We start from the raw sequence: 288,358 nt of genomic DNA on the forward strand, positions 1-288,358 counted from the left end.
GATAACATCTCTTGAGAAACTACCGCACAAGTGCAGCTGATCTTCAAATGAGAATAGAAACAGAAAGAAGGACTGTGGAAAAACTGGTTTTATGTTATCTGTCAACAGTTCTTATTTTAGCTCCTGCTATATACTGCATGTACAGAGGTGAATGAGAAAGGGGATTCCCCAGCCTGAATCATTTAGGTTACGGGCAGTTGCTTACAGCCAAGAGACAGGAAGCTTAATAAGTTACATGAAATTGGGCAAAATGCTACACTTCTTGGGTCTGCATGTCCTCTTCTGTAAAAATAAGAACTAGCATCCTTTGGGCCTTTGCTAGCGGCCAGGAGCCAAATGCATTATGTGTAGCATCATTTTTAATCTTCACAGGCTGTGATGAGGCAGGCACTGTTGCTAATCCCTCTACTAATTGTCCAACATCACATAACTGATGACGTTAGCCTGAGACTTCCGATTGTGCTAGCTCATTACGTTACATTATGCTGCCTCTGTACATAAAACAGGAATAATTGTTTCTGCCTTACTAGTTACTAAGAGAAGTAAATGAGATGTGTCAAGGCCCCAGCCCATAACACACATTCAAAAATATTCATTCATCTGCAATGTGGAGGCAATATCTGTCAGTGTTAAACCTGTTAAAAGATGCTCATCAAATTTTCCTGGGGTTCTTCTTATCTCCTTCTATCCCTAAACCATTATTGTCCTTGACACAGCTTCATTTGTGTTATTTTCTCCCCCTGCTTGCATGCATTGTTGTAACACCAGGTATTCGCGGACTCAAGGGCTCAGTTTGAGACCTTGAGCTCTTCAGAGGAAATGTTTTCTTTTCATTTCTAATGTTATGATTTACGTCATGTGCTCTAGTATGGCACGGGCAGGGTTGACACACATTCTGGCTCATATCAATACAGTTCAGGACACTGTCTCAAGAATGGGTGGTAATTTTATGTCTCATCTCATGGAGAACAAGATGCTTGGGACAAAAATTACAGGGTAGTCCCGATGCTCCATGCTTACCATGAGTGACAGAATGCGGGAGGTTGATCTCAAACTGTGCTTATTAGTGGGAGAAGAGCTGCGCATCTGGCCAGAGTAAACCTCCAATGGCATCCCCCATTTGGGAAATGGGAAAGAGCCTTCCATGTCTACCAATACCTCTGCTTCCTTTTCCTGCCTAGAGGAAATCTCTCTCATTCCAGTTATCCATTTAGAGCCATATAAAAAAAGCAAGGATGTTGAAAGAACATCTGTAACCTGCACTTCTGTGTATCTCTAAAGACCTTTAACATAATTTGAGTTGAGACCAACAGATGTCTCTAAAAAGGAATGTTCAGCTGGAACCACAAAATGGAAAAAACCTTATAAACCTCAAGTTCCTTTTCAAAATAAAGCTGTTTTTCTACTTTAGTAAGAAATGTTTAGAAAGTAGGTTTCCCTGTATTTGAGCAGTCTTGTCTTCCAATGTAATTGGTAGAAAATCACTAATACCAGGAAGAAAGTCCATAGAAACATCCCAAGGCAGTGTAAATGGATTAAAGAGAGTTCAGTTTCCCTTGTTTTGACCAAGGATTCTTTCCCCCCAGTTTTTTCTTTTCTTTTTTTTTTTTTCTTTTGTCTTTTTTGTTTTTTTTGTTTGTTTGTTTGCTTGTTTTGTTTTTTTTTTTTTTTTTTTGCTAACTTGCCCTTCTCTGAATCTGCTAGGTTCACAACAGTTCTCAAAAGAACTCTTCTGACAATTGCCAATGGGATTTCATCAGCAGTCCCAACTAAGGGACATGAAAATGGGAACAATCTCCACTCATTCCAACTGCAACTTTTGCAGCAGTTGAAGAAGGAAACTGCTATCCAGCCAGACCACAAGGACATGGACCTTTCCCTTCCTCTTCTCCTGGTCCTCTGTAACTCCAATTCGGCTTTGTCTTGGGAAGTTACCTTGTCTCCAAGTGCTCCCCGCTGCACATCTGTAGAGTAAAGCCTTTCACCATGAGTCACTTTAATTATTTCTTGTCATGATCACTGTAGCCACTGGCCTTACCAGCTCTCTGAAAAAGGCTTTATAAGAAATGGCCTACAGAAGGGCAAGTGAGTGTCCTCACCTTCTCGTGTCTATGGCTTTTGGACTCTCCACCACCTCCAGCTGGAGCAATGCTACTCAACTCTCAAAATTCATCTGCTCCATTACTGCTTGTGACAATGGCCACAGCATGAAGTGGTAGCTCCTTTTCTGAATATAGTGTCTCACTGCTGTTGCCATGCATGGCCTCTGGATATAATTGCACATACATATGGATTTTTACCCAAACAGACAGATAAGCTATTTAAGGGCAGGGACCATATCTTATGTCTTAGCATCTATCACTATGTTTATTTAGGGCATGTGGTCTACAAACTATTTTTTATTGCTGAAATCTGCAATTATCAATAAATGGGATTTTTGGTAAAAATTTTCTTCCTTACCAATGTATTTCATTGAAGACATATTTCACAGAAAAATTGAAGTAGACAATAGCAAATGCAGCTCCTGGATGGATTATTGTGCTTCCTGGCATAATAGTTTGTGTATCTTCCACTAGTTTATTGTTAAATTAACTAAGAGCAAGGATTAGGCCTTTTTCTTTCTTTGAAATTTCCATCACACCAGACACCAAGGGTTTGATGCACTTTAGAATCAATATTTCACCACAGATTTTTGATTTATTAACTTCGTCTTGAGAAAATTTGTTTCCTGGTTTTTATTAGGATATACCTTCCAAAATTTTTTATTGAAGTATTTTGAGGCATTACTGTTCAGATTGGGCACTAAAAGTGACAGAAGATCCATTGTCTGTGCTCTTAAATATTGAATCGTGGGCTCATGTCACATAAAAGTCTTCATAAGCTCCTGGATGAATTATTAGAGTCCTGAATCCATTTTTCTTCACTTCTCTTGGTTTTTCCAACTTTCATCCCTTCAGCCTGGCATCCTTTATGACCCTTTGCCCACCACCCCACTTAAATTTAGTATGCGAGGATTTCCAGCACCTGTACAGGCATTGGTATTAATACTATCATCTCTGAATCAACCCCAGGGCCAGGGAACAACATGCCCTTGGTTTCATTTGTGTGAGGTACCTCCATCAGTCGCTATGGGAAACAAGCAGGATTCCAGTGATTGGTGGCTGCTATGGATTTATGCAAATAAGGACCCACCCCTCAAGCTGGATGTGATGTCACAATGGGTAGGGTGAGGGCTGAGAGTGCACTATGGGAAAATAGGAAGACTAGCATAAAACCAACCATGACTGTACAGTAATTTAAGGTATAATACATAACGTTCCAAATGGCATTTTTAAGAAACCAGTTAGCAACTTTAAAAAGTAATAATCTACCAGTTTTTAACTCTTCAGTGAAATCAGTATGTGCTTGTAATGTCCATAGGAATCTTAGGAAGATTTTGAGAGTTGATCTGGTTTGAGCTTATCATTTGTCTATTCGAGTTCTCCAGATAAACAGAATCAAAAGGATATGTATGGACATGTGAGAAGATATTTTTATGAGAATTTTCTCATGGGATTATGGAGGCTGAGAAGTCCCACCATCTGCCACCTGTGATTTGGAGAAACAAAATCCAGTGATGTGATTCCGTGTCTCCCAGTCTGAAGCCAAAGACCTGAGAATTGGAAGGGGCTGGGTATGCTGGTGGGAGTCCTGGAGATCAAACGCCTGAGAACCAGGAGCTCCAATGTCCAAGATCACAAGAAGATGGATGTCTCAGCTCAAGAATCGGGAGGAAATTCACCCTTCCTCTACCTTTTTGTTCTATTCAGGCCCTCAGTGTATTGGATGAGGCCCACCTACACTGGTGAGAATGTTTTTACTCAGTCCACTGACTCAAATGCTAATCTCCTCTAGAAATACCCTCACAGACACACCCAGAAATAATGCTTTACCAACTCTCTGGGCATCCCTTAGCCCAGTCAAGTTGACACATACAATTAACTGTCACAATTTGTATTTGAATTATAAGTAGCATTTAAGAGAAATAAAGGTAAAAGTTTTTGTGTGTATGTACAAAATAAAAATTAATTTTGTAGAATCTCATTTATCTCTACCATTGCATTATTAGATATGACTCATTTGAGTTTTAAAAAATTGTACTTACTTTAGTGATAATAATGCATTTTATACACCTTTAAATAATAACATAATACTTTGTATATACTGTAAGATGCTCACAACAGTATTCTACACTCCCTGTTTTTTGTGCTGTTTTTAATCACACATTTTACTTCAATGTATTGGGAGACTCATAATTAATTACAGTATCTTTACTTTAAACTGTTAATTATATATTTTTTTAATTTAAAATACGAAAATAAATGTCTTTTATGCTGTCACATGTTCACCATTGTGTCTCTTCACTTTATATCAGTTCAGTTTTCCATCTGACGTCATTCCCATTGCACCTGAGAACTTTGTTTAACATTTCTTCAAGTGCAGGTCTGCAGGAGACAGATGTCCTGAGCTTTTGTATGTCTTAAAATGTCTTTACTTCCCTCTCATTTTAAAATATTTTTGCTGTGTATGGAATTATAGACTAACAGTTTTTTTCCTTTCTTTTCAGATTTTGTACATGACATTCCATTGCCTTCTGGCTACCTCCATGCAGGTAAGAGTTTGTATCTTAATTCACAGAAGGAAAACAAGACTACAGAGCAGGTAACAGATTGACCCAAGTTGATTTATATATTCTTCAAAATTGGAATCTAGGTCTCCCAACTCCTACACAAGCTCACATTGCCAAAATATACCTCTATTCTTCACCAGGGAGTTTGTACGCTGAGTGTATTTATTGGGATGATAAATGCCAAAGTATCTAGAGTGATTTTGACCAATTTTGAGGAAGGAAAATGTTTAATAGCTTAATTGACTAATTCATCAAGGTACCCAATAGGTTTTCAAAATGTAGGTATTCCCCAAACATCACTGCTCCCTTAAATTAATTCTACATTTCATTGGCCTTGGCATGCCACTGTTTGGATGGTTCTGGAAACCACAACTACAGAAGCAGTAAATACAGGAGGTTTCTTCAGAACTCACCAGTCAAAATCTTGACACACTAATTCATTTACTTGGGTTTAAATATTTATCGATTAAGGAAGCAATTGCTAAATATTATTTCCTTTACTTAACTGGGCAAACATGTAACTTGAGTACAATCCACCAATGAATGTTTTAGCATCCTGCATAGACACTCTTAAAAGAAATAGCTTTAAATTGAATAAAGTGTATGTTGCTTTCACATTTTAATGGATAGACAATCTGGGGCACACTTCAAAGTCTTCATTTTGTCTCCATTAAGCAACGAAGAGTTAGGGGTGATGGCTTTGAATTGTGCATATTTGAATTGTGCCTATCAACTTGGTTTATTTTTTTCAAAGTAAAATGGTTCTGCCAGTTAGCATTTATTTTACAGAGAACACTAATGTCTCAGGTAAACAGTATGTAAAGTGTATTTAAACTCTCACAAATGAATTCCAGATTCAACAGAAATTTATCTTCTTGATTTTTTATCTGTTGTCATTGCCATTTTTAAGAACTCCCAAGCGATCATGGGTGAAAGATAAAATTACTAAAAATCAAAACAAAAAATATGGGAAGTGAAAAAAAACAGTACTAAAAAGTAGAGGCTGGTTGATTATGAAGCAATGACAAAGTCCTTAGAAAGGAAAAATTATATATTTCTTCCAGAAAAAAGAAAGCAAGTTTGAAAAACATCCATTTTTCCATAAAATACCACTTACAGTGTCTGATTGCCCAGAAATGTTATTGTTAATACAGGAACTTGTTCCAAACTGACGTTGTAATGACCTTGAAGAACAGATCTGAAGGAAACTGCTGGTTTATAGTTGGTTATAAACGGCCTGGATTTAATGAGCAACCTTCTGCCAGTAGGTATCACAGGCATTGGAATTCCCAAAAGATGTTGTGCTGCCGTCATCTTACTTAACTGAATTCAACAAGACACACTCAAAACTAATAAAAATTGAAAGAAAGCATCACAATCTGAATTTACTTGGAAAACTTTGTCTTTTTAAATACCTGATATGAAGTGACCTGATACCTATCATAGGCAAAATATTGCATAGAAACAAAATCACACGTGGTTTTCTGCAACCCCTCGTTATTAGTTTAATAACATTAACTGAGCATGCACTACACATCAGGCAATGAGTAATGTTGTGGATGAAGATACATATGGAAGACAAGCTCCCTGTCTGGTGATGAAACCAGATGCACACGCACAATAAGGCTAGTGCAATCTGATCATCAATGTGTTCTCTAAGCGTCCTTTACTAAGCATCTTAGCAGACGGTATAATAATCTTCACCTTCAGGTAGATTAGGTTGCCTATAATATGAGGTGGTTCTCATTAGATGAGTTAAAAATAATTTATATCTTGGATGCTGAAATCCTTTACTTGCAAACTGTTTAATTTTCCTAAACTGTGTACCTGTAGTTTTCAGAGAGGGTCATAGCACAGTAGTTTCTAGACTTGGTGACAAAGGGATGTTGGATCCATAAATATACAAAAAAGTGATACAACAGAGATGAGCATAGATATTTTATTCTCAGAGCAGTGGGCTTAATTTTACTAATTTCTGAAAACAATATCATAATTTCAAACAAAAATGAATATTTATGGTGTAAATAAATTCCACCTTTATGTGATATTAACACAACCTTCACAAGATTTTATTCACTCATTTCTCTCTTTTTAAAATTGTTGACCTAGGCAACTGTATATTAATCTATATTTGTTATGTAAAAATAAGCTTTATTCAAAGACACTGTTCAAAATTTTTTCTCCTGCTTGGTATAATGCAAATGCTAGAATTTTAATGTGGAAATTGGTGCAGGTCACCACTATCAAGCCTTAAGAAGTCCAAGAGCCCTTAAGTATCATGCTACAATGAACCTGCTTTTGCAGCAGGCCTGGGTGGCACCTGAGACTGCTTTCCTCACATGCTCCCAGGTGATGCCAACGATTTTGGTCCTCGGGCCCCCATAGGAGCTCATGATTAAGACCACTCTAACTGACTCCTTTTGTTTACACTATCTCTGGGCTTGGTTCTGACCATGCCACTAGAATATTCAAACAAAGGGCATCCCCAGGGCCCTCTGAATCTGCCGCTCATGTAGATAGCATCAGTGTCATGAAATCCACAGAATTCAACTGGCTTTCATGCCAAGTCCCATTCCCTTGCACAAGTTAGTCTTAAAGACATTTCCTAACTTGAGAAATTTTAGGCAACTTAGAATGGTTTACCATGCATTGCCATGGTCTTGATGACTATCATTACAAAACAGCCTGTCTAAAGTTCATGTTTAATGTTAGTCTAAAGTTAATACTACTCCTGGGGATGGATTGAGAACTTTTGCTATTTGTATTGTTTTGTTTTAGTGTAATAATAATTGTACACTAACCAGGAAAGATGGTGGGCACAGATTATTCTCATTTTATCCTATTAAAATCTCCCACTTAATGGTCATAGTGAATATTCTAAATTACAGTCTTATATTTTCAAGAATTTACAATTTCAGCAATGATAACATTATCTACAACACGTTGGATGCTTGCTATGTGCTATTTGCTTTATATTAACTACTCCCAATGACCTTAAAATTTAGGTATCATTTCTTCCTTGTTTTGCTGTGAAAAAAAACGAACTTTTGAGAAGTCAATGCATTTATTCTTTATATCACTTTATAGCACATTAAAGGTAGAATCTGTCAGAGTGTGTCTCTGATGGCAGCTTAGCTTGAGAGCTCCATTGGAGAAGAGACTCTATTTTGCAGACCCAAAGGACACCACAGCTATCCATTCTAGGAGGTTGAGACACCGATGCATTTAGTTCTGCTTTCCCTTTCTTTTCTCTCAGGGAAGGCTAGTTTTCCATGAGGTCCCAGATGGATTGTGAGGGTGATCTTGGGCCGGGTAGCCCCGGGCTTAGATCCTATTAAAGCTCCCCCATACCTCTCTGGAGTCTCAGGAGAACCAGGACACTGTCTGTGTCCCTCTTTCTTTCTGCCCTTCCATACATACCTATGTTTCTTTCTGGAGGAAGATACTGCCTATCCTAAGAGTTTCCAATGAAAAAAGGGTGACTTAATGGTATCCCATTGTTTCCATCCTCTTTCTGACAAAACTCCAGCGTGGGGGGTGGGTGCAGTGACATCCCTTCATCCTGTCCTTTCTGCTGGAACTCTGGTCTTCTTTTAACTGGGCAGGGTTCAATCTCATTGTGCATCTCTCTCACTCGAGGGTTAGCCATAACCTTAATGTTTTGAGTTCTCCAGGCTTTGCCTTTTGATATTTATATGCAAAATTTGAAATAAAAAAGGATACTTTCTCAAGCGCCAACTCCTTGTAAGAAAAACTGCCTTCAAGACAAATATTTCTGCTATGATCTGGAAGAAAGCCCTACATTGCTACTCAAAGCCACAAATTTAATTCTGATCTTGCTGGGTTACTCTGTGTCCTCCTTTCCTGGGGCAAGCAGCTTCACCCCAAAGGCTGACTTTCATGGTGGGGATTTGCTGAAAATAAAGAAGAGAAGATGTATCAGATATTATTTCAAAAAATTATACAATAGGACATATTCATAGGGTTTGAAATCAGAGTAAAAATCTAAACAAGACGCTTTGGGGGAGTTATCATAACAAAAATAACTGAGCAACTGAAAGTTGTTTGTTTTGTTTTGTTTTGTCTTCATCTACACTCGCAGTTGTAGAGGTTGAATCAAGAATCCAACCTTATTGGAAATTTTATTTTGTTTCCTATAACTTTATTTGAAGTCATAAGGAGAAGGAACTTGTCTGAGACAAAATGCCACCACAGTTTTATAGAAGTTATGAATGAGACTCATGAACACTTTGGAAGTGTTGACATGGCAAATCAAAAATTGCTTTTTGTTTGTTTCATTTTTATTTTCTATTCTCTTTTTAAGGAGATTTTTCTTATCTAGATATAACCTCCCAAGTCTAGAATGGATTTTTTTTTTCAGTTGTTTCGAATTGCTGATAAGGAAATGTTTCAATTTTTAAAAGTTAAAATGTTTTCTAGATGTTCTTATAATTCCCAACTATGTAAACTGATATAATTTATATTAATAGAATAAACATTGACAACTATAATGTATTTTTTTCCCACAAAAACATATGGTTTTGTTCTTTTACCAAAGTTACAAGTGATTGAAAACAGAGATATTTTGCTAAAATAAAAAGGTAAATTATGGGCATGCTTGAAGTGTTTGGAGGATGTTTAACACAAAGCTGGAGGGGACAGGAGTAATACTGCCATTTTTCTGAGCTATCATGGCAGGAAAATGGTATCCTTGTGACTCATAATGCTCCTAGAATATCTCTGTGAGCTATTACACATCTCACGGGGCAAGCAGACCACGGGAATGCTGGCCTCATGAATTCTTCATACAAGCCTTTTTAACATGCTCAAGATTTATGGCTCGTGAATCCACAGGCAGGAATACAACTCTTCTGACTCCAGTTGCTCAGGTAAGACAATACCAAATAATCCATCTCTGTAGTGAATGCAGGCACTGAAGGGTGCCAGGATTTGAGGTTTAAAGTGTTTACTCTTGCATGTGGGGGACTATGGAAAATCACTTAGCAATCTCCCTTCTCCCCTGCCTCTGAGGGACGCTTCCAACGAATGCACCTGAGGAAATGGAAGAACTCATAAAATGTGCAGGCTTAGGAATACAATATCTCCACTTGGAATTTTCAGTCCTTTATACATCAGGAAATTTATAGTGCTCATCTAACGGAGTCACACTGTAGGTGTTATGCAGTGATGCATGCCTCCTCGTGGAATAACACATTCACAGCTATTCTATTTTACCAAAATATATACAATTAATAACTTAAATCTGAGCATTAATCCATTTCTCCATCTGAGCATTATTCATATTTTAGGTAAAAAATAAAAGTCATAGTAATTTAGAAGTAGGCAAGATGTAAATAACGTCTTGGGGAGTATCTGAAGTTTTCAACGAACATAACGCAAAATGAGCTGGTGGCATCAGTATGGGTCTTTAGGAAATGTAAATACTGCTAAATCCAAACCTAGTAGGAATTTATTAACATCACTAATGGTGCTTCTCATGTCTGTTTTAAATGGCTTAGATTTGGAATGATAATAAATTTAGTTGGAGTGTGGACAGATGCGTGAGGTAAGGTCTTCACAGGCAATTAAGGTTCATAACTAAAAAGACGTATTCCCTGTTGTGATACTTTTAAGATTTGACCCTAGTTTACGGAATGGAGCAGGGGGTGGGCAGTGATCTGTGAGTGGGCACCGGGAGAGAGCTGATTTGTCCTGAGGTTCGTCTGCATTGTACTTTACCTACGACTGGCAGATGGGCGGCTGTCCTCATGAATAACCATGCAGCAGGTGCTGATGGAGATTCACGTTCCATTGGAGCACCCATCGTGCCATCCTCATGAGGAACACATGCTTTGGTGGGAAGCACATGCTTACTTTCTAGGAACAAGGTTTCATTTCTAACCTGCTGTCATTTGGATTCAAGAGACCCTCAGAACCTGCTAGCTGAAGGAAGAACCATCTCTCCCATCTTACCCCCCCAAAGTGCAACGTTGAAACAAGTGAATGGTTACCAACCTAGGGATCCCTGGAGGCTGTCATCCATGTAGGGGCCACGGTCACAAAGAGCTCTTCCACAATGTCATTTTTATTTTATATTTTTTCTTGGCAACTCTTTTAGATTGCTCATATGAGTGAGATCATGCAGTATTTGTTCTGTTCTTAGCTTATTTCACTTAACATAATGTCCTCTAGGTTCATCCATGTTGTCACAAATGACAGGGTTTTATTCTTTATTTATGGCTGAATAGTGTTTCATTATATATATAATACTTTTTTTCAAGAAAATAACTTTTCGCTCATCTTAAATTCTTTATATACAGGTAGTGGTTCTGATGTAATACTGTATGATCGTATCCCATATGTTTAGAAAATATTTAAGTGAGAATAAGAACTATATCACAGTTTAAACTTGGCCATAACGTAACATAGTTGCTTATTATGATTCTATAAAGCACAAACCTGTCTAGAATTGAAACTGGCCATTAGTTTACATTTTTTGCAGACAATGGGGTCATTAATCTTGGGCCACAGGAGTAAATGATTCAAAAATCAAGGTTTAAATTGACAACAAAATAATATTATTACATGAACAAAAATACATGTTGGGGTACTTTAAAAATCATAGTGTACTGGAATGCTTAAATATGGAAAACTGGTATTGAAATCACTAATTCTAATGAAAATAGAGCTTGATTTTTTTTATTCTCCTATATGTTTACTGGCTATTAAGAGGTGAATTAAAAAATCATGCTTTGTTTTTTTTTTTTTTTTAATTTCATGGTGTTATTTTTAGTCTTAAAGAGGCACAATAGTGGTGGAATTTCAAAAGCCTAAGAAGAGTAAGACTATAATGCTTTAGCTTAAATTCTCTTGGCCAAATGCTTTCTGCTCATTTACCATCTATATCCGTGGTTGCTTGACTCAGGGGCTAGCTAGTGGGGACAGGACCCTATGCTTCTTTCTAGGACAAAAGGAGCAGAAAACACTTGAGACTAAGTTACAGATTTTGTGCTCATTTTCCAAGAAATATTTTGAGATCTATACTTTTCACTGAGCAGATGAAACTACTTGCAATGTCCTTAAAACCCACTTGAAAATACAAATAAGAAACTCAATGGTCATTTGCATTTTTAAAATCTATTTTTCTGCCTCTAGACATTTCGCTGCCTCTGTGGTTTCCCCTTAGACAGGGGGACTAAAGGATGCATTTTTTTCCAACCAGTGAAAGACTATTGCCACCAAGGATTTCTAGCCTAAATTCCTCAAAACATCACTCGTGCCACTAATGTTCCTGAAAAATCAATGACATTGAATTCTATGAATAATTTGAGCAACTTGTGTACATATAATTAAACTTGGATTCTGTTACTGGAAGCCAAGATTGAATTAATTATTTTTTTCATATTTCAATTATTTGATAATGCTACTTCTGTGAACATTTTATGTAAAATTTGGAATAACCACAGAATGAAGCTCACACCACATTACTTGACAGTTTACCATATATAAACAAGCACATTGTAAAATGTGTATCATTATAGTTTAAATTAAGAAAAGCATGATAGTTCCCAGCTTTTACATTGTGGCATGGGGCTCTGTAGGAATTTTGCAACTGCTGTTAAGAAGTTCAGGCATTCTAGACATTATGTTGGCTCAAATGGTGTAGTCCCAAACAGCTTAAGAAACTTACGTTTCTGGTTAAGTACTTCAAACTACAAGATACTGTTCTGTATTCTTGTTAAATGCCTACTATAAGCTGTTGTACTTTATTTCTGCTTTCTCAGAACCTGAGTTTTGTGTATCAGATAGCCTAACAGCATAGCACAAATCTATCAGAAAGCAAGATCCATTGCTAAAGCCAATTCAGCAAAATATGCAGTCAGAATGAACTCAAAAACGAATTGGTTACACAGAGATGCATCATCGTTTGGATTTGTTTATCGTTTATCCCAATTTTCATCCCTATTTCTCTTTTAATTCTTACAGCTTTTTATTTTTACACATTTTCAAGCATACGGAAAATATTTAAGTAAAGTATAGTACAAAATTTACTATAAATATTCACCCAGATTCAGGACACTTTAAAAGTTTGCCACATTGATTTTGTCCTTTTGTTTCCTTCCTTCCTTCCTTCCTTCCTTCCTTCCTTCCTTCCTTCCTTCCTTCATTCTTTCTCTACATATCAATCATCTATCTATCTATATCTACCTACTGATCTATTTATCTGTATCTGTCTATCTACCTACCTACCTCTCTACCCCATCTATTTACCTACCCACCTTTCGTATCTATTATCTCTCTATATACCTACCTGTCTACCTGCCCATGTGCCTATCTGTACCTAATTCTATCTGTATCTACCCACCTTATACCTATCCATCTTTCCATCATCTTTCGATCCATCTTCTCTCTCCTGTATCTTTTCATGCACACACACACCTATATGTAAAACACATGTATTTTTTTTTTCTGAATTATTCGTAACTAAGTTGCAGATAACACATCCACTTAGCCCTAAATATTTTGGCGTGTATTTCCTAAGGATAAAGATTGCATAAACCTAGTATAATTATCAAATCAAGATTGGTACAATACTACCATCTAATTCACAACCATATTAAAGATGTCCTCATTATAATATCCTTTTTAGTTATGTTCCTGCTGGTCCAGGATGAAATCCACAGTCGTGAACTGCATTACATTGTCACGTATCTTTAATTTCCTTCACTCTGGAAGAGTTCCTCAGTTTCTCATTTGTTTTTTCATGGAGTTGATATTTCTGGAGATTATAGGCCAGTTATTATGTTGAATGTCCTTCCACGTGAGCTTGTCTAATAATCCCTGATTATTGGATTCAATTTATTCATTTTTGGCAGGAAAGTCATGAAAACGATGGTGTGTTTTCTCCAGTATGTCATATCGAGATGCACATGATGTAGTTTGTCCCATTACTGGATGCTAAACTTCCTCATTTGGTTAATGTGGAGTCTTCTGGATCTTCTCCCGCAAAGTTACAAATTTTCCCTTTGCAGTTTGTAAGAAATGTGTGGTGTTGATGAGAAATCAGTGAGATATTTGGGGACTACGTGTATATCATTTGTTTGTCTCATTGCTATTGATGCTGAGGTGGTGGTCACCAAGGGGAGATTTTCTAACTTGTCGTTCCTTCTACATTTCGTAGCTGGGTATCCATGAGGAAGGGCTCTCTACTGTCTTTTACTGTCTTACTCACCGTCTGTGTGGACTCCTGGGAAACACTCATGCATTTTCCTGAAGTTAGCGCTTTCAAGCTGGCACCTGTGTACTTGTGACGTGCTCCAGCATTTCCTAAGCACTTTCTGACATACCATTACCGTAGTCTCTAAAATGTCAAAATGAAGATAAAAACAAATGCAGAATGACGATCTCTACCTATTAATTTGTTAGAATGCACACGTAAGTACTTTTATCCCTGATGAATGCTTCCAATTGTTTGTGGCATCCAAAACTGATGCAGATAGCTTTAACAAGTACTTTGAGTCTAAGGTCAGTTTTGGTTTTATTTTTGCCCAAAGAGCTTTCAGTGGGATAGATGTCCACAGTCTTCTTGAATATACAAATCATTTCTGCAAATCAGACTCAGTAATTATGCTGTGCTAAAATATTTGAATTTATTAAGACATAATCTGGTTTAGATGGTGGCAAAATAATTATCTCCATGAAAATCCAATAGTGTTTAATGTCATAGTGTGGCATTTGGAAGTTAATTTAGTGACTACCTAGTTCACTGTCACCAAACTCTTCCTGAACGTTGGTACCTCTGCCACTTTTGAATAGTTTAGTGGCTGAGAGTATCTATTACACTTCAAGAGTGTTTCTTTCACTAGTTGGCATTTCCTATTTATTATGAGTTCTCAGGGTCCACTGGGTCTTGTCATTTTTTTGCTAAATATTCCCAATTCCCAATTCCATTTTCAAAGGTAGTTTCATTAATGATTCACTCTACTATGGACACTGTTGAATCTGTGTCATAAAAGGTATAAAGCTGATTAATAAGTGTGGGAATCTAGATTTATGCTAAAACACTAAGAGGTCATGTTCAGTTCTTTTGATTACTAATGTGTGTCAGAACCATGCGGAAGAGTGCTTATTTGTCATCTTACATAATCAGTGTAGACAATGGCTTAGGTATAATACTTAGATGTGGTCATGTTGCATAAACATGACATTATATAGGAAATGAAATCATTCTTCTAATACACCAATTTCTTACATCGTTTAGAATGTATCAAACTGTTAGCTTAGGACAAATTGGTAGTCAACTTAAAATGTTAGGATTTTTGTCTTTCTTGTAACATGCTTTCTGGATCATGGTTTATTACATAATCTATCACTAGATGGCTTGGAAAATCTCTTGATTGGACAAATTGAGAAAAAATATAATGAGATGAATAAATATTATCCTTTCATTTAGCTTTAACAAAATTATTAGGCAGAACAGGTGAATACTTACTTTACTTTTATCCATATGAAAATTATTTTGAATGTTTTGAAACAGATGAAAATTTTGTCAATATTTTCAAGGAAAAATCTTCACCTGTGCTCACCAAGCAAAAAACATAAAACAATTATACGATAGCAACATTTTTTCATAAATTTTTGCTATCTTAAAACACATTCATATATATTTTTCATTTAAAATGTGCTTCTCTGTTCTATGTTGTGAATAAAGACAATTTTTAGGGGATAAAGAGTAAATCATAAGACTATAAATATTTAACTTAACAGAAAAGATCTTTCAGGGGTTTATTCTTTGATCAAATAAATGCTTTCTTTATGTGCGACATGTTGGAAAGCCTTTTAAAATTTTTCAGAGAGTAAACTAAGTGGTATCCATAGCAGTCCTGTAATCTAAAATGATAACTTTTAAAAAGAGAAAAGCTATGGCAAACTATAAGATAGAGGCAGACATTTCTGGAGGGAAAAAGCAAAATTGCTTTGGTTTCCACAGTTTTTATCCCATCCCATTAAGTCATTCATAGGCCATAAAGTGTTCACTCAAGAGAATGTCATAGGAATAGTCCCAAGAATGCTGTCTTCCTAAAGATGACATATTTATACTAGGAGGTAAATACTTTTGATAGCTGATCACTATTTGATTTTTAACTAAAACGATTAATGACGGTATAAAAGAATCATTAAAATTCCAATATTCTCTTTTATCTAAAGGTCTATAGAGGATAGTTTGCCTACGTTGTGTTCATTCTCTTTGATAAACCAGCAGAAACATAAATTCTACCCCAAAAGAAGTAGCAATTCATTCAACATGGAGGAAGACACCCCAATAAATAACTCTTCCTTACAACTTCAAACATTCTGACAAAGGTAAACAGACACACCTACTGCCACGGTGGGACCATCATGGACAACAAAAATAGTAATAGCTCACATTTGCGTAGAATGTTCCATTCATGTGATAGAGGAACATAGCATGCAGCTTTATCACTTTGGAGCCACGGATGTTGTGTTCAGCCTACTGGGGACTGACAAAACCTGCTGTACTCAGTATCTGGGAGGCCTTATAATTCCGCTTTACACCTGAGGAGCTGGTCACCACAGCCCTTTTCCACCCACCGGAAGACTCCAGAAAGTGTCTGGGGCTTAGCTATTCTCTTGCAAATAGCTACTGGCTCTAAAAAACTGGCTTAAGAGCTGAGTTTGATTTTACTTCATCCGTTGAAGTTGCGTAGCATTTAAGACATTGCACTACAGCATCAGACAAAAAAGAAAACAGGAAACACAAAGGTAAAATTTTCCACTGTGTACTTAAAATGGATTCAGCTGAAAATGTGTGTGTGTGTGTGTGTGTGTGTGTGTGTGTGTGTGTGTGTGTGTGTGTGTGTGTTTAGCCAGAAAATGACAAACTCAAACTACCCGGTGAATTTGGAGAAATGCAGCTTTAAGAACAGTAATTGAACATTAAAACAAAGCAGTTTGCAATAAGACATTTTAATGAGCTATTTATGCCTTATCTAAGCTCTCATTTCCTGAAAGTTGAACCAAAGAAATGTTTAATGAACCTTTTACATCATGCAGAAATGTCATTTATTATCAGAGACTGTGTGCTGTACAATGTAGTAGAACCATCCATTCATTAGGTAATATATATTTTTTAAATATATGATTTATTTGCTTTGCTTGTAGTTGAATTACAGATCAAACTTACACATTCGCTTCCTTCTAACTTGACTTAGGAAAACCCATAAGTAATTGATAAGGCTGGCCTCCCTTTCAAAAGCAGCTAATGAAGCCTTGCTAAGGGGAAAAATTACCCATTTTTCACTTCCCTCCTTTAAGAGGCAATTGACTAAAAATATTCATAGTATTTAGAGGAAGAAGTGATCACTCCTCAGCCGGTCTCCACTGAATGCTAAATCCACCTCTATTACATGTTCCATAGCTGGTCACTGGGGACATGAAAATAGTATTTGTAGTGGATTAAGGTCCCCTAAATGTCAGATGCTCAACAAATATAACAAGTATTTTATTCTCACAAAAATGCCGCAAGATTGATTTATTATGTCCATTTAGTTAATAAGATAATAGGCTCAAAAAGATCAAGTCAGCTCAGGACTGTACAATAAATCAGTGGCCAATTTGGGACTTTATTCCAACAATATTTTTCAAATTTAAAAAAATTGTACATATTTATTGGGTATTGAGCAATATTTTGATACATGATATATACATTGTGTGGTGATTAATCGGGCTAATTAGCATATCCACTACCACTAACATTTGTCATTTCTTTGTGATGAGAACATTTGAAATTCTTTCTTGTACCCATTTGAAAATATGTAATAAATTATTGTTATTTATAAACACCTAGCACTACTATCACATACTAGAACTTACTTTTCTTATCTATGTGTAATTCTGTATCTGTTAACCAACTACCATGCTTCCCAGCCTCTAGCAGCCTCCATTCTGCTCCCTACTTCTTATGAGCTCAATTTTTTAAGCTCCACATGTGAGTGAGAACATGCAGTATTTATCTTTCTGCACCTGAGTTATTTCACTTAACAAAGTCTTCCAGTCTCATCCATGTTGCTGCGAATGGCAAGGTTTCATTCTTTTTTATGGCTGAGTAGTATTCCATTGTGTGTGTGTGTGTGTGTGTGTGTGTGTGTGTGTGTGTGTGTGTGTGTGTGTGTGTGTGTGTGTGTGCCACATTTTCCTTATCCATTCTGTTGATGCACACTTAGGTTGATTTCATATTTTGGCTATTGTGACTAGTGCTGCAGTAAACATGAGGGTGCAGGTATCTCTTTGATATACTGATTTCCTTTCTTTTGGATAAATACTTTGTACTGGATTGTTGGGTTATATGACAGTTCTATGTAGTTGTTTGAGGAAATTCCATACTGATTTTTGTAATGGCTGTACTAATTTACAGTCCCACCAACAGTGTATGAGCTCCCTTTTCTTCACATCCTCACCAACATTTGTTGTTTTTTGTCTTTTTGATAATAACCAGTCTAACTGGGGTGAGACAACATCTCATTGTGGTTTTGATTTGCATTTCCCTGATGGCTAGTGATGTTGGACATCTATATCTGTTGGCCACTGGTATGTCTTCATTTGAGAAATATCTATTCAGGTCATTTGACCATTTTTAAATTGAGTTATTTGTTGGTTTTTTGCTATGGAGCTGAGTTCTTTGTATATTCTGTATATTAATCCCTTGTCTGATAAATACTTTGCAAATATTTTCTCCCATTCTGCAGATTGCCTCTTCAATCTTTTGATCCTTTCCCATGCAGAGGCTTTTTAGTTTGGTATAGTCCTATTTGTCTATTTTTGCTTCTGTTGCCTGTGCCTTAGATGTCTTCTTCATAAAATTTTTCTCCAGGCCAATGTCCTGAAGTGTTTCCCCTCTGTTTTCTTCTAGTAGTCCTACACTTTCAGGTCTTGCATTTGTCTTTAATCTATTTTAAGTTGAGTTTTGTAAATGATGAGAGACAGGGCTCTAGTTTCTTTCTTCTGCATATGGATAACCAGTTTTCCCAATACCATTTATTGAAGATGCTGCCCTTTCCCCACTGTATGTTCTTGGTTCCGTTGTCAAAAATCGGTTGGTTATAGATTACATGGATTAATTTGGGGGATTTGTGTTCTGTTCCTTTGGTTTATGCATCTGTTTTTATGCCAGTACCATGCTGTTTTGATTACTGTGGCTTTGTAGTATATTTTGAAGCCAGGGAGTGTGAAGCCTCCTGCTTTGTTCAGGATTGCTTTGGCTATTTGGGCCTTTTGTGGTTCCATGTAAATTTTAGAATTGATTTTCTATTTCTGTGAAAAATCTCATTGGTATTTTGATAGGAATTGCATTTTGGATCTCTAGATCACTTTGGGTAATATGGTCATTTTGACAATATTAATTCTTCCAATCTATGAACATGGATGTCTTTCCCCTTTTTTGTTTGTGTCCTCTTTAATTTCTTTCATCAGTGTCTTATAGTTTTCATGCTGGAGCTCTTTCACCTCTTTGGTTGAATTTATTCCTAGGTATTTTACTTTCTGTGTGGCTATTGTAAATGGGATTGCTTTCTTTATTTCTTTTACAGCTGGTTTGTTGTCGGTGTGTAGAAATGCTACTACTGATTTTTGTATGCTGATTTTGTATCCTGCCACTTTACTCAATTCGTTCACTACTTCCAAGTTTTTTTGGTGAAATCATCAGGTTTTTCTATACATAAGATCATGTTGTGAACCACCGACCCCCAGGCCCCAAGGCAGCAACTCTGACCCAGCAGCCCCCATGGGATCCAGAAAATGGTATGGAGTTTCCTCGAACAATTTCAGATAGACCTACTGTATGATCCAGACATATACTCTGAGGAATGGAAGTCATCATGTCAAAGGGATACCTGTACTCTCATGTAGATTGCAGCACTGTTTACAATAGCCAAGAGTTGGAACCAGCCCAAATGTCCATCATCAGATGAGTGGATAAGGAAATGTTGTATATCTACACAATGGAATACTACTCTGCTATTTACAAAAAATGAAATACTCCCACTCACAGCAACATAGAGAGAAAGTGAAATAAACCAGGCACAGAAAGAGAAATACTGCATGTTCTCTCTTATTTGTGGCAGCTAATAAAAATAAAAAGAAAATATACAAACAAATAAATTTAAGGGAGAAGACACAACAATCCTAACAATTCCTTGAACTTGTTAAGACAAGTTATATGATGTTGGACAGAGATGGAGGGAGGGTGGAGAAGGAGGTGGGGAAGTAGAAATTGGCAAAGGGAAACAAAAATCCACTGCATTGTATATTGATAAATTAAAAAATAAATAAAATGGGCAATTTGGTGGTAAAAAAACAAAACAAAAACGAAAAATTATGATATTTATGAGACATTTGGGAATGTGAACAAAGAATGGATATTCATTACATTAAAAGTTATTGTCATTTTTTTGAAGTTAAAAAAAAAGATCATGACATCTGCAAATAGGGACACTTTGACTTCCTTTTTTCCAATTTGGACACCCTTTATTTCTTTCTCTTGCCTAATTTAATTGCTCTGTCTGGGACTTCCAGTATTATTTCAAATGAGAGTGGTGAAAGTGGAAGGATTTCAAATTAGAAATTTGATGCTGCATTTCAAGGAACTAGAAAAGCAAAAACAAACTAGTTCCAAAACTAGTAGACAAAAAGAAATAATAAAGATCAGAGCATAACTAAATGAGATAGAGACCACAAAAAGGTACAAAAGATCAATTAAGTGTAAAGTTTTTTTTGAAAATGTAAACAAAAGGGACAAATCATTAGCTAGACTAAGAAAAACAGAGAGGAGACCTAAATAAAATAGATGAAAAAGGAGACATTACAACTCATACCACAGAAATACAAAGAATTATTAGAGATTATTATAAACAAGTGTATGCCAACAAACTGGAAAGCCTAGAGGAAATGGATAAATTTCTGGACACATAAACTACCAAGACTGAACCAAGGTGAAACAGAAAACCTGAACAGACCAATAACAAGATTGAATCAGTACTCTGCAGCTCCCAATAATGAAAAGCCTAGGATCAGATGGCTGCATTACTGAATTCTACTAAACTTTGAAAGAAGAATTAATACCAATTCTCCTCAAACTATTCCAAAAAATTCAAAGCACAGGTTATTCTCCCAAACTCATTCTGTGAGGCCAAGCATCACTTTGCTACCAAATCAGATAAAAACACAACTAAAAAGAAAATTACAGACCAATATACCTGATGCACGTACATGCAAAAATCCTCAACAATTCGCTAGAAAATGAATTTGGCAGCACATCAAAGAGATTATACACCGTGGTCAAGTGAGTTTTGATCACCAGGGATGCAAGGACAGTTCAACATACACAAATCAATAAGTGTGATACATCACATCAACAGAATGAAGGACAAAAATCATATGATCATCTTAATAAATGCAGAAAAAGCATTTGATAAAATTTAGTATTCCTTCATGATAAAAACTCTCAACAAATTAGATATAGAAGGAACATACCTCAACACAAAATGCATATATGACAAACACACAGCAAACATCATACTAAATAGGCAAAAGTTGAAAGCTTTTCCCTCTAAGAATAGGAGCTTTGGACTTTAAACCAATTCTTGCAAAAATCACTGTCCATGGATCACATATATTAATCTTAGTATTCTCCGGAACTGACCTGTACTTAATTTATAGTTAAGGTAATTTCAATCAATATTTAGTAAATACCTAGTTAGTTATTTCCAGATACCAAAAGGTGGAACATAAGTGTTTTCTATTTATTTACTTATAACTGATCTGGTCAAAGAAGTCTTCTGAGGCAGCTCACCTTCAGATACAAGGTATAGTGAATGCATTAGTTACCTATTGCTATGCAACAAATTATCCCAAAATGTAACCGTTAAAAACAGTAACATTTATTAGCTCACAGTTTCCATGGGTGAGGAATTCTGGTGTGGTTTAGCTGAGCCCTGTAGCTCAGAGGTTTTTATGAGATTGTAATCATCTGAGATCTCAGTCATTTCAAGCCTGCACTGATCCTCTGGCAAGCTCACTTGCAGGGTTACTGGCAGGATTCTGTTCCACATGTGCTGTTAGACTGAGATTCTCAGTTATTTGCTGGCTATTGGCCGTTCCTTGTCACATGGGTCTTTCCATAGGGCAGCTCATAAGTTACTTCATTAAAACAAATAGGTAAGAAGAACCAGAAAGACAGACAAGGCCAAGGAATTAGAGTCTTTGCAAATTAATCTCAGAAGTGTCATCCTGACACCTGCCAGTACTCTATTCCTTCCTGCCCACTTTCAAAAAGATGGGTTTATGCCATGTGGGAAGGTCAGGGAACGGGGATCAGGGGATGTCAGCTCAGAAGGCTGCTACAACAATGAATAAAAGAAGGCAGGGTTTGGAAGATTTTATCTAGAACAGGAGAGTCACAATTCACCACATAAAAAAGAGTTAAGTGAGTTTTTTCAGAGATAATAACTCTAACACACATCCACATTAACAACATTAAAAATTGTCATCAATGCAGAATCGTATCAATACTTTTCAATAACAGGCAAGCATATTTCTCGCAAGATCTTTTTTTTGACATTGACTATGACCTCTTCAGAATCCTGGACATTATGCAGATCAAGTGAGCGCCACGTTTGTTTTATTGGCTGCCACTATTGAGGTGTTAAACTGTGAAAGAGCTGGCCCTATATCTTGGCCTCCAGCTTAGAAAACTTAAATGTACATGAAAAAAATAAAATGTGCATGTGTATATGTGTGGGTACAGAATATAATATGAGGGGCAGTACCTAGTTGTTTGGTTTTTTAAAAACAGAATGCCACCATTCAAATCTTATTTTCAACTATGTAAAAAAGCCACTTTTCATGAATGACAAAAAATATTAGACCAGAAAGTTTTTAAGTATGTTCCTCTGAGGTTGTTTTCCATATGATCAGCCTAGACACCACACATTAATGATGACAGAATCAGGGGTTATAAAATCTGCTGTAGAATATTCTGATTTTTACTCATGTTACAAAGAGCCTCATTAGCTTTTATCATTTGTACTTTTGAACCACTAATGCATGCACTATTCTTCCATGCATTATTAAATTTTACTTTAAGTAGAAAATGTTAATATTTAACTCAATAGTTTAAATGCTATTAGTACTAATGTTGTCTTTATACTTTCTAAAGGGAAAGTTTTTCAAGTTCAATTTGAATGTTCTTTACTTTTATTCCCACACTGTTTGGAAGGTAAACTCTAGTGGCATGGATTATCCTAAAAGTAACACAACAAAAATTGAATGGATGTCTAGCCTGAGTGTGTTTGGGGGTTTAAGTGACTGTGCATTCCTAATGTGTGAGGAATTCATGACAATTAAAAGACAGGTCTGAAAAGGAGCTGGGAAGACCGGACTCAAGCTAAGCAGACTTTTTTCAGCCTCCTGGTCCACCCCTCTCAGCAAATCTCTTCCTATGTCTTCCTTCTTTTTTGGGATTTTATCACCTCTGGAATTTATAGGAGGAGTTGCTTTGAACTTCTATGCATTTTGAGTTCCTGTATGCTCACTCTAAGAAAGCATGTATTAGTGCACCAGAGAGAATTCATAAAGAGAATTCTCAAGTTATTTAAAACGCACATGAATTTTAGGAAGTAGTTTCCATGCCCCTCCTCTATGGTCTCTATGGTTCTATAACACTCAGTATATTTTAACATTTAATATATCACATTGGAATTATCTTTGTATCTGTCCACATGCCCAGTTGGATTCCTAAGAAAAGAGGTTCATCATTTCTGTGCCCCAGATATGATACATTGCATGGCACCCCTCAAATGTTCAAACATCATAAAACCACTGCCAACCATAACAATACTATCACGCATCATGCCCAGATCTCTAGAGCTCCTGGAGTAGTGTTTTGAACCTGCTGTGTAGATATTTTCTAGTACTAGCATTAATATAAAGAGCTGTCAGCAACCTAGCAAAGTATTTCATTCAGCCCCCTCTTCCCAAGGATGTTAATTAGATTTTCCCAGTTTCAAAGCTAGAAAAACACTTCATTCACCTCAAACAGTGAGGACACATAAGAAAATTCAAAACCTGAAACATCTCCATCAAGATACCAACTTGCTAAAGATACTGAGCTGGAATCACTGTGGAGGTCTCACTGCAAGAACAGAGACCCAAGTAGAGTTGGAATCTAGGAAAGAAGAAAGATTGAAAGGCAGCTCTGATCAGCAGTTACCTTGGGGTCCCCATCCTCAGAAGTGTGCCATTTCTCACTACCTCTGTTTACACTTCTCTCTGTTTCTTCGTTTCCACCACCTGGGAAGACTCTCTACTTTTGCTGATGTTTCCCAAAATATTGGTAAAAAAAAAAAAAAAAAAAAAAAAACTTATGTGCAAGAAAACACCTAGACCTGTTCTGTCAGTGGAGTAATGTGGGTGATGGAGCTTTCCTCAAAATGGGATGTGGTTGTAGTTTTGGCCAAATTATTATTTGGTTTGAACTGTTGTGCTTTTAGCTTTCAGGCAGGTGAGCAGGTTGTGGTTATACAGCCAAACTGTGGTTCTGTCGTCTTTCATGCACCAATTGCTGCAGTAATTCTGAGCAAAGAAATCACTGTACAAAAATAGTGATGATCAACTCTGTATCGCACAAATATGTATAATTGATGTTTCAATAAAAAAAAGGTAATTGTAATAATTGCTTACATACACGTGTATCCAGTGTGTGTATTCACAAACATTTTGGTAACAAAAAATGTAACATTGTCATGACAATCCAGCCTTGACAGACCAAGAGGGTTGGTTTTCTCTCTGATTGTGTATACCACAAACTGAATAGAGAGCTGTTTGGTTAAATAAGCTAAATTAAATATTTAAGCATCATATTTGCATGGTCCTAAAGAGTAAGGCTATTTTGACTAATTTTTTCTGGAATCAGGGGAATTCAATGAATAGATTTGTCACACACTGACACTCAAGTGAACTCATGACCTCTGAAATCATTCTTGATTAAGAACTCCTAAAAAGCCTCCTATATACCAGATGACTGGATAAAGCCTGAAAGAGGCTTCGGCGATTTAAAATAGAAATGCCCTTGTTATTCTTTTAAATGCCATTTGAGAAAGACCAGATAGTATAATGTGGATTTCACCTCGATTTGTGTCTGTTTCCTTCCTAAGCATTTAATCTCTGATGGCAATTCGTGCATCACAGGACTTCCGTCTGAGTGAGCAGAGCTTGTGGAGGAGGTGCAGGGATGATTCACCCACCCTCTATGAAACCGCCTCTGGCACAGTGCAGCAGGAGCTCTACACCCATTTGGAAGAACCTTAGAAAGGATTAAATTCCTGGAATCCCCCAATTTCCATCAGTTTGAATGCTTCAGAGATAGGAACCACCGACCAGCACTTCCCAACTTCAGCTGCATCTAGTCTCAAGTGTCTACAGACTCTGATTTAGCAGCACGTTCACTGGCTGTGTTTTGATTGGATTTCTTCCTCCAACAAGTAATGCACATAAACCAAGACTAAACCATACCGCAGATCATGGGATTGGTCAAATTTTCGTGTTGACGTCTTTCCCCGTAAAATAGAGATGGCTCTGGTACTGATTTGGATCACCCCAACTTGGATTTTTGTTATCGTTGTTATTAAAGAACATGTTAACCTGAGATAACATCAGCTTCAAGCCAGGTCTAAATAAGACTCCTACTTGGAGGTGAGGATCCCCAACACCTGTTTGCTACTGCTTTATCAGACCACAGAGCCCGGGTGACCCCGCTTGCTGCTACATACTTAACAGAGTGGACAAAGCCTTTCTGTTCATAGCGTGCCGAACTGGTTGTCGTGTGTCACTTTAGCAAGATAATAGATTGCAATCTGAATCAGAATATGATTTTAAGGTCTTTAATGTATGCAATACTCACCAAAGGCTGGAAGGGAGAACATTCCAGATCTTTCTATTCTGGTCAAATTAAGTAACAGAATTACCTGCCCCTAGACTTTAGAATAGCAGGAAAGAAAACTGTTTTGTTTCCCACTATCTGAATGAGAGAGAGAGAATGTGCGTGTGTTTATGAATCTGAAGAGCAGATGTTAAGACAAAGATTTCAAAGTGACCAATTTTTGGAGGGATGTAATCCTGGGAGAAAGGAGAAGTCACTCAAGAGAAGGAGCTAATAAAGGGTGTGCTATCCAACAATTACCTCTGCGAGCAAGGGGACACAATTCCACTGGGCGTCTCTGGGAGGCAGAGCAAGACCCACACCTCAGAGTTCCCACTCCTGATGGGAGAGAGAGCTGAGCCATTAGTCATTACTCCCATACACCACCAATGGAGGCCACTGTGGGAAGCAGTAATTCCTTGGCATTTCCAGCATGCTGTGTGCTTTGCCAGGGTAGGCTCTGGTGGCCAGATAAGGACCTTAGGCAATAAGACACAGGTGCTGGGAGTTGGAAGACTGGAAGACAGACCAGAGTAGTGCTCATGGAAATTGTAAGGACCAAGGAATTATGGGCAGATCTATATCTATATATCAATATCTATATCGAATTGTATCTATACCTATGCATTAACATCTATACATATATGTTTGTGTGCATATATTTATACACATACTGATTGTGACTTGAAATCTAAAATGTCCACATTTTACAAAACACTTTCATAGGCGAAGGAAGCTAGACACAGACAATAAGAAAATGACCTCAAAAACCTAATCATTTGTTAATTAATGGATTCATTTGTAAGTTGAAGAAAAAACATTGTATTAAACAACACCCAGATCAAAAGGAAAATCATAACAGAAATGTCAATACCTAGCAAGTAATGAAAAGCTTAATTCTGTATGCCAAAGCCTATGACAAGCCTATTTATATCCACCTAAGCTATCATTTTAATGAAAAAGACTAAATATAGACAAAATACATATTCAATGTAAGAAACTAGAAAGATATTATTAAGACAGCAAAATGAAAGAGAATAAAGATAAAAGTGGAAATTACTAAAATAGTATAAATCATAACAATCAAAAATATATTCAAACATTATTTCTTTGAAATTAAGTAAACAGAAAGTACCTTCACATTAGATTAAGGAAAAATAAGGGAACATAAAAAAATAAGATTTTGAATTTTAAAAAGGCAATATAACCACACATTTAAGATATTAAAAGAATTATAAGAGCATATTTTGTGTATTTCTATGACAATAAATGTGAAAATTCTGAAGAGAATGGTTGATTTCCTGCAAAAACATCCAAACTTGCTATCCAAAAAGGAAGAAAGCTGAATCTACAAATAATCAAGGAAGGTGTTGAAAAGATAATTAACGAGATGCCAGGTTGAAAAATAATATACATCAGCCCCAGATGGTTTTACAGTTGAGTCCTATTTGAGCTTTAAAGTACAAATCATTTCTACGTAATGTAAACTTTCCTAGGCTACAGAAAGAGCTGGAAAATTGCCCAGTTTCATGATGTTAACATATTTTTAATGCTGAAACTTGCTAAGGTGAGTACAAATAATTGAAAAAATTACAGAATAATTCTATATGGTACTGTGCATAGTTGCACGTAAATATTCTAAATAAATTATTAGCCAATAGAATCTAAGATATTCAAGAGAATGACCAATATTTTTAATCCAGTATGTAAGGATGGTTTAACATCATTTATTCTACTAACAAAGGAGAAAACCGTCTGTTTATATTCATGAAAGATGATAATAAAAAGTCATTTGGCAAATTCAGCAGCTATTTCAAAAAAAAAAAAAAACAGTCTAAGTAAAATAAGACAGAAAAAACAACCCAATCATGGAAAAGACTACTTCCCAACAAATGTTACAATAAAGAAAGAGGCCATGATATATTTCTAGAAAAATCAAGAAAAAACAAACAGGGTAAACACCATCATCACACTTATTCAACATCACTTTGGAGATTCTTGCTAAAGCAAAAAGATGAAAAAAAATTTTAACTATTATACATTTTTTTGAAAGTCACAAAAATGTTCAGTATGCAGATGCTAATACTATATATCCGGAAAATGAGGGAAAAAACAATTAAAAGTAACTCAGAATTAGTGAAAGAAATTAGTAAGATAAATGATACAAACCATATATACCAAAATTTTCTTGCTATATTAGAATATCCAGTATAAAATTTTCAAAAATTAGAAGATTGTATTTTTTTATTCATAATAAGCAGCCAAAACTACAGAATGAGTAATAATATATAATTATAATAATTTTATGTATTATACAATATTAGTCATTCTGTAGGTAGTCACTATATACGTAATAAATAGTCATTATATATATTATATGTATATATTATACACACCTATATATTTTTTCTTTTCTTTGTTATAGTCTCTCTCTCTTTCTATATCCTTCTCTCTGTGTATATATATATATATTCTGAAGCTTTGTGTTCACATTGAAGGACAAAACCATAAACTCGATAAATGGAGAAATATGTGGAGAAATATAAAATATTCCTGGTTGGGAGGATGAAAAATAAGTGGTGCTTCAGAATCAGTATATGAATGTAATACAATTCCAAGCAGCATCCTTTAAAAAACAAATAAACAAAAAACAGAATAAAAAGAACATAACATCTCTCTCTCCCATCTCCCAGACCCATGTTAATGCAGCCATAAGAAATAACAATTCTTAATGCACTGCAGCTGGGCTCCCTTGCCTCTTGAGTGACATATGAGCCTCTCTTATGCCCATTCTCGTGGCCGTGACAGAGAAGCAAGAGGAGTCATTGCCCTGAGAGCACCCCATTGTCTACTTCCCCCTAAAGAGGTCAGGACTCAAACAGTTCTATTTAAAACACTTCTGGGAAATTAATAGATAAGTATGGAATGTCAAGAAAACTAAGGCACCTGTCCACCTCATTCAAAGAGGGGAACCCCATAAACTCCTAAAAGTCATTATTAAGATGTTCTCTCTCTTGTGTGGCTGCTTTTTATACACTACTGTCAACGGGCAGGTGGATTCCTGTTTTCCTTTCCAGCTGAAAGAGTAAAACAGAACATCGAACCTGTAACTCATGATGGGATCTGCTCTGGATACTCAAGAGGCATCAGTCCACAGGGTTATTTTGAGGTTAGTAGACCACAATCCTTTTTCACTGTCTTAATCTTGATGAAGATTTGTACTTTTTCTTTCTTTCTTTTTTTTTTTTTTTTTTTTTGGTTAGTACTGATTTAGAAATTGCAATTCATGTTTTGTTTACATTCTTTTTTGTGTGCATGATTTTTTTAAGGAAAAATATATTGTCTCTGCTAATTGTTTGGCGTTGAACATGAGATGGTGTGAGTCAGGAAAGCTTGATAATAAATATTTCCCTCTGGAAATGCAAACTCTATCCTCCCCACTCTTAACTGCAGAGTTTCTGTCAATTCTTAGCATTATGATGCATCCCAAGAAAGTGAAGTACTCACCTTTTACTGGAAATACCTTTAAATTAAATCCTTGACTTATTGCATCGTTTCTATGACTAAAGAGCTTTTTAAAGATATCCTGGATTTCGTATATCTGCAAAGCCAGATGTTTCCAGCCCATTATTGCATATTATTGTATTATATATATATATATATAATACACACACAAACATTTTAAAGTCCTAATCAATTATTTTGATAACTTTAACTTAAACCAACATGAAAAGAATGCACACTTTTTTAAATCACTATTTTCAATAGTCAAACAGTAAATTCTTCTTGAAATATTCTCTAGGTGTGATATCACCCTAGCAAGCCCAGTTGGATATACATCTCTTTCCACGGCCACAGACAATGTCCCAATTCTTGACTGTTTCACATGAAGAAGATAAGGTTTGTAATGATTAAAAAATCATTTTTCTATGCCAGAAATTTGAATACATGCGTGAAATGCTCCCTAAAAATACATTTTTAGTACAGTGGTTTAAAGGTGTGCAGAAGAAGCCAAAAACACTGCAGAAAATATGCTAAGCAAATCCCAGTTCTCTGACAGATTTCAAGTGGCATCTACTGACAGAAGAGCCAAAGCTTCACGAATGTTCACCTGTCTCATTGATAACAGTGACTGTTGGTTAACAAGGGAAGTGGAGAAATTTTAACCTCAATCTTCCCTATTGTTTCTCTAGCCACTATTTAAGATATCTTAGAAATTTTAGACATCCTTTTATAACTCAATATAATATTTGTTTACCCTAAAATTCACCACTCATGACTTCGTGTGCATTTTATAACTTTTATTATTCTGCTTTAACATAAATAATTACCACAGTTTGGGATAAAAAAGAATACAAGTGTAAGTAAAACTCCCTAATAATGCAAGATGTAAAAATTCCTTTATCTAAAAATCTAGTTGAGCAAATGATTTCAGGTAAACAATCTATATATTTGCACAAAGAATCACATTTCTAATTCTATTTCTTAAAAATAAAATGACCATGCTTATAAAATCCCTCTCTACTTAGCACACAGAAGATGCAGTAAGAGATTTCAGTTGATTAATGATTGTTTCATGTTGCTATCTGGGATGGAAACCACACGATCGGTGTAACAGACATGTTCTTAGAGTCGAAGAATGCTTCCCTGATACCAACCAGGTTCTGCTGACATCTAACACGCATTCATGTCAGCTTGCTAAACAACATTGAGATATTTCATAAGGCTATGTTGTCTCAGAGCTTATATGTTAATAAGTTTTATGTTCTGAAGTTGAAAAAAAAAAAAAACAATCTGTCCTAAAAGTTATGCCTGATAAAATCAGGATAAGAAAGACCCCGAAGGAATACGTCTCATTTTGCTAGTTGTGGCCAGAGTTTGTCTTTTACCAGTTCTGTTCATTGATTTATTTGATTGATCAATGATTTATGGTCGATTAAGGATTTCAAGATAAGATGAAACTTACTCACATCATCAAAAGCAAGTCATCAGCCCTAGGGGACTTCCATCCACAGAACATCCGGGAAGTTGTCTTAATCTTTAGACACTGCATGCACCCCTTTGACAGAACTTAAGTAAGATATGTTGGGTTGAGAGAGATTGCTTAATACTCGTATAGAACCACTGAGGAAGGCAGAATGTCTTCCAACGCAGGACTTCCTATCTACCTCACATGATAACCCTTTGCATGCACCATGGTAAGAGTAATTTAACCCATCCCTGTCATCACTGTGCTAACTAACGCTGCTAACTGCAAAGCTCTATAAAAGTTGTAATGAAGAACCCAAAATTGCAGGGCGAGATGAGCGTGAGTTCCGTGTAACAGCACTGACAGTAATGCCGTTGTGAGAAATTCAGGTAAACTCCAGGGGAAAAGATCTCCTTCCACAAAAGCTAGTACAAAGTTGTTTTCTGGTTTTGCTCCTTATTCTACAAACTCACTTTGCTTACAGTTTCAATCTTTGTGTTCTGGTGGATAGCTCTGTCTATACCCATTGTTCTTTCAAAAATAAAGAGAATGCATTCAAACAATAAGATACTTGCAGAGAAAAACTATGATTTATTTCTACTTAATAAAAATTGTTCACATGTAGCAACCACATCCAAAGAAGTTACAAAACTATCCTTGGATTGACAACGATAAATGAAAAATGTTGAGTTCTTTAATCAAACAAGGAATCAAGATTGTCCATTGCTGTTGTGTGTGTTGTACAGTGAATGCAAACCAAGTTACTGGAATGTACAGATCACACTTAAACGAATGTGCCAAGAGTGAAAAAAAAGATGTGTTTTTCCCAGAATGGATGTATTTCCCCTCTCCATTTCCATCTAATGTTGATCAAAACAATCCACTGGGAAATTTAGGTTTTATCTTTTTAAAAGACCACCTGTGCACATACAACTGTTACATTATGAACAAAAAGAGAACAGGAAAGGAGAAATCAGCCCTTGTCAAAATGAGCTGTTATATTTCCCCTGTACTGCATCTCTTGATCTTTACCTGCACCTCAAAACCAGCCTGTGTCCACCTTCAAGTTAGCATGATTAGTGCATACTGGAGTCTGTATGCTATATGGACTTGGAAATGCTGCTGAGAGGTATTTCCCTTCTTAGTACCTCAAGAAGTACTCTCCTCCCAAGGTCTGACCCGTCCACAAATGGGAGAAATGCCGGAGTTGTGCTCATCACCCCTGCTGACAGCCCCACAGGCAGTCCCAAGGATCCAGTGCTCACGGTCTCATCTCATGGTCCCCCACGTAGAGTGAGGTTTATAAGACAATGAATGGGGTAGAAGAAGAAAGTACTAAAATTTCCATTTATGTTTATTCCTACCTAATTAATGAAGGGAGTGTTTAAGACCTACTGATTTGTAACAGTGGGCTTCTCACTTGGTACCATGAGAGATGGATATGTAATGGAACACACAAATTATCCTAAGGGCGCACTGGGTGTAGGTGCAGCAGAGGGGAGCCCAGAGTGGGGCTTCCACTTAACCCTCAGCTTTCAGCGTAATGTGGCCTATGCACCGTTAAGTGGACTTGCGGATTATCTCTTCTAGGTTTAACGAATCCAGCCCCTGCAAAAGGGATATGAAACTTAAAAATTTCATGGAAAGGAACTGTGCATTGAAATATTTGTTCATACCTCCACTCCAGGAGATTAAGATAAAAGTTCAATTAACTCTCCTCCTATTTAACCCTATTAGGTTTTCATTAGCCATAGTAGGAGGTCAACATTACATCCATCTAATGAGATGAGACAAGAAATCACCTGCCACGTGTGAAGTTATCAGGAGCATTATTTAAAATGTGTATCTACATACACGATTGCTAGCCATGAATTTCCCCTGAGTAAATATTATGCATTGAGTTAAGCTTAAAATGTATTATTAAGCCATAGTAATTAGCAGGACAATTAGATGTCAACCGTCCTGAACATTCCAAAGATAATATGTATTTTAATGAGGACAAAAGTGGATACGCAACACTTATAAATAGAAAACATGAAATAATATTTTCATATTATAACTTATCTTAACTGTAACCCTTTTTCTATTTCTGTCTTGGTTTTATAATGGAAATAATGTGTGAGTACAAAAACGTGCGCATATATATTTGCAAAATAATGAATACCAACAAACTGAGAATGAATGCTTTAAAAATTTCAACTAATAGGAGTAAATGAGCAAAAAATTTGGAGCCCATGGATCTGCTTGCTGGGAAAGAGTCTGAGAGGGCAAAGGCCACCTCCCCTGGTGTTTCAGGCAACATTGAACTATCAGTCCAGCTCTGTGAAACTCCTCTAGTTTGCTTTAAGAGAGCTCTTTTTAGGTTCTTTGTAAAGTGATGTAGAAGGTAAGAAATTCACACAGATAAACCAAAACAATTATTAACATCTGACTCACGCCTGAGAGTTCTAAAGCAGCTCTGGATGAGACACCATTCCTACGCAGGAATCCAGAGCACAAGAGAAGGTCCGGCTAACTGTGTTTATGTGGCAGCCAGGTCGGTATTGCCAAAGCATGGGACAGGTTGAACACGCATGTCCCGTGAAGAGATACGGTTCACATGGGAGACGGCACCTGAGTGGGGTCTTCTTAATTCCTGTGCAATAGGGTCCCTCAGAGACCCTATTGGCAAGGAGTCCTCAGCTGTCACAGACTAGTGGATTACAGCAGGATGCTTAGGATGGAGGTGAGGTCCCCAGGGACCCTGCAGGACCAAAGCTGTGAGTAGCATATGCAAGTTGAAGAGAACTGTAGACAAGAGGGGCTCACCAGGCAACCTCTGCAGTCACCAAAGCACTCCCAGAGGGAACAGTCAACTTTTTGCATCTGCCACACATAAACTACATGAAGCCAGTTTCTAATTGTGTATCAATTATCCACCGCTGTGTGACAAGACACTCCAACATTACTGGTATAAAATTGTAATGACCCGTTTATGATTGTCTATCTTGGTTTGGTGGACTCAGATAAAGAGCTCCTGCCCAGTGTCTCTTATGCGATGGCTGAGCTGAAGTATTCTGGAGGGCTTCCCCACCACTGAAGTTGGTTGAGGCCAGCTGGGGTTATGGCCTGGGATTACTCACAGCATGGCCAGTGGGTTCCAGGGGAAAGGAGAGAGAGAGAGAAAGAGAGGGAGACACTGTCACCTTTTGTGCTTTGAAGTCATGCAATGTCACATTTCTCCTATTGTATTAGAAGTGAGTCACTAAAGTTATTTTATCTTCAAGGGGAGAAATTTGAGCCCACCTTTTGATGGGAGGTGTATCCAGTAATTAGAAAGAAAAATTACCGCATGCCCTTACTCATAACTGTCAGCTAAGAAACAAAGAAAGAAAGACTGTAATAAACTTGGAACTTTTAGAAACAGAGAACAGACCTATAGTTACTAGAGGTGGGAAAAGTGGAGGAGAGATAGGGAGTAATCTGGTAAGGGACACAAAAAGTGATTACGATTTGTAATGAACATGCTGATAATATTGATTTGATCATCACATGCTGGACACAAATACCGATAGTCAACTCTGTACCCCATAAATATGTATAAATAAAAGTAATAAAAACATACATATAAAAGAAGAATTTCCGTGAGGTTCTTAAATGAAAATTGCAATCATTCCCACCTCTTGACTCTACCTACCGCCTATCTGAACACAGCACATTCTCATATGAACAAAATACCTTGTGTCCAACATCATGGCTCACCACTTACAAAAGTATGCACAAGACAACCCACAAAACTCTGCAAGTTGTTCCTATGGTTTGATTTTCCTAAAAAATAACTTTGCTGTCACCACCATTTCAGATTGTTCTGCATCACAGCAGTATCTGGAATGTCTGAGAGATACACCTGTCTTTTGCACAAGAAGAGCAATGTTTTTGATAGGTGAAGTAGAAAAGCAGGTCGATAGTGGGGCCTGAAGCATGTAGCATGTTTCAGTGAAGAAGTCTTCGTGTCCTGGAGGAACACCTGTGCTCCAGATCGACAGTTGCCAACTTTGATAATCACAGCTGGAGATAACATGGCTTCATGTGACAGAACACACTCTCAAGTTCACAGGCAGTTTTGTCACTTGCTGGCTGGTGGAATGTGGGCAAGTCCCTAGCCCCTTGATGCCTCTGTCCTATGTACAAAATGAGAAGAGGATAGGACCTACCACATGAAGTGTTGCAGGGACTGTATAGTGATGCATTTAAAGGAACCACTGCAGCACGACGTCTAGCACACTAAAAACCACAAGAAACATTTAACTATTGTTTTGGTTAGTATTATTCTCTTTAATATTATCAGCCTGTGTGATATCTAAAAGAACATCTGATACACACACAGGCACAATTAATTAGAATGTGTTGTTGGAAAGAAGGCATTAGCCAGAGCAACACTGGGGAATTAAGCACAAGCGTGAGTCATTTGGCACCTGGATACTTTTTCGTCTGCAGGAAGAGTCAGTATGAGTTAAAGAAAACTAGCCATTATTTAGAATAAAACAATGTATAGGTGGAGACTTATTTTGTGACAAAGATGGCCTGCCCAATCATTTAGGGACAGATGCAGTTGATAATAATGCAAATCAACTTAAAAAAAAAAGCTAGACCCCCCCCCCACGTCTTTTATTAGATGAATTAAAGAGATAAATATATTAGGCAGTCTATAAGAAGTTACAAATGTTATTTGTATATTTTTTGAAGTGGACTTGTTACTAAGCAAGGCACAGATCCAGAAATAGTAGAGGAAATTATTAAATGGACCAACTCCATGAAAACTGAAAAGTTCCCGTACATCAGATGTTATAAACAAGGATTCAAGTCAAGCAACAGAATGGAACAAACTGTATTCAACTTAAACAATCAGTGCTCAGATTCATAAACAGTTCCTTTATTTCTACATAAAAATGATTTTAAAAAACAAAAGTTGGCAAATGACATAATGGGACAATTAACAGACGGAGGCTGGCCAATTAACATCCCCAAGATTGCTATATCTCTCCAGTAAGGTGGGAAACAAAGATGAAAACGATACTTAGATATTATTTCTTAACCAACGGATGGCCAAATTTTTACAAACTTGCCACAGACAGTGTTGACAAGCAGGCAGGAAAATGGGCAGTCACAGAAATTGTGGTATAAGTATACTAACTTCTGAAAATAAGTTTGCATAGTCTAGAAAATGTTTTAAATATCTATTCTAAAAATTCCTGCATAGGTACATACAGCTGTATGTATAAGGATATATATGTGTGTGTGAGAGAGAGAGGGGGAGTGTGTATGTGTGTGGATGGATAGGCAGACAGATAATAGATGTAGAGATAGAGATATATAGACCAATTGGGAAAAAAGTCTGCATAGGTATACACAGACACATGTATAAGGATACACGTATGTGTGTGTAGTTAGATATATGGATACGTAGGTGATAGAGATACACAGACAAATTGGGGGGAAATTCTGCATAGGTGCACACAGATATGTTTACAGGACATATATGGACAATAACATAGTGACAAATTGGGGTAAAAAATCTTCAATCTCCATTCATGGAAAGATGGTTATATTATTTACAGTATTCTAATCTACGACATTATAATGAGAAAGGATAAGGTAGATTTATATGGATAGATATGGGAATATCAACAAGACATACTAAGAGGTGAGAAAGGCAAGGTGAAGAATGATGCATGTAGTTTGATTAAATTTATGTAAAAAATGATTTTATTCTGTAAAAGGACAGAGGAAAAGACACAAGGATACACAAGAAAATGAGTACTGCTGGGTAGCTGAGAGGGTAAGAAAGGAGCAGGAACTGGGAATTTTTGTATTTAATATATGTGTACCATATGAATACTTTAATCTGAGAACATACTCAGTTACTGGGGTAGGCAAATTAATGCCCCACAAACATACCTATGCATATGTTACCTTACATGGCAAGAGGGAATTAAGGCTGCTAATCAGCTGACTTTAAAATAGGGAAATTATCTTGGATCATTCTGGTGATCCCAGTGTAATAACAAGGATCCTTAAAAGCAGAGGAGGAAGGCAGAAGACCAGATTGGAATGATACGGGGTGAGACTCAGCCCACCACGGCCGCCTTTGAAGGTGGGGGAAAGGGCCTGGAGCCAAGAAGCGTGGGCGGCCATGAGAAGCTGGGAAAGGTAAGAAAACAGAGTCTCCCCTTGAGCCTTCAAAAGGAAGACAGTCCTGCAGATTCATTAATTTTAGCTCAGCATGACCAGTGTCGGAGTGTGTCCAGAAATGTCAGATCATGAAACTGTGCTGTTTGAAGTCACTGAGTTTATGGTAATTTGTTACTGCAGTGTTAGCAAACAAATACTGGTATGAATGATGTTACTAAAACCATTTTTTTTTGCAGGAAGGGGACATGCACCTGGATGTGGTACTGAAGCTGGAAATGAACTAGATCACCTTGGAATTCCTACACTGCATTCTCACCTGTCAGACAGTACATACTACTTCTGGGTTTTGTCATAGCTATTCATCTGTGCCGCACTTAGTCGAGTCCTTTACCCCATCTTGGTAAGTTTAGGACTGTGTCTCATCCAACAGAAAGAGCCTGGCTCCACCATCTATGAATTAGGAGTAAAGACCAATTTCTGTGCTATCCACAGCCTTTTCTGGAACGGACTTCTACTCAATTCTGAATAATGCTACGAGTCAACAAAATCAAGAGAAGAAAAGTTTCCAATCACCAACATTTATTTGGCCAAAATAACCTTGGAGACTGCTCTGGCCCTCATCAAATCCCAGAACAATCTCACAGACCTCGATTCCCCAGAATTAACCTCAAATCCCTCAGGCTTTCTGGGCTTATTGAATCAAGGACACTGGCTGTCTTTGAGTACAGTTTAAAGAATGTCAATTACCAAATGTTTTGCTGCAGTTAAAAAGACAAAAACAAATAGAGAGAAATGTAAGTCCAAGTATTCTTCTATAGTGCCTTTGTTGTATAGAAAAATCTGGAAGACCATGAAATTGCTAAGAACACAAATTTTTAAGAAAGTTAATAGGAGTCCATACAAATTACAAATGAAGTACATAAAGTGTAGACACTAATGGTAACACATGGACTTTGAATTTCTCACAAAAAATACCGTCTGGGAAATTATTACTGGAATGAATGCCGAGCTCCATTTGCAGACTTACCCTGGGTGGCCCTGAGAGCATTTCTGCCAGGTCATTTGCATGCAGACCGTCTCTGCATTTCCACTAGGCTAGACCTTTAAGATCGAATTCCTGCATGCTCAACATTAGTCATTCCACCTACATTTCCCCACCAATCATTAATAAGCATGATGATCAGGAAGCATGGTGGTCGGCTCCTAAGTGCATCCTTAGGTTGGCAAAGCTGTGTTCGTGGACTCAGATAAACTCTCCTCCTTTATGCCTGAATCGACTAGAAGGCCCCCTCCCAGCCCCAGAGCTCAGCCTTTGTTTCCTGTGACTGAAGCCTCTATGCCTAAGGATCCTGGACAGACATCAAGGAAATTCCTCAGAGACAAGTCCTAAATGTTCCGTGGGGGGTGAGGCAAAGAGACAATTACTCCACAAGAAAAAGCAACCCCAGCACATGATTTCTTAAGGCAGTAAAAATATTCATGCAAAAGACTCTAAAGACTTTACAGAGACTTGCGCTGAGATGTCATCCACCTCTACAACATACACACCTCAAGTCCTCAGTTGTGCTTTTGGCACTGTAAGACGTGTGCTGATTTAAGCTGAGTTCATGTTGCCCAGCAGGTCAGCTGTTGGCCTCCGCGATGCCAAGGCCACCGGCAGGGCTTAGAATCTGCTCCCTGCATGATTCCCCTAGCATTTTCTTCTGCGTTTTACAGGTGCTAGGGTTGTCAGTAACTGGATAAATGCCCACGTTTTGGTTTCGGGCCTTCCTCGAGGAAGCTGGCATTTGCCCAGATGACGACAACACGGCACCTGGAAAGGCATGGAAATGAAGGTGCAGAGTTCCTCCCATCCACACACAGTGGGGCACCCACGCCTGTGCTCCAGAGGCGGCTGGGGCCGCATTTGCTCTCACCCGCTCGTGCACAGAATCCAGCTCTGGCTTCGGTTTGGTAACACTTCTGGGAACCTCTGTCAGAATGCCAAGGGAAAGTCTGATACGTGATGCTGGGAGGGCCATGACAATTTACTGGCATCTTCTCTCAAGCTTGGAACCAGTCACACACCCTGATGTTTTAGATGAAGGAAGTGTCATAAGTGAATCTGTTAATAAAGAAGACATGAAAAGGCTTTGCCTCACTGGTATCCCCACTGGGATACTGGGGTCTTTTGTCAACTATTTCCTCCAACATGACGACCTTTGGGAACGCTGAACTAGTACACACTTTAATTATTAAATCTTAAAACATTGCATGCAGTTAATTTGGGGAAAAATGCAATTGTCCACATGTGAAAAAACAATAATACTCAACGAGTATCTTCAAACTACTTATCAGTCCATAAACCTTTCTTACGTTAAGGAAAATACCTACTTGATATTTATAGTCAACATTTCATATAGTTGATTCAATAATCACTTATTTCTATACAAATGTAGTAAAAAAAAAAAATATTGAGAAACATTTCCCTAAGAAAAACACCTGCAAAAGGCATCTTTAATCTATAGTCTAATTTGACTTGGCAGGTACTCAATGCTCAGAAGCATGGGATTGAGCCAAATCTACTAACTTTGCCACTTGTATTCTATCTCAGACTGGAACGTTGACTCATAGCAAACCTGCAAAGGGGTTTCCTCTAAATTCTCTTCTTAAAACCTCTAGCCTAGACTTACAAATTCACCATCTGATTGGCTGTTTGACTGCAAGTGATTGACAAGCAAGAACAATGCAAATATTTGCAAAGGCCAGGGTGGTGAATCATTGCAAACAAAACCCATGAAGCCATAAATACGGTAATTGTTACCACGTCCTTGGCTAAGCCCTTAGAAGTATGTCTTCTGAAATATCCCAAATTTACCCAGAAACTAAAAAGTGGGGATAATTTCCTGTGTAGAATAATCAAAAACAATTACCTTTCTCCCCTGTTATCCTGATAAGAGCGGGAGTAGAGAGAAAGGAAAAGCTTCTGTGAATGAGCGTAAAGTCTGCTCCCCTTCACTGTACACACCACCGGTCTCACTACACATGCCCAAAAGCCAGCTTGCAGCAAACTGCTGAGTTCTCAGCTCTGCCCTGAGGGCTGGGACAACCCCACATGACGGTAGTTCTCTCTCCAGCTGTATATTGCAATTAATTTGGAAGCTCTCGAAACATCCCACCATCGATATTCTGATGGAATCAGTCAGGTGTAACTCAAAAAGGCAGACAAAGAACTACTTCCAACTTATCAAGTCACGTTCACATGTGACTAGCTCTCTGTCTGTACATAGATAATACCTGGGGTCTTCAAAAAGCTCGCGGAAAGATTCATTCATCTTTCGTTCTATTTTTTCATAAACTTTTTGAAGTTCCCTTGTATATTTAGTATCATATATATTTAGTATAATAGGCACTTTGTGCATACACACATGGTATCTCATACATATATACATCGAACTTCATTCTTATATAGACAATATTCTATACCTATCTACATAGCATTTCATGCATATATACTTAGTGTTTTATGCACAAATACATAGTATTCTATATGTATATACAGAGTATTTCATATACATATACATATTTACATACGCATGTATGTACACATATATAAAATCAGGTGCTTACTTGTTTCAGGCTACGTAATATCTTTTGTAAACATGAGCTTATGGGAGGACAGGCTGGAAGGCAGAAGAGTTTCATGGTTAACTGGAGCCAGACGCCATGGGCTCGTTTGCAGACTCGCCCACTTACTAGCTACCTGACTATGGGCAACTGACTTAAATGATCTTGGCCTCTCTGTCCTCAGCTTTAGAATGTTGCCAGCCCCATAGGGCTGTCTTAGAAATGAATGAAGGAATACAAGTGACACACTCAGTACCCGAGAATCAGTCAGTCCTTAGTAAATGCTTGCTCTAGAGGTTAATCCTGTTAGTAGTCTCTCCAGTAAACTACAACAAACTACGAGGATGGCCTTGTGATCAAGGCAGAGGTGGACCACAAAGGAGCGCAGGATGTTCTCATTAATCATAAAGAAGCCAATTGCATTTGATTGGCTGCTGTTCAAGGTGAGGAATGAGATATCAGGGACGAAAAGGTCAAGTCAGCATCCGCTTTGGATTGCAGCATCATCTGGTGCTATAAGAATAATGACTGATCGATTCTAATTGGCTATATTTTACTGCCCTTAAATCACTACCAGCTGCCCCTTGAAAGCTAATTCACAAGGTCACAAAAAGAGATGGAATTTCTACTAACAACATTCGGGAACTTCCAAAATTGTGTTTGACGAGCCCTGTGTTTTGTTAATATTCCCTACAATAAATCCTCAATCTCACCTGAAAGAAGATTGAAAGAGAGATGTCTATTATGACTGTATCTATTATACCCATATTTATCCACACGTGTATATATTTGCATGCAAGCTCATATCTGTATCTACATCTTTATATATCATTAAGTCAAGCAAAGTGTAGGGGAAGAAACCTTTATTCTAGTTCAGTCATAATGTGATGCTTCAATGTGACTTTTTGCTTCTTTGGCTCTGCAAGTAGGAGTGTTTCTAACATTTGTCATTCAATATCTCCTCAAGGTCTGGAAGAGCTGTTCCCAGCAGTGGGCACATATTAGAATCACCTGGGGACCCTTTAAAATGCCACTGATGTCCATACTTCACTCGTGATCTGAAGGTGCTGGAAGACATTGGTCTTAAAAGCTCCCCTGGGGATCTTAACAGGCAGCCAGTTTTGACAGCCCCTGACCTAGGGTCAGGATCGTGCTAATAATCAGAGCCTATTGTTCAAAACTCAGTCTTTAAGCATTATATTAATTGGAAAGTTGATTCTCTTCCGAACTTTGGGTAATGTTTGGTTTTCTTAATAAGAGTGCATCTCACTATTCTTTTCAGTTCCTCAAATAAACCATTTATATGCACCAGGATTCCTCTCAGAGAAATGGATTTTAAACACAAATTTGGTTTCATTGGACGAGATAGATTTTTCTAGACAGAACTGTTAGGTACTCTGCCCCTTTATGAAAATAATTCATTGAAATTCAATACGGCATCAAATGTGTATTGAGTTGATCATTTCTATTGCATTAAAATTAAAATCAGCACAAAAGAAATTACATTCAGCCTTAGGGAAATGTACGAAAATATGCAATAACTTCCTTAAAAATAATTTCTTTAAGTAATTGTGTGTCTTTTACACGTTCATCTGCTTAAACACAATGGCTTGTACTCATGTGATAAAGTTGCACAGGACTAAGTACACACAGACACCCACAATGCACACAAGTTTAAGCATGTGAAACCTGTGAGATCTGAGTAAGGTATGTGGTTCATCAGCTTCCTGGTTGTGATATTGTCATATGGTTTCAGAAGATGTCATCACTGTGGAAAACTGGATGAAGGGTTTAGGGTAACATACTCTATTATTTCTTACAGTTGCTGGTAAATCTTCAATTTTCTCAAAACAGAAAGAAAACAGAAAAAGAAAAAGAAAACTCCTTTAAGGAAGATCAGCAAACTATGGAGGGCCTGGATTTGTATTTAAAGTTGATAAAATACGTGGAGACCTGCTCTTCCTCAGTCTCTTCGTCAGTTTCACATGCTGAATGTAAACCTCTCTGGAGTCACATTTACTCTAGTGGGCTCCCATCATAAAACTCGATGTGGCAACTGTATCAGACCTCTGTCCCTTAATTATTATGCAGAAGAGCTGCAGCCCTCAGCGTTTATGTCCTGGCTTTTATAGTCTCTCCTCACCCCCTTGACCATTTTAATTTCTTTGCCCTATTCTCTAAATGCCCCCCTAATTCTAATTTTTTTTATTCTTAGTCTTTGCTTTTCCAAGTTCCTCTTATCATGTTCTCTATAGGTTAAATCATCTTATTATGTAGATCCTACATAAACCTTTCACTTTCCTCATCTTATTCTAAAATATATTCCTTCTCTCCCAGGCATTGGATATCAGGAAGTGTTGGTGCAAATATACCAGTGCACTTTTCTATTGGTTGCACTAAATTGTATTCAGGATTACAAACCCTTCATCCCCACCCCAGCTGTCTGACATTTTTAGACAGGTGCGTGCACACACACACTCTCTCTCTTGGAATTCCCAAAACACTTCTGCATGTCTAAACCCGGTCTTCACAGTAACCATGAAGTAAGTGGCAAAATCCTTACTTTGGATGGGAAAACTGAGGCAGAGAAAGGACATGCATGCTCCATGTGTCACTGCACGACAGAGCGCCCAATTCTTTTTTAAAATTTTTTCTGTCATTCACATCTACCTCTCCTTCAATGCCGTGTTCCATCGGTGGCTGGTGCATGTAAAAGTGTTCTCCAATTTGTAACAAAGCTATATTCTCAAGACTCATTTGTGTGTAAGTATTTCCCCAAAGGAAACAATGCTAAAAGTATCCATTGGGTTTTGGGTCCTCTCTGTGCCACTAGCCAACCCCAAAAACCTGTTGACCTTGTAATATAGCTGAAAAAGCAAAATAATGTGAGAGAAGTTTTTATTACAGCCTTCATGCCCAATCTTTGGGTCAGGAGCCCCAATTGCTCTGATCTTTGAAGGAGGTGGGCTGAAGACCAGTTTGAGGGGCAGTGGCCATGCAGAGGAGTGAGGCTTCAGATCATGCAGTAAGAACTCTAGGGAAAGTCGAGCCTCTAAGGCAGGAGGAGACCGGGGGCATAAAACCTCAGTAGTGGCAGATGGACAGGCAACTGGCACGGGTGCTCGGGCAGGTGGGGCTGTGGCAGCAGCCATCTTTAGCCAGAATGTGTCACTCTCAGGAGAAACCAAGAATAAAATCTCCATTTTCTGACAAGTCCTATTTAAGATCTACACTAGTAAAATTCTGTCTCTGGTTTCATTTTTGCTTACTTTTTATTTAAAAATCAGAGGGATAGTTTATTCCACAAATAGACAGGAATTGCCCATCACTGGCAAGAGTCATTAAACTGTATTTACATTAAGATGGAATATGTCATACACCTGAGTCTGCACTTGGAATTTAGATATTGCTAACATTTTCCTTTTATTGAGGTAGGATTCACATAATATAAAATAAACCATTTAAAAGTGTACAGTTCAGTGGTACTTAGTATGTTTACAGTGTTGTGTGACCATCACCTCTATCTAGTTCCAAAACATTTTCATCCACCCCAAAAGGAAACCCTATACCCATGGAGCAGTCTTTTCTCTTTCTCCCCCTCCATGACCCCTGACAACCATCGATCTACTTTCTGTCTCTGTGGAGCTAGCTGTTCTGGACTTTCACATAAATGCAGTCATAGGATATGTGACCTTCTGTGTCTGGGTTCTTGGGTGGTACTTCTAATATTATTTTTATGCATGCATCACCATCGTTTGAATTACAGAATGCTGATCAGAACAGTATCTTTAGACATCATGACTCTGATTATCCAGGAACAAATAACAAACTTTTAAGTGATTTTTGGCAGGAAAAAAATTCATAACTTTTGAGAGACTATAAAATAACAAATGAAGGATAAACAGCCCCAGAAGACAATCAGTAACCCCAGCCTCAAGTCTAAGAGGCACTTTTATTACTGTCTTTGGCTCACCCCCACATATTACAAAGTCGTGTCAACAACTTCCAACACTTATCCTCAATCTGTGGGCCTCTCTCCACATCCACGTGACCCCTGCCTTTTAATCCACGATTCGATCTCTACCTGGACTACGGTCATGGTCTTGTACTTGATCTTCCACCCCTGACCTTCTGCATATGACAGCCAGCGTGATGGTATAAAATGTTAAACGTGTCGTGTGACTCTAGACTTCCCATCCCAGCGCCTCTCCTGTCACCCAGCATGAGTGCTCATCCCCCATTCTTCACAGAGCTGGCTTTTCCCCTGGCCCAGGTCTTAGCTGAACCGTCAATCCCTCAGTGGAGTGTTGACGGACCTCCTCACTGGACAGGAGCCTCATGGTCACTCCATAACACAGTGTGTTTTCCTTTTGCACAGACCTTCCTATCATCTGCTTTTTCACATTTATTATTATATTGTTTGTCTTTGCCTACTGGATTGAAGAATCCATAAAAACAGGGAGTTGGTCTTTCTTTCTTTTCTTTTTTTTTTTTAATTTTATTTTGTTGATATACATTGTGGCTGATTATTGCTCCCCATCACCAAAACCTCCCTCCCTTCTCCCTCCCCCCCTCCCCCCAACAATGTCCTTTCTGTTTGCTTGTTGTATCAACTTCAAATAATTGTGGTTGTTATATCTTCTTCCCCCCCCCCCCGGTTTGTGTGTGTGTGTGTGTCTGTGTGTGTGTGTGTGAATTTATATATTAATTTTTAGCTCCCACCAATAAGTGAGAACATGTGGTATTTCTCTTTCTGTGCCTGACTTGTTTCACTTAATATAATTCTCTCAAGGTCCATCCATGTTGTTGCAAATGGCAGTATTTCATTCGTTTTTATAGCTGAGTAGTATTCCATTGTGTAGATGTACCACATTTTCCGTATCCACTCATCTGATGATGGGCATTTGGGCTGGTTCCAACTCTTGGCTATTGTAAAGAGTGCTGCGATAAACATTGGGAAACAGGTATACCTTCGACTTGATGATTTCCATTAATCAACATCCCCCTCCCCCCCCCTCGAGAACCGGATTGGACACACAACACGGACTAAGGACATGTTTGTTAACTAAGTGGGAAGATACACAAATAACTGATTTTATGGAGGAAAAAAATGATCCAGATTCCCCTGGATAATATCACATTATTTCTTACGCATTCTTCCAATTCGTCAGCAGATATATTACTGGTCAATTGAATGTCAAAGTGGGGATATAGAAATGTCTCAAAACTCCTCTTGGATATTGGAGATTGAAAGACCTTCAACATAGTATGTAGTATCGAAAAGCAGAAATATGGATGAATGCTTATTAGTGTTGCATACATCTAGCATTTTATGGATACATCTAGGCAAGAAAAAAACAACTTAACATTGTAGGTCATTGATAAAAAATGCCACCAAAACCATCAGGAGTTATGACTGTAAATATGATGAAAGAACTCTAAAGTGTTAATTGTCAGACTCCATAATACTTTCATTAGGATGAAGTACTGTCTTGTTAACTTTTACCAGACCTCAAACCCCATTCATACTGACACGAATAGCCAGGCTTTTTGAATCTCTTTGGCAGCACAGGAAACGGCCCATTTTTCTTCTTAAATTGAAAAAACAAAACAAAACAAAAACATTTCTTTAAGAAATAAATGAGTTGAATCATTGGGCAGATTTAAGGATATTTTATTACTGAACCAGTATGTACAAACTCTAACATGAAAATAATGAGTCACAGAATATCAGACTATTTACAATACTCTTTTGTTTTTTACAAAATGTTTTTTACAAGATTACTTCTCTCTAAATAATGTGACAGACATACACAAAAAACAAACTTTTTTATTACATACATAAATAAATATTGACTTTAAATGACCACTAGAAGGGACAAAAATTCTACAGATGATCTGGATGAGAAGGGAGCAGTTCTGTTATCTTCACACGACAGTATAATTAAGTAAAGGGAAAAAAATAACAACTTTATTATATAGACCTCTGTTAATCACTCTGTCAACTGCATAACTTGCTAAAATATTCAGTAGAGGTAAGACAGTCATGAGAGTCCACAATGTACCTTTCACTGAGTCTGGCCATGCAAAACCACAGATAAGACTCTACACCTTTATGGATTCATTCGTATTTTGAAATGAACGTTAAAGTACATGCAACATTTATTTAGCCATTGTGAAAGTTTGTATAAAAAGGTTTAGAATTATTTGCAATCGTGGAAATGATTAAACTTGAGGAACCCGTGGCACACTGTGTAAGAAAGGGCATTAAATAAGTGTCAATATTGCAAGTGGCACTTCCTGATACACAGGGCAAAACTAATATTTGTACTTGCACGATAGAGATACAAGTTAAAGTTCAGTCTCGTAAGCAGGTTTTTCAGTGGACATAAAAGACACAGTTTAGGCCTTTGAAGTCAAATGGAATACCTTCCTGGCTGCCCGTTGGTTCCCAGGGCTTGCTCCTACAGTTTATTGGATTGTTTATAAAAGGCAAATTCTCATCTATTCCACAAAAATCACTCTATGGCAGTGGTTCTCAGCCAAGGGTGCCTTTAGCCCCCAGAGGCAGTTGGCAATATCTGGAGACACTTTTGGTTGTCACAACTCAGGGGAGGAGGTTCTACTGGCATCCAGTGACCAGAGATGCTGACCAAAACCCTACAATGCACACGACAGTCTTCACCACAGTTATCCAGCCCCCAAAAGTTGACAGTGCTTAGGTGGAGAACTACTAGCTCTATAGAGGCAGTCGGGTGGCTATGTGTTCTTTAATCTTTTAACTTTGTTTAAAAAACATTTCAAAAATTACCTGTCACAAACTTTATCTTCCCTAAGATGTTGTATTAAAACAGTTAATGACGTGAAAGGGCACACGGTTTGTGAAAGCTGTTCTATAGAGTTCCAGTTAGAAAAAAAAAGGCTGCACAGATAAATTATCACTAAGGAGTAAATGTTGTAGATGGAAATAATGCATATATATAACTACAATACATATCAAGTTAACTAGCTGTATTTGATGACTTAATAATTTTGGTGAGCTCAATTTTTTTAAACAGTCAATACTATCACTGGATATGTTTTTCTCACGTTAGAGAAGTGCATCTAATTTCAATAAGACGTATAAGAGAATTAGGCACCAAACTATGTTTCTTAAAAAAAAAAAAAAAAAAAACACCAAAAACATAGGTTTTATCATTCATTAGAGCACTAACATTTTTAAAATTCAAAAAATTGTAATTACATTTTTAATCACTTTGATATTATTGATTATTAAAATTCACTTAAAAACTCATGTTTCTTTTATTATCTCATGAATAACATTTTTCTTCCAATAGCACTAATAAAATAAAATTATCGAATATTATAGCAAAATCAGAAGCTCATAAGAACAGCTTTAGATTTTTTAAGGGAGACATAAGCTTCAGAACCATCATTTGAACTGAAAAATATATTTATTTGCTCAATGTCTATTAACCAGACAAAGGAAACATAATTAGATTTTATAAAATTAAATTTATATAATAATTTAATAATATTTTGTATCTATGTATATACTCTCACATTTGTAACTATACAGCAGTATAAAAATTTGCTGGCATAAATATTTGGATTTGTTTATGACAAACTAAGGTAAAAGCTAAATGGGTAGCCAATCATAAAAAGTTTTAATTTTTGAAATTTTAGGAACTTAAAATTCAGATGATTGTAATGGCAGTAGAATAAAGCATAGTTTCAGAGAAAGATGTCTATGGTACCAGTTTGATCAAGCTCGGGAGTGTTTTCAAATGAAGACCATTTCCCATTTTCTCCATTCAAAAATTCTTGGAAGCAGGTGGTTTCACAATACATTGCGATAAGTCCATCCCAGCCTACGTTAGGAGCTGCAGAGAACCATTCAGAACCAACATGAACTTTCAATCTGAGATTCCCAACTGATAATACTTGTACAAAGCTGGAAAACATTCCTGCATTATCCACCTTTTAAGTATTTTAACACACAGGAAACGGGTTTCAATATCTACTTTCAGCTATCCATGTTGATAGCTTGTGTTTCCTAAAGACGTGTGTCGACGTAATAGTAAAAGTCATTTCTCTCCATTTTATTTGGCACCTGCCTTTAGACTCTTCAGTGAAGACTCAGGGAGTCCTTGAACTGTGAGTCACCTTCTGTCCCCAGGAGTGTCAGGCATTTTCACGCATTCAGAACAACAGGACTAGGAGACAGTCCCATCATCAAAACCTAAGAACAACTTAATAACTGATTGTCTTCCATTGCACTTGAGTAGATAATGAAACAAGGAAGCCTTTCTTTTATCGCTTTTAATTTTGATAAACTGCCCCTTTCTTGTAGAATCAGCATTGATGGGGAAAGTATATTATCCTTATGACCTTTAGAAAAACTGTATGTTTATCCAGTATTGGTGAGCTATGAAAACAATTTATTAAGTGATTCATACTCAAGGTATATTCACGTATATGCATGAGTCTGTGTGTGCATATATGTATATGCATATATAGTTCTATATATACACACATATAATTATATGGGCACACGTGTCTGTGCATATTTCAAACCACATTATGTGGGCAGTTCTTTAAAAATCTTTGTGTTTTAGATTGCCCCAATATACACTGGAACACTATATATCGTAGACATGTTTTGACTTGACATCATGCTACAAGGGGCTAGTTTGGAGCCTGACAAATGTTCCAAATGATAAGAGATGATAGATTTGAAAGAGTAAAGGTTAAAGGCAAAAATAATCGTCCTTTTCTATCAACCGAAGCCCTTTTTATTAACATTACTGAGAATATTCTAGCATACAAATAGCTTATTTTGATTTTAAAAAGGCTCATCTTCCTAAAAATTGGAAACTGCTCAATAGTTGGGATTCTTTCCTTCAAATCAAGAGGTTTTGTAAATTTTCAGATGACAAAACAAAGTGCTCTATTAGCTGTTGCTGCATTGAGGAAAATAAGGTAAAATATAAATAAGATAAAATACCAGAAAAATCTTTCATATTAGAAGGTAAAATATTAAAAGTATCTCCAGAAAAGAATTTTCATTTCTGCAAGGCAAAGTCTGGTTAGCAGTTTAATTCATTGAATTCCTCTGGCTTTGGGTGTCTTTTGTAAATAAATCATAACTTACAGATTCAACTTGTATTTTCCTTTGTATAAAAAGAAGCATAGCGTGATTAAAGTGGGAGTATTTTTAGACTGAAATTCAGTGGTGTATTTCAGGTTACAAATTTTCCATTAAAAACTCGCCCACGATAAAAATGATCTTATGAAAAACTTGAAGAATAGTGTCCAAAGGCTGTATAATCTTAGTTGATTTTGCAAATCAAGTTAATAACTTAATTAAAAATATATATCTTATTGATTAAATTTATACTTAGTGTTTGTATGAATTGTGTATTTGGTACACTACTTTGTTTTGAGAATTTGCAGCTCCAAATTCAGGGAAATCTCAGTTCCGCAATAATTGAACAGAGATTAGCAAAACCATATATGAAGACAAAATTTAGAGTTAAGTAGGCCTATTCTTCATTTTCTCCACTGTCACAGGGAATTGGTGTCCATCTTCACTGGATAACTCTCTGTCCCTGGTTTCCAGATGCATCCGCGATTGATACAAGTCCTTACTGCACTAAAGTTACACAGAGTGAGGGCTTCTGAGAAGTTCCTATTGCTTCTATAAGCACACGCGGCTAGAGGCTAAGTTCCACAAGCTTACACACTCGTGCAATTTTTAAACACCTTTTTGAAGAGTTTAGTATCTTTCTGGAGAAGGCTTGTAATGATGTAGATGATGGTGTTTAAGATGGGATCCTAAGAAATGACAAAATAGGTCAGTCACGTCACTTTACACAAACCAAATAGACAGTAGAAATACAATTCTTTGTAGCGACAGCACCAGAATCTAGCAAATGTTCCCTTCTGATTCCGATGTACAAACACGCTCATTCATTCTGTCTTTTCTCTCTCTCCCCTTCCCCATATTTTCTTGTCTTTCCTCCTTGGGTCCCTCCCTAACGCTATAAAATAACAAAAGAAAGAAGACCAGCTCTTTTACTTAAGCTCACAATTATTTAAGCAAACCATAATCTTTTTTTATTCCCTAAAAAAATGTAATATTAACAAATACTTTTGTTAAACAGAATTTCAGTGGAGGAATATCAGAAAAGCATTTTATCCAACCCTTTCAAACTTAAGAGTGTGTCAAGCACCCCCACTGTCATACTTTCTGTTTTTCTTCAAAAGAGGACTAATTTGACCCATCATTCAAACAAACAAACAAACAAACAAAAGATCAGAGTTGAAACTAAAATTCTCAATTTCCTTACACAAATCTTTAGACATTTCTTTTTAAGTTAAACTAGGAAAAAAAGTAAACCAAGTACATAATTAAAAAATCAGCAAGAGGCTACTTGTTTTGAAAGCGTAAGTGACAATTTCCTTTTTAAAATTTTACTTGGTTTAGCAATAAATCAAGTTGATGGATTTAGGTCATACTGTGAAGAAAATTTATGTTATATATTACAGTAAAATTTATGTAACAAGAAAATAAGTTCCTGAGCAAAATGTTACTCTCTATATTGTCATATTTGAAAAATCCTAAAAAAAAATTTCAGATTGATGTGAGACTATCGATTTCTTTTTCATATGTATTTATGGCTTAAAAACCAGGAAAAAGCATGTATTATGTAGAAAATAAATGCAAGAGAGAGAAGCAAAGGAAGGAAGGAAGGAAGGTGGGAGGAAGGAAGAAATAAGAGGGAGGGAGGCGTAAAGAAAGGAAGAAAAAGCACTTCAGCATCAACTGTGCAATTTATGCTAAAGGTAGCTATATAAAATCCAGTAAGTAGATGCAAATGCAATTTCAGGTAAGGAGAATCCCCTATTTCCCATAGATCTGTAATCACTTATTCATTTATTTCTGTTTTTCACCAAGACTTTCCTCTGTGTCCACAAGCCCTGACAGTCTGTCTACTCACGGTGTGCAGAAGACGGGGGCAGGGCGGGCGTCCGGAACGTTCTGATGGTGGCCGGCCCCTCCCCTCCTGTGGTCAGCGCTTGTACCTCCAGTCGGTAGAGGGTCGATGGCCTCAGATTGGGCACTGTCAGGACATAGTGATCCTGAGGAAGCAAGACACAAGGAGGTGCTCATCAGTGACCTTTTAGAGACAATGCACAGGGGACACACAGTCTAGGACGGTCTTTTCCCCCACACGACAATACTGTGCACGTGTGTGTTTGGTTGCTTTTTAAAGCCCCACTTTCATCTGGAGAATGCTTCTCATTTGCTGGAGTTCTCTGCCGTATGGCGGCATCTTAGCACCTAGCTCAGTTCTTGGCAGCACATGACACTTGGCAGAGTTAAAGTGTGCCGAGGTGCCAGTTCTCAGGGCTCACTCCTGGGACTTTATGTTTTTTTATTCCTTAACATAAGACTTTCCCATGGTTTAAAGTTTTCAGCTGCATATCTTGTGATGTGAATTCTTGATCATCCAAATTTCAGTGAATGAGCCAACTGTTCGCTTTAAAACACAGTATCTGTCAATACCCATAACTGAAAATGGTCATTTTTATGCCAACGCATTCCTCTCAAAATTCAATAAAACCTAGTACATTCAATACAATAACCGGCTTCTAATTTCTGGAATTTTTCCTTCCAGGATTTCAGTTATTTTTTTTTTTTTTTTTTTTTTTTTTTTTGGACTTTGGAACAGGAGTTGGGTATTCTAAGTGCATCTTCAGAGAGGATAAAAGCCCACACATTTTTTTTTTTTTTTTTTTCAAGCCAAGGAATTAAGTGGCCTGGAAGACAGGCCAACTCATTATGGGCACTAGCCAAATTTGAAAGAGGAAAAGAAAGACAAATAATAAGCTTCTTTTAGGTATTTTTTCCCCCAATTCAACCCTCCAAACAGGGCATTTCCCCTTGAATCAGAGAGACATGGGGTTAACAAAGACAGGAGGAAACGGCTAAATCACTTGCATAGAGATAGACAGGATAAGGCTTGTTAAAAAGCTGGTGCTGGTAACCAAAATGTGTCTAGATGATAGCCCATGCTACTGCTTATCTAGTCACAGAAGCACTAGTGGTGCATTCATGTTTGCAAAAGGACACGCTCAGAAGAAGCAAATGCAGACGTAAGACTCAGTAGGACAGCCCGCGGCATAACAGAGACACCCGACTCTGACGGTCACGAAGACTGAGCAGCGTGGACACGGGGCACGAGGAGACACCTACCGACGGCAGTATTTGGGATTGTGAGATAATGCTGTTGGGTAAGCTGTTCTGTCGGCTCTCTGTCGTGACCTCAGCCCATGTCACCTGAAACCCAGTCATGGGCTGATAGAGATGAGCCTTGACCATCTTCCAGGAAAAGTGGCCGGTGATGTTAACATCTTGGACGATGAATAAAGCAGAAAGATTCTCCGGCTTGGCTAGCACTTTGGAAAGTAGACCTGCAGTGATGCAAAAAGGAAGACATGGCTTAGACTACCGGAGAACGTGTGACCGTGGGACGTGTTTTATATTCACTGCAGGGACCTGAGGCAGCAGTTCTCTGGGAAGGTGGGAGCAAGCTGACCTCGTTCTTTAAGCATGGGCTCAGGCTATCATCCTTTTGACATTTGGGGAGAGGATGAAGTAGGGGTCTCAGTGCTTCTACTTTGGGCTAAATGCTTCTGATCCTTTGGGGATTATTTTTAGAAGCCTGCTTTGAGGCTGGAAGAAGGAGACATGTGTAGACAAGGACAAGACTTAGCCATTTCTCAGAGAACAGTGATGACCGCAGAGGGAAGGGTGAGTGTTGATTTCATTGAGAGAGTGGGTGGAAAGAGCTTAGGGGACTGCACTGAGGGAGCCCTGTGGTTCCCACTTCAAGAAAGGGGACTGGGCAAGGAGAAGGGGATGGAAAATCCAGACATGGGGGTTGGTGTGTTGGTGTGGGGAGTGTGTGAAAGTAACTCACATGGCAAAGAAGTAGAATGAACATGAAATAATTTATGCCTAAGCACGCCAAAACACCAGTGGTATCTAAACATGTGTCATCATTTCTAAAGAGATAATACTGCCAGCAAAGGACATCTTCCCAATGCTGTCAGAATTATAAAATTATGCATATATCCCTACATATGTTGCCTTCAAATTGGACCATCATATTATAATTTAGAAGGAAGAGTATTTTAGTGTTTAGGGTCTTGTGAAACACCGTTTGGAAAGGTTGTCAGCGTTGCTGACATCTTAGACCTAAAGGCGGAGGTCTTTGGGTCACAACGTACCTGCATCGCCAGGGCAGCTAACGTGCCTGTGGCTCTTGCCCTTAAAAGAGGAGCACGGTGGCGTGGTAAAGAAAACGGTTTCTGCCTTTGAGTGACCCCTCAGCTGTATTGGTTGGACGGTCACCTTATACTTGCAGGAAAATGACAGGTCTTGAAGAATTATATAATTTTCCTAGAGCAAGAGAAAGAGAATATGCTAGCAATAAATCTCATTAGGGAATAAAAATTGGCAGGAGTTGAAAACGTATTCCAACAAGGATATGTTCCAATAAATGCTGTGTGTTCAATATGTCTTTTATAAAAAATTCAAAGGAGACACTGTCCATGCTTTGATTAATTACAATTGTGAAACACTCCCACAGCTGCAGGATATACCCACTAGAATTAAACAGTACTGTAATGATCCCCATCAAAGCAGCCACTTCTAACACTCTCAAAGAGCATTTCTGTGTTGACATCAGTGACAGCAGCAGTATAAAGGTGTACATACAAAATAATTTTTTTTAGTTAAAAAAAAAAGACACTAACTCAGGCTTCTCTGAGGCTGAGTTTATATGTAAGTTTTTCTGTGCAAAAAAAAAAAATGATAATATCCTTTAGCAATGTATTTTCTCCCTTTCTGGAGCGCTTTTATTTTATTTTATTTTTATTTTATTTTATTTTATCCTGCCATAACATTGTGATTAAATATAAGTACAAGAAACAGGCTAAACTACTAAGGTGTCAGAGACTTAGAATATAACTTTACACTAACATGGGAACATGACATTTACTGTGATAATGAGCTTGTAATGATGTTTCTTTCATATTTGTCTTATGCTTATCCATTCTATTTTGTATTTCTCAAATCTTAATGTGTGTGTATAAAAGCTACAGATGAAATATCTTTGTCTGCTCTCCTGTGGGTGCAGGTAGAGGCTCCTGCCAGACAGCAGCCAGGCTGTAGGGAAAACACGAGATGTGAATTAAAATAAAAACTGAAAAAAATAAAAGCTCAAATCCTCCTTGGGTCACTTGAGTCGGGAGGCAAGTCACTGCAGTTGGTGAAGCACAAAAGATATGACAAAGCCTGGGAGTGACGACTTAGGCTGGGCCCTTAATGAAGAAGGTGAAAGGAGGTGAGGTCGACCCAACTCGGCACAATTAACATCAAGAAGGGAACAGGAAATAGCTCCATGCAGACAAGCCAAGCCTGCTGTGTCTCTTTGGGAGTCTGAATCGCTTTTCTTTAGGAATGAATCTGCACTTTGTAAGGGCCTATACTGCAATCCAGGGTTAGCCATGAAGGATTCTGCTTCACAGATATTCCAAGAATGCTTTCATGTGGCGAAGAAGACAGGCTTCTGTAGCAATCGGCAAACTTGCTGATGCTCCATTGCAGCACGAAAGCAAATTAGTTAGATCTAAACATCATTTTAAAATGAAAATAGACAAGTTCCAAGCCTTTAGCAACGTGCTTTTCTTGAGACTTTAATTCTTATTTCTACCAGATCATTTAATTCGTGGAAAAATAGAATTACAAGAAAATATGCATCTTCCATGAACTTTTTGAAGTACCTTCCTGTGTGCTCGGTGGATAGTTACTGTCGCTCTCAGAGTTCCTACACGTGATAAGCACAGGATCGGGTACCCACATGAACAGAAGCCAGGCTCCACAGTTTCCAAGGCACATAGAAGTAAAAAAAAGTAAACACCCCCTCCTCAAAAAATTTAATAAATCCTGCTTCCATATATTTCTTTCACTACTTTTCAGATATATTCCCATTTTTATAATGTCTGTTTTATTTTCTGCTGAAGGCCACAAACTTTGGGAAACACTTAAAGATAAATAAAACAAGCAACTTTAGTGAACATAGGTTGAGACATGTCAAATCTGGTAAAAACAAAAAATCAAACCAAAAAAAAAAAAACACTCCCAAAAAACCTAACTTTCTATTTCTGCAAATCCAGCAACTTGTTTTATCTTACCATCTTGAAGTTATACGATCAGATATGATTCTAAAAATACAGAACTTGTTGCATTACAAAGTGTTCAGTAGAAAAATTTTCTAGTTACATGTCAAAAACCAAAATATTGTACACTGGGGTCCACATTTTGGGGTTTTTCAAATTGTCCTGATGCATTATATACAAACAGCTGTCCTCAACACCCTGCATAATGCAATCCCCTCTTAAACATTTTGTGTTAGTTTAAACATTTTATGTTAGCTGATTCTAACCTACACTCATGCATTAAACCCAACATATTGGGAATAATATTTTGAGTAGTATTGACAGAGTTGCTGTCCCCAAAGAGCTTAATGCTCTGTTAAAATTAAAAGTCATAATGTGGGTCTGTGATGAATAGGAAAGATAGTATCTTTCATTAACTGGATACACGACAAAAAGGGCTGCCGAATGACAGTGTCATGTAGAAAATCACTGGTAAGATAGCACCTTTAGATCATGGTGCCAAGTCAAAATTCAGAAAATAATTCAAAGGTCTTAACTACTAAGATGAAGCACACAGATACTCAGAAATATTTCTTCACTGAACTGGGAGTCGTATAAGCCCTGCGTCTTTAATTTCTGCATTAGAGGACCTGCCCTGTGCTGATAAGCTCTCAATGAGTGGATATACTGACCATAGTGATTTCGGCTTTCGCCAAAGCATTACTCAGTTGCTGATTTGTGAGAATGAGTTATCTGTTGGACATATGCGGTTTGCACATCCTCTGTCCAATTTCATGCACAGATCCGATAAGTCTAGAAGCTACTGAGAGCCGAGGAAGCACGATCTACTTACATGAGTTGTACCAGATGATGTCTCCGATCCGGCCGTTCTGTTCTGGGCACACACTTCTGGAAACCACTGCACATGGTATCGGTTGACACTGGGATCTATGATATCAAAACACACAAACACAAAGGACAGCTTGGAAGGCACATTCCATGTAGTTTGATGTTCTTAAACTTTAGAAAATTGGAAGAGACAAAATAAAATTATACAGGCCACCAATGAAATGCACTCACAAGTGAACCCAAGGAGCCACATGGGCTTTGTATAATTCTGATTATTCACTTATTAAGAGGTAAAGGAAAAATGTATTATACTCTCAAAGGAAAACCTGTGCTGAAATGCAAGTACAGTACCAAGAAGAAAAAAGATAATTAGTAAAGTAATAGGAAAATGATTCCAAAGATGTCTTGAGAATAACCTGTCGTGGTTTTTATGACACATGAAGCCTCACAAGAAAGGATAATTGCCAATGTAACAGAAAATCATCAGGAGTCTCTCAATCCTACATTTTTTGATAAAGATGATTTTTGATAAAGTTATTGAACCCACCCAAGAAAAAGAGCATGTTCTTGGAACTTGAAGAATTGGCTGTTCATATTGTTTCCTGTGAAGCATAGAATTAATGAGGTTCCTTTCTCAGGACACTTGGGAGAGGTGGCTTCCAACCCCTGCATGAGGGTATCCTCGCAGTTCCCATCTCTGATCCCCACTGAAAGGTGACTTGGTGCTTGCAAAGGCAGGTGGGGATGCTGACACTGAGGTTTTCATGCCCGGGTGGAACAGCCTATTTTCTGTGCATTTCTTTGCGCTGGGCAATAAAGTGGAGGAAAGCAACTCATCGAGTGTGGGAAAGGAGCTTCCCACAGGCGCAGGCTTATTCATCCCCAGGTGTGTCCAAAGGAGTGAAACGGCCCTGTGCCGCCAGTGATTACCATTGTGTCCCCAATGTCCATGCCAAGCATTTGATGGGGGTTTTCAGAGGGGAAAAACTCTTTGATGAAGTGAGTGATCTAGTGGGAACTTGCCCTGAGCACTTTGGAACCAGAAAAGAAGAACTTTAAATCAGACAAAGTAAACAGAGATAAAGTGGGCACCTGTGGCATTTAGTCAAAAGGGAAATCACTTACTTACTAAATGTTTTCGTTTTTTACACAACAGACATCAAGGGTTTATTATTATTATTATTATTATTATTATTATTATTATTATTATTATTATTATTATTATTATTATACATTAGCCATAGGTATCCAAACAATCGATGAGTAAATCCGTATTCTTTCTTTCAACAGTAGTGAAATAATCCCACGCAAGTGGCTGCTCTCCTGAATCACATATTAATGGTGCTAGACAGATAATACACAAACTACGTAAATAAGATGTGTGTTAGGTTAGAAGGTAATAAGTCTACAGGTGAACACAGAAATGAGGGAGGTAGGGTATATTGACAAAGGGTTGCAATTTTACATAAGGTGGCCGGGGGATTTAGGTTTGCTGTAATATATGACCAGGCTTGGCTGCACCTGAGTATTCTACGTATCCTAAGGATCCTTTACATACTTTATGATGTTATTTTATTTGTCTGGGAGCAGGAACGACACTTGGGAAGCTCCTTTTAGTCTCTATCCCTTCCCTCCACTCTAAACGCGTCCATGCCCAAGTTCACTGCCCTTTCATCTCACTGTATGTCACCTCCACAGGTAATTTCATTCATTCCCATGACTTTGAAAATCATTTTCCTGCTGATAGCATCCCAATTCTACTTCCACCTGAGAGGTGCCCTTCAATTGCCGGTGCTTCTTACTTTCTGTCCTATGTAGAGGCTGTTCAAACTCAACACTTCTAAAACTGCACCCCTGGTGCCTGTCCCTACACTGTCCCGTGTGTTCACGCTCTCAGTTCTGGGTTTAGAGGCAGCACGCTGGCCCTCGTGCACGACCTTCAAGGAAGAAGGGCTTGAGCCAGAAAGTCTTGGGACTTCTCTGAGCTTCATTTCCTTTACCTGAAAATAAGGATGTTCATCTGGCCCGTGAAACAGGTCGCTATGAGTTTTAAATCAGGTAGTGTACCAGTTTCCTATGTCAGCAATGATAAGTTGCCACAAATTGTAGTTTTTTTAAGACAACATAAATGTATATAATCTTCTGGACGTCAGAGGTCTAAAATGGGTCTCCTTGGGCTGAAATCAAGGTGTTTGCAGGGCTGCATCCTTTCTGGAGGCTCTAGGGGAGAATTTGCTTTCTTGCTGTTTCAAGCTTCTAGAGGCTCTGGCATTCGGTGGCTGTGGTGTCCTTTCTCCCTCTTCGAGGCCAACGACGCCAGGCTGTGTCCTTCTCACAATGGCATCCCTCTGATTCTGTCACTCTGCTTCCTATGTCTACTTTGTAGGACTTTGGTGATGGCATCGGTCCCACCCAGACAATTAAGGATGATCTGCCCATCTCGAGGGCCGCATCTTACGGACGATGCCCTCAGCTGCCTCTGCATAGTCATCTCACGCAGTCGTCTCTTGTTCTCAAGGATTTGTTTGTTCCTGTGACTATTTGATTCATCCCTGTCGACCCCATTTGGCTAGAGCTCCGTGAACACGAAGATAATGTCTGTTTGGTGTCACTGTTGTATGAGCAAAAATGAGCATGGTGCCTGGTACACACTCAGCAAACATTTAATGAAAGAGCGAATGGGACACAAAGAATAATTACGATTTGTAATAATACATGTGCTAATAATATTGATTTGATCATCACATATTGTACACAAATAATGACAGTCAACACTGCACCCCCAAAATATGTATAATCAATTATGCTTCAATTTAAAAAAAACACAAACTTTTTAGTTTCATGTAATTATAATAAGAATTTTTAAACATCTGCTAGGCACTTCTACTTAAAGAGGAAGTATGAAAGTTTTCTCGCTGTCTGAGCTAATTTTTCATATTTAGGTTGGAAAAACACAAAGTCCAAAGCCAGAAAGCCTTAAAAAATCAATCGCATCCTGTTATCCCCCAGTAAAATGAACTGATGTCATTTTAGTAATAAAATTACTAACAAAATTAGCTAAGTGAAGTATTTCTTTTAAAATAATGTTTATTCTCTAAATTCACTGTTGAAAACATTTGTTTTCTTCCAGACTTTTCACTGTTATATCCCAACTATCACATGCATTACACTGAGAAGGCTAATATTTTATGCTTGTTTGAATTCATTTTCCTGTGAAATTATATGCTACGTCATAATAAATAATTCAAAAATTCAAGCTCTCTCTTTGGGAAATTCTGGAGGAAACGAATAGATTTGTGCTTTTAGGTTCCAAACCCCACTCAGCCTCTGTTTTAGGAAATGTGACATGCTGCCCACAGCCACTTTTAGGAAATGTGACATCCACTGTTGGAAATAGATTACAATTCAAGAATATTTGGCTACTTGTGTCAAGGAGGTTTAAACTATTTGACATGGGTCTACTGAGTTGCACAGTTTCCAATTTTACGATTCTAATTTGTCAAATCAAAATTTCTAATTTTAGAAATTAGAAATTTCTAAGTTTTATAATTTCTAATTTTACAGAGTCAAAAGGTCCAGAACATCCATCCCAAGTACCCTTTTCCATGCAGAAACTGAACTCATCTTCACATTCTATACAGCATTCATATACTCACAGGACAGTATGTCAATTTAAAAGATCTCTCATTTCTTATGTTTGTGATAATTACGAATATGAACACATTTTAGAAATGTCTGGGGAAACACTGGTTTGGGATTCTAATAGGTCACGTGGTGACTGCATAAGAAAATGGGAAATACGTTTGGAATAAATACTCTCCTTGGCATTTTGCTTTGGACTTTCCAAAGCTTTCCACGATTTGCTTCTACCCTGTGCTTTCACATAATGAGCTCTGCTGTGATTGATATGTTAATTTGGCTTTCAAATTTAAAACAAAAAGGGAAATGGGGAGAAAAAGGGCTATTTGGAAAAATATGAAACTCTCGTTAGAGCATGACTCGTTTAGTGGGTGGCTGGGTGATCCAATGGAAATAAACCAACATTCACAGATCCTGTGACAGTAGCATATGTGGACTACACTACAGCCCCAGTGCAAATCCACATTTCTAACACATAGCTGCCTCCTGAACTCTAGGCATATGCGTTCAACTGCCTACAAGGCATTTTCTAAATATCATGCAGCTATGTCAAATCCAACATAGCAAAGCCAAATTCTCCATCTTCTGCAGGAAACACATTGCACTTCTACTGTTCACAATCTTTGTCGTTCCAGGTTACTCTTAACTAGCTCAATGGTAGAGGCTCCATCTAGATTCACTTTCCCTCTTCCCTTCTAAGTATCTAGGGGACCATAGGTATATCCTGATTTTCCTGGGAGAGTCACAATATATAACTGCTGTTGGGGAATAATGTTCAAGAATACCTCCTTTCACTTTCAAAAGAATCCCAGTTCAGAGAACAAATTACATGGCCACGCTTACTATCTCTTAATGAACCCCTTTCACCTTCTACCTACCACTAATGCCTTTATTTCATGCTCTGATTTTTTCTTGTCTGGGCTACTGAAATTAACCACCTAACAAAACCCCATGATCTCTCTGAACTTTTCTAATCCTTTCTCCTTGCACACCTACTTTTGCTAACATCTCCAACTCCTACCCGGACCCTTCCCCAGCAATTTCATGTCCCTGTGCTACTGTGCAGAACAAAATCCAAGCTCCTTGGCATGGCCTGCGCTGCTGTTCATCATCCGGCACCGATCTCTCTCTCCAGCCCCATCGGTCACTTTCTCAACCTCACTGACACAGACGTTCCTAAGCTTTCTTTCATCAGTATCTCTGCTCATTCCCTGGGCCAGAAATGCTCATCTTCCCCGGCCAAATCAGTAACCCAGCCTTTGAAATTCACCGTTAACTTCACCTCCTCTGTGAACATTTCTCTGCACACAAAATCAAGGGCTCTCTGTTCTCACCTACTACAGCTCTTTACCCATACAGCTATGAAGAACATATCTTATTACATGGCAACCACCTATGTGTCTAACCCTCAGAAATTCAGGTTCCTTAAGAAATAGAAAATGTATCTTACCCACTGTTTTATCCCCATCATTTGGCACAGTGCCTGGCATAAAGTATGTGTGCATTTACAAAATAAACAGGAAAAAAATGCATTAATTGATATCTAAGTTAACTCTAATTTTTTAAACTTTACATTTTCAAATAAAAATTGAACATATTTCTGGAGATATTAAAATGCTCTCCTAAAGATGATTATTAATGCCTGTAAAGTTTATTATCTATCTAAAGGATTAACATAAAAGAAAAAATTAGACCTTTCTTTTCTTTCTTTCTATATTTCATTTTTCACCTTGATTAAAAACCAACAGCTTCTGCCACTAGCTTTCAGAAGCAAGATTCATGCAGCAAAATTAAACTCTATGTGTTTCTGTGCTATGTTACTTTGGTAAAGGGCTAGAATACTCAGTGAAGTCAGGAGGATCCTATCTAGACACTTTTACATGATGTTCTTTTTACAATCCAAACTTCAGGAGGATCTCCCTAAACAATGTAAAAGCAAAATTCCAGATTCCACACTTTTGCTATCCTTTTGAAAGGAATCCACACAGAGCCTTTCAAGTGCTTCCTCTCAGCTCAAAAAAAAAAAAAAATGTCTAGCACGAGTATTTAGAGAGGGCAGAATTGAACCAGCAAAGGGCAGACTCATGATCTACAAAAGTCCACAAGAAAAAAAAGAAAAATCCCAACATACCCATAAAGATGGATATGGAATCTGTGCCCCTTGAATAGGCAGCGACACTATAATCACAATGGCTTTGACTGGAGGCTTTAGTGGTCAACCACTGACCACTACTGCACAGAATATTCTCTTTTACAAACCTATTTCATGTCAGTTATATCTTTGGAATCAAGGTTTTGGCCAACCACAAAGAATGTTCTCAGACCAGCGGGGATGGGTGCTTATTTGGTGATGATTTAATGTTGGTCTACGTTAGGAAACATTCCGGGAGGTTAAAGTAGCTCAGACACTGGAAATGGGTACGATTAAAACAGTTGGGCCACTGGCTGACCATGAGGCATTTGGATTAGTAAAGCAAGTTATTACTGACAAAAAGATGCTAGCTGGCCTCTGTTACATGAGTTATCACTCCCAGTTGCTCCTTGGTGGTCTGGGGTCCAAGTCACTAAACCTGAGTGAAGTCAGCCTCAATTTTATAGCCAAATTTAAGGTCACTTCTCTGCCTTTTGGCTCTGGTCTCTTTATGGTCAAGTCCATAATTTCATACTTGGGAAAGTAAATTGGATAATGCTCTGTACCGTGATATTGACTAATAAGTATTGACAAATGTGGCATCTTAGAGCTTTGGGGAAAGATTCACTTTTAAATAAATAATGCTACTCCAGGTGGAGATCCAGGGAGAAAAATAAAAGAACTTCGACACTCAGTAATAAAAATTCATTCTGTGTAAAAGTCAGCATAGGCATGAAAGGTGAAACAATACAACTCCAAGAAGACCAGAAAGGAAAGTGTCTTTGTGGCCTTTATATAGGCAAAGATTTCTTAAACAGGACACAGAGAGCACAAAACCTAAAGGAAACAAAGTGATAAATAGAGTGTCTCTAAAATTAAGAACTATTAAGAAAGTTAAAAATGAAAGAGTGGGTCAGAGCGGGAGAAACTACATACAATACGTGAAACCAAAAATGACTCATATCCTGAATATATAAAGAACTCTTGCAGGACAGACTGGCTAACCAGGTGAAAAAGTACTTCAAGAAGAGGAGAACCACTAGCCAATAAACGTATGAAATGGTGCTCGTCTCCTGAGGGATCAGAAAAATGCAAACTCACACAACAACATACCATAATGGCCGAACTTAAAAAGATGGAAAACGCCACACGTGGCAGAGAGAGTGAACCTGTTGTACTCACCTGGTGAGAACGTGCACTGGCATAACTGCTTTGCAAAATTATTAGTATTTACTAAAGCCCAACATGCTCTGTGACCTAAGAATTCCACCTCTATGAAAGAATATGTATATATACGTGTGCATCAAAAAACATGTGCTCATAGGGTGTTTGCAGCAGTGCTATTCTTAACAGCCCAAATACTAGAACAAAGTAAATCTCCATCGATGGCTGAAAAGACACACAGATTGAGATACTCAAGAGACTTCTAGCAGCAACATAAATGAGTGAGTTATGGCTCATGCAGCAGAATGGTTAAGTTTCTCATAGAAAATGCTCCCTGCAAGAAGCCAAATACACATGCAAACTGCATGATTCCATCCGGACAAATTTCAAACACAGATAAAACAAACCTTCAGTTTTAGAAGTCAGAATGATCATGGTCACTCTTGTATGACTGAGATGTCTACATTTTTTATATTAGATGTCTACATTTTCATTTTATTACATTAGATGTTTACATTTTCAATATTATTAAAATATAATGTTATATTTTTAATATTAATATATTGATGTACGATTTTAATTTTAAATGGATAAATATAATAGATCAAATAAATGTTATAATTCAATATCTATTATAAAATTATGATTTATTTGAAATATGGACATATATTATTAACATAATTTTAATGTAATAAATATTGAATAAATGAACATTAATTTTAATTAATATATGATAGAAATAAAATATATTAATATTAATGGTAAGGTTATTTTAGCTACAGAATGGATTTCAGCAGCTTGAAAGAAAATTATGGAATAAGAAATGCTCTAACACCATATTCCTTATGGCACATAGAATAACAATATCTTGAGTAAAATGGAACTTCAGAAAAATAAGAAGAATAAAACTGAACTCTCGTAACAATCTCTTTTGCGTATGTTCTAAAAACGCATAGGAGTGATAGATAAAATGTACATCAAATAAATTCTAAAAGAACTATTTCAATAATGCAAAATAAATATTTTGAGTAAGGAAAATAAATAAACGAAAGGAATTTATCCTAAAGTTAAATGTTCAAACAAACAAAAAGCATCTATTCAAAGGATAAATGTTCATTGCTGCATTAATTATAAAATGGAAATTCCGAAGGAATCTAAATGTCTTACTGTACTGGAATAATGACATGTATCATAGTATTACAATATAACCATACAAAGCAGCAACTTAAAAATGTTATGAAAAATGCTTGACAATATAGTATGCTTGTATAATGTATAGAAATATGTGTGTATATTTTATACCCACTCACATACATTTATATATAACAACTGAGTGAAAAACAGGTTCATAGGAAAACCCTAAAAAGAAACCCACCAAAACACTGTTTTCAGGAAATGACACTCAGATAATCGAGAACATTTTTCCTATTTTTCAAATTATCTGAAATATGGGTCTTTTTTAATAAAAATAATTTAACACTGAAATTACAGCCCCAAATTATGAATATTTTGAGTGTTTTGTACATGAGATCAGCCCTCCGGGGAAAAAATTAAGATACACCAATATCCCTGAAATGAAAAAATTAAGCAATTTCAGAATACGATATAGATTCCTGGGAATCAAAGTCGACCATTCAGACTTCAACACAGAAAGGCATTTTTAAAAAAAGAAAAAAGTATTTAAATGTTTTGTTCAGAGACTGTTTGCCTTAGTATTAATACTGTGGCTTGACATTTACTTTTTTAAAAATATCTTTACATCACTGTGCTATTTAAAGCAAGTAAATAAGTAAAAATTGTTAACGTACCTTCGGTCTTTTTCCAGTAGACTTTGACTTGCAGTTGGTTGTCTTGATAGAACGGAGCTCCAATTTCCACAGGGCGAGTGGGTCGTCTTCTTTGAAAAGGGGGCTGTGTTTGAATCATACCTTTTGTAGTTTTCCCAAGTTGTTCTTCTACAACAAAGTACAGCATTCTAATTAACTTGTTAAAAATAATCATACAACCTAATCTTGCTCCCAGTGTATTTAATTTCTTCCTGCTATCCACTTATAATTAGTGCCTGTTTTTTAAAGTAAAAGGTAATGTAACTGCATGTTCTTTCGTGCTTAAGTTAATTATTCCCCATTCAATATGTGTTAGAATACCTAAAAGTATATTACATGTAATCCCCAGAATTTAAATTGATGATCAATACATATTCATGAGGCTCGAAAGATGCTCCAACTTAAGAAATGACCCTAAATAGTATGCTTCATATAGATAGTTTTTTATAGCTATGAAGCAAGTAAACAAAATAATATGAAAATACCATTTCATGAAAACAATAGATAGCTTTTCACGAAAGTATGAGCATTATACATCAATGAATGGGGCAATGTCCTCAACAGAAATATGATTCAACTTTGTCAAATTGCTAGCAAAGAGCACAAATTGTAGGGACCCAGGTGATAATGCTAACTTCAGGGACAGCACTTAACAACCAATCTGCATGCTGCTCAGGTTAGGGACAGGCATCCAAATCCTGGTAGGTACTGCAGTGAAATATTGAAATACCCAGCGCATGAAATGAAACACAACGGCAACAATACATTAGATTGGGGAATGCAATAAAAGAACAGATGAATTCATTAGTTCTTTCAGTGAGCATTTATGAGCCCTTCGCAAGTGCCACACCCTGAGCTGGAACTAGGAAGACCTGTCTGCAGAGGATCCCAGCCCACCGTGAGGGGCTCTGCAGGAGGCTCCTACACAACAGAGTGCCTTAAATCTAAGTTGCTGTTTCTGTTCCTTGAAAAAGTTGCCAAAGACTTTCTGATGAAATAAGTCATAGGAGTACAATTGTTGCAATGTGAGACTGTATTTTGCAAAGAAACCAGGACACTTCAGGACAGACCAGATAAGAATGTACATGCATGTTAATTATTAGCTTTTTTTAAACAAGAATTTTTTTTCCTATTGTCTACTTAAGAATGTATTCAACACATACTCATTGTAAAGCGAGGACAAAATAAAAGTGAATAAGAATTATCCCAAGCCACAAGAACCCCGTATCTCATGAGAGAGATACTGCTATTTAAAAAAAAAAAAAATACACCATGAAATATTGAATTCATACATTCATTCTTAGGCGAGGTCATTTTTTATTGTGTTGCTGCTTGGGGTCAAGATCTGGCTCTAGTTTTAGTTTTCTTTTTCTTTTTTCTGTTTTAACTTAGCTGCATCTTTCCTGCTTGTGCCATTCCAAATTCCTAAAATCTGTTGGGCTCATCTGTATTTCCAATCACTTTTACTCAGAATGCACCAGCACTGCTTGGTTCTGCCTGGTACAACGGCCCTCTCTGCCCTTCAAAATTTCCCATCGGCTCTCTAGGTAAAGATTTCTCAAGGTAAGTTGAAGCAAACTCCTCTTTAGTGCCTCTGTACTTTCTCAGTTTTAAAAAATTTTTTTCTTTAATTTGTTCCTCCAATTCAACCTAGGAACTCCTCTAGAAAAAGAACGTTATCCTAATTTTCCTCGGATACCCGTAGCCTAGCTCAGGAACACACACATGGTAGTTGCTTATACGTATTGGATGGAACGAAATGAATAAATCTATGAATTGGTGGCTCCATATACCAAATGAGTTACCAAATCCCTGTTTGTCTGGGGCTGTGTGCAGTGTTTGACTTATGTGAGCACAGTAATCCTTTGACATGGGATTCAAACATGTTTCTCTGGAGTACACAGCCCTTTGCTGCAGAAAGGGCAATAAATCTAACTTTTTTGACACCAGGTGTTCCTGGTGGTCTTTGATTTGGTTGGTGACCTTTGACACTATTTTATTTGTATTCATACAGCCATCCCATGAAATAAAGCAGAGGCCAGTACATTTTTTTGTAAAGGGGTAGATAGTAAATACTTTTGGTTTTATGATCCCTACAGTTAATATTTTTGGTTTTGTGGACTGTACAGTAAATATTTTTGGTTTTGTGGACAGCACAGTCTCTCTCCCAACTACTAAGCTACTGCTGTAGCTTGAAAGCAGCCAATGACAATATCGAAGCAAATATCTGTGGCCGTATACCAATAAAATCTTATTTATAAAAACAGGCAGCGGGCTGGATTTGTCCTGTATAATTTGCAGACTCCTGAGAAAGAGGAATTAGCGTACACTAAAGACAAAAAAATGCAGCACTGAAAAATACTAAGTATCATGTCCAGTTTCACACAATTCAAACAGTAGTGAAGTTGAGATTTAATCCCAGAGCATCTCATGCCAAATTTACATTTCCACTACAGGTATAGACTCTTTATAGAGAGCCAACTTATATGATTCGATAATTAGGATATCAGGAAAACCTCCTCCCCAACCTGGCCTCAAATCTTTCCTTCACCCATTCACTGAGTTTAGTAAGTTGCACACACACAGAAATTCTGCCTTTGGATGTAAGACTTTTCTGCTTTCTGAATTCCAAACAGCTCTTTGAAAGATTAACAGATTAAGCTGTATTGATTATATATTGATAAGAAATATATTGTCGAAACTCTCCTATAAAGCTGCGAGGTTTGCATTCTTGGGAAGGTGGGAGGAAGAAGGAAAGATGAGGGTAATGAAAAGGGCACTCCAGATCTGGGGTAAGGCAGGATCAGGAGAGGAAAACATTCACGGTCCTTCTGTCCTTAAGCTGGTCTATGCCCACATGCTCATCTATTCGGTGGGTCTGGTGAAAAGGGAATAAATATGTTAACCAGGCTCATTCAGAATATTTTAGTCTAAAGAGTTCAAACCAATGTTCGGGTAGCTGAGAAACATTTATTAGGCTACTACTTTTTGAGAGCCAGTGCAACCCTGTAGAAAACTAGTATAACCAACAGCACAGTGAGCCTAGAGCCCAGGACAGCAGCAGAAACAGGACGCAGGAAACTCATGGGACTCCTGGGCCAAACCCATCACTTTCTTGGCATCACCTGAAGTTAAAGAATCTTCGTAGTTAATTACACCCAAAGTCTTTATTAAATTACTAGTCAAGGATCTATGTTGTTCACAAGCCAGTTTATGTTTCTAATTTCCTTGATAATCTGTGATATTGAGAAGTCACCAGCGGATAAACAAGACAGAAGTTTAAATACTACGTTTAACTTCTATGGGATTTTGTCTTCCTACTTGCTTTTATCCTATGCAAATTTTAATCTTTAATTATAGATGTAGGAACATTTTTTTTATATAAGATTGAACCACTGTTGCTTTACTGCAATGATTCAAGAGCAGAAATCCAACAAGTAGTGTTGCTGACACATGCCATGAGTAACTTTCAGTAGTAAACAAAAATGGAATAAAATCATATCTACCATATTCTGAAAGGGTATGACATCTGATTTATACTCTGGGAAAGTCATAAAAATTAAAAGATTTGAATATGCACACATTTTTTCAAACATCCAAATTTTCATTAATTTTCATCAAATTGAGGGATTCAGAGCATTTTCTCTTCACTCCATTCTTATTTGGGAGTGTTAGAAGAATGTTCTCACTCTACGAGGCAACTATAAAACATTTGGAATCTGTTAACCTTAGAAATATTCCTCCCACCTCCAAAAAAGAAAGCTACCTTTCCATTAGAGACAGTATTATGCCTTACTTCCTTCAAGGGACTACTTTATAAAACAAAACGAATGTTCAGCCTTTGCTTGCATAGAACTATTTATCATTAAAACACCTAGTAGCCTGGAGAACTGGAAAAATATAATTCAAAAAGTAATTTATATACTGACATTTACTACTCTCCTTCCTATAAAATATAATCTCCCTTGCTTACACTATAAAGTTGTAATTATTCTTTACTTCTAGTTGGTTCATGATGAAATATATAGTGTTCTTGTAAAAGTCATATAGTAGTGTTTATGAGATTATATATCAACATTGGGACATAAAATCCTGACAAACATTCAGCTATATCCTACGTAATTCGTTGTAAAGTCAGTCTCAGAAAAGGACTCTGACGCTCAGAGTCATCCAATCGAATAGGTAGTGTCCTGTTATCACGATTCTAATGCAACTCATCTCATGAAAATTCATTTAACTGCCATAATTCTAGTACCTTCCCATTTAGCTTGAAATTCCCACCAGTAAGGAGAATTCCTCTGAAATAGTCAACCAAGTAAAAACACAAATGCTTGGAGGATATAGTTAAAATATGCAAATGGCCTGCAAAAGATGGACAACCTTGGTTGCTTTGAGAGGGGACCAAAAACCATTCTGTCTCCCTTCCCCTCTAGTATTTGCTGCCTTATCAGACCAATCAATTGAAACCTTTGCAAAGCCATACTGTTGGAGTGTGGTGTAGAAGCAGTTGAATGGAAAGATAGTTGCATTTGGCTTGGTTACAAACATTTGTTCAATCCCTACTATGTTACTGGAAGATTCCAGAAAGCTACAGAGATTGTGAAAAGTTGCAGGACCTAGAGATGAGATAAGGTCAACAGGAAGCAGTAAGTGAAGACTCCCAAGTTTCTGGTCATTAGAAGCATCAATGGGGACATCAGGCTTTGTAAGTGGAAAGGTGAGCTCAACTTGGAACATGTGTTTGAGATGTGTGAGTTGAGCCATTGGGAACAATCCACAAGTAGATATGACTAAAAACGTCAGAGCAGGTAAGGTTGAACTTTGGAGAGCACCAGCTGGATGCAGGAAGAAGTAAAATTGAAAAGCAATATCAGGAAAATCAGAACTAGAGGTCAAATATATGGGGTTAAGGAGTATCAAGTGAGAAAGCATCGTTAAATAAGTCCAAATGCATCAGAAAGGGTCAATACAATTAGGAAAGGAAACATCCATCAGATTTAGAAACTAGCAAGAGCAGGTTCAGTGGAAAAGTGAGAAAATAGAGTGCTAAAGCTTGAGAAAAATATGGGAAAGAAAGATAAGATGGTAGCTAGAATAGAGCCAGACACAAGGAAAGGTTTGCTTTAGAATTGGAAGCTGAGTGGATCTAGCTAGAGGGAAGGACAAGGTTGAAGTTGCAGGCAAGAGAGGAGAAAACTGATTAATTTGGCTTCATGAATATTTACAGACAGTGATTGTACTCCAGGGACTATGATGGAGGCTGTGGGCACACAGAGAGATAATTGGTGGTCACTGACTTAGATGAGATTTTACTTCATCAAAGCAGGCATCTGAGTGGGAAGGGATGGGTCTAAATCCCACATAACAGGTCTACCATATGCAGAAGGAAGGATAAATACTGAAGACACCTTAGAATACAGAGGACGGGGGAAGATAAACATGAGTGAGGGGGTAGTTATGTTCACATTTGTGGGGAATTTTATGTCTTACCTAGAGGATAGATTTAGACCAGACTGTGTGATGCAGCTTACAGTGAGAGAGAAACGTTTGCAATCATACTTGAGAGGATGGAAGGAAGACCTAATTAAAGATCTTCCTGGGGATGACCCAAAAAGAGCAAAAAACTGTAGATGGGCAATGGATAACTAGGGTTCCATAAAAGTCCTTTCTGAGGGTTGGACCACAACCAGGCTTTAGGTAATGTATTCTTAACAATGACAACGTGACGTTAAATTTTTTTCTCCTTGCTCTTTGTTCTGGGAATAAATACATATTACATCATGGGAGTTTGCAATCCCATATCATTTCTAATGGGGAAAGAATGTTGTTTATTGGAAGAACCAGAGAAGATTGAAGAGGTGTACTTATTTTACACAATAGATGAAATCTCTACCACCAGTGAAAAAAGAATGGTCTTACATGAAGCAAAAGTTTAAAGGATTTTGGCCTGAAAAAAAGGTTAAGGGAGGAATAAGGGGGATGAAGTTATGGGAAAAGTGAAAAAAAAGAGGAAAAAAATTTTTAAAAAAAGTGAAAGAAAAATCAATCAGTGGCTCTCTTCAGAGTGGATCTCAGAAAAGAAAGAAATCTATAATCTGATTAATAATTTCTAAATAATACTTTGTCTGCTATCTAAAAATGGATATTTAAGAAAGAGTAGAAACATGAATACAAATTAGGAGGCCATTTTAATTTTACAAGAACGAGGTGAGCATGGCCTGAACAAAGGACAGAGTTGGACAGATCCTGCATATAACTTCAAACTGGAGACAAAAGAACTTTCTAAAGAATTGGATTCCTGGAGAGAAAGAAAAGAGAAATGGTGCGACCATTTGCTGAGACAGGAGAGCCTGGAGAAGGAATGGGTTTGAGTGGGAAATCAGTTTAGTTTTAGATGTTTTACCTTTGAAATATCTGCTGGCCAAGTGGAGGTGTTGCATGGGCGGGCAGCTGTCTATAGGACTCTTGAGTTCAGGGGGTGGTCAGGGCAGGAGGCTCAGGGATGGTGGTTAAATCTACACAACTCAGTGAGAGCTCATGGAAAGAATGGCCCATTCCCCTTGGTTCCTCTCCCATGCTCCTCTCTGGCTCTGCCCACACAATTCTCTTTTCCAACTTTGCCCTCAACTTTGCTGCCACCTGTGTGTGGAACGATATCTGTGCCTTGTAAGCCCACAAATCACTCACTCTTCAGAACTTCATGAGGAATAATGTGACCTCATTCCCCACCTCCATGTTAATTTTTTCTGCTTCCAATATCCCCTGGAGCTCTGTAGGCAACACCCGGACCTCTGTGTAATTATTTTACAAGTTTATTGTCCATATTCAAAATTAGGCACTGTTAAGGCAGAGATCAAAATACACCTAGTCCTGAGAATAATATGTAGAGAGATATGTGTGTGTATGTGTATATGTTTATGTCTCTGTGTAGTATGTATATGTATTTGTGTGTATGTGCATGTATTTATGTATGTGTATATGCACAGATATATATATATATATATATGTATCCATGCAATATTTACAGAAATTTATGGGATGTATATGCTATATAGTGTATATGTGGTCTCTATATTTAATATATATATTGTGTAGTGCATATATGTACAGTATATGTATAGAATAATATTCCCAACATTAGCCACAGTGATATCCTGATTCATACAATTTCAATGCTAAGAATGAATAAATGACTGAATTTAAAAAATAAATGAAGTTACTAAACACATAGATATATTTCCATGAGAAGTTTTAGGTGGAAGTTATACTGTTCCAGACTCACACATAAAAATAGACCATTTCAAGTCCATTTAATCTCCAAAGAGACTATTTCTCAAACAGGTAGGAAGCCATGTCTATAGAACTTTTTTGGAAGCATCACTTCAAACAAACCTGCTCATTTGGATCTGACATTTTTCCCCAGTGGTAGAAGATAATTATAAGCAATCACTGCATCTAACTGTGCCAGTCAGCATTTCCTTTACTAAATTGAAACAAGCTTTAGCACACTCTGCTTTCCCGTCTGAGCAAGGCCAACTGCCCTGATGAAAGGCAAAGACGAGGATAGGTTCTGCCAGCCCAATGATCGACATCATGAGCCTGAGACCAGAGCCTTCTCTCATGCCCTCCCACAGTCTGCCCCAGCCCCCTGAAACCTTGCGCCTCGCCTCTCCATGGAACTTCTAACTAGTATCCATTCTTGAACAAAGCCAGAAACATCATGTATGCATAGGTACAAACCATATGAATGTATAAACAGCTCATCTGTTAGAATGAGACAGGATAAACTTTCTTGTTAAATTTCCATTACAACACCAAAATATTACACCTATAACAGATAAAAATCATAAGAAAGAATTCAAGAATAAAATTCTTTTGTATACATCATAGTTCAAATGATATAGTTCCATGTTTATTGGTACAAAGATCTACTTTTTTGTAGTCTGTTTCTGTTGCTTATAACAAAATACCTGGAACTGAGTAATTTATAAAAAAACAAAATTTTTTGCTTACAGTTTTGTAGGCTGAGAAGTCCAAAGTCCAGGAAACACACCTGGTGAGGGTCTTTTTGGTGGGGGCTTTACAGCAATGCAGTGGTCTCACATTGCAGAAAACAGCACAGAGAGACTCTCTTGTGCTCTCCTGTTAAAGCTCTCAGAACCACGTCCCCAACCACCCATTAAACCATCAACTTAATCACCTCTTCAAGGCTCCACCTTTCAATTATCATATTAGGATTTTTTACCCTCAACAGTTGCAGTGAGAATTAAGCTTCTAATATATGGGTTTGGGGGGACACAATTCAATCAATCCACAGCAGACAGGATAAGCATTCTTGTTAAATTTTCATTACAACACCAAAATATTACACCTATAATAGATAAAAATCATAAGAAAGAATTCAAAAGTAAAACTCTTTTGTACATCCCAGTTCAAATGATATAGTTCCCTGTTTACTGGTATGAAGATCTATCATGTAATGATTTCAAATAAAAAACACACTCTCCCTCCACTGTACCTTGGTTTCAGAAGGTACTTGAGAGGTTACGATCACCTAGAGAACCATGACAAGGTCACTTACTGTTGTTGACTGCATGTGTGGGTGTGAAACGCAAGGACACCTTGGTACTCTTCAGGCGTTTCTGTCCCCAGTACGCGATGGCTTGCAGTTCCACAACGTAGTCGCAGTCCGGCTGAAGTCTCTCCAGTATCACAGAATTCTGAAACTAGAAATGAAAAGAAGATACCCAAACTCCAGTACAACCTTCCATGCCTCTCTTCTTCACTGCAAAATCTTGTACATCACTATGAAGCATACCAACTTCTTTCTGGCTTACATACATCTTTCCTGTTCTAAGATCCAACACTTTTCTATACCTTTAGGATCTGAAAATCCAGTCCTATGAGCTTTCTTTGAAATGTTCATGGAAAAATAGAATTAAAAGATAATACAAATGTTGCCATGAACTTTTTGAAGCACCCTCGTGCTATGGGGTCAAAATAAACTTCATGGAAAGGCCAAATATATACTTTTAAATTATGTTCCTAATCCAACTATTGCATCCTCTTGGGTAGCATAGACATGAATTATGTGACCACTCTCCTCTCTGGCTACCACCTTGCAGAGAAAAGAGAGGTGTTCATAATATACTAGCAGAGGTTTATGTTGCCACATACCTGGAAAAATGATGAATCAGCATTAGTTGCATTTCTTTGATATCTGTTCTAAATCTTCTATGAGTAAATTACCACCAAAGGCATAAGTTATAAAAATCAGCCTGACAAAATGATTCAAAATTTTTCTGCCATCATTATTGTTAGTGTCAAGTGCTCATCCAATTTTCTGTGTGACGCTAATGTTAAACAAAGCAAGTCAAAACAATATAATTTGCCCAATAGTTTGAGGCCAGACAGGAATTCTACTAAGGCTAAGGAATCAAGGGACATGTCCACCAAATATGGGTCTCATAACTCTGAACCTAGTGTTTTTTCTACAGCTTCCATGTATAAGAGTATAGTATAAGTCCCTTCCAAGAACTTGTCATTAAGAGGAATAAGGTTGTGGTACTAGATTTCAAAACACTCATCAAAATATAATACATGTGATGGTATCGTATGGTTTCTATGCCCAAGGAAGACTTACCGATAAACGGTCAAATGGTGGTATTAACATTTATGGAGAAAAAAAAGTGTGAATTATTAATGCAACACCAAACATCAGGGAGGTAGTAGTATGTGCTTTCCAGTGGGGAGCGTTCCAGTCTTATGTACACCACATGCTATACTAAGGGTATTGCTGTCTGAAATCATCCAGTATTGAATCACATAAGCAAATCTCTTGCTTAACTTCCACAACCACCTGATTATAAATGTGAGTCTTGTGAGATCTCTTTTCAGGGAGAAAATATGATTTTAAGGAACATCTCAGAACCTTGAGTAAATTAATAGATGACACATTATGTGCTCAGGCTGTTGAGGGATTAGTTATCAGAAATCGGCTTTTTTAGTTCTGGTCAGCTCTGGAAAGTGGATATGAATGCATTTCCAGAAGTGGAAAGTTGAGTCAGACTCTGGACTGTAGTTGCTCTTCCCAGGTGATTCCTGGACAGCTCTCAGTAGCCCACCAGCTGCTATGGCCAGGGAACCCTCTCTAGCTCATCATGGGCTTTTTCCTATTTGACCATTGGCACATCTGAATAAACTCCTGATTCCCTATTTCTTTTAGTTAGGGTTTCTTGTTTGACTGCATATCACAACCATTACCTTTAAATATGTGAAATAAAATCCACTTTTGAAAGAGCATTTTCTTGAAATTTCCCACTCCCCTGAGTTCCCACAGACATTAGGACATGGTATCGTAACATGACAAACCACTGATCCCTAAGAAAAAAACTCCATGATGTCTCATTTTCTTTTGTATGTTCCAGATTTTCTAAACCTAATTTTCAATGGGTTAAACTTTAATATTGAGAATTGTAGTGATTCACACAACACATAACTTGTCCCTTCTGGATCCAGAAATGTAAGTCACTCAAAAAATAGTCCATGATTTAGGCTACTTTGGGCTTCTTAACAATTATAATTAAATTCGATGTTCATCTTTTATTACATAATGGATAAATGATGGACATTGATTGCATTTTTTAATATTTATTTTTCTATTGAATTCACCTTTATAAATTCGGGGGAAAGGTGTTCATGTAAATGTTATAAGATAAAGGAATGTATTCTAAAGGGAAACCGAATAACTCTTTTTCATGCACAAAGCATTTCATGGGATGCAAGGTGTTCGCCATAGAAATCTCACTGCAGAAAATGTTTCAATGGAGATTTTTATTTCTTGCCATCTGGAGAATAAACCACTCCGGATTCTTTTAATCAATAACAGAAACGTATTGGTAAGCACGCATTCTCTAAGCTGTTTACTGTTCCTCTGATTAGATTATAGATGGAAACACCTTGCAGCTTGCTCTGCAACTTACAAGGATCTCTTACAAAACAAAAAGATCTCAACGTAAAGGCCATTTTGCATTATGTCATTTTCCATGCCTAGACAGGTAAGATGAAGATAATCTAAATTGCTCCTTTGATTTCTGGAGCTGAAATTGGATTTGAATAAGAATAGGTCCATAGACCAAATCTGGTTGTTTCTGCCTAAATGGTAAGAAGTGAAACAGTGGGCATGGTCCTGAATTCTCTGAACGTCCTCAGTCAAAACAGAAGGGCTGAGATCTTTCTGTCCTAGCTCAGCAGAGGCCACATTGCAGACCAGTTGCCATGAGTTCAAATCCCCCTGCAAGAGACCACTCTTCCTTTTCGTCCCCACTTACTCCATCAGTGGTCTTTCTCCGCTTCTTTTTCGTTGGGACCAGGGACTTACTGCTGACTGTCCAGCTCCAGAACACTTTGTAGTGATGTACAGGGATATCTGGTTCCTCGGGTAGATCCCAAACAATGGTCACAGTCACGCTTCCGTCACTGTTTACAGTGGAGTTTGCAAGCCGGAGGCTGGTGGGCGCCGGGGGTGCGGCTGGATCTGAAATCACAGTGGAAATCAAGCAAACGACTCCATTACCGAGGGGGACAGCAAAGCCAAGACCTCTGCACGAGTCATGACAACATGGCCAGCAGGCGAAGCATTGCCCCTTATATGCAGAAACGCTGAACGCAAGCTCTAAGTAAGATCCCCTTGCTGAATACATTCTACAAAACAATAACATAAATTTGGTCCAAATTTGTAACCCAGAAGTCTTCTTCCTAGGCCTTTCCATACAACTGCAACCCAGCCATATTTTTGTTGTGGTGAAGTCAGTGCATTTTTGTAAAACAGAGTAAAATTCAATGTAGGTGACTTGACTTTAAATAGGTAAGCAAAGCCTTTGAAAACTCTGAAAAGAAAAAGATAGAAATGCAGTGTTCAGAGTAATTGTTTTCATCTCAGCGGCTCTGCAGCTTTTTGATCCTTGCATGAGCAAAGACCCACAGGGAAAAAAAAAAAAAAAAAAAAACACTATCACGTTTTAGCCACACTTCAAATTGGATGACTTACAAATAACATCTATTTTACCATTTCTAGTTTGGCTCATAAACCAAAACCTTCTCAGCTGTCAGGAGAGGGATTAGGTGCTGGGATTATCACCTACAAATCTCCATTTAAAATAAACACATGAAGATGACCAAATGTGAGTGAACTAGAGAGTCTTTACCCCATTTTCTGCCCCAAATCGAGCAAGTAGATGCTGCTCACCACAGATGATTTATAGATGGTTTCATTTCAAGACGCCTTCATGGGAATATGTTGTCAATAATTCCAATATAGCACCATCTGCTTTGGAGGTGCAAAGAAGGTATAGCTCCTTTAATATAAATAAAGAAGACTGGAAGGAAAATGTCCCCTGTTTTACTCTCAGAATCTTTTGTAGTTTTTGGAATGATGGTAATGTGATTTTTTTTTTTAAATTTCTTGCTTTTCTCCATGATATATAACGTCCAGAGGTTTAGTTAAGGTAGCTGCTTCATTTTTTAAAATAAGAAAGTTTCGTAGCTGTTTTTTACGTAAAGGGCTAGTCCAAAATATACAACATGACACTATTAATCAAGTGTTCTTCAAACAATCAACATACCACATGTTCTCACTTATTTGTGGGAGCTAAAAATAAATAAATAACCAGACACACAAACAAATCGGGGGCGGAGGGGGGAGAAGACAGAAAAACCACAAAAATTCCTTGAACTATTTAAGTCAAGTGAACAGATATGATGTGGAGGGGAGGGGAGGGGGTGGAGAGGAATGGGTAAAGGGGCATGAAAATCAACTACAATGTATACTGAGAAGTAAAATCCAGAAAAAAAATTTAAATTAAAAAATAAAAAAATCTTATGGGAGTACGTAAGACTTACACTGGGATATGCTGATTCTGTGAGGGTCGGGAACATATACGCATATGTGTGTGTGTGTGTGTGCATGCATGTATATTCAAGGGTACTTCAAAATCTTTCCATGAACTTTTGGAATTATTCTTGGATATTATATACGTGTGTGTGTGTGTGTGTGTGTGTGTGTGTGTGCATATATATTTCCATATAAAACACAGGTAATTCAACTCTATCCTCATAGCCACAGACAATATGTAAACAAGTGAGTATGGCTGTGTTTCAATAAAACTTTATTTGCAAAAACAGGCAGTGGGACAAATTTGGACTATGGGCCATGGATTGCCAACCCCTAATGGAAAGAACTTCAAAAGCAGTGATACCTTTAGCTTTAAGAAACTTGACATGAGCGCTGCATATTTCTAATTTTATCAACATAGGGCTGTATTTTGTTGATTAAATGTTGGCACGAAGCACGTGATTTGCAGGTCAGGAGCTGGAAAGTACTGCATCAGGTGGCAGCAATCCAAGAGCTCTGAACATCTCATAGTTCCGTGGAAGGAAGAAATGCTTGTCCTGATGCTATTGGGATGGGAAGCCCAGGTGTCTTTGCTATGGACATTAGGCAAAACCATTCAAGGAGTCTCACTCTGATTGATTGTCAGTATTGACAGCACTGATCACTTCCTTCTCTTTGAAACACAGCCTTCACTTGGCTTCCTGGGCACCACTCTCTCTGGGATTTTCCTTTGGTCCCACTTGAAGCTACTCCTCAGCCCCCCATCCCGTTGTTCCTCTGCATTTCATCGTCTCTAAATAGGAGAGCATCCAGCATCTGGACTTGGGGGCCCTTTCTCTTGTCATCTAAGCTTACTCTCTAGGGAGCTATTCAGTGTCACAGACCTCGCCCCTGATCTCAGATTCAACTATTCAAGTATTTTCCTCCACTTGGAGGTCTCAGAGTTATCTGATAACCAAAATTGTGATTTCCCCCCACGCCACCCACATATACAGCCCACCAAAGACAATCCCAACTCAGTACATGGAAATTCCTCCTTCCAGTTGCTGCGGCCCCAAACCTTGAAGTCAAACAGTTCTGTTCCATTCATATCCCTTGAGCATATCATGATAGCATTAGCTTCGGCATATATCTGGAATTTAGCCTTTTCTTGATGTAGCTGTCAGATGACTCTTTGCCACACAAACCATGTCCTGTCACTCCTCTGCTCAGAGGCTGCTGATGGCTTCCCATCTTACTCAGAGTAAAAGTGCCACTGATCTCCTGAACGTCCTGCAAATCTTCTCCACATCACCTCCCAAAGCACCTTCCCTTTTATCCCCACCTGCCCCTCTGCCCCAGCCACTCTGGCCCCCACACTATTTCCCAGAGAAGAAAACTGTGATACTACTAAGGCTTTCCCACTGGCCCTGCCTAAATGTTTTCCCCACATACCCCCATGGCTGGCTCCTTACCTACTGTTGTATTTAAAATAGCAACATGTTCTCTCCTTCCCTACCAAAAAATATTTCACCATGATAGAAAATCAGCTTTATTGTTCTCCAGAACCCTTATTACCAACTGACTCATTACATACATTATTTATTTGCTGTCTTCCTCAACCCACAATAATAAAAGCTCTATAAGGGGAGTAACTTTTGTGCTTTGTTCACTTCTGTCACACAGTAGGTGCTCAGTAAACCTTTCTTGAATGGATAAATGAATGAATGGCAGCTTTCTCCTAAATGTTAGCTTTGATTTGTAAGGTGTTTTTTTTTTTCAGTTTCAGGGTTAAGCCCTGTCCATCAGAACAGCTAGATCATAACAAGATCATAAGTGGACTGCAAAATCAAAGGCGTGCTATTCCCAGTTTGAAATAAGAGAATCAAAGCAGTACCCCTTTGTCTGTTGGAGGATTCAACCCTCAACCTGCAAAAGGAAGCTACAGACCTTCCTGAGAGGGAACCTAGTTTGCAAGTGAATCCTCATTTTGAGGCAAGAGAAAAATTTAAATGCAAAAAGATAACAGCCTTTCACATCCTTGGCGATGCATCTGAATGTCTATACTGAAAATAAGCAGTCACACGAATGTTCCAGATATTTTAGGCTCATAAGGAAAAGCTCAAAATGATCTCCTCTTCTAAAGAAATTCCAACTTTTAAGAAGGTCAACTAGTACTAGGTATTCTATCATCTTCCTTAATCTACGTCATTCACTACATCCTTATTTACTGTTCTGGAAAATTTTTCTTGTAGCGTACACGTGATCATAAAAAACCAGAATAATATCATCTAATTTGGGAAACGTGAAACCATATAACTTTTGAAAACAACATATGATGAAATAATGCTTTCAAAGGATGAATTAATAATATTTACATTTTCTTAAAAGGAATGCCCATTTCAACTGTTTACGATACCAACCAAGATAGCACACACCCCAATCTCTTTTTCCCCTAAAACAGTCATTATTAAATTACAAAGCCGAAAGAGAATTGTGAAGGTCACCTTGGAGTTTGTCACCCCAGTTCTCCTCTGTAAATCAGCCACCCATGTACAACTGTAGGGTTCAGGTGAAGTGAGAGAGCATCTGTCTCTTTAATCTAATCTGAAGGATTTCATTCAGTCCTAACAAATCTTCACACTTAAACCATTCTCTGCCTTGAGAAATGGTTCCCTGCATTATGAAATAAGGCATATATGCACTTTGTCAAAGTATATAAACTACTTTCTTTCAATTTCCATGATGCTTTAATTGTATTAGAATTTTGAAATGCAGTTGGAAGTTTGCAGGTAAGATATATCTATCTGTGTGTATATATACATCTCTCACACAAATACACATAGAAAGAGAGAGATGGAGACAGAGACAAAGAGAGAGGAAGAGAGACTTCATATATGATAAAGTCCTAAGGGATTCTACAATTTAGTTATTTAACTTTTCTTTTTGAACCAGTGAGGATCTTAGGGATTACAGTGGTAAAGTGACTTGTCCAAGTTCTTTCACATAATCGGTGGCAGAACAAGGAGTGAAAACACAAATAAGGGAAGAAAGAGGGAGTTGAGTTTCTAACAATACACAACTGCACGTACCACACTCTACATATGTTATATTCCATCTTCTTGATGCTGGGCCAGTGTCCCTACAGAAAAATGAGAAGCCCTTTAACAGGAAAAGTGTCTATCATAAGTCTAGTGCAGGCACTGACAAACTTTTAGCTTTGTACACCATGCGGTATCAGTCACAACCAGTCAAATCTGCCCTTTTAGCTCAAAAGCAGCTACAAACTTGTAAACAAATGAACAAAGCTGTGTTCCAATAAAACTTTATTTAGAAAAACAGGCAGCAGGACAAGTTTGGACTCCTGGCCATAGATTGCCCACCCCTGATGAAGAGAATCTCGAAAGCTGTAATACCATTAGCTCTATGAAACTTGACGTGAGCAATGTGTATGTCTAATTTTATAAACATGGGGTTGTGTTTTGTTGATGCAATGTTGGCATTATTGCTCTGATTTTAATCATGAGGAAACCGAGGATCAGAGAGTTTAATTCAACAGCTCAAATGCAAAGAGTGAGAGGGTCAGATTCATATCACAAGACCAGCGTTCTCTCAAGCCATTTATCTGAGTCCCAAATTGGACCATTTCTCCCCTATTTCACTTCTCTTTCTGCTTCATTCCATTTCCTCTTTACAAGTTTCACACTTATCTGCAGAAGACAAGCAGGGTCTCAGAGATCTCTGAAATAGAAGGCTATATTAGCTCTTTCTACTCACATACAATTTGCATGATCTCCAATGCAAAATATGCTGAATATTTACTATGTATAGCCAATTTCAGCCTTGGAGAAAAACAGTTTGCTGACAATCGTATGCGGTGCTTTCGGCAAAGGAAGATGGAAGATGTGGCATTCAGAAAGACAGATTTCAGGTTTCATCACTTAACCTTTTGTGGTTAGCACCACAAGTGACAAAGGACCAGGAATGGAGGTTTGACACAGTAGAGTGACTTTGTGCCTATGGTGGGTAAAGTGACAAATGCAATCACTTATCACCCATGGAGCAATGCAGTTCTATTATTGCACTGATGTGAAATCTCATGGGAAAGGACCACTCTTGCCTGTCCCGGGACAAATCCCATCTCTCTTTTTGTGAGACAAGCTCCTCTAGGTTTTCAGACAACACAATTTTTTAAATACAGAAACCCATCCCTGCATGTGAAAAGAACAGCTAAGTAGCATGCAAGGGCTATAAACAGAGCAACCATTATAAATAATTATAAACAAATACACACACACGTAGAGAAACAATATATATTCCAAGAAAACGAATGTTGATTTTGCTTATTTGATTTCCACAAATGATGCCCATTGAAATGCCTTATAGGAATACCTCTTAAGGTATGTGACTAAGATCATGTGCACTTATATTTTAAAAGCAATGATGTAACTATGTTCACAAATTCTGTGACTAAATAGAAGGTCCTCTTAATTGTTAAGCCTTCTTTTTTCTTTCCAGACTTAGCAGTTAGGATAGTTTTCCTCTTTCCTTTAAAAAAACAAAACGAAAAAGAAATTCAGCCTGCAGTATCCAGACACACAACAACTCATAAGTCTTCGAAAAGCTGCTGAAGCAACACTGCCAGTGAATTTCCAACTATTAAATAGTTTCAGACATGTACAGCTAAACCTTGCCCATTGGAAACGGCACATACGGTGCAGTTGTGTAATAGCCTAAAAAGTCACGGGTCCCCACGGAGCAACAGAGAATTTTATTACTACCAGTGATGTCTGTTCTAGTTTTACTAACACTCTGTAATGTACGCATGAAATAACATCCAGTGTGATTCTTGTATGCTGTGAAAACAATGCCGTCTGCTTCTTTTTCCTGTGTAATGTATCTCATACACATGGGGGACTAAGGAGAAAGAGATGTATGAAAAACTGCATTTGGAGGGAAGTGAATATGATAACCAAAAGATAATATATAAGGTCATTTATAACTTAAGGCAGATTTCTACATTTTTCTTTATAAGATTCCCTAAGAGTATGTTATTTTGTAATGTGATGGTGTTTGCATGCCCCAGCTCCCCTATGCACCCCCGCCGTGAGTAACTCTGGGGCATGTGCACCCCACACTAGCTCATGGAGTTGCCGGCAAGGAGGAAGCTCCAGGTGCCCACGCTGGTATCTAGCATGAGAATTCGCCCTGTATTGTCTTCTTTCCCTTCCCTGTCTGGCTTCTCCTTTCACCTGCCTCTGTTTCCTGGATCACCTCCTAAGTAAACTGCTCACACTCAGAGCCTCAACTTGCACCAGCTTCTGCAGGAGTCTAATGTTTCTCAGGTCATCTCTGTCCAGAGTTGCATTCCAAATCAGCACGTGCCGCATACACAGGAATATACAGACATAACTACACCTTGTGCTCAGAGACTTCATGTTGCTTGTTCCAAATGGAATGAGGTACAAAAGTTTAGGGAGACCCTAGGATCTGGCAGGATTGGGGGCTAGAGAAGCACTTCATCCCAGGAGGGACCTATGAAGGGAAAGCACCAAGCACAAGGATTAACATTTCCACGTTCTAAATATGAGGGTACTTCAAAAAGTCCATGGACAGATTCGATTTATCTTTCAATTCTATTTTTCCATGAACTTTTTGAAGTACGCTCATAAAGAGGCAAAAAGTAGAAAGGGGCATTAGGCATTATATTAAATTACTATTAATTTTAATATTTAATTGGGAAGCTGATTTTCCTTCTCAAGTACTAGAAAGAAAAATAGTATAGGTAGTTTAAATAAGTAAATATAAATTTTATCTCAAGCTCTCTTTTAGCCTTTCTGCTGCCAGGAATAATTACTAATTTTTACCCATTCTATAATGATTCAGTTTTTTCTGGGGGAGGTAAGAGTTTGAAATAAAAATATCCCAAAACTGTGTTCATCAGGAAGGGGAAAGCATAAACCTGAGTTACTAACCTACGAATAACTTAGACTTTTCGACAAAAATAGGTATGTTGAGTTAGGATTAAGTCATGGGAAAATAAATGAGTTAAAAAGGAATTAACTTAAATAGTAGCCAATCCATTTTGGCAAACCACAGACTAATTTTGTATTTAAACATAAATCTACGGAAAATAATAACAAGAATTTTTGCTTTTTCATGAAAATCAGGATTACAGCCCATGAATACCAAGCAGTGGTTCAAAACGGAAAGAAACTCATTTTATCAATGTTTTGCTTTTTCAATTTAATTTTACTTTTACTCTCAAAAGTGTTCCTGGTAGATAGAAAAAAAAAATTCCCCTTTACCTGAGCCAGCCTTAAATTATCAAAGCTGGCTCTCTATGCAACCAAACACACTAGATAATTGCTTACCCTTTGCACAGACTATTTTGGAAGCAGTAATTCTTTCTTACAGCAATTTTAAACCACTCGCAGACTGGTACAAGTTTCAGTTCTGGCGCACGACAGGAATAAATGGGCTTATACTGAATGAAAATGCACTTTTTTTAATCAGTGCAGTTATCATTAAAATGTTCTATTTCCTGCTTTTACTAATATGCTCAAATTCACACTTCCACATGTGTCATTGTGAGGAGCATCCCAGGCTTTAGTTCTGGCACTCTTACAAACCAAAAACGTCTGCACAGAATTCATAGTAGATTGTGTTACTTTTTCAGGGAAGATGCATCCCAAAGTGATGGGAGTGAAATCGGTCAGCTAAAGGGCGGAGACGTTTTCTCCAGGATACGTCTAAAGGAGACATAGCCACTCACAAGATGCAGCCACATCTTCCCACTTTACATAATATCATCAATGCAGAAAAGAGCCTGATTGGGAAAAAAAGTTACCACTTTATTGAAATATAATTTACATGCCACAAAAGTCACCCACTGAGCTGTGCAACCATTGCCTTGTTTTAGAATGAATCCATCACCCTGATAAGGTCTTTCATGCTTTAATGGGAAAATTTAAAGTTAGAAAAAAAATGTTCTTTTTATGTCTTCAGCTTCTCTTTGTATTACTCTTGTTTCATGCCCTTTTTTATTCAGCAAAGATTTGCTGAGCAGCTGTTATGTGTCGAGCACTGTTCTAAGCACTGGGATTCACAAGTAAACAAGGTGGCAAAAATATCTGCTGGGATGGAACAACATGTACACACAAATACACACACAAACACACATATTCATCTTAATTGGATACAAGGGGAAACAGTAAACAACATTAAAAAGTAAAAGACTCTAGGGTGGTAGGGTAGACCGTAATAACTGACAGTAAGAAAGATAATGAAACATGGGATATGTGGATTTGTTTATTTGCAATTTTAGATAAGGTAGCCAAAAAGGTTTTGCATTCCAGTTCCAGGAAGTGCTGGATGCAAACGTCTGAGGCAAGAGAGAATCTACAGTATTCGCAGAACAGCAGAGGCGTCTCAAGGCTTGAGCAGAACAGGGAGTTAGCAGAAGGGGAGCTCTGAGAGGAAGAGGAGGTGGTTTGCTGGGTCTTTGCAGCCATCGTGAAACACGTGGCTTCTCCTCCAAGTGAGATGGGGGAGTGGCTGGGACATGTCAAGCACACAAACATGACATGACTTGGATTTTAGTAGCATCACTCAGGTGGTTGTGTCAAGAATACAGGCGAGGGGTGTAGAAGCTGGGTTGCAGATGGAAGCCAGAGCAGTATTCCTGGTCAGGGGACAGTAACTTCAGTAAAGGCAGAAGCAAACTGACTAGGGAATACATGTGGAAACATAAGTCTGATAGGATCTGAGCACTTACTGGTGGCTTGTAGGAGATGACTAGAGTCAATAATGACTCCAGAATTCTTCTGTCACCAGCTGCTGAAAGAACAGCACTGCCATTACTAAAATGGAAATTATTGAGAGAAGAGACTGTATGAACGGAAAGTCCTTTATTCCTTTGGGCATGCATGCATTTCCAAAATGGGAGTAATTATTTATAAATCAATGAGATGGCTATGTTTAGGCCCTTTTCTACAAATAGGCTTTTCTAAGGGAGATGCTTAAAGCTAAGGATATTCATCCTTCTCATAGGGTTGCAGTTGAGAAACATGAATAATAAAACAAGGCACAAAAAATAACCTTGTTTCTAACATTAGATTTTCCCAGTAAGCACGAAGGATCTTTTTGGAGTGATGAACTCATTCTAAAACCAGGCAATGATTGTACAGCTCAGTAAATACTAAAAATCACTGCGTTGCTTATACTTTAAGATGAGTGAATTCTGTAGCATGTAAATTATATTTCGATAAAGTGGTAACATTTTTTTCCCAATCAGGCTCTTTTCTGCATTGATAATATTGTGTAAGTTGGGAAGATGTGGCTGCATCAGACGTATCCTGGAGAAAGTGTCTCCACCCTTTAACTGACTGATTTCACTCCCATCACTCTGGGATGCATCTTCCCTGAAAACGTAACACAATGTACTATGAATACTGTGCAGACTGGTAAGAGGGCCAGAACTAAAGCCTGGGATGCTCCTCACAATGAGACGTATGGAAGTGTGAATTTGGGGCATATTTACAAAAGTGGGAGATACAACAACATTTTAATGATGACTGCAATGTTTCAGAAAATGGTATATTTTCATTCAGTAAAAGCCAACCTAAATTCAGGGGATGGAGCTCTAATTCTAGACCCTTAAGTTGCTCAGATATACTAGGAAGTGTGTGACAGTATGACCCTTCTATTTCCAGTGAGCACCCCCACAACCAGCCCTGGGGACTGTCGAAGGACTTCTGCCCAGGTATAAAGGATTTGTGATAGCTGGGCTCTGTGAGGAATCAGGGGAGCAAAGCCACCTGCCGCAGCTCCAACAGGCAGGATGTGCTGCTGCTCTTAGAGGTAATTCAACATCTGTCTCCGGAGGCTGGGAACCGCTTCTGTCTGACGTCTGAATTTGCAGCCTTGTTCTGAGAACACCAGTCCAGATCCTACAGGCAGCTGAACAGATGGTAGCACATTTTGACCACAATGTGTCTGGATCATATTTGAACCATGAAACTCAAGGTGAAGAGTTCTCAAGCCTTTTATCGATCACCCACTGTTAATTGTTTATTTCACTTGCCTCTGTAAATTGTTAAGCCAGCTGTAGACAGAGTCTTAAGATGAGGTTTGACATCTTTATTTATAATTTTACTTTACATCTAGCTTAGTTTGTATATTTGCCTCCCTGGGGGGGGGGGGGGGGAAACAGAAACAAAAAACCTTCACTTTCATTTTAAAAGAAATGACTTTTAAAGGAAACTTAAAAATCGACAACATACACTGCAATACAATCCAAATATTAAATTATTTTGATTGCAAGTTTTCCACTTGAGACCTACAATAGTGCAGAGAAAGTAACAGCAATAATATAAAGTGAGAAACGGACAGACTATCTGAGACATACCCATTTTTCACATCATAGAACAGACATTGCAATTTATAGCAGCCAGTTTAATTAAGCCTCCCCAGAGGAAGGTATATGATCGATGTTATGTCTTACTTTATTCATTAATACCACGATGCATTTTGTTTGAAATAAATCTAAATTAGCTTCTGTGTAAGAAGATAACTCCTGATTAGTAAATGAACAATAGGACTAATCTGTATCTATGAAACCAGATCTTGAGGATTAGTCAAGCAGATGTCTAATTAATTTAGAAGGTGCACAGCCATACAGACACAAGTAGAGAAATAAACCTGAAGATATTGTTAATATCTGGTCACATTATGTCCTTCAACTGTCACAGACTTAACTAACCAGAATTGTAACGTACTATTCATCTTATTCCACAGAGGTTTTAAAATAGCAATGAAATAAATACCGAACAAAATTAAAGCCATGATCAAATGACTCAGGAGGAGTTTAAATTCTGGATGTTAAGAGATTAACTCACACTGAATTTAACAATTGTTTCAAGAAAGGCTGTATAGTCTGAATTACCTAAAGCTCAGCATTTCTCTCGGAAAATTAATTGGATAATGCTTGATGCAGAATATGTTCAAGCAAAAACATAACAGAAGTTGATAATGGAAGCCCCCTCACTTCACAGTTGAGAAAATCCTGTTCCATTATCTTCTGTGACACCTTGATGGTAAAAGCCCAGTGATGTCCCTAACCGTAAATTTACAGGGTACCTTCAGAAACATCTGGTCCCATTCTCCAAGAACAGCAAAGCCACCTGTTGGCCAACCATAAATATGAACGAGGAGACAAGGAATCTGCATTCCATGTGTGCCCAGGAGCAAGGTGAGTGTCGGGGCAGAAAAGGAAGACCGACCTTTGGAAGAGCGGAAGTGCTTGCTGGGGGCAGTGAAGCCTCTGGTCCCGTGCACGTTGACAGCAGCTACGCGGAACTGGTACCACCTGCTGGGTCTTATGTCAGTCAGTTGAACCCCCTCATCTGTGGTCTGAGGGGAAATGTCACACAGCACAGACAACATGTCAACTGGGTGTGTTAAAAAAAAAAAAATACACTAATGCATGACCAGTGCAACTCAGCCTTGACTTCTCTCTGGATAAGAGCAGCTTATCACACCCAGTGACAAAAGAGCTATCAGTCATCAAGGAACTTCTGATATTTCACCCCAAAGAGTAAAACACCTCTGGAAGTCAAAATCTTATAACAAATGCATGGGTTGTTATCAAATCTAGTGACTAAATACAGCCTTTGAGGGATTTGATCAGTTAAGAATATAGAAGGATAGTGATCATTATGTTATAGACAAGAAAATGAAATCATCTTTAGATTATAGAAAGAAAATGTCTATTTTTTTTTCCAATATTGAACAAATGTTTAATTATAACATGGATTATCATGTGGGAGATAACTATATAACTTGCACCCCATCCTAGGCTGAAAAATTTCACCCCACATCAAATGGTTTTTTGAAATAGCACGTGTCTTTTACACTACAACATATGTATGTATTTTAAGTATTGATATTTGTATATTGAATTCCATTTCTTTTAAATTTATCAATATACAGTGTAGTTGATTTTCGTGTCCCTTTATCAATTCTTCCTTTTCCACCCTCCCGCTCTCCCCTCCCCCCATCAACATCATATCTGTTCACTTGTCTTAACAAGTCCAAGGAACTGTTGTGATTGTTGCGTCTTCTTTTTTTTTCTTTTCCCTTTTTTATGTTTTCTTGTTTCTACCACTAGAATCCCAGGATGTCAAATAACTTTAACAGTCTTCACACCTTTCACCTGCTTTCAACAATGTTCCATGATTGTTTTCATTGGCAGTTCTGAAAACCTTGCCTTAAATTCCGAAAAATAAATGCCACCTTCAACTACACCTAGTGCCAAACTGAGCTTGGCTCTGGGAATGAACCTGGGGAACTCGAACTCTCCCAGACCTCAGCTTATACTAACTCATTAAAAGGTACTGTCTGTAACATTTACATCAATATCTAAAAGAAGCTTAACATTTCTGAGATCAAAGAAAGAGCAAGAACTACTAAGCATAGCTTTCTACCTGATTTGGCTGAATTTGAGACAACTCTTTCAGCTGAGTTCATCATTTATAATTTTAGTTGTGAATTTAAAAAGCTTAAAGCCAGCACGGTGTCCATAGCATTTAGCAGACAAAGAAAAAAAAAATTACATGTGGCATTAACTAGCAAAAATAATAACAACGATAATAATAATAACAATTCAAGAGCTTTCCTCTTTCCAAAAACAAGGGGATAAAAGAGATAATCTTATTATCAGTTGCTTTCATAAATTTTTAAATAATTTGGAAAATTTACAATTAAATCTGCACCATTATTTACGGGAGCATGCCATGTAAATCAAATGGAATTTTAAGCTGTATTCCGAGTAGCTTTATGTCTTATTGAAGCAATTTTTTTTTTTTTTTTTACAAAATAGGTATACAATACAATTACTAATTTTATTTGACCAGGCATTTTTTTTTTTTTCCAAATCTAAGATGTTTCTTTTACATCAAACTTCTCACTTATTTATTTTGGGGTCTTTATTTTATTTTAGTGTTTATCTCCTTTGAGATACTACAATTTAAGGTGAGAATTTTTTCCTATAGACATAAATGTGGAGAAGTCATCTTAGTTATTGAAATGCATGAAGCAGTTTCACATTGAGAATTTCTTCTTTTTCTATATCCATGCAGGTTTGTTTTCGTTCTTTTTCTTTTTCTTTTTCTTTTTTTTTTTTTTTTTTTTTTGCAGCTGGTAGTCCATTTAACAGCTCTTAAAAAGAAAGAAAATATTTTGCTTTTCTCATCCGCAAAACAGAAGAGGAAGTACTGTTTAGATAAACTCTGGGAGAGGTGCCATCGAGGTGGCATATCAGTCTTTAAGTTGACTAAGTCAAAGAAGAAAGCACTTAGCAAAGATTTATGAGCTGCTGGCTGCTCCCCCTAAGCAGTTTTGCGATATGAATCTCACTCACTTTTATTGCTACTAAAGTCCTCAGGTGGGACAAAGGCTTACACGTAGAAGAAATAGAAGAAAACTCGTTTAGATTATTAAATATCAAATTAATCCTAACAGTGTTGCATTTCCCCAACTCTAGTTGGTTTTGAGTCTAGCTGAGGGAAATGCAATTCTTGGAAAAAATAAATGTCAACAATCAGATTATAAAATTATCTCCCTTCCGTGTATATTATGAGCAAATCAAGCCAATTGTCAGGTTTCTGGGTGTATCAATTTACATCTACAGAGCCCATCTTCTCTTCAGCAGACATGCATGGCATTATTTCCACATTGTATTATTTCTGTGGTCAAGGTATTTTGACTGCAGCATTCCAAGTTAATTTTATGCACGTGCATGAAGAAAAAACAAAATCTGTGAAGCACTCACCTGGGCCACCGTCTGCCAAGGGGTGGCATCGTCCTCACTTGGATGGATTCCATAATTCCATCTTCTTTGTACCACGTAGATTACAGGCTCAATGGATATATTGAATTTTGAGGACCACTTAATTTCCAGCTGTCCAGACTGCAGTTCCGTAAATCGTAACTCTTTTCTGGGCTTCAGGGGGACACCTGAAACAGGACCATGTCAATTAAAACAATCTGTGTGTGAGTCAAATTGATATTTGCCTTCATAAAAGTGGCCTCTCCAAACAGGGTTTCACATTGGAAGTCTTCTGACAGCAAGTTCAGCCCATCATATCTCAAAAGAGTATTTGCCCCCTTTCTTTTAACTTTTCCTTTTTTCTTTAAAGAGCATCTAAATTGATTCCTGATTCTGAACAAGTCATTTTCTCCCTAGTAATCTATAGAGCGACCCTTTCATGTGCATTCTTCTGAAGAAATCAGGTTACCGGGTTGCTTCGGCTGAGGTTAATACGGAGGATAATAAAAGAGTTTCAAGTCATTTTTCCCATTTTTAACATGCTCTGTTTCTGTTGATATAGTCTAAGGTCATCGTATTGGGGTTCCGAGTTTTGCTCTCCTTTCTAGCTCAGGGAGTTTTCCCTTTAAGGAAAAAATTGCAAAGTTAAACCTTCTCACGTGGTCAAATCTCACAAGAGTGATCTCCAAAGTGTGAGTCTTTTGGATTCCCCAATTGATTGCTGGGGTCCTCCCTGTAGACTTAATAGTTTAAAATTGGAAAATGATGAATTTATAATGTTTGGTTCTGGCATGAGTGAGTGTATTGCTTCAAAAGTCCCTCACAGGTGTCTCATTTTAAAGTAGTTAATCATTCTGATTTCTTTTTCCCCCTACAGTACATGCAAGTTGTCTGGTGACTGATAGATTTAAGAACCATGTTTCAAAATAGCAGCCATTATAGAAAGGGAAATTTAAAACCAATTTACAACACTAATAGGATATGACCAAATTAGAATCCATGATGCCATGATGTTTAATGCCATCAACACCGAGAACACCAGTGACAGTCAATAATTTCTGTGGAGATGGGTATTTGCTTAAAGCATTAAAAACTCATGTGAAAAGGCTAGCTCAGAATGCTGTATTTCTTTTTCCATTTCTTAAGTTTAAACAGAGAGGAAATTGGAAAATGTATAAATACCAAATGTAAATAGGAATTGATGTTGGTGGCGTGGCTGAATTTCAACTCATTTTGTTTTGATTTTAATTCATGTTAAGTCTTCTTTGGGGAGATTTTAAAGTCATCAAATATTTAGGTGGATGAAGCTGGATACTTTAAAAATAGCATATTCATGTATGGTCAAAGGTCATTGATTTACAACTTTTTTTTTCTAGAGAACACATTTACCATACTTATTTGCATGCTCTGTTTTGATTTGCTGATGGGTTATAGCTGTATATTGCCCTTTAGTTTACCATAAACTTGTCTCACAAGATTGTTATTGTGACTTTGTGAACAGGGTGAAGAGTTAACTATCTCTGTTCTGAACAGGTGAAGATTAAGTAGGTTGCCTGAAGCTATGATCTGATCTCTGGTTTCCCTCTGAATTCTCTGCTTCTTTCTACATTTCAAATTAGGAAAAGCCACTTAGAGAGGTAGAGAGGGGGTTTGGATAGATTGCAAATCCCTTGGACATTCTTACTCTAATGTCCTCAACTTTGCTGGTTAGCTAGATCTTCACCAAGTCCAACTTTGTTCCTGTTGTGTCGCTACATGAATGTCATTCAAGCTGTGACATAATCTTGTCTTCTAGGTGCATAATCTTACAATGGCAATTACAAGTACTTTGATGACTGGAATATTTCTGCCAAGCAAATGATTCTCCAGTCTACCCCATTCCCTGGCTCGGATGCAGGCCACCTTTCCACCTGACTGCTAAGTTTCCCTGCACAAGTCTCCTCTCAAATTCCTCTCCCCAAAATATGCCCCTTCTCCCGTAATATATATCTTCATGACAACCTCGTCTTTAGTTTATCTAAGGGATCTTAGAACCTTTTTGACTTGTTCTTGCTCCTATGCTGGGGATTGATTGAACTGTGTCCCCGAAGTTCATATATTAGAAGCTTAATCCCCACTGTAACTGCTGAGGATGGGAAATCCCATGATGGTAATTGAAAGGTGGGGCCTTGAAGAGGCCAGGCCTCGTGAATGGATTAGTAATGGTGATCAGGGGCACAGTTCTGAGAGTTTTAAAAGAGAGCACATGAGAGGTGACTCTCTCACTCTCTGCTCTGCAGTTTTCTGCCATGTGAGACCCCTGGGTCACTGTCGCCACCACCAAGACCCTCACCAGATGTGTTCCCTGGACTTTGGACTTCCCAGCCTCAGAAACTGTAGGCAACAAATTTCATTTTCCTTATAAATTACCCAGTTCTAAGTATTTCGTTATAAGCAACAGAAATGGATTAATATAACCCACCACCATCTAGTTGTTTTATTGCACAGTATATTTTGGGGAACTCCCAAATCATTCTGTCTCCAGGGTGACCTGCCTCCTTTATTCCCTTTCACCTCTTGCCCAGACCTGTGCAGTAGCCTTCCAACCCATCTCCCTGCACATCCATGTCTTTATTCTAATTCCCTCTTCACAGTATTCTGTGGTTATTTTTCTAAAGCAGAGGTGAGATTCTCTCCTTCTCAAACCATTTCTATAGAATGAAGGGAAACTTCTCAGCATTTCCTTCCAGGCATGATAAGCTCCCACTCATCTTTCAAATTATCTCTCAGTACGTCATACATTTTTGTCACAGCCCTATCTGTAAACCTAGCTATCTCAGAAACCCACTGCCAGATACCCCATATTACCATGCCCTGCTTATGGCCTTTTTTTTTTTCCCCCACCCCCTCTCTGAAATGTCTTTCCTTCTATTTTCTGACCGTGGACACTTGAATACTTCCAGGTTCAACCAAAAGCCACCCCTCTGGGACGCTTCCCCTCAACTTCCCAAGTGGAAACAAAGGCTGCATTCTTTGGCTCATCTTGAACGTAAAGCCTATAACTGTCAAGATGTGCATTTAACAGCCTCTTGCTGCAGCAAGCTCGTTTAATGATGTCTTCCCCACTAAGCTGTAGCCCCCAGGGGTCAAGAACCACATCTCCTTCATTTCCACAATTCACAGTGTCCCAGAAGAGAACATTCTGCAATGGCACATGTTTAGTCAATGTTTGCTGAAGGAAAAGCTCAAGATATGTCTGGGGAAATGAGGGAATACTGGAACATTTATGCAAACATTTGCAACTTTGGTAAACCCCTCTCTGCTTGAAAGTCACTTAGGAAAGGGAGAAAGCTATCGCAGGTATTCTGTGCTACCTTCTCAGTCATATATTCTTTCAATGAACTCAGATCTCTCTTTTCCACCATGGGCACAAGGCTCTTTTTTTTTAAAAAAAGAGTAAATGCTAAAAAAAAAATGTTAAGGTTTTTACAAAATAAAATAGTTTTTTTGCATGGACCACAGGACAGTTAAAAAAAAAAAGACCGATTCCTGACAGGATAGAAATCCAAAGTTAACTGATGATTGGCTTTAATCAGAAATAGCTCTCTATTTTTTGTGTCAAGAAAAAAGCCACCCAAATCTGTTCAGAGTGATGAAAGCCAGTCTCAACAATATGATTGTTTTGCATTATTCTTGCACTCCATGTGGGCAGACGGGTGCTAGACAGATACTTCTAATGGAGGGTTACACAGATATGGGAAGAGACAATAGCTTCGGAGAATATTTCATGATTCACTGGACTTCTTTGTACATGGAAAAGAAAAAATGGCCAGTTAGTTCCTGAACCATAGGGCACACCTTTCTCCTTGGCTTTCCAATGTATAATCCTCCAGAGTACATACCACTACAGCACATACTGTGGCTGCTAAACTCAGAAGCAAATCCAAGAACCCAAATCCCCTTGCTACATGGTTTTTAATCTTGAACATTATTGAACTACCAACAGCTTTAATTGAACGTAATGAGCATCAGGGTGATGTCAGTTTCAAATTCCTTCATTTAAAAATCTCTTTAATAATCATGTACAGTGACCCAGCAATTTGCATGTTAAGAAATCATCCATCTATCTGTTTTGCATTGGGGTCAGTGGGCGCCGCTGATTGGAAATAACTCTCGTGCTCTGTGGTAATTGTGTGCAGATGGGCTCAACCCATCAAGACCCCGGCCTCACATTTCCAGCACGGCACAGCCTGCGGTAGCTGAACCAGTATCCCAACTGCATAACCAGATGTGAGGCTGGGTCTCTTCTCCGTGTGCATTCCATTATGTAAGTGATTCAAATTTTTCTTTTTTAAAATTATTTTTGAACAAATTAGTCATCTGAAATCTAAACTATTCTGTTGAAAATTCAAAAGTGTTATCATATGGCACCCCACAGTATATGACAATACAGGTTTGGGGTTTTTTTTCCCCCCTTTAAAAGGCAAAAAGCATACGGAGAAAGCAAAAGAACAGAAATCCAATGCTTTAAAAAATGTTGAAAATACACTGATGATGGTAAACAATCAGCAGGTGCATATTCATTGTTAGATTTTATTACTAGTGTAAAACTTTTTCTGTGTTGAATGTAAATGGCATTAAAATGTAGCAAGATAAAATGTTCTAGTGATTCAATGATTAGCCATTACTTAATATCACTCATAAAAATAATCAGTACTCTAGGAATTTGTATTGACATCACGTTAAGGCACTGGACCACTAGATTCAATTCACACATTCAATTCACTCGTGAGAAGTTGCATTAGTCCATCTCTAAAGGCATGAAGTTTAAATATTTCATATGTTAAGATATTTGCAGAAATATTAAGTTAACTTCATTATCAGGTCTTTCTGGCAAGAAATAAACTGACACCCAAATTAATTCTTGGTTCATCCATGGCAACTGGTAAACATAGATAACTGAAAGCCACAGATTAATCTGTATGTTTATTTATATTTATGTTTGGAAAAATGTTTAGTTTTTCCCCTTCACTATCCAAACCAATTACCACAGTTGGAAGCCAGGAGAGGCAGTTGGACTTGGCATTAAAATAACAAAACATATTACTTTCTGGAGGGAAGACTGTCTAACTGTACCATAAAACAGGCTTAATACAGGAAGAGAAAGAAAATATTACAAAATGCAATCATCTATGTCCTACCTACAGAAGATAAGCTCTTTAAACTTTCCACAACTATATTAGGGTTTGCATTTTATAGAATTAGCACTTTCAGGCATCTCCATTCATTTTAACCTTTTCAGGGCTTCTGTTTTGCTGCTAATAATTTTATTTAAAAAGTAAAAGGAAGGATTTCTGTTGTTTGTTTCAAACTGTAACAGTAGTCTATAGAATTAACCTATGAGTATCAGCTAAGAGCAGTTCATTCAGTATAACCCAAGTTTCCAGAATATAAAGCTTTTGAAGCTAAAAATCAGTATCTCCCCCCACATTCTCCCTTCCACAAAAGCAGATCAAACTGAAAGTATTTTTGCATTTCTGTAATCTTTAATTTTTAAAAATTAATCCAATATGCAATCAGTTGAAAAAATAGTTCAGGGGCTAGTACATATCAATTTATGTGAAAATTTAAAAAAACTGATTTTCCCACATAAATGAGTGCTGTGTGCATGACTACTTTAGTAAAGAACTACTGTGTTGGTGTCATATTCATGTGGGTACCCAGTGCCCAATACAGATCGTAGCAGATAGCAGGTACTCCATAAATGTTTATTCAACTGAAAGGTATCAGTACTTGCAGATCCAGGTGACACCTTAAACGTTTAAACTTAAACTGGGGAAAATGTTAAGAAAATGCTCGTCAGGATTTTCAAACAGGAACTACTATGTGATGATGCTCTAATAAGTCAATAACCAGTGATTAAGATACTCATAAGGAACTTACAGTTTTTCCGTATTTGTCCAATAGAACTTGGTTCTCCATTACGTGCACTCTGTATCTAATTTAAATATTTCAGCTCTACAAAGTAATTAGCAATGACAATGACAAAAAACCCCGTGTTATTCATTAGCCTAAAATGATTGATAAGCCAGTGATTTCATTAGGTTAAAAAGATACTGACATATCTTTTGGTTGACCTACAGAATAACAATACAATGATGCCAAGTGAAAGCTTAGGTGAGTGTCCTACACAGTCTAAAAGAATGGCAGGGAGGCTGGCCGGTTGGCTCAGTTGGTTAGAGCTCAGCCTTATAACACCAAGATCACGAGTTCAGATCCCCGTACCAGCCAGCCACCCTCCCCCTGCTAAAAAAAGAATGACACGGACAGCTAGTCCAGGTGGGAGCAGGTGTTAGATATATTTCTGCTACCAACTACTGAATCACTTAGGAACAGCCTGCAACCTCAGTTTCAGCAGTTGCAAACTGAGAGCAGGACTAGTTCATCTCAATCGACCACGGATCCAACTCTTCCTAAGGAAAAGGGTTCCACAGACCCAGCAGAAGCAGGGAGAGGAAGGGAGCCTCCTCTGCAAGTTTGTTCTGGGCAGTAAGAAAGCAATCAGAAGGTAGGAAAGATGGTCACTACTGGGACCCCAAGATTGCCAAGGTTGATATGTGTGTCATCTGAATGGGCCCTTGCCAAGACAAGGGCTGGTCAGCAGGAGGCTTTCCCTGGGGCTGAGAGCACTACTGTCCTCTTAAAGAGTGTCTGAGCGGCTGAACTCCTTGCTAGGAACGCCAGCAGGGACTTCAAATGGCTACTCAGCTAAGACGCCATTGAAAGGCTGACTTCCTTTTGCTTACACACACTGACTTATTCATTGGTACCATGAAATGCTCCCAGGACGTGGAAACCAGCCTTCTCAGAGGGGCTGCTGAAGAAAGAAAGAGAAAAATGTCTACCTGTACATATACACCTTTTCAACTTAACGGTAGAGTCGCCTTAAAATGCCCATTATGCAAAAGTCATTGTCAGGTCAACAGAGTATTTTTATTCCATTTGTGGTTAGTTCTCCATGAATTCCTTCTGTCCACAAAAATCCAAGTTAGGAGTTACTTTGTAGTAGAAGAGCAACTTCAGCACTTTAATAAAAAGTCCATCTTATTTACTTAAGCATTTACATTCCAAGTGTCTTTGCATAATTAATCATTTATTCTGGCATTTCCTAGAATATTCCTCTTATCCTCAGTAAAATAGGCATATTTGAAATTCATACTGACTCTGCAATGTTTTTATAAAAAATATATATTTTAAGTTATATTACCACTTTAAAATGCCCAACTTTTAGAACGCTATAGGTTTTACAAATGTGATTAAAACAATCCCTCTTAAAGTATCCTATTTTATGTTAAATGCTAACAATGAATAGCATATGATCTATAATAACAGACTTTTTAGAAATTAAGTGGTTTTAGAATTTGTAAAAGTGATTTGATGTGGTTTATAATAAAAGGCACGAAAATAAGAAAACTTTAAATCCATTAAAGAAATATCACCCAGTAAGAAGAGGAAGCAGCAATTATTTTGAATTTGAGACATACTACTTATGCTAAGTTTCCAATGATCCTAGGATAACTGGATGGATTACAGAGATTTCAGAGGAGGGTATTTCCCAGGGGGAGATACAGGAATGGGGCAGGTACATTACTTCTGGGAGATGCAGATTGTTATGAGGGTTAACTAGTCAGCCAGCACATCATTCAAAACTGGCATTGCTGTTGAATACTGTTTTGTACATATTTTTTTTTAATTTACCAGTATTTTGAAATAGTATGTATTTGGTGTGTGTGTGTGTGTGAGTGTGTGTGTGTAAGGGGGAGGGGAGAGAGAGAGGAAGACATTTCTTCATATTTGTAATGAATAATGCCTACTGATTCATTCTTCTTTACTCTTCAAAGTAGAGCAGAAAAAAATAACAAAATGTTACCTATCACAGTGTACATTGAGTGTATCCAAAACTATACATAATATAACAGAAGCAGTTTGGCATCAAATAATTTTGTCCCATTAACAGAAAAAAACAAGTAGTACTTAGTACGAAGGAGTTAAGGGCTCTAGAAACTGCTTCTGAATGTAAACCACTACATCTGCTAAGTTGCTTGATAAATTGAATGACTCTCCATTTTTTGGAAGGAGGCAATTCCCTTGTTTAGGATCTCAAAACACTAATCAAAATATTTAAAGTCTACACAATGATGCTTTTGTCATTGGATTATGCCAACAGAAAAATCACAATAGCAGCATCCTTATTATGCGTTTTTCAAGTGTACCCCATCTCTAGCCTATTTTCCAAGAATTTAAATCTATTTATTCCAATGTACCCAGTAGAGCTAAATTGATTTATTCTTACTAGAGAAAAATACAAAACAGTTCATAAATTGCTGCTATCCTTCATATATGTTAAATTAAAAAAGAATTAATATTAATGCTTTGCTCTGCCCCATTTTGAGTTTATTTTGGATGATCTCTGTGGTCCATGAATATTTTAAGATGTGTGCATATGGCGTAAGTAAACTTTCTTAAAGTGTTGTATTTCTTGGACTTTTCATATCTATGGTTGACACCCTGCCCTGGGCACACACACTCCTGTGACGTGAAGTCTCTTCACATACTCTGCTTTGCTCATTACCTTTGTACAGAGTCTTGGGCACTTGGCAAGTGTGTCCACAGCCATTTGAACAACATTTCTTCACCCCGGAACACTCATTGTCAACTTCGCAACTTTCGACACAGGCAGCGGCAAACCCACTGGCTTTCTCCGGAGCCGGACAATCCCCCTGCTTCACCAGCAGGATGTACTTGAGGAACTCGCAGCTAGTCAAGCATTCATAGTTCTTCTTGGGGAAGAGGGGCTAAGAGACAGAAGAAGGAAAAAAATATATTCCATTAAAGTACATGAAGTCTGATTTCTAACACGTCTGAATGGAGGCTCAGACTTTTTATAACACCAAAACTTCTGTTGAATGTTTCATAAAATAGATGCATTTGTTTCTTGTTCCTTATCAAAGTGACATTTGGTGCTGATTTCCCAAAGCAATATGGCTCATAAGGGATGGTTTTATATTGCATGCAGCAGACACACAGCATGCAGATGCCCATGCATTTGCAGATCATTACATTCTATCCCAGTTCAAAGATAATCAGATAGTTATCAGAAAACTGGTTATAGGGAGGAGACACAGGTAGCCTCCCCCAACTGACAAAAGGCAGGAGCATGCCTAGGGACCCAGGCAGGACCTATGGGTACCCTCTCCCACCTGACAGAAGGCAGGACAAAGCCTGTGGACCCAGGCAGGAGTTGCATGTAAGCCCCAACACCTAACAGAAGTCAGGAGCATGCTGCAAACACCACTTCCATGTGGATGGTCCAACACAGCCACCACCATAGCAACAGCTGCCACAAGGGCAGTTCATTGCCACAGTAGCACTCATAGCCACTAGGCAGCCTGCCACCCACTCAACTGCACTGACACAAGGAGAGACACCAACTGAGCACAGAAAAAGATGCAGAAGTCTCTCTTCTCAAAGCTCATTCCAGAGTAACAGAAGGAACTGCTCTACCAGATGAGTAGACATCAGTGTAGAGATACTAGAAATACCGCCCCCCCCCAAAAAAAATTGACACCACCAAAGGATTACAGTAATTCTCAAGTACTATGCCTCATAGAGCAGGAAACTCTTGAAATGACTGAAAAGAATTCCAAGCAACAGTGTTGAGGAAACTCAATGATATATGAGAAGACTCAGTCACATAACAAAATGAAATGAGAAAAAATGTCCAGGATATAAAGGAGGAAATTTACAAAGAGATTAATACCTTAAAAAGGAATGTAGCAGAATCCCTGGAACTGAAGGATTCATTCAATGAAATAAAAAACACAACCAAAATCTTAAGCAACAGGTTAAAGCAAGCAGAAGAAAGGCTTTCTGATCTCAAAGGTGGTCTTTTTGAAATAATCCAGGAGGACAAGAAAAGGAAAAAACGAAACAGTGGAGAATCTCTGAGAGAGCTAGCAGACAACCTTTAAGCACACTAACACCCTACTCATGGGTGTTCCAGAAGCAGAGGAGAAAGGAAAAGGCAATGAAAACAATGTAATAATAACAGAAAACTTCCTAGTATTGGGAAAGACATGGACCTTCAGATCTAGGAGGCTCAAAGATCCCCAAACAAATTCAATCCAAAAATATCCTCTCTAAGACACATTATAGTCACACTGGCAAAGGTCAAAGGCAAAGAGAGAATTCTAAAAGCATCTATAGAAAAGTATCAACTAACCTATAAGGGAGACCACATCAAACTAACAGCAGACTTCTCAACAGAATCTCTACGGACCAGAAGAAAATAGGGTAATACATTCAAAATACTAAAAGAAAAAGAACTTCCAGCCAAGAATACTATATCCAGGAAGACTATCTTTCAGAAATGAGGGAGAAATAGTATACTTCCCAAACAAAAACTGTAAGAGTTCACCACCACATGACCAGTCCTACAAGAAATCCTCAAGGGAGTCCTGCACCTGGAATCTGAAAAATGATAATCACAACCATGAATACACAAGAAAGAAAAAAAACCACTGGTAGAACAAAAATGCAAATGAGAAAGAGAAAGAAACTAAATCTTACCACCTCAAAAATCCAACAAACATCAAAGAGAAACAATAAAAGGGGAAGAAAGGAACAAAAGATATTTAGACATCTGTACAAAAATTGATAAAATGCCAAGATTAAGACCATACTTTTTGATAAAAGCCTTAAATGCAAATAGATTAAACTCCTCACTCAAAAGACAAAGACTGGCTGATTGAATTAAAAAGCTAAACCCAATGATATGCTCTCTTCAAGAGACTCATTTCACTTGTAAAGACATACATAGAGTAATAGGGAAGAGATGGAAAAGTTATACCACACAAATGAAAACCAAAAATGAGCAGGAGTATAGCTATTTTTATATGGATAAAATAGACTTTAAACCAAAATCATAAAAAGAGACAAAAAGGCTGCTAGATAATGATAAAGCCATCAATCCAACAAGAAGACATAACAGTCATAAATATATATGCACCCAACACTACAGCACGCAGATATACAAAGCAAACACTATTAGACCTAAGGAAAGAGAATGACCCCAGTATGATAATAGTTGCAGACCTGAACACCCTTCCCTCAGCAATTGACAGATCATCTAGGCAACAAATTAACAGAGAAACATAGGATTTAAACTACACTTTAGACCAATTGGACCTGGCAAATATCTACAGAATGTTCCACCCAGCAACTATAGAATATACATTCTTCTCATCAGCATATGGAACATTCTCCAGGGCAGAACATGTTAGGTCAAAAATCAAGTCTCAACAAATTTTTAAAAATTGGAATCATTTCAATTACCTTTTCAAACCACAACAGGTTAAAACTAGAAATCAATAATAAGCAAAACTCTGGAAGCTATACAAATACATGGAAGTTAAACTATATGCTCCTGAACAACTTATGGGTCCGAGAAGAAATTAAATAGGAAATCAAAATCTTCTTGAAACTAATGAAAACAAAGACACATCATACCAAAATCTGTGGGATACTGCAAAAGCAGTAATCAGAGGAAAGTTTATCACAATAAATGCTTACATTAAAATAAAGATTTGAAATAAACAATCTATATCTACACCTCAAAAAAACTAGAAAAACAATAATAATCTAATCCCCAAATTAGTACATAGAATGAAATAATTTAAATCAGAGCTGAACTGAATGAAATAGAGTCCCCAAAATGATACAAAGGATCAAGAAACAAAAATTGGTTTTTTGAGAAGATAAACAAAACCGACAAATTATTAGCTATGCTAACTAAAAAAAGAAGACCCAAATAACAAAAATCAGAAATGGAAAAGGAAACAATACAACTGATACCACAGAAATACAAAGAATCATTAGAGACTATTATGTACAACTACATGCCAACAAAATTGAAAACCTGGAGGAAATGGATAAATATCTGGATAAATATAAACTACCAAGACTGATCAAAGAAGAAATAGAGAACCTGAAAAGACCAATAACAAGCAATGAGATTGAATCAGTAATAAGCAGTCTCCCAACAAAGAAAAGCCCAGGTATTGGATGGCTTTACTGCTGAATTCTACCAGATCTTTCAAGAGTAATTAATACAAATTCTCTTCAAACTTGTTTGAAAAATGGAAACAAAAGCCATTCTCCCAAACTCATTCTATGAGGTCATCATCAACCTGATACCAAAATCAGACAGAGATACAACAAAAACAGAAAAAACTACAGACCAATATTTCTGATTAACATAAAAATCCTCAGCAAAATATTAGCAATCAGAATGTAGCAACACATCAAAAAAATCATACACCATGATCAAGTGGGATTCATCCCAAGGATGCAAGGATGGTATAAAATACTTAAGTCAATAAATGTGATATACCACATCAACAAAATCAAGGACAAAAACCATATGATTATCTCAATAGACACATTAAAAAGAATTTGACCAAATTCAAACATCCTTCTTGATAAAGAATCTCAGCAAATTAGGTATAGAAGGAAAGTATCTCAAAACAATAAAAGCCTTATACAACAAACTCACCACCAATATCATTCAGCTTTTCCCTTAAGAACAGGAATTACAAGGATGCCCACTGTCACCACTCCTATTTAACACAGAAATGGAAGTACTAGCCAAGCAATCAGGCAAGTGAAAGAAATAAAGGGCATCTTGATTGGAAAAGATGAAGTCAGACGGTTACTGTTTGCAGATCACATGATCCTACATATAGAAAAACCTAAAGACCCTGCCAAAAGACAACTCTTGGAGCTCAAAAACAATTTCAGTAAAGTTTCAGGATACAAAATCAACACACAAAAATCCATAGCATTTTTCATACTCCAATAGCAAACTAGCAGAAAAAGAAATCAAGAAAGCAAGCTCATTTACAATATTCAACAACAATAAAAAAATGAAATACATAGGAATCAACTGAACCAAGGAGGTGAGAGGTCTCTAAAATGAGAACTACAAATCACTGTTTAAAGAAGTTAAAAAAGTGCATAAAAAGATGGGAAAATATTCCATGCTCTTGGATTGGAAGAATAAACACAATGAAAATGTCCATACTACCCAAAATGATCTACAGGTTTAATGCAGTCCCCATCAAAATACCAATGACATTAATCAAGCAATAGAAAAAACAATCCTAACATTTATATGGAAAAACAAAAGACCAGGAATAGCCAAAGCAATCCTGAACAAAAATAAAATAGAGCTGAAGGAATAATACTATCTGACTTTAAATTACATTACAAAGCTATAGTAACCAAAACAGCATGGTACTGGCATAAAAACAGACACTTGGACCAGTGGAACAACATAGAGAACCCAGAATTCAATCCACATACTTAGAGCCAAATGATCTTTGACAAGGGCAACAAGGACATACATTGGGGAAAGGACAGACTCTTGAATAAATGGTTCTGGGAAAACAGGACATCCATGGCAGAAGAATGAAACTAGACCCATAAATCTTGCTGTATACCACAATCAACTCAAAATATATTAAAGACTTACATATAAGACCTGAAACTATAAAACTCCTAAAAGAAAACACAGGGGAAACATTTCAGGAAGTAGGACCAGGCAAAGACTTTATGAATAAGATCCCTAAAGCACAGGCAACAAAAGAAAAAACAAACAAATGGAATTATATCAATCTAGAAAACTTCTGCACAGCAAAAGAAACAGAGCAAAAAAACAACCTACAGAATGGGAGAAAAATTTGCAAACTATGCATGCAATGAGGGATTAATATCCAGAATATACAAGGAACTCAAAGAACTTAACAGTAAACACAACAAGTAACCTGATTAAAAGATGGGCAAAGGAGCTACGCAGGCATTTCTCAAAGGAAGATATACAAATAGCCAATAAACACATGAAAAAATTCTCATCATCAATAAGCATCAGGGAAATGCAAATCAAAATCACATTGAGATATCATCTCATGACAGTTAGACTGGCCATTATATAAAAGACAGAGAATAACAAATGCTGGTGAGGATGCAGAGAAAGGGAAACCCTCATACACCATTGGTGGGACTATAAATCAGCACAGCCGTTATGGAAAACAGCATGGAGGTTTCTCAAACAACTATAGATAAAATCACCATATGATCCAGCAATCCTCTGCTGCTTATGTACCCAAAGGAATGGAAATCATCATGTCAAAGGGATAACTGCACTCCCACGTTTGTTGCAGCTCTACTTACAATACCCAAGAGTTGAAACCAACCTATATGTCCACTGACAGATGACTGAATGAGGGAAATGTGGTATATATACACAATAGCATACTACTCTGCCATAAAAAAAAAAAGAATGAAATTCTGTCATTTGCAACAACATGGATGAACTTAGAGAAAATTATGTTAAGTGAAATATGCCAGAAAGAGAAAGACTCCATTTCCTTACTCATAAGCAGGAGTTTAAAAAAAAAAAAAAATGAAAAAAGAAAGAAAGAAAGATGCAACAATCGCAATAATCCATTGAACTTTCAAAAGCAAGGAACAGAACTGAGGCCACCAGAGGAGGGAAAAAGGGAAGGGGAGCAGGGGTTAGCGAGAAATGGGTAAAGAGCCACAAAAAATGATTATATTGTGTAATGATAAATATAGTAATTATCCTGATCTGAGCATCATATATTACACACAAGTATTGATATTCAATTCTGTACCCCACAGATATGCTTCAATGAAAAAAATATATGCTTCAGTGAAAAAAAATTAATTTAAAAGAACTGATTATAAATATTCACAAAACATGTTGAGTACAATTTAAGGGCACTTTTTGGAATGTATACATTACATATATTTTCGTTTTCTAACAAGTCATACATTTTATTTGTTTCATATACCATAAATACTAATCAATATAGGTTAGCAGTAGCCCTATGGAATCTTTACAATGCCCACAAAGGTAAAGCACTTATTGGTATATCACAAAGTTCTAAGTCTGTTCATTGAACATATGTTAATAATGTCCAACTTTTAAAGTAAATGTGCACATAGGATGTTTTATCAATATGACAATGCCAATGAGTTGTATAGTAAAAGAACGTGAATCTTCATTAAAAAATTAACGTACAGCCATGTTGTTGGTGAAATAATCAGATTCTGAGCAGCAACTCATGGATGGCATTTTGGTTGAGCCCAGAATCAATCAACCATTAGTGAGACTAGGAAGTCCTTGATTTATTAGGAGGATGCATTATTTAAAAAGCATGAGTAGGATGAAAAAACCATATATCACATGCACCTTTTCCTTGGGAAAAATGGCTCAGGACAGCATTCGGTCATCCCTGAGACACGGGCTACATCAGAAAATCACAGCCACCGAACTGAGGCACTGATGAGGCTCCTATCAGCTGCCCACCCAGGAAAGAAAGGGAAAGGATGCTCTCTGTGCTTTGGCTTTCTTTTGCCTTATGACACTCAAGAGAATGGCCAAGATAGCCCCACCAGCCCCAGCCCCCAAGTCAGCCCTAGCCCTAACCACCCTTTCGCCTTATAGAAGATGGATCATAAGAAAACCACTATAGTTTTTAACCTAAACCTCCTATCACCTTTATGAAATATGGTTGATGCAATAGCTACTCCACCCCATCCCTGTCCCTCTGAGTTCACTTTCACTGGAACACACCTGACCAGCCACGTTAAACTTCCCAGCCTTCCTTTTCCCTACAAGCGGATGTGTTATCATGAATGGGACATGATCAGAGAAGCTTTGTGCCACTGTACCCAGCCTTTTCAGTAGGGGGGGCACACCCACAACCACATTCTCCCTTACTAGCTGGATGTGGGTGGTGCCACAGTTGGAGGGGATGGCAGGGCCACAAGAAGGAAAGGGGGTGAGACACTGCACTACACGTGGAGGAGATAGCACCCTGCTGGGATTACCTGCCTTGACTGCTTCATGTGGAAAAAGCAAGCCTGCATGTGTTTACACTCTTACGCATGCCATCATTTATGTGCAATACCAGTTCAGGCTACCCTAACCAATGCAAAATCCATGTCCAAGAGTGGCCTGCCCATGGGACCAACATCAGTGAAGGCTTTTCATGGTTTCTTGAAGTTGGAAGGAGATGAACAGGAGGGTACCTTCTGTATGTTATTTGATGCAGTAACATTGCTGAACACAAAGCTGGGGGGACAACGTGAACACAGTGTGGCTCAATGCCAGCCTGTTGCCTGCCACTCCTCACCGGTGACTGAGTGTGGCTCATGACTGGTAACACCTGGAAACACCTGAGTAACAACTGGTAACACTTGCTAGCCTTCTGCTTGATCCTCCTCACTGGTGACTGACTGGTAACACTCATGACTGGTAACATGCAGCAACACTTGGGTAGGTAATACCTGAAAAACACCTAGTAAGACCTGCCCATGTGTTGCTGTTACTTCTCAGTCATGACTGAGTATGGCTCTCTACCATCTGGTAACACATGGTAAATGGCCAGTGGCCAGCCTGCTCATCCTCATTGATGAATGACTGTGAATCTTTGCTCAGATAGATGCATGGTCACAGCAGGTAACCTGGCAAGAGACAGCATTAGTGAATGGTTTGGCTGAGTGCATTTTACGCAATGGTAGAGGTATGTTTTACAAACAAACAAACAAAACAAAACAAACAAAAACTACATCATTATCAAAGTTTCTGGTGTGGGGAGAAAGGGAAATGTCTCTAGCTCTTTTCCAAAAAGACAACTTGTTTATTTTAGCCCATTATTTCCTCCTGTTGATGATGGCTGGGAATACCATTGAAAACTCAGAATGTAACTTTAGCAACGGCATATCTCAGTAATCCTGGCGTGACTACAATATCAACATAAATTGTTCTTATTGCTTCTGCTGGTTCTTTTCCCCAAATAATGTTAAATTGAAAGTATGTGTAAGAGTTAAGATGGTGATGGAGTTTGGATGTGTTGTTCCCTCCAAAACTCATGTGGAAATCTGATCTCCAATGTGGCAGTGTTGGAAACTGATTGAGTCATGTGGGCGGATCCCTCGGGGGGAGTAATGAGTGAGTTCTCGCTCTATTAGTTCCCCTGAGAGCTCGTTGCTTAAAAAGACCCTGGCACCTTCTCTCTCTCTCTCTCTTGCTTCCTCTCTCTTGCTTCCTCTCTCGCCATGTGATCTGCTTGTACCCACCGGCTGCCTGCTGTTTTTCCACCATGAGTAGAAGCAGCCTGAGTCACATGCTAGATGCAGCTGTCCCAGAATCGTAAGCCAAATAAACCTCTTTTCCTTATAAATTACCCAATCTCAGGTAGTTCTGTTATAGCAACACAAAATGGACTAAAACAGATGGTATATGTCATGTTATGTGTACTTTATAACAATTTTTTTAAATCTGTGAAAGAGCTAGAAATTTTTATATACCATTGAGATGTGTGCAGCATCAAATAGTTGTTTTATAGCCACAATAATCCTTCTGATATTGTACATTTAATGTATATCAAAGTGTCAATACCTTATTATAATTAAAAATGTTTATGCTCTTATGTTAGATTAACAAAAGGAGGAAAACTAGAAACAGCAGCTAATAGATGTATAATTCCAAGGTTTGAACTAGAATTATAGATGCCACATAAACTGATTGTTAATAACTTGTCATATATAAAAAATGAAAACAACATTATTGACTAGAATAAAATTTCATCTGAACTTAAGAACCTTACAGGTAAAACTGAAAAGAAAAACCATAGTTTCAATATTGAATTACACCAAATCTGCAGGTAGTTAATTTTTAAAAATTTAAAAATAAAAAAATAAATAAAACTTTATAAACATTTAAAGCATTATTAACTCTCAACGTTTTCTCTTACTCTGTTTCACAGTTCATTTTCCTGTTAGCTGTTAGATGTGTTTTACTTCGTTGGCTTTTGAAGTTCTAAATTTAGGTCCAAACCTAAGTTAGTAATTAAAGAAGTATGCTGACAGATCTGCAACAATTATGCAGTTTGCCAACTTTCCACTTTCAACAAAATGTACACATTACATGGGGATCCTAAGATGGCGGTGGCTGCAGCGGTTGGCACGGAGTAGCTGAGGTGGAAAAGGCGGCCACTGGGCCTTAGGCAGCCAGGAAACTTGTGGACCTTCCTCTCGCCGTCTCTTAAGGGAGGACCTCTGCTGGTGGCCGGTCGTGGGGGCTGACCGCCACTTTGCCCCCGGCAGGAGAGGCTGCCTCATTTACAGGCAACAGCTTTGAAGTGTGGAGCAGGAAAAGAACTGTTTCTTAGCTGCAAAAGTGAGTCTCTAAAAAGGGAACACAGCACCGGGGCTGCTGTTGACACTGCCAGGATCCCGGAGGCCGGGGCCGCGCTGAAGGCGGCCAGCTGCCCTATGCAGGATTCGAGGTTTCAGGCCGGCATAAAAGAAGATTCCTGTGAGCGCTCGAGCCACGCCGCGGGACCGAGTGAGCAGCCTGAGGCAGAGGCGGCCGAGAATGGGGACGGTGACGACGCAGAGGCAGAGAGGGAGCCGCCCGACCCGGCACAGCCCTGTGAGTGACCCCTGGCCTGGCCCTGCTCGGGGGTCGGACACCCACTCAGCTTCCGCCTGCCCCACCGGGCCACTCACCGGCCCCGGGGCTGCCTCCATTTTCTCAGGTGGTGGCGGCTCCGGCCAGGCTCAGCCAAGCCTGTCCTCCTTGCCCAGCTCAGCTCCTCACTGAGCCTTCCCACTTGCTTGCCCCAGCGTGGGGCTTCCCCGGGCCTACAGGCCAGCCTCCCCTCACACTCCCTCTGTGGTTCTCTGGCGGGGCTGGTGTCATGGGGCATCCCCAGACAGTGTTGGGAGGGCAAGGAAGTACAGGCTGGGCCGACTCTCACTCCACCGCACCCTGGACTCCGGCCCCCAGTAAACTTCTTGTTACCGGGAGGCAGATACCATCTCTGCAGCCACCAGTTCGGAAAAACGCCTAACCAATTTCTGGTTAGGAATAGTGTGGTTGGAGAGTTGCCGAGTTCGCTTGAACCTGCCGGAGAGGTGACTGCGGGCAGGCAACGGACTCGGTCTACACTGGGGGGATTCAAAGGTGAACCGTGTGCTCCTCCCCCGAGGAACTCACACTCTGGTGTGGGAAATAAGACAAGTACACAAATAACCACGATACCAGGAGGAAGGTGATAAGTCCCAAGAAAGATCTACACAGTGCTACAAAGGCACCCAGAGCGACCGGTCGTCTGTGCCTAGCAGAAACCTGGTAGACTTCCTGGGTGAGGCGGTGCCAAGCAGGGTCTTGAAGGCCCAGCTGATAGACGAGGGTTGCAGAAGACACGTCCCAGCCCAGGCCAGTGCACACAAAGCAGGGAGACATCGGGCTAGGGAGGCGGAGACTCAACAGAAACCACACATCCTGTGGGGTCGCCACTGTGTGATCCAACAGCTGGTGCCAGAGCGCACAGAACAGAGAGAAGTCCTGCATGGGAAGTGGAAGCTCAGCAGAGACCACACACCCTGAGGTACCACCCCATGATCCAGGAGCCCAGCAGAGTCCAAGCTGACCAGAGAGATAGCACCCTGGAGAGGCCCAAGACCCGAGGCAACCACACACACAAGGCACTAGAGGCCAACTGAGCAGTCACAGACATAGCCATACCAAATTGGCAACCACAGCAACATCTTAGTTAGTCAATAGTCTCAAACCTGTGGACTGTGAAACCCCCTGCCACAATGAATAAACATCAAAAAAAAGATACCAGAAATACAAAAAATCAAGAAAGTACACCACCAAAAGTTAATAAATCTCAAACTCTAGATCCTATAGAACAAGAAGCCCTTGAAATGACTGACAAGGAATTTTGAGTGATAATTCTAAGGAAACTGAATGAGATACAAGAAAACTCAGCTAGACATCATGATGAAACGAGGAAAAGTATACAGGATCTGAAAGAGGAAATGTACAAGGAAATCGATGTCCTGAAAATAAATGTAGCAGAACTTGCTGAACTGAAGAAGTTATTCAGCAAAATAAAAAACACAACGGAGAATTTAACCAGCAGGCTTGTCGAAGTTGAAGTGAGAACCTCTGAACTTGAAGATGGGCTGTTTGAAATAACACAAGCAGACAAAAAGAAAGAAAAAAGAATCAAAGGCATTGAAGAAAATCTGAGAGAGATATCAGACAACCTTAAGTGCTCAAATATCCAAGTCATGGGTATCCCAGAAGGGAAGGAAAACAGAGACTGCATTGAAAACATATTCAACAAAATAGTGGCAGAAAACTTCCCAGATATAGGAAAAATCACAGATATTCAGATCCAGGAAGCTCAACGATCTCCAAACGTATTCAACCCAAAAAGGTCTTCTCCAAGACATGTTATAGTCAAATTGGCAAAACTCAGAGACAAAGAGAGAATCTTAAAAGCTGCAAGAGAGAAGCGTCAAATCACCTATAAGGGAGCCCCAATCAGGTTAACATCAGACTTTTCATCACAAACCCTAAAAGCTAGAAAGGAATGGGATGATATATTCAAAGTACTAAAAGGCAAAGATTGCCAGCCAAGAATACTCTACCCTGCAAAGCTATCCTTCCGAAATGAAGGGCAAATAGTATATTTCTCAGACAAACAAAAACTGCGGGAGTTCACTACCACATGACCACCCTTACAAGAAATCCTCAAGGGAGTACTGGGTTTGGTTCCTGAAAAATAACTACCACTGCCATAAAAACCCAAGAAAAATCAAAACCCACTAGTATAATAAAAATGGCATTCATGAAGAGAAAACAAACAAAAAAAAATGCTATCTACAACCTAAGGAACCAACAAACACAGAAACCAAACAGTAAATCAGAAAGCAAGGAACAAAAGACTCCTAAGACAACCAAACAACCAATAAAATGCTAGGAATAAATCAACACCTTTCAATAACAACTCTTAATGTAAAGGGCTTAAATTCCCCAATCAAAAGACACAGACTGGCTGACTGGATTAAAAAGGAGGACCCAACTATATGCTGCCTACAAGAGACCCACCTAACCCATAAAGATTCACACAGACTAAGAGTGAAAGGATGGAAAAAGATTTACTATGCAAACAAAAGAAAAACGAGCTGGAGTAGCTATTCTTATATCTGACAAAATAGACTTTAAACTGAAAACCATAAAAAGAGACAATGAGGGACACTACATAATGATAAAAGGACTGATCCATCAGGAAGATATAACAATCATAAATATGTACACACCCAATGTTGAAGCAGCCAGATTTATAAAACAAACTCTATTAGACCTAAAGAAGGAAATAGACACTAATACCATAATAGCAGGGGACTTGAACATCCCACTGTCAATATTAGACAGTTCATCTAGGCAAAGAATCAGTAGAGAAACACAAGATATAAACAACACTCTAGACCAATTGGAATTGGCAGATATCTACAGAACATTCCACCCAACAACCTCAGAATATTCATTCTTCTCATCAGCACATGGATCATTCTCCAGGATAAATCACATATTAGGTCAAAAATCAAGTCTCAATAAATAGAAAAAAATTGGAATTACCCCATGTATTTTCTCAGACCACAATGGATTAAAACTAGAAATTAATAACAAACGAAACTCTGGAAACTATACAAACACATGGAAATTAAACAGCATTCTACTTAATGACATATGGGTCCAAGAAGAAATCAAGCAGGAAATCAAAAAATTTATTGAAACTAATGAAAACAATGATACATCATACCAAAACCTGTGGGATACTGCAAAAGGAGTATTAAGGGGAAATTTATTGCATTAAGTGCTCACCTCAGAAGAATGGAAAGATGGCAAGTGAACAACTTAACACTTCACCTTAAAGAACTAGAAAAACAAGAACAATCCAAACCTAAAGTTAGCAGATGGAAAGAAATCATTAAGATCAGAGCAGAACTGAATGAAATTGAAAACCAAAAAACAATACAAAAGATCAATGAATCAAAAAGTTGATTTTTTGAAAAGATAAATAAAATTGACAAACCATTAGCATGGCTAACAAAAAAAAAGAAGAGAGAAGATTCAAATAACAAAAATTAGAAATGAAAAAGGTGATATTACAACTGATTCACCTGAAATACAAGGAAACATTCGAGACTGCTATAAACAACTATATGCCAACAAATTTGAAAATCTGGAGGAAATGGATAAATTTCTGGACACACACAAGCTTCCAAAACTGAGCCATGAAGACGTAGAAAATTGAAACAGACCAATAACAATAAAGGAGATTGAAGGTGTTATCAGAAGGCTCCCAACAAAGAAAAGCCCAGGACCAGATGGATTCACAGCAGAATTTTACCAAACATTCAAAGAGGAATTGACACCGATTCTTTACAAACTATTCCAAAAGACTGAAACAGACACAAATCTCCCAAACTCATTCTATGAAGCAAACATCATCCTGATACCAAAACCAGGTAAAGATACAACCAAAAAAGAAAACTACAGGCCGATATCTTTGATGAATATAGATGCAAAAATCCTCACTAAAATATTACCAAACAGAATACAGCAACATGTATGTAAAATTATTCACAATGATCAAGTGGGATTCATCCCAGGGATGCAAGGTTGGCTCAACATATGCAAATCAATAAATGTGATGCACCATATTAATAAAATCAAACACAAGGCTCATATGGTAATCTCTATAAATGCTGAAAAAGCATTTGATAAAATTCAACATTCATTCATGACAAAGACCCTCTATAAGTTAGGTATAGATGGAAAGTATCTCAACATATTTAAAGCCATATATGATCAACCCACTGCCAATATCATCCTGAATGGGGAAAAGCTGAAAGCTTTTCCTTTAAGAACAGGAACTAGACAAGGATGCCCACTCTCACCACTCCTATTCAACATAGTGTTGGAAGTACTAGCCAGAGCAATCAGAGAAGAGAAGGAAATAACGGGCAATGAGACTGGAAAACGTAAAGTCAAACTGTCCCTGTTTGCAGATGACATGATCCTATATATCGAACAGCCTAAAGCCTCTACAAAAAACTCTTGGAGTTGATAAATGATCTCCGCAAAGTAGCAGGATACAAAATCAACACACAAAAATCAGTAGCATTTCTATTCTCCAATAGTGAACATGCAGAACGAGAAATCAAGAAAGCCTGCCCATTTACAATAGCCACCAAAAAAATAAAATACTTAGGAATTGAGTTAACCAAGGAGGTGAAAAATCTCTATAATGAGAACTACAAACCACTGCTGAGAGAAATTAGAGAGGATACAAGAAGATGGAAAGATATCCCATGCTCTTGGATTGGAAGAATCAACATAGTGAAAATGTCCATACTACCCAAAGTGATATACAAATTCAATGCAATCCCCATCAAAATTCCAAAGACATTTTTCTCAGAAATGGAAAAAACTATCCAGACATTTATATGGAACAATAAAAGACCACGCATACCCAAAGCAATGCTGAGCAAAAAAAATAAAGCTGGAGGCATAACACTACCTGACTTTAAGCTATACTACAAAGCTATAATAACCAAAACAGTATGGTACGGGCATAAAAACAGACATACTGATCAATGGAATAGAATAGAGAATCCAGAAATCAACACACACACTTACTTCCATCTGATCTTTGACAAAGGCACCAAGCCTATTCACTGGGGAAGGGACTGCCTCTTCAGCAAATGGTGTTGGGATAACTGGATATCAATATGCAGGAGAATGAAACTAGACCCATACCTCTCATCATATACTAAAATCAACTCAAAATGGATTAAGGATTTAAATATACACCCTGAAACAATAAAACTTCTTAAAGAAAACATAGGAGAAACACTTCAGGAAATAGGACTGGACACAGACTTCATGAATATGACCCCAAAAGCACAGGCAACCAAAGCATACATAAACAAATGGGATTATATCAAACTAAAAAACTTCTGCACAGCAAAAGAAACAATTAAAAGAGTTAAAAGACAACCAACAGAGTGGGAGAAAATATTTGCAAAATATTCATCTGACAAAGGATTAATATCCAGAATATACAAGGAACTCAAACAACTTTACAAGAAAAAAACAAGCAACCAAATTAAAAAATGGGCAAAAGAGCTAAGTAGGCATTTCTCTAAGGAAGATATACAAATGGCCAACAGACATATGAAAAAATGCTCAACATCACTCAGCATTCGGGAAATGCAAATCAAAACCACACTGAGATACCATCTAACCCCAGTTAGGATGGCTAAAATCTAAAAGACTCTGAACGATAAATGCTGGCGAGGTTGTGGAGAAAAAGGAACTCTCATACATTGTTGGTGGGACTGCAAAATGCTGCAGCCTCTATGGAAAAGGGTATGGAGGTACCTCAAACAATTGCAGATAGATCTACCATATGACCCAGCTATCCCACTGCTGGGAATATACCCAGAGGAATGGAAATCATCAAGTCGAAGGTATACCTGTTCCCCAATGTTCATTGCAGCACTCTTTACAATACCTAAGAGTTGGAACCAGCCCAAATGTCCATCATCAGATGAGTGGATATGGAAAATGTGGTACATCTACACAATGGAATACTACTCAGCTATAAAAACGAATGAAATACTGCCATTTGCAACAAAATGGATGGACCTTGAGAGAATTATATTAAGTGAGATGAGTCAGGCACAGAAAGAGAAATACCACATGTTGTCACTTATTGGTAGGAGCTAAAAATTAATATATAAATTCACACACACAAAAAAAAAAAAACGGGGGGGGGAGAAGATATAACAACCACAATTACTTGAAGATGATATGACAAGCAAATAGAAAGGACATTGTTGTGGGGGAGGGAGGAGAGGAAAGAGGGAGGGAGGTTTTGGTAAGGGGCAACAATAATCAACCACAATGTATATCGACAAAATAAAAGTAAAAATAAATAAATAAATAAAAATGTTTGGCATGTGAGGAAAAAAAAAAAAAGAAAGAATGTACACATTACATGCACTGAAAGACAATACTTAATTCCCAAAATCGATGGCCCCTCCCTTACCAGCTGAGATTTAAGTAGAAATAATTTTATTAAATCTGGCAAGTGTTTACTGCTTGCTAACTTGGAAATCACATTGACTTAGTCTGCACCATTGTATAATAAGATCTAATCAGTTCATACTTTTTCACATATTAAAATAGAATGTGAATCAAGAATCAGACAAAATTTGGGTTCTCTATTCACATGTCATTCTGATTATGAAACATGTGTTCCCATTGAGCATAAAAGGAGAATCATAAAGAATCCAATAATCTAGACTTTCCAGTTGATGTGAGAGTTGTCCTATACAGATATTCGATAATTTTCATTTTGGTACAGATTCAAAAATGATTTCTGTGATTATTTTGAGGACCATGGAAACAAATATGTTTATCTTTGTACTTAATGTTCCTAGACTGATAGATGATCTTGAAATAATACAGGTAACATTATAAATATTACATGAGGTAATTCACAAAAAGAACTAAGCACTATTGTGCATAGTTGGCCCATAATACACTCTCTATAAAAGTTAAGTAATTTGTGTCTTTTTTCTTTTCCCACTGCTATAAGTTTACTGTGTAACCTTTCAAAATTTTTCTGTTATTATGACAATAATTTTGGAAAACCCAAAGACAGAACAGCAACTCTGAGTCTTCTACAGTGCCCTACCATCAGGTTCAACACTGGAATCTATATAGAGAATTGTACCTTATTAGAACTTGTAAGAGAGGGAGAGTCCAAGTTTTTGTACTTCAGTGAAGTTCATCTTATAGTAATGTGTAATGTGGATTTGATACAACAATCCTATAGAAGAGCTCTATTTAATTGCTCTATTGTTTATGTTTATCAAAGACAAATTTTGATGTTTTCTGTCAATTTTCTTCTATAATTCTCTTGGATTAAGTTGCAAAAATATTAATGGCCAGATTATAAATTAGAGAACATATGGAATTTGTACATGTTCTCTCTGTGTGTACTTAGTGAGAATTTACTAGTTGTATAGAATAAAGAGAAAAATGTGTACAAGTCAGGGAAAATTACACCTGAATATTAATTTTCTAGATGTAAAGATAATGTGTAAATTGGTCCCCTAAAGGCCACTGGAAAATCTGTGAACAAAAGTCATGTGGGTGTCAGAAAATAACTTCTGACCACTAAATACATAAAATTTCTTGTGACTTGTTACAAGTTAGTTACTCAGAGACTTGTCAAGAGGAGCATAAAACTATTAGAAGAGGAATCATTAAAGTCATTATGAATATAATGCCCATCACCTTCATATAAATGAAACGCATGTGACAACATGTGTTTAGAATATGTGCTAAATATTCTATTTCTTACTTATATGATCATATCCAGTCAAGTAAGGCAGATTATTAATTATACAATTAATGTAACTACAATTTCTTTATAAAACTATTCATATGAAGAATTTCACAAATCAAACAAATGTCAGTCTTTACCAGGTCATTGGCTCCATTTTAAAATTTGGAAAAACTATGGTTTCTATGTTCATTAATTTTTGTTTGTTTGTTTTTCCTACCCCACTGTCCCAAAACTAAGAAGGAAATAGTGTTAAAGATTATGTATTTTTCTAGAGTACCGAGTACCTAATAAATATCATTACACATCCAAAAAGGGGATAAAGTAAAGTGGTTAAAAAAAAAAGAAATCCTTAGTTGCATTGGATTAAGTAAAAGATCCTTCATATTTCAAGGACTATAAATATTGTATAATATAATATATTAACTTATTCTTATCAATCATATCTACATATCATCTCCTAGGAACTAAAAACCAAAATGTGTTTTTTAGTGTCTCACCTGGGCAATATGCTAAGATCCACTGAGAAAAAATGAATTAAACATGATTTTACCTGTGTCGAGTGGCTAAAAACAAAATGAAATACTAACAACAGGTCCCATCTCTTGAATCTTTTTTTAAAGACGACACTATTATCTTTGTGTGGATTGGCATACAATGCAAGATGTCACACATTAAAATAATTTGTGCATCAATAGTGAAGTAATGAACATCCAATTCAACAAATTACTTTCATGTGTTTAAAATCATATCAATATGAGGCCTCAGCTATGGAGAAAATACTGCACTTGGTATTCAGTTCAGTTCAACAGAATTGTACCATGTGCCAATTGTCTAGGAATATAGCAGACTTTGCAATGAGCCAGGGCATGGGTAGGGTCTTTTCCTGCTCCAGCCAACAATCAGGAATGCAACGTTGAATATAAAATCTCTGAAAATGGGAGCTCCATCATTAGAATCACTGTCATCATAATTACAACCATCACCACCACCACCACCACCACCACCACCACCATCATCATCACTATCATCATGATTAACATCATCCTCACCACCAACACCACCACCATCACTGTCATCATCTTATTATCATCATCACCATCACCACCACCACCAATGCCACAGTCACTGTCATCCCCATCACAGTGGTAGTTAATTGCCAACTGAAGCTAATGTCTGCCATGTTCCACAGCCTATACCAGGTGCTTTATTTCCTCATCTCACTTATTCCTCTCCAGCCCCCACAACCATTATCAATTCCATCTCACAAGTGAGAAAACAGAAGCTCAGGGAGATATAACAAAAATAAGTAAAAGGAAAAAGGCACATAGGGTGAAATCCTAGGGAAACCAGGTGAGCCTCCAAGTATCTCCTCCCAGTAGAGTCACGCAGGATGTGCTTAACTCCTCCAGCAATGAGTTGTGACAACCATGTGAAATATTGTCAACCAGAGAAGTTCATCAGAGACTCAGTATCCAGGGTTTTTATTGGAGACTAGTTACATAAGCTCCTTCTGACTGGCATGTACCATAAATCCAGACTCCAAGAAAGAAAACAGGTGTTTGGCATAAACCACACTGTGTGTACAAACAGTTTAGGAACAGTGAACCCCTCTTTCAGTTAGGGGGTGGTGGGACCTTCTCAAAATGTAAATTTCCAGATGCCAGCCGAGGGCTCATGGTTGGCATTTCTGAGAGAAGTCTCAGCCCAGCTGTGTTAACTCTTTTCTAAACAGTAAACCATGGCTATCTCTGGATGGTAGAATTTGGATTAACAGTTTGGTTTTATTTGTTACTCTTCTGTGTAGTTTGTCCTACTAATTTTTTTAATGGGTGGGTATAGTTTCCACAAAAAATAAAGACATTACAGTTGTTTTGAAAAAATAGCAAAAATGCTACGTGAATCTTTCAAAGAAGACATCTAAATACTAAGCATGCATGGAATAAGAGCAATAATTCTCAATTCAAATGTTTCTAATTTATGCTTGAAAATGCAATTATGATTTGCTTGGAAACTCAATTATAAATGCTAATTTCTAAGATGTGGTTGCATTTAATTTGGTTCCCAGTCAAATTATAGACATTGGCCAATAAACAATATAAAATTAGGAGACAATCAGAAACATGCGTATGAGGAAAGTCACTTTCTTATGAGTACTTATCTCTTTTTTCAATTATAGTATCTTTACTTATGTTTATAGCAACTTCCTTCTTGGCATGCTTCTATTTATTTGTAAGGCAAATGTGTCCCCTTGCATGGGGGTAACATGAGTCAGAAACACTCCAAAATCTTGCTGCAAGATCTTTGGAAGATCATTAGACATGCAAATAATTTGAGAAATTCAAAAATTCCTATAGAAGTAAGGATAATTAGGGCACTACATTTAAACCATGATTTCTTTCCCCATTTCCTCCCTGCCAGCATTCTGACTGCCTTCCAAAAGAGAGACAAACTGGAAATAAACATCATAATATAATGAGTGAATATCTGATTAAAAACACAGGAGAGGCCCTAATCCAAGTGGAAGAGGTCAAAGAAAGCACCCAGAGTATGACAGCTGTCTTAAATTAAGGGGATGTGTAGCTTTTGAATACAGGTGGCTTCTAGACATCAGGAATAGACTGTGCAGAACCAGAGTAATCAGAGCACAGTCTAGGGAGCTTTAACTAATTTGTTTATTTGACAAAAACTACTTTTGCCCATTGAAGACTGTGGGAATTGACTTCCTGATGTATACAACTGTAAAACTGAACGAAATATATGTATCAGCTTTAGTCAGATATTGGGCAACATGTAGCACAGGACAAGAAACCCTGGAAGAAAGGACACAAGTGAGGTAGGTGAGCCCAAAGTTGGCCAAAATAAATGGCTGGGGGTAGTTTCAAATCCACAGTGCAAGGAGGGGTGACCCAAAAAAAGTCCTGCAATTTGTCTGAGTTGTGGAGAAAGAAAGAAAAGTTTGAGGAGACTGAGGTGCCTAGATCTTGGGGGCAGAATATCAGGGAAGATAGAAACCTAGAGAGTTAGAGTAACCCTTGGATTTCTGTCTGCATACTGATTTAAATGTGCATGGCTTAAAACCCCACAAGATTGGGGAAAGAACAACCAGACAATAGGGCAAACAATTCCTAGAGTTCTAACAAGGACTCACATTCCAACCAATGTAGTGAAGAAAATGCACAATTCATGGAGCATTAGACTCATCAGAAGGTTATCACCTTAAAAATGGGATAAATTAGCCCTAGACTAAAGGCTACTCTGAACCTGCCCTACGAAAGTCTAAACAAAAGCCTCAAAAAAGCAAGCTGATCTCAAGTAAATTAACTGCATGCCAGACAAAGCCTTATAATTTTTAGAAAAATACAGCAAAATTTAGAACATAAAAATATGACAGCCCATCAAAAATCATCAGGCATGCAAAGAAGCAGAAAGATAGGACACATAACCAAACAAAAAAAAGTAACCTACAGAATAGAACCAGAAATGATAGGGATGGTGAAATTAGCAGCAAAGAACATTTAAAAGCTATTATACGTATGCTCTATGTGCCCAGGGGTTTAGAGAAAAACATAAACACAGAGACAAGAAAAGACTCACATGGAACTCCTAAAAGTAAAAATAAAGAAATGAAAAATATGCCAGATGGGATTTTTTTAAATGTGGGACACCAAAGGAAAGATCACTTGAGGGAAACTTGATGGCATAGTGATGAAAACTATTGAAATTAACCAGAAGGCTGAAAATGACAGAAAAAAAAATGATTACAGACTCGTTGACCCATGAGACAATATAAAGTTGCCTAACATGTATAATTAGACTTCCAAAAGGAGAGAAGAGGGAACATAGGACAGAAAAAAATAAATAAATATTGGCTGATATGTTAAATATTTAATTAAAACTGTAAGCCTGTAGTTAGAAGACTCTCAGTGACCTCTAAAGAGAAGAAACATAAAGGAACTCCAGTCAAAGCACACCCTAGTTATATTGCTTTATATGCCTGATACAGAAAGAAAATCTTAAAGGCAGACAGAGAAATAAAGACACTTTAAAACAGAAAAAGATAAGAATGCCAGAGTTTTCAGAAAATATGCAAGACAGAGGAAAGTGAGGAGATATTTTAAAAATACAAATTAAAAAGAAAAAATTGCCAGACTGCAATTCTATACCCATTGCATCCTTCAAAAATGAAGGTGCCATAAAGACTGTCTCAGATACACAAAAGTTAGCCAGCAAGTAAGCTTTACAAGAAATGTTAAAAGCAAAAGGAAAATAACAGATGGGCATTGGGATTACACAAAGAATAAAGACCTCCAGAAACAGTAAATATGCGAGTATATGAAAAGATGTTTCTCTCATTTCTACAGCTCCAAAAGAAAATTGTTTAAAGCAAAAAAAAAAAAAATGTAATGTGGGGCTTATAACATATGTAGAAGAATAATCTATGATGTTAACAATACAAATAACGGGAGAAGAAAAACGGAAGTATATTATTATAAGATTCTCAGATTATACATGAAGTCATTAGAAACAAAATATATTCTGGTTCAAAAACCAATTCTCAATAAATTTAAAAGGATTGAAATCCTATGAAATATTTTTCTTACTGTAATGAAATTTAACTAGAAATCGATATAAAGATGTCTGTAAAATTCCTAAATATTTGGGCCGGCCCCGTGGCTCACTTGGGAGAGTGTGGTGCTGGTAGCGCTGAGGCCATGGGTTTGGATCCTATATAGGGATGGCCAGTGCGCTCACTGGCTGAGCGTGGTGCAGACCACACCATGCTAAGGGTTGTGATTCCCTTACCAGTCAAAAGGAAAAAAATTCTTAAATATTTGCAAAATAAACAGTATGCTTCTAAGAAATCCAAAGAAGGAATCACAAAAAAAATTAGAAAATATTTGAATAAAAATAAAAACACTCTATATCACAATATGTGCGTTGCAACTAAAATAGTGCATAGGGTAAATTTTAAAGAATAAAGTGCTTACATAAGAAGCAAAATAAGGTCTTAAATTAATTGTCTAAACCCCCACAATAAAAAAGTATATAAAGAGGGGCAAACATCCAAAATAAGCAGAAGTAAGGAAGTAATAAGGGACAGAAATAAATAGCATATTTATTGCCCCAAAATAGAGAAACCCAATAAAAGAAAAAGCTATTTTTGAAAGGGCCAATAAAATTGACAAAATTCCACGCAGATGAATCAAGAAAAAAATATCAAATACGCAACTTACCGATGTCAGCATTGCAAAAGCGGTTCATCACTACAGACCTAACAGACATCAAAATGCTAACAATAAAGGCTAATTAGGGAGTAATATGAACAGCTCTATTCCTATAAATCTGATAATTTAGATCAAATGGAACGCTTCCTAGAAAAACACAAGCTACAAATGCTAAGGAAGTAGAAAACCTAAATAGCCCTACATCTACTAAAACAATTGAAATTACATATAAAACTGTCCCTCTAGATAAACAAATTTTAAGCTCCTATGAGAGTCAGAAAAAGACCTCTCCCACTTCTTAGAAAAAAAATAGATGTCAGAATTCCTGCCCCATGGAAGTCCCACTACATCAGATAAAGAAAAGTCCTCTCTCCGTTCACTGATTCAGTCATCAGTCCACTAGGCATAAGAGACACAAAGACTAAACTTCAATCTTGCCATTACGTTTACAGTGCATTTGGGAAGAGAGACGAATTAACAATCACAATTCTGCCTCTTGAATGATGAAATAGTATTGCTGTTGTTGTTTTTAATTTATAAAGCACTATCTTCATCTGCTGATTTTTAATCATTTCCAGCAATTATACGTTTTCTCCTCACAGAACAGGGAAGAAATTATAAGAGACTTCATACGATTAGTAGGCAGTTCCACGTGAGTGCTTAGGAGCAAACCCCAATAAAGAGGGACGTCCACACGCTTTGCCACTTAAAGGCTAGTCCATGGTGCACAGCACCAGCTGCGACTGGGAGACTGTTGGCAATGTAGACTCTCATGTCCACACCACACACCTACTGAATCAGAATCTGCATTTTCAGAAGATTCCCAGGTGACTTATGTGCACAGTCAAGTCTGAGAAGGGCTGCTCTGCATCATCCTGGGTGCCGGAGTTATCTTCAGACATGAGCTGGACGCATGGAGTAGGCATGAGTCTTTCCATCTCTGCACTGAACCTGGCTTCATCCCTAGTTTCGTATACCAGAAATCTGTACTTTGTAACCCATGTATCTTCAACTTCACCCTCCCGGCAATATTTACTTCACCTTGACATATAAATGTATTCAAGTCTTCCCAAGGTAAAAACACACTGAAATCACTCGTCGACTGTAAATACCCCCTAAACACTGCGTCCTCTGTCCTCTTTCCTATACAGAATCCATTTAGAGAGATAGTTTCATGTGTTTGGTCTAAACTTCTTTCTTTACTTTTTATTCTCTGACCCAGAGTTATACGCATTGACTGCTAGCGTTCCCTAGAAACCTTCTGGCCCAGATTTCCAGTGACATCCTAACCACAAAATTCAGTGACCCTCTTAGTCCCTATCTCCCTGACCTACCGTAGAATTCAGAAATGTTGACCTTGCCTTCCTGCTCTATAGTAAAATAGCTAATATATGTCTAATGTTTGTTATGTTCAGACACTGGTTAAGTGATTTACATTCATTTTTAAATTCTTTTTTTACTTAAATTTGTTGATTTTGCAATTTCCATGATATTCCTTTTATTCCCTTGTAGGTGCCTACATGTCTAGTCCCTCTTTTCAGACAACATCGGTCTTTAAATCGTTCAGAATTTTCTCCAGTCTGGGCCTCATAAATTTTCAAAATGCATCAATTCTCCTACAGTTGAGTGTAGTATAATTCAATAGTCCCCAGCGTTGCATAAAAATTCAATGAAAATTGAGTCTCATTGCTTTAAAAAGTGGGGTGGGGGGGCAGTCTATGTTCCATGGAGGAAATTTTCCACCCTAGTCCGTACATTACTAGACAACCCTCAAATGTCATTCCACATCCTCGATGTTCTCAATTTCCAGGACTATAAAATTTGATATGACCCATACAACTCTTGTCATGTGGCGGTCGACAAAGGAGATCTCATAATAATTATGAAAATACATAAGCATTCCTTAAAACGTTTCAACTCTACTACTAACATCACCCTCAAGTGGAAAAGAAATCTTGGACACATTCTGCATCTCTCCACCATGGCCCATGTGTCACCATCCAGAAATACAAGTAACACGTTCGTGTATTATGACAATGTAGAAGTTCAATGCTTATCATTTGTAAAAATAAAAGCCTATTATTTATAATACTGAAAATTAACGTTTCTTGAAAATCTTTTATGTGCCAGTTACCCCAACCTATCACTTTCTCCCACCTGCCTCTCAGCTGGTCACCCTGATTCCTATTTCACTGGGCAAAGCAAAGCATTCAGAAGAGAAGTTCCACATGCGACCTTCACACCTGCCAGTGCAGCTGAATCTGGGCCCACGTGACCTCTATTCCCCTCTCCTGCGACACAGGGACAAGGTCGTCACTCCCATTTCAAACCTTCCTCCACGTGTGTGCATTGAATGACCTGCCACTTGAGGTTGTTGGCTTCTGAAATTCTCCCCTCTCCTTCAACATTAAATATAACCCCCTCTTCTAAATAAGTCATATCAGCTCGTAATATGTGATTAATCCTCCACCCTAAATACAGTTAAATGTCCAATTACCCTGCTTATCCTCTCCCCACAGCCTCATTCTGCCCCTTTACTTTCATAGTAATGCTCACTGAAATGTTTTTTTTTTTTCTCCCCCTCTCTGTTTCTTCCTACCAATCCTCTCGAACACGTGCCAGTCGGGCTTTCTCTTCTGCCACCCAAACTCACTGCTCTTGTCAAGGTCCACAGTGACCTCCACGACACAGAATCCAATGATCACACTTCAAGCCTCAGCATTCTTGCAGCATTCGATACAATGGATCGCTTCTTCCTTCTTGAAAAGCTTTTGTCAGCTGGCTTTTGGAACTCTACACTCCCCTGGATGTTCTCCCAACTTATTGGTCTTTCTTAGTCTCACTTGCCGGTTTTCCCTCCACTCCCCATCCTTCTTATGCTGGTGTGATTCAGAGCTCAACCCAAGTGCCTCTTTTCTTTCCGTCACCTCATCCAGTTGCATCTCCAGCCTACAACTCTCCCCTGAACTCCAGGCTCCTGTATCTACTTGCCTACAGCACATCTCCTGTGGATGTCTGATGTCCATTGCAAACATGGCCTGCTTAGCACCAAGCTTCTGTTCTACACATCCTCTTCACCACATCCCCCCTGCCAAAGAAAAATCTGAGCCCATCACATATTCTACATCTCAGTACATCCCAACTTCCTTCCCTGGTTGTTCAAGGTAAAAACACTGGTATCAGCATTGATTTTTCTCTTCCCCCCGTTCCTCCTGTCCCACCTGTCATCGAATTATGTTAGCTCCACCTTCAAAACAGATACTGACCATTTCTGATGACGACTACCCTGGACTGAGCCACTTTCACCTCTCATTTGCTCAGGTGCTCAGATTGCACAGGTAGATGAAAGAGCCTGTGCTTCTTACCCACTGGGCATACTATCCCAAATGCCAGCCTAGTGTCCCCAAAGTATTAGCAACATCCCTAACGGGAGTACCCCAAAACCATACTAGGATGTTCTTAGGGAAATTTTCCCAAATAGGACATCTTTTTAGTAAAAATTGAATCCATCTTTTATATTGAACCTGAATTTAATGAACCCAGGGTAGTTCACTAATTGGCTTTTCAAAAGAACAAGGTGCTTATTTCTGTGACTCTGATGGTGTCCCAGGTGTCCTATGGCACCCCAAACCAGCTTTATCATATTAAGGTTCTGGGATATCCCGATCTCTCAAGAAAGAATATATATGTATATGTTCAAAAAGAGTAGCCCCCAGTCCATCTCCATCTGTCTCTTCACAAGGAGCTCCTAATTGGGTAAACTATTATTCTGATACACTAAAGCAAAATATTACTAAATTGTACTAAATTCTATGTGCTGATTCTCTCCTTTCATCTCCTACACACACATATCTGGGGTGTATTATATCATTTACATGTTTAGCACTCAGCAACTTTTCAGTAACTTTTACAGATATTTCCAAACAGCTGGAGGTTCTGTTTCAATTCCCAAAGGGATGCATTTTATTACCACTCTAGATTTAAAGACATAAAACCAGATTGTGGAGCAGAGAAGGCAGAGAAAATTCTGAGTGCAAGAAATTCCTTCACAGGAAAGTGATGCATCTGAGCTCTTTTAGTTTCTGAGATCTCTTTTCAGTAGTTTTGGAATATTCCCTGGTTCCCTGAAGAAGGAAGGAGCCTTGTCTACCTTCTCTTCCTTAAAGCACCACTAATTAACGATGACTTTGAATAACTATAATTCCCTTCTCACTTAAGAGTAAGCCTGTTGAAGCACACATGGTTGGGGCAACAACTTTACATGAGACACAGATTCATTTTTTAGTTCCTAATGAGGGAAGTAAAATATCCTCTATTCTGTATGTTGTGACATAAAATAGATTTAGGAGGAAAATCTAGAATAGAATACAGTAGAAAAGAAATGTAACTAGAAGTCACACCACCTGGATCCTAGGTCTTATACCTCCACTAATCAACTATGTGATCTTGGGCAAATAAATCCCTTTTCTCCTTGTGAGTTAGTTTCCTTGTTCAGAAAGCTTACCTAACGAAATTCAGATGTAACTTCTTATGGAAACAAAATCTAATAAGCTTGAAAAAGTTTTGAGAAGGAAAAATTACAAAGAAAGGAATCGATAATTATACACAGAATAGAGTGAAATCCACCTTTTCCTTCCCATTTCCAAGCTGATAAAGACTGCATATCTCAGAATGCATGCTGATCCAAAATAATATATTCTTGTCCTGAACTGATCCCTGAAGCAGATGAGGTCTCAGCTTTCCACGACTCCAATGCATATTTCAGACTCCCTACCATAACATTCCAGTGAGTTCCTACTTAGGATTGAGATGTCATAAATCAAAAAACATGAGAATCAAAGATGGGAGGTGTTTTATCCAGCAAGGAGGTAACTCAAAAACTATGATATATCACATTTAATCAAAACTAAGACACCATCACTTGCAATACACATGACTATTTTATGTACCATAATATTTTCAGCTTTAAGGGCCAAAGGATCTGTTACAACTACTCAACTTTGCTGTGATAGCACAAAAGCAGCCATAAATGATGTGTAAACAAACCAGTGTGGCTTTGTTCCAATAAAACTTTATTTAAAAAACTAGAGGCAGGCCAGTTTTGCCCCATGGGTCATGGTCTGCAAACCTTAGAAGACAAATAAAGCTCAGAATACCTTGCAAATAAATACATTGGACCAAACATATCTAACAGTCTCATTTTAGTTGATGAAAAATAAAATGTAGAGTCCCTTCTGAGTCAGAACTTTTACAGAGTGACAGCTTAGATTCAGTATGGACTTTGTGTGCATTCTTAAATCACGTAGGGGTAGAGAGGATGGGCCGGATCACTTTAGGGCTGTCTCAGTAAATGACTAGCCTCAACAATGCTGAAACAGCTATCCATGTTTTCAAGGGTCAGCCTATTTCAACAAAATAGTCAGATGCTTACTGCAAAATACAACAAAAGCAAGAAACCACAACGATGTAAAAACAATCAAAGCAAGTGGAATGGTCCATCAAGCCTTGATTATTTGACTGCTGTGCTGAGATGCCTCAAGAAAGTGTCTCACATTAACCAGCATCTGTTTTGCTCACCTTCCAAGTTTCAATTAGCCTTTTTTGCCAGAGTGGATCACAATTTGAACACCAGAGTCCCATTTTAATAAACTGGACTTGGTCCAGAAGACTTCACAGTTATCTCAGAGATGGCAATTACAGAAACCTGCTTGCACATTTGAAATTTTCAGGGAGAATTGTTTCAAATGACCTTCGATTGTATCTTCCTTTTCAGGGATCAAATGTAAAAATATCAACCCAGAGTCACTGATATTTAGGGATAATAAAACAAAAATCACAGTATACCTTGTTCTTCAAGATTCTATGAAAACATATTTTAGTTCATGCAGATGTATGGTTTGTGTTTGGAATAAAATACTAAATAAAAGTAGGTGAGCAATGGTCACTCAACTGCACATTTTTTTCCTAACTGTATTAACACACATTACTAATGTGGGATGAATGCAGAATCAACAATTGATTCAGATATCACACAGAGCTATTACCTACAAGCCTATAACACATAATAACAAAAATGTCATTCCCTTACTTTGGAACAGCTTGAAAAGCTTTGTATAGAGCATTTATGTTCATTATTTTTATAACAACACTGAGTAAGATAAATAGAATATGTTCTAGGTTAGAAACTGAGGTTAAAGACATAGGGTAAGTGATTTTAAATGATTTGCATAAATGCTTACAGGAAGTCAGTTTTGAAGTTAGTATTAGAATCAAGTTCACCTAATTCCTAGCTTATATCTTCCTCCATCGAGGAGAATAAAGCCCAAGAAGACAGAAATACTTGATTTATTTACTGCTCTACACCACCAAACTGCTCAGCAAGTTGTAGGTATTTAGAAAGTTCATGTTGAGTAAATGAGCAAGTAAATCTTAACAAGAAAAGTAAAAGGAGGAACACACTTCACAGAACTTGGAGAAAGACACAGAATGTCCTCACTTCCCTCGTCTTTGCAGCAATTCATCAGGTTTGTTTTATTTCTGGTGCCTCTTTGTGCTATGTCGCATTTGCTTTCTGCAGTAGACACACCCTAGGAAGACCCTCACTGGCTATCCCCAGGTGCAATCACCTCCCTTTATGTGTGTGTCATGTTGGTGGGGGGAACCTATGACCTGCTTCTAGCCAATGCAATCTAGCAAAGGTGAACGGACATCCCTCCTGTGCTTATGTAGTGCTATACAGACTGTCTTAGCAGACTGAAAAATGAGATTCTCCTCCTGTCCTTGCAGAAGCAAATAGCCATGGTGTGAACTGCCCACGAAGGGGCCACATGGCCAGGAGCCGCAGGCAGCCTCTAGGAGCTTAGAATGGACTGTAGCCACAGCCAGCAAAAAAATGGGACCTCTGTCCTACAACTAGAAGGAAATGAATTCTACCAACAGTGAGAGTGAGTTTGGCAGCTGATTGGCCTCTGCTTGAGCCCCCAGACCAGAATGACACCCAGTTGACACCTCGATTACAGCCTGTGAAACCCTGAAGTAGAGGATGCCACTAAGCCATGTCCGAACTCCTGCCCCACAGAAACCATGAGGTAGTAAATGTATGGTGATTTAAGCTCCTACATTTTCTGGTAATTCGTTATGCAGCAGTAGATAACTAATATACTGATATATTAAATTTAATGCATACAGCTTCTGGAAAAGTTTGCATTTTGATTAGGCAGATGGACAATATGTGAACTCCCATGAGGGAGGGGAGAAACCATGATTTATGCTATTCAGTATCATTTCCAGCATTCAGAAAAGGGCCAGATACAAATAGACACTTGAGAGTTATTCTTCTATTTGATTTAACACAAAAATGATCAACTTAGCCATAGTGCAGGTAGCAGAGCAATTGGCTAAATAATCTTGAATATCTGCCAGGAGTCCTATGTATTATTCGAGGCATTTTACTGTTCACAATTACAAGATGTTTCCAAAGACTTCACTGACAGGAATACTCAGACCTGCAGTGCTTCTAGCAACAGACATCAGTGTGTAAACATTTGCAAACCATCAACATTCCAGCCAATCACAACATGCTGGGTAAGAACTATCAGAGCAAAATAAAACCGAGTTACGGAAGAGTATGTGTTGATCACATTAGCAATTGAGAAGCACTTTCATTCTGCTTTTTCAAAATAATGCTATAACTGTAACGCCTGGTGATTGACAAAGTGTAGTCCACCAGCGACAACACTCAGATAGTTGGGAGAGATTTCAGCAAAAGACAGGGGTTCCTACCCAGCCTTTCCACCATGAATGTTGGTACTTGAGTAAAATGTTGACTTCATGAGCTTCAACTTCCAGTCTTCACAGCTTCCACACACAACTCCTGGGGACTTACTATAGGCCTTGCTTAACTCCAGGGTTATCAGAAAGGTCAAACGAGATAATAAAGATATTTTATGCACAGTACATACTAATGAAGTAATTATCATACCAATACTGCAGTCATCTTCTCAGAACAGAGTCTGCCTACTACCCAAGGTGAAAGCCAGATTATACAGTCACACAGCACATGCACCATGGAGAAAGACCGAACCTCTATGTTTGTCTGGATCCCTGGAAGAGTTCCCTTTCAGCCCCCAGTTCTGTTCAAAGATGCCCCATCATGTCATTTTATACTGATGTCATGGGGCACCTCTTCTGGCTACTCCCCAAGACCCTCAGCTGAGCTTCCTTGACTGTCAGAGTGGATTCTTTTAGCTGTGATCTGTACTGGCCCTAGAGGACTTTCAGATTCTCCTCACCTCTGCAGGCTGCTGTCCTGGGAATCAGCCGGTATGTCTGGCTCCATGTCTTCCTGGGTGAATCTTAGCAGAACGCAGGCTGATATACAACCTGTGCCCCCAATTTGTCCTGCAGGAGACAGTCCAGAAAAGCAGCTCTTGCCCTCTTCAGCACTGCTGATGATTTTAGACAGTGTTCCTCCAGGACAATACAACGTTTTATTATCTAATTGACAGCACAGATGAAGCAAGATGCTTCCCATACAGTTAAAAGTGGTCAGTGATACTGCCCAGGACTGGGGGAACCCAAAGGAAGAAAAATGAGATGAAAATATTTGAGAAACCCTGCTACCAATAATATGGGTCACTATGGGTCTCCCAAACGACATGAACATTTCAATAACGCTCAGAGAGCTCCCTGTAGGATAGTCATGATGTAAGAAGGATGACACCAGTTTGTACCTTTAAAGAGCTGCTAGTCTGACATGCATAGGTAATAAAATGTATTTATTTTTTCTGTCTGGTTAACCAATAACAGAAGCATTGGTAGCAGCTAGTTTTTTAAAAGGTTCAAGTCTTTCTTTTTTTCTTTTTTACATTAATTTACACACACACACACACACACACACACACACACACACACACACACACACACACACACACACACACACACACACACACACACACACACACACACACACCCCTGCAGTAAAACTGAACTTCCCAATTTGCAGCATAACAAGGGAGCCCACTCATACAAGTGAACCCACGTTGGCATAGTCAAATTTAGGTCAAGTGTCCCACTGGACACACACTGACATCCACCTACCTCACAGAAGCTTTGGCACTGGTGCTTTCTCAGGTCCCCCGATTCCTTGCAGGGCTCCAGGCACTGGAAGAGAGGAACAATAAAAATAAATAACACCTGGATAAGAAACAAAACCAAGAGGAAAAAAGGATTCACCTGTGGCTGCCACTTTTCAATACCCGTTTTTCCTAGTTAGTTTAGAAAAGCCAACAAATCAATCATTTTAACTATGCTTAGCATAAATCCAAGCAAGAACATTGTTACACAACAGGAACCAAAAATATATATGTCAACACAGTTGGAAAAGAAAAGTTACACAGTCTGGGGGTTACTTATGGCAAAAGTAATGATATTCACTATCAGGCAGAATAATTTGGATAAGAAATATTTTTTATTTTTTATTTTTTTCTCAACTTTTTATTTTAAAAAGTATTAAATACAGTATTAAATCTTGTAAGTCTATCTTTGCTTTCAATATTTCTACCCAAATGAATCATTATTCAGGAATTAACAAAAAACAGCAGCATTATCATAAATTGAAACACTAGTATAATGCACGGGCCACAATAAGAAATATTTTTAAAGGTTATTCTTCCAAATGAAGTTTTTTTCTCACAGAATTTAATATTAAATCACTTTTAAATTGGCAACATAGAGTTATTTTTTGTATCCTCTTCTACAAGTAACTAAGAGAAAATGTATCAAATATATATGTATTAAATGTATGTTGTATGTGCTCATGTATATTGTTGTTAGGTTTTTAGTTCAGTTAGTCCAGCAGTATTGACATTCATCTGGTTTAGTTAAATCCGTTCAAATACACTGAATAAACCTGAATGTTAAATTCTGACATGAGTTTCATAACAGAGAATAAAGTTTAAACACAGGCACAAACATGCACACACACCCATATCTTATTACTATATATTTTTTAATAAATAAGAGATACTAGTTAGGCTCCATCATTCAATAATAATTATAATAATGAATAATGACATTGTTGAATATATAAATTATATACATATGATATACAGTTTATTACTATACTAAGGTTCTTCAAAAAGTTTATGGTACGATTATCTTTTAAATCCATTTGTCCATAGTATACTATATATAGATAATATATATGTATATAGTAACTATATATAAATGTGTGCACGTGATCGGTGCCACCCCTCATAATTGCAATTAAAATATTATGTTTATATTCACTGAGATTTCAGTGATCATCAAAATTATACTTTAATACAAGTTTTAATGAGTAAAACTTAATAGTCATGTACAGTCAAATGTCAGTCATCTAAATATTGGCCTACCCATGGCTCTCATAAGCATATGATTATTTTATGTCTATCATTTTTATTTCATTGTTGATAAATTTGCCAAGTAGAATAGAAATTTACAGTCCAACTTCAGACATGTATAGTGTAGAATTCAGGATATATGGTACACCAAGATATACTCTTTTTTCAATCTATTTTCTTGTAACCTCCTGCCCTGTTTTAAAATACAGATGTGATTGAAAAATTCCCTGGAAGATTCTTTAATGACACTTAATTTTCAAATACCCAGTGCCACCTTTCAATCAAAAATATATATGGAAATACTGCTCCTATATCAACTGTCAATTCTTTACAGCAATGCTGCTCAGAGTGTGATCAATGGCCAATAATATGAGCAACACCTGGGAGTTTGTTAGAAATGCAAACTCATGGGTCTCCCTCTAGACCTACCGAGTGAGAATCTCTGGGAGCAGAACCTAGGAATCTCTTTTGACACATTCTACTGGAAATTCTGATACTTGCTAAGCTTTAGAAAGAACTGCTATCAAATTCGGTGCAGAGTCTGTAATATTTCCTTCTCGTTTCGTGTAAGTTTCATTAAGAACAAATCTTATAAGACTATTTTAGATTTTATTTTGAGTAATATTGCATGCGAGTGATTCATTTTTAATTATCTTAATTAAGGAAAAAAACTTGAGCTCTTCAATGATACTTTCCCAAGACATATATGAGCTTGTTCCAAGTTTTAGTGTTTATTTCTCCCAAGCATATTCAAAAACAATTTCTCACCAATATAACAATTTTAATGCCATTTTTCTAATAGCAGTGAAACATTCGTTAAAAACTTGTCTACCTTACAGATTGTATAAGATCCCTAAAGAGTTAGTTTTGTTTCCTATGGCTATGTCAATACTTTATCCTTAGACCTCTCATTTTTTCTTTTTTTCAGACATTGGCTCATAGCCAAAAATGTTTAGTGGCCATTTGATAAGAATGCTTAGATTTAATTCTCTCTCAGGACCATTTGAAATAAACAAATGGCACTCTTTAAAATACCTTGAGATTTTGTTCAGTCCAAGAAGTGTCCTACGATGCACAGGACCACACCAGGAGATCTGGGGATAGTTCACAGTTCAGCTACTTGCAAAGTAAGTCTTTGTATTTCACTCGAGAAACATCCAACAAGCGTTTATTCCATGTTTAAAAAAAATGATAAATGCTATGTGGCTAACAATGCCTCAAAATAATTATGTAATCCTTGCTTCTGTCATTAGTAAAAATGTAAGTTATGAAAACATGCTGCTACATGTACCTAGTGGCTTTTTCACAACTACAGACATCAGTGCATAAAAAGCTTGAGTCCTTCAAAAGTTCCACAGTTCCACATTTATTTGTTCTGACAGCTTGCAAAACAAATAAATACCTTAGACGAAACAAATATCATTTACAAAACAGGCATATTTTTGAAACGCTAGAAGAAGCAATACATAACACACTTGTCTTCCTCTTAATCCAGAATCTCTGTCTGCCAAATCTAGCATCAGTATATGCAACTCATTTAAAATTCTGTTTTAATTGCACGCTTGCTTCATTCCAATAACTGGTGATCAACAGCATCTAAAGATACATCTGGAAATGCTATTAATGACAGCCAACATTTTCTTTTAATAATCCTTTATGAAACAGACCTGACAAGAATGGCCTAGATGCAGTCATCTGAGTAAAGCTTTTCAGAATAAATCTGCCAAAGCTCTATTTCTTTACAGTACTCCAGCCAGGAAAGAGTAATTTCAACAAAAGGTAAAGTGAAAGAAAAAAAAAATAAAAGCATGACGGCAAATTCTCTCACACTTCATACAGAAGAAAGCACTTCCTGTTTCTCCAAGCAATAATAAAAAAAAAAAAGATGTATTGAAAGACCTCAGCCCGCATTCACTCTTCCATGAGAGCCGTGAATATAAGGAAAATAATATCACAAGCAGACGATTGCTCTGGAATCTATTACACATTGAACAGTAAGGGTCATGATTACATGATCCTAAAACTACCCAAAACAGTAAAAGAAATTAATATATTTAGCAAGTGTTTGAGGCTTTGAAGTTTTAGGATGATCAGCTGTTTAAAATTATTTCTTCCTAGGCTATCGCTTTAAGCCCAATGAAGAAAAACTTAAATTTCAGGGGGAAAAAAAAAAAAGGTCGAGAGAGCTAATCACATATGTCATCATTCAGAATGTAGACACCAATTATTTTTTCACTTAACCTAGAAAGATACATTCTCATTATGATTTGCTTAGATGACAATCCTATATTAAATTTATATTTTAAAATATGCAGTAATATAAAATACGTTCATAGAATATTCTACTAGAATGTAAGTTACATGAGCACGAAAACTTTGGGACGTTTACTACAATATACTTAGCATACAGCAGCAATTCCAAAAACACTTGTTGAATAAATCGATAGATGAATTTACATGCTTTTCTAAGCAGCACTGAGAGCTGGCATACTCAAATATTTCCAGGGACCAAGCAAATAATGGGTAAGAGTAAGGGGGTAGATTAAGAACAACGGGGAGTACTGGGGAGAACGGTAAACTGAAGAGCCCGCCCTGTGTCCAGGTGACACTGCTCTTCATGAGTTTCTGGTTCTTGTCCAGGATTGCTCTGAATGTTACAGAGAAACCAGTGATACAGATTCCTTGTAAACCCTTCCAACTTTTCAATGTACTGCCCAACACTGTACAGGTCTTTTTGTCTACTGCAATTTATTTGCAGCATAAGATAGTAGATATATCATTTTAACTGTTTTAAGTAAGTGGTTCTGAAATTAAGGTGACTTTTGGAGTCCCAGGGAACATGTGGCAATGTCTGGAGACAATTGTGTTTGTTGCAACTGGGAGGAGGGGATCCAGTACTGGCTTTTAGTAGGTAGAGGTCGGGGATGCTGCTTAAGCATCCTGCAAAGCACAGGATAGTCCCTCCCTCATGATCCAAAAAAATAAATTATCTGGCCCCAAATGCCAATCAATAGTGCCCAGGCTGGGAATCTCTGAACAAAATGCAACAGAAATGCAGTGAGTTACTTCTAATAATACAGTTGACCCTGAGAAACCTCTTCCCCGGGATAGAGGGTAAAGGCTACTCCGAATAGTGACTTCCCATTTTGTGCCAGTTCTGTACATTTAGGTCACATTCATTGTTCTAAAATATGGTTTTGATAATGCGAGTTCCCTGATAAAAACTAACCAATAATTACAAAATTAAGTACAAAATATATGACTAGACATTCAAAACATCTGGTCAACCAGCAAATCTAGACGAATCAGTTATGAATTGCCTTCAGTGAAGCCAGTCTCTTTTCTGTTCCCCACACACAGATTCCTTCTACCTCCCCTCTGTTACTATATTTCTTTCTTAAGGAGAACCTATTCTGTCCTCCCCTTAAATCAACAGCTGCTTCAAACCATCTATTTTTTCTGTCCACATAGCAAACATTGATTTCCACAACCGTATAGCATTTATAGTTTCCCTCCAAGAATTCCCCTATTTTATTTTGGCTGGTTTGGGAAGGCTATGAGTTGTGTTTGAGGACAGACTTTAAGGAAAATCCATGTGTACCACGGTGGTGCAACCACATGTCTAATCTATAACTGTGAGAAAATCACATAAATTATTTAGCCTCAGTTGGCTAATTCAAATACAGAATATAATCTTCCATATTAACTTGTTAAGATAATACTGAACATGAAGGCGTGCCAGAACCTTTAAAGATTATGGAGCACTTTTAGAACCGTGTGTTCAATAGAGACTCATCACCAAAAAAAAAAAAAAAAAAAAAAACTATAGAAATGTGCAAAATTACATACTGTTATTCTAACATTTTAGAGAGGAAATGCTGAAGTTTAGAGAGGTTGAAGAAACAGAGCTAGTGACTACGGGAGAGATTGGAAGGACTGGAATTTGAACCCATTCTTCAGCACACTCAAAGGAATATTATTTTCATTATAAAACACTGCACTGCATACACCACTTGCTACAGGAGCTTAAGGAGACGGTGCTTGTAAAAGAGGCTTGTAAACTAAAAAGTACTTTACAAATCCATGAGATTACTAAATCACTATGATTCCAGATAGAACTCACTTCCAGAATGTCCGAGGTGCTACCTTCCAAGGTTTTTATATAATCACAAACAATGAGACTGAGCATTTCTTATCACAGAGAAAGACATGCAACTCACATGAGCCAAAGTACAGAAAAAGAAGGAAACTGTTGATACTACTTTGGTGAAGTACCATTTGGCCAGTTTGGCACAAAATTCTATATCTTATATTTAATGATGCATTTTCATAAAAGTACAGCAAAGGACATTTTATTACCAAAACAGCAATCAGAGTAGATTCTGAAGCAAGAAAGTTCACACAAAATTTAACTTTTCACACATGCTCAGTAATCAAGGAACTAGGACCCATAATTACATTATGCAAAATAAATAGAATCCACCTTAAAACAAAGCAACCAGCATCCCATACTTTTCAACCTGTTCAAATTAGCATCTGCTAAGTCAACATACATGGACTAATATTTCCTATATGCAAAGCACAATCTAGTCACCAAGGTAGGCAAAAATGTGGCAAAAATCGTTCTGCCTTAGGTGGTATACAATCTCTTATTGGAGAAAAACATGTAGGTAAGTAAGTCTGCACCAATGAAGCTTTTAAAATAAATGAGGGAAAGCAACGTGGGATAAGAAACTGAAAAAGAGATGTGTATTTCCATATAGGGTGAGTGGAGAGGGCTTCATAGAATTGAGGACCCATGAATCAGCTTAGAAGGAGGAACAGGACTTCAACAATTGTCAGTAGATTTGGGGCCTGGACCATGTTGCATGCATGTGAGGGAGGGGAGAAATGGTGAGTGATTGATAAAAGAAGAGAAGACGTAGTAGGAAACAAGGGTGGTGTATTAGTCCGTTTCTGTCACTTATAACAAAATACCTGTGTATTTTATAAAGAAAATGAAATTTATTGCATACATTTCCAAGTCCAGGGAACACATCTGGTGAGGGTCTTGGTGTTGGTGACAGTGACATAGGGTCTCACATGGCCAAAAATGGTGGAGCAGAGAGACTAACCTCCACATTCACTCTCCTTTTAAAGTCCTCAGCACCCTGACCACTATTTTTAACCCGTTCACTACTGCATGGTCCTACAATCTAATCACCTCTTCGAGGTCCCACCTTTCAATTACCATAATAGGATTTCCCACTCTCAACAGTTACAGTGGCAATTAAGTTTAGGGGACATTCAACCCAAGGCAGCTGGAAAGACAGCCCTTACAATTCAACAGGGAGCCACTGACATCTCAGAACAGAGAGCTGCTTGCTCCCATCTGTGTTTAAGATGACTTAAGTGCTGGAATAGAAGACAAATCAGAAAGCTGAGATGTTGCAGCAAGTGAAATCAAAGCAAAAGTTTTTACAATATCATCCAAATCACCTCTCCACCACTTCTAGGGTCAACATGCCATTAGGTGGCAGAGGACGCTGGCTGAAAGGAAATGGAAATTAGTCTGTGAAAGGCAATTTGGAGATACAAGCTCATGGACAATGTTGCTGGTTTGCTTTGGAAGATGGAAATAAGAGAGAAATGAGAATGGGAAAAGGCACCAGAATGCCTAACCTAGATCTGAAAGGAATTAGTGGTGTCACCAAGATGGAGAATGCAGGAGTAACAAGCACGGGGAGAGATGTGGAACTGACTGCTTACCATGATGCATTTGCAGTGAGCAGGGGATATACGAAGAGGGGTGACCAACGAGCTACTGGAATTGTGCATATGGTGCTTAAGGCAAGGGGTCAAGGTAATGCTGAGAATTTACAAGTTGCTACCGTCTCTCTCTACATCATCAAGTCATTCCTGTCACAACCATGTGCTGAGTTCTAATTTATAACCACAGTGGTGTGCTATGTGATGGGTCCACTAAATCTATGAGCCACACAAGGACCTGCCTTCGAGAACCTTACAGGCTAGAAAGGCAAAAACAGCACATTCGTTTATAAGCTGAAGTCAGGGATGCGTGTCAAAAAAAGAGGAACAAAATAAAATGAGATTAGAGTGTCAAACATTTTGGGAGGTGGGCTATTTGAAAACTACAATGGCAACATTGAGGAGATCGCATAGTTTAGTAAAGGTTTTTTCTTTGATCTGTTTTGTTCTCTTTATGTGTGTGCTTCAAAATGATGTGACTGGAAGGTGTTGGTAGGCAGAAAGAGGATCAGGTGGAGCAGGTGTGGTCGGAGATGTAGGAGAAATAAGAAATGATCAATTGATCAAGGTCCCAGAGGATATTGCAGGGATTTTAGAGAGAAAAGGAATCTTTGATGTCATCTAACCCAACCTTCCTTATTTGGGAACTAAAACATCTTCCTTGAGGCAATGGCCGGGTAGTAGGATTTAGGTCCATGCCCGACCTGTGACTGGACACGGACTAATCGGGTTCACGATTCATCTTAGAGAATGTAAGAGTTTGCATGTACAATTACATGCAGTACTCGTGAGTAGCGCCTGCTGTCCAGTCAGTTTTCCAATTAGGTAGGAAAGTGCTGATAATTAGATGTGTGTGCCCTAATAGGCGCATTTCTGATGTCCAGGCTTGAGTGGTCTTGAACGCACAGATAACTCAGGCCAGTTCCCAGGTAAGGAACATGGAAGCTGACAATTCCAGCTCTGGGTCTTAGGGCAAGAGAAAGACCATGGAGCCTTGGGGTTGGATCAGCCTAGAAGAGAATCCCTCATCTACCATATGCTAAATATTTTTTCTGCATTCAAGTTTTAATTTAACTTCTCTGGACTATAGGTTTCTGCTACATAAAACAGAATAATATTTGACCAAGAGACAAACTTTTAAAGTGCCTACAGAGGGCTGGCTGGTTAGCTTAATTGGTTAGAGTGCAGCCTTATAAAACCAAGGTTAAGGGTTTGGTTCCCATACCGGCCAGTCACTGTAGGTGCTCAGTGAATCTGATTCCCTTTCATTTCTAGAGGACTAATAAGAAAAATTTATCTTAGTTCTTTCTTATTTCCTCAATACCTACCTTTATTTATTTTAATCGGAGAAGAAATCAAAATTTCTTTTCATTGCAGTCTCTCAAGCACGTTCTAATAATTGTTTGTAAAGTGCTAAGTTTCTTGCCAAAAATTCCAGCAGCTATGGGTGGGTGGCATGGTACTACTTTGTGTGTGTGGCCAGGATGCAGAATGAGAGCAGATATTCCAAGACTAGGGCACTGTGCATTTCGTAGGACATATGGTATTCTTTCACCAAAATATTTTCTGTTGAATAATACAAAAATCAAATAATAGTGTATATTTAATTTTCGTTTGGATTATCACCTGGGAGTAAGGAATAAGCCTTGGGTTCTACAAAAAAGTCCAACTTTTCATTTCATACAGGTACGTATTCATAGCATATAATAATGCTATCAACAGAAGATTCCAAAGACCATTTCTGTTTTCTGAATTAATGGCAGCAAGTTTGTCTGGGAAACTGTAGATAAGTTTTTAGATGGAAGTTGTCTTTTTTCCCCAATATAGTTCCTAAAATATGTATACCCTACTGCCTTTAGAAGTATTCATGGACTCCCTCCAGCTCTAAATTGGTATAGAAATTGTTACAATCCGGTGTGTTGAAAAGTGCACTGTGTCTTGCCAAAATAATGAAATCTTTTGGCAGACAGCCCAGAGAGTGCAGGTGAACACTCATCAGAGTCTAAACCACAGAGGATTGGCATGCCACCACAGCACAGCAACGCTATGCCTGAGACACTGCACATCACAAATCAGCTTGCTCTGAAACACTGAAAGGATGATTATTCTCCCACCACGATGCTTATCAGGAAACCTGGGACTCATTTTATTGCAGCTATTTTTCACAATAAAGGGCATTCCGATGTCAAGAACTCTTTTAGTTTGGGTGAAAGTGTTTAAAAACTACATACATACAATATTTGCAAAATATACATCTGACAAAGGACTAATATCCAGAACATACAAGGAACTGAAACAACTTTAAAACAACAAAAACGAGTAACCCAATTAAAAAATGGGCAAAGGAGCTAAATAGGCATTTCTCAAAGGAAGATATACAAATGGTCAACAGATACATGAAAAAATGTTCAACATCACTCAGCATTCGGGAAATGCAAATCAAAACCACATTGAGATACCATCTCACCCCAGTTAGGATGGCTAATATCCAAAAGACTGTGAATGATAAATGCTGGTGAGGTTGTGGAGAAAAAGGAACTCTCATACATTGTTGGTGGGACTGCAAAATGGTGCAGCCTCTATGGAAAATGGTATGGAGGTTCCTCAAACAATTGCAGATAGATCTACCATACAACCCAGCTATCCCACTGCTGGGAATATGCCCAGAGGAATGGAAATCATCAAGTCGAAGGTATACCTGTTCTCCAGTGTTCATTGCAGCACTCTTTACAATAGCTAAAAGTTGGAACCAGCCGAAATGTCCGTCATCAGATGAGTGGATATGGAAAATGTGGTACATCTACACAATGGAATACTACTCAGCTATAAAAACGAATGAAATACTGCCATTTGCAACAACATGGATGGACCTTGAGAGAATTATACTAAGTGAAACAAGTCAGGCAAAGAAAGAGAAATACCACATGTTCTCACTTATTGGTGGGAGCTAAAAATTAATATTTAAATTCACACACACACACACAGAAAAAAAAACCGGGGGGGGGAAGAAGATATAACAACCACAATTACTTGAAGTTGATACGACAAGCAAACAGAAAGGACATTGTTGGGGGGAGAGGGGGAGGAGGGGAGGAACGGAGGTTTTGGTGATGGGGAACAATAATCAGCCACAATGTATATTGACAAAATAAAATTAAAAAAAAAAAAAAGAAGACATTATTGGGACAGTGAAATTTCAATATGAACTGTAGATTAGATAATAGAATTAGGTCAATGTTAAATCTCCTAGATCTGTTAATTCCACAGTGGTTACATAAGAGATGCATGCTGGAGGTGAAGAGTCACGATGCTCAAATATGATCACAAATTCATAACAGAATATTGGACCAGTACTCATTCCTTTCTCCTAGAAGGATGGAAATTTGGTGTTTGATTTTGGAGGTGGTTTAGAAATGCAACCAATCATCAGGAAATGCAAGGTACAGTGGAACTTGTTAAATGACACTACTGGGATAGAGCCACAAATCCAGACCTTGGGAAACTTTATGGGGTAAAGGGGGAAAATATAGATGAAGGGGAAACCTATGGATTAAAACAAACTTAAGAGACAGCTGACACAGCAACCATGCAACAAGCAGAACTTGTTTGGATCCTGATGTAAGGAAATCAATTGTGAGAAAGAAAGAGGGAGAGAATTGAGAAATTTAAACATGTTCAATGTTTGATTATACCAAGGAATTATTATTGATTTTTAAAATGTGGGGGGGAGATATTGGGTTTCAAGATGGCGGCGGCTGCGGCGGCTGGCGCGGAGTAGCTGAGGTGGAAAAGGTGGCCACTGGGCCTCAGGCAGCCGGGAAACTTGTGGACCTTCCTCTGGCCATCTCTTAAGGGAGGACTGCTGCTGCTGGCCGGTCGTGGGGGCTCAACGCCACTTTGCCCCCGGCAGGAGAGGCTGCCTCATTTACAGGCAACAGCTTTGAAGTGTGGAGCAGGAAAAGAACTGATTCTTAGCTGCAAAAGCGAGTCTTGAAACAGGGAACACGGCACCAGGGCTGCTGTGGATGCAGCCAGGATCCCGGAGGCTGGGGCCGCACTGAAGGCGGCCAGCTGCCCTATTCAGGATTCGAGGTTTCAGGCCGGCATTAAAGAAGATTCCTGGGAGCGCCCGAGCGGCGCCGCGACTGAACAGCCCGAGGCGGCAGCGCCGAGAACACGGAAGGCAACAAACCAGAGACAGAGCGAGCGCCCGACCTGGCACAGCACTGTGAGTGATCCCTGGCCCACGCGGCTCCCGCCTGCACCACCAGGCCACTCACTGCCCCGGTGCTGCCTCCATTTTCCCAGGTGCGGGCAGCCCCGCCCTGCTCGGCCATCACTGAGCCCATTTGCTTGGCCTGGCGCGGGGCTTTCCGGACCCTGCGGGCCGGCCTCCTCTCCCACTCCCTCCGCGGTTCTCTGGCGGGGCTGGGGGTGTGGGGCGTCCCGACCAGTGTTGGGAGGGCTAGAAAGTACGGGCGGGCCGACTGTCACTCCACCACACCCTGGACTCCGGCCCCGGTAAACTTCCTGTTACTGGGAGGCAGATAACATCTCTGCGACCACCAGTTTGGAAAAAAGCCTAACGAATTTCTGGTTGGGAATAGTGTGGTAGGAGAGTTCCCAGGTCCGCTTGAACCTGCCGGAGAGCAGGCTGCAGGCAGGCACTAGACTCGGTTTATACCGGGGGGATACAAAGGTGAACAAGACCCGAAAAGATCTACACAGTGCTACAAAGGCACCCAGAGAGACCGGTTGTCTGTGCCTAGCAGAAACCTGATAGACTTCCTGGGCGAGGCGGTGCTGAGCAGGGTCTTGAAGGCCCAGCTGATAGACGAGGGGTGCAGAAGACACGCCCCAGCCCAGCACAGTGTGCACAGAGGGGGGAGACTCGACAGAAACCACACACCCAGTGGGGTCGCCACTGCACGATCTAACAGCCTGGGCCAGAGCACACGGAACGGGGAGAAGTCCTGTACAGAAAGTGAAAGCTCAACAGAGATCACACACCCTGTGGTACGTGATCCACCAGCCCAGCAGAGTACAAGCTGACCAGAAAGGTGGATCCCCGGAGAAGCCCAAGACCCGAGGCAACCACACACACAAGACACTAGAGGCCAACTGAGCAGTCACGGCGGGAGCCATACCAAATTAGCAACCACAGCAACATCCTAGTTAGTCATTAGTCTCAAACCGGTGGACTGTGAAACCCCCTGCCACAATGAATAAACACCAAAAAAAAGACACCAGAAATACAAAAAATCAAGAAAGTACACCACCAAAAGTTAATAAATCTCATACTCTAGATCCTATAGAACAAGAAGCCCTTGAAATAACTGACAAGGAATTTCGAGTGATAATTCTAAGGAAACTGAATGAGATACAAGAAAACTCAGCTAGACATCATGATGAAATGAGGAAAAGTATACAGGATCTGAAAGAGGAAATATACAAGGAAATCAATGTCCTGAAAGAAAATGTAGCAGAACTTGCTGAACTGAAGAAATTATTCAGCGAAATAAAAAACACAACGGAGAGTTTAACCAGCAGGCTTGTCGAAGTTGAAGAGAGAACCTCTGAACTTGAAGATGGGCTGTTTGAAATAACACAAGCAGACAAAAAGAAAGAAAAAAGAATCAAGGACATGGAAGAAAATCTGAGAGAGATATCAGACAACCTCAAGCGCTCAAATATCCGAGTCATGGGTATTCCAGAAGGGGAGGAAAATGGAGATTCCATTGAAAACATATTCAACAAAATAGTGGCAGAAAACTTCCCAGGTATAGGAAAAATCACAAATCTTCAGATCCAGGAAGCTCAACGATCTCCAAACGTATTCAACCCAAAAAGGCCTTCTCCAAGACATGTCATAGTCAAATTGGCAAAACTCAGAGACAAAGAGAGAATCTTAAAAGCTGCAAGAGAGAAGCGTCAAATCACCTATAAGGGAGCCCCAATCAGGTTAACATCAGACTTCTCATCACAAACCCTAAAAGCTAGAAAGGAATGGGATGATATTTTCAAAATACTAAAAGACAAAGATTGCCAGCCAAGAATACTCTACCCTGCAAGGCTATCCTTCCGAAATGAGGGGCAAATAGTATATTTCTCAGACAAACAAAAACTGCGGGAGTTCACTACCACAAGACCACCCTTACAAGAAATCCTCAAGGGAGTACTGGGTTTGGTTCCTGAAAAATAACTACCACTGCCATAAAAACCTAAGAAAAATCTAAACCCGCTAGTACAATAAAAATGGCATTCATGAAGAGAAAACAAGCTAACAAAAACACTATCTACAACCTAAGGAACCAACAAACAAAGAAACCAAACAGTAAATCAGAAAGCAAGGAACAAAAGACACCTAAGACAACCAAACAACCAATAAAATGCTAGGAATAAATCAACACCTTTCAATAACAACTCTTAATGTTAAAGGCTTAAATTCCCCAATTAAAAGACACAGACTGGCTGACTGGATCAAAAAGCAGGACCCAACTATATGCTGCCTACAAGAGACCCACCTCACCCATAAAGATTCACACAGACTAAGAGTGAAAGGATGGAAAAAGATTTACCATGCAAACAGAAAAGAAAAACGAGCTGGAGTGCCTATTCTTATATCTGACAAAATAGACTTTAAACTAAAAACCATAAAAAGAGACAATGAGGGACACTACTTAATGATAAAAGGACTGATCCATCAAGAAGACATAACAATCATAAATATGTACGCACCCAATGTTGGAGCAGCCAGATTTATAAAACAAACTCTATTAGACCTAAAGAAGGAAATAGACACTAATACCATAATAGCAGGGGACCTGAACACTCCACTGTCAATATTAGACAGATCATCTAGGCAAAGAATCAGTAGAGAAACACAAGATCTAAACAAGACTCTAGACCAATTGGAATTGGCAGATATCTACAGAACATTCCACCCAACAACCTCAGAATATTCATTCTTCTCATCAGCACATGGATCATTCTCCAGGATAGATCACATATTAGGTCACAAATCAAGTCTCAATAAATTCAAAAAAATTGGAATTATCCCATGTATCTTCTCAGACCACAATGGATTAAAACTAGAAATTAATAACAAACAAAACTCTGGAAACTATGCAAACACATGGAAATTAAACAGCATTCTACTTAATGACATATGGGTCCAAGAAGAAATCAAGCAGGAAATCAAAAAGTTTATTGAAACTAATGAAAACAATGATACATCATACCAAAACCTGTGGGATACTGCAAAAGCAGTATTGAGGGGAAAATTTATTGCATTAAATGCTCACTTCAGAAGAATGGAAAGATGGCAAGTGAACAACCTAACACTTCACCTTAAAGAACTAGAAAAACAAGAACAATCCAATCCTAAAGTTAGCAGACGGAAAGAAATCATTAAGATCAGAGCAGAACTGAATGAAATTGAAAACCAAAAAACAATTCAAAAGATCAACGAATCAAAAAGTTGGTTTTTTGAAAAGATAAATAAAATTGACAAACCATTAGCATGGCTAACAAAAAAAAGAAGAGAGAAGACTCAAATAACAAAAATTAGAAATGAAAAAGGCGATATTACAACTGATTCATCTGAAATACAAGGAATCATTCGAGACTACTATAAACAACTATACGCCAACAAATTTGAAAATCTGGAGGAAATGGATAAATTTCTGGACACACACAAGCTCCCAAAACTGAACCGTGAAGACGTAGAAAATTTGAACAGACCAATAACAATAAAGGAGATTGAAGCTGTTATCAGAAGGCTCCCAACAAAGAAAAGCCCAGGACCAGATGGATTCACAGCAGAATTTTACCAAACATTCAAAGAGGAATTGACACCGATTCTTTACAAACTATTCCAAAAGATTGAAACGGACGCAAATCTCCCAAACTCATTCTATGAAGCAAACATCATCCTGATACCAAAACCAGGTAAAGATATAACCAAAAAAGAAAACTACAGGCCGATATCCTTGATGAATATAGATGCAAAAATCCTCACTAAAATATTAGCAAACAGAATACAGCAACACATACGAAAAATTATTCATCACGATCAAGTGGGATTCATCCCAGGGATGCAAGGTTGGTTCAACATACGCAAATCAATAAATGTGATACACCATATTAATAAACTCAAACACAAGGACCATATGATCATCTCTATAGATGCTGAAAAAGCATTTGATAAAGTTCAGCACTCATTCATGACAAAGACCCTCTATAAGTTAGGTATAGAGGGAAAGTATCTCAACATAATTAAAGTCATATATGCCAAACCCACTGCCAATATCATCCTGAATGGAGAAAAGCTGAAAGCTTTTCCTTTAAGAACAGGCACTAGACAAGGATGCCCACTCTCACCACTCCTATTCAACATAGTGTTGGAAGTACTAGCCAGAGCAATCAGAGAAGAGAAGGAAATAAAGGGCATCCAGATTGGAAAAGATGAAGTCAAACTGTCCCTGTTTGCAGATGACATGATCCTATATATCGAACAGCCTAAAACCTCTACAAAAAAACTGTTGGAATTGATAAATGATTTCAGCACAGTAGCAGGATACAAAATCAACACACAAAAATCAGTAGCATTTCTTTTCTCCAATAGTGAACATGCAGAAGGAGAAATCAAGAAAGCCTGCCCATTTACAATAGCCACCAAAAAAATAAAATACTTAGGAATTGAGTTAACCAAGGAGGTGAAAAATCTCTATAATGAGAACTACAAACCACTGCTGAGAGAAATTAGAGAGGATACAAGAAGATGGAAAGATATTCCATGCTCTTGGATTGGAAGAATCAACATAGTGAAAATGTCCATACTACCCAAAGTGATATACAAATTCAATGCAATCCCCATCAAAATTCCAAAGACATTTTTCTCAGAAATGGAAAAAACTATTCAGACATTTATATGGAACAATAAAAGACCACGAATAGCCAAAGCAATGCTCAGCAAAAAAAATAAAGCTGGAGGCATAACACTACCTGACTTTAAGCTATACTACAAAGCTATAATAACCAAAACAGTATGGTACTGGCATAAAAACAGACACACTGACCAATGGAATAGAATAGAGAATCCAGAAATCAACCCACACACTTACTGCCATCTGATCTTTGACAAAGGCACCAAGCCTATTCACTGGGGAAGGGACTGCCTCTTCAGCAAGTGGTGTTGGGATAACTGGATATCGATATGCAGGAGAATGAAACTAGATCCATACCTCTCACCGTATACTAAAATCAACTCAAAATGGATTAAGGATTTAAATATACACCCTGAGACAATAAAACTTCTTAAAGAAAACATAGGGGAAACACTTCAGGAAATAGGACTGGGCACAGACTTCATGAATACGACCCCAAAAGCACGGGCAACCAAAGGAAAAATAAACAAATGGGATTATATCAAACTAAAAAGCTTCTGCACAGCAAAAGAAACAATTAAAAGAGTTAAAAGACAACCAACAGAGTGGGAGAAAATATTTGCAAAATATACATCTGACAAAGGATTAATATCCAGAATATATAAGGAACTCAAACAACTTTACAAGAAGAAAACAAGCAACCCAATTAAAAAATGGGCAAAAGAGCTAAGTAGGCATTTCTCTAAGGAAGATATCCAAATGGCCAACAGACATATGAAAAAATGCTCAACATCACTCAGCATCCGGGAAATGCAAATCAAAACCACATTGAGATACCATCTAACCCCAGTTAGGATGGCTAAAATCCAAAAGACTATGAACGATAAATGCTGGCGAGGCTGCGGAGAAAAAGGAACTCTCATACATTGTTGGTGGGACTGCAAAATGGTGCAGCCTCTATGGAAAATGGTATGGAGGTTCCTTAAACAATTGCAAATAGATCTACCATACGACCCAGCCATCCCACTGTTGGGAATATACCCAGAGGAATGGAAATCATCAAGTCGAAGGTATACCTGTTCCCCAATGTTCATCGCAGCACTCTTTACAATAGCCAAGAGTTGGAACCAGCCCAAATGCCCATCATCAGATGAGTGGATACGGAAAATGTGGTACATCTACACAATGGAATACTACTCAGCTATAAAAACGAATGAAATACTGCCATTTGCAACAACATGGATGGACCTCGAGAGAATTATATTAAGTGAAACAAGTCAGGCACAGAAAGAGAAATACCACATGTTCTCACTTATTGGAGGGAGCTAAACATTAATATATAAATTCACACACACACATACACACACACACACACAAATCGGGGGGGGGAGGGAAGAAGATATAACAACCACAATTACTTGAAGTTGATACAACAAGCAAACAGAAAGGACATTGTTGGGGGGGAGGGGGGGGAGGGAGAAGGGAGGGAGGTTTTGGTGATGGGGAGCATTAATCAGCTACAATGTATATCGACAAAATAAAATTAAAAAAAAAATAAAATAAAAAAAATAAAATGTGGGGGGGAAAAAGAACCTCGAATAAAAAAAAAAAAAAGAAATGTAAATCAGGTGTTCTGGAGTAGGTTGGGATTAAAATTATATACCCACTTCAAAAAAAAGTATGTTCCTTGCAGCATCATTTGCAGTAAGGAAGACTGAAAACAGCCTAAATGTCTATCAATACAGGATGAGCTAAATAATTCTGGTGCCTCCATACAATGAAGTGCTATACAACTATTAGGAAAAATGAGACAGATCTATCTTCATGTGTTTATGTAAAATAATATTCCAGCTATATTAAGTGAAAAAGTAAGATGTAGTGTCAAGAGCCATCCTGCTATAGGGAACGGCTTGGGAGCCTGAGGAGTGACACCCCTTGTTCAGCTAGGCTGCAGGGGGATCCTGCATGTATGGCATGGCTCCGTGGAATTTCTTATTTGTTCACCTTTGGTTACTTGACAAGGCTTCCCAGAATTAGAAGGCCTCACCTTTTGGCTTAGTACGGCTTTGGGAGGTTCCGAGGGCCCTGGGGTTTCTCAGAGGACATGTTAATAATATATCAAAATTAACTGGTTTATTTAAAAGGCATTGTCAGTACTAAAGGTGTTTTTGATGCATGTTTCCAGTATGGGTTGGCTCAATTTAATTCTGTTATTGATCTATCTTATTAGTGATGTATGCATTGACCCATTGTGGCTGTGGTCATGCTCTTGTACGTGTGGAGTAAAGTTGCTATGTTGGAATTTTATCCACATCCCCCAGGGAGTCGGTGGGTCCTAGTGCAGTGGTGTTCACAACGAATTGATCACAACTAGTTACAGATTTCTTTGTTTTTTCCCCACTCCCACAGTTTCACTTGATTTACCAAGAACATGTTGTTTCCTTAGTAATAATAAGAATAATATAGTGTGTTTTTGTTAGCTTGAGTAAGATCATTTAACTTTTCTTGTCCCCTGTGCTGTTCCCAGAGTCAATTGGCAAGGAAACAGAAAATTTTGTTATAGAGATGGATAGGTAAAATAGTAGAGATACATAAAAAGGTTTTGATATCAACAGATTTTGTTTAGATTAGCTTAAGGTGTAATTGTTTTCAATAGTAGTACAAAATAGAATAGGACATTATAGTTAAGTTTCATTTAAAAAATCATGTTATAGACATTGTGATTTTGGTTAAAGAATTAGAATAATTAATATAAAACATGAAACATTAAATTGTTAAATATGAGTATAAGTAAGATTTAATAGGAGTTTAGAATATAAGTTTATGTGTAAGTTTAAAGGGTTAGGATTTATGATTCAAACCCAAAGTCTGACGTCTTTAAGCCAAGCATGCTGCTATTGTATGGTTTCCTGGCCACAAGCCACAGGCTTTGGAGTGAACTATTGATGCATGAGTAGGTGTTTTTGTCACAGCACGAGTGCTTTAGAACATTTTGACCTTTCCTTTTCAATACAAACAAAATAAAAATGTTTTGATTAAAAAATAAATCATCATGTAAAAAATTAAGTAAAAAATATAAATAAAGCAAGATTCATGTGGTTGTTGTCCACACTTGCACTAGACATTTGTGGTCCACCTTTCTCTTTTTTCCTCACCAACGCCACACCACCTAGTCAGGTCCAACGAATCCTGCAGAGCTGGTCTCCGGCAATGTAGCAAGTGTAAAATATTCTATCATTTGAATAAAGAGGAGTATAGGAAAAAGTCACAATGTCTGCAACTTACTTTTCAATGGCTGGGAAAAAGAATTACAATGCACATATATGTATGTAGAATATGATAAAGCAAATATGGCAACAACAACAACAAAAGAAAGAGTTAAATCTAGATTGGGTTAAGCAATAGAAACCAGGGGCCAAATCTGGCCTACCCCCTGTTTTTTCAATAAAGTTTTATTGGAACACAGCCGTACTCATGCATCCATGGATTGATTGTCTGTGGCTGCTATTATGCTACAGAAGCAGAATGGAGTAGTTGCGACAGATGACCAAGCAAGCCTAAAACATTTACTAGTCTTTCTTTTTTTTGGTGACTGGCCAGTACAGGGATCCAAACCCTTGCCCTCGGTGTTACAAGGTGGTGCTCTAACCAACTGAGCTAACCAGCCAACCCCAACTAGTCTTTGACAGAAAGTTTACTATACCCTGATTTAAATGAAAAGTATATGGAAGCTCTTTGCACTCTTCTCACAACTTTCTTCAGTTTTTTTAAGAAATAAAGTTAAAATTAAAAATAAATTCATCAAATGATTTACTTAAAAGCTCAAAGTCACAAACTTTCTTCAGCAGGCATCATTAAGAGATATTATGGATATAAGCCTATGACCAAAAATTATTTAAAAATTACTAAAGTGGCTAGCGATGGGCTTTCAGAAAGAAACAGATTTAGAGACACATGCTTCAGATCTGAAAGCTCATGCTGACTGGATGACATGTTCTCCCATAGAACTGTTTAACAAGAAAGAGACAAAGCCTAGAATTTTCCAGGCCCTGTAAACTTGGATCTGATAGGCTCTATAACCAGCTGGTTTATCTGCAGTTGTTTGAGAAACCTCCGTACTGTTTTCCATAAAGGCTGTACTAACTTATAAGTAGATCTGCCATATGATCCAACAATCCCACTGCTGAGTACATACCAAAGGAACAGAAATTATCATGTCAAAGGGACACCTGCATTCCTGTGTTTATCACAGCTTTATTTACAACAGCACTAGTTGGAACCAACCTAAATGTCCATCAACAGATGACTGGATAAAGGAAATGTGGTATAAATACACAATGGAATACTACTCAGCCATAAAAAAGAATGAAATTCTGCCATTGGCAGCAACATGGATGAGCCTGGAGAAAAGCATGTTAAGTGAAATAAGCCAGACACAGAAAGAGCAATACCCCATGTCCTCATGCATATGTAGGAGCTGAAACAGAGAACAAAACAAAACAAAAACAAATTAATAATAATAAATTGAACTGCTACATGGAGAGGGAAAAACTGCGGTTACTGAAGGAGAGAAGAGGAGGATTAAGGAGAAATTAATGGACACAAAGAATGAGTACATTTTGTAATGATGAATATGTTAATTATCCTGATTTGATCATCACATATTGTACACAAATATTGATAGTCATCTCTATACTCACAAATATGTATAATCAATTATGTTTTTTTTTAAAAAGTGGTTTAACCACAACCTCAGGAGCCGTAACACACAGAGGACAGAGTAGCTATGGTCATGGTGCAAGCCCAGGTTAATTCCAGGGTAGTTCTGTAGGGTCCAGTTGTCCCGCCTCTTTGTCTTGGCTTCTAATTACAAAACACCAGAAACAAGTTCACCCCACACTGTGGTCCAACTTGGCTACGAAAAGGTCTCTCCCTTCTTTGGACTAGAGAAACCCTCTTACAGCATCAAAGAAAAATGTTCCTGACAATGAAAATAGGAAATGAATACAGCCTACTTCTTTTGCAGTTGCAGACTGCCCCATGGCACGCTCTCGAGTATTAGTGTTCAGTTGTGTGTGTATTTCCTGCCTAAATCCATACCTGGATTCTGAAATCAGCAGAATCGTTCTGTGTGTACGAAAAGTGCACTGATGGAGAACTGATGTTGGTATTTGGCCAAGATACAATGTAAAGGAGGGGCGGGTGTCTTTTCCTCACATGAGGAAATGTTCACATCCTGGCGTGAACATTTCCTAAAGACACCTAAAGAACTGACCCTCGGTGAGAGATTTATTGGGGAAGCAGGTAGCCCAGTAAAATGTCATACATGAGAAGTCATTCTTTTCTCTGGGAAAATATAAAGTGTATATTTAATCAAAATGTTCAAAAAAGTCAATAATGGCTAGACAATATTATCTCTACATGTCAAAACACACCATTTTTTTTTAAATTTAAGTTTGATTATAGGCATCTGTGTCCTTTGGCAGATTATGGCATCAACCACTCAGCTTTCTCTAATATTGACCCCCAGGTAATCAGAACAACTAAAGAATCCTGCCATAGCCATTAGCCAGCTCTTACAGGCTGAATTAAGGAAATCATCTTGTGTACCCAGAACCTGAAGTATTTACTAGACCAGATTTTGCATAACCCAAATAGAATCACCAGTCGCAGCATTCCTCAGGCTTAAACAGCCAGGCCCCCCATCTCCCCTGTCTCCTGCATAAAAGTCAGAATTGAATCTGCACAGCAGGCTTTTGACATCACCGAGCCCCAAGGTTAAAGAACTCCTCAGTGACATGCTACACGATGAATGGAGATTAGGATTTCCCTCGTGTCATGCTGCGTTCAAAAGCTTATGCAAGTCTAGCTCTGATCCTTATCTCTGTTTTTATTTTTTATTTCTTTCTATGCTTTTCCTTGGTGACACGTGATTTCTAAGAAATCATTTAATTGGAAGTTCTGGAGAAGCGCATCGATCATATTCCCAACCTGGGTGGCCTGGTGTCCTTTTTTTCCCCATATTAATGACTTTATACAATGTGGCAGACATCACAGGAGGAACAGGATTTTGCTCTTTGTCCCTATGTTAAATCTCACAGAGCCACTTTTGAGCCTGTCCTATCTATATTATCTGCTCTTGGGTTAAGAAGATTGTTTATATCAGCAACATGCCATGGGTAGATACACTCTGCCAGCCTATTATTTCTGAGAAATGAAGTCTATTTGTCTGAGAGGAGAGGTTCTGGGAGAGAACGTAACATGAAGCACTTCCTTGCAGACAAAGCAGCAATGGTGTCACCGCTAATCCTTCTCAGATAGAAGCACTTGTTACTCTGACAGCTTCATATCTATCTCTGTGGCCTGGTGGTCTGACATGCTCCAGGAAGGCATGGTGTGCTCTTGAAAGGACCAGAGAACCTGCTGTCACGAGGACTTAGTGTTTCCTGTCTCCCTTGCCAGATCGAATCACCCCAGTTTTGTCAACATGAAAGCTCCCCTGAGACATTAGTGCATCCCTGACCAAACCCATTCGGTGTGGCTTCATGTGGTAGGTCTACACCCAATTAATGAGTTAGAAATAATATTCCAAAACTTCCAGAAGCTGGAAAGGAAACAGCATAGTGAAGAATATGTGGTACATCAGTTACAGCTCAGCAACCCTGTTTAATAATAGAACCCACTTGGCCTTTAACCCAAACTGGAAACTTGCACAATCCCACTTGGATATTTAATGTTGTTCTCCCTTCACCCCAAAAAGAGTGATGTTGAGGTTTTTGTGGTCAATAAAGTTCCATTATAATAAAAACCAAAATGAGCAGCAAGCAGAAACCCAGTAAGTTTGGGTCAGAATGAAGGTTTGCTTAATCATCCTCGTCTTCCAAGAGATTTTGCACAGGGTCTAGAATAGTCTGTTACCCGGAGGGTGACGCAGGTGATGCGGTTTTTTGTGATCATTTACTCTCATCACTCCCTTAAGGAGCAAAGACTCAACTCGACCAAAGGTGTCTTCTTCTCTTGTGTTGCATTTCACAACTCAGCTTGCTGAACACGTTAGATCAGCCCTAAGCTTACCCTGTTGACTCCTTTATCTTCTCATTCATCAGTTGCTCTGCCGAACCAAAAATTGCAAAAAAAGAAAAAAAGAAAAAAGAAAAAAGAAAGCAGCTCACACCTTCCAGAACAGTAATATCCAGACTAATGAGAGGGTAGAAATGTCCTACATATGCACCGTGCAATATGGTAGCCATCAATCCCACAAGGCTACTGAGCACGTGAAATGTGGCCAGTGAGACTGAAAAGTAAAATATTTAATTTTACTGAATTTTAATTAATTTAATTTTGTGAGTCCTATGTGGCTAGTGGCTACCATGCTGGAGAGGACAAATCGAGAGTGTCATAGCAAAAGTACAAAGGTACGCACCCGGCATCCATCACACCCCCTCCTTCGGTGGGGAGAGGAAGGAAAAACTGCATTTCGCAGATGACCTTGGCACTGAGACTCTGAATCCAGTTAGGTTTCACTCATTGGTGCTCTTATGCAGAATTTGAAGATGGAAATGAAGCAGACGGAATTTTCCTTGCCTGCCCCCTGTTCACTACTTCTGCTGGTCACAACCATTGTGGAAGTGTGAAGGTTTTCTGCTGCATCCCCAAGCCTCTGTTCCCAGGTCCCTGGGTGTGTGGAGAGGCTTCATTAGAGGAATGTTCTTGACTCTGACATAGCTGCTCCAGAGACGCCTCAGAGCAAGCAGGCGGATCAGCTCTGTATTGCTCTGGAGTCATATCCGGAGGCTGAGCCGACAGCCCATTCTATCAACACCTCCAATTGGCTTAGGAGCATCTAACCCTCTGTAGTAAATTTCTTCCAGTTTGCATACCTAGAGTAGTTTCTTTTCTTCCCTGACACTGCCTGATACAAGCAACTAAGATGATAGATGTGCATTTAAATGTAACTGCGATGTCATCAAAAATGCCCAGAATGTGGCCACAGCTTCTCTGGTTGTCTATTGTGTCACCGGTGTTCAATTATGACCTTACAAGACTCTCCCTTTACTTCGTAACCTCCCTCCCTTCCTGTCTCCCTGCCTTCCCTGCATATATATTTATCAGGTCACATCTGTGCCTGCAATCTGACAGAGCACAAGAGCACATAAAACAGACAGTGCCCGTTTTGACCTTAAGGTGTGATGGAGGACAAAATAAATCAAGGCGTTACAGTAGAGGGGATCAGTGCTGTGGGGAAGGATGCGTGTATGCACAGAAGCACAGACAGGGAAAACCTAACCCCTGCACTGAGTATGCACGACTCCCTGGTTGAACGGATGTGTCTGGGCAGAAAACAAAATAATGAGTAGGATTAACCAGGCAGAAGTAAGTGGGATGGAAGAAGATTATGTTCCGGATAGACGTGATCTTCTTAAGCATAAAATACAGCTGTAAATTTCAGCAGCACAGATCTACTCCAAACGTTTCTTCTGTGTTCTGACATAAAAGACATAAATGATCTGTAATACCCAGGCTACTCGCGGTAAACTCAAGCTTTTGGGAAAACGGAAGCTAGGCTCTTAGCAATCCTTAGAGATTGCTGAATGTGTTTCCTGAAGCAAAGCAGGTAGGATGTAGGAAAGAAAACGTCTCTGTTATTGGGAAAAGTTTCTATTCCCTTTATCAGAGACAAATTATCTAGCTTTTGTTTCTCCAAATCTCAAATGCCATTTGGACACCCAATCATTTAGTTGCCTCCCAAAGACAGCATTCAAAGGTCTGCTTTATCCAATGTTAAAATTCCCAAAGTAAAATTTCCTGCACCTCACAATAACATGTCCGAGGACACCGCTGCATTATAATAGAAGCGTGTGATGTTTATGATGCAGAGGATGTAGCCGATGACTGCTTTCTTCCATTTGGAGGGAGCTGAAAAAGAGTCTCCTGCCCACACTAAATCATTTTGGGAATTTTAGATAAGGTGCACAAACCCTACAAACCTGAATAGGCAACTTAACATAATAAAGAACCGCTACATTTAACAGTATCACTGGCCGAGTTCACACAGAAAGAAGAATAAAAGACTTTTTCACAAGTTCTATTATTTCCTTCCCAATCCATTCAGTTTGTTATCACGTATCAGTTCATGAGAGGGACCTGAAACACCCTGCATCCCCAGAAAATGTGGCGACCAAGACACAACTAACTGATAATGTAGCCCCACTGCACCGAGAGGAACACAGACCTACCTCACTCCTGATGGCGTTGCACGCACTTTTATCACTTGAGGAATGCTTTTCTTCTACTTTTTCAATAGAAGTACATCTATGTATTTACATTAAGCATCAGAAACACACGTCCCATTTATTAACTTTTAATTGTAAACGCGATAGGCTAAGATGCAACGACTTGATTGCAAAGAGAATGCAAGACAGAAATAAAACATCACAATGACATTTGTAGGAAATACAGTCTACTAAATATTTTTAGAGGTTCCACATCAGATGAAGTCTCTCTCTCTCTCTCTCTCTCTCTCTCTCTCTCTCTCTCTCTGTAAATGTGGTTGCTTTTGCTGTTTGTTAACAAGCAAAACCAGTGACCCCTCTGGCCAGTCCCCCCTCCAGCATATCCCCACCCAGAAGAAAGGCTAAATGACAACAAAATGCTCTTGTGCCCCGGGCCCACTATTCCTGGGGAGTTTTACAGACCACCTCACAATCCAAGAAAGAGGGGGAGGCTGCCTTTGTCCTGCTGTTGCTTTGTTTTCTTCTGATGGCTTCCCACTCCCCTCCCAGCACCGGCACCACCATATCCCGCATGGCTAAACAGCCAGAGGCATGGGGCTTTTCACTCCCAATTTCACGGCCTGATAAAATGCAGGGGCCGTTTCACTGGGGACCTAAAAGCCCTCCTTTGTGGGCCTGGTTGAGGGTCAGGTTAGGACCGCAGCGTATCTGCAGCAGGCATCTGTTTGACCTCACACCCTGATCCCCTAACGAGGGGGAGAGAGAGGAAGGCTACCACAGAAAACCGTCTTCTTGGGGGCACACGAATTCCCTTCTGCCACTTGACAGAGTGTCGGGCAGACATAAATCCACTGCCTACCACACTGATGGCCTTACCGAATCAATCTGATGAAGCCCTGAGAGAGGGAGCTGTCCCGTTCTCATAAGCTGACCCTCACTTATTGCTCCAAAGAGGAAAAAAAAGCAAAGCCTTTTGCTCAGACTTTGTATAAGCAAAGCAAAAACATAAACTAAACTGTACAAAACAAAAAGTCAGTGTTGGAGAGATTGCATTTCTCAATTTTTCTCTCTTGCCATAAAATCACAGAATTTTTAAATTAATTCTTCTCCATTAGAAACCTGTTGCTATACATGGATGGACCTTGAGAGAATTATATTAAGTGAAACAAGTCAGGCACAGAAAGAGAAATACCACATGTTCTCACTTATTGGTGGGAGCTAAAAATTAATAAATAAATTCACACACACACACACACACACACACACACAAAACGGGGGGGGGGGAAGAAGATATAACAACCACAATTACTCGAAGTTGATACGACAAGCAAACAGAAAGGACATTGTTGGGAGGGAGAGGGGGAGGGAGAAGGGAGGGAAGTTTTGGTGATGGGGAGCAATAATCAGCCACAATGTATATTGACAAAATAAAATTTAAAAAAAAAAACAATTGTCCACATCTATAGGGTACAGTGTTGAATATCAATACCTGTGTGAAATAGGTAATTCTCAAATCAGGATAATTAATATATTTATCAGTCTCCAATGTAATCATTTTTTGTGGCCATTTACCAATTTCTCACTGAAAAAAAATCTTTTTTTTAAACATGAATTTGTAAAACCTGTAAGAAATAACAAGGTTTATAACCAATCACTTTTTGTTGATCAAATAAAAGTCATCTCAATTTAAAAAGAAAAAAAAAGAAAGAAACCTGTTGCTATAATTAGCAGACATGTGCTATATTTAAAGAAAGTGTCTATGTAGAAAAGCTTTACAGGACATGATTAATAGCAATTATTTCTATAAGCTATAGAAACAATACGGTAACAGGCTTATACTCCCTTCTACGATATCTTTCACTGCGATGAGATATTTCAACAGGTCAGCCTATACGCAGATGAATAAGCATTTTACAATGATGTCAAAATTATGATATATAAGTAGGTCAGTCAGACATATGGAATGCCCAAAGGTGTAAAGAATTTTACAGGGGAGAACACAATAAAAAAAGAAAATATTTTATGAATCTGAAGTCATTGTAAACATAATCAGATACAGACACACACACACACACACACACGCATGCACACACACACACACATGCGCACACACACGCAGAACAAAGAAACAAAGCAACACATTGCCAACTACCTCCTTCATTCTTGGTAAAGGGGGAAGGAATAATCAGATGTGTGGGGAGGGGAAAAAGGAGACTGTCATCCAAGTGTCCACTGATACACAGTAGCCTGCCTTACATTCATCTTCTCATTAAACTACACTTTCTATGATCCTTCTTTTCTTGAGCAAGGTTGATACAGTTATTCCATCGATATTTTTCCACTGGAGCATAAGCTTCTTCCACAATTGTGACCCTTGTTCCACTGGAATATCATGAAAGAGAATATTTAGGACCTGCAAGCCAGGAGCCTGAGGTGTCAATGCCACTCAGGCGTGTGCACACACACACGTGCACACACATATGCATGCACACACACAAACCCTATTTATTTTAAATCCTCATAGATTTCTTAAAGCCCATGGGATATTACCTCAAGTACTAAATACACACCACAGTTAGGTCAGTGTATGAAAGTAAGTGTCACTACAAGCTAATGATTTGAAACTGTGTGTTTAGATAACCTACTCATCTTTTCTAAAAAATATTAATCAAAATTCCCCCAAAACTCATTTAACGTTAGTGTTCGGTTTTCCAGACAGTCACCCACTCTTGTTTGTTTGTTTGTGTTTCTCTCTCTCTCTCTCTCTCTCTCTCTCTCTCTCTCTCTCTCTCTCTGTCTCTCTCTCAGGGATTTAAGCTTTATTATGTCAGGGATTTGCAATGGGGGCACAGGAAGATACTCAGAGTTTATTTAAGTATTGTAACACAATAATAGAATAAACTAGACATAAATTTAATGCAAAAATCTCAAGATAAAATATATCCAATATATTTATAATTCCATCCATACCACCAAAAACATGTAATACAAATGTTCATTACAGCATTATTCCTAATAGCCCTCACATCCGTGATAACTCTCCCATCCATGTGCACCCTTGCATCCGTGGACACTCTCCCATCCATGGACACCCTCCCATCCGCGGACACTCTCCCATCCGCGGACACTCTCCCATCCGTGGACACCCTCCCATCCGTGGACACCCTCCCATCCATTGAGGAAATCAAGGCCTCCTGCTGCCCAGCAGCCGGTGAAGTGCCCATGTCTTAAGCAGAAGGTGAACCAAAGGGCTTTCTCCAGATGCTGTCGGGACATAAACTAACTAAGATTTTCAAGACAGCCTTCATGAAGAAATATTCACATAGACCCTCAGGCTCCACACTCAGAACACGTGGACTTCTCAGTCTGCTTAATTTCAAGAAATAACCTTGTGTAACACAGTGGCAGGTTTACCTGGTGGGACTCTGTGTTTTCACTGTTATGTCCCTCTTTATATTTCTCCACTCTCCTTTTGAAAGTGTTACCTTTAAGCTTTGTTGTTGTTTCAATCTATTTTGAAATCCATCTTATCTGTCACTCTTAAGTGAAGAAACATGAACTAAAACTCTGTCTGAATCCCAGAAAATTGGTTCTACCCAATATAATGTTTTATAAATCTTCCTTCTGATACAAGAAGCTTTTTTTGGAGGAGGGGGTGGTACATACAGATGAATTCCTCAGTAATAAACTCATCTCGGAATGAAAACCCTTTGGCAAAAACTCCACTGGATCACTCAGGGCAAAATTGCCTGTGCAGATAAGACCAGTGGCTACAATACTCAGGGGGAATCTCTGTAATGGAATTTGAGTTTTGTCTACAGTTTGCATCCAAAAGCCGTGGGCTCAGACATACCACAAAATATCGGCAAATCCACCAAACCGGTCTACCCCTTGCATGCAGAATGAATACTCTGAGTATATCTACCTAGGGGATTCCCAGGGGGTCCTTCCTTCTGATTCTGGAAAACAGACAGCTTATTTTGAAATTCCCCATAATTATCTTTTTCAAAAGAGGCAAGAATATACTTAAGCATATCTAGGCATTTAGCTCTACCAGAATCTTTACCTGGGGAAGAGGACTTGAGCAGAATGATTAAATGTGTCTATCATAGACTTTATTCTTTCAGGTTAACAATAAAGAACAAACAAAGGAAAGGATAGTCAGTTTAGCAACAGGGGCAATAAACAAACATAGAACAATGAAGAAAACCATCTTCAGGCAGATAAATTTGAATTTTGTGGGACGACCGCTTTTCTGAACCACCATTAGGCCTTTGAAGCACTTTGAGAGCTGCTACGTGCTGAAATGATGTCACCTCTCAGCATGAGAATAAACAGCAACATGAGCACCTATTTCAATCTTTACACAGCTACAATAGAAAGCTTTATATCTTTTGCAGATTGCAATCATAAGTAAAGTAAAGGCTACCAAAAAAGGGGGGGAAGTCTTGAAAATAAAATCATATTTTAAAAGATTATTCCCTACAGTATTTGCGTGCTAGTAATGAGATCAAGGTTAAGGGCTTAATCTCCATGTGATACAATTTGCTGTGTGCAGAGAAAACTCTGTTCCACCATCAAAGGCAGGAAGCGTACTATTCACCTAGAATAGGCAGGGTTTCTCAGCCTCAGCGCGATTGACATCTGGGGCTGGATACGTCTATGTTGCAGGGGACAGTCCTGTGCATTATACCATGTAAGCAACTTTCCTGGCCTCTACTCACTAGATGCTAATAGCACTTTCATTTCCAGATGTAGGAACCCACAATATCCTAAAACTCTGCCAGTGCCTCCTGGGGGCAGATTGCTCCCAGCCGAGAACCAATGTAATAGGGTAAGAGCTTATAGATAAATATGCACAAACCCACAGGAGAAAAGCATTCAGATTAAGTTCTAAATGACAACCTCACCTCCACTGTGTTGACATCGCAATAACACAATCTAGATTGAAATTCTAAGAAGGGACGGACACAAGATTAGAATAGAAGCAATTAATTACCACAACAATTAAAAGGACAAAAGAAAAGAAGTCATAAAACATATAACAAGTATAACTAATTCTTGAAAATCACTTTAGAGCTTACCAAGTATTTGCACAAATCAAGACCACCTCGAGGAGTGTTTCTGTGGTATTTTTGGAATATGCATGTAAAAGAAGTAAAATCTGTTTGCTTCATACTTTTGTAGCTAGAAGCTGTTTGAGACGCTTTCCCTCTTAGCTGTAAGCAATAAGCAACTGCAGTTACTACGTTCGACTTCCTTAAGGAAAGACCTAAGACTTCCACTAAGATGTATGACAGAGAGAAAAAGTGAATTGTTACATTACCCAAATTCCCTTGTTACACTCTTTTTGAGCCAAACAAGCACCTCAAGCACATTTCAATTAAATCTCATTTCAACTTCAACACCCTGGCATGCTCCAGGCAGCTCAGCCATCTAATTAGGGGCAAATAATATAATTGAAACTTCCCATTTTCACAAAGCATTTGAAATCCAGTGAAATTCATTAAATTGCAATGATGTGATAAATTGATAGATCATCCAATTACGATAATACTTTCCAGGTTAATCTTCATCGTGGAAAATAATGTACATGCTTCCAAAGTAAACTCATACAATATATTAAAATAAAATAATTACATAACGATAATTGTATAACAAAGGAAACAAATTTCATTGGATCAAGTAAATGCTTAAAAAAATCCAACAAACAGTCAAACTATTTGCCGTAAATTCTAAAATAACCAAAATAATTCAAAAATGGGCAAAATTTTTATAATTTTGCTATACCTAAATCAAGTTGGAGAGTGAAAATAATATGTTAACTTTACATTCTTTATATTTTAACTATATATTGTCACTTCATAAAATTAGGGTACCATAGAAATTTATTACTCTACTTATATCAAGAAACAATATTTTAACAATACTTTCATGAAGAGCCTAAAGGTCTAGATTTGTTATTAAATAGCCAGTTTTGATGTATATTCTTGTTTATTGTTAATTTCTTTCATGTCTTTATTCAACAGTATAGAGATTAGTCCTGGGACATGTTCAAAGGCACTAGACAGAGCTGGGTGCAGTCTAGGTGTTCAGTAAATACAAACTGAATCCATGAGGGAATATTCACTTAGATATCTTTTCTTTAATATAAAATAAGGCATGGGAAGTCTCCCCAACTCAGCATCTCCTTTATCACCAGAACTGCCATTAAAATGATTCCAATACAGAATAGCTTTAAAGAAGTGAAGGTGCACCAGACAAGTACTCCACTACCCCGGTCTGCTTCTCCCTCAGGAACGACACCTGATTTCCTTAAGCAGAGTATTTACAAAAGAGCCAGCCCTCAGCTCCAAGATGTTTCATAAAATGCAGAGTCAAACGTACCGCCTATGTCTCTGATGGTGAGAGGCAGATACGTGTGTGCAATCATTGAGACCCTGACAAGAGACAGAGAAGACAAAATGCCAGAGTTTGCAACCACGTAAGAGCCAGAAGAGTCCCATCTTTCTGCTGAGGACTTTACACGGGGTTAATGTAGGTGTCACGGCAACACTAGAACCTGAAGATATATCTCACCATCACCACTGCATTTGTGTCTTCTCCCCTGCTTTATTTTCACCACAGACTTATTATCCTCTTCTCTTGTATCCATGAGGACAAGGTTTTTGTCTTTGTTGACATTAGTACACCCAGGAATTCTCTGCATAAGCGGGGGGTATTCAGTGAATGAATACAGCAATAAAATTCCATCAGCCTCAGTCTTCACACAACCAAGTTCTACCATTTAAAACTTCTCACCAACAGGAATGGTCATGTCAAATTCCACCTGCATGAGATGACGCTCCACCAAGGACCACCCACTCCTGAGATACACCTTCTCGCTGCTGCTGTGGGCTGCCCAGGAAGTCAATCAAGTTAAAGGTGCAGTGATCCTCACTTGTAGGGGCTTCCTGCAAGGCACTGGAAGAGGTCCACGCAGTGTGCTCATGTATAAAATTTACAAATTTAACATATTTTCACTTATTTTTCTTAACTGTATAAGCTTTTGTTCCACATACCTTAATCCTTGGGTGCTGGTAAGCTTTATCTTTGGCAAAGACTGGGCCAGTGTTAGTTGTATCTGCTGCCTAAGACAGCTGCCTGGAGACCTGCCCCTGCTTTAGTGTTAGTGCAATCCCCTCCCTGAAACTTGTGACTTCTTCTGGAGGCACCAGGTCTCCTGGGTGTTTCCGGGCAGCTGCAGAACACCACAGCATCCCAGGGCTTTGCTAACCTGCAGCTTGTAAACATGTCTACTGATACATCTTCCCTCTGCCCTTCATAAGGACACCCCCAAAGTCTTCTTGGATTATCAGGAAGAGCCAGGTGAGAATCAAAATGTGTCAAATCATATCCTATTTGTAAATGAGAACAGCACTGTCAAAAATTAGAACACACTAGAACATGAGTTAACTAGAGCGACTGTAGGAACTACAATAGGACAGCAAAAAAGAGAGGGTTGAAGCTATAATACAATAAAATATCATATGAAAAAGACACACAGGCTGATGTAGATGAATTTTCGCCTGCAGAAAGCTGTCCTTTTAACCACACCGCTAAATCACAGTAGAAGGAGAGGTGTAGACAAGGGGGGAAAATCCAATTTGTAGTCACAGAGGGAGTACTGGGTGAAAAACGTCTTGAAAAGGAGTCAAGGCTCAACAGAACTAGTTTATGAATGAAAGACATTTCAAAGCCTTAAAAGAAAAATTACTAATGCCCATTGCTAATTAATCATTCTACAGATTCTCATGCAAATGTTCTTTGGATGGCTTTGATCCGCACTGACACCTGAAAGAAAGCACACAGTGTCTCCGGACTGGAGAGATGACTGGACAGTAATGGCACAGGGACCCCGACACGTTTGCCTAATGTCCTGGGAACTCCAGTGCTGGGCGGGGCGGCCAAGCTGTGGAGAGCAGGGCTCCATCTCAGCCTCGCCAGGACTGCAGAGATGGCTCCGCTTGGCCCGTTACCTCTCAGACCACAAAACACACGCCCTGATCAAAAGCTCATGGCCTTCCCATGCCCTCTTCCTTAAATCCAATGCAAATTGCCTGCCAGAACTCTTCAATACTCCCCAGGGCTTTAAAAGGGGGACCAAATACATTGAGACCTTGAAGAAAAAAAGAAGAAAATGTTAAATAAAACTAACCAGAGATGGGCAAAGTAATAGAACTGTCACTTCCTTGATGGGGGGGCAGGGTTATTTGGGGAAAATTAAAGAGAAATCCTTTTTCAGAGCAATCTTTTCAAATTGATTGTTCTTATCTGATTTAGAAGAGAGGTTTGTCTGGGGAATGGACCTCTGATTTGTCGAATGCTAAGGTGAGAGCACTAAAAACCATTTAAAATTATAGTAAATCAAGAAACAATTTCCCAAATAGAGATTTCTCCATTAGGTTCTACAAGGTCATGCAATAAAACACTTCAGAGCAGAAAACAGCCTATACAGAACTAAGCAGATTGTCACCCTCTTACCTGTGTGGAATAAACTCTTGTCTGCTTAACGGTCTAGCTGACATTTTATTTACTTTCCTAAAGTTTCAGCCACAATCGGTGATCAAAGGATCAGGGGTCTTGTGTCCAGAGGCTGAAATCTCCCCAGTGGACATGCATTTCAGGCAACAGAGAGGTCACCAGCACTGGCCTGGTGTACAGTTAATTTTTGGTTTTTATTTTTAGGAATGATCTAAGATGACACACATATTCATAAACAGCAAGATGACCTAAATTGGAAGTTAGTGATAAGAAGTAAGAGGAAATGAGAAATGAAATAAAATCCATAAAGAGTGTGATGCTAAATAACACTCTACAGAGTCCCACACACCCATGAACAGAGGCCACAAATTTTGGTTCAGCTTTTCTGTTCTGGGCAGCTGGCTGGTACAGGGACCTGAACCCTTGATGTCACAACACCACTCTCTAACCAACTGAGCTAAGTGGCCAGCCCTGATTTCAACTTTTTATCACCCAAATAGGCTGGGAGAACAATTATTCCCAATACAGAAGACAAAAATAATTTTCTTCTGAAGTTCAGAAATGCCACATTCTAACAGTAGAACACACTCAAACGTATCTTCGTCGCGGCAATGCGAGGGCTGCATGACCTGCTTCACTAAAGCAGACAGTGTCTTAGTCCACTTTCCATTGCTCATAGCAGAACACCTGAAAATGGGTAATTCATAAAGAAATGAAATTTTTTTCTGACAGTTTTGGAGGCTGGGAAATTCAAGGCCCAGGGGGCACATCTGATGAGAGCCTTCTTCTGGGTGGGACTCTCTGCAGAGGCCCATGGAGACACAGGATATCACATCACGAGGGCTAAGCCAGAGCCCTTTGTGTGCCCACTTGCTCTCCGTATAAATCCACCACTCCACACACCTGGTAACCCATTAGACCATGAACTCATTACTCCATGAAAGGATGAACGCACATATGAGAGCATAGTTCTCACCTTCCCATCACCTTTAGAGGCCCCTCCTTTCAACAAGGCCACATTAAGAACTAAGCTTCCAACATTTCCTTTGGAGGGGACAAACACTCAACCAATAGCAGGTAGCATCTCACCAAAGCAAAGTTGTTGATTCTATAAGGGTCCGACCCATCATATGTGAATAACCACTCCCCTTCCAACTGGACTAAACCAGTCCTCACAACTAGTTAGAACACTCAGCATCTTCCACAGCACTCACGTTCAGGCTTGTTTCTTTTATTCTCATTTTTACCTTCTGCCCATGATTCATGGTACCTGTTTTAGGTGTGGGGATCTGGGAGTGAAAGACAGAACAGAGCCCAGCTTGTGGCTATCCATGGACTCACTATCGTTTTGCTTGGGTGCTCTCCTGGGTGGAAGAAGATGTCCAGGGAGTGAATTCTTGCTGTCTGCACCAGGAAGGAAAGTGGCCCCTCCATCCTTGGAGTCACCCTGGACATCTTGCTTCGTCACATCCCAATTTCAAGTCAGCAGCACAGCCCGTCAGCTCCACCTTCAAAATACTTCCCAGCTTACCTACACTCTCTCCCTCACTTCCTCCAGATTTCTGCTCACGTGTGCAAACACAGAAAACCTTTTGAAGTTGCCTTTTGCAAAATAAACACTCTCTCCCCAAATTCCCTCTCCCCGTTATCCGTCTTCATTTTTCTCCCTGCTCTCCTCGGCAGTGACCATACTTGAATTTGCTCACGGTGTTTCTTGTCTGTCCTACACACTGGTGGGTAGCTCCATGTGGGCATAGGATACGTGTGCCTTTTCACTCTGAGATCACCAGAATCCGTCACAGTCTTTGGCACAGAGTAGGTGTTCGATAAATGTTCAGTGCATGAGATGGTGTAACACTGGGCTGTTTTCCAGTAGAACTGTGTTTAGCAGCAAGCATGGTGCCACAGGGTAGGGATTCAATGGTGACCAAAAGTGACTTGGCACTACCCTCAGGGAATTTTCCAGCTAAACCCATTGGCACTGACCCTGGGTGGGATGAAGGTCAAGGTTGTGCACTCCATCTTCAGCCTCAGATCCTCCTTTGTCTTTCCTCCCAGCTCCAAACCATCCAACTCCAGGGCCAGAGCAGACACCTCCTTTGCCAAGCCCATGTCCCCAGTCCTTGAAGCTGGATTGGGTCCCACTGGTCTGCAGCAGATGATATTGGAACAGTACTTCAGTATAAACAAATCACACACACACATATATATATATCCAAGGAGTGTTTAATAACATTAAATACAAATGTCTCCCCAACAAAGATAAATCTGTGCTCTAATACTAAGGAATATAATGCCATAATAGAAAAAACAAAAAAACCTATGGTCTCGTTGAAGGTCTGTCTCTATTCTGTTAACCCAAAGACATATTTATCTCAGTAATCACTTATGTTTCTGACCTTCAGCCAAAAACTTATTATCATAGCAAATTTTTTTAATAGTCCCTTTTCATCAAACCAACAAGATTTACAAACCTCAATTCTTGCTTTTATTTACATTTAATTCACCAAGTGCGGAAATAGTAGCAGATTTTTAAGAATTAAACATAAAAAGCATTTGACGTTTGTCCAACAGCAAACTTAACTGAGAGTCCGCTCTGTGATCTCTGCCTCATGACTACGGTGTGCTGACATGATTTACCCATCTGTTTACTCCTCTAGAATAGCCTATAAGCTCCTTAAAATCAGGGGTGGAATGTCTTTCAAAGTTTGGCAAGCTAAGGCCACTGGGGGCCAAATCCAGCCTGACACCTGTTTTTGTAGTCTACAGCCTCACCGTGATTTTTAAATTTTCAAATGATTTTTTAAGAAATGTTCTTAACAGTATTTTGCAGCACCTGACAATTATATGAAAACCAAATGTCATGTTCCAAAGCAAAGTTTTACTGGGGTACAGCCATGAGCATTTATTTACGTGGGGTCTGCAGCTGCTTTCAAGCTACGCTGGCAGAGTTGAGTGTTGCCACAGAGACAAAGCCCAAAACCCTCGTTATCTGGCCTTTAGAGAGAAAATGTGCCAACCCCGGGTCTAGTTCTTCTCCTCCTCCCCAAAACACAGCATAGACCTGGGACACCGTGTATGCTCATTGAATGGTTATTGAAATGAGCCAAAACTGTCAACAAAATTCCGACTTCGGGAAATATTCTGAGATCTCAAAATTATTTCTTTTATCTCATGAAGCACTTTTAATACCATCAGCAAAACAGGGCTTTAGCGGTTACAAAGCAAGTTTATCTCTAGTAGAAGCTTCACCGACCAGGGCGAAGTGGAGGTGATCTTATCTGAGGGGAAGTGACTCAGTCCAGTCCATCAACACTAGCACAGTAAGCAGAACTATGAAATAGTCCCTTGGACTCTGAGAGTCCTAGAATCAATACCCAACACCGTTATCGCAGACACCAGCACTAGCCCTTGCCAAGAGGAGCGCTCAGTTAATGTCAGTTGAGGCGAAGGGAACAGAAGTAAGAAATCAGAGAACTGAAAGAGGCCCCAGTGGCTGCACCTGCAACATCTGACCCAGGCTCTGCTTGCATATTCCCAGCACCTTCACAAGACATCCTGTGGCATTCCTGCAAATGCCTCACACTGGGAGAGAATCCTTCCTCACACTACAGCAGGGCTACACCTGCTACCTCGACACCTTGCTTGGATCCAGTAGTGATGGATAAGAGCTCAGGCTGAGGTGTCAGAACCCCTTGCTGTGAAACAATGTGTGAGCTTGGCAAGTTGGGTAGCCTTTCTCTGCCTCTCTTTTCCCATCAGTGCAACGGTGACAAAAATACACCTCCCAGTCCTGCTCAATATGAGCAGGCCATACCCTGTTCACTCAGCTGCTTGGAACCTCTACCGCCCTAACGCTTTGGAACAGCCTTCAAATCTATCCGTTTGTCTCCACACCCTCAGCCTCTTCCCCATCCCGGCTGCTGTGCTGGGTTACTGCAAACATCTTTTCTACCTTGGTTATAGCAAACATCTTACTCCTCTCCCTGCTGCCTGAGTCTTTAAATCAACTCTTCCCATGGAAGCCAGTAGGGCAAACTAAAAAGCATTTTTAATTAACAGGGTATAGGCTACAACAGTAGACAGATTAGCCAGGGGGAAAATTGTATAGAACTTGGTCAAAGTATTTGTTTGCTAGGAATGCCACAACACTGCACCACAGACTGGGATTTAAACAACAGACATTTATCTCTTGCAGTCCTGGAGGCTGGAAGTCTGAGATCAAGGTGTGGCAGGGCTGGTTCCTCCTGAGTCCTCTCTCCTTGGCTTGTAGACACCATCTTCTCTCTGTGTTCTCACATGGACGTCCCTCTGTGTATGTCTGTGCCCTAATCTCCTCTTCTTAGAAGGACACCAGCCATATTGCATCAAGACCCACATTAGTGACCTCATTTTAAAATAATTACCTCTTTTTTTTTTTTTAATTTTATTTTGTCGATATACAATGTGGCTGATTATTGCTCCCCATCACCAAAACCTCCCTCCCTTCTCCCTCCCCCCCTCCCCCCCAACAATGTCCTTTCTGTTTGCTTGTCGTATCAACTTCAAGTAACTGTGGTTGTTATATATTCTTCCCCCCGGTTTTTTTTTCTGTGTGTGTGTGTGTGAATTTAAATATTAATTTTTAGCTCCCACCAATAAGTGAGAACATGTGATATTTCTCTTTCTTTGCCTGACTTGTTTCACTTAGTATAATTCTCTCAAGGTCCATCCATGTTGTTGCAAATGGCAGTATTTCATTCGTTTTTATAGCTGAGTAGTATTCCATTGTGTAGAAGTACCACATTTTCCATATCCACTCATCCGATGATGGATATTTGGGCTGGTTCCAACTCTTGGCTATTGTAAAGAGTGCTGCGATGAACATTGGGGAACAGGTATACCTTCGACTTGATGATTTCCATTCCTCTGGGTATATTCCCAGCAGTGGGATAGCTGGGTCATATGGTAGATCTATCTGCAATTGTTTGAGGGACCTCCATACCATTTTCCATAGAGGCTGCACCATTTTGCAGTCCCACCAACAATGTATGAGAGTTCCTTTTTCTCCGCAACCTCGCAAGCATTTATCATTCAGAGTCTTTTGGATTTCAGCCATCCTAACTGGGGTTAGATGGTATCTCAATGTGGTTTTGATTTGCATTTCCCGGATGCTGAGTGATGTTGAGCATTTGTTCATGTGTCTGTTGGCCATTCATATATCTTCCTTAGAGAAATACCTACTTACCTCTTTTGCCCATTTTTTAATTGGGTTGCTTGTTTTTTTCCTATAAAGTTGTTTGAGTTCCTTATATATTCTGGATATTAATCCTTTGTCAGATGTATAATTTGCAAATATTTTCTCCCACTCTGTTGGTTGTCTTTTAACTCTGTTAATTTTTTCTTTTGCTGTACAGAAGCTTTTTAGTTTGATATAATCCCATTTGTTTATTTTTCCTTTGGTTGCCCGTGCTTTTGGGGTCGTATTCATGAAGTCTGTGCCCAGTCCTATTTCCTGAAGTGTTTCTCCTATGTTTTCTTTAAAAAGTTTTATTGTTTCAGGGTGTATATTTAAATCCTTAATCCATTTTGAGTTGATTTTAGTATACGGTGAGAGGTATGGATCTAGTTTCATTCTCCTGCATATGGATATCCAGTTATCCCAGCACCATTTGCTGAAGAGGCAGTCCCTTCCCCAGTGAATAGGCTTGGTGCCTTTGTCAAAGATCAGATGGCAGTAAGTGTGTGGGTTGATTTCTGGATTCTCTATTCTATTCCATTGGTCAGTGTGTCTGTTTTTATGCCAGTACCATACTGTTTGGGTGATTATAGCTTTGTAGTATAGTTTAAAGTCACGTAGTGTTATGCCTCCAGCTTTATTTTTTTTGCTCAGCATTGCTTTGGCTATGTGTGGTCTTTTATTGTTCCATATAAATGACTGGATAGATTTTTCCATTTCTGAGAAAAATGTCTTTGGAATTTTGATGGGGATTGCATTGAATTTGTATATCACTTTGGGTAGTATGGACATTTTCACTATGTTGATTCTTCCAATCCAAGAGCATGGGATATCTTTCCATCTTCTTGTATCCTCTCTAATTTCTCTCAGCAGTGGTTTGTAGTTCTCATTATAGAGATTTTTCACCTCCTTGGTTAACTCAATTCCTAAGTATTTTATTTTTTTGGTGGCTATTGTAAATGGGCAGGCTTTCTTGATTTCTCGTTCTGCGTGTTCACTATTGGAGAAAAGAAATGGTACTGATTTTTGTGTGTTGATTTTGTATCCTGCTACTGTGCTGAAATCATTTATCAATTCCAACAGTTTTTTTGTAGAGGTTTTAGGCTGTTCGATATATAGGATCATGTCATCTGCAAACAGGGACAGTTTGACTTCATCTTTTCCAATCTGGATGCCCTTTATTTCCTTCTCTTCTCTGATTGCTCTGGCTAGTACTTCCAACACTATGTTGAATAGGAGTGGTGAGAGTGGGCATCCTTGTCTAGTTCCTGTTCTTAAAGGAAAAGCTTTCAGCTTTTCCCCATTCAGGATGATATTGGCAGTGGGTTTGGTATATATGGCTTTAATTATGTTGAGATACTTTCCCTCTATACCTAACTTATAGAGGGTCTTTGTCATGAATGAGTGCTGAACTTTATCAAATGCTTTTTCAGCATTTATAGAGATGATCATATGGTCCTTGTGTTTGAGTTTATTGATATGGTGTATCACATTTATTGATTTGCGTATGTTGAACCAACCTTGCATCCCTGGGATGAATCCCACTTGATCATGATGGATAATTTTACGTATGTGTTGGTGTATTCTGTTTGCTAGTATTTTAGTGAGGATTTTTGCATCTATATTCATCAAGGATATCGGCCTGTAGTTTTCTTTTTTGGTTATATCTTTACCTGGTTTTGGTATCAGGATGATGTTTGCTTCATAGAATGAGTTTGGGAGATTTGCGTCCGTTTCAATCTTTTGGAATAGTTTGTAAAGAATCGGTGTCAATTCCTCTTTGAATGTTTGGTAAAATTCTGCTGTGAATCCATCTGGTCCTGGGCTTTTCTTTGTTGGGAGCCTTCTGATAACAGCTTCAATCTCCTTTATTGCTATTGGTCTGTTCAAATTTTCTACGTCTTCATGGTTCAGTTTTGGGAGCTTGTGTGTGTCCAGAAATTTATCCATTTCCTCCAGATTTTCAAATTTGTTGGCGCATAGTTGTTTATAGTAGTCTCGAATGATTCCTTGTATTTCAGATGAATCAGTTGTAATATCGCCTTTTTCATTTCTAATTTTTGTTATTTGAGTCTTCTCTCTCCTTTTCTTTGTTAGCCATGCTAATGGTTTGTCAATTTTATTTATCTTTTCAAAAAACCAACTTTTTGATTCGTTGATCTTTTGAATTGTTTTTTGGGTTTCAATTTCATTCAGTTCTGCCCTGATCTTAATGATTTCTTTCCGTCTGCTAACTTTAGGTTTGGATTGTTCTTGTTTTTCTAGTTCTTTAAGGTGAAGTGTTAGGTTGTTCACTTGCCATCTTTCCATTCTTCTGAAGTGAGCGTTTAATGCAATAAATTTCCCCCTCAATACTGCTTTTGCAGTATCCCACAGGTTTTGGTATGATGTATCATTGTTTTCATTAGTTTCAATAAATTTTTTGATTTCCTGCTTGATTTCTTCTTGGACCCATATGTCATTAAGTAGAATGCTGTTTAATTTCCATGTGTTTGTATAGTTTCCAGAGTTTCGTTTGTTATTAATTTCTAGTTTTAATCCATTGTGGTCTGAGAAGATACATGGGATAATTCCATTTTTTTTTAATTTATTGAGGCTTGATTTGTGACCTAATATGTGATCTATCCTGGAGAATGATCCATGTGCTGATGAGAAGAATGAATATTCTGAGGTTGTTGGGTGGAATGTTCTGTAAATATCTGCCAATTCCAATTGGTCTAGAGTCTTGTTTAGATCTTGTGTTTCTCTACTGATTCTTTGCCTAGATGATCTGTCTAATGTTGACAGTGGGGTGTTCAGGTCCCCTACTATTATGGTATTAGTGTCTATTTCCTTCTTTAGGTCTAATAGAGTTTGTTTTATAAATCTGGCTGCTCCAACATTGGGTGCGTACATATTTATGATTGTTATGTCTTCTTGATGGATCAGTCCTTTTATCATTAAGTAGTGTCCCTCGTTGTCTCTTTTTATGGTTTTTAGTTTAAAGTCTATTTTGTCAGATATAAGAATAGCTACTCCAGCTCGTTTTTCTTTTCTGTTTGCATGGTAAATCTTTTTCCATCCTTTCACTCTTAGTCAGTGTGAATCTTTATGGGTGAGGTGGGTCTCTTGTAGGCAGCATATAGTTGGGTCCTGCTTTTTGATCCAGTCAGCCAGTCTGTGTCTTTTGATTGGGGAATTTAAGCCTTTTACATTAAGAGTTGTTATTGAAAGGTGTTGAATTATTGCTAGCATTTTATTGGTGGTTGGTTTGTCTTAGTTGTCTTTTGTTCCTTGCTTTCTGGTTTACTGTTTGGCTTCTGTGTTTGTTGGTTCCTTAGGTTGTACATAGCGTTTTTGTTTCCTTGTTTTCTCTTCATGAATGCCATTTTTATTATACTAGTGGGTATTGATTTTTCTTGGGTTTTTATGGCAGTGGTAGTTATTTTTCAGGAACCAAACCCAGTACTTCCTTGAGGATTTCTTGTAAGGGTGGTTGTGTGGTAGTGAACTCCCGCGGTTTTTGTTTGTCTGAGAAATATACTATTTGCCCTTCATTTCGGAAGGATAGCCTTGCAGGGTAGAGTATTCTTGGCTGGCAATCTTTGTCTTTTAGTATTTTGATAATATCATCCCATTCCTTTCTAGCTTTTAGGGTTTGTGATGAAAATTCTGATGTTAGCCTGATTAGGGCTCCCTTATAGGTGATTTGATGCTTCTCTCTTGCAGCTTTTAAGATTCTCTCTTTGTCTCTGAGTTTTGCCAGTTTGACTATGACATGTATTGGAGAAGGCCTTTTGGGGTTGAATACGTTTGGAGATCGTTGAGCTTCCTGGATCTGAATATCTGTGATTTTTCCTATACCTGGGAAGTTTTCTGCCACTATTTTGTTGAATATGTTTTCAATGGAATCTCCATTTTCCTCCCCTTCTGGAATACCCATGACTTGGATATTTGATCGCTTAAGGTTGTCTGATATCTCTCTCAGATTTTCTTCAATGTCCTTGATTCTTTTTTCTTTCTTTTTGTCTGCTTGTGTTATTTCAAACAGCCCATCTTCAAGTTCAGAGGTTCTCTCTTCAACTTCGACAAGCCTGCTGGTTAAACTCTCCATTGTGTTTTTTATTTCGCTGAATAACTTCTTCAGTTCAGCAAGTTCTGCTACATTTTTTTTCAGGACATTGATTTCCTTGTACATTTCCTCTTTCAGATCCTGTATGCTTTTCCTCATTTCCTCATGATGTTTAGCTGAGTTTTCTTGTATCTCATTCAGTTTCCTTAGAATTATCACTCGAAATTCCTTGTCAGACATTTCAAGGGCTTCTTGTTCTATAGGATCTAGAGTTTGAGATTTATTAATTTTTGGTGGTGTACTTTCTTGATTTTTTGTATTTCTGGTATCTTTTTTTTGGTGTTTATTCATTGTGGCAGGGGGTTTCACAGTCCACCGGTTTGAGACTGATGACTAACTATGATGTTGCTGTGGTTGCCAATTTCGTATGGCTCCCTCCGTGACTGCTCAGTTGGCCTCTAGTGCCTTGTGTGTGTGGTTGCCTCGGGCCTTGGGCTTCTCCGGGGAGCCACCTTTCTGGTCAGCTTGGGCTCTGCTGGGCTGGTGGATCACATACCACAGGGTGTGTGATCTCTTTTGAGCTTTCACTTCCTGTGCAGGACTTCTCCCTGTTCCGTGTGCTCTGACCCTGGCTGTTGGATCGTGCAGTGGTGACCCCACAGGGTGTGTGGTTTCTGTCGAGTCTCCGCCTCCCTGGCTGCACGTCTCCCCACTCTGTGCGCACTGTGCTGGGCTGCGGCTTGTCTTCTGCAACCCTCATCTATCAGCTGGGCCTTCAAGACCCTGCTCGGCACCGCCTCACCCAGGAAGTCTACCAGGTTTCTGGTAGGCACAGATGACCCGGTCGCTCTGGGTGCCTTTGTAGCACTGTGTAGATCTTTCTCGGGACTTGTTCACCTTTGTATACCCCCGGCATAGACCGAATCTCGTGCCCACCTGCAGCCAGCTCTCTGGCAGGTTCAAGCGGACCTGGGAACTCTCCTACCACACTATTCCCAACCAGAAATTGCTTAGGCTTTTTTTCCGAACTGGTTGCTGCAGAGATGGTATCTGCCTCCCAGTAAGAGGAAGTTTACCAGGGGCCGGAGTCCAGGGTGTGGTGGAGTGACAGTCGGCCCGCCCGTACTTTCTTGCCCTCCCGACACTGGCCGGGGACGCCCCACGCCACCAGCCCTGCCAGAGAACCATGGAGGGAGTGGGAGGGGAGGCCGGCCCACAGGCTCCGGAAAGCCCCGCGCCGGGCCAAGCAAGTGGGAAGGCTAAGTGACGGCCGAGCTGGGCGGAGCTGTCAGCACCTGGGAAAATGGAGGCAGCTCCGGGGCGGTGAGTGAACCGGTGATGCAGGCGGGAGCCAGGTGGGCATCAGCCCCCCGAACAGGGCTGTGCCAGGTTTGGTGCTCACTCTCTGCCTCTGGTTTGTCGCCTTCCCCGTTCTCGGCCGCTGCTGCCTCTGGCTGTTCAGTCGCGGCGCAGCTCGGGCGCTCCCAGGAATCTTCTTTAATGCTGGCCTGAAACCTTAAATCCTGAATAGGGCAGCTGGCCGCCTTCAGCGCGGCCCCGGCCTCTGGGATCCTGTCTGCATCCACAGCAGCCCTGGCGCCGTGTTCCCTGTTTTGAGACTTGCTTTTGCAGCTAAGAAACAGTTCTTTTCCTGCTCCACACTTCAAAGCTGTTGCCTGTAAATGAGGCAGCCTCTCCTGCCGGGGGCAAAGTGGCGGTCAGCCCCCACGACCAGCCAGCAGTTGCGGTCCTCCCTTAAGAGATGGCAAGAGGAAGGTCCACAGGTTTCCCAGCTGCCTGAGGCCCAGTGGCCGCCTTTTCCACCTCAGCTACTCCGCGCCAACCGCCGCAGCCACCGCCATCTTGAAAAGCACCCCAGTCCCATTTTAGAAGGCATTACTCCAAATCCTGCCCAGGTCAGAAGAGCAAGACTGTATCTGTGAAGCAGCAGCAGACGAGGGTGGTTGTCAGAGCATGGACTGTACAGCCAGGTGGTCTGGATTCACACCCTCTCTCTCCTTGATTCCCCATATGTATAGTGGGGTAGAGAAGAGAAACTATTTCATAGAATTGCAATGAGTTCTGAGTGAATTAATTCTTGCAAAACCCTTAACAACTACCAAGCACACACACAGTGTATTAAATCAAACAGCAACGATGAAAACCTTTACTTGCATAGTAGCAGCATTTGCTATTTAAACAAAGGTGCAGTGTGCCTGTGGAATATACTATAAAGCAAATGTACTACACAGGGCCTGGTTTTCCAAAGCCTTGCAGTTTCAAATACTGACCTTGCAGAGGACTGGAAATTTTCCTCTGGCTATAAGGTCTCTGTTGTAGGATAAAGATTTGTGGCACAGCAGGTTGCTGGCTCAAGGACAGACTAGTTACTGATTGTTATGTAAAGATACTGAGAAATTGCTTTAAGAAGGGAATGTTTGCTAAGATCAAGCTTGAGCTGATAAGACCACTTAATTGTCTACTAGACTGTCATCTGGCTTGTTTCACTGAAAGTTACCAGCCTATACTGTTAAACAATAACCCCACCTATATTCTCTTCCTGTAACTTCCTGGTCTGGAAAATAAATACAGAGGAGAACCCCAATTCGGTGTTAATTTCCTGCAGAACGGATCCCTGTCCTTGGAGGATCCCAGGGAAGTTAACCACTTCAGGGCTTCTCACTGCTCAGAAGAGATGGGCTTTGAGTAATCCTTTGTGTCTCCGTCACCCAGGAGAAGAGGGGTGACAAATCCGTGGGGGGCAAAGCAACACAAAGCAACAGGTGCCAACTTCCAGAATACCACCGATTCAAGGTTGGTTAATCCACTTTGTGGGAGCCCTTAGCTTCCAGTGCCCTACCCACAAACCGACTGTAATCACTGGATTCATCAACTTGAGTCGAAAGCTTTAGGATGAGGCGGGGGAAGCCACAGCATCAAACGGATCCAGTCTGCAGACGTGGAGGTGTCCCGACTCTTGTGACTCATCTTCCTCATTGCTTCTCTGCAGCTTTTTCCTGCATCCTGACAGCTCACTCTGCAGGTCAGAGAAGGAGGCACTGCCTCTCAGTCACTGGAGGTGTCTGAATCCGCGTGAGAGGGCACTTTGAGGTGCCTTCCTCCTTCGAAGGCATCACAGCAAGCTCTTTCATTGTGGCTAGGCGGAAAACTAACCAAAAAAGCGAGGGCAAAAATGTAAAGTCTCTCATGAGGAATAAGATCAGCGGTTGCCATGAGTTTGTGGGAGGGATGGAGGAACAGGAGGGCCACAGGGGACATTTAGGGCAGTGAAACCACCCTGCACGATACCACACAGTGGACACAGGACATTATGTGTTTGTTAAACCCCATAGGGTATACAACACAAGGAGTAAACCCCAATATAAACTATGAATTGTAGTTAATAGCAATGTATCGATATTGGCCCATCAATTGTAACAAACATTCTACAGCAATGCAAGATGTTAATAACGGGAAACTGGAGCAGACAGGGATGTAAAGGAACACTCTGTACTTTCTATTCTATTTTTCTGTAAACCTAAAACTGCTCATTTTTTAAAAATCTGAAATCCCTTGATATTCTCGTCCAGATGGCATACACATGAATATTTAGTTAAAAATGATACCTCTAGAAAGAAACGTATCACATAAGTAAAGAAACGGTGCTGAAATTGTTGCCCACTCAGACAAGGTGGAGGGATTGAGCTGATGTGGTAGATGAGGGGAAAAGCACAGTTGGGAATTGTACATAGAATTTTTTTTTTTAAAAGACACACGAGTAACTATTATTTTAATTATTTTACCATTATTTATTTGCATGTGGTAAAAATGCCAGTTTGCATTTATTGTTAGGTGTCTTTCATGCAAGTACAGAGGACATGAAGGTAGCTTGCCCCATGGCTAATCAATAAGAAAAGCGGAAAAAAGTTTATTGTTTTTTGATTCAGAAAGTTCATCTCCCCTTTCATCCCCACCAAATGTGTTGAACTATGTCACGACTTCCATTAAATGCAGGAGCCTCCTCCTGCTTGGAAATCTTGTAGAATAAAAGAGCTTCAGGAATAAAAGAGCTCTGCTTGTCTCCAGCATTTGGTCATCACTTCCTTCTTCCCATGAGTTTGTTAAGTACCTATCAGCACAGCACCTACAATGTGCTAGAAAATTTACATAAACCAAGATTTCCCCATGTTGTTGAAACCTCGCGAACCTGCGAGATAAAGTTTTATTTTCCTAATCCTTATTTTGGAGAAGAAAAGGAAAGGAGGTAACAGTATTGGGTGTGGCCACGAGTCAGGACTGGATCTCACGTTAAGCCTCTGCTCCAGCCACGTGGCCACACCACCTACCTGTCCGTCATTCTGCATTCTTACCTAGGTCAACATTCAAGGAAATGCTAGTCTCTGTCAATACAACAACGATTATTACATTACCATGGAGGGAAGCAGTTGCAAATACTCTCTGTAATCAAACACTAGAAGGATCCCGGCAATGTGTAAAAATATAGAAACTACCCAAGGGTTTTTCCTGGGCAGCTATAAACTTCACGCAGTCATGGACAACTCAGATTTACATCTCTAGTACTGAGTGGGCTTTCGAGGTAGAGACCTCAGATCTCTAACTGTCAGTTTAATAGCTGCCCTTGATTATTTCAGGCTTAACTCCATCGTGTCCAAAAGGAAATTTGAATGTGGCCTTCCCTCCTCTCCAGCAGGAAAAGCCCAGCTCCTCCTGCAGCCTCCCTCATCTGCGTGACCAGCTGTTCTCCCAGCTTCCTAAGCAACCTGAGCATCAGAACGGATGCTCCTCTCACTACGCTCTTTCCACCCAAAGCTGGCCCCTTTTGCCTTCTGCGTTGTCCCCAAATCCATCCACTCGCCCTGCCTTTGGGGTGGCCTAACCTGAGCTACCACCACCTTCTGTCCAAATGAGTGCATGTGCTTCTGAATCAGGTTTCCATTTCCATTCCCAGCCCTGTTCATGGCACCCTATTTTTTCAAATTACTTGATACAATGCATATTTATTTTTGAATTGGCTGCTGCCTTTACTTTCTTACATCCTTCTGTGTTTATTGTACTAATTCTGCTCCACAAAGGCAGAAGACAAACCTATATATTGATCATCTTGCATAAAAAGGGTCTGGCACATCATAGGTGAAAAAAATATTTTAAAGAAAGCAAATGAACAAATGCGTGGTTAAGCTGATTATTTTAAAGTAAATATGAGAAACATGTTAGCTATCAGAACTCATTTATTCGCTAAATATTTAGACCAGTCCCCACTATGTCACAGGAAGGGAAAAAGTCCTCCTAATATTTTAGCACTTATCATTTGTGACATGATGCCAAGACACCTGTCACATAGGAGAGAACCTCATTTCCAGAAGAAAGAGTGAGATTAGATTCTAGATTCTCATGAGTATTTCCACTTTCTTTTCTTATGAGGTACTTTTGAAAGGTTGTGTAATTAACGTTAAGGAAAGATGTTTTCATCTTCCTGAATGACAATTACTTCATTTAAATATTTAACATTCAAATATGTTTTTGCAGAAAAGTAGGTCAAGATATGTAAAAATCAGAGAGGAGGTATATAGAAAGACGCAAATTACATTTCCTTTCTGTTTGTTACTGAGGGACACAGTGCTAAATTAATTTTCTAAATAGTAATTTCCTGTTCATTAAAAAAAAGTGAACATTGTTCTGAAGCTTCTACGTTGGCCCCATAAACTTGAGTAAATGCCCGGATCCACTGTGAGTTATGCATGTTTTCATGTCTGGTCTTAGGAAATATTTCTGCATACTTGTAAAAAACAACCTTTCATCAGATAAATCAGCATTACTATATAACATATTATGATGCTGCATTTTACATGTATATATGCATGTGTACAAGACCATTCATGAAAATATCCAATGACAGGAAATAATTCTCTTTATTTTTTTGACTTTTAAAAAATTAATAATTTTTCAAAAGACAAATAAAAGCTGTGTATATTTATCACGTACAACATGTTGTTTTAAAATATGTGTACATCAAGGAATGTCTAACCAAGCTAATTCACATATGCATTACCTCACTTACTGATTTTTTTTTTTTTTTTTTTTTTTTTGGCGAGAACACATAAAACCTACTCTCGGAGATTTTCAAGAATACAATAAATTGTTGTTAACTGTAGTTGCCATGTTATGTGACTGGCTTCTTAATGTATTCCTCCTATCTAACTGAAATCTTGTATTCTTTGACCAAAATCTCAATCCCAACCCTCTCCCTAGTTATCTTAAATTGCATTCAAAAATCACTTCCCCAAAGAAATCACAGAAGTGAGCTGCTCTACCGTTCCGTACCCACACACCCCAGTCCTGTTTACAGCACATCACTCCCTTAAGAAAGAATTAAAACTTGAACCCACCTGTCATGCCAATGGGAGCTTACAAACCTACTTTTATCCCAGGAAAATGTCCAGTTCCTAATGACCACTGCATGAAATTGCTTCCAGGGCCTCACGCTGCAGACACCCTGCTGCCAAAGTCCATAGCTATGCATATAAATCCCTAATCTGTCAGTGCAATGCCTCGTGAATAGGCTGCTTGGGTCTGTCTTGAAGCAGTGGGAAGTCGACCCACGCAAGTGAGTTCCCTTGTCCCCGTGACCAGAGGTCAGTGTTATCGTCTCTGTCAGCAGCCAGGAGTGCATGTATTCCCAGCGTGTGTGAGTCTTTCACAGTTCACAAGCTCTTCTGCATCTGAGGGAGCCCGGAGAGATGTGCAGGGGGGCTCATCCCTGCACTGGGAATGCAACACCTTCTGCCCGCGGTACTTCACCAGTAAATGGAGGACTCACAAATCCGTTAATTTATCACCTGGGGTGATTAACCTGAACACAGTGATATCCTGACTGTAACAGGAAAACTCAGCCATTGGGGGGTGTCTGATGTAACAGGGTAGAGAAGCATGACTGCTACATGTGTCCTTTCAGGAAGCAAAAAATAGCAAGTGTGAGAGGGCATTTTCTTTATGGTTCTAGAGGAAAACCAAGTAAAATAATAAAACCAAGAAGGAAATTAAAACGTTATCCAGGTAGCACATAACTAAATAAATATCATCTACTATAAGCATCAATGCACTATTCAACTTTATGAACACAAATTGTAGTACAGAACAGAACTGTAGCAAAAGACAGCTATTTTTTACATTGAAATCCTTTGTGATTTTAGATGTCTTTTCACACAAAAATAGGAAGGTGATGTAACATGATTTTAAGATAAAATATTCTAAAATTGTTACTATGGCACCATCAGTTCACCTTCTGGCATTAATTTGGTAAACAATGCTCATTGTTTCATGCACGGTTAACAACCACTAATTGAATGTATTTTTTAAGTTGGCAGGTAAAACTAAAATTTGGTTATTTTCTCTACTTATCGATGTCATCAGGAATGATGCTTTTGTTCTTCTTTTCGAAAGACTGACATGAAATTTTATAAACATGATGTTGCTTCAAAACCATCCAGAACAAGGAAACTTGGCAGTTTTACCAGTTTCTGTTCACCTTAACTACAATCTTCATCAAAAAGGAAAGTCTCAGTCAGACAGAGCCAGAGTTTTTCCAAATGCTCTTGAAAAACATAACCCGGTTCGGACAGAGAAGACTCAGAAGAGCCTGCAGATACGTCAGCCTTCTAGATTCAGGATGACATTGACAACGAGGTTATTTTGAATGACAACTCCCCGCAGTGCATGCACCAATGCCTGTTCCCTAACCGTCCTCGGCGTCCTGGATTTTGAGAGTTTTAAGAATGTATAGTGAGCTCTGTTACGTCTTAAAGTGCAAAGTAAAGCTAACTCATATTTTGAAATGATCGTGTGAGGTGAGCATCCCAAAATCACGACAGACAGGATGCTTCACTCATTTTCCAGGCTGAGTTGCAGTTAAGGTTAAGGCAGGATGAAATGATCAGACATGCAGATGTTTGGGGAACTGAACGGCAGGGGCAGGTACTGAGAGAAACCAGGGGGTTGTCGTGAGCCCAACACCTTCAGGGGCCTCAACACCAGCCCTTTCCCACCCACGCTCAGTTCTTCATTCCAAAGTCACTTTATTGTCTCTTTCTACCCAAGGTGTCAAACAGTCTGTCATCATGTTCCAAATGCCAACACTAAAGGAACCTTCACAAGTTTCTGAGAAGGGACCCCGAAAGCAAATGGAAGAAACTTTTGGCTTATTTCTTCATAAGGAGAAACTCCTGGCCTGGATTTTTTTTTTTTTTTAACGTGGGAAGAATCTATGAAATTCCTTCATTTTTACATGGTAGAAAAACAAGAAGCAGAATCAAAATGCAAATCTGTTATAAGCAAGAAACACTTCCTCAAAGTGTCATCTCATTTATATTTCAAAAAAAAAGGTTTTGGTTTTTTGTTGGGTTTTTTTGTTTGTTTGTTTGTCTGGGTTTTTTTGGTCTGTTTTGCTGTTTATGGTAGCATTTCTGTGATCCAGTAAAATTGCACAAATAAGAATCAGCCCATAAAATAACAAATGTTACCCGTTGAGGGATGTGATTGCTTTATCTACTCTTTAGGGTCTTAAGGACATCCGTGGTCCAAATGGTAACCATGCAACTGAGGACTTCCTAACAAAATGCACGTGCCCCATTCACGAGAAATTCATAGTCCACACATGGAAATCCCTGACTCACCCCTAAAATGTGGGGGAGCCCAGGAACCACAGGTGAACTGTAATATTTACACATTACCCTCCTCCCAGGACACCTCTTCCCTCCTTCTCTCCTGTCTTCTTTCTTTCATACAATAAGCTTCACCTACTACAATAGTAAATCCTCATTTCCATGGCCCCTATTTGACTGTAGAGTTATTCTTGCCAAATATGATGTGAAATGCACATGCCAGCCACTGAAGGAAGGCTAAAAATTCAGTCTCGTATGCCTGGGCTACCGTACACCCTGTACATGAAATGAACCTTCCCAAATCCAAAAGCGATGGATTTGGCACCTCTCCACTAGCACAAATTTCCTTCCAAAAGTTAAAAGCGAGAGAGAAGTATTTTGTAACATAATGGATTCCACATTTTCCCAGGCATTATTTTTCAGCCCAAACATGCAGTAATACATACACTGATCATATGCTGGCTGTCTGAAACTCTCCGTGCAGAGAGGCAGCATCTCAAAGGATTTCCTCAAATCCTTGACTCTAAGAAAGGCGTGATTTCACGCGAAATCACTTGCTCTGAAGTACTGTTCAAAGCTAGTCCACACGGATGCCTAATAAACCTCAGGAAAGAAGGACAACAACAGCCTTACTCTGAAAGGAGAACTGAGAGAGGCCCCAGGTTTCAATCACTGGTAGAATGCAATCATCAGGATGTTTAAATATAAAAAGCTCAATTTCAGCAGTCTCTAAAATTAAACACTTCTGTCTCAAAAAGCCAGTTTAGAAATAGTTAACAGGAATCTCTCCTTGGGTGTCCGAATTTATATTTCTTACTTTTGTAAGCCAAACAGTTTTGACTGATGTGTTTTTTATCTAACCCAAAGGCCAAGTAGCCAGCTTAACTTTACAGAGCCAGCAAATTACTAACATTGAGTATTGAGTTTCTATATATCTGGTTTAATATAACATTTTTATTTCCTCTCCAAAATAGCTCACTCAGTTGAGATAGCATAACTATAACTGCTTAAAGACATCACTGATTTTTTTTTTTTTAAGTAGAAGTTAAAGAAAACTAAGGCAGATCCATTACGTTACCTTTACGTGCATAAGCTAATCTGGACAAAATGGGTCTTCCCAAATATGAAAAATAAAATGACCTGATACTTCTTATAAAATATTGTATCATTTGTCTGCAAATTCTGTTGAAGTGGTAAAAAAAAAAAAATAGAAAAGTTTTTCTCTTCTTTAATGAGATGTTCCAAGAAAAATATAATCTGTAAATTCGTGAGGATCCATAATTGTCACATATTTGCTCAATGAACAACAGAGAATCACTTTTTTTATAACCTTCTTTCTCCCCCTTTCAATAGTGACTATGGAAAATTGGGATGTAAAAAATATTTGAGTTTTGATAGTCAACTGATTTCTAATGTTGTATGTTGACTATTTTAATTTTTAGAACATTTTATCAAAGGAGACAAGTGAGATTGAGTGAAAAGGACCTAGCTCCCAAGCCAAAGCACCTGGGCTCCACTTCTCTGGCATAGACATTCCAAGCCAGTTTTTCAAAAAACATATATGCATTTATTCACATATTAAGGCAGCCAAATAAATCACTTATATTCTCATTTTTGTAATCTGTAAAATGGTTTCTCCATCTTAGAGTTTTGCAAAAAATTAAATGAGGTACTTTATGGTAAAGTATTTGTCAAGCATGGAGAACTTCATAAACAATGAGTAGTATTACTAACAGTACAGCTAAGACAGCAGTCGTAACCTCTGAAACCTAAGACAGAGACTTCCGTGGAAAAGAAACCTAGACTCTGCAGTACCTCATTCAAAGAAAGCTACTTTGATACGAACATCACTTCCCTGTCCTGCCTGTTCCTCATCTCGCTCCTACGTCTGTCTTGTCTCCCATCTGACACCACAATGTCCAATAGAACCTTCAGCAGTAACGGATGGACGTGCTCTGTGTTTGTAAAGTTTCATATCTCAGCCTCTAGCTACTTGTGGATCCTGAGCATTTGAACTGTGGCTAATGTAGAGTTTCTCGACCTTGGCATCACTGACATTTGAGAACAGATAATTATCTGTGGTGGGGACTGTCCTGTGCACTGCAGGGAGTTTAGCAGCATCCCTGGCTCTAAACCATTAGATGCCAGTAGCACCTCTCCAGTTGTGACAACGAAAAGTGTCCCCAGCCTTTGCCAACTGTCCCCCGGGGGGGGGGGGGCAAAATCATCTCTAGTGGAAAGCCACTAGGCTAGAATGATAGAGGAACTGGATTTTTAATTGTATTCAAATTAAATTGAAATAGAAAATGTGGCTCGTGGCTACCATACTGGACAGCATGTCCTTAAAATTCCCTGAGATTTTATTATCAGAAAAATGCCAGACATGACAGTTAGCAAAAAGTTCAGAATATTCTTTTTTTCTGAAAGGGCTAGGATGCATTAAACAAATGTAAGCCTCCACTTTATTTCCACATAAATTATTTACTTGCTGTCTTTAACTCAGAGCAGTGAGAGAGATCATAACCTAACAACGCATAAAAAGGTACAAAAGTAATAATAAAAGCGGGGAAAACCACCACAGGGGTCTTATAATCATACGTGCCACCCAGGGAGGGGATAATGAGGTGGACGGATATCTATCATAGTAGGGTCTCGAATCAAAGAAAAAAATTAACAGCCATAACCACCCCAAGCTGTTCCTGCTGGGCCTTCAATATTCTCCCCACCGAGGAGCAGGTCTGGATTGCTCTCAGGCAGCAGGAATGCCCTGACCCTGCATGCTCTCTACAGACCTGCTCTGGCCACCCCTATTTCCCTCATTAGACATTGAGCCGAGGCCGCCGGGATTTGTAAAGTGGTCACAAGGGCTCATCCAAAGCATTGAAAAGTTTAGTAACTATTGCCTTCATTTGAGGAGTGAACACAATTCCCTATCAGAATGGGATAACTGTGTTAGGTTAGGGAATCCTACAAGTTACTGAAAGCCCAAAGCAAGCACAAGTTCAAAGAGAATATTGTGTAAAGCAGATGGTCTCCCTCAGAATTTCAAAGGAGACTGAACCCCAAGTGCTTAGAGACTGAGATGTCTTAATTTCTAGTTCTGCAGTTCAAGAAATGCATGGATATTGTTTGAAAAAAATAATATTCAGTATGGTGAAAAACAATAAATTTTATAATTCCTTTCCAAATCCTTGGAAGGGAAACCTACTCAGTTTCAGACGCCAGGAACAGTAATTTAAAGTACAAAGAAAGAGAGTGGGCTTAGAGGGAAAAAAGTCCTACAATCTTGCTCCCAAAATGGTGAATTTCAGGAACCTTGGACATTATTCCATGTCAGCCCCAGTTTCTTCAGCTGTATAATGGCTACTTCCTTGGGTTATTGCAAGAAGTATAAGGAGTTCCTGGACCAACCCCAAATGTGCCACATCTTCACCAAACTTCAGTCCCGTTTACTGAGTCTGGCCAGCCTTGCTGCTCAAAGATATAGAAAAGAATAAGACATTTCCCTGCCCTTCAAGGAGCTCACAGGAGCATCAGAGGTTGTAATCCACAGTCTTTCTTCCCAAGGAGTTGCCAATTGGTCTGAGCCGACAGACATAAACAAGTCCCCCAAACTCCAGAGCAGATGAAAGTAGTGGGAACAGCCCGCTCACTGTGGGAGTGCCCTGCACTCCACGGGTCATATAATGTGGAGAGAAAGTGCCCCCAAGTGAACAGTCACCAAAAGTAAGCAAAATAAAAACTCTAATTACTAAACATAAACTGTCAGGCATCTGTTAGGTACAAGGGGCTTTTCCAATGGATGAATGGTTCTAAAATTATGTGTTCATGTTTGTAGTCATTCAAGAGACCTGGAAGCTACGTGGTGACACTGGCCTGCCGACCTTCAATTCTATGATTCGGAGTAAAAATAATGGTGATAATTAAAACTTGGCTTTAGAAGAGGTGCCACATGCTAACTGAAATAAGCTAGACATGAACGGACAAATAGTGCGTGATTCCACCTATGTAAGGTTTGCAGAGCAGCCAAATTCACAGAGATGGAAAGTAGGATGGGGGATGCCAGGGGCTCAGGAAGAAGACAACGGGGAGTTATCTTTTAACGTGTATAGAGTTTCAGTTTGGGGTAATGAAGTAGTTCTGGATGGATGCTGGTGATGCTTGTTCAACACTGTCCAACACTTAATCCCACCACCCTCTATACTTGAACGTGATTAAATGGTAACTTTTTAATGTTACGTATATTTTACTTCAATTTAAAAAAAAAAAAGATGAACATGGTTATGTAAAGCTCCTAGCCATGAGACACAAACTCACATACATGCACACACACATGCAAACACACACACATGCACACAAAACACACATTCACACACATAACATACACATATACACACATATGTGCATATATGCACATAAGACACGTTCACACACATTGACATGCATGTACATACACACATGCGCACATATGTACACACAACACACATCTACACATGTACACACATAACATACACACATACACATATATGTGCATATATGCACATAAGACACATTCACACACATGCACATACACACATGCACATATGTACACACAACACATGTACACACATACACACATCTACACACATACACACATATACATATACACACATAACACATTCACACACATGCACACATAACACACTTTCACACACAGACAGACATACACACACACATACACATATATGCACACGAACACTTCACACAGTCACCTCCCCATCTATATGTGAGAAGACAGAAGACAAAACAAACAGCCCCCAAAGTGCCCCTCTTTGGTTGACATGAATCTCTACCTTTGCTTAGGTACAGAATTAGTTCTAAGGAGAGGAAACTGGAGAAGGACGGATGTTTTTTTTGTTGTAGGTATTCTGCTTACAGACACTCCCTCTCTGGTCTTGTACCCACCTTTTAAAGTGTACAACATTTCAATTCTCTCAGGCTATGTCAGAGGGACTTTTTGATGAATGAGCAGACTGCTAACAATGAGAGATTTTTTTTCCCAGCATAAAAGAAATTCATGTTTTAGATACAGTGTCTCCATCTTTAAATAATAATAATAATAGATTATGGAACTTGGCTTGCCTGAATGAATTTTAGTTTGTGATAAAATGAACTTATAGCTGGGGCACAAAATAATTTCCATTTCAGAGCAAAAATAAATAAAGTAGTTATGCATAGTAGAAAGGAAAGTTCACTCAACAGTCTGTATGGAGAACCTTTGCCAATTATCAGCAATGTGATTCTAGATAGGATGTACCTCTATGACCTTCAGTACTGTCAATTTAGTTGGTTGGACTCTTGCTACTCAAAGTGTGGTCCCTAGACCAGCAGCATCAGCAGCACCTGGGACCTTGTTGGAAATGCAAAACCTTGAGCCCCACCTAGACCTTCTGAATTCTAATCCACATTTAAACAAGATCTCCAGGTGATGCACTTTAAGAAATTTGGTCTAGATAAGTAGCCCCCAAAGGCAGTTCTCGGCACATAGATGCATCATGATGTGTTGTGTTACATGGCACCAGTAATCTGTGGTCCATAATAGCAAAAACAGTTATAAATGTCAAATAAATAAATGTGGGCAGATTCTAGATTATGCACCAAAGTGCAAATCTTACACATGTGCTTCTACAAGATTCCTTGACTGGGAAAGAAGGGGAAATGGGAGAGAAGTTACAGCCCAAGTCCGAGAACTGCCTGGCAGCACCCATGGAATTATGCCAAGACACTGAGCAGAATAACATGTGAAAATAAAATTTTAACTGAAAGAAAAATTATTTCTCCCAGAGTATTATGCATATAGTGTATATTAAATAAATACTATCTAAATTTTCACACAAAGAAATTACACCATTTCATTCAGTTAAGTTGCACTAACCAGTCGTAAATCAGAGGAGTTTCATCCTTGCGGTAGTGCAAAAGAACGTTGTGTCCAAAATGGTTAAGTAAGTGATGGATAAAATCACTCTTCCTATTCGTGATTTTCATTTTAGACTTTGAGTACCTAAATGAGTTCAACGGTTTCCTTGTACTGCCATTATTTGCAGGCTTATAAAAATGCCAGTGATTAAAAATAATCTTTCATCATTATGAAGTGATTTTACTTAGCAAGGTAGATTATATCCTGATCCCAGATATTTTCTGCCCTCTCTGGAAGGTGATGACACATCTGTGGCCATTACTGCATACACTTCTCTGTCCTATATCAATAACAGGACATTGTATCAAAAAGTCACTCTTGGTTCTGTGAATCACTTGGCCAATGGACTATGAGATGTGGTAAGTGCCACATTTTTAACAGACGTCCCAATGTTCTTCTACTCCTGTCTTCTCCCACTTCAAAATTAGCATAAATGCCAAGTTGTAGTTGAAGTGTAGTGAGAAAAAGTAAATAAAGTGAGGTTTAGGGATTGTTACCACAGCCTAACGTGGCAAGAGCTTACTGATACTTAATAGTTGTAAACAAAGTAAACCTTTCCATTTACATGACTTCTAAATTGCTACTTTAAGAAATAAAATAGTATTACATGCACTGTAGAGGTAAAAATAATAATAAAAATTATATCATTTTCTTTACAAAATCCTCCTATGTATAAGTAGGCATATTAAGATACTTAGGTTTCCATAGACATATAATCAGATACTGATTCAGGCTTTTAAATTTTGTAAATTTATATCTATATTTGTAATATTTCCATTTAGTTATTTTCTTCACCAAAATGTCTTATTCAAAAATGTTACTTCTATAGTCAAATTTATGGAGTCATAGATGGTGGTTGCCAGGGGCTAAGGGAGAGGGAAAACAGGAGTTATTTAATGAGTATAGAGTTTAGTTCTGCAAGATGAAAAAGTTCTGGAGATCTGTTTCATAACAATGTGAATATACTTAACACTACCAAACTGTACACCGGGCCATTTATTAGAAAGAAATACTAGTCATAAAACACTAAGTTTCCTCAATACACCTCAATAATATTCCTTCAAGTTATATTTCCAAAGACTATACAGCAATAAAATTTTGAACCAGGAATTTTTTTTTTTTTTCGGTGAGAATAAGTTTTTGAATTGCTGAGTAGATGATATCTCAGGAAGACATAAATCAATCTAATCAGTTGTGGTCATTGCACCTACATCATGTAACATCAAGGCACTTGTTTCTCTCACCTTCCCCACTGGCAACACTGTACCCACTTCCCCTCTAATCTCTCACACGGGCACCAAGCAGCAATCAAATCTCATAGAAGGTGACTGAGTTACTTATGGTCCAGATTCCCTGGTGCAGAGCATAAGAATATGCCATCCCAAAATATGCCACTTTGGCATAAGAATTATTTTGAGTTGAAGGCAACTGAGAACCAGTAGATACTGGAAGAACTCTGACTTCCCTCTTCTGCATAAAAGCAGGGCATAAACTTCCCTTTTGAAAAGGTGACATAGATATCCATTTGTAAAGGTGTTCCCCTCTCTTGGACCAGAAGGGAAGAACACCTCTTATGTGCATAACAAACCTGGCCTACCATACACTTCCTAGTCTCCTACCCAAAACTTACCACCCCTAGAAGCCAAACCCCTCTTTTCTTTTGTCTAGTCACATCTCTGCATTGCTCTTTGTTAAAATGGTATATAAGCTTCCAAGTCTGATGACTTATTTGAGTTTTCACTTCTTTTCTGGGAGGCCCCTTGTGCGTACAAAAACATTAACATCAAAAACAATTTGTATGCCTTTTCTCTGCTCATCCTTGTCTTCCCTTGTCTTCCCAGTTCTGTACCATAGGCCACTGGTACAGAACCTGCAAAGATGCAGGAAGAGTTTTTCCTCCTGTGTACTAGTCTTGTCACCTAGCAATTAAATATAAAACAGAGAAAATTGGTATCGGTAGAAACTAGTTTTAGGTGAAGAGAAGTACTTATACATATTCATGAGAATATAGCTAACTATCTTGTTTAAGAGACTGTCCAGGCTCTCAAGTTGTCAACCTCTCCCTACTTCCTTCTTTATTCTCTTTTCACTATGGCCACACTACCAAAAGGAGGGGAAAACCATGCCCCAAATCAAATTTCTCCCTTTCCACATCTTCCTCAGCTAATACGCAGTCTGGTTCCTATCTTCCAGACTCTCCTAAGAACCCTCTTTCAAAGCAAGCGATGCCATCAGGTCCATACTACTGTCCTCATATTTTATTAGCCACAGGACCTTGGAAGGCCACTCTGCATCCCAGCTTGCCAAAGAAAGTTAATACTTTTCTTTCCAATCTCAGAAGGATGCTTCAAAAGTGAAAGGCATTAATTTATATAAAAATTATTTGCAAACTGTAAATCCTGACCACATGTAACATATTAAGATCATGACTTCAGATCAAGCCAAAGTTGGATCAACACATTTAGGGAGGAATCTAGAAGGAATAAAAGTGTCAAATTACCACTAATGTAAGATAAGCAACTGAAATAATTATACCAATCTGAAGTCCTTCTGAGAGCACAGAACTTAAGGGTTCTGATTCATGTAAGTAAATTTATATCCAACCTACTCCCTACACCCCACCCGCTCACCCAACTGAACCGTCCATAAGCACTGGGTGAGGCATATATTTAAAGCTCGACAAATGAAAAGTGAGCTAAAAAAGAGGAATGGAGTTAATGTGTTTCCATGCCTGAAGAATCTCAGGTTCCATCTGCAAAAACATACAAACAACAAAAACAAACTATGAGACAGTGAATGTGAACATAGAAACAGCACCTTGCTAGCACACGGGGGGACTGGGACTCAAGGAATAAAAGGGTAAAGGAAAGCTGCACAAAAGAAAAAGTATAGTTCTGGCCTTTAGAGGAAAAGGACAATTTCACAGCAAATACACAGCACACACATGCACACACACACACACACACACACACACACACAGAGAGCACAGGTATAGTAATAATTGTAACTAGAACAACAAAGAGTTAGCATGCGCCATGAGCCAGGAGCTGTTCCACACCCATGGGACACACTAAGCCATTTAATCTTCACCACATTCTGTAATGTATCCACTAGTGTTATCATCCCCTTTTTTCTGCCGATGAGAAAATCAAAGCACAGAAAGCAAAATCATTTGCCCAAGATCACATTTCCCCTAAGTGGAGAGGCCATAATTTGTTGATCAGTTTTATCAGCTGTTTAGTAACCACAGGCTCGCCCCATGCTCTTCACCTCCATGTTGTCCAAAATGGGGCAAGCAAAAGCCAAGAGGGGAGGAAGAACGTGGCATGCTGGGGGATCTGCCAAAATTCTCTGAGAATGAAAAAATACACAGGAAAAATGGAGGAGACTTGCCCGGTGAGTTAAGTGAGGACTCAACTGTGAAGTACACCAAAGGGTCTGCTTGGGACCAGATTTGATCCTGTAGGTCAGGCTCCCCTGGGCCAGAAGCAATGATGTCCCCTGGGATCCTCTAGAAATGCAGACTCCATGCCCCTGCTGAGACCTGCTACATCAGAATCTCTGGAGGTGGGCCCACGAATCTGAACTTGGGACAGCTCTCCAGGAGATTCTTAAGCACGCTAACATTTGAAGCTCTAAGAAGTTGGGAGCCATAAACAGCAAAAGGAGAGGGGAAAAAAAAAACAGGGGCTATGGAACGGGTACATTTCAGGAAGAGTAAGTGCTTGAGTGAACTCAGAGGGGATGGCAAAATAGTTTGAGAGGCTGATCTGAGGGACTTTGCATGGAAAGGTAAAGGACAGGAAGGTACTAATGAAGATTTTGAGGGTTTCAGCTTGAGTGATTGAGAGAATACCCATGTTTTTAACTAATATTGAGAATCCAGAGGGAGGTGCAGGTTTGGGCAAAGCAGATAAGCACTTTGACCCAGGCCATGGAGCTAAAATACGAGAAATATAGCCTCGGGGTTTGTGGCGAATTTGCCCTGGGTCCTTCGGCTGCTGTCTGCCTTTGGAGTCCAAGCAACAAGGCTTCCTGGTGATCCAGGACTTTTCGATGCTGTTTCATCCAATACTTTTGAGATGGCCGAGATTTACAGTTGATTAACCCGCATAGTTCAGTTGCTTGTTCAAAAGATTCTAGGAAGGGATTATTTCTGTGCCCAAAGAGCCCAGGAGAATAGAGAAGGCTGCTTGCAGGCCATAATGTGAATTCCCCGGACTCGGTAGGCTATGCTCAGTGAAGCAGATAAAGGAAAGTTAAAGAAGCATTTAGTTCTGCAGGATGCCAGCCATAATCAGTATCTTTTTGTGGAAGGATTTAGGAGGCGGGGAGGGTTATCCTCAGTGCAGGCATTATGTCCACACACAAAAAGGGAAAATGTGCATACAGTTGGACGTAAAAAGCCAAAACTCACAGGCCTCCCCCTCTCTCCCCAAGCGAAACTTGCCGAACACACACTCCCAAATACGAATGCATGAATCTTCACAGCTTAATAGTCCCAGAGCCATTGTGGAGTTTCTCTTGGGAACTGCAGCTCATTTATCTGCAACTGACCAAGTTCAGCCCTTCGGCTGTGAGAACTGAGCCATCAAAAGCCCCATCTTCATCAGCAGGCGGAACGGAGACAAGCTACAGCCGAGGAAGACCTGAGCAGCTCGCCTTTTACGCTCAACAATGGTCCCGTTGAGGCACATGAGAAAGGTCTGCAAAAGGCTGGATCTGAGCACATCTGCAGGCGGCCGAGCTCTCAGAATCATCTTTGCCTGCTCTGTGCAGGGCTCATCCTGGCCCCACAGCTCTTACCGTTTTTCTTGTAAACCGAGTTGCTGACTCGGAATTCTTGGGATCAGTACTTGCAATGAATTAAAATGCATCTTGTTCAATAAGGTGACATCACATGGGCCCATTTTTTCTAACCACCAGCAAAGCTCCCTTGTTTAAACTTGGCATTTCCTCCAACCTGCCTTCACACGAACTGTGCTTTTGGCACAATGAAAATAACATTGCCATTCTCACTCTGTCACTTGAGTGGCATTTCCACTGTAAAACTGAAACCCAGTTCATCAACATTTATTACTCTATGCTTTAAATTTTCAACTTGGACTCCCATAACCTAAGGCATACTGGGGCTGGAAGAAGACCCTTCATAGGAGTCAACATAAACATTTACTGCTATTAATAATAAGAGACAGAGAGAGAGCTCTCTAATTACTATTAATTATTATTAATTACTACTAATAATAAGAGACAGAGAGAGAGCTTTATAAAGTGCACACATTAAGTCATTTTCCCCCCACACAAATGGAAAATGAACTACCCACATTGGTAGCTATGCTCTGAAAAGACCCGGTTGAGAGAGAAGTCCTTTCTTTATTGTGTAGTTTTAAAGACTGTTCTTTGACCTCTGCTATTTGCGACTTGAGATCTGTGAAGACAGAGCCAGGCCCCTTTGGCTCCAGCAGCCCACACAGACAATAGCTCTCCGCCTCTGTGCCGCTTACCTCTTTTCCCATCAGAACCTGTCTATCCCGCACTCCCAGTTTTCGTCATTGAAGATGCAGTCTCTCGTTTTTCGTGCCCAAGAACAGCCACTACCTGATTCACAAGAGGCGGCCATTGCTCCTTTCCAGTGAAGTTGTGATCCCAGTACCCCCCAGCTGAAAGATCTTTGGTATGAATATAGATGTCTTGTCACTTATCTTGTTTAACCATGAAATTCTGGATAAAACGGTTCAACTAACTTAACTCATCAGACAAGTTTCAGCCACAATATGGTACCGTTCTAGTTATGTATTATTTTATGGATTTATATATTTAGCTATGGCCTTTGTCACTCCTAAGAGAATTTAAGACAATTTACAAAGCTTCATATGATAGAGACAGAAAACAACAGTTGAATGGGTGAGAAAAATGAGATAAAGAGAAATAAAAACCAGGAGAAAGTAAATAAATCAGTGGAGTCAGGTATAAAGCAAGTTCCCCAAATGCATGTGATCATTTTCAATAGACTTGTTAAAGATAGGCTATTTTATTTGTCTTTTAATTTTCTAACAGCCAATTATAAGAGCAAATCACTATCAGTTACAAAATCCACAGCAGCCATAGGCTAAGAAAATCTACCAATTTCTCAGGGAAGCACAGTAAATACTGGCAATAGGACCAGAATAAATGTCCCCCCAAATTTTCTCCAAAAACGGCATGGATTAACAGGCCAATGTCCTCAGTAAGTACTTCCAAGTAGCCCCAATGACTAGGTTTGTCAGTTTCTGGAACAATCACACACAGTGCACTGTAGCAACATACAGTCCAGTAAAAACCATTTGTTAAAGAACGATTTTGAAATGGCCAAGATACATAGTTTCATCTTGTAACCAAGACAAAGATTGTAGCGGTCTGGAAATGATACACCCATCAGGCAGGTCAAAACACTGTTTCTCTCCAGTGGCTTTTGGTACCACAAGGATACAATGAGTGTGACACTCTGCTCCTTGAAAGTCCCTGGTGTGAGTGGCTTTGTTGACATTCACCATCATTTCATAGTTAGCAGAACTTTTTTTAGCTCTGACATTCACTGTAAAATTAAAGGTCCTAACAAGGACACTTGTCTGGATAAAAAAGCAACCCCATTTCTGCTTAGACATGTATCAAAGAAGGTGAAGAAATATTTGACAAAAATCCTCTTTAGAAAAAATGATTTTCTCTTCCAGCCCAGAAGAAAACAGAAGGTACAACCTTAATGGTATATCACACACAGTATAGCTGCAATCATTGTTGGCTGAAAAAGGAGTACAAAATAAATGCCCAGCTTAGGCATTAAACACACACACACACACACACACACACACACACACACACACACACACACAAAATCTCAGATTACCCAAAGAACATCATGCTTTGAGCAATGAATCTCATAAGGAAGTTCTCCAACCTAAACCAGTTGCAAAATAAGCATATCAAAGTAGTGGAATGTCATTTTTTATGGAGTGAGCCAGGTTCTTTCCCTATTCAATAGATAAAAGGTAAGAACTCTTGAGAAATGCAAATTATCTTAGTTTACGGTCATTTGTCTATAGTCCTTTTTACAGACAAGTTAGAAAATAACAAGTGTCCCTGTTCATCTAGCTAGTGAAACAGAATTAAAATTAAAACCTACACTCATTTTCCTGTAAAGACTACTCTTTTAAAAACATAGGGAAATAAAAAGTTTCCAAGGCAGGTGCACACAAACCCAAATTAGGTTTTCTAAGAGGAATTCCTGTGGGTGAGCACTTAGACAACTAGACTCGAACCTCATTCCAAGTACTACCTATTGGATGGAGTCAAAATTATGAACACAGAAAAGTGAATGTTGACACCTTTAAATTCAAGTGAGAGTTTTCACCCCAGTAGAGGAGATTTTGACAGTGACTCTCATAGCAAAGGTACAGCAACATATCACAACCCCATGTCCAACACCCACAAATTCCTACCTACCCAGCTGTTGAAATCAATGCTTTTTCTTTACTCAAACGTAGCAGTCCCCAGACTTCAATCAGCACTGGTGCCTCTGCCAGCTGCAAGATCAAACCTTCAAGCAATCGGTGCTCAGCGTGCTTTCTGATGAATGCATTACATCTTCAAAACATCTGTCAGACTGTAATCACCATGGAATGCTTCCTGACTCAGACAGTTTTCATATGTTCAAAACAGATTGCCTTACTAAAGCCAGCTATAAGGGACCCTTCTTCGACTGCAAACCAAATAAGAGATTCCGTTTGCATCTTCTTTCATCAGATGGAAGTGGAAATTAATAGTAAGAGATTAGGAAAGGAAGAGGATAAAGACACACGGAGGTGCTTTTTCCCTTCTACATGGCTTTCCTTTGAAGTTTATAGCAGGTGGAGGAGTCTTTCACACCCATAAAATTGACATGGAAAATCAGAAACACATTGAGCTATTAACTTGTCACATACTGGATTTAAGTCTAAATAAAAAGCTGTTCTTTCCCTTAAGTACTGATCGTGCTGCCAGCCTCGCAGGAAGTTTTGCATGTCCTTTCAGCAGACAGGTAAGTTTCTAGGCTAAGATAAAATAGAATGTTCTAGCTACTGCAGGCTAATGATCGCCCAAACGCACACCGTGTTTGATAAAAGTCCTCAGCATGAGGGCAGAAACACTTACCAAGAGAATGACAGTGGTCAGGGGAAACAAATCAGGGACACGTTCACGCAGCCTTTAATGCTGCAGGCTCCAATTAGAGCTGTGAGTTTGCATTCCGGAGGCTGTGTCAGATGGAAGAGTGGAGCAAATCCCTAATTGCTTAAATCATTAACTAATCCATCCACCTGCATCATCCCTACAAGGGGAGCTGCTGGAAGCCGTCAGCGGTTTCTCACAAATCTCAGGGCTTCTTCCCTACCATTTCAGAAACAGTGTTTGGAAACTGGATGTTGATTTAGCTACCCCATTTCTAAACTCATGTGTGTGTGTGTGTGTGTGTGTGTGTGTGTGTGTGTGTGTGCATCTATTTCACATTCTCTTACTTTTTTTCTTTTCTTTGTTTTTCCCATTTCTGCCTTTACATCAGATGTGATATCCATTTTAATGCCCCTGTAGCGCCACACTGGATGGAGTATTGTAAATAATGTTGCACATTTAGCCCTAACTTACGTGTGCTGGTCACGCGATTTTCAACTGCACCAACACCCTTCAGAGAGACTTCATTTCTTGGTCAGAACAATGAGCCGAGACTAACACAATGGTTGTCAGGCTACTTAAAATCATGCCATTTTTTTAGCATGATGTTATAGTATAGTCAGACAAATTAGCATTTGGCAATTTTTATTAATCATGCCAATATAATATTGTACATACCAACGGCTTTTTCAAAACAACACTAGTTGAAACATCACACACTCTTAACAATTTATTTTCATATACATTCCACAGAAATTTTAAGTCCACTGCTGATTTTTAAAAAATAATAGAATATTTCTCCCTTCTCTTCTGATGTCATCACATCATATTTATTTTCTCCTAAAAAAAATAAGGCCATGATCTTTACTTGTGGAAATGACATCACTGGTATCCAGAATAAAGGGGAATTAATTACACCCCATTTGAGAAGTTTTCTACAAGATGCCATCCCTTTGAGTGGCACAATCCTGCACTTGTGACAGTCATTGTCAACGGACTGTGCAATAGTTGGTAGCCTCTGAAAGAGATCAAGAAGTTAGACAAGAGATGCTTGGTGTACATCAACTTTGTCCTTCAAATTTATCATACATAAAGTCAGAGGATACTGTGTGAATACAGTAAGTATTACCATAGGTCTAAAGTACATAAATCATCTGAAATTTTGACCCACTATTTATTAGAATTGCAAAGAAAAAAAAAGAGACGTTCAGCTTTGGGTTTTGGGTATTTGGACATAGTGCATATCCATGTATGCCTGAGTTTTCATTTTGGTCCTAAGACTTGCCTTCCCTGGGCTCTGTGGATTTACAGTCATTACCACACAAGTCATAGAAAGCATCTAACATAAAACAAAAACTTTCAATGGTCACAATCAGTTGTGTTTCAGAGGTTTGACCCTCATCCAATAGATTTCACAGACATCAAATGAAGTCATCCAGATATTCATACAAGCAAAACCAATCTAACCAAACTCTAAATTTGGCTCTGAATAAACCTGGAAAATTACTAAAAATTTGGAGTTGTAGTCCTTATAAGAACCAAACTCCCACTGAGATCAAAGCAGCACACAAAGGCACCAAAATGGGGCCCTAAATTACTGCTTTTTGACACATACACTCAAACCAAATGGGAGACAAAAGCCAAGTGAGTGAGTTACAGCACCCAGAGGGAAGGAGGGTTGAGCACAACTGCTTCCAGACAGGCAGGCTGTCACCAAGTGTGCCATCATTAGACGCAGGGTTTTGAAAGGTGACTCAGAGCTAACGTGAAAGGAGAAATCTTTTACACAGAGAAGACAGAACCCTCATGTACAGATAACATGAGCATGTGTCAAAGATTTGACTTAACTAACAACATGGCAAGAGAACCAGTAAGATTAAATTCAAAGAAGTCCAATAGATAGACAGACAGTAGATCAATAGATAGATGATACATAGACATATTGATAGATGGTGGATAAATACAGATAATGGATGGATGAATAGACAGTGATACATAGATAAATTGATAAATAATAGGTGATAGACGGACAGAGAGAGAAATACGAATGCCATGCTGGAGTGGATTTACAAATGGATGTATAGCATTCTATTCACAGGGAAAGCATCAATTGCATTCCACTGGACACAATTAATTTGCATTTCTATGGACAAGAATCCTCTGCATTATTAACAATTTTCTACCATTCACAGAATAGGAAAATAGCTCAAAGATAATGAACAGCGGACAAAACCTGGAAAAGTGCAAGAGAGGGGGTGATAGTCTTTCCTTTTGACTAATGTTGAAATCTTTCACAACTTTTCCCGACTCTGACAGTCACATCTTAACATTAGATTCTCAAAAATTAATTGTGATTTATTTAAAGTTTTCTTACTATTATTTACTATTTATTCTTTCCACAAATCCCTGTAAAATGATGGACAATGTTCCATAAACAATCTCAGAAATTGTTCGTTTTTGTTGAAGCTTGAATACTCCAAGACGTAGCTTTGCATGACAGAAGAATGCGATTTCATTATTTGGTTTGGTTTGGTTTTACATGTGTGAATGCAATAGTGTAGAACAGCCACGGGACACACCCAGCTCCCACCTGTTTTTGTACAGCCAATGAGCTAAGAATGAGCCTTACATTTCCAACTAGTTGGAAAAAAAATAAAATTTTACAACATGGGAAAATTTTATGACATTCAAATTTCAGTGTCCACAAATAAAGTTGTCTTGAGACACAGCCATTCTTTTTTGTTTATGTATTACCTACTACTGGTTTTGTGCCACAACGGCAGAGTTAAGTAGTTACAGCAGAGACGTTATGAGCTACAAAGAAAAAATGATTTACTCTCTGGTCTTTTACAGAAATCATTTGCTGACCCCAAAATATGCCACCTTGGCACAGTAAAGAACGGCAGATGCAGGAAGGTCTCTATTCCACCCCTCTCCCCACCTAACACATACCTTCTTCTCTGGAACAGGTTGTAAGAACCTGATGTGAGAGGGGCCCTCTCTGTATCTGGAGGAAAGGAACGTCCTTATCTCTGCAGACAGTGGATCACAGAGAAGAATCTGAACAAACAAACCTTGCTCAGTTTCCCCAGTTTATGACTATTAGATCATAGCCCCTTTGTCCTATCACACTTCTGCATGACTGTCCACTCTTCATAAACCCTAGCATAAAAATACACGAATTCAACACAAAATTTATTAAGTAAATCTGTATGTTTTGTCTTGTTAAACTGTCCTATGGGGGCTAAGCCATGAACACAGGATGGGTAGAAAAAAAGATATTGTTCCTGCTCTACAGATATCTAAACATGGCTCATTAACGTATATGGACCTCCGCACTGTGACTAAATACCAGGGTATCTTGCCCACCAATTCGAATCTCCTGTGAAATGCTCCAAAATCATTCCTAAACCAGTCTTTAGAGAAATTACGTGCAATGGAAAATAGAATGTAAAAATAAGCACTTCTTCTGAAGAGGAGGAGACTGCCTTTGGCAAGATATAGCATTGGTTTTTGAGATTCCACAACTATACAATAAAAGAATTACACTGGAATATTCCCAAAGTCTTTTTAGCTTCAGAAAGCTTTTCTCCATCCTTTCTACAAACAGTAATCCCAGCAGTCTGTATCAGCCACGTTTCCCTATTGCCACCCACCCAACTCTTACCACAGTCCAAAGATCCATAAGTTGGTGACTCATTCAAATGGTTCTGCCTTTCTTAGTCAATTATTTCCATTTCAGTACCAAATAAGTTGTGAACGTGAGAAACGAGCCTCAAGACAGTGAGCGGAATTTGATAGAGACTGGATCACATACACATGAACCAATCAACGCATGAATACCAAGGGATCTGAGAATGCTGGAAAGAGAAAGGACCTCAAATTGGAAATAGCCTGGGGATCAGCAGAGATTAAAGTAGAAGCAGACCCTAAAAGTGCACAAATACACCAACGGGTGACGTCACAATAATGGGGACTCTTAAGAATCTTGCATGAATGTTTAAAAAAGGCTGAAGTAACAGTAGCTGGGGATTTGCTGAGTAAGCCAAAAAATAAGAAATTAGTGCAAAGACCAAGTTTGCTTTTGGATCACTTCATCACTAGGGCATAGGACATAGTAGATGTTCACTGAGTATTTATTGAAATTGAATTAAACTCCATTGGAACAAGCAAATGAAATGCGTTTAAAGAGAATGTTAATCTAAGAACATAAATGAAAGTTCTGAACAGCCACCACATTAAGATATATGGGGAAAAATTAGGAAATTTACATTATATCTGGTATAGAATAATTTGTTATTTAAGAGAAAGATTAATTCAAATAGGCTCTTAAAATAATGTGCAGTACATTATTAAAGTTGGACTAACTTAAAAGTATTAAAATGAAAATATATGACATTTTACTAGTATGTATTACAGGATGACAGTAATATTTCATTCCAAAAAGTATTTAGGAAGCCTTCACTTAAAAAATAAAATTCAGATAAAAATTGATTAGAAAAATTATTTGGGTAGAATAGAAAAATAAATTTTTGTGCCAAAGGCATATGTTTGTTTTCTTAATTAGAAACAGATGATCTCATTATTTAGTTACCGCTGGAATTGAAGTCCTAAAAATAAGTTATTCTAAAGGCATCAGGTTTTGATAAATTTGGTATATTTTAAAAGTTTGCCATTCATCATCCTAAACTGAAACTTAGCTCAGATGTGAATATTGTAAACAGTTTATTTTGGACTGGCCAAGAGCAAAGCATGTTTCTCTGGGTTTAGTGCGCTATCAATGTGAAAAATATCTCCTTAATGGAAGAATTTCTAAGGAATCCATTTCTCTCGGCTTCTACCATATATCCCTGAATACAAGCTGAACCAGCAGAGTGGGCGTCCTTAGACTGTATCTTCTTGATTTCCCATTGAACAAATAATGAGGACATCAAAGTGAGAAGAATTGGGCAATAATGTTGCCACAAATTTATATGATTTACAGTAGCCATGAGCGTGACTCAGGAAAATACCCAGAGCAGCAAGAGAATCAATCATTAGGTTGAGCAAGAGATCGCTCATAATTTTTTTTATTCTTCTATAATACTTCATATGCGTAGGGTATACAATGGGAAAATCACCAGCTGACTCAGTTCAAATCCTGTCATTAGTATTTATCGGTACTTACTACTCAAGTGACTTTGTGAGAAAGTCATCCAACTTCCGCAAGGATCTGTGAAATGAAGGTGGTCATGGCCAAGATTAGGTCAAGATTAGGTTTGCTTGCCCAGAAGTCCATCTTTATATAACGAAAGAAGTGTGAAATAATAGTGACTTAAGCAAGATAAGTTATTTCTCATGTGCAAAGGATGTGAGAAGTTCAAGGCTGGTTGGGGTCTCCATGGTATCAAAGACCCCAGTTCTTCCTATATTTCTTATTAGTTATTCTCAGACTGGCCTCATGGTCCAAGATAGCTGCAGGAGCCCCTGCCATTGCTCTGCATTCTAAGCAGCAGAGAAGAGAAAGGGGGAAGAGCAAATAGGAGCATTTTCTAGCTAAATCACATTACTTTAATGAGTTCCCTTTAGAGAGGCATCTTGAAAATCTTTCACAAAAACTCCACTTGCATTTAATGAGCTGGAAATTAGATGATCATATTTAGCAGCAAGAGAGTTTGGGAAGATGTGTATTTTTAACCCTAGGTGGCAATGTGCTCAGGTGAGGAAGTAGGTTTGGTTATTAGAGAAGAGGAGAGACTTGGATTCAGAGGCAAAGAGCAGTTTCTCTCACCTACTTTAGAGGGTATATGGTGGGAATTAGAATTTCCATACATAACAAGCCCCTAAAAAGGAGCTTGGCACATACCATGATCTCATAAACTGTGCATGTATTGTCTTTCATATAAAAAATAAAACTGCTGAGAAGAAGGCAATATTCTTCATTTATTTTGTAACTCCCAAAATGTGTAAACCAGGGTTTCTCAATCTTGTCACTATTGACATTTGGAGACAGATCATCTTGCTTTGGGGGCTGTTCCATGCATTGTACCTTGTTTATCAGCATCCCTGACCTCTACCCACTAGATGACAGTAGCATCCCAGGTGTGATAATAAAAAATGTTTCCATCCACTGCCAATGTCCGCATGGGAGCAAAATTGCCCCCAGTTGAGAACCAGTGGCCTGGACCTATGCTGGACAGTAAGTTACTCTTCTCTGTTATCTGAGGGTTGAATGCAGCAGGAGCTTAAGGCCATTGAGTGCTCATTCCATTGTGCCCAACTCAGCATAGGAAAGAGGAGATTTTCCCAGTGAGTAATACATAACCAGGCTATCATACAGCTAGAAAATGGATTATCTGCTACTTTTCTCCTGAAGGTAATGCAGTGAAGATGCAATTTGAGGGAGAAAAAAAAATGCTATATAACGGTTCCATTCATTCATCACAAATATTTGTTGAACAACTACTATGTGCCCAACACCAGTCTAGGCTCTGGGGACACTACAGTAAACAAAGAGGACAGGAGCCCATATCCCCATGAAGCTCACTTCTAAGACTCCAAGCAGATAAAGGAATACCTGTATAATGTCCTGTCGGGGCATGGTGCGGACAGTGAGGCAGGTATGTGGGCAGGTGCGCAGGGGATGACCCAGGAATGTGTGGCTGAGAGGGTGGCATTTGTGCCAAGATGTGAACAAGGAGTAGTGGTGAGTTGGGTGTCTCTCTGGGAAGGAGCATTCTGGGTGGAGAAAAAAAACAGCCTTGAAGGGGTGGAGTAGCAGGAAATAAAGTTGGAGACAGGGCACAGGCAGACAAGATGGGGCCAGTAAAACCGAGGATTCATGCAGGCAGGAGAATGGCAGCTCAGAGGTGGGAAGAGCAGTCAGAGAACAGAAGTGTGGATAACCTGGAGGGGTTCTGCACTGGAGCTGATGGGCTTTGCAGGTGGTGACCAGAAACGCTCAGAAAGTGTGTAGTTCCTCTAGAGCCTTATGCAAAACTTATCTTTTAAACTATAGAATTTAAAAAGCTGAATCATCAATATTACTTCTAGGTTTTCTTACTCATCTTTGCCAATATTTGTTCAAAATAATTTTCAAAGTCATGGACGCTTATATAACACAATGTATAGGACAGTGACCCAAACCCCAGCATGACCCTGCTGATTTGTCCATTCCTGGATTTTCCCATCTGTGAAATGAAGCTCTAAGGCTTACTATTAACCTCGTTAACCTGGGATTAAGAGGAAAAGCGTAGGGTACTTCACCAATTTCAGGAGAGATGCAAACTTAATTATCTGCACATATGCCCAGTTGTGATAATATCCAAAGGAGATGAACATTGATTAATATGTAAGAGTCATTCTCAAGGATTCAGACTAAAGACAACCCTTGAATTTATGTCAGCTTTGTAATATATTCCACAGTTTCTTCTGGAGTCAACTGTGACTTATTGATTTGCTCTTGTTCTTGGGCGAAAGGGATTGATTTCTTTTCTTGTGAAATTCAAAGTCTTTCCTGCCAGCCTTGATCCTTCAACCACAAACTGTGGTTTCATGATCTATGATCACTAGTGGTGCAATTTCCCTCCCCTGCAACGTTTACAAAATAGTTCAAATGAGCGCCTTTCATTCAAATTCATTTTATGTCTGTAAAAATATCATTAATTTCTTGATGGAATGAGGAGAAAATGGGTGCTTAAATAAGAAGAAATATTGATATAACAAATTATCATCCATATAATACCCAACTAACAAAAAACTGGATGAAAACACTCACGTGCATATATGAGAGTTCCTCAAAAAGTTCATGGAACAATTCATATTTTCTTTTAATTCCACTTCCCATGAACTTTTTCAAGTACCCTCATGTGTGTGTACACGCACACACACACACAAACACACACACATACACACACACACGAGGGATCTTCGAAAAGTGGAAAAATTGAATTAAAAGATAATAAAATCTTTCCATGAACACACTCATACATATATGATTGTGATATTATGGGACTGAGGTAAGAAATGTATTCTATTAAAGATATAAATGAGTATAATGACAAAGTTTAGAGTGTGTGTGTGTGTGTGTGTGTGTGTGTGTGTGTGTGTGTGTGTAGCAAGGGATCTCAAAAATAGGAAAGAGACTGTTCAATTAAAGAAATAAATTATTTAACCAGCAATTCCTTCAAAAAACCCAAAATTACTATATATAACTTAGGTATAAGTAGAATGCATTATATCTTCTGGTTTAAGCAAAAGGCATTTTCTCCTTAATTTTTTAATTAGAAACTTACAGAATAAAGAGAAAAATAAGGTAGTATATAGAACTACTGATACATGGATCTTGATTGCAGTGGCTGCTACACTAACTGAATCTATACGGGTGACAAAATATATTAAAGTATTTGCATACATTGTGCCCATATCAATCTTGGGTTCTATAATTACAAGAAATATAACTGTTGGTGGAAACTGGATACACGTAATTTCTCTGTACTATGTCTGCAACTTCCTATGAATCTATAATTATTCCAAAATTAAAAGTTTTTTACAATATTGATGCAGTTGGACAAAACGTACCTTAGAACATTGCTTGTGATTCTGGCACCAAACGAGGGAACCATTGTTCTGCAGAAAAAGAAAAAGAAATATCGGCCCATTAAATAACTTTCTAATAGAAGACTACACACACACATGCATTTATAGTTTTTAAATTAAAATTTGTGTGTATCATTTAAAAGTATTTGTATTAACCAAAGGCCAATCTTGCAAACCTGATGTTTCTCTCTTCCTGAGATAGAAAATGTGTCTCTATTGTTAGCTCTATTTTGTCACTGACTTCAAAGACATATAAAATCATAAAGATTCCAAGCTGTCCAAAAGGGAAAAGTGTCTGAGCCAACTCTCATGGCGTGCTGAGCAATAAAATACAGACCAACAGGAAAATGAACACTAGGTGTTTCTTCCATGGTAAACAGTTTTGGTAAATTCACAAGTTGGGTATCTTGGAGGCTTTTGATCTCAGCCAATGTACAATAATAAGAGTTTGAGTTTGGAAGAAAGATTCCACATGAAAAGCCCTTTCTTTCCTTTTTACTGGATGTTTGTCTACGAACTAGGGGCTTAATATCCCTAGCCTCGGTTTATACATCTGTAAAACAAGCAGAATAGCAATACCTCATGCATCAGGTCATTGTGATAACTAAATGAAATAATATGCACATAACCCCACTTAGTACAGATTAACATTCCCTCAATATATAACAAATAGTAGGACTATGATTTATTATCTTGAATATTAGAATTCCAGCTTGGGAACCTCTCGATCCACATAACTTAAACTTTGGTCCTAGTTTTTCCTATGGTTGTGATTTTGTAAATCAGATCATACTAGGCTGGTGTGATGGGTAGAGTGAGCAGAAACCATCACCCAATACATAAGATGCCAGGACCTCCAGTTCTCTAAAGTTCAAGGTTGGAGAGCACACAGAGTCACCCTTTTCCTGGTTGAACCTACCCGTTTGCACACAGCAGTATTGCGTGTGTTTGCAGTTGTGAGAAAAGAAAACTAGACCAATAAAATAACTTCTAAAAAAATTTTTTATAGCAAGTTTATTGAGATATAATTCATATACCTTAAAATTCATTCATTTAAAGTACACAATTCAATGGCTTTTGGCGTATTTAGCAGGCTGTGCAACAATCACCACGGTCTAATTCTAGAACATTTTTATCAGCCCCAAAAGAAACCTGCACCTGTTGATAGCCCCTCTGCATTCTCTCCTTTGCCCTAGTTCCCTCACCCTGGCAACTACTAATCTACTTTCTGTCTTTATATATTACCTCTTCTGGACATTTTGTATAAATGGAATCATACAACGTGTTGTCTTTTCATAAGAATGGAATCACACACTATGTGTCTGGTTTCTTTCACTGAGCATAATGTTTTACATCACACTAAGTGCTGTAGCAATTTTGCTTCATCTGAAGTGTAGCATATATCAGTACTTCTTTATTTTTTATTGTCAAATTCCATCATATGAATATACCAAGTTTCACTCCTTCACTTCAAGTGCTATACCTTAATATATCCCATTCCCAATACTATGCCTAATTATTGCATTCCCAAAACCACTACAAAAATCTCAGCTGTATAGGATTAGAAATCTTCCTCTCCTACGTGAAGATAATTGGGCTAAAAGATCTCAGTCTCGCATTCATGCATTAGCTACGAAGCCCCTCCATCGTATAGCGCTAACCTTCCCTTGCAGAGTTAACTCCCAATCATTCCTACACATACACAGGATTTCAGCCAGTCTAGTATCAACCCACCTGCCCCCAGCCGAGCTCCCTACCTCCTCACGTGGGCCCACATCTCTTTCTGCGTGTGAGTAGTCTTCACCCAGACAAGCAAGGACGAAGCTGGGGCGGTACACACACAGCCTGGGGCGAAGCCTGAGCCGGCAGGGTTTGCATCTCAGAAATAATTAGATCAGGTGGAGACCAACGCTGGACAAATAGTGGTGCTTTAGTTACTGAAAACTGAGATGTGAGTTGAAAGGGTGGAAGGAGGGTGCAGATGGGAATGTGATAAAAGGATCCCTTGGCTTGGTAACAACCTGAAAGTTCACAGGGGGACAGGCAGACTGAGGCTGGTCACAAGTAGGGTGACACCTGCAGAAAGCAGGGGCCGGGCATTGAGAAGTAGAAACTGAGAGCAGGGACAGAGAAGCCCTGGAGAATGTCCTACTGACCGCCACCTGCAAGGTCTTGCCTGGGAAGGGTCTACCCTGTTCACTCTGCATGGAGGTGGCTCCCGTGGGACTTCTAGAGACCAAGCCCATCGGATCACATCCCGGCCCCAGCTGGAGAGCACCACGCTCCTGGCCCAGGGATGGAAAGAGGTATCTTCTAAAGACACCCAGGGCTCAAGTGGTTGGAGGAGACCTTGGAGACTGGGTCAAGGCCAGTTTCTTAAGATCTTTTTCACCGGGGTCATGGTTAGAAGACCTTCACCCTCCTGGAGTCAGCTCAGTGGCTCCTGCTCCTGGCTCTAGAAACTCCAACATGGGCCCATTCACCTTCCCTCCAGATCTATCTCTTCCTGGGCAGATTGGTAGGACTTGTGGAGGAGAGAAGGGGCGTCAACCACCTTGCTACTTGCTGCACTGCTCTTGAGAGCTCGGTCATGTCCTCACCTGCGATTGATACGTTTTCTGTTGTCTGAGTCTGAGCTCCCCAGCTGGAGGGGGACCTGGAGACCCGGCTCCTGCTTCCTCTTGCCTGTCTGTGTCACACTAGCAACCAGGGCCACTCTGTTCTCATAGAGGTGGCATCCACCCAAGGCCACCCAAGGGTGACTTCAAAAGTAGGAGAGGCAAATGTATCCTGCCTCCAAATTACTGGTCAACAAAATAATACTGATGTGATAATACACCTTTGGTGATTGATTATGATTATGATTATGATTGATTATGATTATGATTATGATTACTATATCTATGTGACACTTGCCTTGCTGTTTTACATATTCGCCCACATAATCATCCCCTGTAATGACGTAAGCTTCCTTTATCCACTTTACAGTTAGGAAACCTGTAGTCAGGGAAGCTAATTGAAATATCCACAGCCCTGAAGCCAAGTGATTAAACTCAGTGATGAACAACAGGATGGGTAAAGCTGCAGGGTAAGCAAGGCGGTGAGACCGACCCTGGCTTTTGAAGGCATCTCTAGATTTATGACCTTGGAAGGAGAGGTAAGAATTGGTCCCGATGGTCCTGAATACTGTATGTTCTGGAAGCGACACATCAGATAGACGGGCTAGAGTGGACAATGGGAGAGGAGATCAGGTAAATAGGTAGAAAGCAGATTACAGTGGATTTTGTCTTATCTCGGGGAATAAAATTTATTATTGAATAAGTGTCAGAGGGTTTAATAAGAATAGAGGATTAGAGTCATGAGAAGTCCTGTACATGGCAAAGCTTCAGCAACAAAACACAAAGCATCCAGCAGAGACTGTCTGCAGCTGCCCAGCCTCCACCTTCCACAGCCAGACCCCCCGTCCTGCCCCATGCTGACTTTCCTGCATCTTGGGGAGGCTTCCCATTCTACGGGCTCACACACTCCCCCCAAAATGAGAAAGGAACCATAGCCACAGAGCCCAACTCTTGAGTCATTTACATTTTATTGGGAATTAATATCAGCGAACTACCTCAATCAAGGCATTTTCATTTTAAGCAAAATTTTCCACTAATCATAAAATGAAAAGCTCTGTCATTATAAAGAAATATTTGGGGTAATAGCAAGCAAGCATGAAAGATTATTATGATTAGAGTGATTTTTTATTTATTTTTTTTTTTTTTTAGCAAAGACAGTGTGTCACAGGATGCTGGGGAAGATTAAAAAGATAATCCACGTAAAGTATTTAGCAAAATGGCACAGAGTTAGATGTCAGGAAAAAAATCCATTGTTATTATTGATGTGATTTTGTTGCTGTTTCCCATTATTATTGTCTCTAGGAGTAGGAAAGTAATCCTGGGCTTAAAATCTCCCAGGTCTTAATGTAGAACACTCACCCTAAACTAATTGATTTGGTCTTATTAATGAGACTCAGAAGCATTTAATATTGCAAATACTGAAGCACAGTACTTGCAATAAAGCAGGGGATGCCTACCCATCACGTATTGCTCCGTAGGTGCTAGCACTCTTTCAGCATTTGCCAGCATGAGGACTGGGCAATGGAATCGTATTTTTGCTTTAATTTCTTTTGATCAACCATTTGTATTCCCTTTAGAGTAAAAAGTCCATATGTTTTGCCATTTCTATTCTGCATTTACCATTTTATTCATTATTTACCATTTTATTATCAATTTTAGCAGTTATTAGTGCCAACTAGGTTTAATAATCATTTGTCTGTTGCAAAAAGTCTCCAGTACATCACCTGTCTTTCGAATTTATTCATGGAGTTTTTTCTATAAAGACGTTTTCTACATACACATACATACACACACACATGCACAAACATGCATGCCCATATATATTTTCCCCAAAAATGTGTCTTTACTTCCCTTTTGGATTTGGAGTTTCCTGTTTTTCTTAAAACCATTTCCCCCACACCAAGGTTTTACAGGTGTTCTGTGCTTTCGCATTTATCAATCAGCATCAACCATACTATTTATCTCTACAAAGAACTTCTAAGAACCCTTCCTAATGGCATCAGGGATGTGGGTAAGCCCCCAATTACCTAGGCCACGTTTCTTAGGCCAGGTGTGCACGCACAGTGTACCATTACCATCACGTCCGTTGCTTACCTGTACTGCTCTTTGAGCAGCAGAGCATTGGAAAAATACAAGAATCCAGTACATTTCAACACCCTGCCTCAGGGGAAGTCCTCAGTCAGATTACAATAGCCTTCACTAGTTAAGCCACTTGACAACAGAAATAAAATACGGTATTTGCAATAAAGTCTTATTCTGGCTGAAAGCCAGCAAAGATAAAGAGTCAAAGTACATTAGGCTAGAAAGACATGTGCCTCCAGAATCATTATTGTAACCTCCAGGTAAGATCAGACAGTGGGACTTTTGTAATTATAGAAAAATTACATCCTGTGTTTTATTGGTTTAACTAGATCAAACATGAATGCCAGTCAATCCAACTTTCAAAGAGTTTATATAAGTCCAATCAACTGCACCCAGCCATTATTTCTGTCATTTTCAGTCTTTCCATTTCTAGCCTTTTGATTTTTTCCTTCAAGAAAAATAATTCTTCAAAAGCTTCAAGTAAAGAAAACACTTCATTCGCTCAAAGACAACCCACATGGGGTGGGTACAGATAAATAAAAACTAGCTCTCTAGATAGAGCCATTTGAAAAGAGAAAAGAGAATTATAACAGATCCCACGCATTTTCTTTAACAAAACCAGGTGTTGGTGTGGAATAGCCATAAAGGTTATGCAGTCGGCAGTTTCAGAAATACATGCCGAGCCACTTTCCAGCAATAAGAAAGACCATTTGAAACTGAAACCATCCAGAAAATCCTCAATAGACTTTAACTTTACCAATCAATGCTATGAAACTAGAAATAATTAGCTGTGACTCTCAATTGACAATGTCCTTTTGATCCCAAGTTTAAAAAAAAAAAAAAGGAATACATTAAAATTTAGAAATTCATTTTAATCCAAAATATTTTCCTATTATTTTGGAAACATGGTATAATATAACTGATTTCATTTATTAATACAAGGGTGTGCTTTTCTATTATCAGTACACCCAGACATTTCTCATGTATTCAACAGCCAATATAAAATAGAGGTGTTCTAGAGAATAAAACTGAGAATTTTCATTTCCATGAATTGAAATATCTTTAATATGAATCTTTACTAGTGATCACCTGAACTGCACACTCCATTCAAAACATTTCTCAGAAAACTTACATGCGTACTACTAAGTGAAAGAATACAGTCAGAAAAGGCTACATACAGTATGATTCCAACTCTATGACTTTCTGGAAAAGACAAAACTATGGAAACAAAACAATAAAAAGACTGATGGTTTCCAGGAGTTAAGGAGGAGGCAGGAATAAATCGGAGGAGCACAGAGGAATTTTAGGGCAGTGAAACTGCTCTGTATGATACTGTAGGGGTCGACACATGTCATTATGCACTTGTCCAAGCTCACAGAGTGTACAGCACCAAGAGTGACCCCTCATGTAAATTATGGGCTTTAGATGACATGTCATTGTCACCTATTGTTGTCCTATTGTAACAAGTTTACCACTGTGGTAGGGAACGTTGACAGTGGGAGGCTATGCCTGTGTGGGGCAGATGATACATGGGAAACCTCAGAGGGTATTTAGGAATTCTCTGCACCTTTCTCTTAATCTTGCTGTGAACCTAGAACTGCTTAAGTCTATTTAAAAGGCGGGGGGGGGCGGGGGAGACAGACCTATGTGTATATATTTGTTGCTAATAGGATTTCATTCAAAGGTTATGGAATATCCCCAGTAAATAAATGACCTTTTCATTAACCCAAAAAAAAAAAAAAGTCTCCCTGTATTCTACAAATATGTCAGGTATAATGGAATTCTACAGGAAAAAAAAGTTTGACACCAACCTTCCCCTCTCCTCATTTCCACCGTTAGGCATAACCTGCCACATCGTCCTTGCCTTGACCACAAATGCCACTTCTTCCAGGAAGCCCTCCCCAACCCCCTCGCCCTGACTCTCAGACCTCCCTCCACGGCACTGGCTGGTAGCATCCTGCACTCGCGCTCCTTCACTGTTGACAAACATAGACGATTTGTGTTTTTATTGAATGGTCATCTGTCCCCCAGCCTGCAGACACCTTGAAGTCCATTCGTATCACTTGGTCACTACCACCCCTCTGGCAGAGTGCCTACCACAGAGCCAACGGTCATAACAAACATTATTGATTGAAGAAGTAAATGAATAGAATAGAGAGTCATAAAAAAAAAAAATCTAAACTCTAATCATTAGGTCATAAGGAGCTGAAAAGAATGAAATAAATAGACTGGGCTGAACACATTTTTCATCTTCTCTGGCTGGAGGTTTTAGGAAGCAGCTCATTATTTTGTTTTTGCAATGCAAACTTGCGTTCAGAATGAAATACAAGTTATTTAAGAAATAATCATAATAATTATCTTTTTATAGGTGTAGATAATTAAGGTCATCTAAAGAAAATTTATGGAACAGAAAGAGCCAGACATGGGAAGACACTTTATTAACATTTTATTAGGAATTTTGACAAGGAATATTTTAACGAATTCTACGTGTGGAAAAACACTAGACAAGGACACAATTTTTACTACTTACTGTCCATTTTAGAATAATGAAGTCTACCCTACAACCAGAAGTACTGGCCTCTCTCAGAACATCTCAAGCAATTGTCTTTGGTTTTCTCCACGAGGATATGCTAATTATTCATTCATAAGCTAATTAATAAAACTTTGGTTTTCTCCACGAGGATACGCTAATTATTCATTCACTCTTGCCATAGCTATGATTTCAGATATGGAACCTCTAAGCTATATTTGGTATTAAAATATATATGTTAATGGTTGTTTACATTTAATTTACTCCTTTATCTTTATTATATTTAATGTTTTATATTTATGCTTTCTATTTGAACAAAATTTATATTTTCTTAGAAGTTGTAGCCTCCCCACAAAACCACGTAAAACCCTGGAAGATTTCGAGGTGAAATAAATGACTTGTGCTGAAATAAATCCCTGACTCGGATGACAAAGTAGGGTTAGCGTGGGCAACAGAGTGCATGCAAGAGCTTACACAACTGAAGCATTGTCCATGGGAAACCAAAAAAATAAAAACCCGTCTGTGTGAGCTTCATTCTCACAGCTCCTTCTTCATGGCAGGGACGAGGAAAAGCAAAGATGAGCGCAGACTGTAAACGCAAACAGGTCCAGACACAGCTCTGAAGTTTCTGCTTGCCTTGTGTGACGACGCTCCTAAGTCCAGGAGCCTCTCACCAGCCGCCGTGCCCACTCGTCTAGAACGTAAACAGTGTCGTGCATTAAGGCGAGAAGGACATCGGTGCTGGCTGTGTCCTGTAGAAGTGACCATCGGCTTCCAGGTGCTGAAAGCGTTGTCTCCAGCACGGTGGCTTCCATCTGCCACTCCAACTTCTGTTTCTACCCCTTCCTGGGTGTCTTTCCTGACTTAAGCATTAATCCTTCAGCTCTGTCTGAGCATAGTTGAGAAAGCTGGTCTGGGAAGAGGAGAAAGGAGGAAATAGAAGGGAGGCAGCAGATAAAGTGGGTAAGGAAGACAGAAAGGTACAAAAAGTCGGGGGTAAATGACGTACCAGGTCTCTGTGCGTAAACATGAGATTTAAAGACTCCTTTAAAGTTTGACATTTTGCTTTCCGTTACCAAAATGGCAAAGACAAATCTTCTGCACTGTTTAAGATTATCATAACCCAATGGTACGAAAAGTCCTTGGCCCGAGGACTCCAGTCACCATGGTTGGGCACAGTCACAGCCAGACCTTCAGTGCGGGTCTGAATGCGGGGGCAGTTTCTGACCAACTGGACTGCTGGGCCATCTTCATGGCAAGCCCCAGAACTGTCCCACCTGGGATCTGGGGTCATACTGACATCTCAGTACCCCAGCTCTACTGCAATCCACAATAACTTCAGTTCCAGAAATGAGACGGATGACCACAATCCATCAGGTCCATCCAGAGACCAGCTGGGAGTCCCTCTAGGTCTCTGGACTTAGAACATGTGCTTTCACCAACCCTAGGCAAAATCCTGAGACATCTATGTCACCGAGGCACCCAGTCTGTCTCTGAAGTTGAGGTGACTCTTAGTTCATTTTCTGCTGCTGTAGTGGAATACCTGAGACTGGGTAATTTACAAAGAACAGAGATTTATTTCTTACAGTTCTGGAGGCTGGAGAGTCTAAGAGAAAGGGGTCGCATCTGGCGAGGGCCTTTTTACTGCATCATCTCATGGCAGAAGGCAGAAGGTCAAGAAAATACCCACAAGAGAGGAACAGAGAGAGAGAGACAGGAAGGGGTCTTTTAACAGGATCCCACTCCCACAACAATAAACCCACTTTGGCGATAATGGCATTAGTTCACTCTAGAGGGCAGATTCATCATGACTGAATCACCTTTTAAAGATCACACCTCTCAACATTGTTGCATTAGGGACTAAGTTCAACACATGAACTTTGAGGGAACACATTGAAACCATCACAAGGTGCATTTCCGATTGAATGTGACACGATCATTGTCAGCCAGGTAGCAGTCATGACAAGGTGGTCAACACTTCACATGTGTGAACTGGGTCATGGCTGTGTGTGCTGCCACCATTTAAACTGAGTTGTGCACAGGGTTAGTTCTACACAGGTTGGGTTTACTTGCCACTTAAAATGTGCAATTGGACTATACTACGGCACTGAAAGGAAAAATTATTGTGTGCACAGAAATACTAAGAATAAAGAGGTGTGGCAAATATTCACTGGAGGAAAGACTGAACTTTCATATTTTCAAGTAATGACCATACTTTAAAGTATTTAAGAAAGGAATATCCCCACAAATAGATGAAGCCATGTGGTACTTTATTACTGACATATGAAGAAAAGGGTTCACAATCTCTTACAAAAGGGATGAAGACAGAAAACAATCACGAAATCCCCTGGACCAGATGAATTAACAAAGCAACGAGATGTTGGTGTGACCAAACGACACTTCAGAGAAGATCCTCATTCGGCCATATGTCATAATCTTATTATCACTTATAAAAAATTCTTTAGGGTTACATAAAAATGAATGTCCTATCCATGGCTTCTTGGAGTCACTGAAATATCATGCATAAATTTGTGTTGGCTCCCTGCAAATCCCCTTTCTTCTCAATACTGGCACATCTGGATAGTGACTCTTTTGGGGGCTGCCTAATCTGCATTTAGGAAATGATTAGTGAACTCATTCTGAGTGACTTTCCTGATGGGTAACTATTTTATAGAAAATGGGCTTGTAATTATAAGGAGCAGGGTATGATCACTGAATACACGCAGGTCTGCCCATACCGCAGCTAAAGTAAACCCAGTATCAGTTTTGACGATCTCTACATGGAATGTGCATATAGAATTTCTACTGACATGAAGTTGGGGTGGAAGGAGCATTTTGCACCTTTCATTTTTCTGAGGTAATTTTCCAAAATAATTGAGTTAATGGGGGAGGAGAGTTTAAAGAGGGAAGTAAAAATTCACACTACTTGCTGAAGGAAGGTGAGAGTGGGAGTCGACTAAAACTACGTGGGGAGGATTGGTGGATAGTGTGGATGTTTACCTGAGGATGAGAACTATGGGTCTGTAGTAGCACCGTTCCATACGATTGTGTGATTTTCTCTGGCAGCACCCAGCATTGCACAGATACATCCAAGTAGGCGGCTTTTAGAGCTTGGTGTCTTCACAACTGGAATTTTGCTGCTAGAGAGCGGCCGAAAGGCTAGAAAATGAGGCTACTGGCCAAAAAAGTAATGAAAATGATCCATCATGGGCTCCAGACAAGGTTCAGGAGGAAATTAAAAGAGGAAGGGGCAAGGTAACAGGGATTCCAAATATCCTGGTGCAAAGAATCACCTGGGGACTCTATCAGATGTAGAGGTTCCCTGGGACTGACGTGGTGGCCCTAGATCTGACTCTGGAATCTGTAGATTAACAAAGAAATGCCCCCAGATGTTTCTTATAATGAGGCACATGTCATAAACACTAGGCCAATAGATTGTCAGGACTTTGAGAAATTATGGAGTGAAGGTCCTGTGGTGTCAGATAAAGAGCAGTTGTAGAAAGTGAATGAACTCGGAGTGGAAAACTGAAATGTGAAATACCTAAGGCCAAAGATTTGTGGCTGATGACACGGCGAGGTGCGCCAGCAGTTGGCACTGCACCAACCCCAAAGAAAGAATTTTGTTATACAAAACAAAAGAGTAATTTTCTCTCGTGGATACTGTCATGAACAACCCAGATGTTCCCTTACCCCACAGCTGAAATGAACACCGCCCCCCAACCACCACCCCCAGTTGTGCAAAGTGTTGAGAGCTAAATGCCGTCTTTCCCCACCCTAAGATTGTGTGTGGTTGAAGAGAGCCGCCTAGCACAAGGTCTCCCTTCATTAAGAGGAAGTTCATATCCAGTGACTGGTTGATGCTGGACCAACCTTAATCAATTCAGGACAACTTTCAAGGTATTCCCAGCACAGAGCGTCTGCTGGATCTGTTGTTGCATCTGCATCCAGCCCAGCCCCTCCCTCTACCCCAGGCTACTTCCCTCACCCCCTCTCAGGGGTTCACGTTCTGCACTCGAATCTCAAAACCTTGGAGTATGTTTCATGAATACATGAACCTATAAAACCATCTTCTCATATTTTCCAAGTATGAGGGAAGGAGCTGTCTCCAGTTGACAGGATTTGGGGAAAAGCCAAGGGCCAGGAAAAGCAAGAAGATGGGAGGCATATTTCCTGAAACAGATAAGGGTGTTGGAGGGATTGGCCGCTTGTGGCAGGGTGGGCTGGCTGCGTGGACCTGCAGCCCTTCCAGTGGCAGAAGATGAAGCTGGAATCCCGTCAAACAACTGAGAGCTGGCAAAGGTTTTAGCCCCAAAATGTCTCCTCATTTCAAGACCCATGCTCGTTCTCAATCACCCAAGCTAGTGCAGGTGCATTAAAACTTTACTTCAAGTTGATATGCTTTTCTCGAAAGTAAAAGAACTGTGCACTTAGAAGATATTCACCTAAGAAGAACACGTTATTGTTTCAACTTGTTACTGGAAGTTCTTTTTCACTTGTGCTTTTAAAAGCAACTTAGTGAGAATCTGTGTACAAGCAACAAAAACAAACAGGAAATGTTTCAGAAAAACAAATGTCAGCCCCATTTCGAAGTTCCTGTGAAGAATCAAAATCATTATCAAAGAAGAGAACGATCCAAGACCAACACAGAAAAAGCATTTTTTTAAATAAATTTGAACAACTCTTAGTTACATTCTTTACTATAATTCTTTGGAAAGACTATCATGTGATGCCAATTTCCAACCGGCTAAAGTGTATTTTAAGTGACAGATAACAACTAGCAGTGTTTAGGAGTCTTCTTAGGTGCTTCCTTTCCTTAACTCTTATTGTTGCTATTGTGTTTTTATTGCAGGATGTTTTATACATGAACACAATAGAAAATTTATCAAGAGAAATTTTACCAAAAACTAAAGTTGTATAGCCAGTTACTAAAGCAATGACTTGGTGAGATCTCTTAACTACCTAAGGATCTAACGTCCACCTCAGGAAAGGTGGTGTGTAATAGCTGGTCTTATTCATAAGTGATTGAAAACCATTTTGAGCATTGATATATCAAAATTTATTGAGAGCTTTTGGAATTCTGACTTCTCCATAGTTAATCACATGGGCCACATAGAACGGTAGATCTCTCTGAGGTCATCTGTGCTACTAAGTCACTTCTGAGCAAAGCATGTGTGTCAATGGGCACTCTGTCAATCTCTCCCTGTAGAAATATAGGGTCTATTTGAATATGGCCAAGCTTGTTCTCTACATAAAACCAGGATAAGAAAAAGGACCCCAAACGTGATTCTAAATACCCACTCAAAATGTTTATGAACTGTAGAATTCTGACTCAGATGATACCATATAATTACAAATCAGGAGACCTTTGACAGTCATCTAATCTCTCTTCTTGCTGAAAACAAGATAAATGTAACTCGTTAATGACATGTAATTGTCTCATCATACAAAGAACTTTCCAAGGGAAAGAGGTTACAGTGTCCCTGTAACACACCAGCCTGCCTCATCGACTTTTCCATCCCTGAATTCCTAGCAAAATCTCTGAAATCAATTAGCGTGCAAAGGGGTGAGGAGTTGCACATGATTAACTTTCAGATTTTCTGCCTGCTAATAGTCTATTCTCTAATTAACTAAATCGTCTAGTAACTTTCTCCAAAATGCTTCTCATGCCTAAGAGAAACGGTCAAAACCAGAAGAGAAAAACACAGCACAAGATCCATTCTGTGTGAGCATTAGGGGGAAAGATCACACAGACATTGCTAAGTTTCACAATACCCAAAGACAAGACCGTCTTGGAACTGAACATGACATGGGGAACTTTTTTTAAAATGCTCATTAATGGCTAAGGAGAAAGGAGAAGTGAATGTCATCAGAGGAGGAATCTAAGTGTCCAATGATAGTATAGACCTCAAAATTATCAAATTACCATGCCTAGGACTGTTTGTAATCATCGGATCCGTCGTTGCCATGTGTTTGACTGACGTGAAAAACACTGGCAATAGCGGCAACACAGATTCTGAGGAAAATTCTAGATTATGCACGTTGCAATATTAATAGAGATTCAAGTTCAACATCCTCCCTTTTTTAGATGAGTAAATTGGGTCTCAGGAAGTTGAAAAATGTGCAAAATATTGTTGTTTCAAGCAAAAAAATTTGTAATAAAAAATACCCTCCACTGGAGTCAAGAGACTTTTACATTCCAAGTTAACTCTCATCAGTCATAAGTTGTGAGCTCTCAGAAAAATCAATTTCTTCATTTCTCAGAAGAAAGGAACAATTTTGTAAGCAAGATTATCACAAAGGTGTTATGAGGACTGCCTGTGACCACCTAAAGGCGAGGTTGTGGTCTAGCTGGCCAGATGCAATGGCCATTGACATGAATGCTTTGTGCACACAGAGTGACAGTTAATATTGTAGAACGTTTCAGAGAGACCTAGAGTCCTACATAAAGGACTGTTAGTCTCAGTTAATCATTTGATTAACTGTGGAGAAGTCAGAATTCTAAGAGCCCTTAATAAGTTTTGACATAATAATAGAGAAAATGGTTTTCAATTGCTTATGAGTAAGAGCAATCTTATGAATTTCCACACTATATGGTTGTTTCCAGTCTTTCCAAAGGCACAATATCCATGAAAGCATAGAATCAATATAGTTTTTTAATGCAGGGTGGCACTAAATTAAATTTGTAACTCATGATCCCCTTTTGGGGAACATGAAAATCTAATACCATGAAATACAATTCTTAACGTTATTTAAAATTCAAAATGAAACGTACTAACTATTAGTTTCCTAGGGCTGCCGTAACAAAGTACCCAAACCAGGTGGCTTAAAGAAGAGGAATTAATTGTCTCTCAGTTCTGGAGGCCAGACATCCAAAATCAAGGTGTCAGCATGGCTGTGCTCTCTCTGAAGAGATCTTCTAGAAAGGATCTGTTCCATGCTTTTCTTTTAGTTTCTGACAGTTCCTGGGCTTGTGGCAGCATTCCAATGTCCACATCTGTGTCCCCATATCTATGAGCATCTGTGTTAAAATTTCCCCTTTCTATAAGGACACCATTCACACTGGAGTGGGGGCTCACCCTACTCCTCCCGCTGTGGCCCTTACTCCAGTGCAACCTCATCTTAACTAGCTACATCTCCAGTGACCCCATTTCCAAATAAGGTCACTTCCTGAGATCCTAGGATTAGGTCATCAACATATGGATGGGAGGACATTATTCAACCCATAAAAGTAACTAAAATAAATCAAAGCCAAGGGACAAACACTGTGCTATTTCAACCCACACCCCAGTTGAGAACTTCTGCCTTAGTATGTTCAATGTATTTTTTTTTTCAATTTGTTTCCAAAGTCACTGTGAGTGTCTCCTTGCCACGTCCCGGCAGATGTCAGAGTGTGGTGCTCTGTAACAACCCATCTATCTATCCATCTTGCTGACAATGCCTGGTCCTTCCACAAGGCATATAAATCTTCTAAAGACGAGGGTGCATCAGAAGAAGACATTTGACATTTGGATAATGTAAACTGTTTAAGATCAAGTAGTCCAATTTTGGGTGAAAACAGATGCTTAAATAAGCAGCGAGAACCTCACAGTCATGATGAGATGACTTGGCCAAGCACATAATCCCCCCAGGTATAACTGTTCTACTCTTACAGTGTTGTACCCTCTTCCCAGACCCAAATTTAAGTGTTCTTTCTCTTAAACATACATTCCCCAAACATGTATGTTCAGAGGACATGGCAGTGGCGTCTATCAACAGGGTAGAGTCAAAGCCCATGTTTCAACAGAGGTGGCCAAAGACTGATTCCAACCCTCTCACTGGACAGATGAATGTGTCCTCAATGACATTTCTGCAGAGGGTACCCCTGCCAACCCTTATTTAGTGAACTAAAACTTCATAAATTTTATGTCACCTTGAATGAATGTTCCCACAGTGAGGCCCTGGAACCGGCAGCATCAGCCTCACCTGGAAGCTTGTAAGAAATGCAGATTCCCAGGTCTCACGCAAGACCTGCAGAATCAAAAATTGGGGGGTTGGGGTTTGGCAAGCTATCTTTTCACAAGTCTGCCTGAAGATTCCAGCTCTCAATAAAGCCTGAGACCCTCATTCTAAAGGAATGAGGAAAAGTTGCCATCCTTTACTGTACATGGTTTTATGAAAAACACCCTAGAAGTTTCTCTTGCTTCTTTCTCTTCATGTTTACTGAGCAATCTTCTAGGAGCTTTATCCAGCTTTTACAGGTATCTCATGAGATTTCAGGCATTGAAAAAGAACAGTACTCTTTGTAAAGTAATTCATTGATCTTTGCATGTGTGTGTATTTGTGCATGCATAATCTCAACCAAGTCAACTCGGTTTCTGCTTCTGTACAACCAAGACTCAGGAACACAGCCAGCTCGAAGTAATGTCCGCCACTGTGGTCCCCACCAAGCCATCCTCTGCTCTGCCTTGGCCTCACCTCAGTCGCTGGCCATCCTCATGAAAGACAACTGTAGGAAGATGTTATTTATTGCTGGGGCTGACAGTGAGGGAAAATGCAAAGCAGACCTTAAAGGCACTCTTAAATCACCCTATTATTTTTCCAAATAGATGCTTGACAGCTGTGAAGCTTGACAGGTGTGATCTGTTCTGTACAATAAGCTTTTCCCACCCGGCGCATGACTGCCTGGTATCTGGCGTGCTGACCAGAAGAGGTGAAGGATTAATTTTAAGTTATCAAGCTAATTACTCACAAGCTTTAAGAGTAGCCTCAGAGAATTATATTTCCAGATAACATGAACAGGAGTCTATTGCTATTATCAATGTAACCATTTTTAAAAAATTTTAATTGAAAAACATGCAATATTTCACAAATGAAAACTATTATTTCCATATGCTTTCCTACAGAATATTTTAGTAACCACTTTAGAATGAGCTCAGTAAGTCCTATTTTTATGGTAAAGCAAAACCTCCACCTTGATATGCACATATAGGCTGGGAGATTTAGGATTTGGTTTAGCTGAGTTTCATTTGCAATAGGAAAAGTCCATGCAGAAAAAAAAAATTACCAGGAATACATGTTTTTTCCATTCTAATTAACTTTACTAAGTGTCAGATTTTTGTCACATTGTTTTCTTATTATACATGCTTTTTCATTGTGCTAATTTATGTGTTCTTCATTAGAAAGTGCAGAATAATTCATCAAACTAGAAAAGAGCACCTCATAGTCTATTATACTCTCACTTATATGACATTCTAATCAATTCATTATGATTCTGGGTTATTTTAATATGAATTTCAAAAGATAGCATGTTTTAATGAGATCGCTTGAGAAAACATGATGAGTAAAATGTGATGCAAGAGAAAAGACCTTTCTTTACAAAAAAAAAAAAAAATCCATTCCAAGAAAAATGTCTTAACTGCCAAATTATAAGTTCCCAGCCTCTGGGAAGTCAGGTGTGTTTCTGTAATAGAATATATGACCTGGAATTCAATGACTTTTTCTCCTTACAAAATATCTACCCAGGATTTCAAATTTCAATTTAAGATTTCCACCTAAGTGATTCCCATGTATATGGGATTAGGAAATCTTTAGGTGACAAAAGCATGCGTGAGAGATCCGAATTTCATGCTCTACTTATAGAACTAAACCCTTTAAACAAATGTGAAAGATAAGTTTTTTAATTAAAAAATTAAGTTTATTTAATTACTTTCTTTTCTTTCTTTTCTTTTCTTTTTATTTTTGTTTGTTTGTTTGCTCTCTGACCAGACTGGAAAACTCTATGAATTACTATTCATTTTTTAATCCAATGTTCTTCAGTACCAGGCACCCACTCTGTGTCCAACTTGTCATAATAACAGCCGGTACTTCTGTGGAGCTAACTATGAGGTTCTGTTCTTTCTAAGTAAACTGCACGGCATGACAATGCAACCCATCAAGGCATCATGGCAATCAAAACTGAGGCAAAGAGCAGTTAATGGTCTGAAAAAAAGCACAGAGACAAAAGTTTTAGCAAGGGAAAGAAGTTTACTTGCAAAGAATGCCGAGGGAATCAAATCAGACTTTGGAACCAGCTCACCAAATAAAAATAACACAGCATATATTTAAGGGAAAAGATGCATCATGACCAACTTTACATTAGTCTGCTCATGGCCGAAAACCACCCATTTCCTAAAAGATTATCACGTCCTCAAATGCCATGACATATCTTCAGAATCAGCATCGCTGAAAGACAGAGATAAAGGTGTTTGCTTTCGGGAAGCAACTTAACAAAACTTCAAGGAGGTCTCATTTATTTTGAAGAAGAAAATTTCACAGGGTAACCTTGTTATTTGGCGGTTATGTCAGGGTACAACCTTCTGCTCAGACCATAAGGGGTGATGTCTACATTTCTCCGTAAGTGAGAAAGTTCACAGTATTAGTTTAACATCCAGAGTTACTTACATGAAATACCCAACTGTCAGAAAGTGACAGAACTAGGCTAGAGCACCAGTAATTTGTCTAGCCCCAGACTGTGTGATCTGAGCAACCCTCCCTGTAGTTTCCCTTGTCTGAGCTGGTGTGTCTCAGTGCAATCATTGTTTATGGCAAGCATTGTCATCCCCCAACACCAGACCAAGTCCCTCAAAAGCAGAAGATTATGCCTTGATCATCTTTGCAATTCAGCACTTAGCAAAGCACCTGACACAGAGCAGCCACGCAGTATTACCTGAGAACGAGAAGCTATGTGATGTCACAACTGCCATGATGTTTGCCATAGAATGGCAAAACATACATAGATATGGAGATGGAGATGGAGATGGAAAAGGAGATGGAGAGGGAGATGGAGATGGAGAAGAAGAAGGAGAAGGAGATGGGGATGGAGATGGAGAAGGGGATGGAGATGGAGATAGAGAAAGAGATGGAGATGGAGATGGAGAAGGAGATGGACATGGACGTGGAGGAGAAGACGGAAATGCAGACAGAGATGGAGAAGAAGATGGAGATGGAGAAGGAGAGGGAGATGTAGATGGAGAAGAAGAAGGAGAGGAGATGGGGATGGAGATGGATATGGAGAAGGAGATAGAGATGGAGATGGGGATAGAGAAGGAGATGGAGATGGAGAAGGGGATGGAGAAGGAGATGGAGATGGAGATAGAGAAGGAGATGGAGATGGAGAAGGGGATGGAGATGGAGAAGGGGATGAAGATGGAGATGGAGGAGAAGACGGAGATGCAGACATAGATGGAGAAGGAGATGGAGATGGAGAAGGAGAGGGAGAGGGAGATGGAGATGGAGAAGAAGAAGGAGAAGGAGATGGGGATGGGGATGGAGATGGAGATAGAGAAGGAGATGGAGATGGAGATAGAGAAGGAAATGGAGATGGAGAAGGGGATGGAGATGGAGATGGAGATAGAGAAGGAGATGGAGATAGAGAAGGAGATGGAGATGGAGATAGAGAAGGAGATGGAGATGGAGAAGGGGATGGAGATGGAGATGGAGAAGGGGATGGAGATAGAGATGGAGATAGAGAAGGAGATGGAGATGGAGAAGGGGATGGAGAAGGAGATGAAGATGGAGATAGAGAAGGAGATGGAGATGGAGAAGGGGATGGAGATGGAGAAGGGGATGAAGATGGAGATGGAGGAGAAGACGGAGATGCAGACAGAGATGGAGAAGGAGATGGAGATGGAGAAGGAGAGAGAGATGGAGATGGAGGAGAAGAAGGAGAAGGAGATGGGGATGGAGATGGAGATAGAGAAGGAGGAGGAGATGGAGATATATATGGAGATGGAGACAGATATATGGATAAATGGAGATGGAGATGGATAGAGACACAGATAGATACACAGACAGAGAGAGATATACCTCCATAAATATAAGAAATGGTTACTGGACACAAAGAGTGCTTTTGTTTTATAATGTCAAATATGCTAATTACCCTCATTTGATCATTGCACATTGTACACAGGTACTGATATTCAACTCTGTACCCCACAAACATGTATAATTATGTTTCAGTTTTAAAAATAAATAAATAAAAATAAATACAGATATTGAAGTAGAGACACATCACATAGATCCAGAGAGATACATGGTAGAAAGGGCTAGAACTACACTAGTGGTTTTGCCCCCAGGAAATACATTGCAGTGTTTGGAGGCATCATTTTTATCATGACTGGGGGTAGGAGGGATGCTACCAGGATCTCGTAGGTGGAGCCCAGGCATGCTGCAGGACATGCTCTGATGCACAGAACAGCATCCTCCGTACCACACACTCACACACACAGACACACACACAACAAAGAAAAATCTGGTCCAGAATGTCCATAATGCCAAGGTTAAGAAACCTTGAACTGCACACACGTGGATAAGATATATACAGAAAAATACATGGAAGTCAAATTCTAGCCCTAATTTTACATGGTTGTTTAAAAAAGGAAACTCCTCCTTTAAAAAAAAAAAAAGTGGAGCAATCAATTTGCTACTAGAGTATGCAAATCTTGTTTTATTAAAAATAGGTTTAAAATTTTACACAAATCCACAGCTCCTGGATAACAGAAACAACAAGATACAAATGGATGTCTGCTCTAATGCAGTCTCACCTCTAAATATTTGTTTTTCTATGGTGATTGTAATATTTAACCAATGAATATATTCTGCCCAGATTTTTTTTTTTTTCTTTGCAGCTGTGAGGACATGAGCTCATAACTCCGGATATAAAAAATGTGGAAACAACAAAAACAACGAAAAGATGTTCTCCACTTTGTTTTAGATTCTGGCCCAATGGGGGAAAAAAAATTCCCAGATGTAGACCATTTCTGGAATGATCAGCAATTGGGTTTGGCTCCGCTGCTTTCAAAATGGTACAGCCAAATGTCAAAATAAAGAGGGGGGGAGACAGAGAGAGAGAGAGAGACAGAGAGACAGACAGAGAGAGAGAGAGAATGCATTTCTATTAAAAGATACCGTGGGGATATCAGCCAAACCTCTGCTGAGAATCTACTACATCTAAAGAACTAGGAAAGGAACCGTGTGTACGTATTTTAGATTTTAAAGGCAAAGTTCTCATTCCAAAAGTATATAATAGCCCAAAAACATGAGAGCAAAAGTGGGGAACAAAGCCCCCACTTTCAAGCAGTGACTATTTTTCATGGTGGGCACCACCCAGGTGAATTGTCCATCCTTCCTTGCCACAGACAAACTTTTAAAAGAACCACAGTGAACAAAACATTTCCACCGCAGCCACCCTCCTATTTTCTTCTCATCAGTAACTTCGCATAAACTTGGCACTTTTGTCATTAGCAGACACAGTTTCGACTCTAGAGGGCAAGCCCCAAGTTTATGCTATGAGGTGGTTTGTAATTTTGCCTTTATTCGTATCGTCCACATGGCAGGACTGTTAGGCAAGAATGGGTAGACCTGGACACCTGGATGCCACCCGATTTCCATAGTTACTCCTCTGCCGGAGCAAAACTGTTCATGCAGGGGGAAATGGCCAGCAAGCATGGGAGAAAACATCAGCAAACAGGGACAAAAATACGAAGCTGCTGGTAGAAACATCAGTATCTCAGCAGAAGCTGTTTGCACAAAGATTAATCCCACTGCTGAGTGTATACCCAAAGGAATGGAAATTGTCATATAGAAGGGGCACCTGCACTCCCGTGTTTATTGCAGCTCTATTTACAATAGCCAAGAGTTGGAATCAACCTAAATGTCCACTGACAGATGACTGGATAAGGAAAATGTGGTATATATACTCGATGGAATACTATTCTGCCATTTTTTTTTAAAAAATGGAATTCTGCTATTTGCAGCAACGTGGATGAACTTAGAGAAAACTACGTTAAGTGAAATAAACCAGACACAGAAAGAGAAATGCCGCATGTCCTGTCTCAGAAGTAGAAGCTGAAAAATAAATAAACAAACACAAAAAAAGGGGAAAAAAGAAAGACACGACAATTACAGTAATTCCTTGAAGTTTCAAAAGGAGAGAACAGAAATGAGACCAAGAAAGGTGGGAAAGGGGCAGCAGAGGGGGGATTAGGGAGAAATTGGTAATGGGACACAAAAATTATTCATATTGTGTAATGATAAAATAAGATAAAATAGCCCACAAGTTAGTAAGAAAAGAAATCATTCCCACATTTCCAAATGTGGGGATTATTGTTATTACTATTTCCTCATGATTGTCAATGTTACTATTTATACTCTGCAAGAGTCTGCTCATTGGTTTGAAAGCAAGCTAGTGGCCCTGGAATACGAGGCTCCTTGGCATGTTTGGTTTGTTATAGCCGCACTCGCAAACCTGTCCAGGGGATGGAGGGGTCGACATAAGATGTGGACCCTCTTCAAAATCTCTCTTGATATTTGAGGTTTGCAAGACCTTGCCAACTTTCTTTCTAGTCTGCACAGTGTATCAAACAGTATGCATTTCAAAAGAGAGCTGCTACTTCCAGTAGTGCAGGCATGTAAAGACATGGGCCGAGACATCTGTGTAAGCCTAGGAAGGGTTGGCCCTCAATTGTGAGTTATTAGAGAATTAAACAAGAGTCGATAAACTTTCATTGAATGAACCATTTGCACTAGGCCAACAAGTACACAGCAAACAGGTGACATCACGTTTAATGTGAAAAGCTTTACTTTTGTTTGCATTTATACTTTCTCAACTGTTTTGTTTTTTTTTTTTTTTCTTTTAAAGAAGCTGTCAGACCCTTCCAAGGAAGAATGTCACCCATCTGGCTTATTTTTAGATATGCTCCTCATTTGCATTGAGGGGGAGTCAGGAACACCAAAAATAATGTGATGTGTTCCAAACATATGAATTATTAATGGTTAGAGTCTTGCAGTGAATCAAAAAAAGGTGTACACTGAAAACAAACATATGGAGACAACATCTCTAAACTTCACAAGTAAATAAACTCACATCACTAGTCTTGTCCCATGTGCTGCTAGGATTAACGACATTTCTGGAAAATTAATGTTTCTTGTTTTATTAAATGGAGTCTGTTTCATGTTTTCATTTCTGGACTTATTAAATTATCACTTTCTGGATACAGCCAGAAATTTGCTATCAAACTTAAAATGTGATCAGTCATAATTGGATACTAACATGAGGGGAAAAATATATGTATTTTTGTCTTCAAAGTGATTTGGGATCGCGTACATACCAATTAAGAAAATACACTTCCCTAAAATAAAAATTCAGATCACTGTACATTATGTGACTTTTTAAGTGCTGACAGCACATCTGTCTTCCCGTTCAAAGAAAGAAGGTAATATGAAAACAAAATTGCATATTTTTGAAGTCAATCTACTAGAATATTATTTTCTCATGTTGGCAGCATATTAAATCAAAGAGTAAAATACTTACTAAATGACAAAAGTTACAATTTAAAACAAGAGGGTAAATAGAGCATGAATTAAGAGCTTTAGTTAGTGTGTGTTTGTGTGTCTGTGTGTGTGTGTGCGTGTGTGCGTGTGTGTGTCTGTGTGTGTGTGTCTGTGTGTGTGTGTGTGTGTGTGTGTGTGTGTGTGTCTGTCTGTGTGTGTTTAAAATCTTCTTGGTGAAGTATTGTTTCTCAGATTCCCCTGAGGATAGGTTTTAATGCTTTGGGGATTAAAGAACCCTAATTCTTCAGATCTGTACCATTTTCTTTTCATGTGCAGCCTTGAGAATTTTCAGAATTCTGCTTTTCTCAGTATTCCTCATTGCCCAACTTTGACATCTTACAGAGGTGCTGGAAAGAATGATAAAGTGTAAACATATACACACCAAAACTAAAACAAAAGGAAAGCAAGCAAGCATGTGAGGGACACTGAGCTCTTGGAAATAGCTGCCACATACAAACAGCCTACAATTACCACTTACAAATAAGCCAAATATGCCCCACCACTGTGCATAGCAGCGACACAGCCAAGAATGAGGACACTGAGATTTTGGTTATTCACAGACAGCCACCGTCCTGGGTGATGTCACAGAGGACAGCTACCAGGGGTACATTTCTGCGAGGATCGCAACAAAACTCTGTTATTTCTTTAGACATTTGGAAATTTGGGTGGGCCTAAACAAAAGCAACTTATAAAAGGAAAACAAAAATACTCTTCATCTGAGAAATGTCAATACCCATGGTAATATGTTAAATGAGTACATATAGCAATTTAAAAGATGATTCGTAACAACAGTTTCTCTCTTCACTTAACGTGTTGCAGCAATTTGCTTAATGTCTGTCCCTCTTTTCAACAGAAAATCATTCTCATGGAGGCAGAAAGCACATCTCACCTACGCTGGGTGCTCACAACCTAAGATAACTGAAAGATGATTGTGTTTGGTTGGGAGAAGGATTTGGGTGGATACATGCACAGGGGATGGTTGGTGGACTGACATTTTTTAAGGCATTTTCTACCACACCTGCAACTTTTCGATTGTCCACAACTGTGCCACTGTGGTGTAGCGGGGCCTCCAGAAGCCAGTGAGAGAGCGAGAAACGTAGGACTATTTCCCTCATGGCTCAGCGATTCCCAGTCGCAGTTGGATATTTCCACTCTGTCTTCTCTCACTGTTAACATACTGAGAAGCGAGGTCCTTTAGTATAAATATTTGGGCATGTGACCATCAGAGCTAAAAAGCCTTAGCAGAAGACCTTCTGCTAAGAAGCCTTGGTTATCTCGCTTTCTGACCTTCGGTTTTCTTATCTGTAAAAGAAAAATAACACTCCTGACCTCGCAGAGTTGTTGTGAAGGTCAAATAGATATCTTATGGGAAACAACACTGTCAACTCCAAAACACTGCAAAATGCAATGCTAAACATTTTCTAGCCTGGGGCTCAGTAATTCAGGAGATCTTCTAACTTTTGGCCCACACCTGCTAATTCAGAGGTAGGGTCCGACTGTGAGCCAAAGCACCAGCAGTTTCCTTCTTCTCCCTTCTTACCCATCCAGGACTCACTCTTAGGGGGCTGCAAGGATCTCCATAGAAATCTACTCAAAAGCATTAGAGCTGACACTCAACCAGGTCACCGGGAGCCGGGAAGAATAACTATACACACACCTCTGAGTGTGACCGCCTGGGCATGCTCTTAACCTGTCCTGCAGATCAAAGGACATGAGCCCTCTGACTACAAATTCCCTCACTAACAAGTCTCCAAAGCCTGATGCTAGCTGATGTCCATTAGATCATGGTCCCCAACAGGCAGACCACACTGTTGCACGACTGTGCATGTACCCATGTTTTTCCAGGCTGGAATAACTCAGCTTTTGAGGTTCAGCTCAAGCATCATCTCCCCTCGGACACTCTGCCTGAAGGGATAAGCTCCCTCCTCTGAGATCCCATGCAAATAACTCCATCTTAGCACTCACTTTTGAACTGAAGTTGTCTGTGTACAAACAAATCTTAGGCCCTACTAGACTATAAAGTTCCTCAGTGACAGGGGTTGTATAGCCTCATCTTTGAAATTGCAACAATCCATCGATATTAACTGAACTAAATGGCAGTGATTAAATTAGCATGTATTTTTTAAAAGGGGAAGCAGGATCCAGCCCCAGCAGTCTGTGATTTACATTAAAACGAGCCATGAACCCTGCATCGGTATTGCTTTCTGTGCGATCTTTACTTGCTGGCTGTCAGGGATAGCCACTTTTATCCAATCCTCCCTATCATAGGGAGAACGTCTCCCCTCACCTCTTTAAAACCATGTGTGAAATCTCTTAGGAATATGGAGAGGACTGCAGGTCCTGGAGGGAGTGGCTCCTTGGGGATGTAGCTCCTCTGGTTGCACATGTATTTTGACATTTCACTAAATTCTGGACAATGAGGGAGCATGATGTGCTTATACATTGAGCCCAAGAATTGAAATAGTTTTACTGAAATCATCAGGAGATGTAAACTAAATTCAAGTAGCAGAAAACGTTCTGAATCTGTTTCTTTATTTAAATGATTTTTTAAAATTTTGTACACCCTCAAGATTTTTTTTAAAGGGATAATGAAAAAGCTCTGAGCTGAGGATGTGAAAGCTGGGTTCTATTCTTACTTCTACCTACTAACTGCACGTGCTTGAATGAAGCATTACTATGACCATCGAGTTGCCTCATCTGAAGACAAAAGTGTTAAATTGGACCAGATATCCCCCAAAATTGGGTTTTCTAGAAGCAGAATTTTGAAATGGGATTTCTTGGGTATGTGATATATTGGGGGGAAGCTCTCAGTGGAAGGGTGGGGGGAAAGGACGCAGGAAAGGGAAGGGAAAAGGCCTGCACAGAAATGTGATCTCAGCTGCAGACCTGCGTGAGCCTGATCCCATGCAATGCTTTGGAGCATAAATTGCTTTGCACAGTTGATTCCAGCAGGGGGCTGACCTCCTCTACCCCCTTAGCAGAGAGTCAATGGCAGTGGTTTGCAAACACCAGGGAGGAGGGGGCATCCCCTTGCTGGCAAGTTGGAGCCCACCAGCCCAAGGTTATGCTCTTAAAGGGGAGCAGCTGTAAGCTATTAGCATCTGATACAGGAGCTGGGGGTGGTGGGGTGAGGTGCAGGAGGTCACCCACTGCATCTGCAGGAGAAGGAATTGGTGTCTATGACCTATTTTCAAATATCCCAGAAAAGTGAAAAGAAGTTATACATTTTCCTAAGACAATAGTGCAAAGACAACTAAAATGTCATGAATATTAGTTTTATCAATCAACTCCAGTAATGAGGGCGACCTCATGCTGATCTGAAGCTTGAAAGAGTTATGGATATCTTTGATTAAGGTAAAGAGGAAAAACTAGGTCATACTTAACAAATGCCGTATGTTGATAGACAACACGCTTTCAAAATACAGAGCCCAGGCTAAGTGAAAGAGAAATGTTGAAGGTGGCAGCCTTCAGAACCTGAAGGGTCTGTGAGCTTAATGCACAGAAAGAGTGTCACCCCACCATTTGCGCAAGGCATTGCAGTGAGGCACTTTCAGTTTTCCCTGGTCCTAGTGCATAAATAAGATGCACTTATGATAACATGGATATGCTTCTGTGATAGCTGTACTAAGCCTGCACCCTCAAAATTGTACAAGAGTCAGATTTCTGGAAAGCAACACCTGTGCATAGGAACGTGTTCATTTCTGACTTAATACAAGCAGCGCTACCAACACTGTCACAAGCTCCTTATCTTGACCCTAAAGTTTTATACGCATAGCAGGTTGTTTATACCATAAAGTCTGGTGAATCTACTCATATTCTGAATATACACAGTAACCTCCAAATTTACAATGAAGCTTTTGAGTGGGATCACTTGCACCAACATTAACTTTTTAATTTATGTTTCCAAAGACACACACGTGAATATATTATATATATATATATACAAGTATATGTATACATATATACCTGTGTATTTGATACAGTATACAAAAAAATGAGCAAGTTCATAAGTGTATGTTCTACTGTGTTTTAAAAAAAAAGTTTTATTAGAGTCACAATAAGGTAGACTTTTCAATCATGGTCAGGAGAAACATTGTATTTAAAACAAGAAAATTTGCAATGAATAGCATAACGTTTCACTTGGGTCAAATTCAGAACTTTTGAGAAACCCAGTGACCCACAGCAGGAAACATAAAGGCCAAACTAGACCAAATCCCTTCTTTCCTGGTGACTGTAAAAGCCTGGCCACCCTGGCATATAACTTAAAACTCACAGCAAGGCAAACTGACCAATGAATATAACCCAGCTGGATATATTCACAAAATCGCTGCTCTGAAATGTGTGAGCCTGAGGCTGACATGTAGCTCTGGGGGAGGGTGGCGGGGGGAGCAGTTTGATGTTAATTGTTTGTTTACCTTTTCTTGGAGGAGAGGCTGGTTCTCTAAGCAGAATTAGCTAATCGCCAGCTTCTCCCTTTTGCCAAAACAAACAGTTTCCAATTGCTGCTAGGAAGAGCTTCTGATCTCTAATCAGCTACCTAAGACAGCCCATCAGTGGTACTTTATAGAGTGAATAATATACCATTAAGCAAGAATCTCTTAACACTAATAAAATTCCAGAACCCCAGGGCCGAATTTGCCAGCAACCAGCTATTTTATTTTCCAACAGGATCACATCCACTTTATCCCCGAGCAGTCCCCAATTCTGGCAAAGAAGCACATACACTCTCTTGTGCACACAGGCTACTATTTCTTCTCAAATCCTATTCTCTGAGCCTCCTTTGAGAAAAACCAGGCAGAGAAACAGCACGTTCCAGGCCTGCCAATACTTAGCAGAGTGGCGACTTTTAAAGCTCTGAGACACATCCGCCCTTGCCACCAGAAACAGAACCAGGGGTGGCAGGAGGGGTCGAGTCTTTATTAAGAATGCCCTCACAAGCATAAGACATGAAGTCACTTTCAAGGTAAAGGAGTGACACAGCTCCACCATCTATAAGCTGTGCAGCTAACCAACCTTCTCAGTTCATCTGTTTTCTTATCTGTTGTAAGAGGATAAAATGCACCTGCCTCACTTAGTTGCTGTGGGGATTAAATGAGATGGTGCTTGTAAAACACCCACACAAGCATGTGGTACCCAGTCATCTTCAGGTAGTGGTAGCTTCTTATTGTCATACCTTGAATTATCCCAACATGCTTATGTGCCAAATTCACCTTTAGGGCAGGTACTCGGCCCCTACATGGCACACGAGGGGTTGACACTGAGGTGCCCACACGACCCCTTCAACATGGCAAGGCCTGGATGTAGAGCAGCTGTGTCCAGCTCCATAGCTGCCCCCTTACTCCACACTCCACCACACCTCTTCATTCCACTGATTTAGCAGCATTTTCACTACATGCACATATTTTATTTGTGAACTTGGAACAGCCACGTGCCAAATGCCCTGTACAAGGCATCGCGGAGCCAGATACTGATAATTGCAAAGGTGCTAATGTGCACTGTTACTTGTGGTGAATGAGGGGCAGAATCCAGGAGCAACGATGCGGTCCAGAACTCTTCTTCCCTTCAGGATGAAATTCTAAGCTCTTTCATGTCAGGGCCAGCGTTGGATGATTCACGGATCCCCCGCCCCTGTTCTCATCCCCACACGTCAGTATTGAGTCGCTTGTGCTTTCCGGAACAGTTGACAGCCACTGTGCACAGGTGAAACAGAACCAGCCCGGAGACCTCTAGGTACCAGGTGTGCACATCTACCTATGGCTTTCCTGCCTGGTGGCTGTAGGGCTGGGCCGTGTAGGAAAGTGGGAAGAAGTGGATAGAGACTATTAGATTGCAGCGCCCTCGGCAGGTCTGTGTCAGCAGCTCACTGGGCCTGCAGGTTCCGGGTCACTGCCTACACCAGGACTCCGTAGGTTGGGTTCTTCTGAGCCAAGGCCTGGCAGCTTTCACGCTTAAGAGTCCACAGAGCTGGCTGGCATGCAGGGTGGAGGCAAGCCTTCTCCATCCTTAAAAAGAGGCCTAGAATTGTGCAAGAGAAGGTGGAAATAGGCACCTGATCCAGGAACAGCCTTCTCTGCTTGGGCTTACTTGCAGGAGTTGACGGGACAGGGGGAGGAGGTCCTGTGAACTAGATCTTCCTGAGACTTCCTCTAGCCCAGCTTTCCCGCCCATTAACAAATACCACATGCAGTGTCCTGGGTGGCTACAGCCTGGTTACTGCACCATCCTTCCAATTATTTTAAAAAATAAAAAATTTTTAAAAAGCAACGCGCTGGGATGGGAAGCCTGGAAATTTTATAAGGAGAGTGTGTTGCTGTCTTTTTAAATCTTCAAAAAGCTTAATCCTTGCAAGTTAGATAAATCATATAGGCATTACCAGGTTAGGATTAACCCTCCAAGAATGGCTTTGCAATTGATTACAAAAACAGCAGTTATTAAGTCCTAACTGAGTAATTTGCAGCTTATTTCACTCCAGCTAATTAAAATGTAATCGGGATTGTCTGGCAATGTGTGTTCTGTCAGCAGTTTTTCTTCAGAAGAGAAATTGTGCCAAAGAGACCACAAGAAAACCCTTTCACTGGAACTGGCTTGATCTAAACGGCTTCTTTAGCCACCAAAACTGTAAAACAAATAAATTACAGCAACTGACAATTGAAAGAAAGAAAGGGGGAGGGGGGAGAAGGAGAGAGAGAGAGAGAGAGAGAGAAGGAGAGAGAGAGAGAGAGAAGGAAAGGAAAGGAAAGGAAAGGAAAGGAAAAAGGAAAAAGGAAAAAGGAAAGGAAAGGAAAGGAAAGGAAAGGAAAGGAAAGGAAAGGAAAGGAAAGGAAAGGAAAGGAAAGGAAAAGGGAAAGGAAAGGAAAGGAAAGGAAAGGAAAGGAAAGGAAAGGAAAAAGGAAAGGAAAGGAAAGGAAAGGAAAGGAAAGGAAAGGAAAGGAAAGGACTCTTCCTCCCCAGGAATGGGCTGCTCTGTCTTCTGTTGTTGAACAATAGCATCTTCTCTGGAGACTGACTTGCAGGGTGGGCAGGAATGGTTTTGAAACCAGGTGCCTGGGGACCAGCCCTCCCCAGGATGTCTGCGTCATTTCAGTGCAGGAGGTGAGCACCAGGCTTTCCTTTCTCTGCAGACCCAGGGAAAGGAAAGCCACTAGATGTTGCTTCTTTGACTTAGAACAAACGACACTGGAGGCTCACGCACGCGCAAGCTTCATCGGCTGGCTCAGTTCCCGAAAGTCCCAACTTTGAGCGCGTCTTGTATCAGCCCCTCATCTGCTCACCTGCCAGGAACGGCATCCACAAGGGCTACGAAGAAGCACCCCGAACTTCACCGTGATGACGACTGCCTCTTCTGGCAGCTTAATTCCCGGGGACCTTCGGGAGACCCCCTCACCCCCGGGGGCGACAGGGGCGCCCAGGTTATTTAGGAGCCGAGGGCTCGGCTTCCAATCTCCGCCCAGCTGGGGAGCCCCCAAGTCGTCTTCTGGCCTCCGCAGTGTTCCCCGCGGCGAGGAGTTGGGGTCTTAGGACAGGTGGGCGACGAAGACCAGGGGGAGACGACGACGGCCGACGAGAGACGGAGGCTTCTGAGCGGATGATCGCAGAGCCCGGCGCTCGGCTCGGCTGCAGCCGAGACGCAGCTGCGGGGCCCGCGCCCGCGAGTGCCAGGGCTGCTGTCGTGCGCGCACGGGCACCCGGAGTCTCTGCGCAAGTCCCGCGGGGCTCCTGGCCCCTGTGCAGGGTCCCCGCCATCCAGGGGCGACAAGCGTGCTGTTCCCCGGACCTCCCACACAAACACACACACACACACACACACACACACACACACACACACAGACACACACACACACACACACACACACACACACCCTCAAGCTGAAAGATCCAGGGGACCTGAGGGAGACACTGACCCCGGGACTCGTCCCCGGAGCACTCAAACGCGGCCCCGCCAGGTCCCCTGTCGCCTGCATCTCTTCCCACGATGGCAAGACCTTGGATCTCGAGGGCTCCGAGTAGGGTCGCGCTCAGCCATCAGCACCCCCGTCAACACACACAGACACACGTCCTGGAACACACGACTTGGCCCGAGGGCCCTGGCTGGGGGGCTCCAAGGGTGGGGTCGCAAGCTCGGGGCTCGCTGAATGTCAGAGCCATCGCTCTAGAGACACACACGTGTCGGCCCGCGGACACCTGCAGGGGGGCTGGGACACGTCGTGCGGGAACACGCGCGCCTCCAGGAAGGCCCCGGAGCTCCCGGGAGAGAGTGAGCGGGACCCGCCACGGGCCGGGGCTGTCCCGCGCCCTAGTCCCGGGAAGCGAACGCATGCACACACGAGCCACCGCCCCGCTGTCCCTCGCCTGGGAAACCGCCTTGGGTTTTCCACTGGGAAGAGGGACTTGGGGAAGATGCTGCGGGCTTCTCTTTCGTTTCGCGAGCAGGCAGGAGGCAGGGGGAGGAGTGCTCGAGCGCCCCGATGGGAACGTCGCGCCGAGGGAGAGCCGAGGGCAGCCCGCCAAGCTGGGCGACAACTCTGGGCGCCGAGGCTGGGAGGCGCGCGCCCCGGTGCGCCCCGCTGCACGGCCCGCGGTGCCAGAAAGGACCCCGGGCGGGCGGGTGTGTGTGGATGGCGGGGCTTGGGCGGTGGGTGGGTGTTGGGGGGTCCCGTACTGGGTGGCGGGAGGGGGTCCCGTACCTGGAAGTGCTGGAAGAAGGCGGAGATGCGCGTGATCTGCAGGCTGAGGCACCTGGAGGCGCAGCGGGCGCGCTGGACGCTCCCGGCACACAGCGACTCGTCCAGCCGCCGCCGCGCAGCCGCCGCGCCGGGCCCGGCCGCCAGGCAGCCCCCGGAGGCCGCCAGCCAGAGGCAGAGGGTCAGGGCGGCGCCGGGCACCATGGCTGCGGGTCGGGCGCGCGGGCGCCGGGCGCTGCTGGCCGAGGCTCCCAGCTCGGCGCTTGGGTCGCAACTGCCGGGGAGCGCGCGGCGGCTGCAAAGTTCAATCGTTCAACTCCAGCCCCGCGCGCTCCCTCCAGGGGAGGAGGAAAGGGGACCGACGGCCGCGCCATTGGCTGGAAGAAGCGTGAGTGACAAGGGGGGCCGGGCGCAGGGCCCGTGGGCAGGTCGAAGGGGCCGCGAGCCCCGGCGCCAGAAGGGAGGGCGAAGGCGACAGTTCCCCCGCGCTGCACCGGGCTCCGGGTGGCCTGGCCCCCATGCAGGCGTCTCCACAGTCCGCACGAACATCTTGCTGTCCCTCCCACCCAAGCCGGGCCTGCGAGGGGACACGCTCTGTTCGGGAAGAGGGACCCCCCCCCCAGGGGTCAGAACTGTCTAAGGAATGACAGAGAGCCCCCAAGTTGTCGGCTGTGTCCCTAATTTCCACCCCAGGTCCAGGCTTCTTCTACTGCCACATATTTGAATGTCCCTTTGCCCAAGTAATGGAAAAGAGGTAAGACCGGGCAGGAGGGGACATGGACATTTGCCTGACGGTGTCCCTCCTTTCCCTCCTTCCCTTCCTCATTATTATTACCTGGAAAACAATGTAAGCAATTAACGAGTGACAGTTAGACCACACGCCTTGTTTCCTCGGGTGTCTGTTTTCTCCTAAGCACTAGGCTCCCAGGGTCCGTGCGTTATTAAAATCAGAATTCCTTCTTAAACCCTTCCTTCCCCCTGTATTTGCCCCAAGCCTCTGGATTGGGCCTTTTTGGCTGTGAAGTTGCTGCTCCACCAGCTCTTGTCATCTTTTCCAATGAGCTTTCACCATGTAAGTCGTCCCTCCGCAGCCAGGATCGTGCCAGAGAAAGAGACAGAGAGGCATGGATGATACCTAACCTGCGACAAAGCCTGAGTCTTCCCTGGGTGCCTTCAGCAGGTGACAGTCCCCTTGCAGGTAAGAGACCCTAGAAAAAAAGAAGAGACTCATGCACACTCCTGTTTGAGGTTGGAACAACTGACTGACATTCCTGTGCTCTGACACCTCTACATCCTCATACAGAATTGCATTCACACCTTCTGAAACCTAGTGTCACCACAAGCACAGCTAAGCACAGCCAGGGTTCCTAGATGCACTGAACCAGCTCAAACATACATCTGAAAGCTCAGTTCCTCTTTGCATTGAGCCTATATCATTTTTTCCAATTTCTGGCCTTTTTCCCTATTCTTCACATTTTCCATTCTGCAATTTTGAGATCTTCCTGTTAACAAATTATAATGACAACCATCAACAGTGGTCCTGTTATATGTATGATTCTTTTTCAAGTACCTCATCTTACGTGTATATTTCTTCACTTAGCTTGATCAGCAAGGCCAGTAGAATTAACTGGCCTTGGTGTATTTCTCGGCGAGTTAGAAAATCAGCATTTTCTTATTCACAAGGTCCTGTAGCCAGAGCTGGCTTCACGGGTGACCGACTTATACAACGCTATGGAGCCCCACTCTTATGGCGATACACATTGCCATCTGGAAACTCTTTATAATTGTTGAACAAGTTTCCCTGAATGTTCATTTTGCACGAGGCCTCAAAAATTAGGTAGCCAGCCCTACCTATAGGTTTTAGCCATGACAATACTATATAGTTGGGCTGGAAACCTAAAAATTTAAGCGTGAGCTCACAGGAGCTCAATGGCTTGTTTGAACAATGCTCAGAGTGCTGGACAGTTAGCTCAATTGTTTAGAGCGTGGTGCTGATAACATCAACATCCTGGGTTCAATCCCTGTACTGGCTAGCTGCCAAAAAAAAAAAAAAAAATTCAGAATTGCAAACAGAAAATTTTCTAAGTAGGTCAAATATACTTAACATTGACTAAGAGCAAAGAGGCTATTTGTGGTGACTCCAAGAAGGAATATGTAGAAAACCTTGTGTCAAGGACAGAAAGATGATATCCAAATACAGGAATTTTCTTCTAAATGTTGTCATTTCCATTTGTGAATTACTAAAAATAGTTCCCAAAGCTGTGGGGGATCCTTCCCTTGTGTTTGTTTTAAGTTTTACAGTCAAGCAAGTACCTGGTCTTGGTGAAGGCACAGATATTACGCATGGCTCCATTTTCTTACGGAAACTTTGATTTACAGTTTTGCGCATTGTATCAGGACATTTATATTCTAGAAAGTGAAAAGCATGCTGAGCTTTTAAAAACAGGTTTTAAATGTTCAAAGGGATCCCTGTATTTAAAAAAAAAAAAAGCGATGTGAGCACTGCTTATATGGGTTTTGCTGCATATTCATTTCATGAATAAATGCATTTTATAATCAGCCACAAAAGAGAACAACTAGTCAGTTGAACAGAAAGTTTGGATTTAAACATATAGGGCCACCTTATTATGCATATGTTAAAATACTACTTGTGGTTACATTGCTTTCTTCCTCTTCCTTCAGAATTATCGCAGACATCCTCTGTGATCATGCAGGCCTTTCTCATATTATTTATTTTAATTATAGTTTAAAGTAACTTTTAAAAGGGAAACATTCTAGTTAAGGCAGAGTAACCGTTAAGGTTGATTTTTTTTTTAATTCTGCCCACATAGGCCCAATTTATTATGCAGCTCACCTCGCAAGTTGGCACATGGAACTTCTCTAACTTCTGATATAACTAGGTAAGCCACACCTTAGGTTCCTGAAAACCAACCCTATGGAGAACCATCGTGTATATGGGAAGAACGCTGGATAAATGGACAGGTGGGACTCATGCCTGCGCAGTTAGTAAGAAAATACTTGGTGTGTCTTCCTCCAAGTCTACTTGAGCCCTGTGGTCTGAGTTTGTCTAGAGAAGAAATGAGCCTTACATTGACTTTGCTTTGACTTAAATACACAAAACACACTTCTAACAGAGTAGAAAAGGTCCTTAATTGTCTCTTATTTATGTCTCTGTGAACAAAGACAGGCCAAAATGTGTGACCCGTCTTGGTCAGGTTACAGAAAAAAATCACACAAATAAGGCCCTCATTCAGTTTCCAAAGGTCAGTTATTCCCTTCCTTGCATGTCATTTGTCATTGCCTTCTTTTTCTGTTTTTTCAGCAGAGGATATGAAACACCTGAGAAGTTTACTCCTACACCTGGGTAGACTCCAGGGCCTCAGTTCCAGAGATTCTGGGTCAGTATGCCTGGGGTGGAGCACTGGAATCTCAGCTTCTAATCAATAATCCAGGTGATTCTACAGCAAGTCAACCTGGGAGTACATTGAGAGATAATTGATTTAAAAAGCACATTAAAAAAAAAAAACACAGATGTCGTGTCAAAAATGGAACAGACACTTGGATTTAAATAGTATTCATGACCTAATTTTGTTTGAAGTGCCTTTTTTAAGGGTGTGTGTTGATGGGGATTGGACATACCAGTCTATTTCTTAAGAACCACAATGACATATTTTTTCCAATTTACATTTAGCTAAGACTCTCTTAGACTCATGGCTTTTTCAGGCTAGCAAGTAATCTTTTTAAAGGTTTTCCAGTTGGTTAAAGCGTGCTGCTGATAACACCAATGTCCTGGGTTCGAGCCCTGTACTGGCTAGCTGCCAAAAAAAAAAAAAAAAAAAAGGATTCTCAGAATTGCAAATGAAAAATGTTTAAGTGTGTTAAACATACATAATATTGACTAAGAGCAAAAAACTTAACCATGGTGACCCCAAGCAGAAATGTGTATAAAACCACGTGTTAATGAAGGAAGGGTGTGTGAAGGAAGCAAGTGTGATCTTTCTCCAGTACACCCCCCTTGGAAAAGCAAATATAAAAGCAAATTGAGAACTTGCTCTAAAACTGGGAAAGAACGAATACTTAACTGCAATGTCATTTATGAGTCATAAGCAGAATGAGGTCCCTGTCCTTGGTTATGGAAAACAATGAGGTAAGGGGAAGGAAGTCACAGATAAGGTTTAGTTTCTTTTCTAATGACACAATAACATGCATCTTCTCTCAGAAAGTTCGATTAACTTCAGGAAGAGCCAAAGTGGGAAAACCACTTTGTGTGCTCTGCACGATGCTGGCCCATACCCACCGCTCCATCCCCAGCGGAGCCTGACTCTTCCACATCTCTTCTTTAACTGCTTTCCTCCTCCTCCAGACTTGACTCCCTTCTGCTCACCTTTAGATCCCATGATCCAAGAAATACCATAAGCGGCGCTCTTAAGAAAGAAAAAGAAATAGTGAAATTGGGAGCACGGTGTACAGAACTCAATCGATAAATGTCGGATTTGCATCTTTTGTAATATGATGTTAGGCAAACGTGGGGTATACCTCTATGGTACTGGCAGTCAACGTAATCATTTTACAAATGACAGTTATGGATTTTTGCACAGGGTCACTGAATACATGCTCCAGTTTTCACAAAAGAGCACCATGTCATCTGCTTTCTTGCAGCATGTTGCAATGCTCGGTATCCTATTTGGGGATAATTTCAGCGTATGACACATTTTCTCCTTCAGTGAGATTACAAGAATTTAGTTGCAGCCTATACAGTTTAAAGGTATCATTTTTAATAATCACTTTGATGTTTACTAAGATTTTACAAAGTATCAGAGATATGTTTCCTATCATTTCTGTGCTCTGAAGAGCATTTTGATGACATTTTAAAATTTTTCTTGCAAAATAGATGAAGAATTGTCAAATAATGTGATTTTAAACTACTGCTTTTCAAGCATTTGTCTCCTTGCCCTTTTCTCTCTGCTCCCCCAATGTCACCATCAATCAAAGTAAAATTTGTTTGGTGCCTGTTCTGCAGTCCTGCTAAGCCGACACTAAAGCTTCACTCCTTGCTGCAGTCATTACTAAAATTAAAACAATTACTAAGAAATAAAAGGGTCGATCATATGGTGATGGCGATGTCCCGCTGTGACCACTTTTTCCCTTCCAGCTTCCCTCCCTGAGAATTTGTCACGTTAGCACATGGGATGGCCTCTGTTGATTTCAGTGTGTTACTGACATAACAGCTGCTGGGCCGGGCACTAACACTGGGTTTTGGAAACCCAGAAGTTTCAAAGGATGTTTGATGCCAGTAAAAGTGCACACTTGCCCCAGTGATGAGGCAATGAACTAATTTTAACCTGATTCTAATGTTAGCAACACTACAGTAAGCAGCCGTCAGGAGCCAGGGTGCTCATATCTGATTTTACATACAAGGTGTGTATATTGAAAAACAAGTGGCTACCAAAAATACCACTTAATAGTCAAATGTGGGAAGCTATTTAAGATGTAAAAATTAACTTATGGGTTTCTGGTTCTTGACATGACTAAAATATTACTGGCTTGCCCCCAAAACATACATTTGGAGAAGCATAAACAAACAAAAGAAACATATACAATGAATTAAATCTTAAATCATATAACTTTAAAAACCACATGTATCACTTCTGAATGGCCTGCTTTTTATATGAAATGCATAATGTATTTTTCAGCAAAATTTCTAATTTAAATTTTGTGAAATGAGACTTTTTTAACTTTTCTTGCACGAAGCTCAAATAATCATGTTTTTATTCTCAGTTTTAGTCTTAAACATGCAAAGAAACCTATGGGTGCTCTTCAGAATTACTGAAACTCTGTTCCATTAAAAACGTTAAGTGGGTTAAGCCCATCTAAATTTACATTGGGCCCTGTAAATACTAAGAGATTTGGAGACAAGCGTCTGAAAATTTAAAAAGCAGCTTTTGACAGGAGACAGCGCCACACGCTGGCCATATAAATAAAATGTGGTGGAAATGAACCGTCCATCTGTGATAACGCAGCTTTAGAACTAAATTGTCCACCCTAAACATGTATCTAACTGGGGTGATCATGCTGTGTTCACACTTATTTCTGACTAGATTACTTCCTGTGTGGATTTAAACACTGGAAGACTTTCCGGTGTATATAGTCATACTGACGTACGTTAGAGAAATTAGTGTAGCAGTCTTAAAACGAGGCATTTTTCTAGCTCATAAATATTTCTCAAACTGTTCCCTACAAAATTAAATGACAAGGGTGAGCTCTTTGTGAATTATCTTCATGGAAACTTCTGTTCAGAGCAACTTTTTGCAGCATGCGTTGCTTGCTTCCTAGGATTTTATAAAATATGAGAACATATGGATAAAATCTGATACCAGGGGAAAGGAGTGCAAGGAAGGTTGACAGGCTTTATCTACCATGTGAGAAAAGATGAAGAAGACCCGGACGCTGCCTTTCAACACTCACTGGCCACTTTAGACAAGATGAAACAACAGTCAAGAGATTAAGATAAACACATTTAAGAACTTGGGGGAAGCCCTGTGCTACTCTAAGACCAAGTGTACGGGATTTGTGAACGTAACTAAGGCACGAATTAATAGTTTCCTCTTCTGAATCCACAGCAACCAAAGAAAGCATCCCTTAGGAGCAAAACAAAACAAGAAAACTCATTCTGGCTTGCTTCCGGGATGTTCTATAGTGGCTAACTTGAACCAGCTGAAGAACATTCTACTCCCTGATTAAATTTTGGTAAATGGGATTCTCCTAGTGTTTAAGTGGGGATTCCTACTGGGATTGTTTTTCCTATGGTCCTTCTGAATATTTCCTCATGTAGAAAAGTACTCAGCAACATTGTAAGAACTTCTCTGTTCAAGAGGAACTTAAATCAAAGGATAGGTATGTATCCCACCAGATGTTTTTTCTTCCCCTGCAAATGATAAGTAGCTACCATTCTGGACAATGAGAGATCAGGTTGACATCTTGATATCTCTAATGCTCTTCAAATGTGGGAGCCCTAGGCAAGGAAGGGTGCGTCATTGATATGTAAGAAGCCAGTTAAGAGGAGTGGGATAATTGGAGAGCTGGTTACCTCTTTCACATTTTAGTTTGACATCACTAAGTGAATTACTGTTTCTGTCATGCACAAAAAGAGAAATGAAATGGGATCTAAACCCTTTCCTGTTTTCAAGACAATTGGGTGCACATGTTCGTTGTTTAACACCAAAAGACTTTCAGATTGAGGTTTTTATTGCTCCCCCCCCCAAAAAAAATCAACTAAAATTATAACTATGCCTGCAAAAATGTAAACCTATGACATAATTCCCTACTCAGATTCTAAAGGATTGTGAGACATGATATGTATCATTCAGAGGCTAGGAAGAGTGAAGAATACCAGTTTGGAATCAGGCTGGTGTTGAAATCTCAGTTATAGCAAAGAGGGCTGTGCCACCTATGCAAATCCCTTCGCCTCTCTGCATTTCAGTATCTCACCTTGTAAAATAGAGATTATAATAGAAACAAATCTAGGATTATATTGAGATACTATTTCTAAAGGACTGAGTACAGACCTTCAATAATAAATAATGAGTGCCCAAACTGGGCAGAACAAATGCAACATTCATAGTGTGAAAGAATTGATTTATAATATAAGGGTAAAAAATAAAAGGACCAACAGAAACAAACAAACAAAAAAATTACCCTTCTGCTTTGCATACACTTTAATCCAGGGTTTCTCAACCTCAGCACTATCAGCATTTTGAGCTGGATAATTATTTGCGGTGAGGGGCTAGCCTCTGCGCTGTAAGGTATTGAGCAGTATCCCTGACTTCCACCAACTAGATGCCAGTAGCACACACACACACACACACACACACACACACACACACACACACCCTCAATTGTAAAAAACAAAAATGTCTCTAGGCATTACCATGTGCTCCTTGTGGGAAAAATCGTTCCCAGATAAGAGAGTGCTAGGACAACACATCTTATAGTTTAAAAGAATCTATTTCTCTTAGTGGAAAGGTAAGAATGATTTTTTGGTGACTTCTGAAATGGACGTTAGTTTCTGAACACGAAAACCAGGTTCACTTTCCAAAATGATTTATCAAAGTTTCCTTCAAAACAGCTTATTCAGCATAAATGCTATTGGTAGTATATAAATGGTGACAAAATAAAGAGAAACACAAATATCCAGGAAAACTGCTCCCTTTCTCCCCAGAGAATTCTCCATTGCATTTAAACATAGGATATCATCCAAACAGACCTCGAACAGGGCATGTGCATCCCAGAGTCGTTTTTCTGCACCTGGTCAAACATTCCACCTGATTTTAAACACCCTCTTTAAGCTTCAATCAGTGTTTCCTGCCTAAAGTTACATTCTGGCGAGTTAAATTATACATTTTTTTTTTCTTATTTAACTCCTTAGTTTTATTGAGGTCAAGTTACATAAAATAAAATAATTTACATAAAATAAAATTGACTTATATAAAATAAAATTGACGAGTTTTAAATGTATAATTTGATGAGTCTTTACAAATTATACAGTAGTGTAACCACCAATACACTTGTAATACAGAATGTTCCATCACCACATATACTTCTCTCATGCTCTGGTGCAGTCAACCTCCTGCCCCTGCTCCCAGTTTCTGGCAACCACTGGTCTGATTTCTGTCCTTCTAATTTTGTCTTTTCCAAAAATATCATATAAGTGGGATCATACATTATGGGGCTTTGTGTGCCTGGCTTTTCTTTTTCACTTAGCGTAATGCTTCTGAACTCGTGTTATTTCCTGTAGCAGTTGTGTGTTCCTTTTCATTGCTGCATAATATTCCATTGTATGGATGTACCACAATTTATTCACCAAGTGAAACACATTTGGGTTGCTCTAGATTTTGTCAAATATGGATAAAGTTACAGTCAACATTCTTATACGTATGTGGAAACATGTGTTCCCGTTTTTCTTGGGCAGACTTTCTGGAGTAGAATTGCTGGATTGTTATGTTTAACTTGATGGGAAACTCAAACTGTTTTCCAAAGTGGCTGTACCTTTTGCATTTCTACCAGCAATGCATGAGAATACCAGTTGGTCCATATCCCTGTCAGCACTTGGTATTGTCATTGTCTTTGTTTTGTTTTGGTTTGGTTTGGTGTTTTAAGATAATTTTACCTCTTCTGGCTAATCTAGCTGTATCTATTCTGACATCTCTTTTGGCATCAATTCACATTTCTCTAGTGGCTAATGATATTGAGCATTTTGTCAAGGGCTTATTTGCCATCCATAGATCTTCTTCAGGGAAATGTCTATTCAAATAGTTTCACAATTTTTAGATGGTCATATTACGACACTTTTTTCTCACAAAATTTTAAATTTTGCTTTATCAGGTTTTATAGCTCTTTCCCCTTAAGAAAATCTACTTCAAAAGGACTTTCCTAATCCATGAATTTTTTTTTGATTTCCACATATTTTCCTTAGAATCATCATGATTTAATCTTAATCTTTAATCTTCCTACTATTTATATTTTGTAAGGTGTAAAGTAGGATCCAACTTTATTTTTTTCAAATTAGAAGTTAATTACGTTTATTATGAGAAGCCTATTTCTTTCATCATTTATTAGCAGTATTTTCTATATAATCCATACATTTCTATAGGTATTTGTACTGTTTGTAGGCTCTATTTTCTTTTATTTGTCAGTTTGCACATTTTAATTCTTGTTAAATAATTTTCATTCCACAAAACCTTATTACTAAGTTTTATATACTCAGTTTTCATTCAGATTTGTCCCTACATTTATTTACTCTTTCCCTTGTTCTTTATTCCCTCTTACATTTCCATGTTTCCATCTGAGATCATTCCTCCTGCTTGAAAGCATAATATATTTGATTATGTGTATATTAGTATGGTTCTATTGGCAACAAATTCCCTCAGAGGTTTTTTTACTTTTTTTTTTTTTTTTTTTTTTGAGGAGAGTCTGGAAATGCCATTGTTTTATCTTTTTTTTTGAAGACCATTTCTGTAGAATAGAGTTCTAGATTAGCAGTTGTTTTCTTTCCTCATTATTGTACATTTTCTCAAAGTCTTTTCTGCTGTCTGCCAACAGGAGTGTTTCCGCCCAGCGTTCTTCAACCCACTCAGCTCTCCAATGAATTGCCTCATGCCGAGGGTGCAGAAGCTCCCCGTCTGTTCTGCTCTGATCTGCTTGACCCTGGGGCTGATCTCATGGCCCCTTCCTTTGAAATCCCTGCTTCTAAACACCACATACCCCTATATTTCCCATCTCTCCTCCCCAGTGCTCTTCACTGGACCCTCATTCTGCATCCTTCTGGGATTAGTTACTATTCTTGACAGAATTCACCTGTGTCTCATACAAACAAAAGATAAACTGACTGACAAGCCATGATATGGGAAAAGCACATGTTCCAGGAATCCCAGATGGTCACGGTCCACCTCTTGACAACCCAGTCATCAATGGGGCTCCCAGTATTTTCCTCTCCAGGTTGGGAAAATCAGAATCTCATTTGCCCAGCCTGGACCTGGTGTCCCCTTGGGAGAGTCAGCTCTATATCTCAGGCATGGGTCACTTGTCTTTGACTGGAGTCCACCACAGATACTGAGTTTTATTCCCACAGGTGAAGATGCCTTCATGTGCCTAGCAGCTATGCAAGGAGGGTGAACAAGCATTTCTCCCTGGACCACTTCCTGGTTGCTGTGCAGAGCTCTAAGTTGCAAGTGTCTCCCTTAACCACTGGCTTTTCCCTGAGTGTTAGCTGTGTGAGACCAAATCCCTGTTGGACGTTCCCACAGGCAGGCATGCACAACCCTGCCACAGGAACTCAGCCCCCAGCCAACCAGTGCAGGGGAATTTCTGGCTTATTGCAAATTTCCTAAGAGAGCCGGTTTAGTGGAAGCCACTGAAAGCATGGAGACTGCAGCACACCACCTGGGTCTGAGTCCCAGCCCACCACTTAGATGTTTTCACAAGGGTGGTGTTCTCCATACCTCTGTGTGCTCAAACATAAAATGGGAAACTAGTATCAACTTCACAGTGTTGTCACAAGCATTGATTGAGTTAATGTCAGTAAGCACTATATAAAGGTTAACTCTTACAATTATTATTTCTTTGCCACTAATCTCAAACCTGCCTTATCTATCACCTGGATGCCTTCATAGACTTCTTTCTAAATTAGAATCGGGTATTATCGCTGTCCTATTTAAAAATCATGTCTGGCTCCCCACTGTTTATCTGACCATTGTATATGACTCATTGAAAGTCTCTTTATAATCTTCTCCCTAGTCAAACCCCATCCCTCTCCACACCCACTCCAGCCAGCCATGCTACAGCAATGCCACTCAGCTGGTGACTTCACACTGTGACTCCATACCTGTGCCACTGCATGTATCATTCTCTTTCCTGAAATGTCCTCTCCTCTTTGCCTGGAAACCCTCTTCCACTGAGAAAATGTATTTATTGCATTAGTCCATTTCTGTTGCTTATAATAAAATATGGGGAGCTGGGTGATTTATAAGAAAACAAAATTTATTGCTTACAGTTTCAGAGGCTGGGAAGTCCAAAGTCCAAGGAACACAGCTGGTGAAGGTCTTGGTGGTGACTTCAGTGACACAGAGTATCACATTGTCGAAATGGTGGCGCAGAGAGAACAAGAGAGAGAGAGACTCAGCCTCATTTCCTTTTCTGCCCAATTTCTTTTTTTTTAATTGAAAAATGATTGATTGCACACGTCTGTGGGGTACAGCATTGAATATCGATGCCTGTGTGCATTATCTGATGCTCAAATAAGGATAACTAGTATGATCAACAATATAATCATTTCTTGTGGCCCTTTACCAATTCCTCACTAACCCCTGTACAATTTCCTACTTGCATTCCATGTATAACTCTTACTCAAGGTTTTTGGAAGTATGATACAGGAGTTTATTAATGGCGTAAGAGTTCTCTGAAGTTATTGAGGGCTGAACCTGTATGGAAATTCACTAGACCAACCCTTCTCTCTGCTTCCCAGAATGCGTTCTGGCCGATTTAATGAAGCAACACTGGTTCCTCCTGCCACCAGCAGGCAGCAGAGGAAGGAGCCACAGTACCTGCCCCTTGAGCCACAATGCTGAGTTGATCCTGAAACCTGAAGCTTGGTTTTAGGCAAAAAAAAAAAGCTTCAAACACAAAGCATAAGATGGCAATGCTGATTCACTCTGCAGAAAAACTTAAACGGGCTCAGGGAAGTGAGAAAGGATATCCTCAAACCATTCTCTAAGATGAAAAAACAAACCAGGGGTTAGATCAGAGATGAACCTAAGGTTAGAGAAATGTTTCTTAAATAAAGCACAGAAAGCATTGAGTAAAAAAGAGAGAGAAATTTTTGATATATTTGGTTATATTAAAATTAAGATTTATTATTCATCAAAGACATATTAAAGAAAGGAGACTAATTACAATGTGTTAGAAAATATTTTCACAATGCACACAACTGACAACATATTAGAATGAAGAATATGGAATTAATTCTTGCAAATCAATAAAAAGTGCACAAATGGACCAAGAGAAAAATGAGCAAAAGTTATAAACAAGCATGGACAGAAGAGAAAACATTTATTTCCAAAAGACATATGAAGGGATGTTCAGAATCATTGGGAACCAGAAAAAACATATCTAAAATAAGTCCACAGTCATTATTTTACACCTTCCTGACATTTAAAAATATAATGAAATAAAAATAACAGTGTCAGACACTACATGTTTATTTAAATAGCAACGCAGGGTCCAAAGCTTCTGTAGCAACATTAAATGTATTATTTGTTGGAAGAATGAGTCAAAAAGTAATTTTCTTTCCCTGGATGCAAAGTCAGAGAAGAATAAGGCTTAGTAATGGAATGTTATTCTTGGGAGTAATAGGGAGTAACAAGGTAGCATTTAAATGCCTGGAAAGTGTTGATGTTGAGAATAACATAGCTCTAGACTTTGTAGAACTGTCTCGAGTCCCTGGTGAAACAATATGTCTCTGTCAGAAAAATGGAGAAGGTAAAAAGTCCAGGAGAGGGAACAGACTGCTGGGACAATAGGAGAACTACATGTTTTAAGGGCCAGCACGTGGGGTCCATTGCTGGTGCTGTGCTCTTCTGAGGAGCTCTTGGCACCTGCTGTGGGAAGGGGACACCTCGCTTTTCAGCTCTTCACTCTCTGGGGAGATATAAATTTGAGGATCCTTGTCATAGACATAATATTCAAAGCTGAATGGGCTCAATGAGATCACACAGGGAGCAAGGGTGGGTAAGAAAGAGAAGAGATACAAGGAGATTTGGAAGGATTAAAAAGACGTCACAGGCCAGAAAAATACTCTGTGCAATCAGTCAGCCTTCCTTATATTCATGGGCAGGTGAAGTCTGGAGTAGCTGGATCGGTAATTTGGGACAAGGCTTAAGTACTATAATACTAGGAGCTGGTAATGTGAAACCTCTATATCTGCATCGGCCATTTGACGCCTTTCTGCTACGCTTATTTCTGCATCTCTGTTAGACCTAACTTTCCAGTTACTCTGGTGGGTTTTAGGGAAGACTCCCTTCAGATATAGCCTTTTCCGTGCTAGTGAAAAACTATTTAATAGTATGATAAATCAATGCTGCTTCTATCTCTAACCTCATAATTAATTCTGGGAAAGTCCCAACCATAGGACTGAGGGAGAGAGAGAAAGAGACAGAGAGATAATATTTGTACTAATTTAGATAAGGTGAAAGGAAGCAAACTAATAACCCACTTCAAAAACAGTGTTTAAGTTCAAACCACAACTACTTATTCTAAAAGTTATTTTTTAATTATTAATCCATAGATATTTTGTCTCAGTTTTTATTTACACATAAATTATAATGGTCTTTCGTTTAGACTTTCAGTCTAGCACAGTAACAGCATGGAACACTGTATAAATCAAATCTTATTATTATTATTATTATTATTATTATTATTATTATTATTATTATTACTATGACTACTAATGCTATTATTATTAAGTTGCATCTCTAATGAGTCACTGAACTGTTCACCACAGAGAAAAATGAACCTAGAAGCTGAGCATTGCTACAAAAATATCAAAACAAGAACATATTTTATTCTGTTCCAGAGCTATCTTTCTGAGGCCAGCAACTTTTTTTTTTATTGCAGATTTCTAATTATCCAAGTGCTAGGAAACATTTTTTTACAAAACATAAGCAAGCAAATAGGAAACCATGGAGTAACGGTAGCTGTTACGTTCTCACTTCGGTTGGAGAGTTGCATCATTTTATTTGCAGGTACTTTCAATGCAGATGAGCTAAGTTAATCACGGGTGGTTTTTAATTATTGGCTATTTTTAAATGATGGGTGATAAGTTGATTATTGATTTCCTGTGTTACATCACTTATAAAAGTGCTGCTCGATGCTGGTAACAATTAGTAATTTGGTAACGCAGAGGCCCAGGTCCCCCCACCAGACATCCTCATGTGATTGGTCTAAGTTGGATTAGGGATCAGTATTTTTTAAAGCATCCAGGTGATTCTGATGCCTCGAGGGTTATGAATCAACAAGAACAATATTTTCCCTAAATTCAAATGGTGGGTCTGAGAAAAGTTATGAGAATTTGATAAAAGTGGTGGGAAGCTCGTGGTTTCTCAACATCAACAGCACAGACACTTTGGACAGGATCATTCTCTGTTGTGGCGTCTGTCCTGTGCATTGAAGAACATTGAGCAGTGTCCCTGGCCTCTGGCCACTAGGTGCCAGCAGCACCTCTCCCCAGCTGTGATAAACAAAAATGTCTCCGGACATTGCCAAATGTCTCCTGGGGGACAAAATTGCTTCCCTCCCTGGTGGAGAATCACTGACGTAACTGAGTCCCATGTTACAGATATTCAAACAGTTCATCAGCTCTAGGAAAACCAGACACGTCCTGTAATTAAACAGCCATCTATAACCACGCACACACAAAAGGAGATGCAATATTTTTAAGTGATGCTCTGGATGACGTCTTGAATTAATTAACAATTAGTCCATGTAAGAGTTTCCACTTCTCCTGTTCCAGTGCTCGACCCCCTTCCTCACCCCGCCATCTCCCCGCTCCCTTTTCAAATAGCCTCAGGGAAACCTCTTGTAAAATTAAAACCTCTCACTCTTCCTCTCCCGAACTGCAACTGCGGGAAGGCTGGAAATAGCTCCCCTGCTCTCCTTCAACCTCACCTCCAGCTGAAGCTTCCAGAGTGCCCTCCCAGCAAACTGCAATTGATGGACACGTTAACGTCTGGGGGCTATCAGAAGTAGCCCGTTTGGGGGCAAGAACAACAAACAGCATCTTCTCCATTTGCATTCTTTCCCATGCCAGAAAAGAAGTCAAGTCAAATAGGTTTCTTTGCTTCCAATTTGATCTGCCCTCTCCTGGTGATTTAACATTTACCTCTCTAGCAACAAGTTAAATAATATTTAGTCATTCAGTGACCACCTGAGCCTCAAGCACTGGTCTGGATATGCTGATACAGTAATGGACCACATAAAGGCTCCATCCCCTTGGAGATGATTTATTAACAGGTGGAGTTATCCACATGATTCTAGATGATGATTTCTGGCTGTGAAGTTTGCATTTTCGTATGGCCTAAACTACTTTTTTTAAACAAGTGTTCAAGCTATGAACGTTTAGGGTTCAAAGGAATGCTAAGAATGAGAATTTTTTAAGTGTTAATCATGCCCACCCAGGTACCTGAATGCCAGCGAATCCAGTTAGTGATGCACTGAGATCATTTTGTAACCAGCCACTATATAGTACTTCATCTTGAGGCATTTAGCAAATGTCACTGGCCTCATGTTGAATAAGTTCAAAAGCAATGAATGTCTTGATCATGAGGAGAGGACATCCCCTGTAGCCCCGGTAGGGGTCACCAGTCCAAGGTCATCCATCTCCAGGTAGCAATGGGGGCATTTGGGGGGGAGATGCAGCCCAATTGCAGCCAGTCTCATCAGAGAGGGGCCCCTGGCTGGGACCATGTGCATTGGTGGGCACATCGTAGCTTAATCGGTTGCTGCAATGTCTGTAATTTTCTAACTGGCAACCTCCTGGGGATCCAGAAAATAAGATAAGTTTCGTCCAGAAGAGTCTTGGCCAGAACTATTAGAATGACCTTGAGTTCTGTCCACCTGGGGTTGCGCCTGCTAGTGCTGAGTCTGAACATCTACAGTGGACATCATAGGGTTTCGTCTCAGTCAAATCATCTGTGACGAGGACTGTGCATTTAGGGGAACCTCTGGGAATCAAGGGCCCCATCAAAACAGTGGGGAAAAAGGACATAAAGTTTCCCAAAAGGGGGTAACCACTGGCATGCAAAGCCACGATGCCCTGGGGGCAAGTCAGCTGCCTTCCTGAGCAACCATTTCCACTGGAAAACTGGGGCTTCTTGGGCCCTTTCCCACCTTGTTAGTCATTGACTCAGAGTTGATGCACCCCAAGGTGATGCCAGAGAGTAAGAAAACCTCCACAGACCAGGTGTTCAGGTTTGACAAGAGCCCAGCAGCAAGGAAGCAGCTGCCTTTCAAAGGGATACACCTCATAGGTGTATTAGGGAAGCAATGAGTCTAAAACCCCAAGGGGCACCAGGGTGGAGGGAGCCTGCCTGTCTTTGCCAGAGGTTCCAACTGGCAAATCATCAGCTGTAGAGGTCGTAATGCAAACGGGCATTAGTGTCGTGGACCCCAACTACTACACCTTGTTTAGTTCTTTGTTTTCCTCATCTTGAATCAGATATCCCTGCAACTTGAAAAATTTCTGTTAGAAATCAGCCTGGAGTTTCTTACAAACTGAAGTCTGAGGCCCCCACGATAGCCCCTGTGAGATGCATGAATTGGTCGCAACAGCCTCCCATGGTTTGAAACATATTTCTTTGAGTATCGTGGAAGTTGGCAATTCCTCCTGCCAGCAATGGCGTCTACTGGGTATACAGAATCAGCACATGCAGCACCAACAATTCACGAAACTCATGCAGAGTGACCAGTGGCCGTGGCTAAATGTTTACAGGTGCAGGAGAAGATAACTATCTGCTTGCTCTCTGGCAAAGAGTGGCTGTAAGAAGCTGTCGCTAGTGCTGTGAGACACATTTAAATTTCAGAGAAGTTCATGTGTGTGAAAAACAGGTGTCTCGGAATCAGTAAAATAGGCAGCAGTGTCCAGCTCACAGCTTGGTTGTGAGGTTTAAATGCATTAATCCTTATCCTTCATACATAAGCATGTGACATCCCGAGCACACTCAGCATAGTTCTCCTCTGAACCCGTCCTTTGCTTGCTTTGTTCAACAGGGCAGCTGAAGTTGTCTGTTTGCATGCTTCCCGTGGAGGCAAAAGACAATAAGAGAGCAGGAAACCCACATTTTCTCATGGGGGTTAATAGTCCACTTAGGATGAGAAATAGATCCAATACCTCTGTAAAATAAAGCAAAAGCTAGAAAAATGAATTAAGTGATCAATTCTCTTCAAGAACCTTGAACTGAGTCCATGATTTCTTTTTTTTTTTTTTTTTTTTTTAGAGAGTGCACCGGCCATCCCTATATAGGATCCGAACCCGCGGCGGGAGTGTCGCTGCACTCCCAGCGCCGCACTCTCCCGAGTGTGCCATGGGCTCGGCCCACTAGAAGATATTTTAAAAGCAATTTTACAACTGTCATCCCAGACTTTACAATCATATTGACCGACTGTATTGACTTTTATTTTCCATGCTACATGACTAGTCTAATAAATGTGAAATTTAAGTGGGAAATAAATTGTTGGTTCATAATAAAGTAATAAAACTGGAGACATAAAGATGTTGGTAGATCCTTATTAATTGGATTTCTAAGACTAGCATACACATTAACATGACCCACTAGGAATGAATAAAATGAAATACATGGTTCTTTTTATGAGTTTGCTATCAAGTGTATGCTTAGACCTGCAAAATTCAAGATCTGTCTTTACAGCTATTTTTGAAGTGCCAGTAGATGGCTTAAAGCATTCTGAGTTTTGTGACAGTTACCAATCTTGCTGTGTTGAAAAGCTCTGTCCTTACAATGCCATTCACTATTTCTGTCACCATAAACGGATATGAAATTTCAACAAAAACTTAGAAGATGTGGTTTTCCTTTTTATATGTTGCATACCCCAAGAATAACCAAGTAGTTGATAATCCCTTACAAATATATGCTTATGTTTTATGTGCTTCATTTGAATAATATTCACAAACAGTTAATTAAAAGGTCACTGGGGTTTTATGAAAATATTGGAACGGGTGTTCACTATTTATTGAGGGTTGCATAAATCTTAACACTTTTCAAGAGGTTCAGCACCTTGTCTGTTTGACTTGATATTGGTTAAGAAAGCCTAAATTGTTGCCTTGCCTGCTGCTTTGGTACTTTAAGATTATCATTTCACATTAACTAGTCTGCAAAGGAAGTGCGAGGGTACTTCAAAAGTTCATGGAAAGATTCATATCACCTTCCAATTTTATTTTCCCACAAGGTTTTTGAAGTACCCTCGTATCATTATCTGAGTTTTACAGATGATAGAATGAGGTCTCAGAGAAATTACACAATTTTCCCAGTGCACACAGTGGGCAAGTGTGCAACTGATATCCAAACCCAGGCGCAGCTTTTCCAAAAGCTGTGCATTTTGCATCAGACCGTCGCTGCAGTCACCAAAAAGACACAAGAAGATTTAATGGAAGGAAGGAAAAAACTAGGAGGAGAATAAATTCCCCAATTGCTTTATGTGTAATGATTTGTAGTTAGAAGCTAACATTAAAATCTTACACCTCTGTAAAGGATTTGTGAGTAAATAGTAAGCGCTAAAAGCAACAGTATCTTTCCAGCAAACCACTCAAAAGGATCACACTAGTCAGGAGATGGAGTGAATCCTCACGTCGGAAGTCTGTCTAGAAGCAGGGTCTCTGGACACATGGATGGCCAGCGCATATGGCCACGATATGTATGAATCAGAAGTCAGAAAATCTTACAGGTGGCCCATGAGTCAGAAACAGGGGTTAGCAAATGACAACCCAGGGACCAAATCCTGCCTGCCACCTGTTTTTGTCAATAAAGTTGCATTGGAACACAGCCATTCTTTTTTTTTCTTTTTGGCTAATTCTGGAACATTCCTGGCCTGCCTCCTTTTAGGATCTGTGTTCTTGTTTCCTCTGTCTGGAAAACATCAGGGGAAGATTTTGCATAACAGACACCTTGCTGCTGTCAAAGCCTTGCTGGAGTGAAACCTCAGGGAAGCCCACCCCAGCATCCATATTTCAACCAGGAAACCTATCCCATTCCTGACACTCTGGATCCCCTTCCCCTTTCCTTACTTTTTCCTCTTCCCATGGGGACTCATCTAAAAGAATGTAGAATAAAAGTATCATTATGTAAAGTCTAATAAAAATGTAAAATATCAAAAATAATCCTTATTGTTTATGATGTCTCCCACAATGCAAGCCTCACGAGACCAGAGATTTCTGCCCATCTGCTCCATTCCTCGTTGCCGTTACTGGGGCTGATCCTGCAGGCTGCGTGCCCAGGCTCTCCTGAGCATAGGTTTCCAGCTGGGATGGGCCAATGGGAGGAGATGGCAGGTGTCTCCAGATGGCTGTGTCCTTTATGTTTCTAGCACCTCTGGACACACCAGTTTGGATTCAGTTTCCAGCAGGGGGCACAACCCCTGGGTTTGGAAATCTGTCTCCTGCCTCTTTCCTCCCTCTAGGGGTCCTAGTGTCTTCCAGAGTTTGCCCCCTGCCTTACCTTACCATCCCATGCTGGCATTTTAGCTCTTTATTCACCGTCCTGAATTAAATTCTGTTTTAAATACTCGCAGTACTTTCTGTTTTCCTGGCAGGTCTTGAAACATACACTTATATTTCTTCTGGTTTTTAAGGGTTGTCTGGGAGGTCAGGCCACAGAAAGAGAATCAGGGCAGCAGATGTTATGTTCCTGTCCCACCGCATAATAAAACCAAATAATTTCGCAGCTCAATAGGTTTAGCAGAACAGCTCTGGTTTTATAGGTTTTCTTCATTTTCAGAAGAGAGATGCACTATAAATCACCACATGTGGACAAGAGCTATAATCAGATGTACAGTATAATCGCAGTCATATATGGCAAAGTAATTTATCATGCACTTTTAATGATATGAGGAGACACGTTAAATTTATCTCTGTGTCCTTAGCATTCAGTTTAATTCCTCGAATGTAACAGTAACCTGATAAATGCCTATTTAATGATGAAATGAATTAACTGAATGTATTACAAATTATGTATGCTACAGCTATGTGTTATACATCACAATGTCAGATAGCACAGGAATCAACCTGTGAACCTGTGAATGAAGGAAAATTCCCCTGGTTTGCAGCTCAAAAAATGAGTTTGCAACAAAAGACAAATGTCCTGTGGAGAAGGAATCATGGCAGGGACTTCCCAGTGGGTCTCAGGCCACCTGGCCAGGCAAACCTCCAGTAACCACGTCTCTTGTTATTGGCTTCTTCACAGTGTCTGAACATCTTGGGACAGGCACCAGTGATTATCTGATGCTCAAGAGAAAGAGAGAAATACTCAGAATTCAGACCTCTATGGGAAAGATCACCCACATGAGTTCTAAGCATGTGTAAGGGCACAGGTGTTTAATGGACAAAGTCCGAAATAAATGTAGGACAACAGAGTGGGAGATGGAGGGTACAGAAGAGACACTTGGATTATTTTATCCTATTGTCCAGGGTGATAGCATCAGGCTTGAACGAGTAGCCAGGAGAGATAATGATTATTCACCAACAGGCTCTGATCCATGGTTTCATTAGCGTACAACTCCAAGCATCCTTTAACACCCTCATATCTGATGCTGGCTCCAGAAGCTCCATGCTGAGCAACCATTGCCAGAGATCCTGCAAGATCCAGGGGTCCCCCACTGTGTGCATGGGGTTTTGACACTGATGGAGTTTGGATGTGTTGTCCCCTCCAAAACTCATGTGGAAATTTGATCCCCAACGTGGCAGTGTTGGCTACTGATTGAGTCATGGGGACAGATCCCTCATAAATGGATTAATGCTCTCCTGGGGGAGGTGGGATTAATGAGTGAGTTCTCGCTCTATTAGTTCCCATGAGAGCTCGTTGCTTAAAAAGACCCTGGCACCTTCTCTCTCTCTCTCTTGCTTCCTCTCACCATGGGATCTGCTTGTACCTGCTGGCTGCTGCCACTTTCCGCCATGAGTAGAAGCAGCCTGAGGCCCATGACAGATGCAGCTGTCCCAGAATCATAAGCCAAGTAAACCTCTCTTCTTTATAAATTACCCAGTCTCAGGTAATTCTGTTATAGCAACACAAAATGGACTAAAACAGAAAATTGATACCAGGAGTGGAGTGTTGCTAAACAGATACCTGAAAATGGGTATGCAGCTTTGCTACCAGGTAATGGGCAAAGGTTGGAGGAGTTTGGAGGACTTAGAAGAAGAGAAAAAGACGAGGGAAAGTTTGGAGTATCTTAGAGACTTATGTGGTGGCAAGCAGAATGCTGATAGAAATGTGGACAGTAAAGGTCACGCGGATGATGAGGTCTCAGATAGAAGTGAGGAACTTATTTGGAATTGGACAAAAGATAACCCTTGCTCCATTGCTGCAAGATAACCTGGCTGCATTGAGTCCATGACCTTGGACTTTGTGGAAGGTGGGACTTAAGAGTTGTGAACCAGAGCATTTGGCAGAAGAAATTTCTAAGCAGCAAAGCATTAAGGATGCTGCATGGCTACTTCTACCAGCCAACTCTGAGTTATGGCAGCAAGGGCATGACATAAAGCCAGAATTTAAAAGAGAAGCAGAGCGTACAGTTTTCGAAAATTTGCAGCCTGGCCATGCTGTAAAGAAATGGAGAGCTGGAGAACAATGCAAGGGTGAAGCAGATAAACTGGTTCCTAAAGACATTATCTTGGCAGTGAGGCAGCCAGAGGCTAATAGTGGAGAAAATGAGAGGAAAGCCCTGCAGGCATTTGAGAAGTCTGGAAGGGTGCCCCACCCATCACAGACCCTAAAGCTTAGAAGGACTGAGTTATCCTGGAGGACAGACCTGGGGTGCAGCTGCCCTCAGGATCCTGCTCCCTTCATCCCAGCTGCTCTGGCTGGAGCAGCCCCAAGTATGGGTCATGCAGCAGCCCTGGAGAGTTGAGGCCCAAAACCTGGGTGGCGTCCACATTGTGTTAAGTCTGCAGGCCAGCAGGACATGTGACCAGTGGAGGCATGGCAACCTCCACCCAGATTCCAGAGGATGTACGGAAGAGCCTGGGGGCCCAGGCAGAAATCTGCTGCAGGGGTGGAGCCAACCCCCCGCTGAGGCCATCTACTAGAACAATGCTGAGCAGGAAAGTGGGATTGGAGCCCCCACAGGGAGCACCCACCAGGGAAATGTCTAGTAGATCCAAGGCAGCGGGACCACCATGGAGACCCCAGACTTATGGAGCTACCAGAGTGGAACACTGGCCTGGAAAATTTGCAGGCACCAGCACAGCCCACACCTGGCAGAGCTGTGGGAACAAGGCTGCCTGATGCTTTGGGGGCCCAGATGCCCAATTGTGCCCAGGATGCAGGACTTGGAGTCAAAGAACGTTATTTTGGAGTTTTAATGTCTGCCCTGAAGGGTTTCAGACTTGTTTGGGGCCTGTTTTTCCTTTCTTCTGGTCTATTCCTCCCTTTTGGAATGGGAATGTGTACCCAATGTCTGTTCCACCATTGTATCTTGGCAGTAGATAAATTTGGTTTTGACTTTTACAGGTTCAAAGCTGGAAGGCCTTTTCCTTTTGGTCTCAGAGGAGATTTTGAACTTTGGACTTTTAAGTTGGTGCTGGAACAAGCTAAGACTTTTGAGACTGTTAGGATAGAATGATTGTATTTTGTATGTGACAGTGACATGAGTTTTGGGCGGCCAGGGGCAGAATGATGGAGTTTGGATGGGCTGTCCCCTCCAAAACTCATGTGGAAATTTGATCCCCAATGTGGCAGTGTTGGAAACTGATTGAGTCATGGGGGCAGATCCCTCATGAATGGATTAATGCTCTCCTGGGGGAGGTGGGATTAATGAGTGAGTTCTCGCTCTATTAGTTCTCATGAGAGCTCGTTGCTTAAAAAGACCCTGGCACCTCCTCTCTCTCTCTTGCTTCCTCTCACCATGGGATCTGCTTGTACCTGCCGGCTGCTGCCACTTTCCGCCATGAGTAGAAGCAGCCTGAGGCCCATGCCAGATGCAGCTGTCCCAGAATCGTAAGCCAAGTAAACCTCTCTTCTTTATAAATTACCCAGTCTCAGGTAATTCTGTTATAGCAACGCAAAACGGACTAAAACAGATGCATAGACTCCTTCCCCCTCCACTCATTATCTGCTTGTAGGGAAAAGGCTGCACGTGGTACCCCGGCATTTGCAGGTCCCACATGGGCCACACAGGCAAAGTTTGGCCACACTCTGACCCACGTGGTTCTGGGATATTCTGCCATTGCTTCTGCAGCCTTCTGGAGCCAGAGTAGGTCACCTAGTGGAGAATACCTAAGAGGTGTTTCCCAAACCCCACCTTGTAAGACAGGAACCTGGCCATTTGTCCTGCATCCATCTCCTGAGTTCAAGTTAAACATCGGTTCTTCTGCCTCACCCCCTTCAGGGTGCGGCTTCAGGTTCCATGTGTGTCTGTCATAGCGCCTGGCTGTGGTTTAGACGCAGCCCTCAGCAGCGGGGCCGCCCTGGCTCGGCGATGTCCTGCAGGACTCAGGGCCAGGGCAGGTGGTGCCGTGCAACGCAGCTTCTGCTGTGAGTACAGCAGTGCCCCTCATCTGAAGTGTTGCTTTCCGTGGTTTCAGTTACCTGTGGTCCACTCTGGTCCAAAAATATGAGATGGAAAACACCAGAAATAGGCAACTCATAAGTTTTAAATTGTTCACCGCTCTGAGCAGCAGGATGAAATCCTGTGCTGTCCTGCTCAGTCCCGCCCAGGATACAGATCATCCCTTTGTCCAGCGTGTCCCCACCTATCAATCACTTCATTGCTGGCTCAGTTATCAGGATGGCCGTCATGGGATGGCAGTGCTTGTGTTCAAGTGACCCTTACTACACCTCATCATGGCCCCAAAGCACAAGAGCAGTGATGCTGGCAATTCAGGTACGCCAAGGAGAAGTCACAAAGTTCTTCTTTTACGTGCAAAAGTGAAAGTTCTTGACTTAATAAGGTAAGAAAATGATCATACACCGATGTTCCTTAGACCTAAGGTAGCAATGAATTTTCCAGCAATGAAATTGTGGAGAAGGAAAAAGAAATTCATGCTGTTTTTCCTGGTGCACCTCAAACTGCAAAAGTTATAGACACAGTGCATGACAACTTTTATGGAAGTACATGGCTATAATTGTTCTATTTTATTATTAATTGTTAATTTATAAGTTAAACTTTATCATAGGTATGTATATTTAGAAAAGAAAACATAGTCTCTATAGGGTTTGGTGCTCTCCAAGGTTTTAGGCATCCCCTGGGGTCCTGGAGTGCACCCTGTGGATGGGGGAGGGGGTCTGCAACACACTGTCAGATCCGTTTGGGGCATTCACGGTCTGTAGTGCTGGCCTGCCTGGCTGGCCACAGTTGTGCAGGGCCTCCTCTCAGTGATACAGCTGCGAGTACCCTCTTTAGTGTTTAAATGGCTTGTAGACTTTTTCCACGTTTCTGTGGGTCAGTCCTCCCTTGCACAGCCCCAGAACTCTAATGGAGCATTCAGTAGGAATGTATGAGATCAAATGGTTGATTCCATTAAATCCTCATATTGCTCCAAGTTTATGAGGCTACGCTACTAGTTTTCTTCAAATACGTTAAATAGAAAGATATTTCCTAATTTCTTAAAGAAATCGAGTTCATGAAGTGTATAGGCCAATGGTACGCAGTTTCTCATCACAGAGTGCATACCTTACGCACCTACAGAATGTAAGTTTCCCTTTGACATGAAACAGTTTTAGAGTCTTCTGAACAGACCCAAGAGCCAGAACAGGGTGAAGGAAGGTGTTCAGGTCTAGCTGCAGAGTATTTCACTTCTGCCACATAAGCCCTTTTCTTACCATAACTTCAAAATAAATAAATAAAAGACCTAGCTTTTTCAGCTAACTGTCACTCTGTCATATGTTTTTAATTGTGGCTCTTGCTAGTTTTGAATTCTGTAAGAGCTCCATTTCATTTTTAATTATGGGTCTCTACTTTTGCAATTATAACCCAGATGTGATGATACATTGAGAATCAAAAGCAGATTTCTTCATCAGTGCCTGAATATGTTCCTATCATAAACCATATCTAATCATGAATGCCTTGGGCAAAGCAGAGATTTATTGTAGCTGAGCTTCTTATGCTCCAGCAGAAGGAAACCTAGCAGCACAGGTGTGGATGTGGCTGAGCTGTCCCTACAGAACAAGAGGGAACCCACCCACTTCATCCTGATTGTGCCCAAGGACATTTTTTTCTAATCACGTTATGGCAATGTGTTTTAGTGAAAACAAGCTTTTAATTTCCTAGTTCCTCTTTTCAGAATCACAAGTGCCTAAAGAAAGAAAGAAAATTAAAAGACAAAACTAGAGAGCAGCTTTATCCAATCTGTAATGCATAAAATTCAGAAAAGAATAGAAGCAAGGATTGACCGCAGACACAAATGAGGCTGTAAGTGAAATGTAGTTTTCACTATTTTGACTTTAGAGTTTTTCCTTTAAGTCTCAGGTTCCCCAGTGCATGTTTATATGTAATAAAAAATTACAGATTATCGCAACAGAAACTGCCAAGATCACATGTGAGATTTAAAGATGGGGCCTTCTAAATTATTTCTATTCAGGTGATGAGTTTAACAGTGATTCCATTATATGGAGCCTTCCTTTGCCTTTGAGAATGGGCTGCTTGTGTTTAGGTGCTGGGACCAGACAGTCTCTTCATAGAACAGAGAATCCCCAAGTTCAAAAGGGACCTTAGATATTAACCAGTCCCAAACCCATGGAGACAGAAAGTAGATTGATGGTTGCCAGGAGCTGGTAGAAAGGAAGAATAAAAAGTGATTACTAATAGTTATGGGATTTCTTTTTGGGGTGATGAAGATGTTCTGGAATTAGACAGTGGTGATGGTTGTACACCTTGGTGAATATACTAAAAACTACTGATTTGTACACTTTAAAATGGTGAATTTTATCATCTGTGAATTGCATCTCAATAAAAACAAACAAATAAAGGTCAACACTATGCTAAAGTCCTTTTGCATGCACGCACCGTCAGCCAATCCAAACCATTCATTTGTGTGGCAATCCCCACATCCACACCCCTGCCATGTGATCATCCAGTTTGTATTTAAATGCCTCCAGGACAGGGCACGGCACCCCCTTTCAGCAGCCCCTCACCTCTCTGGAGGAATCTGACTGTTAAAAGGGACTCCACTCAGCCAGTGCGCATGGTTCTTGCTGTGGCACCAGCACTACCCCTTGAAGCTTTACGAATCTTTACAGAAAAGCTATGCTGGCAGCCACTTCTCCATCACCCCTGGATCGGCTCTGCTCCAGATTAAATAATCTCCGTGTCTTCAACGACACATCACTCAACTTGGTTTCGAATCATATTTCTCAGGACTCTCCCCAGGCTGTGTCCAGTCTGTCCAGGTTTCTTCACAAGTGTGGTGTCTTGAGCTATAAGACATGCTCCTGAAGTCGCCTGATACAGTCTTCCAAGAAGCACAGCCATGACTCTGTGGCAAATACCAAGAAGCGGTAAGATTAGATGTCTGCTTTCTAGCAGGGCAGCCAGACAAAACACAGGACACTCAGTTAGGTTGGAATTTCAGATAAACCATGAATCATTTTTTAAAATAAGCATGTCCCAAATACTACATGGGACACACTTGTAATAAAACGGTATTTGTTATTTATTTGAACATCACATTTAATTGGGTGCCCTAAAATTTGGGGGTGCACGTTGTTTTTAGAATGGTTTTAGGTTCCCAGTGAAATTGAAGACTGAGGACCTCAGGCCCCCATGCACGCTGTCAATATCCCACACCAGATTCTTACATTTGTTATCATCAGTAAGACAACATCGGTACATCATCATAACCCAAAGGCCACAGTTTACACTAGTGTTCGCTATTGGTGTTGGCAAATGTATGATGATGTGTGCCCACCATTATAATACCATGCAGCAAATTCCATCTACCCTAAAAATCCTCTGTGCTCCACCAGTTTATCCCTCCCTCCCCCCAACCCCTCGTAAACACTAATCATTTTACTGTCTCCATAGTTCTGCCTTTTCCAGCACGCCAAAAAGCTGGAATTATATAGTATGTAGGCTTTTCACACTGGCTTCTTGCACTTAGAAATATGCATTTTAGGTTTCTCCATGTCTTTTCAAGACATGCTCGCGCGTTTCTTATGATTGCTGAGTAATATCCCATTGTATGGACATACCACAGTGTGTTTATCCATTCACCCGTTGAAGTATATCTTAGTTTCTTCCAAATTTTGGCAATGATGATTTAAGCTGCTTAAACATTTGCGTACAGGTTTTTGTGTAGACGTAAGTTTTCAATTCCTCCGGGAAAGTACCGAGGAGTGTAGTTGCTGGATCATGTAGTAAGTCTACGTTTAGTTTTGTAAGACTGTGTTTACTTTTGCTACATTTAGCAACACTATTCTCAGTAAACTTGCACTTCCTTGGAAGAGGCAAAGAACAAGGCCATACTTCAGGGAGAAGAGGCAGTAAAGGACATCTGGAATTCATTCGTTCACTCACTTACACTTTCATTCATTTGATATTTATTGAGCAAACTTATGTGCTAGACCTCGGAAATACACACAAACACGTTAATGGAAGAAACACATGCTGTAAATCAATGCAAAGCCATGGAACAAGGGGACCAGTAAAGGTCCCCAACATGCAAGTGACAGGACAAAAAAAAGATTGAGACATGCACCCTGCAGTGGCTTCAAGGGAGGCTCCAAGAGTGCAGCACCCCCCCCCCAAAAAAAAGGTGCCTTCTTAAAGGATGAGGAGCATCTCTGCAGAGGTATTGATGCGTGGAGGGAAAGATAGTGTAGCTAAGGCCTCAAAGGTATGAACCAGCAATGAAACACATTTATTCAATTGTTATATAATTCTCTTCTACTACGCTGGCTCTGAAACACAGCTGTCACGAAACAGGCAGCCTTGTCTGGGAAAACTATTAAATCAGATTTGTGTGACTCAGAATTGAGAGCCGTCCTTCACAGCTGGGACAATAGGTGCCTTGAAAGACTGGTCCTTTTATCCTGCATTTTTCTTCCCTTCTGTTGCTGGAGAATTTTCCCTTGCGTCTTAAGAAGGGGACACTACCCTAAGTTTTCCAAATATGTAGAGGAAAATAAATGTGAGTGTAAATAGTGATTAGCATCCATTAGAATCTCAGGCCTTGGTTTGGGGATTTATTTTCCCCTAACTATTGAAATTTCCTAAGTTGAGTGCCAGAACTTCAGTCACCGCTACTGTCCTATGTGAGATTTTTGTATCTTGCATCCCACATGCTAGTTAGACATTTCTTTATAGGCATTTTAAGATTTACAGGTGCACTTGATCAAATAGCTGGAAAGATCTGAGATATTTTTTCACTGGATAATTTATTCCATATGTACCCAATAGCCAAGCATTTGGCAAGGGACCAAGAGATATGATTTTAAAAGCCTGAACAGCTCATGCAGGAAATAAGTAGTTGACAGATAAAGAAAAATGGCAACTTGATGCTTTAATGGCAACATAAACTGTCTAGAAGGGACATTTATCAGTTGAACAAGAATTGATTTTCTTCTCTCTCAATCCATGTAACAAATCTACTTTTTCAAAAAGGTAGGAGCATTTGCTCCAGTAATTTATTTGTTTATGTGTAACTAGTTCATTGTGAGAATCTCTATAAGACATTTTTCTCTGGCACATATTTTATCTTGATCTTTCTTGGAAGATAATAACATCCAAGTGACCCGTTGAAAAAGGCACACTTAAAAGCAAGGTAAGGAGATGTGATTTAACGTGCATTAACAGGACGTCCAGACGAGCGTTGTGAGAGTACTGAGACAGGGAGGCCAATGGTTGTCGAACTTCACCCCTTAAAATAGAGTTCAAGAGTCGTGGACTATCTAAACTGTCTGATTTTGTTCCACCTGATGTTTTTTAAATGATATAAGTCAAAAAGGAATAATCTGGTTAATTAGTAAAAATCCAAAAACAAAGAATGTCTGCTTAATTCATAGAAATTGGAAAGTTTGAATGAATTTCAAGACATTTGAACTAGACAAATAAAGTTAATCCTCGTTTATGTACAAACACAGAGAATGGAGAATTCCTGTTTGCACAGCATTTATTTTTTCAATTGACCACTCATTTATGTATTCAGTCCATATGTAATGAGCACCTTCTGTATGGCTGGGAGCATGTCAGGTTCTTGGAATAAAACTATGAATATGATAAAATTTCTGTTCTCGGTGCTAACTGTTAAGTAAACAACAGCCACAATGTGTGGTTTCAGGGGTATGAAACCACTACCGAGAGTAGAGTGTGCACAATTTTGCTTAAGAAGAAAACAGATGATGCATCCCAGAAATGGTGATGTACACAGTGATCTTTGACACAGTCTTAAAGCAAAAAGTAGGTACGTGCCATCCATGGATGAAATATAGCACATACAAAGCACAGGTCAGTTACAATTTTTAAGTATCAGCTATGCCCATCTTTACCACTTATTATCTATTCATTCCTGGTCAAAATATTTCTCTCTCTATTCCTCTGTTTTCACATCTATAAAATAGAGATAACAATAATACCTAATTTGAAGTCTGCTGGAAGGATCAAATGGTGTACTAGACTTTAAACATCTCAGGGCAAGTGTCAATCCCATGGAACATTCCAGTGAGTTTGGCCGCAGTGCCTCGCTCTACCGTGGATGGTGGACCAAGGGAGCGTGCCCTCCCCAGCCTGTGCCATGGAATGACACAAGTAGCTTCCTAAGCCACACAGAGCAGAAAATGAAAGTCCTATTCTTGTTGTTCATGGTAAGCAATCCAACGCCATGTGCAATTCTCCCTAGATTGCGTGTGCATCTCATATCTCCCATGTTTCTTTTCTAGAATGTCTTTTCATTTCAGCATCGATTTTTACATTGTCCCATACGAGTAAAGGGTTGAGTATGAGTCAGAACTGGGATCAAATCCCATCCCTAAAATGTCAATTTCAGCTTTGATTCAGATTTATCTTGAAGTATTCCCAAATTCCCCAGAAGTCCATATTTCCCACATTTTGGTCATTGATGCACCATTTTGTGGGATTATTATTAACAAGTGTGGACCATACAATTGCAATGCTTTTGCAATGTTTACCCCTGACCCCCATTCGTGGCTCCACTCTTTGGGTTCAAGAGAAGCTGCTGAATCTTCAAGCTGTAGAAACAAGAAAGTCATGGGAAGCCCCTGACGTTCTGCTTTGAGGAAATAGGCTGCACCCACTGTCCAGAGGGCAAGCCCCGGCCAGAGAACTAGAAGGCATCTCCTTAATGAAGAGCTCCATAAGGACAGGGACATTGTGCCTCTTGTCTCTCCTGTTTCTGGAGTCTCACACATAGTAGATGCTTGGTAAGATTCTTTAAATAAGTGAATAAATGTTTGTTCTTACTTTTCTGTAATGAGCAGGCCTGGTTTTATGTTAATAAAAATAGAAACCAGAAGATAAATGGTCTTTTAAGAACTGTCATTATTTGGGGACATTTATTCCACCCCACTGGTACCCCATTTATGGATTAAGGTGTTCCATTGCTCCCTGTTGTTGGCAAAGTAGATTCCTGCAACTTTATCAAGTAGCACTGCGCAAAGATAAAATGTCAAGCACAGGATGTAAAAAAAGTAAACAAAATAAAATAAAACCAGCGTCCACACTGAAGAATGTGAAAGTAAAATAACATGACTTCAAGCAGCACAAAACATTGAGAAACTCACCTCGTGATCTAACATTATCAGACTGGAAAAGCCAGTAACAGGAAATGAAACTTTGAACAGGGCATTGTTGAAAGCAATCATTGTTTCTGACCAATTGTTTTCAACCCAATCACAAGCTACTGAAGCTAACAAGAGTGAAAACTGTAAAGCATTTTGGTTGACTATAAGCAGAGAGAAAGCCGTGAGCTTTATGCATACATCATCACACCCATTTTTACTTCTATTAGTGACGGAGTGACAAGGGGAAAGTGATAATTCTCAAATGCCCTCAGTATGTCTTTGCCCCATGCTCTTCATGCATCTGTGAGAAAATCTGCAATATTTTAAAACATTGTAAAGACAGAGAACTTCACATGAAAAAGGCATTATGCTCTTTGTCAGGATCACTGATTGTGCATTACCATGTAGTATGAGCTGTGGCTGGGAATTTTGATGATTGAAACACTAACTGCTTTATCAAATGATTCTTCAAACACTCACACAACTGTGGAATTAAGTGTGGTTGACACTGGTCATCTCTCTTGATTGGTCATTTCTTTTTAAAATTTTCCTTAGATCCTCTGTTGTAAATTCTTTTAAGTGTTCCACAGAGAAGCTTAAAACATTTTTTCTTATCCTCAGAGATAAAGTTTATGGTTTGAATTTTTCACCTTTTTCGATATATAATTCACATACCATAAACTTCACTATTTTAGTGTACAATTCAGTGATTTTAGTATACCTACAAGGTTGTGCAACCATCAGTACTATATAATTCAAGGATATTTTTATCACCCCCTCATACCAATTAGCAGTCACTCCTCATCCCCCCTGTCCCCAGCTCCTGGCCACCACAAATCTACTCTCTGTCTCTATGCATTTACGTATGCTGGGTATTTTCCATAAATAGGTCATACAATATGTGGCCTTTTGCGTCTTCCTTCTTTCACTCAGCCTACTATCTTTAGGCTTTATCCATGTTATAGAATTAATCAATCTTCCTTTCCTTTTTGTGACTAAATAATCTTCCACATTAGGAATAGACCATATTTTATTTATTTATTCATCGGTTGATGCACATTTGGGTTGCTTACACTTTTTGACTATTATGAAGATGCTGCTGCTACATTTACATACAAATCTGTTTGTGAAAATGTTTTTAGTCCTCTTGGGTATACATCTAGGAGTGGTACATTTTATATTTAACTTGAGGAATCACCAGTGTTTTCAAGTGGCTGTACCATTCTACATTCCCACAAGCGATAGGTTCTAACTTCTTTACCTTGTCGTCACCAACACTTGATATTCTGTTGTGCTTTGACATTTATCATTGAAGAGAAATGATAACTATTTCATAAAGAGTAGAGTTACTGTGACAAGCATAATCTAAAGCTTGAATTTCAGATGATAAGGTAAAAAAAAAAAAAACATCACCCTAAAGGTTGTGGCAACTTGGAAAGTGCAGATCAGAGGAGAAATATAAAATTAACATTCATTATCAATAACTGGTTATTACGTAACTACATGTGCATTCATCCTTGTTAAGAGAATGGTTACAAGAAAATGAAACACAGTCTCGGACTAGCTTCAGAAATAAACTTTACTGGGATGATCTACGACATGGAGTAATGGTAAACCTGTAGAAAAGTTTCAAAAACATAATGCAAAATATGATCCCACAAAGTTTTCTTGGAATGAAAAACTAGCTCAACTTAGACACGATCAGGGTCACAGATTCTGGCCTTTTGTGAATTCAGTCCAGCAACTGCACCCTGGAATGATTGCATGGTATTTGGGATTTGCTAAACAAAGCATAACACAGCATCTCACAACATCACAGTCAGAAGAAGGAGGCGGAGGAGGAGGTAAGTGAGAAGTAATGTGGTGCTGTCTGGGACCTCAAGTAGCTCCTGTGGCTGGAGCCTAACTTTCAGTGAGTGGCATAGTGGGAGATGGGCCTGGAGGTATGTATGAGCCGAGCAGATGTGGGGCGGTGGGGCGTGTGGGGAAGGGTCAGAAAGGCTGGCTCTTGGCTAGTGTCAGGGAACCTGGAGTTCAGAAAGGTTCTCACTCTTCCCTGGTAGGAGCAGCTCACCGTGCCTGACCCACATGAAGTGGCTTACGCTGAGCCCCTGCTTTCTTCCGGGAGTCTGCAGTTTTGGTACATGCCAGACACCAGGTGCCTGCGTGACCAGCCCCCATTCAAAACCTTGGATGCTGATTCTCTGATAAGCTTCTCTGCTCAGCCACATGTCACATGTATCGTCACAAATAAATAATGTGATCACACAGCTACATGGACGATCCTAGCGAACAAAACCTGATCCCTTTTGTCTATAAGGGACTGAGGAAATCCCCTAGGAAGTTGCACGTTTAGAAGTGACTGGCAATCGACACTAATTTCAGATTAGTCAGAGGCCTAAAGTAGCACTTACTTAAATGAGGACCAAACATCTAATCAACTTGATGACAAGAAAGAGCTTTTAAAACTACAGTAGCGTTCAAAACCCTTGAACAATCAAAATACTTGTTCCACACAACACCAAGATTCTTTTACATCCGAATTTCATTTTATGTCTAAAGAGTGTTTCCAAAAACACTGATACTAAAGGAAGTTTAAATTTCAGCAGCCACCATATGAAAATTAAGAAATATTTTATTTAAAAAAAGAGAGAGAAAAAAATAATAAATTAATTTTAAAAATAAATAAAATAAAAAAATATAAATATAATTATACAAAAAAAAAGAAATATTTTAACCTAATTTATTTTTTAACCTATTTTAACCTATTTCAGCATATTTTATTGACTCCAGCATAATGTGTTTTTCTTGATGCTAGAAAAACAAAATTCGGTGTGTTATTGATAGTGATTTCTCAGGGTAGGAATTTAAAAAACACATCGTTGTTTATCCACTGACATTAAAAAATAATGTTCTCTTGTTTACGCCAGTACGCTTTCAAACAGGGTGATAAATTTTAGGCAAAAGTACACTGTCCTGGATCACTTATTCCTTTGGAATTGATTTAATTAAATAAGAAAATTGATGTCATGGTGTCTTCTGGCCTAAGGGAGATGACATTCCTCAAATCTGTCAATGTCAACTTCTAGCAAGAAGGAAGGTGTCCCTGGATGCATCTGAATTATCTCCCGCATTACCTGTCAGACCAGCAGTGACAACCTCTCTCACTCTAGCAAAAAAACAACTCCAAAAACAAATCCACTCCTCCCCACCCTCATTTTCCCTAATATTATCAGGCTGGATTTTTTCTTTTAAAATTAGTTGTAAATGTTCTCCCATTCCTATGGGCAGGTCGTGGCCCCACAAACGCATTCTATATAAAAAGAGAATGTGTTTTAAATTATATACTTTTAAAGATGCATGTGAACATAGGCTCTAAAACGTCTGAAGACCTTTGTCTACAGAGTCACTCTTCCTTTTCAAACTGTAGGAGAACTCACAATTGTTGATAAAAAACAGACAGTCTAGGCCAGTTCAAAAGTGCTTAGGCACTAGAACCTTCAAAATCCATTTACAGGGCCGAGCCCGTGGCGCACTCGGTAGCGTGCTGCGCTGGCAGCGCGGCGACGCTCCCGCCGCGGGTTCGGATCCTATATAGGAATGGCCGGTGCACTCACTGGCTGAGTGCCGGTCACGAAAAAGACAAAAAAAAAAAAAAAAAAAAAAAAAAAAAAAAAAATCCATTTACATACTTAGAAATTATAAACTCATGAGACAATGATAAAATCTAAAAAAAAATCCACTTTGGCGTAACACACAAAACCAAAATTTATTAAAAAACAAAACAAACAAAGACAAACACAGAAAAACAAAAAACCGCCTAAAATGTGAATAAACCCAAGATGGCCTTTCCCAGTGTCCAGCCAGTTACGTCCAGGAGTAGAGTGTAGTCTGGACAGTGTGAATGCTTGTAATATTTTTCAATTTTCCACCACTGGACATGATGTCCTAAGTGATAACACAATACTGTCAGTACCTTTTATTTCTGGTTGAGGAAAAGAAACACAGATCATGCTCCAGATAAACCCTACTGATCAATTTCAAACATTTAAGAGGTGTCAAGAAGGAACAATAGAAGTGGATAGAAGAATATCCACTGCATGTCAATTACACTGTCCTTTGAGGCCTCAGCAGGTGAGAAAATGAGGGTAGAAAAGCTGGTTTAGTTTAGCTGAGGTTGCGTGCATGTTGATGGTTTTTACAATCTCTGCAAGAAATACGACCCTGAACATGTATGAAATACCCAGAATCAGCAAATCCACAGAAAGAGAAAGCAGAATAGCAATTGTCAGGGGCTGGCTGGGGGGTGGTGGCATGTCACTACTAAGGGTCACAGGGTTTCCTTTTGGAGTGTTGAAAACATCTGGAACTAGATAGAGTGGTGGTTTCACAACATTGTGAATGTGCTAAATGCCACTGAACTGTCTGCTTTAAAAGGGTTAAATGCCATTTGAGGGTGGCTAATATGGTGAGTTTTATGTGATGTGTATTTTACCACATACCAAAAATATGGCTATGAAAGGAAAAAGATAAGGAGGTAACTAGAGAGAGATGCAAGGTTATGGGAAGACTTTTTTTCTTTATTTTTCTAGAAAGTAAATAATTGAACATTTTTCTAGGCTTTTTATGAGTCGAAGCAAAGGAGTCAGTACGGAATGCAACTGAGGTTTGACAAAGACTCCGTCCTCGGTCAAGCTTCGGTCAGGCCCTGCTAAGCAATCTTGCATCTTTCCTTGGCCTGCCAAGCCCAGTTTTAGTAAAGAATCTTGATAGTCAGTTTAGAGAATGTCCCCATCCTTGATATCTGACCGAGTTCTTCATCCCCCACCCTTGATATCTAAGTCCTTGACCCACCTATATAGCAAGAATCTCCATGCCCCTGATAGTTAATCAAGTTCCTCTTAGTAATTTTCCATACACCGACAGCTCACTCTGCTGCATGGTTGTGCATCTCCCACTGTCTTTGCTCTGTTTGGAGCTGAGCTCAGTCTCTCTCCTTCTATTGCAATAGTCTTGAATAAAGTCTTTCTTAATGCTTTAGAACATCAGAATGATTCTCTTTAACAGGCTAGAGGACAATGAGAGGGAAAGAACTCAGCAGGGATGCTGAGGAGGGGTCAGAGCTTGCATAAAGGGATAACCTGGACAGGTGGGAGAGGGAATAGGGGAAAATGAAAGGACAATTATCTAGCTAGATAAGCAGAAACATTAAGTTAGTTCTGGAAACTCTGACTGCTACAGGTTCCAGGTGAGGTCATTTTCTATTCTTGTTGGCCTCTGGAAGGCTTAGAGGTGAGAGAGAATAGACAAAAAGAAAAGCACTGTTTATCCTTTGCATTTTCTTTTCAACAAAAACGTCTTCTCAGTCTGGTACCATGGTCTATTTGGCATGTCATTTTTATGAATCCAAGCCCAGAAGTGTAAACACCTTGTTAGTAAAGTATATATTATACATGCTACAGTTTGAATGTGTTCCCCAATACTCATGTGTTGGAAACATAATCCCCAGTGCAACAGTGTCAAGAGGTGGGACCTTTAAGAGGTGATACGAGCCCTCATGAATGGATTAATGCCATGATTTTGGGAGTGCATTAGATATCATGGGAGCAGGTTCCTCATGCTCTATTCTCTCGCCCTTCTGCCTTCTGCCATGGGATGATGCAGCAAGAATGCCCTTGACAGATGCAGCCCCTTGACCTTGGCCTTCCAGACTCCCAAACTGTAAGAAATAAATCGCTGTTCTTTGTAAATTACCTAGTGCCAGGTATTCAGTTGTAGCAGCACAAAACAGACTAAGATGATGTACTCACTAATAACAAGTACAATAACATACCTGATGACTTCGTATATGATAGTTGCTATGCTGTTGATATGATGTTGCTTTTTCTTAATAGGATGTTGCTTTCTTTTCTCTTTAAGAGTGTTGACTTTCCTAGCAGATTTTCTTTTTAAGATGACTTTGTTCACTAGGTCTAGTCTCCTGAGCCTTGTACAAGGCTAGATTCACTGATCCGCGATCCCTATAGAAGATCACCCCTCTCAACTTGTCTGGCCCATTACACCAGTGGATTATGCCTGGTGACACTTCTGTTCAGAGCCAAAGGGTTTACCTATCAACTAGCAGAGGCTGATCCTATTAGCGTTTAGCATGCATCAAAAGAGTGTTCAAAAGGAGTTTTGTCATCTTTTATGGTTTAAGAGACATCGGAAACCATGTTGATGGTTTTAATGTTCTTCACTAAACAAGGACAAGACTTTCATCTCTTAAAGTCTCTACTGCCCGCTGGAGCAGGCTCAGTAAAAATGAATGAAAAAAGCAGAAAATAATTACATCTATTTGATCTACCTGCAAGCTTTTGGTTAAAATCATCTCTGATAATAAACATGAAGCTGATATGCATTTCTATGATGTTTGACAAACATGATGATTACAAACGAAAGCAATGAGTGAATATTTCTTAGTTCTTGCCTTAGGAATATTCTCTGGCTCAAGTACCTAAAGGCTTAAATGTGCCAGAGTAGAATTACTTCTACAATTTAGTTATGTGAAAATGAAAGAAAAAATTTTGGTTAATTTAGATAGATAGAGGGAGATATACATATACATATATAGGTATAGACATATAGATTTGTTTTTGCTCAAAGCATGTGTAATTTTGTGGCTGAATTTAATTTTTCCTTTGTGCATAGAAATATATAGACAATTGTAATGCAGGAATACTATGTTATTATTACCTTGACCCAACCCTTGGTATCTAGTCTGGGTGAATCATGAATTTAGTCCACTGTTGGTCAATTCTCTCCCAGCTGGAGGACACCCCAGCGGACACACGTGGGACTTAATGAGGCTGGGTCAGTGGGATATTTATAGGGGGACTAGTGATGTGTGAAACACACAGGGAGACTGAGATCAGCTTTTACGATCTTCAATGTCAACAACAGACAATGAAAGGACTTAGAAGAGCCTCACCTTTGATTGCATCAGGAAATCTCTGAAAGCAATGCTCTAGTATTTGCAACAGGAGCTGCTGCCTTGGGGGCAAGTTGAGAAAGGATTCACCTTCTGTCTATGCTCCAAGGTCCTGTAACTTCTCCCCATTAGAACATCCAAAATTGCCCATCCTGCTTACCATTCCTGTAGGACCTGTGGCTACCCAGTGTAAAGGGCTAACAAAAGAAAGTATGTCTAGAATGAAACCAAATAACATTACCCTTAAAAGGCAACTTGGGATATTTTCAGGAACCTAGCTGCAAAATGATGGGGTATATCAGTATATAACATATACAGGTAGTCTAATATTCAATATTCTAGTAAAATTGACCAGGTTTAGAACAATTTAGGAGACTAATTCTGAGTCTGCCACCAACTACCTCTGCAACTTCTGGCAGAGTAATTATGTGCCTGGAGTTTCCATTAAACTGGGGTGGCACTTGGGGGGAAGGGAACTGGACTAATTTAATCTTAAAATTTCCATGAAGTTAAGATGTCATGGGCTATATTCTTTTTATTTTTATCAGGAAGCTATATACTATGCTGTAAGACTCCTTTACTAATTTAAAGGCTTTCCCCTTCCTTCACCATATAGTACATTTTTAAACCGTTCTCATGACCTATCTTATTCTATTTGATATTTGAATAAATAACACTTAATTCACTCAGACTTTTTAGAGAGCATTGCTGAACTCTCATGAGATTAGGCTGGTATGTATCATTTATAAAATATTTACAGCATCTCAGAGAGCTCTGAATAGTAAATGTTTTCTATTTAAATGATAGACTGTTTAACATTTTCAAACTCGGCTTTTTAAGTAGACTTAAAGTACTCTCCATCGCATTCACTTTGTGATCGGACTTTAAAATAGCTCTAACCAAATGCGTAATTTAGTAATTCTATTGATAGTAAGATAATTTTTCTGTACATGTTTTGGGGGTTTTTTGTTTGTTTCATAATAATAGCGAAGGATCCACAACAAAATTAATTTTCTAGATTAAAGTCAGAAGCCCCTGGTTTCATTTTTGAAAAACCATAGTTTAAAATGCACTATGAAGTTGTCTTTAGAGATATTTAAAAGCTGGAGGAGCTTAAACTCTACAATAACTGTTTCATTTTTAAATTCAACCCATCTTTGGCTTATGTAACTTGTCTGAGATTGCACAACTGTTTTTATTTACAGTCTAACAAGAGAATTACACTTGTCAAAAATGCTTTGACAAATAGATGTCCCCATGCACATTGCATTCTGTGGCATGGTTCACTTATAAGCCAACAAAATATCAAGAAATACCATTAAAATCCTTTTCCTCAAAAAGAGACCAAACTATCATTCTTCTCAAGTTCTTTCTCTTTAAGGGGCTGTTATAGGAAAACTTCACATGCAAAAGCGTGGCACTAAAATGTACAACATGCTTACTATTTTTAATTCAGGAAGGAAAGTCAAACTTGTCTTCAGACCACCATGCTGAGAAGGTTCAGCAGTAATCACAGCCAGGTCTATGTGCTGCAATGATGCAAAGACTCCAGTAAACTGGCAGGAGGTGAGGAGGGGGTGTCAGCAAAGTAGCGATGGGTTTGCATAGAATAGAGCCACCTGTCCACCCGTCTGCCTGTCTAATGTGGGTTACTCAAATGGCTTCTATCAAAATACTGCCCAAAATGCAAAAACACTTCTATTGGACTCCCCTTCCTTTATAACTTTTAGGATGATCATTGCCACTTGCTAACTGCAAGTTCTCTTACCACGTACACGTTAGATGTATTTTCCTACATACAAGTATATGATCTGCAGTTGTTTCCAAGAAACAATGAGTGAAAAATACTGATTGGGAGACTCTTGCCTTTTCTTCAAAAAAAAAAAAAAAAATGTCAACTGGTTTCCTGCTGGTCCTTCCCACTTAAGTTGGCCATAGAAATTTCAGGGGTGACCTTTAGATTGTCTTGTTGCCTTAAGGTTGCTGATGGTGACGGATGGATCCAGCTCATGGTTACTGCAAAATCAAGCAGGTCCCTTTGCCATGGAGTGATGGTCTTTTCAAGTAAGGCTACTTGAAAGGTAATAAAATATTCATGTACTTTTATTTAGTTCGCCTTTGTGCTCACTTGCTCTTAAAATGTAATTCTTCTCATAAATATTTTGACAAGATAAACAATGGATCTATTTTTCACATTACCAAACAAACAAAAAATTATTAGGAAGATAAGTCTGACTGCAAGCAGAAAATTCTATTTAGTGACTCATTTTTGTCAGACTTTCAAAACATATTTCTATATAACATATTTAAATATTTTGAATTTAGCAATGTAGTCAGATGTCTTATTATAAAGCACATAAGTTTTCTTATGTGGTGATCCTCTGAATTATTTCTTACTTTTTTCTTTATTTTTATTTGACCTTGGTATGTTTTCACTTCATTTTGAGTTGTGTTTTTATAATAAAGGGGATTTTTTTTCTACGTGTTTGTTTTTCACTCTCACAAAAGTACTCAGCTTTTTTTAATTCTGTGAAATCTAGATGATCAACCTTCTTCCTGTAGATTTAAGCTAAATTATGAAGTTCTTCCCAACAGCATTGGGTTTTGCAGCAGCTGGGAAACTGAACCAAATGGAGATGTAATTCTCCAGGGATGATGCCTGACAACATGTACAGAGAGCATTGCCACCCAGGAAAGCTCACCCATGCCTGATATCTAGGGTGATTATTGGGGGGCAGTTACATAGGCACAGCTGACTGGCCACATAGCCGGCCTTAGTCTCCAGCCCCTCAGAGGTCAAGATTGACACCTTGTGCCTTGAGGCCCCCACTCTAAATGTCACTGTTGGCATAAATCTGGCATGTCCCAAGACTTCAGGTAAACAAAGGCATTCTTATCAGGCAGGACATTACAAGGGCCTCTCTTTGGAAAGTGCAGGGTTTGGAGAACACCGACCTGCTGAGCTAACCTGTTAGTGCACACTGGGTGAGTGTCTAGTTCACCTCTTATTCAGAGTTTTCTCTCTCCCTGAAACAGATGACGATCCCACCCACCCATGAGGCTCGCCTGGGGGTTAACAGCACTGAGGGTTAACACACCACTCCGAAAATTCAGCTCTGTTTCAACAGTCTGGGCTTTTTATGTGGGTCAGTGTCACCATGCCTAGATGATGTTTTACCTTAGAATGAATTCCTGCCAGGTGGCTCCTTGGTCCCTCGGGTAATGAGGCTACTGGCTGACCAAATGCATCCATCAGGCACACATGCCCACTTGAGCCTAAATTACAGCTGTTATCTAAACGGTCCTTGTTCTCAGAAGGATGAATCCACACTTTCCAAATTCTGAGAAACAAGCTGTTTTGGTTTTGTTGGGCTTTTTACCTGTCAGCTTTCTTCACCTCTGAGGTTTGCTCTGACAGCTCTGAAGTTCGGGTTATGTACAATAATATATAGAAAGCAAGGAAGTTATTAGGTTGATATCCTGACACCGCAATATTTTTTGTCCATGTTTCTTAAAGAGAGGGTGGATGGAAGCGTAGACTTCTTTCAACAATCAGCAACAACACACTGTTCTCCCAATTAGTTAGCACTTGGTTTGAAATTTTTTTTAAAAGCCTTTCCTAATTTATTGATAGCATTGGGAAATGATAACCGTTGCACAGATGTGCTCAGTCTTCACCGTGCTAGTTCCTCTAACACAGGCTTATGGAAGATGCAGAGCTGCAGACATTCACATGTGCCTCTCTCTGTCTCTCTACCCCAGAGCTCTCTGCAACCACCAAATGAGCAGAGACAGACAGAGAGAAATGATAGCAATCATTTAAAGCTGTGGTTTTTAGAATAGAAATATATCATGCAGCCTACTAATTTCCTTGCTTTGTGTACGTTATTGTATATAACCTGAACTTCAGAGCTGCCAGAGCAAACCTCAAAGATGAAGACGGCAGACAAGTAAAAAGCCAAACAAAACAAAAACAGTCTGTTTCTCAAGGATAGGGATTTTTAGTTCAATTACGTTTTCTTTGCTGTCTAAATAGCTAGATGCAATGACCCATGGAGCCAGTGTACAAAATATTTCAACATAACATAATAATGTCTGAAGGGTATAGTAATTTTTGAATTCATTTCAGCCATTCTGTTTGAATTTCTATTAATTGGAATTGATGGTAAAGATACGGAATGACATGTTGTAAAACAAACAACCTATTTAGAGCATACCAAGTTTTACAGACAACAAATAATAAGTCACTTTTTAAAAATTGATACCAACCAGTTCACTAGATCAGAGAACACTTGACATCACGTCCCCCCCACTTGGTTTAATACTCTTAAATCTCTGAGAAGACAAGCACATATAGGGTCTCTCCAGAAAGACATTTGAGAGGTAAAATCAGAATTGTCCTCAGGAGAGGGACAGGTGATGTGGCATTGCACTGCCTAAAACAAGGGCTTCATTAACAATCCTGAGTACCAAGTAGAGAAAGAAGATATTTTCCAGGACTGTTTAAATACATGTCATTCTGTTTATCAAAACAGAGAAATCTGGCAGGCGTTTCTAACCATATGGGGCTTTTGAAAATATATGAGAAACATCTGATTATGTGTTTAGCTGAACAGTATTAAAAATGTCTGCAAACCCTTGGGAGAGCTTTTGGCCTACGTTCCCTAAGTCATCTTTGGGAGCACCCTATTTGATGTGTCGTGTGTGCATAAAATTATTCCAATATAAATAAAGCAGGGCCTCAATAAAACCAATCCAGCCCTCTGTGACTGAGCTATTTCCATACGTAATATAATTGTAAATATCCATAATCATTTCTTTTGGCTCTAAAGGTAATATAATAACACGAAAACCTATCATTTCCAACAGTAATAGAATTAGTATCCATAAAGGTATTTCATACTACTTATGAGAGATCAATGCATCTGGCAAGTTGAATGATCAGCGATCCGTCTGTGCTCCCCTGAATCAACTACATATCATCAGTGCCTTCAGTTACAACTTCATGCCCAGTACTGAAAAATCAAAGTTCGCTTTCCAGGAATGTAATTTAAAAACTGGTGACCATCTAAGGCATGGCAGTCAAGGACACTCTTTATTCCTCTGTACTTGCAAATTTAATTAGATGTTAACCTAAATGAGTTGGCTTAGATGTAACTTCCCATCAGGTTGCCAAGCAGAGCCCCACGCAAACATTTCAGAGCAGGATGTACAGAATATAAGACTGTTTTTATGCTTGGGACATTACACATGCAAGCACCAATGAATGAAAAATAAAATATATTTTTAAAAAATTCTCTACCACCAAGTTGAAACTCAACATCTTGGTATACCAAGTTCCACGAACAAGTGGGATTTCAGGTAATATGGGACATAGCAGCTAAAAACAGCAGTTTAGGTGTTTTTAAAGCAGGATCTCTCTTTACACGGAGCCAACAACTCACTCTTCATGTAGAACATGCTTATTTCCATTTCTGGCCCCCAATAAACACCCCAGGAGAGAAGGATGTAACCTCATTCATTAATGTATTCCCTTTGCCATTTATCTAAAAGTCATTAAAACTCCTACTATGTGTTGGGTGTTGTGCTATGTGCCTATGTGTGAAGGATGCAAAATCCACTTTATAAACTTAAAGAGTTGATAGGTGGTGGTCATGGTCAGGATAAAACAAATTTGTGGAAAGAAAAAATGACAGTGAGGGTGCTGTAAGAGATGGTAAATGATGTGGGACCCTTAGAAAGACAAATTACTCACAGTGTGGATAGAGCTGGCTTTACAGTAGGAGCAAGTATTTAGGATTAGTTTGGAAGGGTAGGGATGAGAGCACTCCAGTAGGAAAATGGGAGCAAAAGCAGTTCAGCCTGCGAGTCATAAAAGGTTGGAAAGAGGAAGCATTTTGTAGAACTAGATTTCAGGGTCTGTGTGAGTTAGAGGTTTAGGAGACACATTATGTGACCAGATCTACTCACTCGATTCTTCCTAAAAGTTTTAAAATACCATATTTGAGTAAACACTTATATTCTTTAGCATTCTAAAAATAACTACCAATGCTCTCAGAGGGATTGTGTATGGAAGGAAGAGCCCCAGAAATGTGATTTTTCACACCAGGGCCCTGTGGATGAATTCAGGACAATGGGGATGTGTGTGTGGGTGGTGGGGGGGGAACTACCCCATCAGTGATTGTAGATTTTGAAAACATTGAAGACCCATTTCTGAAGATGTCTGGACATGCTCATTCAAAGTGTCCTTGACTTGCATGCTAATTCTGATCCAAACAGAGAGATTTCAGGTGCACAGAATTTCTCAGGCATTAAGGGCTGCTATCAGCTCAAGAGATGCCACCAACTCCTGCAGTGACCAGAAACTCAATCGACTTCTCTGCTCACTAACTCTAAAGGAACTTTACCCCTAGCAGCTAAGAACACCAGCCAACACTTACTGAGTACTTCCCGTGGGCCAAACTACACACACACACACATTCTCTCTCTCTCTCTCTCTCTCTCTCTCTCTCTCTCTCTCTCTCTCTCTCTCTCTCTCTCACACACACACACACACACACACACACACACACACACACACATATACACACACAGAAGCAAGTACCTGCTATGCACACTAGTACAGTAATGCAGGATTATAAAAATAAACATACAAGTTGAAACCGTCTGAAGCAGTCTTAATAATCAATGGGGAAAATTGTGATTTTCTGTGACCTTCAAAATTTTTGCTAAACATTATAAACTCTCTTACTATAAGTTATAAATATATAAGAACATGAAAACACAGTAAAACTAATACTTATTGAACACATTGTAATTTGAAACACTGGAAACATTAAGAATTAAGATGCTTTATTTCTTTGTAAAAAACTTATCAAGAGTATGTTGATGGATTGAGGGTTCCTTTGTGGGGTGATAAAAATGTCCTGCTTGCCTTCTTCTGTTCATTGGATGACCTGTGTTACAAAGTGAGCATCTTTTCTATGCTTTAGCAAACTATCATGTTCTTTTTTTTTTTTTTTTTTTTTTTTTGGTGGCTGGTTAGTTCGGGGATCCAAACCTGTGACCTTGGTGTTATAATGCCGTGCTCTAACCAACTGAACTAACCAAGCCAACCTGTCACACTCTTTTCTAAGGTTGGATCACCTTCCAAAATGTCATCCTTTTGTGCTGAAATGTCATTGTATCTTTCTGGGAATTCCTTCAGTGGGAAGATTTTTGCCAGTATCACTTCCTTGGGCTCATCCTCACGTTTTCCATCATGACCACTTTCCTCATTTATGCTGATAAGTTTGCTTTTACCAATTTTGTGAGGCTGCATACCTGCAGTCTTTCAAATGATGGCAATATTCTTACGGTTCGCTCTTTCTTGTACGACTCCATTTACATTTGATTGTAATTTTATTTCCAGCTTTACCACTTTCATTTCTTTGCTGCACTTTCTTCTTTGTTGGCCAGTTCTCTCTTTCAGGCACCTACTTCTGTTAGGTGTCAGGTGTGTTTCTCAAGAAAGACAAGGAGCCAACACCACTACATACTTTGCTGTCTGTGCACAAACTGATCTGTAATTACGATTCGCCCCTGCTTTTTCAATGCAGTGATGTGTGAGTTGAAGAGCTAGTGGTGAAGTTTGTATTATATGCAATTACTCACAGTTAGCATACCGTGGACACTGAGATTTAAACTGTGTTCTAGGGAGACTGGTGTTATTTGAGTAAACTGTGGTGCCTGAAATTCAGCAATATTAGAATCTTACTAAGCAAGGACTGCCTCTGTGTTTTTGTGTGCTTATAAAATTATTTATCTCCTATGTGAAAGTTCTATTATTAAAAATACTTCACATTGTGAAAACTGAGGCATAAGCAGGTAGTGGACCCACAGCTAATAAGGACTGGCCCCGGGACTTGTGTCCATGTGGTTGGCTCCAGAATCCAAGTATGTAACCTCACCACACTCTGCATTTCTTAAGTAACTCATTATTTCTTAGTTGACCCAACAAAACTAATTTACATTTCTTATTTAAAAATCTGTTTTCTTAAATAATGGATAAAATCTGGGGAGTCTTTCCCTTATTGTTTCACGGAGAATTACCTGATAATAAACATGTTGAACATTCAGAGTAAGGAAGGAAATAAAACAAAACAAAACAAAACAGTGATTCACCCAATTACTAAAAATATTACCATTTCAACATATAAAAATTAATTTTAAAATTAAATCAATAAAAATCATTGAGACTTAAAATAAATGAAAACAGTGAGATGCTGAGCCAGCCTAGTTACAGCAGGAAAACTGTGCATGAATTAATGTAGCTGCAACCTAGCAGTTCTGTTTACTTTGTGGCAATTTCAGCACACTCCTAAATCGATTATTTTTCCTTCTGAGGGTGCCTACTATCTAGGCACCATTCAACAAATATTTATGGAGCCCCTACTCTATGACAGGTTCTATGTTAATTTCTTGCCTCCAGATCATGGTTTCTTTCCTTGTTTTGCATAAGACTGTAATGTTTAATCATTCTAGGTTGCAGCATAATTCCTTTACAGTAAGACATTACTGTCTGCACGAATCTGTTTATTCAAAAGTTGACATCAGTAAACTCAAGGGCATGCATTTGAAAAAGTGGAGTTTTCAATTATTTATTTCAAGTTTACTTATCATCTTCAGTCTCTACTCTCTAGAGCTCTGCCACCCTAGAAAACACATGTACTATAAATTTAAATCATAAATATGTACGGCAGATGAAACACAAGACATCCTATTAAGTTTGAATTGTTTTTTCACGGGACATTCTTTTACTAAAAACTATCTGTTGTTTATCTGAAATTCAGCTTTAACTAGGCATCCTGTATATTTATTTGTTAAATCTGACAACGCTAAACATAAATGAAAATCATACATGGCCATAAAAGAGCAAGCATTAGATGAGAATGCATTAGCATTTGTTTCCATCCATGAATAATATAACAAAATACAAATAGGATACAAATCAATAGCACCACTCATTGTCACTCAAGGAAGACTCGGGTGGAAAATCCCCTGATCAAAGCAAACCTTTGATCAGCTGCAAAATAAAAGACTTACATGTGCCAGGCATATGTTAATGCGAAGGACTGCAATAAACCATGGGAAACATATTAGAGTCTGAAAGATGCTTGGAAGCCATAATTGTAGCATCTGAAATCTACATATAATTAATCCAGCTTGGCACAGACTAATCCAAAACCAAGCAAGCAACGTAACATATACTATGTGGAAAGTCTGAGGCAATGATCGGTAAATATTTTCTGTAAAGATGTAGATAGCAAATATTTTCAGCTTTGCAGCCATGCAGTCTCTGTCCCAACTACCCAACTCAGCCATTGTAGCTTGAAAATAGCCATAGACATAGACACCCATAAAGGAAAGGGTGTGGCTGTGTCCCAATAAAACTTTATTTACAAAACAGGAGGCAGGCCAGATTTTGCCCATGGGCTCTAAGAGGAGTTTGTGGGCATCTCCTTACACTATTGATAATCTTTATTCTCAGAGGAATGAAAAACAATTATAAGAATTATTAAGTGCTGTCAGTCAACTCTAATGAAATATCCAGGAAATTTAAAAGGCTTAGTTTGGTTATAAAAATTCAAAGTCTCCTTTGTAAGTGCAGTTAAGATGACGTAGTTGTATCTTATGAATAAAATCAACTGGCTTGTTAAATAAGTTCTAAATTTTGAGGGTCAGAAAGATTAAGAGATCTGCTTGTATGGTCTGAATCAGTACAGTTTAGGAATCCTGATTTTATTAAATGCAATTAGCAGATACCTGGATCTACCAAACCTTCACGTTACTTTAGATTAGAACTCTGCAGAATAAAAAATTCTATGTGGTTTCTTTGGATTTGATGTGTTATTCAATAACAACTAAAACATATTTTGCAAAAAATAATAATAATAGTAATAATAATACTATGTTTACTTAAATCCCACCTTATTTCATTTTATAAAACGTTAATATTCTATCTCCTATTAATAACAAAATTACATACAGGCTGCTGGGCTGATTAATTTTTAGTTTTGTGTTCTTTCTTTTTCATTCAATAAAGAGAAAGAGTAAGATCATGATGGTTTTTTTTCTTTTTTTTAGATTTTTAAAATTTATTTACAAATACTGGCAACAATAACTAAAACCACATTAAATGAATTGTTTTAGTTGACAATAGTTTATTCAGTAGAAACAGGTTGTCAGAAATTGACAGGTGCTTTTGGATATCACGGCCAATTACATAACTCCTCCTAACCAGGTACAATGAAGGACTATGTGTGCTCACCTATATACATAATATAATTGATGCACTGAGTTAACTGCTATCACTATGCTAGTCATGAAAATTTGAGCTGTATCTGTAAAGAATCTATCTTTGACTGGTTCTCACCAACACAGAAACTCAAGTACATTTTTTTGCTTTTTATTCTTTTCTGAATTTCTACCTTTTATCCAACTATGTCAGTTCTTGGCTCCAATTTATCCAATTAATCCAATGTCAGGAACTGAGATGATTCTAAACTGAGCATCGAACCCCCTTGAAAATTTATGTATTCATGATTTGCCTTGAATTCTAGGGCGCCTCTTTTTCTTTCTTTCTTTTTTCTTTTTTTGGCAGCTGGCCAGTGTGGGGATCTGAACCCTTGACCTTAGTGTTATCACCACCACACTCTGAGCAGGAAGCTTCTTTTTCAGATTAGGATCTAATCATCTTTTACCTGGACTAATGCAACTGGTTCACATTTCAAAAGTTCTCAAAAATGCATTGGTCTCCACTGTAGTCTGTTTTCTCTATTGCCACCATAAGTGTCTTTCTTAAAAAAAGAAAGAAAGAAATCAAAAGGAACAGAACATTTTATTCTCTGCCATGAAAACTCTTCCATGGGTTTAACAGAATTAATGGCGTTATGTCTGAATTTTTATAGATGGTCCTCAATTAATTATTCCCAAAAGCCTAACACCAGCACACATATTTACTGAACGAATACTATGCTGTTTATCATAATCCTGGCTTAATAAAAACTTGTAATTTTTATATAATACATCACAGTTTGCTAGTGCAAATTAGATAATGAATAACAGCAATAGATTTATTCTTGTTTACGTCATATATAATAAAAATGAATATATTCGTAGTATTAGCTCCTGACTGCTTTTGGTAACCAATCTTACAAATGCTTATTGTAATTTATTCCTCAGGAGGTCTCACAATGTTATTTGAAAACTGTATTAACTCACTTATTTGAATTGAACAATTTAGCCTGACTCTTTTGACAGGAAAGTCTGATACGGTTGAGTTTTCATATATTAAGAAATTTTCCAAATATTAAGAAAGGCTTATATGTTAGATCCACGGTTTTGACAAAAACATGTGTAAGGCACATTTTTATTTAAAAATGTAATATTGAGAAAGATTTATTGTAATTAGACAATATTTAGATTGTTCTCAACCCTGTCGTTTTAGGATTACAAGAATGTTTCTAAGGGAAAAAATAATTGGCAAAATTAATAATCATTTCATAAATCTTGTTAAAACTGTGTTTTGGGTTTAAAACAAGAATTTGGGAAAGTGAATGACTATAGCGACGGGTAGTAAATCCTTTTGAAATTCAGTGTTTCTAAGTCTTTGTGTCCACAGAGTTGAAGAAATAGTCAACAGCAGTTCAACGGTGGGGGAAGAGGATAGGTTGGGATCCAGGGGAGATGTGGCCATGTGTGGAGGCCTTTTGGGGGTGTCACAATTAGGGATATACTACTGACATCTAGTGGGTAGAGGCCAGACATGCTGCTCACTGTCTTAAAATTATCCAGCTCCCAAAGTCAACAGTGCCAAAGCTGAGACCCTTATAATGGTTATATAAGTAAATTAAAATAGGGGGGAAAAGCTTCACTGATGTCCTAAAGAGATTCATTTTAATAAAGTTTATTGAACAGCTCTCAATATTTATGTTTTAATTATGTTTTAAATAATATATGTTTATATACCTTCAATTAAATATGTAATAATAATTAAATGTAATAATAACACAAGCTACAGGAACTTTTTTTAAACTCTGAGTCTTCTGGTTACAAGAAATATTTTTAAAGTAAACATTTAATATGCAGCTTTGTTTGAGGTAAGGTAAGTCAAATAAGCCATCAAAAAAAGATTTTGAAGCATTGAATAATATTACTTTAAGATAAAGTTCTCTGAGGAAAGTAACAGGAACTAAAATGTAATCAAGGAAACAAAGGATGTAAAATTCCCCCTTACGAAAGAAGAGCTTCTTCAGGGACTTTAATTAATTATAATAGGTAAGAAAATGCTATGGTAATTAGATTGCATTGGAAATGTTTAAAAGCATGATGTTACAGTTTTGTTTTTAAATGTTTATATTCACAATGTGCTAGAAGTTTCCTCCTAGTTAAAATTATGATGTAGAATGTAGATTTAACAAAATGTGCGAGAAGCTGCTTAGGATGGCAAGATTTTAGAGAGCATGCCCACAAGAATGTTGGAAGACAGCCTTTGTGCAGGGCTGGTCCGACTCCCTAAAAACCAGGTTTTCAGGCCATTAAGTTCCTCCTGCGGTCACAGGGCCTTCAGACAGATGGGCAGAAATAACACCCTTCCCTTCCGAACACCACGGGCCCTTTTCCACCTCTCGAAGCCCCAAACAGCAGCCTTTTAAATCCAAAATAAACTCATGACATTAAGAGCTTTTACATGATAATTCCCAAATTATTGAGGTAACTAAATCATATTCTGATGCCAAGAGATCAAGGCAAAAAGAAAAATTCTGCATTGTCAGATTTAAAGAATGATTCTTCCAAAGGAAGGGAAATGATCATGCAAACGTTTCATTGGATCTTTTATTTAAATATTCATTAAGTGGATTTGACCTGTATTTATAATCCTCTTCCTCTGAAAAGAAAAGAAGGCATTTATCTGAGACTAAGAGCTTTCCCCACTTAGTGAAACGCAAAGACCAATTTCAATGTTCCTCAAGGGCAGTTGAATAAGTTTGCGAAACGTAACACAAGATGGCAGTATTTCCATCTTCTCGTTCTCATGGACACACACACACACACACACACACACACACACACACACACACGGAAAAAATAGCGTTTCTGTATTGACCAGTCAGGTGG

General features: G+C 39.4%; 1 protein-coding gene across 1 annotated transcript; it reads right to left on the minus strand.

The window, feature by feature from the left end:
- Positions 1-50,185: 50,185 nt before the first annotated feature.
- Positions 50,186-237,427, minus strand: ANOS1 (anosmin 1). The gene is made up of 14 exons (XM_063083774.1): positions 237,227-237,427; positions 205,947-205,994; positions 131,629-131,691; positions 99,559-99,781; positions 90,951-91,135; positions 88,402-88,531; positions 76,578-76,783; positions 73,829-73,973; positions 65,230-65,376; positions 56,492-56,586; positions 53,707-53,878; positions 52,670-52,887; positions 51,411-51,552; positions 50,186-50,244 (listed from the first exon to the last, which is right to left on the minus strand). The coding sequence occupies exons 1-14, from the start codon at positions 237,425-237,427 to the stop codon at positions 50,186-50,188; spliced, it is 2,034 nt and encodes a 677-aa protein (XP_062939844.1).
- Positions 237,428-288,358: the final 50,931 nt, after the last annotated feature.

Source organism: Cynocephalus volans, chromosome X, assembly GCF_027409185.1.
Source record: "Cynocephalus volans isolate mCynVol1 chromosome X, mCynVol1.pri, whole genome shotgun sequence".
Taxonomy (NCBI): domain Eukaryota; kingdom Metazoa; phylum Chordata; class Mammalia; order Dermoptera; family Cynocephalidae; genus Cynocephalus; species Cynocephalus volans.

Bases quoted from the DNA above. Each gene is read 5' to 3' on its own strand.
- ANOS1 (XM_063083774.1), bottom strand. From the start codon at position 237,427: ATGGTGCCCGGCGCCGCCCTGACCCTCTGCCTCTGGCTGGCGGCCTCC. The intron at 76,784-88,401 runs GTCGGTCTTCCT...CTGTGATTTCAG, and splicing joins GCACTTCCGCTCTTCCAAAG to ATCCAGCCGCACCCCCGGCG. The intron at 53,879-56,491 runs GTAAGTAGATCG...CTCTTGCTCTAG, and splicing joins CATCATCTGGTACAACTCAT to GAAAATTATATAATTCTTCA.